General features: G+C 36.8%; 3 protein-coding genes and 1 non-coding gene across 5 annotated transcripts; 2 read left to right on the top strand and 2 right to left on the bottom strand.

The window, feature by feature from the left end:
* The first annotated feature begins 1755 nt into the window (after positions 1 to 1755).
* On the top strand, positions 1756 to 102584 carry Itga2 (integrin subunit alpha 2). The gene is made up of 30 exons (XM_005319646.4): positions 1756 to 2012; positions 33203 to 33323; positions 47131 to 47240; positions 50026 to 50117; positions 53465 to 53579; positions 53732 to 53859; positions 56586 to 56734; positions 60001 to 60151; positions 60436 to 60601; positions 62825 to 62901; positions 65430 to 65568; positions 66652 to 66797; positions 68733 to 68876; positions 72339 to 72542; positions 73114 to 73250; positions 75481 to 75620; positions 78685 to 78836; positions 80932 to 81042; positions 81278 to 81360; positions 81769 to 81910; positions 83004 to 83096; positions 83659 to 83735; positions 83814 to 83897; positions 87724 to 87826; positions 89125 to 89235; positions 90220 to 90324; positions 92037 to 92150; positions 95315 to 95404; positions 97809 to 97925; positions 98500 to 102584. The coding sequence occupies exons 1-30, from the start codon at positions 1943 to 1945 to the stop codon at positions 98578 to 98580; spliced, it is 3552 nt and encodes a 1183-aa protein (XP_005319703.2). The 5' UTR covers positions 1756 to 1942; the 3' UTR covers positions 98581 to 102584.
* Positions 102585 to 106393: 3809 nt separating this feature from the next.
* Positions 106394 to 110595, bottom strand: LOC101965400 (molybdopterin synthase catalytic subunit). Its single transcript, XM_021722518.3, has 4 exons — positions 110474 to 110595; positions 109702 to 109852; positions 108709 to 108832; positions 106394 to 106522 (listed from the first exon to the last, which is right to left on the bottom strand). Exons 1-4 carry the CDS (start codon positions 110592 to 110594, stop codon positions 106454 to 106456), a joined length of 465 nt encoding a protein of 154 aa, XP_021578193.3. The 5' UTR covers position 110595; the 3' UTR covers positions 106394 to 106453.
* On the bottom strand, positions 109740 to 116529 carry LOC144365360 (molybdopterin synthase sulfur carrier subunit). 2 transcript variants are annotated; one of them, XM_078016488.1, is made up of 6 exons: positions 116397 to 116529; positions 115070 to 115191; positions 113684 to 113828; positions 112296 to 112361; positions 110470 to 110601; positions 109740 to 109852 (listed from the first exon to the last, which is right to left on the bottom strand). In XM_078016488.1, the coding sequence occupies exons 1-3, from the start codon at positions 116412 to 116414 to the stop codon at positions 113702 to 113704; spliced, it is 267 nt and encodes an 88-aa protein (XP_077872614.1). In that variant the 5' UTR covers positions 116415 to 116529; the 3' UTR covers positions 109740 to 109852; positions 110470 to 110601; positions 112296 to 112361; positions 113684 to 113701. The 2 variants fall into 2 exon arrangements, with proteins under 2 accessions (XP_077872614.1, XP_077872611.1); XM_078016485.1 differs by lacking the exon at positions 112296 to 112361.
* Positions 116530 to 213409: 96880 nt separating this feature from the next.
* On the top strand, positions 213410 to 213482 carry Trnaa-agc (transfer RNA alanine (anticodon AGC)). The gene has a single exon. It is a non-coding gene; the product is annotated as a tRNA-Ala (tRNA).
* Positions 213483 to 243793: the final 30311 nt, after the last annotated feature.

Genomic DNA, 243793 nt, shown 5'->3' with positions numbered 1-243793 from the left:
TAAGATTTATGCTTGCTCTGGAAAAATATAGCTCTAGATCTATTTTGTATCTCATGGCAGTATAATGTGAATATGTCCCATTCTGAGATCAAAAACAAAGAAGGGTTCATTTGGGTTTCCAGCACCCAGAGACAAAGAACATTAAAGGAACCATCCTGCCTCCCAAACAAGGGTCTGTTCCAAACACTTACTCACATTTCAGTGAGTCAGAAGGAAACAGACAGATATTCATCTCCCTGAAACCTGGCTGACTTCCCACAAGACGTCTGTGAGGAGCTGAGATTGTGTGTCAGGGGCCACCTAAGAGCTCTCAGGTGGTAGCTGGCATCTTAGTAAGCAAGTAAGTACCACAGACAGGGAAAAAAAAAACCCACCTTTACTGCCAGTCAGGATTAGTAAGTAACATTAGTAAGTGACAGATTAGAAAACAGGAAAGGAAAGGACCTGAGGCTATGTATTTTGGGGTTCAAAGGTGTGGAATTAATACTCATGATCGTAAGCAGTAGCATCTGATAAATATCAGTTTAATACTTTAATAATTCAAGACTTCACCCCCTATTGTGATTATTTTTTTATTTAAAAAGCATTTTATTTTTATCAAATAATGAATTCCTTCCTACCTGGAACCACTTTGCTTCTGGTGGTAGTATCCCATTCTTCTTATAGTATTGCCCCATAAAGATTTGAAATGGTGTTAATAAAAATGATTAGGCAAATAACTCTAAATTTATGAGAACATTTGGTTACTTCAAAAAAACGTAGTTACTGGAAGAATTCTGTTTTCATCAGTGTGCTGGGAATTTGTGGGTGAACTTTTAGGAAGAAAAGGAGATTTCGAGATAAAAAGTGAATATTCTATTTCTTAGGTTTGTAAGTAAAATATCTCAGATACAGTTATAGAACGTTCTCATTCCAGGCCTGAGACTGAAAGAATGGAAGAAAACAGTCATGGTGTAACCTAGAGGAAGAGGAAGAGCCATCAGTTCATATATGGGTTCTCACCCTTCCTTTTTGTCTTGAAATAAATCATTTAACTCAGTAATCGATTCAGCTCGTTATCTCTGGAGAAATGAATGGTGATATTCTCATTTTCTCTCCCCCCCCCCTGTCTCTCTCTCTCTCTCTCTCTCTCACACACACACACACACACACACACACACACACACACGCACGCACACACACACACACACACACACACACACACACACACACACATACCTCTGTGGTATTCCAGCTGCAGGTCTAACTTAAATAGCACCTGGGATAATCATAACTTGAGAGCAGATCTTTCCTGATGAGTTAGTTTCTAACCTGGTCATTCTGCACTTATTTTCGTCCCGTTCTCCACCCACTTGGAGAAGACAGAAAGCCACGCACCACTCAGCCCACGGTAACTGTAGGTGAACTGTAGGTGTAGGGTTAGAGGTTTCCCCCTGGTAAGACTGAGAGCCACAGAGGGCTGCAGAGGGTGTGGGGTGGTCCTGGGGATCTGGAGGGTCCTCTGGTGGGCTGACAAGTCGTCAGGGGGCGGGTCAGCGCGAGGACTGGCGCTCTTCAGTGGGATGTGCAAAGCGGGTCTTGTCCAGGGCAGAAAAAGGCGCTGGGTCCCCATTCCCACTTCCAGGATGGCTAGGCTGGGGGATGTAGGGGAATCAAGGTGTGGTGCTGGGGGTGTGGAGAAGCGGAGGTGTAGCCTGCGGGGCCACTGGGCTGGGACTTGGCGGGGCGTGGCAGGGGCAGATCCGGCGTTGGCCAAAGCGGGAGGAGCGGGCCGGGGCGGGTCCTTTCGCTGCAGGAGCTGCCAGGCAACTTTCCCCTGCTCTCACCCAGGCAAGTCGAGAAGCCCTCGGACAGCTTCTGCAGTCTCCCGGTTCTCCTGTCCCTCGATCGAGAGTATTCTCTGCAAACTCAGAGCATCTACAGTCCCCAGAGCAGACCCAGGATGCGGCCAGGACAGGCAGGGGGCGCGCCGCTGCCGCTGCCGCTGAGGCTGGTGTTAGCGCTCAGTCAAGGTAAGTCTGCAGTTTGCGGCTGTTTGGCTGCAGGACACCCACAGGGGCCTGGCGGTGTGAGTGAGGGGTTATGTGGGGCCAGGGAGTTAGCAGCGTGAGTCTCGGCTGTGATTCCACGTGGACCTGGGCTCCCAGCCATCAGGAGCTGCTTGGAGAGATACACCCTTATCCCACTCCACCTCATCATTGGGGTCGTGAGACATATTTCACCCTGTCACGAACCTTCTGAAGAAGCACCAAAGTCATCTTCCTGACCACTTTGGTTTGGGGAACACACACACACACACACACACACACACACACACACACAAATTAGGATTTTGTGGGTGGTCCGAAGACCGCGCATCCTGCAGCCCAACTTCCCCTGTTAGTCAGGTACCACACCTGCCCAGGACCAGGGGAATAAGGAATCCAGTACAGAACAGCAGCCAGGAGCTCCCCCAGCGCGATGCCAGTTAGGTCAGCAGAAGACTCCAAAATGCTTATTTTTCAACCCAAGAGTGTGAATAATTCCCCCATTTCTTACTTCAGAAAGCAGTGCTGGTGTTTCTTTCCATTGGAGACACAGAAAAACACCAAGTGCTTCTTAAATACTTGGCAGAGGGAATTTCTTCCTTCCCTTCTGCCTTCCTCTCATTGTTGTAACATCATCAGTGCAAAGAATGTAAACTTAGACCAGGTTTTTCCACTTTCTTATCTTGGACCCCGCAAGGCTAGAAAAACGTGGGAGAAGAAGCACCAACTTCAGTGCGGTGGGAATAGGGGCCACTCATCGCCCTGACTTCTTTTACACTAAGTAGGGAAATGAAGGCGGGGATGCTGAGCCTCTGTGAGAACATGGGGGATAATTTGTCCTGACTTTTTTCCAGAGCCTAGTATGTACCTAAATGTAAGAACTTTAGTTTACTTGAAGGGAGAAGGAATCATAATTGTATCTTATAGTTTGGAAAATTACAAAACAAACAAATGTGGTCTCTGATTTTCAAGTGTTTTCACAAAGAAGGTAAATATTTCCTTAACTATCCTTTGATGCTGACCTTCTGCCAGTCATGAACTTTATGGTGGAAGAAACTTAGTCCAACAAAGTTGTATTCCACATTGAAAATTGGTCCCTGGAACACTACACCTTCTGAACAGTAATATAAATATAAACCAGAGCTTTTCATCTCTCTTCAATTACCAGTATTAAAAGAAGCTAAGGAAACATAACATCATTTTCTAATCTTTGAAATGTCGAGGCTTGTTCTGTAAAGAGTAGTGAAAAACTTTAGAGGAATGTATTGCTGCAAGGCATAGAGTCAGGAACAGAGATTATAACCTGTGGTTAGCTAATAAGTCAAGCAGAGGTGATTTAAAATGACATCTGTTAAAATATTCTGTGTATTTATTTGTTCCCTCCCACTGCTCCAGTTATTTGAATACTCAAGGAACAAGCTTTTTCATGATTTGAGATGATTGTAATAAAGCTTTGTCATTTGTGATATAAATTAAGATTCTTAGGAAAGTAGCATTGTTTTTTGGTACTTTGGGTATCTGAGGTTAACATAAATAATTAAAATCTCTTGGCCAGACAAAATTATTATGGCATTGACCTCTAAATCAACTAGGTGATGAGCATTCTTCATCACTAAACACACCACATATGTGCAATTGTGTAATATAACCACATACCAATTTAAAATTCCACATAGGTATGTGTCTGTTCACCTTACATTGTCTCCAGTATACACACAAACTACTTTAGAAATATGTAACCTGAGAATCTCATTTTGCACTTAGATTCCAATCTGCTTCCATAAACCTGCTCACAAGTGCTTAAGAGAAAGTTGTATTATTTATTAATCATACAGATTCCCATATTTATCACTTTGGATTGTTCACAGGCAGGTTGAGGGTAGAAAAGAGACTCCAGGAGGCCAAGATAATCTGAAAACTAAATAAAGTCCTAGAGAAAAGCAACTGTAACTGAATGAGTGAAGTCACATTTTCTCCAGTGTGTTAACAGCCCATTCCTTCCACCTGGATGCTGGATCACATTTTATTATCTCTAGTAGGGTCTGAGCAGTTAGCCCTCTCTAATGTAGATCTTTAAATTCTCTCAAGAATGTAAATTCCCTTCAATCTGTAAATATTCTAATTTCTTTCATAGTAAAAAAAAAATAAGTCTTTCTCCTCCTCCTCCTCCTCCTCCTCCTCCTCCTCCTCCTCCTCCTCTTACTCCTTCTCCTACTCCTCCTCCTCCTCTTCTTCCTCTTCTTCTTCTTTTGCCTTACTGGAGATGGAACTCAGGGCCTCAAGCATATGCACACTAGGCAAGTGTACTACTACTGAATTACATCTCTAATCCTGTATTTCATTTCACTTTAAGACAGGGTCTCACTATATTACCTAGGTTGGCCTGGAATTTACAAACCTTTTCCCTCAGCCTTCTGAATAGCTGGGATTACAAGCATGCACCCCTGCACTCAGCTTCCTTTTAAGATTGAATTTCCTCCTGAAACACCCTCTACCTCTCTGACTTTGGTTCTCTTTGTTTTTTCTTCTATTTTCTTGTACATTTTCTTTGTTTCCTGCAGAGACTCATCCATGTGCCCCTTATCTGGGTAGTGTTTGCAGAGCTCCACCTAGGAACCTCTTCTTTTTTTTTTATTAGTTGCTCAAGACAATACAATGATCTTGACATATCATATATTTGATTCAAATAGGGTATGAATTTTCATTTTTCCACGTGTACAGATTGCAGGATCACATTGGTTATACATCCATGTGTATACATATAGCAATCCTAGTGTCAGTTGTATCCTGCTGCCCTCCCTATCCCCCCTCCCCTCCCCTCTCCTCTCATCACTATTCTCTACCCATTCTACTGTGACACTTATCTCTTCTTCATTGTATTGCTGCTCGCTGGGTCAGCACCATGCCCAAGACAGGATCTCCAGCCACACTCCTCTCCCAAATTCCAGATTAGTATTTCCATCAACCCCCCAAGTTTTCTGTCCACCTGTCCTGTAAACATGTCAGACTCAACATTGCCTAAATTGAATTCAGCACTTGTCCTTCAATGTTCTCCTGTGTTGTCTACTAAGGTTTAATGGTAGTACTGTCTTGCAGAGACTCCAGAAATTTGTCCCCATATTTTCAATCTCACAATCAACCTTGAGATTCTGTTGGTTCTTCCACCAATCATCTAACTTCAGCCACCAACACAGTTCTGGCCCTCTTCTTGTGATATCTGGATAACTGGAGCTTTTAAACTGACTTTCTTATTTTACTTTCTTGTACTTCCAGTTCCTTCTCATTATCACCAATGTTGTCTTTTAAAACACTTATCTGTGTCCAATTACTCCACACTTGATGACTTTCCCTCTGACATAGGGTAAAGTTCAAATTTTTTTGGCATGTCATTAAAAGTCCTTCACTGTCTGAATGCAACCTACCTACTGTCTACTCCTTCCTGCACAAAAACACACACTGGTACACACTACAAACATGTACACACACATATACTCCAAAGCCTTATACATACATCTGTATGCACCATTGTGTATTCTAACTACACCTGATTCATCCATGTTTGGTGTTAGAGAAGTATTCATGGATTGGGGCTCAAGATTCTATATTTAAAAGCCATTACTCATGTATTGCTGATACACAGTCATATTTGGAAATGACTGTCTACATATATTATCAGTGCCCTCCCCCTGCTTCCTAACAAATTAAAATTCCAGTGTTTCCTGTACCACCCTGTGAGCTGGCCACTAAAACAGGTAGATTTCAACACCAGGAGTCAATGACTACATCACTTTAAATTAATTCATTCTAAAACAGATGATGACTGTTCTCTGTTTTCATGTGCTAAAAGCCTTGAGCATATTAAAAGGAAGAAGCCTTTTAATGTAAAGAGTTGATCTTTTAATGATGGAATTTTAGATATCCAGCAAAATAAAGACAAATGTTCAGTCAGTATGTAAAAACTAAAAAAAAAAAAAAAAAAAAAAAAAAATTCAGGAGAAATATTTAAGGCCCAAAGTCACCTAATATCATGCAAATGTTATCACCAGAGCCACAAGCTTTAGTCTTAATTAACAGCCCTCTGCAAGTTAGAATATTCCTAAAAGATTCAGCACAGCACAAAAGAAGAAGAACTTTGTAAGTTTGTACCTTTGATCAAGGTGCCAGAGTCTTTGTCCTGATTCTTCCAGTTGTCATGGTGATGAGTGCTTTTCCAGGAAGAATGCACAGAAGAATCCCTCTGAAGAGAAGAGTCCTGATATCACAAGTCCTGGGACAACGAATTCTGTGTATGACAGTGATTTCTACGCCCCTTCTGATGATTCGCAGAGGCTGAACTCCATAAAACTAATATTTGATCTTATCTTTATGAAGCACCTGCTTTACCAGAAGTGGTGTGGTAGGCTCAGTGTCAAAGGAGAGAAAATCTGAAACATGGTACAGAGAGGTTCCAATCTATTTGGAAACTGATCCAAACATGGGGAAAGGAAATTGTCTCAGCCCTGAAAAAGGCCTAACCAATTTCTGTCCCCATCATCCTCCTTTGCAGCAGAATTCCATTTATCTAGCTATTACCTTCTTCTGCCCAACTAGAAGACTCAGAAGAGATAGAGGGTGATTGCCTTGAGCCAATCTGGTGGCACAACACCACTCACCATCTGATGCAGACAATCAGCTTACCATGCAATGTTGGTTAATGAGATATGGGGGCTGGAATCTGCTGTAAGACTTCTGAAGAAAATTTTTCATGTATAAGAGAGATATTGGTTAAGAAATATTGTCAGGTACAGATGTAAAAGTTCAGAGCAGCTATTTTGCAATGTTGATGTCTGCTAACTTTAAAGATAAAGACAATGTATTGTGGGTAGCCTCATGAAAAGAAGGAGAGGAAGAATCCCTGATTTGTCTTTGAACTTATAAATTATTTAAATTTAAGACCATCTTTCTCTTCAGTGTCTTTAATTTTTATATAACTTAAAAGTTATTTTAATATAACTTAAGTTACAGCATAATAAACATCATATGTTTGCATATAATTAATAGGTGATACAGAACTCAGCGTTCAGTTTAGAGGATGGAGATAGAGCATTGTGATACACTGGTATGTCAAGCCTCTGGAGTCTTGAGGGGGGTGCTCATTAGAATATAGGTCTGCTTTGAAGGATCTTGGCAATTGTGAAATCCAATGCTCCATCATTTAAAATGCCTGCAAGTGATCTTAGAGTAATCTAACTAGCAGCAGGATGCAAGTCTCCTGGTTCCTGGGTCAGACACTTAGGTTCTTAAATGGGAAACTGACACCATAAAAACAGAAGGTCCTTATACCCAGAACAGAGTACTCAGGGTGTTCACTGAGAATGAAAGATGAAAGGTAAGGAGCCACCAGGCTAGGAGACCTTTAAACATGACAAGGAGTGAGTTTTACCCTCTGGACAATGGGGAGATTTTGAAGGGCCTTGAGCAGGGGAGTGGCATGATCAGATTTGCTGCTGGGGTAAATCACTCTGGTAGCAGGGAAGAGGGCAGATGGATACAAGCCATACAGAAGGCACCAAGACTATTTAGGAAAGAACTGGTTTTATAGTGTTTAGTGAGATAAAAGATAAATGTAGAAAATTCTCAGCAGCAGTAGGGAACCAAAGTAGGGGACCAATTGGAAAGGTGTTAAGGAAGCAATATAGACAGGACTTGATGACAGGAAGCAGATGCATAAGCCTCTGGTGTAGAAATCTCAATTAACATAGTGCCATTTATGGGGCAAGAAGTGTTGGAGGAGACCAAGTAGGAGGAAAAAGATGATCAGGTTTGTCAGCACAGGTTGCGTTGAGACATCCAGGTGTATACATTTAATTGGAAGATAGTTATGTATAGAGGTGTTAGGAGTAGACAGAAGAGTGAAATGGGGACAGAGATTTAGGGATCATCCACCTCTAGAGAATAATAGAAGACATGGCATTGATGGGTCAAGTGAAGAGACTGGACCAGGTCTCTGGCCACAATCCAGGAACTATTAGAGGGTCAGGTGAGAAAAAAAGAGATGCAAAAGGAGCGGGGAAAATGAGTTAGAGAAGTAGAAAGACACAGCGGTAAGTGGGTACCACAGAAATATTTGGAGAAAGAAAATTTGGTCAACGGGGTCTTCACAGAAGTCAAACCTGGACAAGGGAAATCTCCATGAAGTGCAAAAAATAGCAACCAGAATGGAGTGAGTGGGCAAATGGAAGCAGTAAATGTAGACAGTGTGGAAAACTTTGGTGGTAAAAGGGAGAAAGGATTAACATGAGGGAAGAGATAGGAATAGCTACCTTTAGACAATTAAACAAACACACTTGGAGAGACTTGTGTCAAAATTAGTATAATGAGATTTTTTAATGTCTATTTTTATGGTGCTACGTCATATACTTGTAGTTGTTTAAAATTACATTGAGGCATCTATAAGAGGCAGAGGACCATAACATAAGAGAAACTGAGGGCAAGTGAGGCACCTTTAATGTCTATGGAAAGAATATTAACAGAGAAAGGGAGAGGGAGAAATATTGATGACCAGAAACAACAGCCCTGGCCAAAAGGAGGCCCTGACTAGAGGCAAAGGAGGTTCTAGCATATAAACTGGAGAGGTCATGTTAGATGATGAAAGAAAGCGGTGCTGATTCCAGTGTGCTAAGAGGAAATGGAAGCATAATTATGAAAAAGTAAAGAAAACTTTGGGCCACTGGTTGGACTAGGGACATGACTCAGTAGTAGAGCGCTTGCCTAGTATGCAAAAGACTCTGGGTTCCACCCCTACCCCAAAAAGAAGAGCTCTGAGAAAAGGAACCTCCCACACTCCAATGAGGTTGCTTGGAGGAGCATTCTGTATATTTTGAGGAGCGTTTTTGTTTCTTTTAGGACAGAGTTCCCACACTACTATAGGCGCAATTAATATGCTGCTTTTAGGGTGTGTGATATAGAGTGACATTCCAATTCTGATGTCAGGATTGATATCATTGCTTCAGTCAGATTTCCTTAAAAAAAAAGTTCTTTAGAGGTATAGATTTATATTCCTTTAGTTAATCTTTTAATTTCTTATTTTTATCTGCTATAATAAAACCTCCCTAAATAATCCTTTTAGTAATCAGTCTCGTATATCAGAGAGAGTTAGTGCTGTCTTTGGAGGGTTTTATGAGTAAAATAGTAAAGCCCTTTAGTCTGTGTAACTCATGGCTTTTTTAAAGCATTTTAAAGCAATGTCACTTAATCATATAAATTAGAAAAGAAATGGATGTCTACTCTTAATTTTGTTAGAGTTCAAAATGATTGTATATCAAGTTTTCTGTCCATTCTATGCCTGATGATTCTTGTATATGTAAATTACATTTACTAACTATTACAAATTTAAACAGCATATATTGTTAATGTTTCACCTCCACAGTATATTGAAACTGTTAATAATTTTCCAATATATTTCATTTCCTTTGGGTCATTTGTCTTTTCTGTTGTCCAAATAGTCAATAGAAACGGTATAATTTTGTCAGCAAAGACTTGGGGATTAATCTACATTTTGAAAGGGTGACTGCAATTCTTCCTTTTGTTGGTTTAAAGTGACTAGAGACAGTTTTTCCTACAGAAGCCATACATACTTGAGATCACTGAAAGGCTTTCTGTATAAAAATGAGGTTAATGTTTAAACAGAGCAATGGAAATAAAAGAGTGTTAGACACTGTATTGTCAGTGTTAGAGATTATTTCATCATGTTTTGAAAAGCAGGAGCAAAGCTATTGCATTGATTGGGTGCCTTGAACATTGTCAGTTGTCATTCTCCCTGATTCAATTGAAGGTGGCCTTTGTTTGTCTTTGTGCAAGCCTGATCACATTTCCATGGATACCATGTAGAAATGCAGACTGAACACAAACCAGCTCCTGGTCAGCTCACTTGGACAACTCTATTCCAAATTGTTTGTCAGTTATGTTCAGTGTCTTTAACCACATTGCTTCCTGGATGCTTCATAGAAAATGAAACTTCTTGAATTTTATCTCCCCTTCTAAGTCATATTTTGAATACTAATGCATAAACTAGATATTTTATAAAAATCCACTTAGTTTTCTATGTACTTGTTAACATTGTTCCCTGGGTGGGAAAAAAGAAAAACTTAACCCAGGAAACTGAAATATTCTTATGTGATCTTTATTTTTCTTTCAACATAAGGTAATAAATAGTCCTGATTTAAAATATATATATATAAAATGCTCAGTTGGTAGAATCCTTGCCTCTCATGCATAAGGCCCTGGGTTCAATCCCCAGCACCTCAAAATAAATAAATAAATAAATAAATAAATAGACATGGTTAAGTAATTTATGCAAATGTCATGGTAATTAAGAAATTTCTTTATTATTAAAGTGTTTACTTTTTGCCCCGCAGATACATACTGGTGTTATTATTTGTTATTTTTTCTTGTGGTTCAATGAGATTCCAGTGTGTTATGACTCAAGTGAACTCTTTTTAAGAATCCCACCCCACAATAGCATGCATCCACTTCTCTTATTCTGAAATGCTCTAGCTCCCAACTCCCATTCTGCACATCACTTAAATCTCAATTTTGTTGAGGTTCATGCACACTGGGAAGGATCCCTATCCCCTCATCCAAATTTAGGTGGATCCTTTCCTAGCAGTGGTCACATTCTATTTTGATAGCCTGGTTTTATTCCTATAGATTGCAGACACTATGAGAACAAATTCATATCTTCTTCATCCAGGCAAAGTTCCCTTGGTACTGTTGTTTTGAATGAATGATGAATGCATGAGCCATAAATGACTGCTACAGGATTAAAGGCACAACTTATGAATAAGTGCCAAACTGAAAAATTTCTAGTCTTTTCCAATCAGCATATGCAAAATCACAGTTTGCAAGTTTATCTGAATTTGCTAAAATATTCCCTTAATTGATAAATCAGTTTTCCTTTTTTTGATAGTTTGTTTGCTTTTAACACATTTCTCCTTGTCTCAAAATGTCTAACTAGCTCTACTGACTAACAATATTAATAAAAGTATTAGAATAGTAAAGACATACATTTTTTTCAATCACCCTTTCCTAATCTATTTTTTTCTTCTCATAAAACAGCACCATTACTCATCTTTGGACTGCTTCTTTCTGTCACTGAATATATTCTGTAAGATCATGTCCTCCTATTTATCACTGTATTCCCAGAGCCCAGCATACAGTAAATACTCAGAAAATCATGGGTTTTAAAAAAGAAACATAGAGAAAAATAGAATTTAGGTAAAATTTAGAAACTTTTCATTGCAAAATATAACATGTACAGAAAAATGCATCAAGAATAACTGTACAGTTTATCAGGGCTTGGATTTGATTTTTGCCTCCACTTAAAATTAATGTTTGCTTGCTGTGTTTCATATGTGTTGACAGAAGACACAAGATTCCTGGATGAGGGACCAAGATCTCTGTCTGTTTTTTTAAAATGTATTTATTTTTATTTATTTATTTTTCTGTAGTTGTAGATGGACAGCATGCCTTTATTTGTTTTGTTTATTTTTATGTGGTGACAAGGATGGAACTCAGTTCCTCACACATTCTAGGCAAGTGCTCTGCCACTGAGCTACAGCCTAGCCCCAGGACCAAGGTCTTTTTTACTCATGAGACAGCAAACAATATAAGCAGCAGCATATTTATGTTTGTCACAGAGGGACAATACAGAGGGCCCAGATGGATGTCAACATACACAGGAGATTTCATTAGTTAAATTTCAGGAAAGAAACACTGAGCTTGGTGAACTGGCTGTTTTATAGCAAGCAGTCAACAATCCTTCTCTTTTTCTCACAGGGAGACATTACCTCATCCCTCAAAGAGGCTTAAACAGAACCCTGAGAAGTTGCATGGCAGAGTGCCAGGAGGCTGGGGATGTAGCTCAGTGGCGAAGCCCTTATCTGACATGCAGGAGACCCTGGGTTCAAATCCAAGTATGCCCCCCCCCCAAAAAAAAAGAAGAAGAAGAAGGAAAAAAAGAAAGAAAGAAAGAAAGAGAAAAAAGAAAACAAATAAAAAGAAAGGGGGTGGGAACAGTGGTCTGTCTTGCATCTTCTACATACTCACATACTCAGCAGAAGTGTGAGTATGTGACATAGCCACAAGTATCTTCCACCACAGCTTACAAGTTGTTATTTTTAAAAATTTGTATAACCACAACTCAGGAAAAAAAAATGACAGGACCCCAGATGTCCTCTACCTAATTTTTCCCATGAACAAATCATTCTCTCCTTACTTTTTTGACAATCATTTATTTGCTATTTTTTTCACTTGTACTAGGTATGTATACATTTTTTTTAACTCTGGTTGCTCCATTTTGTTAGGTTTTAAAGACACACACATACAGAGTACATATTCTTCTGTGTCTGACTTTTGTTAACATTGTGTTGGTGGGATTAATCTGTTGTGTGTACATGTAGCACTTTTGTTTTTGCTACTTCGCAGTATTCTATTGTATGACTTTATTGCAATTTATTTATCCATTCATTCTAATTGGTGGATATTTGAGTAGTTTTCATTATAATCTATTATAAGTAGTCTTGCTCTGAGTGTTTTTGTAACCATCTTTGGTAAACGTGAGGACACATTTCAACTGGGATATATCTAGGAGTTCAATTGCTAGGCCATAGGGAATACAAATATTCTTCCTTCGTAAATTCTGACAATTTTCCAAATTCTTGTATTAAATTAGTGCTATCAGTAGTGTATGGGCAGTCCTGTTGCTCCAGTTTACCTCTATCTTAGGTGATGTAGGAGTTTTAAAATTTAGCCATTTGGTTCTTTTTTTTTTTTTTTTTGTGTGTGTGTGTATGTGTGTGTGTGTGTGTGTGTGTGTGTGTGTGTGTGAGAGAGAGAGAGAGAGAGAGAGAGAGAGAGAGAGAGAATCTCATGATAATTATAATCAGCATTTTTTGAATGCTATTGTAGTTTAGAATATTTTCATGTTTATTAGGCATCCAGATTTCCTTTTCTGTGGAATATTTAATATAGCCAGACACAAATGAATACAAGAGTTCAATGGGGTTCCTGCCTCTGTTGATTTGCAGTGGTAGTTCTTTCCATATTCTGAATATGAGCCAGTTGTGCATGTTACAAGCACTTCTTCTTATTAGGAACAATACAATCTTTCAATAATGCATGTTGATAAAGTTTTTAACATTAATGTATTCAAATGTATCAAGTTTTTGTTTTAAGTATTATGTTCAAGGAATAGTTATCTAACTTGAGGCCATAAAGATTTCCTCCTGTATCACCAAAAACATACTTACATTGTATTTTAGTTAGACTTGTGTTTTCTTGCAACTGATTTTTAAGAATGAAATGAGGTAAGAGTCAAAGATCTTCTTATGTTCTATATAGAAAGATAATTAATGCAATTTATAAAGAAAAAAATAGTTCATTCTGCCATGCTATCTTGATCATAAATCAAGTGTCATATATGCTTTCATCTGTTTCTAGTCTCTCTGGTGTGTTCCACTATCAGTCTTTCTTAATTACAGTAGATTCCTTAGGTTTGTAATAAACTCTAAGAACTTCTCCACTTTTCCCCTTTAAAAGTGTCTTATCCTTTGCATTTTAATATAAATTTTGGGATAAGCTTGTTAACATTCATGACTTTTAAAATATCAAAATGTTTAAAAATATTAATTTCATCAACTCTATAAATTAATGTTGGGGGAATTTACATACTTAGAATATTAAGTATTTCTATCCATGAATCTGATAATCTTTCCATTTCTTTAATTTCGTTCAGTGATAATTTGTAGTTTTCTGTGCAGACAACTAAACTAGCATCTTTATAGATTTATTTCTAGGAATGTAATACCTTTTGAAGTTACTATAAACAATGGATCTAAACTTTTCTAAATAAAATTTAATTGCTGGTACTTTGAAATGCAAGTTTCATTATTTTATATATAGCAGACTTGCTAATCTTATTTCTTCTAATATTTTTTAATCTTCTTGGATTTTCCATATACTTTATCATATCATCTATAAATTAGCAGAGCATTATTTCTTCTTTCCCCAACTTTTTACCTTTTATTTTCATTTTCTTGCTGCACTGAACCACCAAAGATACCAGTACTGTGTAGAATACTGAATTAAAAAGGTGAAAGGTGCAGAGGTGCATGTCTGTTATCCCAGCGGCTCAAGAGGCTCGGGCAGGAGGATTGTGAGTTCAAAGCCAGCCTCAGCAACTCATCAAGGTCCTTAGCAACTCAGGGATACCCTTTCTCTAAATGAAATACAAAAAAAGGTTGAGGGCATGAGAACCAAAAAGCAAAAGACAATAGTAGGCATCCTTATCATGCTTAGAATCTTTAGTACAAAATATGGTGTTTGTGGTGGGCTATCGCCATCTATCCTAGCTGGCTACCTGTGCTGTGTTCACAAATCTGACTATACCAATAACTTAAGAAAACAGCAAAGAAAGCATGCGAACACACAGAAGTACCTTTTCAAAATATCTTTTCAAAATCTGGGATAGCTCTCCCACCTTGGAGGTCTGTGGAAAGACAGAGAGAGCTACTGAAATTCTTTATTCTTATATAGGGGACACACAAGGGGAGGTTCCATGGAACATTCTATCCCAAAAAGGGCAAAGGGGTAGGATTATAAAGAAACAGGTAAGTGTAACTCAACCCCATGGGGTAACACCTATTTCTGGAGCCATGCCTCATTATCTGAAGGGAAGTAAAGCCCAAGTTACTGTTGGGTGCAATGATTATTCAGTATCTCTTGCTCAGGACTTAAGGGCATGTATTTGCAGAGTGGCTCCTGACGTGTGCTGTTCATGGATACATTTTTATCACATAGTTTTACTTTTTTGTTTGTTTCCCAGGAGAATTTCTTAAAGTGATAATGGAACATTGACTTTTATAAATATTTCCTGCATTTATTGATGATCATATAAATTTTCTCCTGTAATCTATTAATATGGTTCGTTACATTGATTTTCAGATGTGACTGCAACATTGTATTCATGTGACACACGCAGCTTCATCAACAGCTTTTGATAGGTTGCTGGATTTTGACTAGAATTCTTATATTCACCTTTATGGTGAATTAGCCTGTAATTATCTTTTCTGTAGTCTGCTATTTGTGTTACTTTTCACATATGTTGCCTCTCTACCCTGGTGCCTGCTCATCTTTGCTGAACATTAGATTAGAAAAAAAATTATTTGAGAAAATAATTTGAAGCATTGGATGATCTCTCTCTAAGGAAAATGCTTTCTTTTCCTTCTATTGAAGCAACCTTCTAGAAATGCTAGTAATTCTTCTTTTCCTTCTATTGAAGCAACCTTCTAGAAATGCTAGTAATTCTCCTATCAGTTTCCCACAGTTTCAGGGCTGGACATTTCATAGGCTGTCTGATCATCGCCCTCAAGGACTGGTTTACTTCTAGTTCACTTGTCATCTGAGGGACTGTGGTTTGTGTATGGACTTTAATCATGAAGAAGTTTATCAGGTATCCCCTTTCAGTTAGGTCTTGGGTTTCAGTTTTTCATTTCTGTTTTGAGGATTGGAAAATTCCTTTCTCCCCACCCCTCACCAAGGCAAAAAGTGATACAACAGCCTGAGTCTCTTCTTTGAATTTCTTTCTTCTCCTGTTGTAGGAAGAGTGCTTAAATGTGAGAGAATTGATTCAAATAGCTAACCCCTTTATTACCAAAAGAGAAAATCCAGAGTAGCATTTTAAGGGTCTCCTGTTAAAAAGCAAATATTGATTTTTAATTTTCCAAATTCCTTATATACTATCTATTGATGTGACATGTTAACTGAACTGATGCAAGAGTAGACTTTTTTTTTTTTTTTTTTTTTTAAGCCATGAGAATTTAACCCAAGGGCACTTAACCCTGAATGAAATCCCCAGCCCTTGTTGTTTTTGTCATTTTGAGGCAGGGTCTCATTAAGTTGCTGAGGGCCTCGCTAATTTGCTAAGGCCAACCTTGAATTTGCTGCCCTCCTATCTCAGCCTCCCTCCTGAGCCACGGGAATTACAGGTGGGCACCACTGTACCCAGCTAAAATAATGCTCGTATTGATCAGTATTGTAAAATTTCAATTTTACAGTAGAAAATGTTTTTACTTAACAAAATTTAACTCACATTTAATTTTGTAAATCTATATATTTGCTTATATTAATTATTCTCTTTTCTTTAACTGTAAAGTGTCTATTGAAGTGATAAATTTGATTAATAATTTCAATTTATAGAAGTTATTCTTTATAAAGCTATTTTTTCCATGTTGATAGAGAAATGATACATACTAACATTTATCTGAACAAAATATATTTCCTTATTTTGATATTTAGACGTATGAATGTGAATTTTTCTTAGAGATATTCACGATTTGCATGCAAAGGTATACTTTGCTTTTCTCACTTAATATGCCATATATAATTTTTTCCATTTGGGTTTCACATTCATAACTTTACATTGATACATCCTGCTGTGTTGCTGTTAACTATTGTCCCATTGTTAGATATTTGGGCTGTTTCCTGTGGGATATCCCCCCACCAACTGTAAATATTGTGGCTATAAAAAATCATTGTACAAGAAGATTTTTTTCTTTTTCCTTTTGGATGTTTTCCAGAAGGGTACTATTATTGTGTCAAGGATTATGTGTATTTTTTTTAGTTCTTATAGCATATAGAACAGTGTAAACAGCATAGCCCTCTGTAATGTGAGAATTTACTCATTTCACCAGTATTACATTTTCATTTACTTGCTGCAGTTAGATGGATGTATATTTATTTATTTATTTTTTATTCATGCATCATTTATTTTTTGAATAATAATATTAAAATGCTTATCTTTTGAAAAGTATTTATAGATGAGCATCAAGAATGTAGGCTTAAGATCCTAGAATTTAAGTCTAGAGGAAACCTCAAGAGATCATCTCGTTCTGTGTTCCTCCTCATTATTTATAATAACTGGCTTGTGAGATGACTGAAGCCCAGGCTGTCAACCTGCTGTCTGTCATTTTGGGAAGCCCTTTGGATCACCCTCTAAAAATCTTGCAGACTTCCCTCTTTCTCCTTTCTGTTATATGCTAAATACGTTCCATTTCCATTTGAGGAATGACAGTCTTTGCACTTCCTTGTGTTAGAACCCCATAGGGGGAAAGGGAAAACATTCTATTCCTCAGAGCCCTTGATTTTGAATAACTGAATCTGTACCTGGCTCTGGTTAGATGGCCAGATGAGTGCAGCAAATCATCCCAAAGCTTGGTGGCTTCATGATGACTTGTCGTTTATTATCTCTCATAGTTGTTTGGGCTGGGACCTTAAGAATGGTTTGGCCAGGTCCTTCTAGCTCTAGGGCTCCTGAGAGGTGTCCTCAGAGGGTAGACAGATTTCCTCTATTCATGTGGGATCCTCCAGTCTCTCAGCCATGGTGCCGTCAGAGAAGGCTGACGTCTTGTGTGGTGACTCGGGTCAAGTGTTACAAAGAGAAAAGGAAAAAAAACTGCTTGGCCTTACCTAAACTTGACTCAGAGATCACACAATTGCAGATGTCCCACCTAGATTCCAGGGAAGATTCTGCCTGTTGACTAAAGGATATAAAAATATTCCCAGACATTTTTTTAAACCACTACAGGAAATTGAACAATTTAATAGTCCTTACAGGACTACCCACGGGTTAGCCTAGGATTTAAACATTGACATTATTGACATCGGAGGCTTGACCATTTCTTCTGGGGCCAGTTAGAGGGGTCTAGTCTGTACATTGTAGGATATTGTACAGCATCCCTGGCCTTTACCCTCTAGATGTCAGCACCCCAATGTGACAACCAAAACATACATCCGGACATGAGCAAAATGAACAAAATTCCTCTCAGTTGAAACAATGACACAAAGCAAACACATATTAAGCACATTTAATGTTCATGGCAACATAGAATTCAGCTCTGAAGAGTAAGTTAAATGCCATCATTTTTCTAGTTCACTTTAAATAAATCACAAGCAAATTATTCCCTACCTTGTGGGGTCACTAGAAGTATCAATGGAACTATGAAAAGTATTTTTCAGATTGTAAAAGCATTCATAATGTTATTTTTTAAAAAATCCACATACTGGATGTTCATCAATTTTTATCATCATTCATTTATTTAAGGAACTTTTTAAGATGGAGTGCCTGTAAGATGACACTGAGTGTCAGCACTGGAGAATGATAGGATCTAAGGCACCCCTGCAGGAGTTCACCTTTCCATTTCTAACAACACCTGTAAAGGGGAACAGTAGCACCTACATCTTTGTCTTATTTTTTTTCTTCTCAGTACAGAAGATTGAGCCCAGGGGTGCACGACTTCTGAGCTACATCCCCAACCCTTTTTATTTTTCATTTTGAGACAGGGTCTCACCATGTCCAGACTGGCCTTGAACTTGTGATCCATTGACCTCAACCTTTTGAGTCACTGGGATTACAAATGGATTCCACAGTGACTGGCTCCTGTATCTTAATTGAATGTGAAGATGGATACTTAAAGCAAAGACTTTTTAAAGAAAATTGCGTTTTTTCACTACTACATTCAAAAATAGTTCTAGGAATCATTTTGTGCTTTTGCTTTTTTTCACTTTCTAAAAGTGCTTACAGCTGTAAATCAAACATTTGAGAGCTTAACCCTGTATGTGGTTTGTGACCCTTTTCAAAGAGTCTATAGTTTCTAAGTTTAGATGCTTTTTTTTTTTTTTTTTTTTTGTGAAGGGAAGTGCTTTCTACCTGCATTATTGTCCCCTCGGCCAGAGACAATGCTATTGAAAATGAGACTTCCTGTGGTTATCTATGTGTTCAAATGATCTTATGTGACCTATGACCATTTCCGTTACCATACATATCCTGGGTAATGATTAGCTGCACTGTAGAGTTGGGAGTTTGTTTGCTCAGTTCCAGAATCAGAGTCTGAATAATCCCATTTCCTGTTAGGCTTCCTGGAGGGTCCATGGACTGATAATATTTTCTTGGCTTTTATGGTGTGCCTTTTGTGTGCCTCAGCAAAAGCAGCAATGCTGTCCTCCTATTCAATACACAGCAGTCATCAGAAATGTAAACAGAATCTATTCAGGATATGCTTTCTATACTAGCAGTGGAAGTAGGATCTCTAATTGGCAAGCCTTATTAAACTTCTCAAGAAGTGTTTTATCCTCTGTAGCACATAATTATATTAAGGGCAAAAACAGTCTGTTGTTATTTACTGAGTGCCTGTCATTTTTTATGCACCTGGTTGAGAATGTCATATGCATTACCTGATATAATGAGGAGGGAACCACACACATATCTGTTTTGAAGATAAGAAAGCAATGACTTATATAGAATGAGAAACTTGCCCAAGGTCAAATCTCAGAGACCAAGCTCTTAGACATTACATTGTACTGTTGCCCTTGCTTGATAAGTAGATTTTTTGGTTAAAAAAAAAAAATGCTGTATTTCCATCTCCTGTATACTTCCACCCCCATCATCCCCCTATATAGTCAGTTTTCTTTTTAGGGTTCTCCTAGAGCTAGATAAAAGAAGTTTAATGTCTTCTAAAATTCTAAATAGAAAATAAGCTGTAAGTATATTTACATGTATATGTGTGCATCATGTACATATAAATGTGCAGAATATATTTATTTATATTATATATGTATTTATATTTTATACTTTTACATATATAGTGTACATTTATTAGCACATGTATTGAGCCATCTGTCTTTCTTTGTATCTGCACAGTATTCTACATTCAAACATCTTTCCTTTGTACCAGCCCAGAACTATATATATATATATATATGTAAATCATACATATATATCTTACTGTATAGTGGAACTGTGAAATAATTAATTTCCCTACTTGTTCAGTAATTACTACTGAATTGTGAAGCATTGTGCCTGATGCTATTCTGAGTACTGAGCATTGTGGCTGTGTTAGTCAGATTTCCTTCACTGTGACAAAATACTGGAGAAAATTAAGTTAAAGAAGGAAAAATTTATTTTGGCTCATACTTTTCAAAGTCACTTGGCTGTTGTTTCTGGGTTTCTGGTGAGGTAGAACATCACTGAAGGGAGCATATGCATGATGGAGCACAGCTGCTCACCTCATAGCAGCCAGGAAGCAGAAAATGTGGAGGGGGAGGGGCCAGGAACAAAACATGGCCTTCAAGGGCATGCCCCCACGACCTACTTCCTCTAACTAGGTCCCAGCTCCTGAAGTTCTTGCTGCCTTTCAATATCCCATTGTATGGATCCATTAATGGATTAATCCATTCATGAGGTCAGAGCTCTCATAAACTGATCACTTCCCAAGGACCTTCCTCTCAACACTGCTGCAATGGGGACCAAGACTCCAAGAAATGACCTTTTGGGGGACATTTGAGATCCAAACTACAAAAGTGGCCGTTAACAGAACAGACACAGTTCCTACTCTTAGAGACAAATACATACTTACCATGAAAGAAGTGAAGCTTAAGTTTCAGGGACCTCACTGCGCAGGTCCTCGATACACAGTCCAATACTTTTATCAAATTTGCAAAAGCTATGATCGTTGTTTATTTTTCACCCTAATATATTTCAACAAAAAAGACATCCATAGTAAACTAATTGTTCAATTTAGTCAATGCCAGATTTCTGGATTAATCTCTGTAGAAGAAAACTTGAGGTGCCTTGAATACTATAGCTCCTATATAAAACTGGGAAATGATCCTTAATATTGTCTTGACATTGAAAATATGGAGGTGTGAAAATGAAAGGAATAATTTCTTAACTGAAATTAACCATTTTAAAATTTAATTTATCATGCTAGAAAAAAAATGCATTGTCTTATTCTTTTAAGAGAATATAATGTTATAAAATTGTGGTCATGTGAAGGGGATCAAAAGCTGTAAGAAAGAAGGATACAGAAGAAGCGTTCTAGGCAATTAGTGAAATATGGGATTTTTAAATTTGTCAGCTTTTGAAAATGAGTAATTTGCAAAACATTGCTTTTCTCACTTTAAGTAGTTAATTTTATACCTGAATTTACTAAGCTATTTAATTTTTAAAAAATTTTACATAAGAAGTCTTTCTTCTTCAAACTTCAGAAGCTTCCATCCCTACAATACTTGGGGCCCCCCTATAGATTTTAATGGGAAGGCTGTCAATAAAAAACAAATGTATGACTTAAGGTAGTGATGGGTGCTCTATTAAGAAAATAAACATAGTAAAGGGGACAGAGAATGATAGGGTTGAGGGGGAGAGATATTTTTATGCAGGGTTCTATTGCAGAATGAAGAATTATAATGTACGAGGTGATGCAAAATGATATTTATTATCTTAGTTTCTGAAGGTCAAGAGTCTTGACCTGGCTTCACTGGGGTCCACTAGTTCAGAGTTTCTTGCAAGGCTGCCATGATCATGTTGGTGAGTGCAGGGTCTCATCGATTGCTAGACTGGGAGGGGGCTCCCTTTTCTGCTTACTCAGATGGTTGGTAGAATTACTTTCTTCCAGGCTGTTTGAGGCCCTCCCTTCCTTGCTTTCTCTCAACTGGAAGCTGCTCTGTTTCCTTGCCCTGTGGGCCTCTCCTCTTCATCCAGCCCAGTAAGGAGTAAGGAAGAGCATACAGTGGCAAGATGGATGCTGCAATCTTATGTGACATCCCTGATATTTGTTTCTATTTTTTGAATCTTAAAAATCTATCAGATAATATTGGGTCCTGCCTTCTCCCAAGAGGAAGATGTTACACAAAAACGTAATTATCTGGAAATGTGAATCACTAGGGGGTGCCCTGCAGTATGCCTACCCCAGGTCAGGGGAGGAGGCATCTCTAACAGGTTAACTTATGAGAGGAGTTGGAACGCAGTGAAAATGAATATTCATATCTCTGGGAAAAATTCAAGGGAATCAGGTACAAAGGGCCTGAAGTCAGTGTGTGTTGGAGGAGGAGCCATAACTGTAGCTGAGTGAACCAAAAGGTAGAGTCAGACTGGTGAAGGAAAGGTGATCATGCAACTATGGAGGCAAATCTTATACCTGAGAGCAGCAGAGTAACAATTCCAGGTAGGACACTACTGTAAGAGATGAAGTGGAAAGTATCAAGGGAGTTGGAAGAAAGGTGTGAGCAGGCCCAGATGGGCCACAGGTTTGTGCAGAAATGGCTTGCAAACAGAGATACAGCAGAAGAAATACTAATGCTAATCACACCTATTTCTTCCATGCGTTGCCTGAAGACAAATAAAACATAGCTTGTTAATTATCAAGTTGGACAACAGGAACTGACTTGCTAACTGTGCAAAAGTGGCATTTTGAGAAAGAGAGAGAGGAAGAGTTTTCTTCTTTTACATAGAAGGAATTTAGGATGAAGTGGAAAAATAGAAAGTGAATCCAAGAGATGGCATTGCTCGTCATTTTTCTGGTAACTCTTGGGCCAACATTCTTTCTCCTGTATTTCACTGTCTCTTTCTCAGCCACAGAGAGCCAATGGGTCTGCCAAAAAGCAGCTCACCCTCCACCCTCTTTATGTAGGAAAAAAAAGAATCTATTGAGTTGTTAGGAGGTTCTAAGTCATGGTAAATGGATGTAAGAAACAAATACAGAGGGCTTTTTGAGACATTTATTGCCTTCAAGATCGAATTATTGAAATGTGAAATGGCCTTGAAATGACCTAACTATGTGCCACAGTAATCTCTGACTGAATGCATTCTGGCTCCCTTCTTTTTCCACACAAAATATGAACCTTAAGTTAAACAACTAGAACTTGTACATACCTCTCCTTGTATTTATATAAGTGCATGTATGTATTGACAGAATTATCTTTTGAAAGCTGGATTATTATTTTTTTAAAGAGAGAGAGAGAGAGAGAGAGAGAGAGAGAGAGAGAGAGAATTTTTTTAATATTTATTTTTTAGTTATTGGCGGACACAAAATCTTTGTTTGTATGTGGTGCTGAGGATCGAACCCCGGGCCGCACGCATGCCAGGCGAGCACGCTACCACTTGAGCCACATCCCCAGCCCTGAAAGCTGGATTATTAAATTGAAATTCTGGTAAATCTGATTTCCCTCCATATTGGCTGTCTAGGGTTGCCATAAAAAAACGTGACAGACTAGGTGCCTTAGCCAACAGAAATTTGTTTTTACTTTGGTGGAAGTCTGCAGTCCAAGAGCAAGGTGCTTTGGAGATTAGTTCCTAGTGGAGGCTCTCTTGCTGGCACGTAGATGGCCACATTTCCTCTGTGTCCTCCCAAGGCCTTTCCTCGGAGCCTGTGCTGAGATTGAGGTATCTCTGGAGTCCTCTTATAAGGAAACTGGCTGTTTTGGATTAGTTAGGGCTTCACTTTTATGACCTCATTCAACCTTAATTACTTTCTTGTAGCCTCTGTCTCCAAATAGAGCCATTTTGGAGGGTAGAGCTTCAGTATATGAATTTTGAGAGGAATAACTCAATTAATAACATTGCCTTAGACAAAAAAAATATTTATTTAAGAGTTTATGTCCAACTGTGAAAGTGATGCTTACATTTCTTTGATATAAACATAGAGTAATTGTCAATTAATTACACATTCATGCTGAGGTTGTGCTCAGTGGTAGAATGCTTGACTCACATGTGTGAAGCATGGGTTCAATCTCAGCACCACATATAAATAAATTAATAAAATAAATGTCCATCAACAACTAAAAATATTTTTTTAAATTATACATTTATTCACTAAAAATATTGTTTGCAAATAATGAAGCAGTATATTATTACAGTCTGTCTCTTTGCCTCTTAAAACCAAGGTAAGATTTCATTCAAATTCTTGTATCCCTGTAAGAAAATATAATGCATTCCCAAGATTTTTCTGAACACCCAGGAAGTATATATTTTCATTGTTATTTGACTCCAGCTTCCTGACTGTGGGTATTTGTTTTATACTCTGTTAAGTCTGATATTTGCTCTTACCCTGTGTGCAAGCTCACCCTTTAGCCTGTTACTGTTTTATAGATGTTGAGAGATGCCACAAGATTTATAAGTCAGAGAAGAACTTTTTCACTCACAGCCCAGCAAGCATCATGAGCCTACTTATGCTGGGTCCCTTTGCCCCACTGTAATCTCATAGTCATTGCATAAGGAGGCACAGATGGACCTGTGCACATACAAGGTTGCACTGTAGGAAAGATACGGTGAGCTTGGTGAATCTGCTATGTTATTGCAAGGGTCAGCCAGCCTGCTCTCTGTCTTGGGGGAGATACTGACTAATCAATCCCTCAGTGTTGCTCACTATAAACCCAACCCTAAGAAAGGGCACAGATAGAGAGAAATCAGGGTTTTACGTTCTCAACATAGCTATAGTATTGGGTTGAATGGTGACCTTGTCAAAAAATGTCACCACCATAGTTCCTAAAATTTATGATCATATTTGGAGAGAGGTCTTTGTAGAATGCCTTGAGGAGACTATTAACAGAAACTTGAGTGAGTGTTCCAGCTGTTTCTATTGAGGATTTGGAAGAAAAAACAAAAAAGTGCTACTCGAAACTGGAGGAAATGTAATTCTCATTGTATAGTGGCAGAAATTTGGGTGTCATTATTTCCTATAGTTGTATGGAAAGCACACAACTCTCAAGCAATAGACTTGGATATTTAGTTGAGCAGATTTCCAAACAAAATGTTGAAGGTATAAACTTCTTTTTCTTTACAAAATGTAGCAAAATGTGATAGAAAAGTGGCAACCTGAAGAAGGATCAGTTAAACCAAAGGAACCAGTCTATCATCAGCCTTGATGATCTGGAAAATTTTCAACCTATTCAGATGGAACAAAGAATGGTTGCATCCTTCCAAACTTTGCATGTTGAAATCTCTGGTGTGATAATATTTGGAGGTGAAGACTTTAGGAATTGGTCTCTTTATAAGAAGGTAGAGGGCTAGCTAGCTCTCTTTTGCCTTGGGAGGATACAACTAGAAACTGGTCATCTTTAAACTCAAAGAGGACTCTCACCAGAATCCGACCACATTAGAACCCGAACTCAGAGTTCCAGCCTTCAGAATTTTGAGAAATAACTTTATGTTGCTTGTATGCCACGTAGTCTGTGGTACTTTGTTATAGTAGCCCAAACTAAAACAATATCAGGAGATTCACTGTTAGGAAAGCATGCCTAAAAAGGCCCATGGTGTGGGTGAACAAGCTTTTGCTGAACAGATTGGGTATGTGATTCATGAATTCTCTCAACCATCTCAGCACAGGCCAGGAATAGAGATGAGGTTATTCAGGAAAGATTTATGGAAAACTCCTTTGTACAGTGGCACAGGTCTCCATGACATATATTGGAGACCTACAAGATTCTAAGAATGTTGCCTCAGGAGAAACACTACACATTAAACTAAGGGAGTTACAGCTGCTTTGGACCCAGAGGACAGAGCCATGAACAACAGAGATTTCTCCTCAGAAAGTTAAAGAGAAAATTCTAATGGAATTTTATGTCCTAGGTGTCAAACTTCTTTGAGACTGGAGACTTCTTTTTTCCTTCCAATTCCTGCCTTTTACATTAAAATTCTCTAAGATGTGCCTGCCACACTATTCCATTTTGGAAGTAGGTAACTTGTTCTTCAGGTTTTCAAAACCACAAATAGAGAGGAATTTTGCCCCAGGACAGATCACCTGAAATCTCATTCATATCTAAGTTCAGAACTTTTAAATTAATAATATTTAGATGAGTTCTGAGGCTCAGTCAGACTTGGTTCTGGAATGGGTGTGTGTGTGTGTGTGTGTATGTATATATATATATATTTGTTGTAGATAGACACAATACCTTTATTTTATTTTATTTATTTTTACACAGTGCTGAGGATCAAACCCAGTGCCTCATACATGTGAGGCAAGTGCTCTGCCTCCCAGCCCTGGGTTGATATTCTTAAAGAAGTGAGGATGATATATTTTGCATGTAACATGGATGTGAATTTGGTTTAGGGGAGGGTGGTCAGCAGAGTGTAGTGGGCTTATTGGTGGTTTCTTAAAAGATATATCCACATCATAATCACTAGAACTAGTGAGTGTTACCTTATTTGGAGAGAGAGTCTTTGCCTATGTGATTAAGTGAAGGTTCTTGAGATGAGAACATGCTGGGTGGCCTGGGTAGCCAACAGAATGTGTCCTGACAAGAGTGAGTCAGAGAGACATTTGACACACAAATAGAGAAGGGGATGATGTGACCACAAGGCACAGAGTATTACAGACATGAGGTTAAGGAACACTCATTGTCCCCAGAAGCAAGAAGAGGCAAGAAATAGATTGTCCCCTGGAGTCTCCAGAGAGAGCATGGCCTTGAGAAAACTTTGCAGATTTTTTGATATCCAGAAATGTGAGAGAATAAATTTTTGTTTGAGCCATTTACTTTGTGGTAATTTGCTGGAGTAGCCACAGGAAACAACCATGTTCATTAAAATGTGTACAGGGCAAAAGACCCATGGAGGTCTCTCCTGACGCTAAGCCTCCTGTAGTTCATTCTTACTGACTGAGAGCTGGCATGTTCAACTTCCCCACAAAATCCTGCATACCAGGCCTTTGTGGATGTGGATAGGAGAGAAAGGGGGCAAGTCAATTTTACCAATGCAAACTCCAGTGTGAGGCAGCCTGTTTCTATGAATTTTCAACCACACTCTGTGCTGCTGACCCTCATTTATTTCCTTCCTTTCTTCATTGTTCCCTTTGCTTCCCCCAAAGTCCTGTTCAGTTTTCTCTTTAGCAGCCTTGCCTCTTTATCTGATGAGAACATGCTGGGTAGCCTTTACCTCTGTTTAGCAAGGAATTTTCCAATCAAAGAGAATATAAATATAAAAATATACATGTTAAATATTCCCCACATAAAAGAGTGATCAATTTTATCCATGTAATATTGTTTAAAAGAATGTTAAGAGATCCAGAGTAGTAGCATACATATGTGAGACAGGGTGAGGGAGAGGGAATGATAGTAAAGGAGGAAGGCAAGAAAGAACCAGGAAATCCAGGAGTTAGAGAATCTCAGAATTAAGAACAAGAAACAGAGTTGTAGAAGCATGATCTCCCAAGCTAAGACTATGGTTCCATCCATCCAGACACAAAAGATATAGAATGGAAGAATTTGCTCACTACAAGTGCAAGTAATAACTATGGGTGCAATTGAAATTTATAAAAAGCTGTCAATCCTAATGCTATGCTCAGTTTTATGACTCATCTGCATGGATTCCGTGAGAAACTTAGAGAAGAGATGGTATCTTATAATTATCATCCCTACTGTAAGAACAGAGTCTACTAGGTAGTAAATAGTAAATGCTTGTTAACTCAATAAAAAGTGAATAAATGAGAAAATAAAGTCTGCTTAACAAATATGTATGCGTGTGCATATGCATTGTGTATGTTTAAATTCATCTACTTTGTATTATAGACAGTTATGAGCAGAGTGAAGAAAATCATAGAATCATGGATAAATACCACAATATCAGACAAACATGGACAAGTTCACACAAATAACATATTAGAAACATAGACTTTCATAGAATTGAAGTGTTCTCATGTGACCATTTTAGACATTTATAACCATTGCCCTTTCAAATGCATAAATAGAGATATTTTGATTCTTTGTACTTGTCTAGCAAAAGAAATTTAGTCAAATCTAACCCAGTGAACTAGAGATTCATTTCACATATTTTAAATGGTATTTGAGGAGTGTGATCAAAAGATTAGCCAATGTAAATGAATTTGAAGTGAAGTTGCTTATATTGATAGTTCTACTAATCTAGAATAGAAGTAATTTCTTTCTTACTTATATTTTTTATCCTGGAAAAATATAATACACTAATAGAAAATTTGAAAGCAGCAAATTATACTCACAATTGTACTGCTTGTTATGTTAGTATTTTATAGATTTTTCAGTTTTTATTCTATTCTGAATATCATTTTTATATTTTGTTTTCATTATTTTCTTCCTACTGTACCATCTTCACATTTACTGTTTTACAATGACAGTGTAGAATCCCATCTAGTTTGTATGCTATGATTTGCCTATTCAATCTCTTCCTATTGAACATTCAATACATTTTAATTATGGTTATTAAGAACTAGCTTTAGACTGCTAAAAATCATCAAAGTCATTTAGCATGCATAAAATGTGTTTTCTTTGGGCACCAAAGACTGAGAGATAATATAAAATCCTGATTAACAAAATAGTACTTCTGTGGCTTACTCTCCTACTTCAAAGACAGTGAAGCCTATTCCTAAACACTGCTTTTTCATTCTTTGGGAGTAGTGAATATTCTCCTGGATTCTGAACATGCTGTGGTCCCCTGAGTCCTGGTCACTGCTGCACTTGCTCTGGGCATGAAGTCTTGATGCATAGGTGGTTCTCCTCTGGCCCTGTTCCTGCCAATACTTCTGCAGCTTCTTGGGTCCAGTCTCCTCAGGCAGAGGAGCACCGTGCTCCAACTCTTGACACTCAGTGCTCACAGAGATCAGGCCTTAGCATTCTTAGGTTTCTGTTGACTATTTAAAGGAGATAATTTTTCCCCTGAAATACCAGTGTATACCTTCAAGAAAGGGCCAAAGTGCAATCTGACGAACCCTTGTTCAAAGCACCTCTCTCTTCCTAAGTCCATCTCTCACTTTTAGTCTTTACCTTCTTCTCTTCACCAGAATTTATTCCCATACATGTCCCTGAATCCTTCTGCATGAACCCATTCTGTGAAAAGCTCTCCCCGTTTGTCCTTCAGTGAACACAGATATCTCTATATTGGCATTGACCACTTAGATTAGACCCTCCTTCTGCTAGTCTTTACTACCAACGTGTTTTCTTAAGCTTTGGGAATGATATGGGAGTCAATAAACTTCCCTGCCAAATTTTTGTTCTTGAATACAGGTTAACGCATTTTTGTTTTATACATTTATTTGTTTATGTTTTCATTTTCGAAGCACATTTTTTTTTCATTCTGAGTTTTACTATGTCTTGAGAACAAAACTAGATTAACTATATCCAATCCACAGGCATATATTTCTATTTTGATTATAACTTAAAAATGGATTCCAGAATGAAGCAAGACAGTAGATTCTACATTTGCAGAAACTAATTCTTAAATGACTAGAGTTTCTAAAAAAAAGCCTATTTCAGAGATGGTCAGGAACCTTCAAAGAAGGAGGTCCTCTAAAATGTTTAAATGAGTAAAAGACAAAAAAAAAAAAAACAAACTCCGCATAAACTACTTTGTACTTAACTCTATGGCTTCCCTATGAATACTAAAACAGCAATATTAATCAAGGAAGAAACAGTATCCAATTTTCATTGTGAAAGTAGGAGAAATTAATTATCTCTCCAGGAGACACATGTTTATATTTGCAGTAAGTTTTGGTGGGATTTACCAGAATACTTTAGCTTGGTTACTAGAAACAAATGTATAGCAAGGAAACCTTTGATAAAAACTTGGAATCTGTGACTCCATTACTGCCTTCACATGAGGACAAATAGGGAAGACTTACAATCTGGTAATAATATGCTCCTGGCAGGGCAGAGTTCAAGCCTGTCTGAAATGCACTGAATCTAATGGAGAACAGAAGTGTTTACACTAATGAAGCCCTTGAAACCTTGCTTTGCCAAACTTTTCACCATCCCCACAACTATGCCTGCTCCCCAGGATGCTCCTTGTGCCTGAAATCACAGAATTGTAGTGATTTCCAATTCATCCTTCAAGAGCCAGACTAATTGCCACCTCTACCATGAAGCCTTCAAACTTAAACTGCCCTTTGTCCCAGCCTTTGACTCAGTATACCTCTGCATTTTATACTCATCACACTATGATATAGCTATTTTTTCTAATCAAATTATAAGAATGAAAGCTCAAAGAGTGTAGAAATATTGTCCTTTTTGTTCATTTCTTTCTAGATACAGTACCCTTGGGACCTAAAAAAATTCCTAGCACAAAGGAGCTACATAAGTACTTGTTGAAGCATTCATTTCTTAGTATGTATAGACATATAGGTATGGCTGGAAGGAAGGAAACAAGATCAAACATGACTTGTATGATACATATGGTCCAATTAGCATTGGGATTGTGAAGAATAGATGTTCAGTTTGATGAATACTTCATATAAAAGTAATAAATTTGTGTAACTGACTAAGTATCATATGCTAAGTGTGAAATGATGACATAGACATTGAATTGTAAATATTTTTGGAGAGAAATAAGTTGATGAGTTGAGATCGTCCAAATTTACCAAAAGAAGCAGGGATTTATAGCAAGAAAGAAGAGGTTGAGGATCAGCAGACTGAAGGAATGGGAATAAGAATGACATGTTTTGTGAAGAAAATAAGCAGACCATTTATGAATGGAAACTCTAAACAACAGGTTGGAAAAGATGAGCCCAACCAAGACTCAATGCTCAGCCATCAGTTGTGTGGTATTGAGCAAGAAAGACATTTAACCTTCATGAGTTCCACTTTCCTTATTTGTAACTTGGTGATATAACTAGGCTTTGCTGTTATGCAAAGTTATTGTGGAGGTCAAATGAGTCAGGATGATTCTGACACTGGCAAGACATTAGCACTAAGAAATAGTGGGATAGAAATTGGAATATACATTATGGTTTAGACTATAGATTATAGAGGAAAAAACATTGGGAGGAAATGTATTCAAATTAATTGCACTTAAGTAAGAAGGTTAGGACTCTGAACTTTCTCTTCTCCAATTTTCTCTGTATTCCAAAGCATCATTAAGAAATATATATTAATTAAAAATTGTTTTATTTGATAAATAATATCTTAGGGGATGAGAAAATCACAGAGAATTTTTGAAAACAACGTCTCATCATTCAAGGAGCTAGCATTTTAGCAAGTAGAGCTAGACACAAAACAATGTAGATATGTTAGACAATTTCATATAATAATTTTTAGAATAATTGTATATTTATGAAGCAGAGTGTTGTGCTAGATAGAGGGGTCAGGGCAGACTTATCTGAGCAAAGACCTACATGGTGAATAGGTGCCAAAATTTAAATGCTGAGTTGGGAGTATGTTATAGACTATGGGACAAGCAGTTGCAAATGTTGTGAGCAAAATGAGTTAGATGTATTCAAAGAATATATATATATATATATATATATATATGTATATATATATATTACACATACATTAATTATATATAATAAAATTAGACTATCAGATGATAAAATGACCTCCAGTTTCCTTATTTGTGTCAATTGATAATAATAAAAATATACATATAATAATATACATGTACTACTTATATGTACTGCATAACAACATTTTGGTCAACAATGGACCAGTAGCATTTCTCAAAAGATAGGCCTGTTGTTAAGTGAGGCATGACTGTGTATACAGTATGTAAATGATAACATTTAGCTGATAGATGATAAAATGAACTCCATGATGGTTTCATGGCATTACATGATTTGCCAACATCCACTTAATGGGGGAAAACTGGAGTCACTGAATATACAGTTATATATGTTCTTTCTACCACTAAATATTTCAAAAGTATAAGTTTGGCATCATCTCAGCAAATTTTTACTAGTATGTTTGACAGTGGTTAAGTACTCAAATAGTATTTATAGAATTCCGTACAGTGGGGTGAAAATAAAGTGTTGATTGGAAACATCAGTATTCTAAATGTCAATTCTGATTTTCTGCTTTATGTGCTGTTATTTTCTTTTGTATTTTATTTCCTCAAAATGAAAAGAAGCAGTGGTACCTTTGGGAAAATATATGTTGGGGATAAAATTTGTAAATGTTGAGCTGTGTAGATTTCACTGTGAGGTATTTGAAAATTAGTATTTGTACTTTTTTCCTGGCAACACATACTTCTAAGAAATAATGAGTCAAGCTTTCTTGAGGGAGCAAATCCCTGATAGAGTGATTTGGGCACTTAGAGAGGCACATTGACTGCTTTAAGTCCCCAGAGCTTCATCATTGACATCATTTTTCCTTTGAAGCACTCTACAGAATCTGCTTCCAGAAGTTTTGAGGTACAATGGACAGCAGGTCATTTTCTTCCAGCCTTTCAGTGCCTAGAACAATAGACTTCTGAAATGCTGTGCCCTTTCAGTGTTGTTCAGAATATGGGCTATTCCTTTGTGAAAATACTATTATTAATGGAAGTTTGATGTTAATTTTAAAGAGTCCACTCTGTCTTCTGTGTCTGCAAAGATAAATGCTGACCCTAAGCCACATGAAACATATTCCATCTCCATTTAAAGCATTCATATCCACAAAACCTTTTTTCTATAGAAGGGAACACTGTCAGCATTAATGCTGTTCGTGTCAGAGAGGAAACATAATCCACTTCACTCTTTCCCTTGTTCCCCTTTCCATCAGAAACACAACTTTAAAAAAAAAAAAAAAACATCAAGGTGTTATTCTTCCAAAGTGTTATTCTCCTTGGCCTGTGTGTGTGTGTATATGTGTGTGTGTGTGTGTGTGTGTGTGTGTGTGTGTGTATGTTTAATGGCTGTCATTTCTTGATCATTCAGACAGAAGCATCAAAAAGCAAAACTACTTTTGACAGTTCCCATTGGGATAAAAAGGATATGACACCTACTCCTACATTTATTATCCTCCAAAATGATCTATTCTGAAAGAAAATGACACAAATGACACAATTTTCAAGGAGGTATGATTTTTCTACCTCCTTTGATACAGCCAGCATTGCCTTTTCAACAGATATTTCATCTGGAGACCATGTCAGGATCTGTAGGGAAATCCAGAAGAGATAAAATATGTCCTTCAGGTTCTGCACTTTGAGTCTTATTGTGTTGGAGGACAAATGGAACTCAAATTACTTAAGAGTCCTTAGAGGTATTACAGTAGATTAAGCATTCAGGATCATGAATTAGCTCATTTTATGCCCAGTACTTGCATTTAGGATTATCATTCTCCAGCTATGAGGCACACTTACCTCTTAGAACCTCAGAAATCTCCATAAAAAGAAAGGTAATATTGGTAACCATTTCCTAAATTTCTCTGATGAAAGTAAGATTATGCATATGAGGTATTTAGTGTGGTTTTTAGGACCTTGAGTAAATATTTCAGGCATAGGTATTACTTCTTGATAAATACTGAGAATTTATTTAAATTTAAATAAGGAGAATAACTATAAGCTCAATTTTTTTCAAGTGGGCTTCAACAATTATATTGCACACATTTTAACAAATTGCTAATATGGACTATGTTTTTATTTTTCTTAATAGGCATTTTAAGTTGTTGCTTGGCATACAATGTTGGTCTCCCAGAAGCAAAAATATTTTCTGGTCCTTCAAGTGAGCAGTTTGGCTATGCAGTGCAGCAGTTTATAAATCCAAAAGGCAACTGGTAAGAATATTCTTTTCTTTATGATTTGAATTAAAATACTATGTAAATTTAATATTTGATTCCAATTCTTATTAAAATGAGTATATGATTAGAAAAGTAATGGATAGCTCACAAATACTTTTAAATGAAGGATCTATCTTTAAGAGTGACAACTGCAGATTGATAAATAATGGGATGGCATAATGATATTTTTTAAAAATACCTGGATAGAAAATTTTCTCTAAATATTTCATAGTAAATTTATAATACCAGTGTTGAGCATTAGATAGATCATAGATATTATCTTCATTTCCTATTCTATAAGTTGATGATCATTCATCTTTTAAAATAATGAGCTATCTAATACTATGTTGGGGTCATTTCTAGATGGTAGAATTTCTCCCTAAATTTTCTCCTTTACGTGACTTTGTCCACTTGTTTCATTCTAAGTTAGTCTTCCTCATGCCATGTTGTAAAGAATACTCACAAATAATTTTAGAAAGTTTACAAAGGTGTCTTTCTATAGTGTATTTAGTGCTTTTGTTTTTGCTCCTAAGCATCCCCTTCCAGTCTTTTAATGCCAGGTAAGGATTACATTTATAAAACATAGTTTCTCTCCTTGATGCAAAACAACCACCTTCATAGAAATATATATCCCCATTTGCCAGTTGAAGCTTCCCATAATAGCAAAGTAGATCAACTCAGGGGAAATCAGATTTTGAATAAAGTTTTTCCTCTGCCTGAATTGATGCCCACTTATGAACAGAGTAATCTCAGCAGGCAGAGTGGCGTCCAATAGAAATCTTATCTCCCTGGTTCAGTTTCTGATCACCCTCTAAAACATTTTATATATAGGGAATGCTATTGGCTTATCAGATAAGAGCTACAATGTATAGCCTTTTGCATGTGAACTTATATTTCATGCTGTAAACAACTGAATTCAAATAAATAGTTTAAATTCAAGTTGTTTGCATGTCGGGGTCTGCCTGACTGTGTCATGAGGAAGCAAAATGAAATTAACATGAGAGAGGAGAAGTGTATTCCAGAAGGCAAGTTGGAGGAGGTGAATGGTGAGGTAGATTTAAGTGATCGTGATGAAGAGGCTGCAGGTGAATGTTAACTAATGGGAAGAGACTTGGAAAGCAAAGTATGCTGGAGATAGTGTGTCAATCAAATTGAAGGATAAGAATAGTTAAGTTGGAAAGATTAGTAATTGATTATTTAATCATTTGGAATATGATAGAGAGTTGCATCTCAACCAACTCCTAGATTTTGCTTTGACAATCATAAAGCAGTAAGAAGGCTAGAAAGATGATATGGTCAGTGTATTGATCTTGGAATATAGCAAATGAAGTTGCTAATAACCTGCAATTTTACATGCCCAACGCTGTTCCCTTCTGCAGAATCCCATAATCCAATCCAGTCAACATCTCCACTTTAATACATAATAGACACATCACACTTAAGTAAGAAAACAAAACTATTTAATTTTTTGTGCCAGCTAAAGAGACCACAACACTTTGATTCCTTTCTCTTTCTCCTCCTACCTCATCCATAACTGAATCCTGTTCATCCATTACTAAAATGCATGAATGTCTGGCCATTGCCAACCATCTCTCCTGCTGCTAACATGATGGAAGCCAGCACTAACTTCTGCAGATTCTGCTGTAACAACTTCTCGACCTGTCTCCTGCTTCCTTCTCACCCCTCTTTATTCCATGCTTCTTTCTACAGCCATTGTGAACTTATGTGTGTGTGTGGTTTTTTTTTTTTAACTTCATTAGAAAGAATTAAAATTCCTTAAAGTTCCCTTCATGATCTGGTTCTCTAACCAGAATCTCACTCCCTGTCCCCAATGCCAATTAATGCCAATTTAATAATAAGGATATGGTTTTGATAAAAAGGAAAAAGAAGGTTTATTGCTTTGCTAGCAAAGGAGAAACACAGGAGACTCCTGCCCCAAAGGCTGTGTCTCTCCCAGGGTGCTTTGATGGTGTGTTAGGATTCACTTGTTAATTTGTCACTTCTTCTGGCGGACATCTCTTCCTGTGGAGCATAGATAATTCAGGGTGATCTTGTTCTCCACCCCCAAGTTAGGGACAGCAAGAGGGAGAAAAGGAAAAGGGAAAAAAATGTCCCTTTTAAAAATAAGCCTCAGAACTGTATTCAAAGGTGAAGTGGAGGACTGCTACAGTGCCAGCCTGCCTTTCCTACGTTTTCTTCAGCCCTTGCTCCCTGTTTCCTATGCTTTGTGGGCTGTCTTTTGTTCCTTCAATACACAAAGATCATTCCTGCTCCCAAACTTCTGCACCTCCTTCTCTTGCCTGGAGAAGTTTCCCTCCAAGATCTTCATGAGCTGGTTGGTTCTCATCTCTCAGTCTCAGTTGAGGCATCTGCTCCTCAGGAAACTGTCAGAGTACACCTATGTATTTAGCACTTTCCCACACTTCAAAAGTGTGGCTGGTCTGAGGACAGCGTGGCATTGAATTTGAGGTAATTCTTCGTCTCTGGGACAGGGACACTAAGAATAAAAGCCAGCATCATTAACAGATATTATCAGAGATAATAAGCCCATCATGGATTATAAGGGAACCAAACCACAGGCCAAGTAGCAGGATGGAAATTGAGTAAGACCAGAAGGGACAAAGAGTTAAGAAGAACTTTTCCAGTTCTGGGAAAGTAAGAGGCAGCCATCTCTCCTTTCCCTCTGAAGGCTTCTTGCTAACCATTCAAGACCTGGTTAAAAGACAAGCCTGTTAGGAGTTTATAGTGAGATTCTGGTGCAACAGGATGATGGCAAAAGCCAGGAAAACAGATATTTCTAAACCCTGCCTTGGCTATCCTAGAGCACTCCGAGGGATAGAAAAACACAGGACAATGGCTACTGGGAGACAAGGATCCCCTCTGCCATCGGCAGGGCTAGTGCTTTTACTTCTAGAGTGGAGCTTTCCAGTAAGGTTCGACATTAGCCTCTATCTAATTACCAGCTGGTGTGAGCAGATCCCACCACACAAGAGGGGGAGAAGGGCAAGCAGCTCTCTGTCCTGAAGGGGCTGAACCACATGGAGGTGAGAAGATGGAAGGAAAGAACCAGAGCTGTCAGGCCTGGTCTGGAGACAAAGAAAGAGGCCAAACCACAGGGCACAAGCTTCTAATTCACTGTGGACTGACACTATGGGAGGTACAGAAATATAGACCCTGACTTTGAGGAAGACAGGAATAATACAGAAGACAGAACTTAGTCCCAACCCCTTGTATCAATAGTGCTGGTGTTATTTTGGTATCCCTAGCTACATTAATTTAATAAGGCCACATACACCAAAGGGACAAGGTTTCCTCAGGATCTGTGTTATTAGCCCTGCCCTGCCAGCATTCCTTGTCCCGAGGGCAGAGCTGGGGCTAGGATCCAGGTCAGGGGGTGATGCCGTTCCAGCACTGGAGCTGGCCACTGCTAGGACAGGCAGCACTCGGAATGCTCAAGGAAAATAATGTGAAATTTGGAGTCCAGAATTGCCTGTTTGTTTTGACAATTGGCACTGTTCCCTTCCCCACTGTTAATTTATGACAATTGCTCAGACATTATGGAAGTAGCAGATGTGAAAAGGACTGTGTAAATATTAACTTTTCTTCTGATACTAATCAAGTTAACTTTGGGCACAGAAAGGGGGATTACCATGAATTCCTTTAATAAACTATGCGTCTTTCTTTCCAGAATGTTTGCATATTATACGTGAACAGTGCAAGGGTGCGTGCGCACGCGCGCGCACACACACACACACACACACACACACACATCTTTATTTTCTTTGCTCTCCTGTTGCCTGATTTGAGCATGATCTTGCTTCCCTTTTTCCTTTGCCTTTATAAACTGTCTGAGCCCGGACTCTGTCTCTCAGCCCCTTTCTTCCCTCTAATGACTAGCTTAAGGCTCTAGTTTTGAGTTTTTTTTTAAATCACACTCCGTTGTGTCTAAAAACTAAAATTTTAATTGTTTTGTGTCCTGTGTTTCTAAGAATTTATAGGCATATTTTACATCAAGATCTACCAGATTTATTTTAACAAAATAATCTTGACTCTTTTACTAGTTTGATTTATTAGGTTTTATTACATAGTGAACTTCTACTCTAGAAATGAAAATAGTTGTGACATGGGTTTGGTCATTCTTGAGTCCTTTCAACAGTTTCAAGTGAGCTGGATAATATTAAAAGCAAGATGACCTCCAAAACTGAGCCCTAGGAGCAGCCCCCTGGCTGTAGGTAAAACTGTGGTCTGGTCCTCTTTCAGGTTAGGCAGAGGCTACCATGCCTCCCCACCCCCAACCCCTGCCCCCAGCCCTTACTTTACATACAGGATGTTCCAAGGAGGATGATGCAATTGTATCACAAACAATCTACAAAGGATTGAGATATGTGTAAAATCATTTCCTGGAGCTTTTGGTGATACACACTGTTTCAGTCTGTGTAATCTGAAGGCTGGTCCCAGGAAGAAGCTGAGTTCATTATGACTCAAAAGCTACTGCAAACTACAATCACTGGTGTAATGAGGACTGACTGAGAACTAGGGGTATTTCCAGATGAAGAAGTGCATTTTTCTTGTTCTGGCAGGGACTGGTGCATTCTAGTTCCTTAAAAAGAAAGGAGAAATATAATGGATGTGTGTCATGGAAAAACAAGACAAAAATCCAGCTATGTATGGACTCACATTATAGTTTTAACTTTTGAATTGAGACAAGTTTAATAAAGTTCTGTATGTAATACATGTAATACATAGTCTTCCACAAATATGTCTATTTTATTTTTTTTAAATAAAACATGTTCAATTTTATAGCAAACATCAAATATTATGCCATTGGTTATCTTGAAAATAATAGTACCTAATATTTATTGAGCACTCTTTCTTGGCAAACATAACACTCATAATGATACTAGGAGCTTATAAAATTATTATTCCTTTTGCAAAAGAAGGGCTTATGAAGTTTAGGTTGTTTGCTTAAGATTACAGAGCTAAGAAGTAATAAAGGTAAAGTAAATTAATGCACAACATAAAAAAGATGTGCCCAATGAACACATTTTTGTTTTTGTAGGTATCCAAGGAAATGACAGAATGTCACTGGCATATATAAATAATATCTAAATTTAATTTTAACATACTGTAAGATAAAGTTTCAGAGTTTTGTATTAACAATTCTGTTACTCAACTTATCCCATTAGTCTTCCACCAGCTTTACTGCTAGGTGTTGCTTGGGCAAGGATGCTGGTTACCAGGTACATTTGTACTCTAAGAAACATTCAAGTCCAAGTCCAGAGCAGGAGAGTTTTTCCTCATCTTCCTCACCACTCACTGGGTGACTTTGGAAAAGTCACACAACCTCTCTGGAGTACAAGAACGCCTTCTTTACCAAATGGGAATATTATAAGCACATTTTGCAAGAATAAAAGTGAAGCACTTCAACAACAAAATCCTCCGCACATATATGAGCTACTCTTTTCAGCACTATGTAAAACAGAAAGAAAATCAGTTTTTTTTTGTAACCAGCTCCTCCTGTCTCTTCTCACCCTTTGCCCCTCAGCCATTTCTCATCTGTCATGGATTGGCTTCCATGAATATTGGATCTGTAATAGTCCATTTATTCTTGGCCAAGAATGCTATTTGATCCCCTTTCCAAAATAACCATGTCTTTGTCTTTCAATGTGACCTTTAAATATTAGCCAATTACATCCTTACCTTTCTTCCCAAAGAGATACAATCCTCTTGGCATCAGATTGTCTTAGCAGTACCATTTAACATGTTTACTTCACTTAATCACAGGGTTTGCTTTTATTTTAAATCCATAACCTATATATTCCCATTAAACTTTAGTTATTTTTTACTAACATAACTTATTCCAATTTTTTTATTCTACAAAGGTATTGGTATTCTGAGTAGAATATATTCTCATAATTTTAAGTTTGAAAAAATATTATCATTTTTAATAAATTATTATTATGCTATTACTATGTAATTAAACCACCACTCAAAACCATCCATATTGGTATACAAAATAGCAAGTCTCCTGTCAACAGTAATTTTCACTTACCTGGCAACAGGTGTAGGGTAGATGAAGAAGCAAGTACCTTTCATAACATAGGCCCCATGAACCACCCTACATTGGTTCACCTATACTTAATGCTTATTTAGCACACCACGCATTTATTTACAATATACTTGCTGATTATTTTTTCACAAACTTTAAATAATATTAATGAATAACTTTTAAAATGCGTTGAGCTAGTCACCATAAATTTAAAAATCTATAGCAGAGAAAAACACATTAAATATTCCTTGCTTTGACTTCCTTCTCCCTCCCTTCATTCTGAACACAAGTTTGTGTGTGCACCTACAAACACAACACTCGTACACACCCATGTTGTGAATTGTACTTGGAAGAGAGTGGCTGCAGAATTCTGGAGCATGTCAAGGATCTGTGAAAATCCTCCATGCCCATTAGTTGTATAAGTTTAAACTTTCCTCTGTAGTGATGTATGAATGCCTGTTTCTAGAACAAGGTTCATGACAAGGGAGAAGGGGACTTACACACACACCCTCTGGTGTATGCTGACCTAAAACATTCCATCTATCTAAGTCCATCTAAAGAGGAATCTAGGAAATGCTAAGTGGCACAGGTGGAAACTACTTGTTAATTTTTTTGATAACCCAAATGATGAGGAAAACAATGAGTATGTCTTCTCTGGAAGACTTTTAAGCAGACATTTTATGGTAGCAATAATCAGGGATTTGAAATGAAACAGCACTGTTACCCACCTGGGTTTTGTAGCCACGAAGTCACTTGGAGTCAGTTTCATTTTATGACAGCAGAAATAGATATAACACTTCACCTCACAGAGTATTTATAAGCATCAAAGGAGAGAATGCTCATAAAAAGTGCTTTATAAACTGTAATGCTTTATAAACAATGTTGTTGCTATTCCAATTTTTATCATGGATTAAAAACAACCATCTGTCAAAGCACCTTGTTGAAAGGTACTGACTCATGGGTTTTGATTTCTGAAATGTGGTGGTCTTAAAATCAAACCTCTCTCCCCAGGATAGGCCCAAGAATGATAATTTGTATCATCACAGTGCTTTATAGTGATCAGTCCAGCTTTTGATTTTAACTTCAAGAAAACTGCATGTTAGATGTGTTGACGTAATAATCAGTTTTTATGGATTCAATTGGCTTCCAAGGCAAAAGCCAATTTTCAGATTTTTTATGAGGCAAAACAATAGCTGAAGATGCTTTATCAGTAATAAGTGTGGTGGATTCTGCATGGAGACCCTGAAAGACCTCCAGGGTTTAGCCATCCATTCTATAAGAAGGAGATTGACAGCCTAGGTCTGAGGCTTTTTTATTTTGGTACTGGAGATTGAACTCAGGGGCACTTAACCACTGAGCCACATCCCCATCCCTTTTTTTTTGTATTTTATTTAGAGACAGGGGCTCACTAAGTTGCTTAGGGCCTCGCTAAGTTGCTGTGGCTGGCTTTGAACTCACAATCCTCCTGCCTGACTCAAAATGATGCTTTAAATACTAAAACTGCTTTTCAACAAATGCCAAAGAGTTAAACTATTAAAATTGTAGTAGCAATATTTTCTAACAGAGACGTAAAAGGTGAACTCTCTTTACCCCATTCTCAATCTTTATAGATGAATTCTTTACAAAGTCCTTTCATATTTACTATTAAGAAACAGTAGCCACCTAGGTCTTAATGGACACTGTGTTGGCAAATTTATAGTTATGCTGTAGGCCTGAGACCTCTGACATTAATTCAAATTAGTTATCTGCTGTAGACTTCTAAGCTGATGTAAAATATCCCCTTGAATGTCTGACAGACATCTCAAAATTAAAATATCTCCCAGTGAACTCCTGGGAGTTCTCCTTCCAAAATCTTGCTCTGCTGATAATGTTTCCTTCATCTGATGGTCATGGCTCATTCTTTTTAGTTTCTCAGACAAAACTCTTAGGATCATCCTTGACTCACTCTTTCTTTCTTTCTTTCTTTCTTTCTTTCTCTTTTCTTTCCTTCCTTTTTTTCTTTTTTTCCTTATTTACTTAATTTTCAATTCAAAGAACAACCCTACTTGTCTTCCTTTCACAATTTATCTTAAATAGTGCCACTTCCACCAGCCTGCAGAAGCCCTCCAGCATCTCTGGCCTGCAGTAGTACAGTCCCCTTCTAGATGCTTCACTTGCTTCTCCTTTGCTCCAAAATGATCATGTTCAACAGAGCAGTCTTCAAAATCCCCCAGCTTGGTCTGTGTCTGATCACATGACTGCTCTACTCATAACCCTGCAAAGGCTTTCTCATTTCACTCAGAGCAAAAGCTGAGGCTTCTAATTACTTATGATCTCTATATGGTCTGGCCCCATGACAACCCGATTCCATCTCATTTTATGCCTCTGTTACAACCACGGGACTTTTGCACTTGCCATTCTCACAGCCTGAACTACTATTTCATTTCTCTTATGGCTATTCCTTTACCTCCTTCAAATCTTTACTTTAATGTCCCCTTCTCAGAGAGCCCGTCCCTGGCCATTTTCATGAAGATTACATCATTCTCCACCCTATACTCATAGTTTTTCCATTCTCATCCCCCTCCCAAAAGCACCAAAGTCAAGACCACATAATTTATTTACTTATTAGATTTACGGGCTAACTTCTCTAACTAGCATATAAGTTCATGAGGCCAACAATAATTTATTCACTAATATATCCCTACTGCCTAGAATCGAATGTGGCCCATAGTAAGTCTGGCTCCCATGTATAGCCTCACAGGCTGTATACTGCACAAGGTGAAGTTACTCAGTTTACATAAGAATAGTGCCCCTGGAGTTACATGACATATCAACCCCATAGGAAATCAATAAAAATTGTTTGACTTGAATAAAACAAAATGTTTTGCCATACTATTTTAAGTACACCTCTGTAAGTAATCTCTAAAAAAATGTCTAGGGTTGAAGGAACACTTGGCGAGTTTAGGGACCCATAGACCAAAGAAAGATATTTATAACAGCTCTTGGATTGTAGGTTTAAAACTACCCTACCTACACCACCATAAATACCACTTACCAACCAAACAAAGTATTTTGAATTCCACTGGAGGTGGGCAAATTGGCTATGTTTGGGGAGTCTATATAATCACTATTTTCCTACAAGATAATTGAACAGTTAGTGTTATTTAAAGTAGTCTTGGAAGAATTCCCAGTTTCACTGTAGGAAAAGAGTTCATATCTTGGGATTGGGTTTTGTTTTAAGAATCAGCACACAGGAACCATTCATTCAGCTCTTTTGTGTGGTTGGGATTAAACTCATTGCTTCAAAGAAGTTTTGCCTTATTTCAACAGAGTTTACCCACCAAACACATCCTACTCCTTGCTGCCGTTCTAACATTCTGTCCTGATGCATCTATTCCTGCTACAGCTGATTGCGTAAACATTTACAGATACTTATACCAGACTCCCCCACTTCCTGCCTGTTCCTTCAAGAACGCTGCAATTCCCTGGCAGTGGCCTCAGGCAGTGTCATAGTCTCCTCCTTAGAATGAGTTGTGAGACACCAGACTTCACCAAGGCCTCACGGTGGGAAGAGGAGACTCTGCGGGGACCTTTCAGTGAAGGGTGTGTCCGGTGGCTTTAGAAACCTCCAGAGTCACTACCATGACATGGAGGCTGCTTTTATTTATTTATCTTTTTAATTAATTAATTAATTTTAATTAGGTATATATGAAAGCTGAATGCATTTTGATTCATTGTGCGCAATTGCAGCACAACTTTTCATTTCTCTGGTTGTACACCATGTAGCATCACACCACATGTGCAATCATACACGTATCTAGGGTAATGATGTGCATTTCATTCCACCGTCTTTCCTGCCCCCATGCACCATCCCCAACCCTCCCTCCCCTTTGCCCAAAGTTCCTCCATATTTTCCATGCACCCTCCACCCCATTGTGTATCAGTATCCACTTATCAGAAAGAATATTCGGCCTTTGTTTTTTGGGGATTGGCTTACTTCACTTAGCATGATATTCTCCACTCCATCCATTTACCTGCTAATGCCATAATTTAGATGCCCTTCAATAGATGAATGGATAAAGAAATTGTGGTATATATACACAATGGAATGTTACTCAGCATTAAAAGAGAATAAATTTATGGAGGCTACTTTTAATGGGCTACATAATATTTAAGGGACACCCTTGATCTTTAATAGTCACTGGAATAGCCTGGTTTTCCACTGTTTCCTGTGGTCCTGTGTTAAGAGTTTATGGTACCATGATACTATCAGAAATTTATTCCTACTTATTTGAATTCTTTCAGAGAATTTCAAGAGCTTTCCCATCCTCCTTGCTAAATGGTACACATTGTACAAATTCTTGCCTTTCTCATAGTCCTGTCTGATTAACTTAAAAGGGCCATGATTCTCATAGTGGAGTGGCGATGTCATAGCCTCTGGAAGTTCAAGGTTACCAGATCCTGAGTTTCTGGGTGAGGTGGGGAGAGGTGAGAAGGGCAGTACCCAGGAAATGCTTGGTGCACAGGAAACAGCCAATGCAGTATAAGTCACCAGTGGAGCAGTCTTACTGCTGAGGTCCTTAGGAACAAAATGCTTAAGTCTCCCATCAGAAACACTTGACTTTTGTTTCTCAGTGTGTGTCTCTTTGGCTGTGGTGAGGACGGTGGAAAGGTAGTCACCTGAATTATCACATTTGTTATTTTCAGAATGTATCCTGTCTTTATCTGCCATTGAAAACTGTAGCCTGGGCCCCACTATGCTGATGAGCCCTCACAGGGTGGCCCTAGCAGGCATCTGGTCTACAACCCCCTTCTATTTCACACAGCCACACATTCAGGCTCAATAAGTGTGGCCTGACTGTCCTTCCTGGTTTTTACTCCATGATAAGTTCTAGAATCCAGCTCCTCTGTTTAGATTGGTTTCCCTCTCTGGGCCCTCTGTCAGGCCTCCATGCAGCCAAGAGAAAGAAGAGCCTAAAACATTACAAATTTGGGCTTCAGAACTGGGCATACTTGGCTCCCACTAGCCATTTGATCATGAATAAGTTGCTTGTCTCTTCCTGTTTCAGTGGTTGCACCCATAAAATGGAGATATAATTTCAGACTTACTTTGCAGACTAAATCAAATAATGTTTGGAAAGCCTTGCACCCACTACAAAATGTTGTAAAATTTGCTGTAATTAATAGGAAGTCCCAGCATCCCAAGGGGCAGAGTCACACTTCTTTCCATAAGTTGCTATTTTCTTCCCTACACATACATCATAGTCAGCTTTTGTCAAAAACAAAAACAAAAAACTCAACTTTGCTGCATAGTAGATATGTGGAGGCCGAATCAGGAACAGCTATCAGAACAGTAATGCTGTGTACCTTCCACTTGACTGGGTTGATTTTTTTCACCTCTTTTTAAAAATGTTTTGACTTCACTTGGGGGGAAAAATGTCATCACCTGAATTATCACACTTGCTATTTCTGGAATATATCCTGTCCTTAACTGTCATGACAAATTGTAGGATGGGCCCCACCATGTGATGAGCTTTCACAGGGTGGACCTGGCACATAGAAGAGACAGAGAGAGAGAGAGAGAGAGAGAGAGAGAGAGAGAGAGAGAGAGAGAGAGAGAGAAGATGTAAATTACAACAGAATTAAGAATTTTCTATTTTACCTCAACCAACACAAAGTTCCTAATAGTGGAAAATTATTTATTTATTGGTATATTTTTTCATTCATTGGATCCAACGGTAGTTATTCAGTCCTATAGTCACAGAATGCCCAACCCTCTGTACCTTTCATTTCTGACGAGGGATTTAATCCTCAGAATCGGAGGGGCCAGAGGGACTTCCTGGAGGAAGTAGTGTCTAATAAGAGACTTAACTAATGGGTAGAACTTACCAGGCAGGAGACAGCATGTGTGACAGCATGTTGAAAACAAGAGAGAACCTGATGTGGAGGACCTGAATTCACTATGCCTAAAACATCAGAGCTTCAGGAGGTGCAGGGAAGATACAGGGTTGGAGAAGAAAGCAGGAGGCCATTCTCTCTCCTCCTTACACTTCAGCATATGCCCAGCACACAGTCGGAGGAACGCTGTGCAACTCCACCATCAACAGACCCTGAGGAAGTACACTGCTCTGCTGGAAAAGAGTTTTCACAGCGCAGAGACTTTATGAGATTCCTGGTTTCCTCCAAATGGTCATGACTTTGAAGAACACCAGATAAGCTCACACATGCATTCCAAGCCCTGCCACCGAGTCCCTTCCTTCACCAAAGTAAATGTGGAAATTTGATAACATCCAGCATGAAGATTTCTATCTTTCTCAAAAATCTTAAAACTATATGCCTGGGACTGTTGTAATCTTGACCATGGGTGATATTTTAATAGATAAATTATGCAAAATTGTTTCCTCAGAAGACAAAAATGTTTCAGTTCTAACCTAATCAAATTTAACTGAATTGAAGTATCCAAGAATGTTCTGTAATTTTATGAGATGAGCAAGGCAAGAAGCTTATGACCAAACTGAAGCTCTCACCCTTGAATGTTCTTTTTCTTTTTTTTTTTTTTTGCATCCTTTGACCATTTAAAAATGTATTCCACAAGGGATCTAAGTCTTATCTTTCAGTTCATCCATATGATATTTTACTTGTCATGTATTTTGAGCAGGTTTACCAGCTTTTTGAAAAAAAAAAAACAACTTCTATAGCACTTAGGATGGGACCATGTTTAAATGTTACTGACAAATTATTCAGAAGGCTCATGAAAGAATTTAAATTAAATAGATAACCTAATTCTTCCCAGCTTTGACAAAAACAAAAACATAGAAGCAAATTATGCTTTCTTAGTAACTAAATGAACAATTAACCTGTTATAGTTTTCTAAATATCAAAATATTACATGGGCTCTTTCTGTTCAATTATCTGTTGTCAGAAACATCAGGTGAGGGTTTCTGGAGGGAAACACATACTCTCTAGTTGGAGAAGCTCTGCAGGAAGTGAAACTAACCAAAGGAAGGATGTGAGCACCAGCTTCATCCTGCATTCTAGATATACACACTTTGTTAGAGTAGACCCCCATGATACATTTGTTCTGTGTTTTTGCTAAATATCCCATTATAAATAAACATTAAGTCACCTAGATAATTCATTAGCTCCCCAAATCAGCTAACATACAACAGAGCTTAGGGTGTATAAAAACTCAACCAATGTTAGTTGCTCTTAGATTTTAACATGATTTCATTCTTGAGAGCTCTGCTATCTGATATGGCTGCTTCTATCACATGTGGCTCTTTGGTATTTAAATAATACTTGTCCATATTGAGATGTGCTCCAAATAGAGAATGCACACTGAACATCAAAGACTTAGCAAGGGGGAAAAAAAAGAACAAAAAATAACGCATTCATAATTTTTTATAGTGACATGTACATATTGGGTTAAGTAAAATAGAGCATTAATTTCACTTGATTTTTAAAAATCCTATTATCATACTACTATCAAAAAATTTGAAATGACCTATGTGCTCACATTTTGTGGCTTGCATTGTATGTCTCCCCTGTGGAGAGACCTCCCAGATGAGTCTTAAAGCAACCATATTACACACATTCATTAAGGATCTTGAGTGGCTAAGAAGGAAGAAAGCATCTCAAATTATAGTGAACGTGAATTTTATAAAAATTAAAATTAAGTGGTTTTATTTTTGTTTTGTTTTTACTGATTTGTGGTCAGTTTTATCTGTAAGAGAATAAATGTGTTATGATTACTGAAAAACAAAACCCTGTTTCTAGGTTACTGGTTGGTTCACCCTGGAGTGGTTTTCCTAAGAACCGAATGGGAGATGTGTACAAATGCCCTGTTGACCTGTCCACCGCTACCTGCGAAAAACTGAATTTGCAAAGTAAGTTGTAATTCGCAAAGTTATTCTTCATAAACAGAAAAATATTCATCATAGACTCAACTGAAAAATGACAGCAAAAACAATCATTGTTCTGCCTTAAAGAGAAGTGGGCAGCGTTAGACCATTATCTCTTAAGTCATGTTAAGGCCCAACTGAATCCAAATTTCCAAAACAGTTTGAAGACCTGATTTAACAGTATGCATCCAAAATGTACAAGCACCTCCTGGATCATTTATCCCAGACCATAGGCAAGTTTCCTTCAATATTTAGGATTATATTGCTGATTACTTTCGGAAATCTGAGACTCTTCATATCTCTTTCCCTCCTCTTTTCCAAAACAAGCCATTCAGTATGGAAACATCAGTTCTAGGGTTGATGGGAACTTCTAAGAAAAACCTTGTTGTTATTTATGTTTAAGTGATTGCATTCTAATAGAAAACTCATAATATGGAATTATTTGTTGTTTTAACTCTCCATATCGCATAATATAAAAAAAAAACACTAAAAATGCAAGGCTACAAAAGTAAGTGAGTGGGCTGGGGATATAGCTCAGTTCGTGCTTAAGGCCCTGGGTTCAATCCCCAGTACCACGAAAATAAATAAAAAATAAATGTAAATGACTGATATTTCCAGACAATAGTTTCTGAAGCAAGTAAAAGCCATTCAATTTGATCATGATCCTGTTAGCAGCAGCATCAAAACAAACAAAAACAGCACAGAGGAACCTAGAGTTGTCCTGGAGGATTAAGGGATGAAATGAGAAAATAAAGTGTTATGAAAACCAAGGGAAAGAAGTTTCAAAAATAGCAAGTAAGATTGAAAAGCAAGGGTCGGTGGGTTTCTTACACATCTGTGTTCATCTCATTTCTAGTGTAATTTATAGAACATAGTAGGGACTTCAATGAACATATCTCCAGTGGAGTGGGAGGGGTATCAGTGGTGTCAACACTCCAGAAGTAAAAAAGGACTGAGGACTCAGAAAACACCTTCTGCTTACTTAAGGAGGTTGTGACTGGTGAAGATCAGGGATCTCCAAGCATTTTGAACACTTGCCATACTTGTATTTTTTAATAATCAAAATATATACATTATTAGTGAGTTTTAAAATATTTTATTACATAGTTAAATAGTTTAAGTATATCACCTTTAATATGTCATATCACCCTTTACCCTTAATTTTGGAACACTTAGCCCTGATGTGTATGTTTAATATGCTTTCAAGCTACACACATGTACTACATATTATCTTAATAATGCATTTACCTAAAAAAATACATTTAAAGCATAAAAATATATATTCAAAAAATTCCACTATTTTCTTTCTGTACTACAGCAAATTAATTATATTTTGTGTTCCTCCTTCACCAGGACTATAAATCCAGTAGCATTGAGGGGAGAAAACAGATAAAGAATTAAGGAGTGGATGAGTAGTAGACCAGGACCAGGTGTAAGTTAACCTGCTTTTCAAGAGGTGAACACAGAAGGATCACTGGGAAAAGCAGTTCTACAGGATAGTAAGATTGAAAGATCCTTGTAGTAAAAAAAGAGATGCTCTTATTTATAGGAGAGTGTCAGGAGGTAGCAAAAGGGAAATGAATATTATTTAGAAATATAGTTAATTGAGTGGGATAAATGGTACTTGGGGAAATGAGTCTTAGAATGTTTTCTTCTCTGAGCAGGAGGGAAAAAGTAGGAGTTCTAGGATGATTCTATGTAAGGATGAAGAAAAATGGAGCTCTGGATAGGAGCTATGTGCACACCTTTAAGTCCTGAGTAAAGGGGTACTGAACAGTTATTGCACCCCACAATACATTGGACTTCACCTCTGCTCCCATAATGAGGTGTGGCTCCAGGAGTTGGGGTCACCAGGTGGGGTTGAGTTACACCCACCTATTCCTTTGTAATCCTACTCCTTGACCTTTTTCGGATAGAATGTTCCATGGAATAGCGCCCCCAATAAAAGGTGAGCTTCAGCACGTGCCCCCTCTCTCTCTCATCAGCCTCTCTTATCTTTCTCTTGCCCCACTTTGTGGGAGCCTGAGAAACTGTCCTGAATCTCAGAAAAGTTATTCCATGTCTGTGTGGTCTTTTCGTGTCACCCCAAATTCACTCGAGTGACTTTGGTTCAGTAGCTTGCGCTGGACAGGGGCTACAGAATCCAACTAAGATTAAATGAAAGTGGTAAAAATGGCTTAGCCAAGATTGGAGAACATAAGCAATGGACATTATTATAGACCATTGCAAAGTTCAGTATTTCAAAACTGGATCCAACAGGTGACACCTTAGTTCAGACAGAGAGAAGAGGTTAGAGAGATTCATTTATTATTTTACCTGTCTCACGGTTTTCTTTAAAAATTCACCCACTCCTTTGAGCCAAATTCTATCAAATGGCATTCTCTGATAACACTTTAAGGATATTTTAACAATCCAGAAATAACAAATAAATAAATAAAAGCATCAGATAGAGCCCACTTGACTTTGGAAAGGTAGAGTTGGCACATGAACAAATGATGTCCTTGCATGTATTTTGTTTAGTCAGAAGATTGTTTGTAAAACACTTGGATTTAAAAGGCCCTCCCTGATAGCCTTCAGTCTCACACACTAAAATGAGCTGACAGAGCTCCAAAGGATTCTCATTTCCTACACTTCATTACATAACACAAACTCTGGACATATGATACTAAATCCAATACTACATGTGAACATGGGTGTGCCTTTTTAAAAATAATCTTAAGTAAATGTAAAGATTTAATCACTTTTTTAAAAATCTCTTTCCCTCTAAAAGCTTCAACAAGAATTCCAAATGTTACTGAGATAAAAACCAACATGAACCTCGGCTTGACCCTCAAACGGAACATGGGAACTGGAGGGTTTCTTGTAAGTATTTACTTCTCAGATCCTCTTTCCTCTTTAAAAAGTTTGTAGTCAGTGTCTTCTCACCATCCCCCACCATCAAGTCAAGTCTTCAGATTTAAACAGCAGAGCTTGCTTTTGGATCAGTTATGCTATTTGAATATCCAGTGCAAAAAACTGTCTGTTGATGTGTGAACCTCTTAGATAGTCAACAAAACCATTATCACAGGATGTTTTTTTTTTTAAAAAAGGGTTTTCCCCCCCTTGATTCCTTACCCTTGGTATATATGCTTAGTACTCAAAGATAACATCAAAATCCCACGTCTCATTTCTGCTTTCTAAAAGAACCTTCAAGTTGAGTGCTATTAATTCAGAGAGTAGGTTTCAAAGCTAATGAATATTTTTGTTTTCAATCGTTTACTATTGGTTGGCTCATCTGATAATATTTAAAGAATGGTACACTTTTTATCATATTTTATGTCTTATTTGGTTTCTAAAATGCTATGAAAAATATCACTTATCAGTAAAATAAAATGTCATTTTAGGGCTGGGGCTGAAGCTCAGTGACAGAGTGCTTGCCTAGCATGCATGAGGCACTGGATTTGATCCTCAGCACATCATAAAAATAAATAAATAAGGGATCTGGGGTTGTGGCTCAGTGGTAGAGTGCTTGGCTAGCATGTGTGACTGAGTTCAATGCTCAACACTTCATATAAATAAATAAAGGTCCATCACCTCCTAATAAAATATTTTACAATAAACAAACAAACAAACAAAAAGAAGGCATCTTGTTCATCTACAACTACCAATTTTTTAAAAAAATGTCTTTTTAAACAAGTGGTCTGATGACAACTAACTAGTTAATAACTTTAATATACCAAAGGAAAAAAACCTATCAAGTGACTTTAAAGAGTTAATATTAAAGAAAAACTCGAAGAAAATGGAAATTTTCTTTAATGGAAATTTTTTGAAGGAGAGAATTTCTAAGCTTAGAACTAACAAAGAAATAACAGAAAATTGTTGAGAATTTTAACTATATAAAAATTTAAAATAACACATACAAAAAAAAGTAGAAAGGAAAATAAAAAGTCAATCTTATTTGAAATTTCTGCTTTCTCATATAAGGATAACCTACTTGCTTAGCCCAGTTAAAGTTGTTTTTGAAAGCCTAATTTAAATTTACATTAATATTTTTAATGCCATAACTTGCTAACTTAAAAGCCTGCTTTATACTTGTATTATTCTAAAAATGTAACCAATTTTGAACAATGTCATTCTATTTGTAATGATAGATATTAGTTCTCTACCATCTTTGCTACCACTAAATAAATTAAATGTTGCTTATAATAATGTATTACAATTGTACATAAATAATATTGCAGTGCATCTCCATGGTTTATGATATTCTAAAATCTTTATCATATGGCTATTTTCATATTTTTGTTTCTTTGTTTTTCAGGTTGAGTTAGTCAGAAAGAGGAACATATTGAGAATCAGGAATTATAGAATGTGCTTCAAATTTTTTTAAAAAAAATCTCATCTCTGATTCCAGATAAAGTAAAAGTGAAAGATAATCTAAGAGAGTAATCGAACAGTCAATGTAAAAACCAGCAATGCAGAGATGCAGAGAGAGAGGAGGAGAGAGAAGGGAGAGACAAAGAAAGAAAGAGACAAGATTGATCAAAGTTTTTCTTAAATACCTGATAGGTCAAAATTATAAGAAACTCTTCAGAATTACATGGAAAAAAACTGACGATAGTCACTTTTTTTTAAAAAACTTCTTAAATTCTGGGCTTAAAGCAAGAATGTTCTGGCATTAACAATTGGCATATTTTAATTTCAGCTTCTTATACTGTTTTCCAGTGCTCATGAAAGAAAAAAAAAATCCGTTCCTGAGTACATCATAAGCTATTTTGCAAAGTGATTTTAAAAAAATGCTTTAGAATGCAGATAAGAATCAATAATTGGTATCTGTTATTTCATAAATTAGTCAGAAACATTGATAATGACTTTTTTTCTAACACGTTGGCAAAATGAATCAGTTTTATAGAAGGAAAACTATGCCTTATTCATTGAGTATGAAATATGACCACAGCTGCTTCTATTATGCTACGAACAGTTAAACTGGGTCAAATAAATTTCCTTTTGTTTTTCCAATTGCTTCTTCAAGTCCACACTTTTCTGTTCAGTTTTAATAAATGATCCTCCCATAATATCAACACTTTGCATAAACTTTACATATCACCCACAGCTTTACATAATGCTAAATTTTGTAAAAATTTTTAGGATCTTGGCTACACTTCTCATTTCTTCTTTTCTCCTTTTTCATCTGCTGATTTTAATATTATTTAATATAATGTTTCCCATATGCTCTAATCATGATTGAATCAGAAGTTCCTGGCATTTATTAAAGGTCTGATGCAAAGGAGAGAATGGGGATTCTGTTGATGGAGATTTTAGGAACTGAAATGTGGATAATAAGGGCAAGGAGACAGTGTCAGTCAGCTTTGGTGACAAAATAAATTAGACAATGGAAATAAGGAATTTGAGAAGATCTAAAAGTAAATAAATACTTAAGAGCAAAGGAAAAAAAAATCACCTTTCAGTCCTTAAACCTCATTTGTGTTTGGTTAACAGAGTTTTTTTTTTTAATTGTGAATTTTCATGCAAAAATTTCCCTCTATGACTCTCAGGAAAACAGAAAACTCTCTTTCACAGCAATGATGGGAGGACACAGTAGCAAGCCTGTCTCTGGGTATAAGAAATAGGTTCTTCATGGTTTCAGTTGTCTCTACCTGGCCCAGCCACTCCTCCAGGGTTTCCACCTGGCTCTCAGAGGCACTTGGGCTTATGGTTTCTGTACTTTGATTGGAAGGGATAGGAGTAAATTGATGATCCATCATTTACACTAAAGATGCTAGCCAACAGGTACAGAGTGCTTGCTATTTTCCTGCACTGTAAAAAGTTTTAAATCTGCAGACCATACTCTTCAAACAACCTAGACAGAAGATAAGGTTATGCTAATTTTATAGATGAGGCCCAAGTAACTGAGACATAAAAAATCAACTTTGCACTACTGATTCTAGGTGTTCTCTAGCAGAGTTGGGTGACCTCTTGGGCTCCCCTTCACTGACACCTGCCCCTGACAGTACCAATAATTCTTCTTCTTACTGAGCTGCCACTGGACACAGAAGGTCTGCCACTTTCTTCTCCATCACTTCTGCTCTCTCCAGTTTTTCTTTCTGTTAAAGAACTGAAAATCCCCAGAATCTGGGAAAAGAATAGAAACGATTCCTTAGTTCCAAAATGGGGCAGTAGAAGGTTAGCATTTTCCATGTGTTTCCATTTATCATTTTCTCATTTCTTTGAAGACATGTGGTCCCCTGTGGGCACAGCAGTGTGGAAATCAATATTATACAACTGGTGTGTGTTCTGACGTCAGTCCTGATTTTCAGCTCTCAGCCAGCTTCTCACCTGCAGTTCAGAGTAAGTTATAAATGTGTGAAGGATCTGAACAAGGCTTTTCATTTAGAGGAGGGGAGAGGTTATCAAGTCCTACCCAATCCCTCCATAAGTCTAATTTCTACATGGGTGTGAAACTTGACTTATCTATGGAAATCTTCTTCTATCTTTTCTAGCCTGCCCTTCCTTAATAGATGTTGTGGTTGTGTGTGATGAATCAAACAGTATTTATCCATGGGATGCAGTAAAGAATTTTTTGGAAAAATTTGTGCAAGGCCTAGATATAGGCCCCAAGAAGACACAGGTATGCATATCAGTAAACTAACCCATAGCTTTCTTTGTGAGAGAAGAATGATAAATATGAAGTCTTAATTTTTGCATTTGCCAAATCCCCATATTAAATGCATTAAATGTTAATCTTGAAAGTTAATTGAAATTTGAACTACTCTAAGTTATTCTTCTCCCTATCACTCTGTCCAATACCTGTTGACACAGGTATCAAGACTTTGGGAAGTAACATTTTATTCTCTTTCAGTGGCCTATTTTAACCTCTGAATACATGCATATGTCTTATTTCTTCATGTCTGTATTAATAATGGATTTCTTATATTTATTCCTTGCTGTATATTCTTTGAATTATGGAAATTTTAGAAATGAGTCACTAAGGGCAATTCTACCATCTCTTATTTTATATTCTTTTATTGTTTTCTAGTCTAGCCAGGATTTTTTTTGAAACATAAAACCAAGTCTTTTCAATATTTTGATATAGCTCTCTATGTCTTCAGAAGTTTTTAATTTGCTTTTACATCTTCTCAGGACAGGCAACCCAAATTCAGGAGCAGAAGTTTCATGATCTTGTAAGGAGACTGCAAAGCATTTATGTTAAAAATGCTACTTATAATTTCAGCTACTCAGGAAGCTGAGGCAAGCTTATCCCTTAACCCTAGGAGTTTTAAAAAAGTTTCATTTCTGTTTTTTCTTTTTCTTCTTTTTTTCCCCCCTCATTTTTGTTTGGATCTTCCGTTCATTCTAGTTTTAACTGCACAGTGAACCAACCTCAGCAGAGAGCTGTTCACATAGTTACCAGTTATGTTCTTGGGTTGCATCTGATACCCCAATATCCAACATCTAGTAAAAATTTTGAAATATTTTCCTCTATAGGCATTGCATCTGTTTTTATTGAAATCTGCTTTTCCACTTCCCTATGTAGCATTATAAAATATTGATGTTACTTTATACCGCCAAGAGGACATTAATGCCTGCTGAGACCTTGGAAGTTTCATTGTGGGCTTTTACCAGAAATTTGTGTTAACCCTAGACTAAGTACAGCACAGATTCCTGGAGAGAAACACTGTCAAAGTCTCATATGAATGCATCTTGCCTCAGATGCATTCAAAGTCTCAGTGAATCTTATTCCTCTCTAGGAGAGGTATAACCCAGTCTCGTTTCTCACAAACGAAATTGGGCCTTTCTATAAGATCTAATATACAACATATCTTTTAATCCCCTTCCCTATTCTCACTTAGAATGTTGGGGCTGTCGAGAGGGTTACTGCGCCACCATCAACCTCTCATATCAGACTTTGAAATCCTCCATTATTTTTTATCCTTCCCTTCCTTTCAAACCATACATCCTTTTCCTAAAGAATGAGGTCCAAGAATATATTTATCATCATGCTCATGGGACCCAGCACCCCCTCTCCCAGGCAAAAATCCCTGATTGAACTCAGAAATCCAGGCCTCCCTCCTTCTATCTTCCTTACATACTGACCTCAGAGAGTCTTTCAGGGAGCCTCTTTCCACTGATCCCTATTTCTCTGATTTCTATTTCTTGTTCATAAAACCCCATCTTTCAGTTTAGATAGTGATTCCAATGCCTGAAAATGAGGACATTAATAGAAGTGTGTGATCTCCTTGAACCCAAAGATTGAAAACAATGTCCCCAAACATCTCATTCAGAAGTCTCCTTTCTTTCATCTCTCTCCAATAAGATTCTCCCTAATGGTATTTTCCCTTGAAATCAGCCCAAAATTCTCCATTCCATATGCATAGCCAACAACTTTCCCCCAGATGTGTCAAAACTGAAATCCAGTGCAGTAAATAAATCTAAATTGACTCCATACCTTAGGGGTACACTAACTTATCTTGTATTCAACTCTGATTTTTTTTTATAGCATTATTATCCTAAATGATGTAGTGTTGCCTTGTCTATGATTGCTTATAGTTGTTTGCAAGTCTATGTCTGCTGATAATTACAAAGTTTGTTTCTATCTATTTTAATCTTCCTGTTTTAACATTATTCTGATATTCATCCATATTAATAGCATAGGTTCATGCATTAAAAATCTTTATGGTTTGTCACCAACTGTCCTAGTTGGCGACCTAATGCTGGGTCCACAAAATCTGACTATTCCAATAACTCAAGAAACGACAAAGAAAGCATGCAACCACACAGAAATACCCCTTTCAATATTCCAGAGATGGCTCTCTGTGACCTTATGGTCCTTGGAAAGAGAGAGAGCCACCAGAACTCTTTATTCTTATATAGGGAACACACAAGGGGAGGTTCCATGGAACATTCTATCCCCAAAAGGGCAAAGGGATATGACTACAAAGGAATAGGTGAGAGCAGATCAACCCTCGCAGGTGATGCATACACTGGAGCCAGGCCTTGCTATCCAAGCTGGCACAAAGCTCAAGTCACTATGAAATATGGTGATTGGCTCTAGAGCCTCCTGATTCAAGACTGGAGGGCATGGTCATTCAGAGTGGCTCCCCATAATGGTTAAATCTAGATAACCAAGTCATAATCCACAGCACATTCTGTTGCTTGGCAATCAGTACAACTGTTATACACAGATATCATTCCATCCAAAGAAAAATAACTGCCAAGAAAAAAATTTGAAGTGGTTCCCTTAAGCCATGGATATACATGTCTAAATGCATTTTTTTTAACTTTTATTATACTGGTCATATAGAAACTGTTTATTATGTGATGACAGTCCATTAATAAAATTCTGCTCTTTTGAAGGTGGGGTTAATTCAATATGCCAACAATCCAAGAGTTGTGTTTAACCTGAATACTTTTGCAACCAAAGATGAAATGATTGCAGCAACATCCCAGACATTCCAGTATGGTGGGGACCTCACAAACACCTTCAAAGCAATTCAGTTTGCAAGGTAAGTTTTATTGCCAAAACACCACTATTCTGACAATATAAAAGTGCTGAGAAGTAAGAAAAAGGAAATAAAAGACAAAAGAAGAGTAATATGTCTGGAACCCACACTTAAATCGGGCTAATAAACAAAAGTCTCTGCATTCTATAATTTGAATATTTAAGAAGACACTTAGAGAATAAGGTTAAAATCTTTGATTCTGAGATTTTTTTTTTTTCTGGTACCAAGGATTGAACTCAAGGGTATTTGATCACTGAGCCACATCCCCAGCCCTATTTTAGAAATAGGTTCTCACTGAGTTGCTTGGCACCTTGCTTTTGCTGAGGCTGACTTTGAATCCCCCTGCTTCAGCTTCCCAAGCCACTGGGATTACAAGCATGTACCTTCGGGCCCAGCTCATTTCTGGGATTTTTATAAGATGATTTTTCATGAATTAAATTTTTATTTAAAATTTTATTCTGTTATTAAATTTTATTTTATTACTAAAATTTAAATTTTGCAACGATTAAATTTTTATTTTATAATTTTTCATGAATTAAATGAAACAAGATCTTAGCTTCAAATGCCAGCATCATTATTTGTTAATATTTATCATAAATTTTTACTAATTAAGTTTATGAAGCACTTCATACAAATTAACAAGAGCTGTAGAATCTTAAACATATGAACCAAATCACATGGTTCATTATATATAAAATAATCTGTGGGAAGTGTGGGTTTTACACTATGCAGTATTTTTCTCATTCTTATGTCAGTTTCTATATTTTTCCAGGTCCATGACCTTCACCTTTACTGATTTAATCAGATCCCTTTACAAAAATCCTAAGTACTGCCCTGTTGTTAAAAAAAAAAAAAATGAGAACAATACCCTTGCCTTTCCTTAAGCCTCCTTCCTGCCTTTTCATCTTGTGCATAGCCTCTTCCTGATACCAGAATTCCATTTAAACAGGGTCTGTACCCTCTCCGTCCACTTTCTTGAAACCTAGCTCTTCCCCTAGCTATGCAGGCCTCTAAGCCACCTCTCAAGCCTCATCCTCTTGGATTCCCTTGAGTATGTGATAAGGATGAACCTACTCTACTATTCTGAAACACTTGTCATGACGTGGCCAATATCTGGATCCCTGACAACTTTTTGTGAACAACTTTTGCCTAGTCACTGGCTTATTTTTCTTCTTTAAACAGAGCCCTTCCTTCCGGTATAGCCCTTCCTCTTAGGAATTGTGTCCCCTCCTGTGATGTCAGCATCAGCTCTCTTGATGTCACCCCACTACTGAGCAGTCATTCCTGAATTTTCCTCCCAAAGCCACATGGGCATCAGGCTGATGCTGAATGTCTTTATTTGGAGTGTCAACTCACTTATCAAATTCAGCATGTGCCAAACTGGTCATTCCTTCCCCAGAACTCCTCGTGACTCTGTCTTTTTGATTCATGTCACAGTCTATTTGCTCAGTCACTCAAAAACTTGTCGTTTTTCTGTATTCTTTCTATTCCTTCTTAGATCAAACGTCTGGTCAGTCACCACATCCTGTCATTTCTATTTCTGCACTTCCCATTACATCTGTCCTTTCTTTTCTTTTCTTTTTTTTTCCCCCCTCTCTGTGTGTATATTTTAGTTGCTGCTTCTAGTAGTGGTGACTCTCTTTATCTATCTCAAAGTCAGATTCCCTATAAGGGAAGATATGATTGATGGGTTTAATTTTTCTTGTCTCTATGAAGATGTCCTGTAGGGCCAGGTCATCTCGTCAACTGCTGGCCAGTCAATAGGGTCAGCTGCCATGAGGTCAAGTGCCTTTTCTGATCCAGACTGAGGGGAAGAACTTGGTTGATACAAAATGGCCTCGTTAGAGTTAGAAACTGCTGAGGGTCCCTGTTTTCATCAAGAAATATAGGTGTGGCACTTTTCCATGGGAGGCAACCAGGGCCTTGAAAAACTGTCCTCTCCAAGATAATGGTCACTGTCTACTCAGATGAAACTTGTACAGTTTAATCATCTTTTCAAAACTTGGGTTTTCTTCCCTGTGCCACCATTATTTCTGTAGCTAAGAGAATTTAATCCTCCTATTGCCAGAAGAATCACCCAGTTTCCTGTACCACCCAAACTATAATTACCTCTGTTTCTCTCCCCTTTCTCTCTCTGTTTCTGTCTCTCTCTCTTTCCCTCTCTCTCTTTCTTTAAAACACTGACACTTTTTTGCATTAATTTTGTTGTCCTGTTTCCTTCAACTTATTTCACAGTCTGTCATTGCAATTTGTTGTCACAGGCATTGCAGGTCATCAAAACTAAACAAGGCCCAGTTTCTCTTCTTAAAATCTTCAGTCATACTTGTGATCTAGACCATGTCCTAGGCGTTATACTTCACTCAAAAAGGTTGGATGTGAAAAACTATAATTCAAATTTATCTAGCTGAAAACTATGGAACCGTTTTGTACTTTTTTATATTCTATGAAATAGAGTACACAAAATATTTTAGGAAATAAAATGATATGCTTCATTTTACATACCAATAACTTGAAGAACTTCTTACACATTCAGGTAAAAATATGCAGCACACATTGAATATGTAAATTTGAAGATGGAAGAGATGAATTGAGGACAGATACAGGTGTTAAATATCATTAGATAAATGATAGTTTATCCAAAGGAGTAGGTAAAATTATGTAGAAAAAAAAATGTGTAACAATATGGTCCATTTGACAGAGAGAAATAGATTATTGAACAGCTAGTTAATCACTTAAAAACAAAATAAAGCTGAAAACCTGCTTTGCTCCTTGTATCAAAATGGATTTCATGTTGACCAAAAATTTAAATCTAAGAAAATGGAACCATTTTAAACAATTATAGAAGTTGAGTGATTTAGTTGGGTGCCATGATGCACACCTGTAATCCCAGCAGCTCAGGAGGCTGAGACAGGAGGATCTCAAGATTAAAGCCAGCCTTAGCAAAAGAGAGGCGGTAAGCAACTCAGTAAGACCCTGTCTCTAAATAAAATACAAAATAGGGCTGGGGATGTGGCTCAGTGGTTGAGTGCCTCTGAGTTGAATCAATTTCTAGTACCAGAAAAAAAAAAGTTTTATACATGAGTAGTCTGTAAAATACCATGTCAAATATGAAAAATACAAAGAAAAGGGTTAATGGATTAAAACTGAAAAAGATCAATGAGCTGAGGAAATTATTTGAAATACATATAGGCTGGATTTTAATTTTAAACCAGAGGTCTACATATTAACTTCATCTTTTGATAACGAGTCTTTAATTTTATTGGCCACAGAGATTTTGCTTATTCAGCAGCTTCCGGCGGACGATCAAGAGCTACCAAAGTAATGGTGGTTGTGACCGATGGGGAGTCCCATGATGGTTCAATGCTGAAGGACGTGATTGAGCAATGCAACAATGACAATATACAGAGATTTGGCATAGCAGTAGGTGGCTTTTCTTTTCATGTGTTTTGTAGTTGATGGATAAATGTTCCTTTATACCAGCACTTTCTTATTGACTGTTCAAAGTTTATTATTTAAAAAAGTTTTTACTATCTCTCTGCTCCTTGCTGATTTTCTGTCTTGTGGACTAAATAAATGGGTGTGGAAATGTTGCTTGATTTACTTCTCCAGAAGGTCTTTGGTGTTGGGAAGTAGACTAGAAGGTGTTATTAGGAAACGTGGAGAACAACGGGAATGACTTTTGTCCTTCTTCCTCTATTTTCAAGGTTCTTGGGTATTTAAACAGAAATGCCCTTGATACTAAAAATTTAATAAAAGAAATCAAAGCCATTGCCAGTGTTCCAACAGAAAGATACTTTTTCAATGTGTCTAATGAAGCAGCTCTTCTAGAAAAGGCCGCGACATTAGGAGAACAAATTTTCAGCAATGAAGGTAAAAGAGCTCCTTTTAAGAACTTTCTTCTAAAACTTTTTGAAATTTTTATTGTATTCACACATTTGCATTATTAATGTCAATTAGTATAGTTTTGTAGGAAAAAAGCTACTATAGATCAGTAAGAAAAATTTACAAATATGAACAAATACTTTATAAAGGATAGAATATAAATGATTCACAAACATAAAAAATATTCCCAACTTCAGTAGTTATTTAAAAATAGAATTTCCATCACTTTTATATTTTATCTAAATGTGCACAATAATGTTTACTATTACAGAGATTATTGAGAAGTAAAGAAGCTCATACATTGTTGACAAGATGATAAATTGATGAAAAATTAGCAATATCTATTACATTCCTAAATAGTTTTATCTTTTTATATGATATTGTATAATTTTTGAAGAAACATTTTATTTATGAGATCTAAAGTAATTTACTTATGTGGATTTAAAAAGTCTAGTCAGTGTAGAAATATCACATATCTAGGCACTCACTGTGTGGAGGATTAGAACATACTTTAAATTTCGTAAAGAGTTCCACTCTACCCAAATCCTGGTTCTAGATAGTTAATGCAACTCTCTGAAATAAAAAGGGTATATTAAGGGAAAGAGAGGTGAGAATAGCAAGGATAGTAGAAAAAAACAGACATTATTACTTTATGTATATATGTAACTGTGAACAATATGATTCTACAACATGTACACTCAGGAAAATGAGAAATTATATCCCATCTATATATATCAAAGTTCATAAATGCATTCTATTGTCATGTAAAACTAATTAGATCAAATTTTAAAAATTTTTAAAAAGGGTATTTTAGTGATCATCTACATATTAGGAACTACCTCCAAATCTGCATCCAAGGGGATTGCATAAATTAAAAGTTCATTGCTATATTTACATCTTGATCTCCTGATTATTTACTGGAAATTTCTAATAAAAAAATTCTATTGCTTCTTAAATATCTTATGGTGCTTCTAAGTGACTAGTCATCATCAAAATCTCATGTTCCCTGAGATAAAAAATTACTAAGCTGTCCATGCCGATAATTTTGTGCATTTGTAGTGGCATGAATAAGAATGACCACAATGTAATCTAAAGCTAACTGGAAATGATTTTGTACATTATCTACTACTACAGACTTTTTGAAGAACACTCTTCTATTTTATTAAAATTACCTCTGCTCATTCTGTGTAAATCATTACCTCTTCTAAACAATACTAGGTTATATAGTATAGTTTCTTCTCTTTATTAAAATGTTAGTCCAGGAATTTAGCTTCCTTTTTGTGAAGATTAGTGAAATGGAGCCATCTTGATCTTAACACATGGAAAATGAGCACTAGTGCTAGTGACAGGGGCAAGCACTACATGTGAACAACTTCCTCCTTGGTAAAATTCCTCCTCAATATTTAATCTTGGTTTCTGGTATCTAAACCAAATATCTCTCAGCAGAATCTTCACCACTGGTCAATTACCTAACTCATCCAACTGCATCTGAGATATGTGTGCATTTATTGAGACATACTTAAAAGTTAAAAATTCAGTTAGTTTTTCAGCTAGTAATGAAAACTTTTTTTAAAAAACTGACATCAGGACTGGGGTTGTGGCTTAGTGGTAGAGCGCTTGCCTAGCATGTGTGAGGCACTGGGTTCAATTCTCAGCATCACATATAAATAAATAAAATAAAGGACCATTGACAATTTAAAAATGTTTTTTAAAAAACTGACTTTAATTTTCACCTTGCCTCATACCCTTCCTTTGTGAAAGGGTCTTTAATATCAGGAACTTTGTAGGCATGTCATTAAATGCATTAATCTTAAGTTAAAACCAACTATGAACACTACTTTGGAGGTATTATAGATTTTCATAATCTGTTAAAACACTTTCTTAGTCATTTCCTTTTTCCAGGATCTTCCAGCTCTTTATTTTTGGGTGAATGTGTGTGTGTGTATGTGTGTATGAGAGAGAGAGAGAGAGAGAGAGAGAGAGAGAGAGAGAGAGAGAGAGAGAGAGAGAGAGAGAGAGGAGAGAGAAAGAGAGATGCATGCACACCTATGTTTGAAAACTTGGTTTAAAGGGAATTGAACCCAGTTCCTCACACATGCTAGGCAAATGTTCTACCTCTGAGCCACAACCCCAGTCCCTGAAGTCAGTTTTTTAAAACTTTTTTCATTACTAGCTGACAATAATACAATTTTGAAACTGATTATTTCCCAGGTACTCTTCAAGGAGGAGACAACATCCAGCTGGAAATGTCACAAGTAGGATTCAGCGCGGATTACTCTCCTCAAAACGTGCGTATATAGATGACGTCAAGCCATACTGCCATTCACCCCTATGCTTTCAGACTCAATACCTTATACATGAAGTAGAAAAAAACAACCATCTAGAGACCGATAGTTCTGGTTCCTAGCCATGCTCCTTAGCTTCTTTGTGTTGCTACTTTATCACCTCAAAAATGAAGATTAACAATGTCTCCCCTTCCCTATTTCAAAGGGATTTTCTATGGGGAGGAAGAGAGATAATATGCAAAGAAGACTTTCACTGCTCCAGAGCTCAAGCCCCATATTAATGTGAGATATTATCCCTACAGGAATGTCCTTTCAACCAATTAACAAATTCCAAGTTGCAATAGTATTTTTCTCTAAAAGCAGAGACAGAAAATAGTTGAAAGAGTTTAGGAAAGATGTGAGAGAAGATTGGAATACACCAGTGTTTTCTTAGCTCAGAGAAGCCTACTCTTCTTTCTCAGAAGCATCTGCCTTCAAGCCTCTACTCTAATTCTATCTAGAATATGAGTAGGTAGTGAAAGGGGAAAAAATATGTGAGGCCCTGAGAAATAGTCAGGATACAGTGTGAACTCAGGGGCAGACCAAGGACCAAGAACAGCTCCTTGTATGTCTAGAATAGAAAGTGTGGACTGTTTCTGGGGCACCAAATCTTAGAGATGCTGAAAGTTATTAATCTTTCCCATAGAAATAAATACAAATGAATCTATACACAGAGAATTTTATAACAATTCTGTAAACCCGTCCATACTGATCAGAGTCTTGATCAGAGTCCCTAATACTACATTCATCCACATCATTTCATGTCGGAGACCAGCTCCAACAGGGGGTCTCAGGAGACGAACGGATGGTGAGGAGTCGGCGAAAGAGGGGGTGGAGAAACAACACAGACACCAAAGTGAAGGTGTTGATCCCAATCTTTACTTGTGAAGTTGATCATATATACTTTTCATTTTGGCAGGCTTACAGTACTTTGTGGTTACAAAACAGGAATCATTATTCAAACAAAACAAAATATTACGTAGCTACAATTAGAATAGAAGAATGTATCTTGGCTTATGCATAAACAAGCATTTGTACTTTCAGTTTGCATTTTGTTTTGAGCTGTTTCTGCTTAGTTACCTTTTAATAATAGTTACAAATGTCCCAAACTATTGGCCTATACCTTGACTATTCTTTCTTGACTTACTGACTGGAACTGGTGCCATGGTTACGGCAAGGGGTTGACTTGTTATTACTTTTAATCAAACAAAAGTAAGAGCACAAACCATTGTGCACAGGAACAAGAACAAGTTGCCCAGTACTAAGCACTAATCTATCTTCTTAACATTAATTTTTCTTCTCTAGATTTTAATTTAATTTCTCAAAAACTTCCTTGACAGGAATACAGGGAGTTTTTCTTTAGACATTAACAATTTACATTCCACAGCTGAATCATTGCATTTAGAGCAAACAGATCTATGCTTTAGAAGTAGTTGCATTAATTGGGAAAGTCATGATTTTTCCTTTATACTTAATGGTAATATGAGAAATCAAAACTATACTTATTAAAGGAATACAAAAACAAATCAGCCCATTCCCAGAAACATACTGCGCTCCTCCAGAGGATGGACACCTTGCACCATCCACCTCAGTAGGGCCTTGCCATTGCCTGAGTCAGGGGAGGGGCGCAGCAATTTCACACTCTCTAATACTCAAAATGGCACACATTGTTTCCCTGGCTACTATTTTATGATCCGGAATCATACCTTTGATGTTTTCTAAGATCTAAGGCCAAATACTTAAATATAAAGTTTCCCGTGTTGACGAAACCTGCTTTCAGTGATGATTTATAGCTTTTGATATTCAAATTGAGCTTGATCCAATCCACAGTAGCCTGTCCCCCTCTACCCTTCCCCAGGGCTGGCCCATGTTAATTTTCCTTCCAATAGATCAACTGTCACAGCTACAGATGCCTTTTGTAGCTGTACTGTCATCCCACCGATGGGATATGGGGATTTGAAAATGAATCAAAAAGAGAGAGGAAAAAGTTAAAAGTAATAGGTCAGAAAAGGGACCCCAGGACATGCCTGAGAGAGAGGAGCATGCTCTTCCTCCTCTCAGGTCAGCACTCTGTGACTCAAGCATGTCTCATTTCCAGTTGTGAGCTTTTCCTATGAATATGTGGGACTGACATTCTACTATAATGCCTTTTTATAGGCTCATAAGGACTCAGCATTTGCAAATGTGTGTGTTTTGAGTGGATATTTTAAGATGACTAGGTACCTGTTTCATACCAGAGCTTATTACAAAAAATTTATCTATGTAACATGTCAAAAGTAGGGCCCAAAATAAGATAAACCATGATACGATTTGTTCTCCAGTGCAAATTTATGAAAACAATTTTGAGATATATCAAGATACATTAATATATTTCCTTTCATTGCATTTATTTTTCTTAAATATAAATAGCTTATTTCAATATTTGCCCTACCCTGCCTTCTCATGCATTATATGTGATTTGTTTAATGATCTTCAATTTTCAATTACTTTAGGATATTCTGATGCTAGGAGCAGTTGGAGCTTTTGACTGGAGTGGGACTATTGTCCGGGGGACATCTCATGGATATTCAATCTTTCCTAAACAAGCCTTTGACCAGATTCTGCAGGATAGAAACCACAGTTCCTATTTAGGTAAGGTATAGAAGCATTTGGCTCAGCAGACTGAAGTTGCTTTCCTTTAAAACTAGCTTCTTGTTGAATGTTAAGGTCAGTCAGTTCAGCAAAGCCTCTGAAATGCCATCATATTTGTTGTTCATCCATATGTTGCCTCTTTGCCAATCCGGCTTTAATTCACAACTGCTTAATAAAACATGTGCTTTGCACTCCAATCCCTATGACTGTTTAATCATTGTAATTCCTGGAATATGATCATGTCTCTCTAAAATAGAAATAGTGGTCGGGTGCAGTGGTGCACACAGGGGCTTGGGAGGCTGAAGCAGAAGGATCACCAGTTCAAAGCCAGCCTCAGCAACTTATAGAGGCCCTAAGCAACTTAGCAAGACCCTGTCTCTAATAAAATACAAAAAAGGGCTGGGGATGTGGCTCCATGGTTAAATGCCTCCAAGTTCAATCCTCAATATCAAAACTAAATAAATAAAATAAAATAGAAATAGTTTCTAAAAGCCAATACACTAAGTGGTAGTTTTACGCTGTTTTAGAGTTTTCCGTTTTTTGTTCCTATGATAAACAACCACTGACTTAGAGGACCTACTATGGGGCAGTTCCTGGGATGGCTATTCTATCTATATAAACATTTAAATCCTTCTAAAACCACATGAGAGCCATTTTACCTCTAGGATCCTTAGAGATCCTAAACAACCTAGTGTCAAATCCACAGTTTGTATCTAGAACTATCTAACTCCTGTGGCCTGTGGCCTTTCCTCTGTGTGACATTACTTTTTAACTCCATTCGCTCATTCATTCAATGCATATTTGTTGAGTGCCACGTTCATAGGTTGCTGATGAGGACAACCTGGAATCTAGAGCCAGATTTGTAGATGGAGAGAGACCCATCTATGCTGGATAGTGTGAAAAGTGGAAGGGCAAGAGCAGTTCATCTTAGAAATAGAAAGATGTGTCCTTGGTGACATACCCAGGAGCATGGGGAACTGTGCTCTATATCTAATGTAAAGGATCTCTGATCATCTCTCCTAACTGGGCAAGCATTATCTGGCTGAGATATTCATTGACACCCTGTGTTTCCTTCTCTCCTAGGTTATTCTGTGGCTGCAATTTCTACTGAAAAAAATGTCCACTTTGTTGCTGGTGCTCCTAGAGCAAATTACACGGGCCAGATAGTGCTGTACACTGTTAATGAGAATGGCAATGTCACAATTATCCAGGCTCACAGAGGGGACCAGGTAAATATCATTGTTTATCAGGTGAAAATAATTTTATGAACAACTGGGTACTTAGGGAATTGGGCAGTAGAAATGAGAGCTAACATTTATTGAGTACCTCCTCTGCATTTGGCTCTGTGATCTTAATTTTGTACATTCCTTACATTTTCACAGTAATACTAGAACATCTGCTCTCCACTTTGACATGTGACTGAGAGTTTAGCCGGATTTTTAAGAAAACATAATTTTAATGGTATTAAGTTACTCTCACGACTCAATCTTATCTGGCCTCAAAGCTTGTGATGTTTAGTAATATCCCAGTCCATATTTCTGACTGCCCACATGAACACTAGGTGGCTGTTGTTTAGTCATGGTGGCAGGCACTATGTCTTGTGAACAAAGCCACATGAGGAGCCAAGAGTCTGGAGGAGAAATGGTAACACAGGAACAGTAGGTTATAATAGGAACTGAACGGCACCTGAGCCTGTCGAGGTGACCTGTTGGCCTTCATGTTCCTAAAAGGTCAAACAACTCCCTTCCATTTTCTGTTGGTGGGTGGTCATTTGGTTATTGAACCCTATGGGGAATCCTGGTGTCATGCAGGAGCAAAGGCCAGTTTATGGGCTCCTGTTTCAGTTCTGCCCTCTAGTCTTGGCCATATGTGAAATGTACATCCCTGATCCCCAGCAAACAACAGAAAGTAGTTTCCTTCCTTGAGTCAGAGAAACTAACCACAGACTTCTGTTCTCTGGAAGTAATTCTGATTTTGCTGTTGCTGTGGATTTTCTAAGAATCAGAAGACCTGCTAGGCACGATGGCTCACGCATGTAATCCTGGCAGCTCAGGAGGCTGAGGCCTGAGAATTGTGAGTCCAAAGCCAGCCTCAACAAATTTAGTGAAGTCCTAAGCAACTCAGCAAGACCCTGTCTCTAAATAAAAATATAAAAAATGCTGGGGGAAGTGGTTCAGTGGTTAAACACCCCTGAGTTCAATCCCTAGTAACACACACAGACACACACACACACACACATACACACACACACACACACACACACACACACACACACAAAAGAGTAAGAATACCTGAGTTCTTGACTTCCTTGGCCACAAACTAGCTATAATCATACACTTTTTCATCCTCTTTAGTATTTTTAAAAGAACGGTGTTGGATATTTTAAAGAAAATGTTATGGAAGCAATCTGTTTTTATTTATTTCTAATCCTTAAAGAGGTGTTCGCTTAGGCATACAATGAATATGGCTGGGTGGGATAAATATCCAAATTCCCAGCCTCTATTTTTTCACTGTATCTCCACCTAGCCCTCCTATACTAGTCAATCTGGCAGCTACTCAGCTGTTCCAGACCAACCATGGATATTTATGTCATTCATGCTTCTCCATTTCTCTCCACCTGGAAAGTCCTTAAGATGGAATTCAAATAATGCTTTATCCTTTTAAGCCTTCCTGACATCCATACACTCCAATCACTCAACGTTTGGGGCTTGCCCGTATTACGGTATATTTTTTATGGAAGTACAATTGTTTATTCCCCTTGTTTCTACTCCTACCTTTCTCTACAGCACCCTTTACATAGTTACTAAGGATTTCTCTTATAAATGTGGCCTTTGGTTCAACATCATTAGAAATACCAGAGACGCTTATTTAAAAAAAATTTTTTTTTTGGATCACATTCCAGACTTTTCATCAGAAGGCTTAGTAATAAGTCTTAAAGACACTTCCTTAGCGATTCTTGTGCACCCTGAGGTTTAAGAATCAAGTAGCTAGATGGTGATTTAACCTGACGGAAAGGAATCTGCTCTCCATCTTTATATTCTAGCATCTTTCAGGTTGTAAAACTCCATTTCTGTGCATTTTAAATAAGTTAATTAAAGTTCAATGTGATATTCAATGTATAAGAACCCTAGAAATCCTAAGATTAATATGCTTTATTACTCCAGATTGGCTCCTATTTTGGTAGTGTGCTGTGTTCAGTTGACGTGGATAAAGACACCATTACAGATGTGCTCTTGGTCGGGGCACCAATGTACATGAATGACCTTAAGAAAGAGGAAGGAAGAGTCTACCTGTTTACTATTGTAAAGGTAAAAAATAAAACAAGCAGTTTAATTTGCTTTAATATTGACAAGTAAAAGGTAATCTGCATTTTGAAAAAAAAAGTTATTATTGGATGATAATTGATTTGCATGTCGTGTTTGGTTTGTATTTTATTAATTTTGAGGATGTCACCATTAAGTAATGACCTTAAAATCATGTTAAAAGGCGTAATTAGAGTTTAATGCCAATTTACATGAGAAGTCTTTGGAAACATTTCTCTCATAAAAATAAAGTCATTATAAATTAAAATCATTTTTTAAATATACACACAAACGATAGTGCATTTCCCAGGTATCTCATACATTTTTATTAGTGCATTATGGATATACATAATATTGGCATTCATTTTGACATAATAATACAAACATGGGATATAGTTTTCTCCAATTCACTTCCCAGTACTTCCCCTTTCCCTCCCTTCCTCCACCCTCTCTTCCCCTTCCTCTATTCTACTGGTCTTTTTTCTATTTATTTATAGTTTTTTTTTAAATTAGTGCATTAGAGATATACATAAAGGTGAAATTCACTTTGGTCAGTTTCATTCCACAATTCCTCCCTTTTCCTAAACATCCTCCCTCAGATTCAGTCCCCTTCCTCTATTCCACTGGTTCCCACCCACGCGCTCTTTTTGCCCTTATTTTTGTGTAGCTTCCACATATGGAAGAAAACATTTGACACTTTATTTTCTGGGTCCGGCTTATTTCACATAGCATGATGTTCTCCAGCTCCATCCACTTACAAGAAAATGCCATTTCATTCTTCTTTATGGTTGAGTACAACTACATCATGTATAAATACCACATTTCCTTTATCCATTTGTCTGTTGATGGACATCTGGGTTGGTTGAATAACTTGGCTATTGTGAGTTGTGCTGTTATAAACATTGATGTGGCTGTATCCCTGTAGTATGCTGATTTTAGATCTTTTGTATATATAGAAGGAGGTCATATGGTGGTTCCATTCCTACAGTTGTAAGGCATCTTCATAATGCTTTCCAGAATGGTTGTACTAATTTGCAGTCCCACCAAAAATCTATGAGTGTACATCTTCCCCACATCCTTGCCAGCATTTATTTTTTATTTGCATTCTTGATAGTTGCCATTCTGACTACAGTGAGATGACATCTCAATATACTTTTTCTTTGCCTTTCCCTGATTGCCAGAGGTGTTGAACTTTTTATTTATATATTTGTTGGCTATTTGTGCTTATTCTTTTGATAACTGCCTCTTAGTTCTCTTGCCCATTTATTAATTGTGTTATTTGGGTTTTTTTTAGTTCTTTATATATTCTGGATATTAATCCCTTGTCTGAGAAATAGTTGGCAAAGATCTTTTCCATTCTGTAGGTCCTCTCTATATGTTCTTTATTATTTCCTTTGCTTCACAGAAGCTTTTTTATTTGATACCATCCTATTTATCAATTCTTGGTTCTACTTTTTGCACTTTAGGAGTCTTGTTAAGGAAGTTGCTACCTCTGCCACCATGATGTAGTGTTGGCTCTACATTGTCTTCTAGCAGTTTCAGAGTTCTGTTCTAATTCCTAGGTCTCTGATCCACCTTGAGTCAGCTTTTGTGCAGGGAGAGGGATAGGGATCGAGATTCATTCTTCTACATATAAATATCCAGTTTTCTCAGCACCATTTGTATTTTTAAAATAAAGGCTATATTTTCTCCAACATGTGTTTTTGGCACCTTGTCAAATATCAGAAGACTCTATCTATGTGGATTTTTCTCTGTGTCTTCTATTCTATTCCATTGGTCTTCCGCTCTGTTTTGGTGCCATTCAATACCATACTGTTTTTGTTACTATAGCTCTATAGTACAATTTGAGGTCCTGTATTGTGATGCTATAAGCTTCATTCTTACTCAGGATTGTTTGGGCTATTTGGGGTCTCTTATTTTCTGAATGAATTTTAGAATTATTTTTCCTAGTTCTGTGAAGAATATTATTGGTATTTTGATAGGGATTACACTGACTCTGTGTAATGCTTTTGGTGATATGGCCATTTTGATAATACTAATTCTGCCTATCCACAAACATAAGAATTCTTTCCATCTTTTTCACTCCTGGGGATTGAACCCAGGGCCTCATACTTGCTAGACATGCACACTACCACTGAGCTATATCCCCAGCCCATTCATTTTTTATGAAAAGATAATAATAACACAACAGTGCTATTTTGCTATCAACTTGCAGTAAAGAGATAAATTGTACCAGCCACTTTAGAAAACTCCATAAAATCTTAGATGCTTTCTACATTAGTTTGTCAGGAAATTCCATTGCTTAATGAAACATTTAGGTATATGTCCAACTCTTGGAATTTCAAATACTTGCACATAAAATTTAGTTCAATATGACATAAAAAAGCACAATTTTTCCAAATTGCAGACTGAACTCTCTAAATGCATGTATAGAGGTATAGTGGACTCAGTGAAATCAGGAAGAAAATTAAAGGCACAGTTTGGCATGGAAAATTAGACAAGTATAGAGAGAAAAAGAGAAACTGAAGTTAACATAGTCAAGATTATGCGTAGCCGTTGTGATAGTTTATCCTATCTCATTTATTTAAATTAATGTAAAAATTAACCCTTTCATAGAAGCAATTTAAATAATTCTGATTTTACCTATATAATCAGAGTGTATCATTATACATACAATAAGGGAAGCACACATCTACTTATTTGAAAATTTAATTAATCCACAGTTTTTAAAATGTTCCTTGCTTTTCAAATATTCTGTACTATTTCATTAATTGTTGAAGATGTAAAAATCTCTTGATATGTTATCAAACTCAGTAGCAAATTCATTTCCATGAGATTACAATAGAAGAAAAAACAACACTGACCCAGTTTCATGGTTGAGGAGCATGACTTTCTTGCAAAGTCATGAAATATTTCCTTAGTTGATTACAAAATCTGAAGGAAAAACTGTGTCTTTTACAAGGAAATGTCTTTTCCACTGGGCAGAATTACTTAGTGTTTCTTACAATGGAATATTAACTATTTCACTTTCCACTTCCTATCCCATTATAATTGTGCCACTGTTTTGTGACTTTTAAGTAAAACCTAAATCATCATATTTTATTTTGTTTTGCATTTACCTTAATTTCATCCCAGACATTAGATTTTTCATCAGAATGTTTTAAATTAAAAATTTGGAAACAGGTGAAGATCTTAATATGAGAGGAAAAGGAGAAAAAGGAATGAATACTTTTTTTAGGTTGTTCAGCAAAAGAGAAGTACCTCTTTTAATCTCGGTTTGTGAGCAAATATGCAGTGATCTTACTTATTAAAGTTTTTATTTATCATTGTCATCATAAATAGAAAATTTTGAATTCTAATTCAAGATATTACTTATAAGTAACATTTTGTTTTGGATATCAGTTGCTGTGAATTTTAATTACACATGTTGTGAGATTTGCTTTAATCATTCTTTATTCCCTTTGCAAGGGCATTTTGAATCAGCATCAATTTCTAGAAGGCCCCAAGGGCTTTGAAAACGCTAGGTTTGGTTCCGCAATTGCAGCTTTGTCAGACATCAACATGGATGGCTTTAATGATGTGATCGTCGGTTCACCTTTAGAAAATCAGAATTCTGGAGCTGTGTACATTTACAATGGTCACAAGGACACCATTCGCACAAAGTATTCCCAGGTAAGACATGAGCTACCTTATGATGTATTTATATGCGATTGTCATCATGTCAAATTCTGCTCTCCGTGGATTATGTATTCTAATAGAGGAGACAATTGGAAAACAGAAAAATAAGATGAAGGATTTCCTATAGTAATAAATGCCACAGAATTCAAAAAAGAAAAGAACACTGAATTAGGGAATAAAACTTCAAGTGAGAAATACCAGTTGGATAAAGGTTAACTAAGCAACACCCTTACGCAGGCAATTTTTGTGTAAGACCTGAACAAGACAAGCTGGGATAGAAATCTAGACCTGAACTTGAATCAATTTATTCTCCATCCACTGAACTTTTCACTATTTTGTGTTGGTTTGTGGTTTTATATTGTAGATGCATGCTGTTTTATTAATGGAAATGTGGGTGCAAAAGTGGTACACAGGCAAATAAGAAGTGATTGAAAAAACAGCGGAATTTTGTGGAGAATAAAGATAACCTGGAAAATGACAACATGGGGCATTAGAGGACAGAGGCTGCCATTTTTCCGGCTCCACTGTTGTGCGGTGTCATTTCATATCAAACTTGCTTTTACAGAAAATCTTGGGATCTGATGGAGCCTTTAGGAGCCATCTCCAGTTCTTTGGGAGATCCTTGGATGGCTATGGAGACTTAAATGGGGATTCCATCACTGATGTGTCCATCGGTGCTTTTGGACAAGTGGTTCAACTCTGGTGAGTCAGTAAGTGCCAGATGCAAACGAGCTCACTGAACATGAGCTGCTTTGCTGGAATGGAGAAACGCCATGTGCATTATGTAAGATTCTGGGGAATTTGCATAGAAGAGGATGATATTTTTCCTGGGAGCAAATATATATTTGCTCCACATTAGCATCAAGTTTTTTTTTCTCTACATTGTAAAACCAAACAGTGCATAGAAAAAAAAACAAAGCTGTTGGACACCCTGATATTTTACCTTTCTGTTAACAGCCTTATCTCAGCTTATAGCAAGAAAGTCTCATGAACACATTGAAAATACTGAATGTTCAGAACACACAAATAAAGTGAAACTTCTCATGTGTGATTAATAGGTGTATTTTAAAATTGTTAGGCATACAAAGGAAGCCACAGTTTAGGCTTAGCTGACCTCTCATTGACGTCCTTAGGAGTTGAAGGTGAGGGGGAACAAGAATCACATTCAAAGGCCTTGTGATTCAAGGTCAAAAATAAGTGCATGGACTTGTGCAGGATTGGAATTATAAAGAAATTGATTATTCAAGAGTCCCCATTCATTCATCTCTTTTAAAAAAATGTGCTTTGAATGAATATCAAGAACACAAAAATATTAATCATTGATATTTTTAAATTTAATGATACTTTTTGCAAAACTCAGTTGTTCTTTAAAGAATAAGTGCATTTCTTTTATTGTAGAATGAAATTGTTATGTGGTAGAAATAAAATCAAGGATAATATTTGAGACAGAAAGATAAGAAAATATATTTCCAAAATAAAATTTGTTAAGGTTGTTTATAAGTAGCATGCCAAGAGTAAATGCAAGGTGTGATATAATTATATGGCTGAGTTTTAAGTGGTTTAATAAGAAATCTCTCAGTGAACATCACCCTCTACACATCCTGGTAGGCTTTATAATTTATACTTGGTAGGCTATATATTCACTATACTATGTCACTTTTTAAAATATATTTAGTGATAGTCAAACTTTTCCTTACTGAATACAATTTTGATTCTTAAAAAATATCAAGATATACTAGTCAATGAATATATGGAGATAAGAGTCAAGCTAGGTTAAGATCATTTTGTGGTCACATTCTGTAAGTTTTCAGGACTGTTCTTTCTGCTTAACTCCTAAGAATATTTTTTTTAAATAAACTTACAAAATATGTAAATCAGTGACATTTGTATTGAAATAAATACTTGTTTTCTCTTAAAGATTGCCTTAAAGAAAACAGCCACTTAAGCATTTCAGATCTTATAAACTTGAGGATAAGTTGCCTTTTTTTAATTAGATGTTTTATGACTATTCATTAGGAGGCCTAATAGACATTAACTATTGAAATTATTTTTCCATTAACTGGAGTCCTTCAGGTGGTACCTAATATTAAAAGGAAATGTTTTATATGTCTTCTTGTGATACTTTAAAAAAAAAAACAGTGAACTTACTTTGTAAATAATTGAGGGTAAACACCACAGGTCACTGTGATCAAGTGTAAATTCCACTGTAGGGAAATTAGGAGACTGTGGGTTCCAACTTCTCACTAGCTAACTTGTATCAAGTAAACTGGTAAGTCCTCAAATGTCTTGTGTCTCAGACATTTCCTTTGCTAAAATGAAAATAATATTTGTCCTACCTATTTCATAGGAGTGTTGTAAGGAGCAAATCAGATCAGTGCAAGATATCAGAAAGTCTTTATCCAGGTCATAAGGTTACAGCGATCTGCTTGAGGTGACTCTACAGCCTTTTTTTTTTTTTTTTTTTTTTTTTTACACTTAGCTAGTTGCTACCCTCATGGCCATATGCCACATTTCAAAGAATTGCTGCTAAACTCTGAGGCAGTAAGGAAGTAGCCATGACCACATTCCTCAGCCCTGCCATCTCTACCTGCTCACCTTCTTTCTCCCCTACCATTGTGAGAAGGGTGAATGTCACTACTTCTAGCTGATGAAAACCAAAACCATGACTTGGCTTGCAAAGAGGTTGCAGACTTCTATCCTGTGCTCATGCAGCTATTCATTGAATTTAAAAACAAATGTATGTGTGTTGTGCTGATGATGAAGTCACAATCAAAAAGTCATTGTCCCACCTTAGAGCTTTCAAATGGAAAATACTGCAGAAGTGTTCAGATGCAAGGTAGAAAAAATAAATGATGCTCGTACTGGGTTCTCTGTGTAAAGCTCATGATATGTATGCTTGGTAATAATGTCTGTTTCCATTTGTATCTTTCAGGTCACAGAGTATTGCTGATGTGGCTGTGAAAGCTACATTCACACCAGAAAAAATCACTTTATTCAACAAGAATACTCAGATAATCCTCAAACTCTGCTTCAGTGCAAAGTTTAGACCTACTAGGCAAAACAATCAAGTGGGTGAGTAGACCTGAAATTACCTGTACAGAGATAGGTTTATTTATGGTTTTAGTCTGTAAGCTATGCTTTGATTTGTAGGCAAAAAGAAAGAAGCATCTTTACTTGCAGACACTTAAATTGCCACCCATTTGAGGTACTTAAGAATGGTTCATTAGGCATAGAATGTTTGTTTAGCTCTTCCTTCCTCATCTTTGGAAGGTGACATTCTGCTACAGAATGTTGTAATCTCATAGCAAAATTATGGGTTCTCTCAACTCTGTCCTTTGAGTTTCTCTTACCCACAATTCTCTTAATTAAATCTGCAGGCACACACAGATTTCACTGGACTGGTAGTTTTAAATGAGGGTGCCACTTGTTGGCTATGCCCTGTTCTAGATGCAATATATGCAGTGAAACATGGAATGCTATTCCTATTCTTGAATAATTAAATCACTGAATAATGAAAGGAAGCATGGAATCTGTGCCTACTGTTTTAAGTTTTCTAAACAATCCAGAGAAGCAAGTCAAGGTCTGCGTGTGTTTCACCAAATAGCAGAAAATAAGAAAAGCACCATAGGCAAGTGTCAGCAGGAATTGTCATCCTCTGTCCCCTCAGTTGGCCATGTCATCTTTCTAGTCCTGGCTAAGGTCCAGGATCCTCTTTGACACCTTTTCTAACCACTCCACCTCACCTCCAACTTTTATCTCAGCACCTTCTGTAGACAGCATGCAACTTAACACTTAAAACCACCCTGCTATTTCATGGGTTCTAAACCCCCTTCCATCAGATTCTGGCTCTACACTTCAGAACCTGTAATTCCTACAGATATTTAATTAAGTGGACAACAAATAAACTAGCTTAAAGTCTGAAAATAATCAGTCAGGTTGTTTGCCATAATATAAACCAAGAAATAAATAAGGCCAGAACACAAAGCCAACATTAGATTCATATCTGGCACAACTTTCACTACCCTTAGTTCATAATCTACCAGTGTAAAGACTATTTCTTTATTTTCTGGAACTTAGACTTTTGTGTAATATGACAAACTATGCAAGACTTCATATCCATCTGGAAGTTTTCTTTTCAGGTGTTCAAACATTGACCCGACTTTGAGCTGCATAAGCTCACAGACCTGCCTTGGAGCACACGTCCATCTGAGTAGCCATGATAATCATATCACAAATCACTACTCTATGAACATTGTTACTATTCTGCCTAAAACATTAAATTGGAAGATATGTTAGTTAGCAGGAATACCTGACTGCTCATCTTTCATGCCTAAAGCAAAAATGTGTCTCAAGCATCTTCCACATTTTGACCATATTTTGACCATATTTCATCTTTTCTATTGCTTCACATAAAAAATTCCACTGTCCGAAAATTTCCTGGGCCATTGATTGGCTGCTGAGGGTCCCTGGCTTTCATGCTGTCATTCACCATTTCCTTTGAATCTTTCACCTGGATTCCCCAGGTTCACACTGATAAGCCAGTCATCATCGTCTCTCACTTAATTGCTTGTCAATAATAGTGTATAAGGCAAGAATCCCATCCTCTTAATTGTGGAAAGTGAATTATAAAGCATATGGTTTATATTATTTATTACATTGGGCACATGTTCCAGTATGAGACTGTATATCAGTTTCACCCATTTGCTTTAAAAAATTAAAAGTATTAAAACATGTACAAACTTTGTCCTAACTACAGTGACCTCCCTACCATTCTTTTTTTTAATATAAATCTTTTGTTGTAGATGGACACAATACCTTTATTTTATTTATTTATTTATTGTGGAGCTGAAGATTGAATCCAGTGCCTCACATGTGCTAGGCAAGTGCTCTACCACTGAGCCACATCCCCAGCCACCCACAATTATTTTTTTTAATTTTCACTGCTTATTTTTAGTTAATTTTGTGTGTGTGTGTTTTAGCCATATTTTTATCTCATTAAGTAATTAGAGCAAGAAAAAATTATACAGTATTGTCAATAGATACTTTAAAAGACACATAAAGATTTAATGCTTTACGAAGTATATTCAAAGCATTAAATCTTTATGTGTCTTTTAAAGTATCTATTGACAATAATGCATAAAATACTGAAAGAAATAAAATCTGATAGAGTAAACCCAAATAAAATAGTTGATAATCTATGAATAGCGTGAGATATTCACTCTAAATTTTCAACAGTGGACTTTAGTTGAAAGTAATAGTTCTGATAGTTTAGACACTTGGTACTATCATCAATTTTCTTACACAGTGTTTTTTTTTCATTTTTAATTCACTGAGATGATATGATTATCTTTATTTGATAGCTGAAGAAGCAGAGGTTCAAAGAGATTAAGTTGCCCAAAGTGACAGAGCACAGACTATGGAATTAGAATTTAAACCAAGTCTGACTTGAACCTGATTGTGGCAGTGTGGCATGTCTTTCCCCATGGAAGATTGTAGAACATGCTGGCAATGTACGCATTCTTCCAGAGGACCTTAGTTAGTCCTTAAGGGGACATTTGTCCCTTAAAATGGCAGAGAAACAGAAAGACCACAGAATTTATTTCAAAAATATCCAAGTGTTATTTCTTACCAAGTCTTAGCTGTGTAAACGTAAGTGAATTATTTTATCTCACTGATTTTATATCATTATCTCAAAACTAAAATAACAATATCCACTTCCCAGATTTATTGTAAAGCTTGTATAAGGTAACATGAGAATGTGTTTAACTGTAGGCATTCAATAACTGTCCCTTTGTTTTCCCTGTCTCCACGTCAAGGAGAAGGAAGCTGAGGCAGGAGGCAGTGAGTAATCGGACCAGGTTTATCTGTAGATTTCCCAGTAGCAAGTCCAATGTTCTTTCCGCAGCTCGCAGCCACATTTGTCTGAATAACATTTCTTTGTATCCAAAGTCAGTTATCAGAGCTAGAATTAAAAAATCATATTGTGCTACCCTTAGTTCATAATCTACCAGTGTAAAGACTATTTCTTTATTTTCTGGAACTTAGAGAGACTTTGTGTTATATGAAAAAACAATGTAAGACTTTTTTTCCTTAGAAGTTTATTTGTAATAACATTTCTTTATGATTTTTATCACAGCTATTATGTATAACATCACACTTGATGCAGATAGATATTCATCCAGAGTAACCTCCAGAGGTTTATTTAAAGAAAATAATGAAAGGTGCTTGCAGAAGAATATGGTAGTAAATCAAGCACAGAGTTGCTCTGAGTACATCATTCTTATACAGGTGAGGCCTCATGGTCACAAAAGTTCTAAAATGGAAATTTGTGTTAGAAAATGCTTGCCTTCCTAATTATTTCCTTTCTTGTCTAATTCTATGAACATGAAGCATATTTCCTTTATCTTTATACTTATGGTCACCTTTTATTATTATATAAATTAGTGGCATTAAATTTTATTTGGGATTATTACTAAAAGGGTTAAAAATAAGATTCTTAAAGAAATCAAAGACAGTACTTTCTTTAATGTTCAATATTGCAAATTTACAGTGGACAAAAAATTTTATTTTCATATTTTCCCATTGGGGAAAATTTTATTCATTTTAAACTACTGAAATTCCAATTCTAATCGTGTTTCCACTATTGATAGGAGAACGATGGTAAGTTAAAGATTACATGTTCTAATCTTGTGCCATAATTAATATAGTTCTCAGGGTTCTTGAAAAACTCCCAGGTAGGAAAAATGCTTCTCAGGAGAAAATTTCCAAGAGGAAATTTATTTTATATGTTTTATGAAATATCTCCCCTTAGCAACTACATAATGATATTTGAAAGCGTGATTGACTCAGGAAACCACTTTAAAAAGAACTGCTTAAGTATTCTATCCTAAACACAGTTCTCAGAGGTTAAGGCACCTAAGAATTGTCAAGGAAACTCATATTAAATCCACATTCTGGGTTCCCAACACCATAAATTGGGTTTGAAGGGGCAAAGATTATGCCGATTTAAGGGACATGCCAGCTATTCCCAATGTGGATGGATGGTATAGAGATCACACTTCAAGAAAAGCCAAGCATGAGATTTGGAAAGACATCAACTTCATGGTTAGATGAATGAAGTGCAGTCAACTTGTTTAAGTTATTATTTCATTTTAAAGTTTCTTGTCTGTGAAGGCCTGGATTTTGTTGTTGCTGTTGAAATCCTAATTATACAGATTCTTTAAAGGAAACAAAAGCTGACTTCCATTCTCTCCTGTCTGGTGTCGACTAGTGACTCAGATTATACATGTAATCCATTGTGGGGAGATAAAGACAGCCAAGCTGTTTTTCTTGAAGAAAAAAAAAAATCCTATTTCCTATTTGACATCAATACCACATGAGACCACCCGATATACCAAGCCTGCTGCCGACTGAGGAAGCTCAGAGTCAAGCTGTCCTCGTATCAGGATCCCAGAAGGACTCAAAGACTTGAGAATAAGTCCTGCTGGTGAAATGCACTTAAGATAATGAACATACTGTGCCTGAGGAGAAGGGAAATTAGATTTTTAGGAGTGTTTTCATTTGTATATACATAATTCTTTCTTGACAAGAACTGGAAAAGATTTGTAAAAGGATTGCTAGATGAGTTTTGCAACTGTTTTGGCATTTTACATGTTTCATCAGACAAGAAGCCTCAAAACTGGAAGGGACCCAACCCTCCTGTAATGCTGCAAATCCTCTATTCTGCATACAGAGGCAGAGCAGAGTGTGTGTACGAGGCTGACTTTAATAAGTATTGAGTGACATGTGCATCACCTTCATGTACAAGGAGCAACAGAGTTTCTAAAAGTCAGCTCAGGCCAGAGGCTAAAGAGCTTGACTTTGGGCATAGGAATCTTTATCTGGTTTTGTAGAGAAGGCTTAGATTCTGACCAAGGAAGGAAGTTTTCTTGCCCCCTCCTTAATAGCCATCCATGAGCTGGGTCATGATAAGCCCTTCCAGAGGTTTGATCTGGACACCTGGGGACTCTTTAGTCTTGAAAATAAGAATGAGAAGGACATAGACATCAGCTCAAAAGCAAGGTACTGATTTAGAAGTCATTGGAAGATTGTCATGTTATAATGGCTTATGCATATATAATGAGATTATTGATGAATTCAACTAAGAATTGCTTCTTTATATTTTTACTGTAATCAAGAATCTTTAGGTTTCTTAGTACTATGGAGGCTGACAGCAGAAGTAGGATGGAAAAGAGGAAGCAGAACCTGATCATTCAAAACAAGCATATGCTTAATAATCGAGTGCTGATTCTTAATCGTAAACACATTTGAAGTCATTTTCTTGTTTTAAAGCCTGCTGTGCCTTAACATGCTGACTCTGTGGTGTGTGTGTGTTCTGTGTTAGAAACCCTCTGATGTTGTAAATTCTTTGGATCTGCGTGTGGACATCAGTCTAGAAAATGCTGGCACTAGCCCTGCCCTGGAAGCCTATTCTGACACAGTCAAGGTCTTCAGTGTAAGTGCCACATGCCCTTTCTCCATTGACATTGGCTAACAAAGGTTCACAGTCACTGCAGTAGTGTTTAAAAATACCCAGGACAAAGTCTTAATGTCTTAATTTTCTAAAAAAAAAAATGCTTCAAGTTATATATATATATATATATATATATATATATATATATATACACACACACACACACACACAAACATAGATATACATATATATATATATATATATATCTTTTTTTCAGATCCCTTTCTATAAAGATTGTGGTGACGATGGACTTTGCATCTCTGACCTGGTTCTAGATGTCCAACAACTACCAGCTGTTCAGTATGTTCTATTTTAAAGCTCAGTATAAAATGTGTAAATGAAAGATGCAGTTGATTGTTTCATTCAAATCAATGTTTATAGAGGTTGCTATTTTTTACCAAAAAAAAATTCACACTAGTAAAGACTAAATTATAATTTCTATCATTCACAAAAGAATAGAGCATAAGAAATACAAAATTGTTGGTATTGAGATAGTTGTCCCTGCCATGTAATTAAAAGCAACAAAGAAAAAAGTCTCGTAGCATTTACTTATGCATAGTAGCATTTTTATGTGAAGATAATTTATTCTTATTAAGCAATTTTCTCACTTTCCAAATAGTTTATTTCTTAAATATATGAAGTTTATGAATATTTGTCTTTTTTATTTTTAATGCCTTTTTTCTTTTTCTTTTTCTTGACTTTTAATAGAGAACAACCCTTTATTGTCAACAATCAAAATAAAAGATTAACATTTTCAGTAACACTGAAAAACAAAAAGGAAAGTGCCTACAACACTGGAATTGTTGCTAATTTTTCAGAAAACTTGTTTTTTGCTTCATTCTCCATGCCGGTATGTGAGAACACCCTGAGCACTGTGTTTCGCACTTGCTTTAACTGTCTTCCTTATACTCAAACCTCCCGCATCCTCTAAATAGTCTAAAGAAGCCCTGTTCCCCTGGGCGTGATCAGTCCTGAACTGTGGCTTCTAACTGGTTAAGCCACAGGAGAGCTGTCTGGCTCTATATCTAGAGCCAATTCTGCTTTGCAGCTCCGGTCACTTTTTCCTTTACCCTGATACTTGGCAACAGTAGCCAGACACTCCTGTAACTCTTCCCGAGCCATCTGTGTGATGAGATTGCTGTGGTCCTGCACAGATGTCCTGCACTTGCTGTGAGGCATCTGAGACGCTTGGCTTAGCCAGGGCTTTGCAACCCCAGGTCTTGTTGCTGCCAAGATGATGCATTCCAGCAAAGCCAGGCAATCAAGTGGACCTGATCACTAAACCAGGACTGCCTTGACCATGAGGGCCCCTTGGTCCCTCCTCTGCCCTTAAGCCATGTAAAGCAAAGAAGGAAAAGCTGTTTTCTGAGGGAGCTACTTGATTAAAGGTTCAAAAAATGGTTCATCCAATTTAAAGTTAATGTGAACTCACAATAGATTTAGAGTTCTTAGCTTATTCTGACCTTAGCATTTAATGTTCTGTGCCAAATAGCAACATTTTACTTTAAAAACAAAATGAAATGAGGAAAATTAAAAAAGAATATTTGATTGATTAAAAACATGGATAAATAATAACATAAATATTTTTCTCTTGAAAATATAAATTTCAAAAATATTAAGAGAATGGTATGACTAAAGATTTCTGAATATTGGATTAAATCCTTTTGTGCTTCCAAAATATAATAACTGATTTCCTTCTTAGAGGGAAAATCCAACTTTTAATCTATTCTTTGCTTTGTCCATATATATCTTTAGAGTTAGTAGTAAAAATAGTATATTAGTTAATTTCACAGTACAAGATTTTCAAGTCTTTAGAGACAATAATCTGTATGAATGTAAACCAATCTTACTGCTAAAATATACCTGTACATTTTTCAATATGTATGTACACATACACACATTATCAAGTAATTGATTGTTGTTATTCACCTGGTCTTGTTCAGGCTGATGGTACAGAAGTAACATGTGAAGTTGATTCATCTCAGAAGTTTCTTTCCTGTGATGTGGGCTACCCTGCTTTGAAAAGGGAACAACAGGTACAACTTGCGTGTCATCCTCAAATTCATTCCAGGCACACCTCAGCATTCATGTCAATTCACCAACATAACATCTTCTTTATTAGATATTATCATTTGATAAGCATCACAAAATAACCAGGCTTCATGCTTAGAAAAGTTTCTTAATAGCTGAATTTTTTTCTTTAAATTATTAATAAATTAGGGATTTTTCTACATGTAAAAGTACACACACTATATCAAAAGTGCTTTTTGTCTGAATATGTTGATCAATATAGGTCAAAGTATTGAAGTCAGAGTCACAGAGATTACCTGGTGTTTATAAACAAGTTTCATGTTTGCCCAAAGATTTGCAATTCAGACAAATATATGAGGCTGGATAACTTCTATGTCAGTTGAAATTTAAGCTCTCCCAATTCTAAAGTAAGCAGATTAAAGCAAGGTCAACTAAAAATATTCTACAAATGTAAAAGCTTAAGGTGTATAAAATTCAGAATCAAACTAGAATGAGTTTACTTTATGAGGAACATTTTTTCCTGTGTATAAAGCATCATAGATTGATCAATTTTAATTTTGTGTATAGGTAACTTTTACTATTAACTTCGACTTTGACCTTCAAAACCTTCGGAATCAGGCATCTATAAGTTTCCAAGCCTTAAGGTAAAACATCATGAATTGAAGATGAATGGTTTTTAGGATAGTTCTCTTTGAGTGATTTCTTCATGTTTGTTCCGATAGTGAAAGCCAGGAAGCAAACAATGCAGATAACTCAGTCAACCTCAAAATTCCTCTCCTGTATGATGCTGAAATTCACTTAACCAGGTATGTAAGAGTATATGGGTGGATAGCCTGTTGCCATTGGCACCCCCTGGTTTTTAACACACTTGGCTCATGACTGGAGAAGCTATCTGTATGCTCAGTCTTAACTAAAGAATTAGTTATGAGACTTAGTTCCCCCCTCATCAACTAAAAGAGAGGTCCATAGACAAATTGGTGCCTAGGAAAACTTCAAGTGATTCTTTGAGTTTACTGACTTAGAGCAGCACAGGAAGGCAGAGGACAAAGCTTTTGCCACATGCCATAGAGAAACTCCCCTGCAGGCCCTCAGAGGGAGTACAAACCTTACCAAGGTATTGAAACAGGCTCTTAAGGGCTCTGAGAGCTGCCAGAAGTTTCTTCTCACTGCCTACTTCCTAATTTGCTCACGAGAAGTCAAGTCACATCTCCGCTTCTGAACACTGAAGCCCCCAAACCTATGCTTTGCACTTGGGAAGTCACAACAAATTCAGAAATGGAAACTCGGCCAAGTCCAGCTTCTGAGTGGAAAATTCCTTTTTTTTTTTTTTTTTTTTTTTTTTTGTGGTGGTGTAGGGGATTGAACCCAGGGGCCTTGCGCATGCGAGGCAAACACTCTACCAACTGAGCTATATCCCCAGCCCATGAGTGGAAAATTCCTGACAAAAGAGATTAGGGTTTTCTTCCAACCAGGAGGAAATGAGGGATTTTCCAAAGGAAGTCATTCATGAAGAAATGCTTTTGTTCCTTTTCTTGCCTTCCCAAAGCAAGTAAACTTGAGAGCAGTGGTTAAAAGTTATAACTATCTTGAATTGTTCAGAGGAACAGCTGTCTTTGAAAGTGAGTAACATACAAATCTCACAGGTAAAAATAGGTTGACAACACTTTAACTCACTCAGAAGTGAGTCTGGTTCATGGAACAGACCATCTGAGGTCAGTGTTTTAGGGGCATGAGCCAGAGGGATGCCCACCTCTAAGCCTGCAATCAGACTTCCCTGCCCAGTGAAGCACAGATCAGTGACCCAGGGAAAACACGAGGCAGTGTTTCCCCAAGAAGTCCAGTGACAACAGTTTCTCTAGCTCATCACCCTAGCCCCTAAAAGCATGGAATATGCAGATTCTCTAATAAATCACCAAGCAAAAACAAAAAGGAAAATATGTCATCCTGTCTGGAGCTTGAGACGCATGAGCAAAGATGAAAAGAATGCTTCTGTATCAAGTGAATCGAGAATACACGTGAGTGGAGACTAAATTCAGTCCAAGTCATCCATCCCTGAAGAATTAATCAATAACAACAAATTTCAAAGACTCACAGTTCTTAAAATAAGATATTGAAGACAAATGTAGCCACAGAGATCAGTATTAGCACGTTGTCTGAATATTGTTCTTCTTACCTACATTGATTCTTTCTTCTACATACTTATTGTTAATAAAGACTTTTGGTTATTCCATTCTACCCATAGCCAATTTTTTTTCAGATATTTTAACATGAAATAAATATAACATTGAAATGGGACTTCACTTTTACTAATTGACAGCTATGTATTTTTATGTTGGTGATTTGGACTCCAATACATCCCAATAAATGTATAGCTAAAATCTTAATGTGGAGAATTATAAAGAACAAAAGTTAAAGTGGATCCTAATCCTACAACACACAAATAATTTTCCACATGTTTTCTAGAAATAAAAACATTAAATGTCTTTAGAACAATCTAAATATTACAGGAGGATATACAATGAAATATGAAGTACACCTTCCCTCTCTCCTCAATGGCACTCTGTAGGAGACTCACAGGTGTAATTTGGAAGAGCTCCTAGGTAGAGTTTGTTTATCTACATTCCAGTAGATAGCAACTACTCTAATACTGTTTAAATATATAGTTATATTTTATAAATATGATGGATGAAAATAGGTAGTGATATTAGAATTATTTTTGGAACAAGATCCCTCTGAGCATAGCTAAATGCCACTATAAATATATTAATCAATTAAGTAACTTAGGAAAAACAAGTAACGAATGGGCACGGGTAAGATCTCTTTAAAATTCAAAAAGCTGAGCATATTAATCAATTTATAAATTGGCCCTATTTAGGAGCTCACACAAACATCTTCAAAAAGGCAAAGAGAATAATCCATACACACATAGCCAGCCTTTCTGTTTCAAATCCTTGTCACTTTTCCCATTTTCCATGTAAGGCTCACCAATCATTGTTTCCCCTCATATATATAACCTTGACAAATACCACATCTATTTAAATCTTCCTATGACATATTTTCCTTCTGAGATTTTTGGAAAAGCGTTTTCTAAGGCATAAAAAAGAGAAAGACAAAGTTTCAGTAGAGAAACTTAAAAAAAAAAATCTGCCTCAGAAAATATGCAGTCCATTTTTTTTTTTTAGAAAATGGAATCAACATCTTATAATTAAGATAAACTATCCATTGGAAACAAAGGGAGAGGATCTGCATAGTGCTTTCCAGACTGTTTCTCCTGCCACCTGCTCCTTCATATTCTGCAACCTGAAGAAGTTGCCCTGGCTGGAAGCCAGCCTTAGAGACCCAGAAATAAGCACGAAGATGGGAGATGTCAAGTTTCATTCCAGTCTGAGTGCTCCCCTGTGTTTGCTCTGACCTAGACTCCACTGTGCTTGCAGCTGTTAGTTGGCAATCCTAAGCAAAAAAAAAAAAAAAAATCAAGATCAGTCCAATACCTCTAGTCTAGTCTAATAAAATCTCTGGGTCATCCATCTTGAAAGTGATTCCACTACTGGTGAAAACTGATTTGATCCACCCCAATTTAGACCTGAACCATTAGAGTTGGCTTCAAACTAGAGATGAATAGGAAGAAGAATTAATAAAGAAAATTTATGTCCTGTTTCATAGGCTCCCAGTAACGAATAATGCAGGAACTAATACCCAATCCCCCATTACTGTATTCCTGCCATCCAAATGAAAAAACCCTGGCTTATAAATACATTCATGCAATCAACAAGGATGATACTAACATATATTACCATAACTGTCAACAGCTATCTTAAGAATAGTTCAAGGATCCATTCTAAAGTAAAACTGTACTTACTTTAGAAACTTGACAAGTGATAAGCATGTAACAGAATCTCAGCAGAAAGACAATGAAGAGACTTTAAAAAAAAAAGAATTTGTTTTAGTCTTAGAAATACACATTGGACCATAATATCATAAGCATTTATTATCATTAATACCTTTAGAAATTTTATTATAATTGTAATTGTATGTTATGTATGGAGTACAGAGTGATAATTCAACACATGTATACAATATGCAATGATAAAATCATGAGTGATTGACATTTCTACTTCCTTCAATTTTTCATTGACATGAAATAATTATACCTGTATTTATGGGGTATAGGACATTTCAATACACATATGCTTTGTGTACTTATCAAGTCAGGCTAATTATCATTTCTTCATCCTTATCATTAGTTTTGGAGGTTTTAATCTCCTTTCTTCTAGTTATTCATAAAATATATAATAGTCATTGTAGACAATAGGCACCCCACTGTGCTGCAGAACACTAGAACTTGTTCCTTCTTTCTGCTATGTTTTAGTGCCCTTTATCCAGCCTCCTTCTATTCTCTCCCACCTCAGATCTTCCAGCCTCCAGTCAGACATAGAAAGACAAGGTCCCCATGTTCTAGCTCATATGTGGAAGCAAAAGCAATCAATCTGAAGGTGGAATAATCATTTTACTGCTTTTGTAACTAAAAGTAAACTGTTTTACTTGTAATATAAGCTACAAAAAAATTTAAATATGATGCTTCAAGACAGTATCAAAACTAAAAATACTGACTTTATAAATGTTATTCAATAGATCCACCAACATAAATTTTTATGAAGTTTACTCAGATGTGAATGTTCCTTCTATCGTGCACAATTTTGAAGATATTGGTCCAAAATTCACCTTCTCTCTTAAGGTTGGTAAGCCTATCATAAGGTTGGTAAATCAGGAAAAGGCATGGGGTGACTGGGATGAGTCTTGGAAGAGAAGAAAAGGAAATGAAGTTGAAATACCCCCCTGGTTCTCAAACTTGAGCATGCATTAGGTTTACCTGGAGGGCTTGTTAAAACAGGCTTCATTCCCAGAATTTCTGAGTCAGTAAGTCTGGGGTGGCCTAAAAATGTGTATTTTTGACAAGTTCCCAGGTGATGCTGATGCTGTTGGTCCAGGTCCTATATACTTTGAGAGCTACTGGGATAAACAACAGATATATCAACAAGTCTTTGTGTTTAGTTATATGTCCTGGGTAAGAGATAATGATATATCTTCCAGGCAAATATTCAATGGAAATCAATAGGATATTACTCATAATATCCTATTGATATTGATATTGATATGCAAACATCCTCATAATAGAATGATGTTGCCAGCTTATTCTTGGAGACCACTTCTGGTTTAGAAGCTTACAAGTATGGGTTTTGTACAGTCATTCCTGGTAGTATCTAAAAACATTTTTGAGTTAAATTCTAATGTCTATGAACAGGCAATTATATTCTAAAGACTATGATCAGTCTTATGAAAAGAAATTAAGTTGTGAAAAAAATGGCTTTCATAATAATGTTATTACATGGGAGAAATTTTGGAAAGTAGAAAAGCATCCATCTTCCATCCTGAGTCAGTATCGTTTTATTTTTTGTACATTTCCTTCTAGTCTATGACATGGCTGCAACTATCAAGTTTTTTGACTTCAAAAACAATCTATAAAAGAATCTTGATTTGTTATACAGATACTGGAATTTATAAAATATGGATGGTATTCAGTAGCCATGTTTTTTAGGAAATTTAATCAGTTCATAGTAAAAATAAAATAGCATTCATAGTGTACTGAGTATCAGCCACAGTATTAAGTGCTTTAAATATACACGTTACCATGTTTAATTTCCAGATAATTATGAGATTGGTACTGTTATTATTCCTAGAGATTTTTTTTAAAAAAATTATATAACCAATAAGACATAAGCACTGTCCACCTAGAACAGAAACCCCACCGATGAGAACAGATGGTATACCACCGAATGCCCACGGTGTTTCTGATTATCTTTATTTCACATATAAGAAAACTGTAGCATAAGGAGCTTCCTTACCCGAAATTCTGCTACTCTGTTGCAGTTGCTTACTATATTATAGTTGTCCTACATCAACACAGAGATTATTGATAATTTCCCTTGTGTCCATGAATCATGTCGTGACAGGAGTGTTTTCTTCCCTATGTAGGTAACAACAGGAAGTACTCCAGTGAGCATGGCATCTGTAATCATTCATATCCCTCAGTACACCAAAAAAAAGAATCCACTGATGTACCTGACTGGGGTGCACGTAGACCGGGTAAGGACCACAACGTAGCCTATAAAAATGTGCACTTTTAAGATGGAAATAACCCAGGAGTTCTGGGCAGCTGTCTGACATTTTGTAGATGAGAAACAAAGAATAACCTCTGTGTATCCCAGGGGCCAATTACTTAGCAGTTAATTTCATAAAGATAACTCTCTAACATTGGTGTTTTTTTGTCTGAAAGTTTCTCAGTGGTTGTCCCGTGTAGCCTGGGCCAAGACGCATTGCTATAGCAAAACACCTTGACGTTGGCTCTCTTTGGTCCAGGCACTTAGCTGGTTTTACAGTTTTGTTCTTCCTGCACTGTGCATGGGAGACTATAGGACATAAAAATCCAAAATGTTCCACAGACAAGAACCCTGAATTAAATCATTTGCAATCTATTTATATTCCAAATTTATCTCATCACTTATGACCTACGTATCACCCCATTTGGCAGTACTACAACCAAATACCTGAGGCTAGGTAGCTTTTATAAAGAGAAGAGATTTATTGAACCTACGGTTCTGGAGACTCAAGGGTATGACACCAGCATCGTTCGAGAACCTCGTGGTGAATGCTAGGAGGCAGAGAGAGGGGTGGGGAGAACACTGTCAAACAGGGAACTAGACAGGGATTGGAGTTCCACAATTGCTTCTGAGGACACAACCCCATTTAGGGCCTCCTGCTGGGTCCCAACTCCTAAAGGTCCTGTCCTCTCTGAACCCTGCTACCCTGGGGATCAAGTTAATGATATGAACTTTGGGGGGCAAACCACCTCTAAACCAGAGCAGGCTAAAAGAACCTAGACCACCTCATCAATTCCCCCCAGAGGATTTGGATACTGTGGTTTTACTTTAGTGGCCACCAGAAGTCTGGCCAGGTAAGCACAGCTTCAAGGAGCCTAACCACCCTCCCCAGCAGGATGTCCCAACATGTTGAAAGGAACATCATCAACCATTTTGCTTCCTAAATCTGATTTGGTGTTCTTCCTTGTAGGCTGGTGACATCAGCTGTAAAGCAGAAATAAATCCTCTGAAGCTAGGACAGACTTCTTCATCTGTATCCTTCAAGAGTGAAAGTTTCTGGCACACGAAGGAGTTGGTGAGGACAGGGGCCCCAGTGGAGTTTCCTGCAGTGATTCAGTGTTTGCTTTGCCTGGCATCTCGGCACCTGCCTTCTCCACCAGTTCATATCTTAGACCGTCCTCATTTTGCCTTCAGTGGCATGTGAGAGTTGGGGTTTAGACAGTACATTCTCAAAGAGAGGTTACTGGAATTATTAATTAGGCCATTGCTTACAGAATGCATGTCCAGGGCTCCTGACATCAAAAGGACACTTGTGACCATTGTGTCTCTGTGCTGCTCACTTTGGGAAAGTTGCAAAGAGCTGCAAGAGTTGGGTGTGTCCTCTATAGGTGGTGTCCTTGATCCCTTGCCACATAGGCACTGATATTTTTCATTGAGCTTCTTCTAAGTTTGCTACCCTCTTTGTTTTTCAGAACTTCATCTTCTGCTCCCAACCTATGCCTTTATCTTTTGGAAAGAGATTAGTCTAGCATGGTGCTTGACTTTATATTAAGCATTCAAATAAGCAAACAATTAGTGAACAATAAGCCCTGAACAAACCACATCTCTCCAGTCTGAATAATATTGAAATTCTCCTGGTTTTCTTTATTGCAGTTGTTTTATTTTGTGAAGGATGGGAAATAAGGGAGAATGAAATTTTGTCTCTTAATGAGCACTGGACCACATACAGATTTGTGTGTGTTGTTACTTAAATGGCATTGCTACCTTTTGACCTTTGACATATACCAATATGTCATAACTGTTTATGTGTGTGTGTGTGTGTGTGTGTGTGTGTGGTACTGAGGATAGAGCCCAGGGCCTCCTGCATGCTCGTCAAGTGGTCTACCACACAGCCACATTCCCAGACCCCTTATAATTGTTTTTTAAAATGTTTTAAGGTAGTTTAAGATTCACAGCAAAACTGATTGAAATCTACTGAACTTTCCTGTATTTCCCATCCCCACATTCTCATGGCCTCCTCCACCATTGAAATCCAGAACCCAAGTGGTATATTTGTTACAATTAATGAACCTACACTGACTCATCATTATCATCCCAAATCCATATTCCACATCAGGGTTCACTGTTGGCATTGTCAAAATCCATAGTGTGGATTTTGACAGATGTATAATGACATGTATTCATGATTATAGTGTCATACAGAGAAGTTTCACTACCAAAAAGAAAAAAAAAATCCTCTGGGCTCTGAATTCTTCCCTCTCTCTCAAACCTTGACAATCATTGATTCTTTCAAATTAAAAAACTTCAATTCTTTCCAAATTTCACAATCGAAGAAATTCATTTTCATTATTAGGATTAATGCCTAGATTATACTAAAATTTGTTTATGTTCAGTAATTTACTTAGCTAGTACATTATTGATAAACAAGTTGGGTTTGTTGTTGTTGTTGTTGTTGTCATTGTCATTGTTTTTACTCTCAGATCTAGTGGTACAATAGACAGGGTTTGTGTACTTTAAATCCACACACTTTTTCTTATCTCCTGAGGCTATCTGTAAACATAGGAAATGGCTGGACACAAAGGGTATGCAATTTTTACATTTTGAGACCTAGTTAAAAAAAATCCCTTGAAGAAGAGTTCCAAGTACTAATAACTCATGAGATTGTTTATTTCCCTAGATCCTTCCCAGCACTGGGTTTTATCTATCTTTGTATAATTTTGGCATTTATTCTTTTTTACACCTGCATTAACACTCTCTTTTCTTTTGCTATTGACTCCAACCTGAAAGAACTGCAGAACTGCCTCCTGTAGTAATGTCACCTGCTGGCTGAAAGACCTTCACATGAAAGGAGAATATTTCATTAACGTATCTACCAGAATTTGGAACAGGACTTTTGCAGCAGTAAGTATCAATATTACCCATTGGGTTCATAAATAACAAGGAAACATAGGCTTCATTATCAAGGAGCTATTAGGTTGATTCAGGTTTATGATAGCCACTTTACTCTGAAAGGAAGTAAGGTTTCATACCTTTCCAGTGCTCCCCCAATCTGGGTGTGCCTCAGAATGATCTGGGAGATCATGCAATGTTCTGCTTCATGGACTCCATGCCTACTTATGATACCTACAGGAATGAAGTCTAGTTGCCCTGGTTAAAGATAACATGTGCATTGTCTCCTTCCTCATGTGTCCCTACATTTCCATCTTCCCAGTCTCCTTCACCACACCCATATAGAGATGCATTCCACCCTGTCTGTCTCCTTGAACTCTTAACTATTTGGTCTTAAATCATCCATAGATGAATCCAGCATAAAGGTCTGTCTCCCCATATTAGAGCAGGTAATATCTGCTATCCTATTTGACTCTTCCTCTGGTAAGAGAGCCCAGTGACCACACAACTTTTTAAGTCATTTCAATCTCCAAGAAAAATTCAAAGAATGTGCCCAATGTCAGTGTCATTTTCCCCTAAGGCAGGTATGAGTCTACCTAGCAGTGTTCCAGCATGGTTTGGGGTAGCCAGAATTTCAATGTAGCATTAAAATATAAGTAGGAACAGGATTCCTTAACTCTGACTGCTGGAGTATCTAGCCATTCCTTTTGCCAACCGTGGCCCTGATTGAGTTGACAAAATATAAATTAGTATGAAACCTCCTGGGGCCTGTGTGGATCTCACTGTACTTTTTTTTTTTTTTTTTAACAAATAAATCAGTTCCCAGAGTGCTTCCAACCAGACTCCACTCTCTGTTTTTTTCATCCTGTCATGGACTCTTCAATAATCCCCACTTCCTGATGTGGAGTTTTGTGTAAAAGATTAGACAACTGAGCTCTTCTAACTTGTGTCTGGAATCAAATATAAGCAAATATTTTCGTACAGAGACATAATATAAAAAGGAATACTGAAATGTTCGGGAAAATACAGAATTGGGGAGTGGGGAAATGAGGAGTTTGATTTTCTTTTTGCTTGCTCTTATGTGTTTTCTTGTTATCTGCATTTGCTTCAAAGCCCTTGGGACAATTCTAAGTCCCCTGAGATGCAACATAAGCTGTTAGCTGCACCACCTTCTAGCTGGGGCAGTATGATGCTCAGTTTACCAGTAGGTCCTTGGCTCCTTGGATTTGAGGAACAGATGTTTCAAAGCAAACCTTGCCAACTGGGAAGGAAAAGTGACTTTTGGACATCCAAATGCAGTCACGCCAGTACTGTAAAAAGTGTTTGGTTTTTCTTGAGTTTGTTTAAAGCTACACCATTTTAACTATGAGGTTTTGTTTTGTTTTGTTTTGTTTAAGCACCTTCCCAACAGTTTTCAGAAACAGTAGTTTCACTTCTGTGAGCAAATTTCTTAGAAAGTATATTATTTATTCTCCTGCAACATGGTTATGATGGCTGAACTGAGAAAATCCCCTGGAGAGGTATTCTATGTCAATTCCCACTCGTATCCCTCTTTCATGAAAGGTCAAATATTTATTCTGTACCCTGTTTTCAGCTATTTCAACAGCAAAGTGCATGTCTCTCAGGCCACCTGAGAGATCCAGTCTGAAATGTAGATCTCATTTCCTCTATTAGAGCACATTAACGCACTGCCTTGTCTTGCCACCTTGTTTTCCTGATATAGTGCAAGTCAACTTTACATGTCAAGTAATTTGTCATGAAGTGGTTGCTCAGGCTTCCAAGCTGATGGGAGCACAGGCCGCCATTGTAAGAAAAGGCCTTAATGCTTGCTGGCAGGTATGCTGCTTCCCTTTCACAGATGTGCAAGTGTGCCTGCTTGTAGTTGTTACTCTTCCAGGAAATTGTGTTCCTGTAAGAGGGGCCTGCTTTGAAAATGCAGATATCTCAGAGTTGCAAGAAAAATTATTTCTGCTTCACAGCGACTATTCAACTAGCATTCACTTAACTGCTACTTTTTTTTTTTACGTAAACCATTATTAATACTCAATGTTTCCCCTATAACATATGTTTAAGAGACCAGTGATCAGGATTAACTTCTGATGCAATCTTCCATCTTGAGAAAATTAAGAAGAACTAAAGACCGAGCCAGTGGAAAGGAAATAAATTGCTCACTTTTTGGAATTATGTTCCCTCTTTCTGGCTCCTAGAGATAGTTTAACAAATTACCTCATGGAGTATGTTGAATCTTGTGCCCTAGTAACCAGAAAAACTGAGTCCTAGTAGCCAGAGCATGTGAAAACAGCTCTAAAATCTGAGCATTGTACTCTATTTCATATGAAGTGTCAGGCCCAAATTTTGCAGTATAGTGAGAACACATCAATAACATTTCTAATGAAGAATAAATTTTTGTTCGACTAGATTGGAGATTGAATATAAAGTTATTTATTTCATAAAAGGAAGTTTCTAGTAACTTGAGCATAAAATATATGTCCTTCCTATATGCCTACTTAATATCCAGTATTGTTTGATAGAAACACTTAGATTATAAAACCTGAAACTGTTCCTTACGTTATGTAATATGCCAAAGGATCAAGTTATCTGCTACTGACATGCATGGTTAAGTTCAAGTGTACTTTGAGACAGCATTATTTTACAGGTGCACCCAAAAGGAAAATTGTCTTCTCTTATAAATGTTGGCTTTTCATTCCATTATGTGACTTGCTCAGGTACATACATAAAAAGACTATTTGTAATTTTCTCTCATGTCCCAAATTTCATTAATTTTTTATTAATTTTCATTAACTTTATTTCTTGACATATTAAAAACATGTATTGTAAATCCTGGTTTTTCAACCATTTTCATGTTCAAATCACACAGGGAGATGTTTTAACTGGCTCCTGTCTGGTCCCACTCACCATGATTGGGTTTAATTTGTGGTGGCAGGGCCCAATCAACCAACATTTGCAAAGTTGCCCACCAACTCCTAATGAGCAATCCCATAAGGCCCATTATGGGATTACATAAGGCCCATTCAAGCACACAAACATTCTTGAGTCTTCATAATTGACATTCGCTCTTGTCACTTTCTACTGGCAAATAAACAAATAATAAACATGCCAAGTTTTCTGCATTTACTGCTTTTAGGATAAAATATTTTTCTTTTTCTATTTTCCAGTCAACTTTCCAGACAGTACAGCTAACAGCAGCTGCAGAAATTGACACCCATAACCCTCAGATATATGTGATCGAAGAAAACACTGTCACGGTAAGCACCACATCCCTTCCCATGATTGGCAACCTATTTCTAAAAATGCAGAATATTCATTCTTCTTATCCATGTGCATATGGAGGTATCTTACTGAAACTCTGAGAGTCTGATGATTATTATGTTGAGCTTTAGCAAAGGTGTTTGCTAAATTTCAGAGATATACATTTCCTCCTCCAGATGCCCATGTTGGCAAGGCTGGGTTTCCTAGAAGTGATGATCCACAGAAAGGCACAACATGGGAGCTCATCTTGTTTGGGATATCAAGCTATCCTTCTCCATGCCCACGTCAGCAACACTAGTTTTCCTTTCTCCTATGTTTACACAAAACCATCTAGACCTTAGGTCATATAATCCAAGTCATGCTTATTAAATCATAAATTGTATTTGGGAATACTTCTTATAGAGAACTGTTGAAACATAGCTACTAAATAAGGTATTTATTAGAAGACTTTTTAAAATAGTATGTAATACAACCAGACACTGTCACTGTGTGGCATGTCCATTCATAGTCTTACATTCTAGAAAACTATAAATGCTCCCCTTGACAAAAATGATTCTTCAGAGAAATGCATTTCCACAGAAAACAAGGATTCTCTGTTCCAAGAGCTGGCATGGATAACTCTCCTCTGCACTGAAACTCTGGTTAGCATATGCCATTTTTAGATATAGTAGGACTTTTATGCCCAGCTAATCTTCTGGCAGAACCCTGAGCATTTTCTTCCCAAAGCTTTTGTTAGGAGTTAGAAGCCAGATCACAACTTTGCCCCCAAGGCAGCTGGACAGTTGGCCTGGGTCCATTTGCTTCAGCCCACAGACTGGTGAAAAAAACAATGGCCCATGAACTCTGGGCCTCTCAATGCCTGAGATAGAGCTCACAACACTGCTGTGGCACTCTTGTCCCAGGGGAAATGATTCCACACAATAGAGGATGCTTTTTTGCCACTGACTTAGGAACTTCAGTGAAAGTCCACACCTTCTTTTCAGAGGCCAGGCATGGAAAATTAGAAACAGAGCCAAAGGAAATGCAGACTTCAGATTCAGACTGCTATGAACTTAGCCTAGGGGAAAAGAGCTATAGATTTTTCTTAAAAGTTCACTTTAGAAAAATGCAGTGTTCAAACAATATGTAAAACTCTGCTGAAGTCTTTGTTTTTTAGAAAGCAGACTTAAGCATATTAATTGAAAATTTAAATTAACAATTTTCATGAATGTATTAGTTTCTCCTTTCTTGGTTTCCTCCCAGCAGCACTAATAAGTAACAGAGATCAACTTTTACTTGTGTCTACGAAAGTTTTCTTGAATCCAAACAATAATGGGATAATTTTGAAATAATGTTTTAAGCCCAAATAATAAATCAACACATCCCTCTAGGTAACTAAGTGACTATTATATTTATTTAAATCCCAGGCCACATAAAAATCTAATATGCACAGCTTTGCACTCATGGGTCAATAGAGATCCATGGGCCCCAGGTTAGGGAACTATCGAATAGAGAACTAGGCATATGACTGTGATTATGCTGTGTACTATATGAATTTTTAGGTACTTTATTCATAAATTTGTGAAAATAAGAACCCTGATTTTAGCTTTTGAAGACACAAATGAGGAGAAATACAGTCACCAAGGCCAGTTTCCAGTTTAGCCCAACCCCTAAGTTGCATGACAAGGAGCAGCTAGCTCATCTGCCACCTTAACTTAATATTGTGATGTAAATAGATAATACCCCTTTATTTTGCTCTAAAACATAGCTAAGGATATTTTGTGAAGGAATTTGCTGATTCTTTCACCCATTAAAAAATTAAAAGGAAGTAGAATATGAAGTGTCACAATAAAACTCTTAGGACAGCTGTTCCCATGCAGTATGACAAAGATTGCCAGGAAAATGGTCATAAAGAGTCATAAATGCCCTCAAGGACAATTTCATCACTACAAGGTCACCTTGAGCCCTGAGGTATTATATCTAGTCTTCCAACAACTGACACCAACCTTGACTGAGATTTAAGAGAAATCAATTAGTTTAAAAACCTGATGCCAACTTCTTGTTGTTGAATCAGGAAAGCTCAATGGATCGTTCTCTGACTCCCTAGCTCAAGGCTGCTTTCAGTTGGTGGGAATGAAAACTAAATGAAACTGAAATTCTGATTTCATAAATCATTAAGAGATCTGAGATTGTCATGCATTATGCAACCATAAAATACTGAAGCAATCAAAAAAGAGAAACTAGAATAATTTGGATTTTGCAGATTTTTCTCTAAAAACTGTCTACACACTGCTTGAGGAATGTCATCATGTCACTTCTAAAGCTGAAGACCTTCATTTACAGGATTACAGAATTGAACTAGACCATCTCCCTGTTTTCAATGTTAAAATTGGATACTCAATTGTGAACATGTATTTACAGATCCCCCTTATGATAACAAAACCTGACGAGAAAGCTGAAGTACCCACAGGAGTTATAGTAGGAAGTATAATTGCCGGAATCCTTTTGCTGTTGGCCCTGGTTGCTGTTTTGTGGAAGGTAAAAAAAAAAAAAAAAAAAAAAATCATATGTTAAAATACAGGACTCTTAAAGCTTTGTCTTGAATTTCCTTACAAAATAGCAACTTTAAGCATTATATGGCACTGCCTCTGTCATGGGGAAAAGATGCAAGGCTGTTTACAGTTTCTCACTCTGTCTTTGAAAACTCTGATCTTATTTTTTTTTAACTTCCATTCATTCAGAGTGCTGAAATTTTGTTCAGCTTCAATAAGTCTACTCTGATAAATTTAACTTTATACAATTCAATTGAACTGTCTAGAACTAAATTTCCTCACTAAAGGGGTGGGAGATACCAAATCAGCAATACGCTTTCCACACTTTCACTCTCCAGAGCCTTGGGGACTCCCAGAGGTGCCTCAGAGGAAGTGGGCAGCTTAGGGGCCAAAAGTACCATTCCAAATAAGCCATGGGTGGGAAAATTATTTTTTTACTTGTGCATGTTCATTGGGTACAGTGTAATGTTACTATATGGGATATTCATGGTATAATATTCAAGTCAGGATAATGATCATACCCAAGGAATGGTAACATTTTTATTTTGTCGCCTTTACAGCTTGGCTTCTTCAAAAGAAAATATGAAAAAATGGCCAAAAATCCAGATGAGATTGATGAGACCACAGAATTCAACAGCTGAACCACTCAGCAGATGCTTCTGTAGTGGGAACTGGCAGCATCCCAGCTGGGGTTTTCTGTGATGGTGAATGGGGTTCTTCTTAAGTCCGAGTTTCTTAATATTTAATAGGTGAACTAGCTTGATATTTGAAGAGAAGCTGCTGGTCAGTTTGGAAGGAAAAAATTGTGGGTGGGGGCTTGGGATATAAAGGGTAAAAAACTTATTTTCTACATGGAAGAAAAAAGCAATCTTTAAACTGGCTGGTCCAGGGTTTACATTCTAATGTGTATATGTCACAAAGATGATGAAATGCTTCCAGACATGACAAGTCTTAAATAAATTCTAATATTTTCTCAGAATTTGGGGGATGGGGAATGCTATCTTTAAAATGATTGATTTAAGTAGCAACTCTAAAAATGGAAGTACCCAGTATATATATTATATATAATTATATATTATACAAAGATTATATCATATATAATAATTATATATTATCTATATATCACATGTAATTTTGTATATTATTATATAATGTATAGTACTGTATATTATACATATTATATATAATATATATTATATTAGGTACTTCCGTGTGTGTGTGTGTGTGTGTGTGTGTGTGTGTGTGTGAAATTATCATGTTAACAAGAGGGCAAAAAAGCTAACACATTGTTTTTCAATTTATGCTGCTCATCCAAAGTTGCCAGAGAAGATACTTTTAAGTGATAATTTTACTTATAAACTCAGTAAAATATGCCATTGGTTCTTTCCAGTCTCAGACTCCAGCTGCCTCTTCAGAATCCTGTCTCACTTTAATTGTCAAAACATGGCTGAATAACTAAAAGCTTAGAATATACCTCCTACAAAGAATATCTCCACTTAAATTGGAGAAGGGAACAGTGTAAAGGCCAAGGCACAAAACTTTGTTTATATAAATGATTATATTACAAATTTCTTTTCTGCAATCATTAAAAGAATTATTTATTAAATTGTAAAAACAAACATTAAAATGACCAAGTTTGAACCTGGGCTGGATGGTGTGAGCATATGAGGGACATGGGGAACTGTCCATCAAGCTCCAGCTGTAGTCCTGGGGTCTTGATCCTCTTAGAGAGCAGTGGTCCTGACAGTGCCTCTGGAGATGACGCTTACCTCACCAGTTCCACGTTTCAGACTTGGAATTTGTCTTTCACTTTTTATATTGAAGTGTTGCATTGTGGGTACTGGGCTTCCATCCTCTTTTCTTTTTTTTTTTTTTAATAACAAATGTTTGGTAACACTGTTGTCTGATGGAGGCCCAGCCTGTGCCAAAGGAAGGAGGAAATGTCCTTTCTTTTAAGATGCACAACAGTTAGTACCTAGTGAATTTTTGAAAAAGGAGCAATTTCTTTAGCATCCTTCCTCCCCCCTTTCTAAAACATTCCCCCACCCTCTGATTGCCAGTCTGGTACGGGTCCCCTGCAGCTGCTTTCCTCTTCCATTGCTGTTATCCATCTTACTTCACCCTTCATCCAAATGTCCCATGCCCTGGATAGCTGCTCCATACCACATGTTAAGAAGAAAAAGTCATTTGTTTAGTTTACACATCTGTGTGAATTTCTGAACAACCTCAACGTCAGGGAACTATTTTTGCTTATTGCTAAGTAAGAAAGAAAAATAGTCTTGAGTAAATTTCTAAATGTTGGAATTTCAGGCAGTATAAACAAGGTAGAGTAAAACAACATTTTGGGAATTTGCAAGAAATCATAGAGGCATTGGAAATGACCATACTAGAAGGTGCATCCTCTGTGCTTGTCTTGTTTCTACAAGAGTCATCTTCACATAGGCAACCTTGTTCAAAATATTGATTATTAAGCCCCAATTTCTGAGGTTCTTATTTGATCAGATTGGAATGAGGTCCGATAATCTGCATATTGATAATTACTCTGTCATTACACTGTAAATGGACCACTCTTTGAGGAAGCCCACCCTTTTCTACCTTTTGTTCCCTTTTTTCTCCATTTCTGAGCCTGCATATTCTCTAGACTTCGAAGACTTGGATGAAAAAGCATAGGCAAGAGCAGTGGGGACCATTACATGCCCAATGCTTTGGACAAGTCTTCAACCTCTATGACTTCAGTGTCCTCATTATAAAATTGGAAGACTGGGCTGGAGCTCAGCAGTGATGCTTCAGATTTTAAAACTATATGATCCAGACTTCCTACAATACAAATAGACAATCTTCCATGAATTTGACTTGGAGGAGATGTCAAAGGAAAACAGGAATTTGCCCTTGTGCATATGGTGGCCTTGGTTGCCTTACTGACCTGGCCAGAGATAGCTCTGGACTACTTAATGACTTACTTTGTATTTGACAAAGTAAAACAAACAAGAAAAAATATTTAGCCATAAAATGTCAGGGGTTTATAGCAAAAACAGCATGGTTTTCTCTAGTGAAGCATGCCATAGCATCTGATTCTTTTAACAGCTGTGAGGACTGTTTCATTCCAACCAATTTTTTATTAAAAAAAAAAAATGGAGGAACTAGTCCTTAGGCTGACAAGGAGTATTTAACAAACCATGTAACTACTGCATATATGCATACTATTTTTTTCAATGTGATTTACAAAGAACAATGGCACATCATTCCTTTGATTTCACTCACCTCACCTTCCTTAGATAAGGGTAAGCTAAGGTGGTATCACATATTGAGCTTGAGAGCTCTAACTAGCCTTGGCTTAGGTAACCAGCCTGGATTACAGTCTCCATGGAATTGGTAGATTACCAACTAAAAATTAGCCACTTGTCTCCGCATATATCACTCTAGGGCATGGTTTTCAACCTTAATACTATTGTTTGGGGCCAGATGGTTTTCATGGGAGTGAGGTGGTGGGCTGTTCTATGTCTTGTAGGATGTTTAGCAGTATCCTTGGCCTCTATATACTAGGTGCCAGGTAGCATCCTCCAGGCACAGCCATGACAATCATAAAATGTTTCCAGACATTGCCCAATGTCTCCCAGGAGGAGTGAATTTCTCAAGCACTTCTAAACAAACTGAGTATTCATCCAAGAAATTAAGGGAGAAAAATAGAAGTTGTGTGTTCCATTCAACCACACTTTTGCTTTAAAAGTAAGTAAAGTATAGGCTTAAAAGATGTCCGGTTAAAATTTCCATTTCATAAATGGTACATAGACAGGTGTATAGAGTGTCATGAAAACAGAGTTTCATGCTTGGCTGCCACATAAGCTTTATAAAACAGTAACATAGTAAAATAGCTTAAAGAAGAAACTTCATTGAGATTTAAAATGTACTTTACTCATTTTAGCTGTAAACTGAGAACTCCTAACTGGACAGAAATCTTTCCAGCTAGAAGTGTTATTTTTATAAAAATAGTGAAAGATATCTATTAACTGTGAAAAGAAAATAAAACAAAGAAATTTATTATAATTACACAAGTGATTATAGATTACTTAAACTGAGCTTTCTGATTCCTCCTTAATATTTAAATTTGTATACATTAAACAATTATAGTATTATACCCAATATAATACATTCAGGACTATTCATTTGAATCAATTTGAAAAATTAAAACATCTAGAGGTGAAAGATAAGAAAGGGGCTAAAGTTTGAAATAAATAAAAATGTTAATTACTTTTTTGAATTTTAAATAAAAATGTAGCCATTATGTAAATATAAAAAGTATAATATGTACTTGATTCATTTTGGCAGATGAAGTCAAAATATAAATGTATATATTGCACGACTATGTTGAAACTGTATATTTTTTAAAGAAGTTGTCTTAGTTCCTTTATATGTTTGCTTTTTATTATTAAAATGTTTTGCCTTTTTCCTTTCCACCAAAACTATAAAAATGAATGTATACATTTTGTACATCAAGTTGTACGATTCATTTGATTTAATCAGAATGGTAATCAACAAAAACTAACTAATGGCTTTTCTTATATCAAAGCATGAGGTCAGAACAGAAAACCACTTTTTTTATACCACATTATAAAATATCATTTATTAAAGTTGTTTTGAATACAAAGCTATTTTGTTTTGGTGTTTTACACATTATACATTTCATAGTATTTGTCTTATGGACTCACTTTGCCTCAGAACACATTAAAGGTTCAATTTAAAAAGACTAAGAATATTAGTAGCCACAGATGTCTGGTCTTATAAGAAAAAAACCCAGCCAAACTGCTGCAACATCCAAAAGCAGAGTCATAAGTATAGTTAAAAGGAAAAAAAAAAAAAAACTTTGGAGTAACCAGGACGGGTTAAGTATTTTTATTATAAAAGTTAAATATGCTGAAGCATTAAAACAAGATATGCATTAGTCTAACAGACTGCCATCATTGCATAAAATGGTGCACTAGTACAGAGTTTGGGTAGAACATCCATTTGTACTGCCATTTATATCAGTGCACAGAAGTCTCCTGTTCCTGTCAGGCATGCTGTCACATGCCTCCATGACCACCTCATGGTAATGAAACAGCTATGGACAATTTACTGCAGAACAACTACCAACACATGTGGCATCTCTCTCACATTAAATTCAATGTTAGAAAAAAGAGAGCATTAATAGTTTTTAACACAGCAAGTTAGCAAAGATCTGTATTAAAGCTATCATTTTGTCCTATGAAGTTCACTGGAAAATAATCTCATATTTACTCATTTTTAAGGGTAATTCCTTTTACTTATTCTATATTACCTGTTAAAAACTACCAACAGCATTTTAAAAAAATTCTTCTCTCATCCTACCATAACTCTTTAATTTTAAAGTAAAATACTAATGAAAGATTGGACATCATCTTACACAAAATAGGGCCTATTTTCACTGAAGGACAACTCCCACCTTACATTAAAGAAAATGGCCACTAAACTGAACTTTTTCATGCAAAATAAAACTGAAGATTCAAAGTTGTTCTTACTATACCCTGACTCTATCACCCTCTGCTGGATGATACACCTAACTACAGCCAAAGTTCATCATTGCTGTAAAAGAGATCCTAATATTCTAGATGTCATGGTATAAAAGTAGGAAAAGGAGTGGAAAAGACAAGTTCATCTACCCATTCAGTAATTTATCCAGATGTTTTTTCACATTTTTAAAATACGACAATTATACATGCTTCAGGTATGTTTAATTTGGGACAGAATATATAACACTGGTAATTCATTCACCAAATATTTGAGTGGCAGACATAGTACATCAAGTATCACTAAGTACCACAACAAAATAAAAATCAGAGTGGGGACAGTTTTCCAGTTTTTAAAGAGGTAGCCAGAAAAACTCTCTGTGGGAGGTAACATTTGATCAGAGACTGAAATAAAGAGAGGAAGCTGACCATGGGGATGTCTGTAGGAAGAGTAATCTAGAAAGAACAATTGAAACTTCTCAAAGGTAGAAATATTCTACCAGCACCAGTCACCACAAAGCAGCAAGATTTGAGCAAGATGGGAGGTGAGGGGCAGGCTAGGGCCCCACTGCTCGGGACTTCAGGCCACGGTGAGAACTGTGAGGTCTGAGGATGTGGTTAACTATGAGAAAGCCCTTAGAGATCTACTTTAGGGAGGGAAGCATGGCAGCAGGACTCTCAGCAGGCCAAGCAAATCCACAATCACAAGAAGTAGATTGGAGGTCTGGACCATGGAAGGGGTAGTAAAGGAAAGGAAGAAACAACTAGGTTCAAAATATATCCAGAAATCCACCTTCTAACTCTCAAATAGGTTTATTTTCAGGGATCCAAAATCAAGACCCAAGCTACTGCCTTTTTAATCGCCAATTCTCAAAAAATACTGGAAATATACTGGGATTCTAAACATCATATTCAAAAGACAAAAATATCCACAGAATACTTCACTCATTGAATATCAGCTGTTACTTTCAAATATGGTGAAATCTTTCCCATTAAAAATACTTGGAGCATAAATATGAATTTCCCAATTCTTGAATGAATTCACCTAATCAGTCAAAGCTTCAAGGTGACCTTGAAAACCTTGCAGGCAATCCACTTAAAGGCTGATTTTTTGTTTGTTTGTTTTAGGTTACTCTTCTATTAGTTGTGTAGTCAAGTTGCAAAGGCTACATGTCAGAATGATACCAGCCCCTTAATATCTCAACTACATTATAAAACTTTAAAAAAATTTTAAAATTCAGATTCAGCATGCTCCAGGTGAAATATTTCACTTCTACATATATCTCATATTAACATTATACATTAAACATAATAAACATTATGTTAACAACATAGGTAAATCCTAGAAATATCTACAATGGCCCACTAACTTTAGTATGCTTTCAGATACAGTGCAACTGACTTCATCCAATACCTGAACCCTGATCTCCAGTGGGGTCAGGTGACAACTCTAGGAAAGGAGAGGAAGGCATTGAGCTGAAAGGGTAAGGCTGAGACCAGAAAGACTAACCTAACCAGTGAGGAATTGGTGGACATTTGTCTTTCTTACCAGTGTCCTTCTAGCATACTCTCTCCATACAAGCCAAGGAATAGGAGCTAAGTAACAGGAGATTCCTAAAGTGGATGTGGCTATCTTATAGTTCCCAGCCAGAGAGTACATGCAGAATCTTCCTTGTGATATTTCTTGGAAGACAAGGATGGATGTCTGGCACAGAACAGATATTCAATATGAATTTATTGAATAAATGAGTTCCTTAGGTAAGAATTGTTTTCAACAGATAGGTTTTTCTTTTTGTCACAGAAAGTAGGAAAACTTTTAACCTAATTGTCTGAAACTACAGTTTTTGTTCTTAACAGGCAAATGCTAATTTTATGATGATACCCATTGCCCAAAGTAGGCCAATATTTTATTACTTTAAGAACTGCAATACCTCAATAAAGCTGGAAAATCTTTCATAAAAAATTGTATGAGGGGCTGAGAATGTGGCTCAAGTGGCAGCACATTCGCCTGGCATGTGCGGGGCACTGGGTTCGATCCTCAGCACCACATAAAAATAAAATAAAAGATGTTGTGTCCACTGAAAACTAAAAAATAAATATTAAAAAACTCTCTCTCTCTTAAAAAAATTGTATGGGATTTATACTCAAATCTATCAAAACACCATATGTAGGTTGACTAATCAAAAATTTGATCATTGTTTAGTATAAGAAGGAAAACTATTCTGAAAATGCTTTAACAAATAATCATATAATTTCTCTTACATTAATTTTCTTAATATAATTTGTTTAAATAGCTATGGGTCAAATTTTAAAAATCAACTAACATATTGACACAAACCAATGAGGTGTTGCTAGTTAGGCTGGTAGTTAGGTTCAATAATTTTATATTGATTTGTATATTAACAAATATTAATAACTAATAAGACAGAATATTATGGTATAATTACAGATTCCAAAATACTAAAAGTCTTTGCAATATAAAATATTTTAGGTATTATTTAATTTTTAAAAACAAAAAAGTACTATTTTTTTACTTTTGAAAATCATGGGTTTATTTAGGTTTATTTTTTTAAAATATGTATGTTCTGAAAATATATAACATACAATATCAAAACTGACAATGACTTTCCAGTTCGACCAATATTTCCAAAATACACCCTGATATTAACACCATCAATGCAATGGCATGGAAGTAGTGAGGAGGGGGCCATACTTCAATGAGATTTGAGTTTCAATTGAAAATTAGTCATAAAGGGATATGATATATCTCCACAGACATCTCTCAATTATCACGGTTCTTCCCTATTGCTAGCCCCAAGTAATCCCTCATACTACATACCCACGTATTTTGCTTTCTTTTTTGTCATTTGTCCCACAGGTATAACCTGTGCTTCAGTAAACTTCAGTAAACTGTGGAGAAGAAAGATCAAAATGTGATCAACAATAGAACTTTACTAAATTTAAGATGTAGTGCTCGAAAAAACATAAGTGATTAACTGTTGGTTGCCCAAAAGCATTCTTTGTTTCTTTTCCAAGATGATGATGATTCTTCATATAGTTCCTAAAAAACAGAACCAAAATAGGTACTCAAAATAGATCATTTTAATAAATAAAAATATATTTGAATAAATTAGACAAATGAATAAAATATCTATTTCAACCTGCTCCACTTTAAATAATCCAATCAACATTTTTACATAAGGCACTGAGAACAGAAAAGTGAATATACGTGTTCCCTACACTTAAGGACTCCCAACCCTAATTGGGGGAATGAGAGCCCAGAAGCTCTATCAAGACAAAGTACAACTACAGGAGGAAATAAGTAATTAATTCCACTCAGGCCATGACAAGAGACATCAGTTTATGCAAGGGAAGATGGAAAGTTGTTAGTTTTAAACATTTTTTATTTCCAACACACCTACTACCTTACATTGCTAAGCAGTACACTTTTCCAAAGGGAAATGGGATATTCCATTAGTTGTGAAACCAGCTAATGCACTCTTGGTGTGAAAGGCTCAGTACAGTATGAGCCTACCTGCCAGCTACTTTCTTATATCTCAGATGATCTCCAAGCCTAGAGGCTAGACTGAGACTAGATTTAGATCCCTGTAGAAGGAGGGGAGAGAACACACTGCTTTCTTTTCCCATCCTTGTCAGAACCCTTATGGAGGAGATTCCAAAGTCAATTGACTTTAAGTTCATTCACTGTAGTTTTCAGCTCCAGGATCTCTCTCTTTTTTCAAAATTGTTTTCATTATTTCAATTTCTTTGTTAAATTTTCTGATAAATTTCTGAATTGCTTTTCTGAATTCTTTTGGAACTGAGTTTCCTCAAAACAGCCATTTTGAATTCTTGGTCTGAATGGCCTCTCAGCTCCATCTAATGAGGATTGGGCACTGGTATCCTGTTGGTTCCATTTGGTGAGCTTATCATTCCCTGTAAGCTCTTAACTCTCATGGACATAATCACTGAATACACGCAATTCCCCCAACCCTCTACAGAGAGAGAAAAGCAAATAGAAAACCCAGCTGGTTCTTAAAGCCTAAAAATGACAGTATGTCTCAACTCCTGCCCTTTGCCCTTACTTCATGGGGCTACCCTCTCTTCTACTTTCTGTTGGCTCACTGTGAACTCCTTTATCCTTGGTAAAGAAAGCCATCCCTGCTGCCTAGGCTGGAAGCTCATTTTGAAATGCCTTTCCTACCTCTCCTTCTTCCAGGGCCTGCCTTAGGCTCTGTAAAAAGCCTATGACTACCTTGTTCATAGCAAAGCAACAATACGTCTGGGCTTTACTAAGCTTCCTTTCATATATTCTATCCTCTAATCCCCAATTATTTCCTAAAATCTGAAACCTAATAATATATTTCAGATTTTATTCAGAAAATTAGGATATGAAACTCCTTAGGCCCTGGTTCAGAGTCCTACTTGCTCATCTTTCCTACTGACTGAGGCCAGAGGCTCCTGAAAGGACAGAAGATTCACCCTTTAAAGCCTTGGCCCTCTCCTCTCCTCTGCTCTTCTGATCCCCTGAGCTGCTCATTAATTCCTCAGCTTTGCCAATAGCCATACTACTATGGGCAACTCTGTGGTTAGAAGTATAATTACACGTGTTTATAAGTACAGAACAATGCCACTGTTAATGCTCCAAAACGAGGGGAGAAATTAGAGGAGTTTAGAATGCTCTATTTAAAAAGAGAAATGCTTGTGCTTGACTTATTGACAAAAAAATAAGCTATGATTTTCTATTTATGCTTTTAAATTCACTCACTATGCATTTCTCAAAGACAGCAATATCTAACCCTTTTATTTATTTCTTTCATATAAAGAAGCTTTAGAAAAAAGCTCTTTTGCCCTGAGGAATTTCTATTTTAGCCATTGCCTAAGTAGTCAGAGACCATGTACAACTCTGCAAAAGAAAGATCCTCTAATTGAAGGAGATTCTCCCAAGGGAATACTTCACCCATGAATCCCAGAGAACACTGCCGTCTACAAATTCTAACTACTTCTGCTTGCTGGGCCTGCTTTGTGCCATGCATTCTTTGGGGCCTGTGTTTGTCAAGCTTAACAAACTTGGAAGGGAGATATTATATAAATGTGCTGTTTTACATATAAAGAAAACAAGATTCAATTATTAAGAAAAGTGCATAAGTACAAATTGTGTATGTTCTCCTATTCCCCATGCTTTATCAAAGAATTCCTAAGAAAAATAATATCCACATGGCAAAATGAGGCAACTTCTTAACCTACCTTTTTCCATATGGGCACCCTGGCTTTTAAAGTGTCAATGGCATAGGTGACAGCTTCAAGGGATGCAGCCCTGTGGGCTGAGGACACAGCAATAATTATGCTTGCTTCAGACACTGGAACCAAACTTGAAAAAGATGATGAAAAAAAATTACCATCACCTCCTAATATACATGTAGGAAAAAATCCAGTTATACATTAGAACATATGGTAGTTCTATTTCAAACATCCAATTTAATTAGAAAACAGTAATTCATTCCAGTTGCATTCAGCAGAGGGGATGCTGAGGCTGATCTTGTGGCCAATTTGTTAGCAACTATCCACAAATCCCCTTGGTTAGGGACTAAGGAAAAAAAGAGTCCTTTTGTTGACCCAATAAATATCTGACTCTTACAAAGCACACTGCCAGGTAACTCCTAAAGCTACAAAGTTGCCACATGATAAGAATAACATAGAATTTAAATAATAAATACCAAATGATATTAAGGAATAGGACTGATCATACTTGTTATTAATAAAAATACTGGTTATTAACAAAAGTATAATTAACAACAAAATAACAACTAACATGACAGATATAAGCTTAACTGCTGATTCTTTTTAAAGTTTTGCACTCTAATCTTTTTAGTTTTACAAAAAGGCAAATTACTTCAATGATTCAGATCTATAACAGATTCTTATATAAACAGAGTACAGACCATAAGACAATTCTCAAAGACCTCAAGGACTTTAACATAGGCCCTTAGCCCCAGGGTCTGAAAATCTTGGCACATTTGCACTTTGTTACAGCAAAAGAGACAGTAAGGGCTCTCCAAAATTACAACCCAACAAGTAGCCTTTAAGGTACTGGGAACTATCTTCATTGTCCTCCAGAAAAATATTCAAACCTTCCTCTTACGGTAACATAGGATTCCTAAGATTACAGAAACAGCATTCATTCATACAAATATGGAAAACAATCATGCTCAACTTCAAGACTGGTAAAGAAAATCATACCCAAGTCTATGGAACACTGCTATGTGCTTGACTGGCCATTTTTGCCTAATGTCACTACAAATTTTTCTGATTTCATTTTCTGCCATTGGTAGATATGCTTCATATTCTAAGCTAATGACTTTTTTTCCTTCAAAGTTATTTCTTGTAGTCCCTGAAAAAAAAAAAAAAAAAAGAAGAAACAATTAGGCTATCCCCCGACAACAGAAATAACACATTAACAGAATTTAAAAGGATTATGGTTGAGTTAAAAGGATTATATTTAAATTGTAAATAAAGAGCATAAATTTTTGTCTGAAAATTGCTTTGAAATTTCCTAAGAACAAAACTTGATTAGGAAAATCACAGATAATTATCCCAAAAATGTTAAGAAAATAAGAGAACACTGATTAAGCAAGCTTACTGAAAACATTTGCATGACAAAACAGGCTATATTACTTTTCTGAGTAATAGCATTTGACATTTAAAAAGAAAAATATTTTTGTTTTTAGAATTATAATCAAGTACATGTTTTACTCAACATTTGGAAAATATACAACTTTCTCTCCTAGCAATGACTTCTATCATACCCTTTTAATGCCTGGTAATTTGATATAGGTTAATCTGAAGGTTACTAAAATAAACAAAATGAACACTAAAACAATTTCTACCCACTTTCATGGGTAATCATGGTTTATCGCTCAAAGTCCTCTGACTATTAATGCTGAAGAGGGACAGCCCTAACTGATTTCTACTGCCACGTGCAGACAATAGACACTGTTAAAATACAACTCACCTACAAACAGGGATATTGCCCCACAGAGAGGAGATGTCACTAATTGGGAGACATCATCCACAGAAAGTTTCTCAGCAGTAAATTTTATTATATCTTTAGATGTCTCTTCAACTTTGTCCATATCTTTTCTGGAAATAAGATATTAATAAACTTTAGTACAAATACTAGAAGCAAACCCCTCAACTTATGAACTGTTTATATTTTCTCTACATCAGATGTGTTAGGAGACATGATTGATCTGGGTGATAAAAACAAGCAAATGTAAAATTTTAGTATAACTGCTATATTCATAAATAGCCCTAATGAATCAGGCATGTGTAAAAAGTAATTCAATATTAGCATGGTCACTGTAATGTAACACAGCTCTTCTCTGTCAATTTATTGCAACTCTGCAATTGCTACCTGTATCTCCCATCATGGTATAGTTGAAATATTACCACCTTTGCCTTCATTCAATTCACCTCTAATCACTATGTAACCAAGCACCACACCCAGAGTGCCTTTTCCTTTATCCAAAAAGAAGACTGGGAAAGCAAGAATGACAGTGACTTCCACAGGAACTAAGTTGCTTTCACACCGAGGTATGACCTCAATCAAGTAATAGAAGAAATAAAGAATAAACTGTACACCTTTTACCCAGGTGTTGTACAAAGGCTTTTGCATGTATTTTGCATTTAATTCATCAAACAGTATTACATACTCACTAAGTGTCAGAGACTGTGACATTAATTACAGACCCAGGGGTTGGGGGATCACAGGCCCAGCTGGGTGTGCTAGCGCATGCCTGTAATCCCAGTAACTCAGGAGGCTCAGGCAGGAGGATCACAAGTTCAAAGCCAGCCTCAGCAACTGGCAAGATGTTAAGCAACTCAATGAGACCCCGTCTCTAACCAGTCTCTAAATAAAATACAAAATAGGGCTGGAGATGTGGCTCAGTACTTGAATGCCCCTGAGTTTAATACCCAGTACCGCCCCCCCCACAAAAAAAAATCATAGGCTTCTGTCATCAGGGTGTTGTATTCCAAGGAAAGAAACAAAGCAATAAAGAAGAATCATAAATGGGGATAACTTACGGAAATAAACAGGTTCTGAGACAAAGTGTGGGGGCTATTAGAGAAAAGGGATCCCAAAGGTCTCCCTCAAGAGGGAAGATTTCAAAAAGAGACCTAAAAGACAAGAAGGCAGCCATGTGATGAAATGGGATAGATCCCCAAATAAAGAGACGGGACTAGCAAATGTGAAGGTTCTGGAACAAGAAAGAGTTTGACACATTCAGAACCTCCAGGAGACCTAAGCACAGTGAGCAAAGAAGAGAGGAAGACCTGAGGCCGGACAGGGAGGTAAGACCTTGCAGACCCTAAGAAGTATGATTACAAATCCTGGAGATTTCACCTTAATTGAAAATTAAAAGGAGGCTTAGAGAAATTATGGACTCTTCAAGGTGCTGAAATTCTAACAAAGAACTCTTAGTAAATCTAATTTATATTACCTTATCTCCTTCTAACTTCTGAAAAGTGCAATTACTTATATATGCCACTAGTTTCCAGGGCATTTCAAATGCTGTACGTGCCACAGAAGCTTCTTAAACCTGTTCTTCTTGCTTTTAAACAGGTAGCCAAAATGGGGTATCTGTGCTCCAAATCATAGTACACTCTCAAAACTTTTTACTGTACAAGACTACTAAAACCTAACTAGCAGATTCTACAATTTCATAACATAAATCCTGACAAAAGTATCCACATAATATGCAATGCTGTTGAGTAATCTTTCTAATCTGTCCAAAGAACAGCTACAGTCATTACACACATACACACACACACACCTTTCATGGCAGTCTATTGTCTTCTGAATAAATTCCAAGATCTGAAAACCAGCATTTTAGAATCTTCTGAAATCACAATGGTGATAAGGTAATTACAGTGTGCATATAAAACTGAGATGCATATCTAACAAAGAATTTCCAGATCATAGGTATGAGAAAGGTCCCTAAATATAGCCATGCTGGGCAATCCACTGTACAGACTAATTCTGCATTTTTTTTGTGGCACTGCCTTCTGAGAAAGTTGGGAAAAGTGGACAAAAAATTAAATAGGAGTTCTTGGCTTGCTCCTTTCTCTAATGGAACCAAGGTTTGCCATTGAGTATGATGTTTACTATTGATTTTGGATAAAATCCCTATCAAAATTACATCTTTTTTTCTTTCCAAAGAGTTTTTAATCAGGAATGATTGATTTCTACCTCATTTATTATTCAGTTGGCAATAAAGTAAGCTTCATTCTGTCTCTTTATACGTAAGAAAAGCATGATATCTCACACTATATTGAAGAATGTTCTTACACTTCGACCTACTCCAATATAGATTAAGTTATTTAGAAAGACTAAGATTTAGCAGATGTCATGGATACACCTATAACACAGCTATAACAACAGAACTATTCCTTTATACTTCCACAATGGTAAGTTTTCTTTTCAGGCACAGTGATCTTTTGATCTTCTAGCTGTGTAATTTTTCTACATTTCTTTGCACCCCACAAAAGCTATTCCCCACAAAAGCTATTATCTAGTATTATTAAGTACATTTGTTAAAAAAAAAAGTATAGAATTCAATAATATGAATTCCAATTTGGCTCTGCCACTTATTAGATATGTGACCAAAGGCAATTTTTTTGTAACTAAAAACTAAATTTCAGTTTTTCCACCAGTAATATATGTATATCAATACTTCAGTCTAGCACTGTGCCCAACACACAAAATATCTCAATTAAATATGTTAAATGAATATAATGATCACATGTAAACTGCTTAAAATAGAGCTGATGCAAGGATGGTAGGGAGGTATTTAAAATTATATCAAGAAAGAGCAACAGTATCAATAAAGAATTGGTACAAGCCAGGCATGATGGCGCATGCCAGTAATCCCAGCAGCTTGGAAGTCTAAGGCAGGAGGATCACAAGTTCAAAGCCAGCCTCAGCAACTTAGCAAGTCCCGAAGCAATTTAGGGTAACCCTGTCTCAAATTAAAAAAAAATAAAAAGGGCTGAAGACATGGCTCAGTGGTTGAGTGTCCTTGGGTTCAATCCCCAATACAGGGGAAAAAAAAACGAACTGGTGCAATTACGAAGAATATACTGTAACAACAAACCACATACAAGTTATCATCTGTTTGACCCTTCCCCAGAAGACTGATTAAGAAAAACAAATCTCACGTACCTAGATAGTTCAAAAGCACTACCCTCCACTAATGGGGGGGATAATGGCAATTTCGTCTCCTGGGTGAAGGAGGAGGAGCTGGTCTCCCAGCTCTACATATTCTTGACGAACTGCAAATATCACTTGATTTCTAACATCAGCCAATCTGGAGGAGAAAAAGTCTGGTGAGAAGAATCAAGGTGTGATAGGCATCAAATCTCTTCAGCTGTATTATTAAAGACATTGCATAAATATTACTATATGAAACATCACCTGCAAAGTTACTAATTAAGTCATACTCTTTGGAGAAAGGATCTAACCACTGAAGAACACACTTATTTGTTGCAAAGAACACATTAAAATGCTAACAACTCTTTAACAAATGCTGTAAACAAACAAAAACTACACTAGTGGCAACATTCAAACCAAAAATTTTCTAATCAGAACATGGGCTTTCCATTGGTCTTTGGTCTAAGTATACTAAGTAGAACTAGAAAGTTTCCTATAAGATCAAGTTTCTGCCCACAAGCAGGTTAAAGGTAAAATAGTACAGAGGCTACTTACTGATTTCACTGAATGAAGGGCAATTTAGGAAATCAAGAAAGGGAGGTTTCCTTTTGAACACACAATGTCCAGTCTTTGTGTATACTGTTTATGTTACTGGCGATCAGACCCAGAGCCTCATCAAGCTTGATGAGCTACACCCACAGACCTCTGAAGTCTTTTTTTAACATAGCCCTAGGACTTCCAAGTCTATATAGACTTCAGTGGCACTACCACTATTTCCAGAACATCCTCAAATAAGTCACTTTCATTTTTTTTTGTTCCAAAAGTGATTTGAGGTGAGAATGACAGCAATAAAATTACTGGTTTTCAAGAATCTGGGAAAACAAATCAAATATTGCAAAACTCAATTCCAGTAGCATTTAGAGTTTGTGGTAACTCATTTTTCTTTTAATCTTAGAAATTTCTATTTGGAGTATTCTAAAAAGAGAAAAGGACAAAAAAGATTACAGCATGTTTTTAAATAATAAAATTTTCATTTAGTTAATCTATAATTGCAATAAAATTGTAGATTACTAAATTTTTTATTATTACAATTGTAGATTATGAAAATAATGATAGATTATATAACTGTATCTGTCTGGAAGTATCCCAGTTTACTGTAACTTTTTAGTAAATTATCTTTAACTTTCCTTAACAAATGGTGAATTTCTAAATACTAGAGTTTAAGTTTTCAGGAGTAGATCCAGAAAAGAATCCCTTTTGATATTGCACATGGAAATCAAAATAAACCATTTTTACTTTTATCATTTATATTTTATTTACATAATACTTCTATGAAATATTTACATTTTACAATATTAAAAAGTATTAATCACATGCATTCTACAAATTTTTAATTACCCAGGATGCCGAGTTTCTATTTCATTCCACAGTTGCAATGCTTTTATTTCTTGTGGCACAGAAATGGTCTCTGAACGAACTCCTGTTATTTCAGCACTTTTTGCAAAATATAATATTTCAACCTGAAAAGAAAGAAAATGATTTTAATAATAACTCATAGTCCTGGGCTGGGGATGTGGCTCAAGCGGTAGCATGCTCGCCTGGCATGCATGTGACCCGGGTTCAATTCTCAGCACCACATACCAACAAAGATGTTGTGTCCGCCGAGAACTAAAAATTAAATATTAAAAATTCTCTCTCTCTCTCTCTCTCTCCTCTCTCACTCTCTCTTTAAAAAAAAATAACTCATAGTCCTTTTCTGACTGTTCATACTGATGTTTTCTCCTTTTCCAAATGTATTATTTTAAAAAAATAATTTTTATGTTAGATAAAATTTGAAAACCCATAAAAAGCAGCATCTCTAAAAGCTCAAATTTTGGAAAATTTTTATGTTTTAAACACAACTCAGTAATGGATGGTTTTTGGTTTTGATTTCCATTAAGCCCATATTCAGTTGACATAAAAGAATATCATTTTTTTTTCAAACTGAACAAATGTCTGAGTCAAGAGATGAATTATACAAATGACTGAATCAACAACTGAATGGCTTGTTTTCAAGGTTGCCAAATGACCTTTGATTCCATTCTACATTACATTGATCCAGCCGACACGGAAGATCAAGTTATGCAACATACAAATCCTGACATTTATATAAAGCAAACAGGTTTGAAATACCAGATAAACTGGTATTTCCTAAGAGAAACCTGTGCAATAGGCCCGGTACTAGGGGATCTGGCCAAGTATAGCCACCTGTCACTCAGCACTGATTATTCTCTATGAAATATTGACAGGTTTTGCCAACTATCTAGGGATCGTAAATCCATCGGTGAGTCGCAATTCTTCCCAAGAATTCTTAATTAAGTGCATTTTTAAAACTTAAAGATGTATCTTGGTCAAACTAATACTCTGAGAAAGAGAGCTGTAAAAAAAAGTTCACGCGCCTTCAGAAGCGAACGGGTTCTGAACGCCCTGATTTGTTTACCAACAGTTCGTGAAGTGGACTTGACTTTTGTTGGGGTGGCAGGAGCAAAGCCCTCAAAGAAAGAGACCACCTTGGCGGTAGCGGCCCTGGACCCAAGGCGTAGGCCAGGATGGGCGACCGTGAGGAGCGAGGAATGGAAAAAGGTCATCCTGATCCAGGCTGGGTCTGTGGCGGGAGAGGAGGGGCAGACAGGTCCAGGAGAGCCAGGCACCCTGGCAAGTTCCTTCGCCCACTCTCCCCGCTTACCTGGCATCGCGGCACCATCCCGGCAAGGACACCCTGAGCGAACTAGACCCGCTTAAGGCGGAGACGGACCGACTCACCGCGCAGGCGCAAGCGGATGGCGTCCCGCAAAGAGCATGCGCACGACTAGCTCCGCCCCGTTGTTCCGCAGCCCGGGACCCCTGTTCCTACCGCGGACTGCTCCGCAAAAGCTTTAGTTTCCTCCCGCGAAGACTAAGTGTGGATGTGGTGAGAGAGGTGGCCCTACGTGACCTTTTCTCCGGAGAGAGGTCGTGGAGCAGCAGAGCGGACGCTGTACTCGCCCGGACACTTGCCATAGCCCAGCAGAGTTCAGGTTTCGCTTTGACATCTTCATCCGCTATTCAGTTTATGATCAGTGTTTCTTACAAACTCAGAGCATTACCTTATCAGAGCCTTCGAACCATATCAGATTGGTAGTTACTGCTCATTAGCTGCTCAGGTGACCCAGAGCAGTCCCAGGAAATGTAACATCTGTGCTTAGTATTATACTTGGTATACAGAGTTATCATTAATATTTAAGACTTTCCTTCCAGGACTGTAAGCTGCAAGGGGAGGGACACTTACGTCACCTAACTGTCAACAATTTAAAGCAGAGTCCTTGTGGGAATGAAGTTGGGAATGGATAACATGAGGATAAATTACTGAGAGACTAATGAGCAGTAACTACCAATCTGATACGGTTCGAACGCTCTGATAAGGTAATACTCTAAATTTGTAAGAAACACTGATCATAAACTGAATAGTAGTATTAAGATGTCAAAGCGAAACCTAAAGGTGAACCTGAACTCTGCTGGGTTATGCAAGTGTCTGAGGGAGTACAGCGCCTGCTCTGCTGCACCACGACTGTGCTGTCTCACCAAGATGTTTGTGCCAAATCTACTAGAATTGTACAAGCAAATGACCTTGTCAGGATGAGAAATGAGGTCATTTCACTTACCTGTGCCATGTATATAAAGCAACATTATGAGTTCGCAGAAGGAAAAACAGTTTGCGACTCAGGTGTACCCTAGGCAAGAAAGGAGGTGGTGGGAAGTGAGACTGGTGATACCATCACAGGAAAAATTGGCAAGCACTGACATACATACATATGTGTGTGTGTGTACACACACACACACACACACACACACACACACACACACACACACACTCTTTTATTTTTCCGGGTAAAATTGATAAACATCAAGGATAATGTTTATCCATACAGAAAAACAAGGGAAAGATTGTTATGGGCCAGATTATATGGGCAATGACCAAACAGACTTCATTTTACCATGAGACTCCATATTATGTAAGAAATGCTTCTCCCATGGGAAAGCCCCACCTCTATACCCATTAATAGTTACTTGGCAACACAAAACAGCAATTCTTATAAAATGTAAAATTGTTCTATTTGGTTTCCATTTTTCATGGGTGATATACCTTGTCAGAGATTGATTGTCTAGATGTTAGTAACCATTCTCTAACTTGTACTCAACTATGGTCATTTTGACCCATTTCCCTTCTGCTTGTTTTCTTTTTTTTTTTTTTAATATTTATTTATTTATTAATTATTGGCGGTCACAACATCTTTGTTTGTATGTGGTGCTGGAGGATCGAACCCGGGCCGCACACATGCCAGGCAAGCGCGCTACCGCTTGAGCCACATCCCCAGCCCCTTGTTTTGTATTGTGCCAACCTGGAAAATCCTGTGGGAAATACCAGTGTACCCATTTGCATTGTCTCGCTAACTGCCCAATTCAGCTTCTGTACCTGCTTGCTTACAGCTACATCAACCCTGATGTAGTTTTTGTCATTGAATATCCTAAAATGCTCAGGCTTGGGGCTGTTCCTTGCAGAGACAGTTATGGGTCCTGCAGGGAGCAATCCCCGGCTTTTTGAGTTCTTTATATATTCTAGAGATTAGGGCTGTATCTGATGTGTGAGGGATAAAACTTTTCTCCCAAGATGTAAGCTCTCTATTTACTTCACAGTATCTTTGGCTGAGAAGAAACTTTTTAGTTTGAATCCTTCCCATTTATTAATTCTTGCTTTTAATACTTGTGCTATAGGAGTCTTATTAAGGAAATTGGGGCCTACTCTGACATGATGAAGATCAGGGCCTACTTTTTCTTCTATTAGACACAGAGTCTCAGGTTTGATTCCTAGGTCCTTGATCTACTTTGAATTGAATTTTGTGCATGGTGAGAGATAGGGGTTTAATTTCATTTTGTTACATATGGATTTCCAGTTTTCCCAGCATCATTTGTTGAAGAGGCTATCTTTTCTCCAATGCATGTTTTTGCCACCTTTGTCTAATATAAGAGAATTGTAATTTTGTGGGTTAGTCTCTGCATCCTCTATTCTGTACCATTAGTCTACCAGTCTGTTTTGGTGCCAATACCATGCTTTTTTTTGTTACTATTGCTCTGTAGTATATATAGTTTAAGGTCTGGTATAGTGATGCCACCTGCTTCACTCTTCTTGCTAAGGATTGCTTTAGCTATTCTGAGTCTCTTATTTTTCCAGATGAATTTCATGATTGCTTTTTATATTTCTATGAAGAATGTCATTGGTATTTTGGTTGGATTGCATTAAATCAGTATAGTGCTTTTGAAATTATGATCATTTTGATAATATTAATTCTACCTATCCAAGAGCAAGGTAGAACTTTCTATCTTCTAAGATCTTCTTTGATTTTTTTCTTTACAGTTCTGTAGTTTTCATTGTATTGATTTTTTACCTCTTTTGTTAAGTTGATTCCCAAGAATTTTTTCACATCTTTTGTTAAGTTGATTCCCAAGAATTTTTTTTTTTTTGAGGCTATTGTAAATTGGGTAGTTTTCCTCATTTCCCTTTTGGAGGATTTGTCACTGATATACAGAAATGCCTTTAATTTATGGGTGTTGATTTTGTATCCTGCTACTTTGTTGAATTTATTTACTAGTTCTAAAAAATTTTCTGGTAGAGCTCTTTGGGTCTTCTACATATAGAATCATGTTATCAGCAAATAGTGCTAATTTAAGTTCTTCTTTTCCTATACATATCTCTTTAATTTCTTTCATCTCTCTAATTGCTCTGGCCAGTGTTTCAAGAACTATGTTAAATAGAAGTGGTGAAAAAAGGCATCCTTGTCTTGTTCCAGTTTTTAGAGGAAATGCCTTCAATTTTTCTCCATTTAGAATGATATTGGCCTGGGGCTTAGCATAGATAGTCTTTACTATGTTGAGATATGTTCCTATTATCTCTAGCTTTTCTAGTGTTTTGAACATGAAGGGCTGCTGTATTTTGTCAAATGTTTTTTTCTGCCTATATTGAGATGTGGATCAGTTCTTTTAAATAAATAAATCACTAAATCAATATCCCTTATTATAATTTGTAAGCATGTAAAAAAGACTGATATCAGAAAATTCCCATCTTATTCCAAAGGTTTTGGTTTCATTTTAATTATAAATTCTTTAATTAAACCCGTGAATGATCAGAAGAGAATACAATAAACTATTTTATGAATAATAAAACAACTTTAGAAGCAGTAGTTGTATTACACTTCAGCAATAATTTATGATAAACACATAGTTGAGGCCACCATTCACTCTATTATTTTTTACCAGAAGGAATATCATTTGCTTTTAGAAATATTAAATTTGTCAAAAACCCTTCCATTTTATTTTCATATTAAAAAAAAAGACTAAATTCTGTGAGACTGGAAATATAAGAGCATTTCAGACTTTTACAAAAGTTCATTAAAAGATCAGGAAGATCTTTCATGAAAAATAATTTTCCCCAGAAATGCCTGGCAAAATCAGAATTCATTGATGTATTTTTCTATCAATTTTTTAACAAATAGGTAACAGTTTGGGGGATGGATATTTTTTCCTACTCAACTAAAATAGCACAATTACTTTCTTGCCATGATTAATTCTAATTTTTCATGCTACAGCTCAACCTCCAATTGAACTGAGCTTAAAATGAGAATATTTTTTATAACCTGATTTCTAAAATCCAACTTATCTGCTGAGTTCACACATTTTCAAAATCTAAATATTTTATATTATCTTAGCATACATACTAACCAGATCCTGTTTTTATTTCCATCCAAATATTTTCTGCCATTATTTTCACCTCCTAAATAGTATCTAATCCTACACCTATTGTTATAAACTCTTCATGAAATGCTACTTAGCACCAGTAATTTTAAGCAGGCTGAGGACTATAATCATATATGTTTAAAAATATAGGATGTAGGTTTTTAAGTCTCAGTTTATAAATATCCTTTACTTTTTAGTGTAGCAGAATTTATAATCAGTGAAAACATCTCAAAGGAATTTTGGGATATGTGGTGTGAATTCTAGGTACTGTACTAATGTCTTTAAATTATTTGGGGTTGAATTTAAATTTTTCTTTGAAAAATAGAAGATCCACTAGTTATTTTTTGAAATACAAGTGCAACATATATACATCTAGATTTATGTATCTTATTTGTGCATCTTATTTTTATTACTCAGAATTTCAAGCATCTTTCTATACAAATGACTTTTAAAAACAAAATATAACATGGTACCAATAAACAGCCCTTCATAGTGTCTTGTACTTTATGGGTGTACAAAATATTGTTGATTCAGTTTTGTGATTGAATTAGGCTATTTAAAAACACCATGTATTTTTTGTATAATTTTATTGCTTGGTCTCTTACAAAAGCAAACCTCAGCATAAAAGCTCTATTCTTAGTTTATTCAAGAAAATTTAGATAAAAAGAAGCACTCCCCCTTGTAGTTAGTTTTTCCAATTGCAAATCCTTCACCTCAAAAAGAAAGTAGGTAGCTATAAAATAGCTTTTTCGTCATTGATCATTTTCTAAAATTAATATGCAGTATTATTGTTTCAGATGGAAGAGGAAAGCTGGCTCCAAATTTTTTTTTTTTTTGCCAAATCTAAGATATGCACATCGAAATATGCAAGACATTCAGAGTAGGAGAGAAATACACCACTCAGAAGTTGTTAGCCAATGAAAACTAAAGCTCTTTTAAAGATCATGCTGTAGGATCTAGAAAGCTTCTGACACTGACTTTCTAGAGCTTTAAGAAGGAGATTTACGGAAAGCAAAACCTGATAGTCTCACCAAATGGGTTGGTCAAGCATAATTCTTCATAGAAAGAGAAGATGTACCCAACTCAGAAATAAATAACGGACGATCTGCAGCAGTTGCAAGTGAGGGAAGAGGCTGAGCCCAGACCCTTGAGAGATAGCTCAGAAGAAGTCCTAGACTTAAAGATGATCTATAAGGAAGCTAAATGCACCTTTCACACAACTTTCAGTTATTTGTCAATAGAAACAGCTGATACCTGAATATAAGACAAGAACACAATCTGGATACCTCTCCTTAAAACTATCAAAACCTGCAGAGATTCAAATACCACAGGAGACTGAAGGAGATCTGAATCCCAGGTTTCTCTCCTGGCAATTTAACATTTTATGGCCTGTTTTAATGTATAGACACTGTATGTCCCCCCACCAACCTCCATCTATTGTAGAAATGCAAACTACCAAACTGATAACATTTGAAGGTAGGCATTTGGGAGTTAATTAAGTCATGAGGGTGGATTATTAGTGCCCTAATAAATGAGAACCTGAGAGCTAGCTCAGGCTGCGATGATACATCAAGAAGTTGTTAGTATGTAACATGGAAGAAGCCCCTCAACAGAACCCAGCCATGCTGCCAGTCTGATCTCACAATTCTAACCTCTAGAACTAAATAAATTTTTGTTATTTATAAGCCAACCATTCTATAATTTAGTCAACTTTCCCTATAATTGTATCCCCATCTGTGGATTCAACCAACTGCTGATTGAAAATATTTGAACAAAAATGGCATCTATACTGAATGTGTACAGACTTTTTTCTCATCATTATTCTCTAAACAATGCAGTACAATGACTATTTACATGACATTTATACTGTATTAGTTTTAATAAATAGTCTAGAGATGATTTAAAGTACACAAGAGGATGTAATTATATGTAAATTCTATGCATTTCATATAAAGGACTTGAGCATCTGTTAATCTGCCTGTCCATGGGGGATTCTGAAACTCATCCCCTAGGGATGCCAAGGAATGACTCTACCTTGCTGTGGCAGCCCAAACCGACAAACACACAAAGTGAACCCAGGGTTTAATAAGACCTTTAAAAAAACTGCAAAGAGAAAAATGAACACAGTTTGACTAATGCAGGCTTTACAACTTCAGGCATCAGCAAACTTTTCTGCAAAAGAACCAGATTATAAAGAGTGGACTTCCAAAGTCCTGTGGCTTCTGTCATAGCTGCCCAAATCTTTATTGCAACATGAGAACAGTCAGTGGCAATAAGTAAAGCAGATGAGCATGGCTCTGTTTCAGTCAAATTATTCACAAAAATAAAGTGAGTCAACTTGTCATCTTTGCTAACCTTTGTAGTATAGCTCAAAAAGTAAGGAGAAAGGACAGGAGGGCGAACTTGGCCACATTATAATTAGCATAAATAGACTCAGATAAATATTTACATGTTAAGTTTCAGAGAAATGAGAAATAAACAAAAAAACAAATATAAATAAGCATTCGAAGGGCAATATATTTAAGCCCCAAGTGAAAAAAAAACTAATATGAAAATTTGTGGCATGCAAATGATGGATAAAAAAAATGTTATAAGAGAAAGCAAACCTTTTCCCCAAAGGAAAAATCTCTCAACATGCTTTACTCTATGAGAAAGTTTGTCATAGTTCCCTCTTATCCATGATCTCATTTTCTATAGTTTCAGTTACCCATGGCCAACTGAAGCCCAAAAATATTAAATGGAAAATGCCAGAAATAAACAATTCTTAATTTTGAAATCAGACCTCATTCTAAGTAGTTTGATCAAATTTATGCCATCCTGTGTCAACTTGCCAGGAATGTGAAGGGATCTGCACTAGCATATACACCTTGTATATGCTACCTACCCATCAGTCACTTAGTAGCCTTCCTGGTTATTAGATTGACATGGTATCACAATGCTATGTTCAAGTCAACCTTACATAATAGCCTAATGCTACATCACAAAGCCTACATCATTCACCTAACTTTATCTCATCACATAGACATTGTTTCATCTCACAACAGTGAATGGTGAACACAGTGCAATAAGATAGTTTGAGAAAAATATACATTTACAAAATTTTAATTACAACAGTGCTACAATTATTCTATTTTATTATTAGTTATTCTTAATCTCTTATTTTGCCTAATATATAAATTAAACTTTATCATAAGTATATGTAGAAAAATTTTGTGCACATGTGTGTGTGTGTTTGTGTGTGTGTGCCAAATTACACAAGATTTGGTACTATTTTCAGTTTTCAGGCATCCATTGACAGTCTTGGAATATATCCCCCATGAATAAGAGGAGACTACTGTATAAGGACACAAATTTGTATAAGAAGACTTCAAGGATAAGACAAAACCACAAAATAGAAATGAAATGTTACAAGAAAACATTGAGAACTAAGAGGAACCATCAAAGGATAAGTTAATATGAAAAAACATCCAACAGTAGAGGCTTAACTATGGCTCTAGAGAATCACTGTCCACTAGAACACTCTAAAATGAAGAAAATGCTCTGTCGCTGTGCTATCCAACACCATAAGTGCTTACTTAACACTTGAAATGTGGCTAGTGCAGCCCAGAAGTTGAAATTTAATGATTTTTAAATTTTTAATTAGTTCAAATTTATATAGCTACATGTTGCTAGTGGCTATTTACTGAAATGCAGCTCTGGAGGAAACACTAGAGACAACAATATTGGACACAGAAAAACAATGCAGAGGTTAAACATTTACAAAAAAAACCCATAATGAATATAGAGTAAATATATAGAGACCAAAAAATAAATACTCTGTGTCCTTAAAAAAGAATAAGCAAATGGAACATGACTTCAGTTTTAAGTTGTAATAGAATACAACACTTCCAAAAAAATCAAGGATGAATTCACACTATATGTTCTAAGGAAATAGTATATTCTAATAAAATCTAGCAGCACCAATGGAAAAAAAATATTTTCTCATCTTTGTTGTATTTTAAGAAAAAAAAATTCTTCAGCTATCCAGAAAAACTAAACAAAAATACTTATACACACACACAAAAAAAAAATTGAACTACCCTGTGATTTCTTCACCATAACATTTAGCATTGGAAGATATGGAATGTTATATACAAAATACTGAGGGGAAAGTTGATCCTAAACTGTCTTACATTCAGACCTGTTGACATTCAACTATAAAAGCATAGAAAAATATGAAATAATTTGGGAACTATAGTACACATAAGACTATCTTACCAAACGTTTCTTATTTAAAAAAAATCTAATCAAACAGGAAATGAAAGTAAAGCCATCATTAAAAAAAAGACTAGTGGCAATCAATGAATCCATTTAAATATACAACCAAGTTTAAATGTGATGGAAACTATGGTTAGAGAACATAAATACATTTAACTTAAAAGGTAAATACAAGGATTACAAAATTATCATAGGTTTGATCTCTCAGAAATATACCCAGATATTAGGATCCATGTGCAAGTGATTTAAAAAGTAAATTCCCATTGGGAGGAAAGTGGGAGGTAAATGGGAAGAGGGCAGAAGGTAAGCAATTATGGTAAGGTGCAACCTCTGGCAAAATTTCAGCATAGCACTGATGATAAGTTCTAATTAAACATGGCAGGATGAGCTCATATTAAATTTACCCTTCTCCTTCTGGAAAAAAAAATATGATTGAAAGAGAAAAATGCAAAATTCACAAGGATAAGAAGGGTAGGAGAAAGAACAAAAGAAAACTGTTGGAAAGTTGGTGGAACAATTCCAGTTCTGCTAATGATCCAGAAGCTAAATTTCACCTTTCTTCCTCAAAAAGAAAAGAAAGCTAGAAAGATATAAGAAATGTCTTCAGGCTTCAGATAGCAAAGCCTTGAAAGAAGAACGCACATGTGTTGAACCTAACACTCATTTCAACTTTCTCTTTGAAGGCATTTTTCAAATCCTGACACAGGGAAATCTTGCTTAAGAAGACAGCAGGCAGATTGAAAATAAGCAGATGAACGAGAAAGATGTTGCAAACCCTAACCAAAAGAAAGCTGGTGTCACAATGCTCACTAAGATCAAACTAGATTTTAAATCAAGAAGTATTACAAGTGATAAGGAGTGACATTACATCATAATAAAAAGGCTAATTCAAGACGAAGGTATAACAACCCTAAATTAATATGTACTGTATAACATGGCTTCAAAATACATGAGCAAATATTGACAGAACTAAAAGCAAAGACAAATACACAATCATAGTTGGGAATTCTAATACATGTCTATCTGTAACTGATAAACAAGCATACAGAAGTTAGAAGGCGTGTAGAAGATATGTATAAACAACCTATTTGATCTAATTGACATATAGAACACTGAACCCAATCATTTTAAGTTGTCAGGTTTTTTTTCTTTAGGTACTTAAACAATGTTGTTCCACTACAGTCTGTTTTTTATTTCCTCTTCTACTATCCTATCTTTGTTGCTCTACTTATCTCTCCACAGAATGTATCTTTTTCCTTCTCTTGTACTTTTTAGTGTTTTATCCTTATCACTTGCTCAAGTCACTTGAATATGATACAAATATCATATAGTTTTATACAAAATCATATAGTTTTCCCCATGATCTTGCTGCTTAGATTCTTGGGGTTTGAAAAACAATGGACAGTTTTCACCAGATTTAGAGTTTCAGGCATTGCAGTATTTCTTCAATTAATTTATCTCTCAACTACCCCTTTATTTCCCGTGGGGATTACAATCACATACATGGAAGGCCACTGAGGTTGTCCCTCTACTCACTAATACTCTTGTTCACATTTTTCTTCAATTTTTTTCCTGTGTTCCATTTTGCATAGTTTCTATTGATATGTCTTCATGTTAACTTATCTTTTCTGTGATGTCTAATTTACCATTAATAACATCTAGTTTATTTTTAATTTTGAACATTTAAAGTTTTCATCCTTAAAAATTAATTTGACTCTTTAAAAAAATCTCATGTCTTATCTAAGAATTCTGTCAACTAATACATGTCTGCATGATTTGTTGACTGATTTTACCATCTTTATGGACCATATTTTTTTCTGTTTCTTTGAGTTATGGTTTAGCTATGAGTTGTTCCTGAAAAGTTCAAGTATTAGACAATGCAAGAAAGTTTACAAGTTAAATGATTGCCCTTCATACCAGTAGACTATCACAGGAAGTAAGCCCAGCGGCCCAGATCCACCCACTCCAACTTACAGAGGACCCAGATCCAGGATGCAGTAACATTCATTGAGGGACACCAGCAAGGTCTGGAAGCCCAACATCAAGGTGAGGTACAGAAAATCTACATGGGTACTACAAGAATATAGGGAAGAAACTATAATGTCTCAGATCCACACTGCAAGAAAAAAAGACACATAGACAACAGAAAAAAAAACAAGGGAGGAAAGTGTTCCAAACAAACCAGGACAGGATAATTACAGAATCCATTGATAGCAAAGTTGATGAAATGTCAAAGAAGAAGTTCAGAAGGTTCATAACTAAATGATCTGTGAATTAAAGTATGACCTAAATGAGCAAATACAGGAAAAAATTATCCCTCCAACAATGAGATAAGAGAGCAAATACAGATAGCAAAAGATTACTTCAAGAGACAGAGACTCCGGGGGAAAAAAGAGTCAGAAATCTTTGAAATGAAGAATACAATAAATCAAATAAAAAACTCAATAGAAAGCGTATCCAACAAACTAGATAACTTGGAAGAAAGAATGTCAGATAATGAAGACAAAGTACACAATCTGGAAAATAAAGTTGATCACACAGTAAAGAAAGTTAGAAACAATGAACAGAACATCCAAGAATTATGGGACAGCATCAAAAGACCAAATCTAAGAGTTATTGATATAGAAGAAAGCACAGAGTTTCAAACCAAAGGAATGCACAATTTCTTCAATGAGATAATATCAGAAAATTTCCCAAGCATGAAGAATGAATTGGAAAACCAAATACAAGAGGCTTATAGGACACCAAATGTACAAAATTAGAACAAATCTACACTAAGATACATTACAATGAAAATGCCTAGCATACAGAATAAGGATAGAATCTTAAAAGCCACAGGAGAGAGGATTTAAATCACATATCAGGGGAGACCAATTAGTATCTCAGCAGATTTTTCAACCCAGACCCTCAAAACCAGAAGATCCTGGAACAACATATATACCAAGCTCTGAAAGAAAATGGATGCCAACCAAGATTATATCCAGCAAAACTAGGCTTTAGATTTGATGATGAAATAAAAACCTTTCATGATAAACAAAAGTTAAAAGAATTTACAACTAGAAATCCTGCACTATAGAACATCCTCAGCAAAATATTGCAAGAGGAAATGAAAAACAATGACAAAAATCAGCAGTGGGAGGTATTACACTAAAGGAAACTAATCAGAGGAGAAACCAAGTCACATTAAATACCAAAAATAAACAAAAATAGCTGGAAATACAAATCATGTCTCAATAATAACCCTGAATGTTAATGACCTAAACTCACCAATCAAAAGAATAGCAGATTGAATAAAAAAAAAAAAAAAGACCAAACAATATGCTGCCTCCAAGAGATTAATCTCATAGAAAAGACACATAGACTGAGGGTGAAGGGTTGGGAAAAATTATTCCACTCATATGGACTGTGTAAGCAAGCAAGGGTTTCCATCCTTTATCAAATAAAGTAGACTTCAAACTAAAGTCAATCAAAAAGGATAAAAAAGGATACTACAGGGGCTGGGGCTGGGGCTCAGTGGTAGAGCACTTGCCTAAAATGCGTGAGCCACTGGATTTGATTCTCAGCACCACATATAAATAAATAAATAAAGTAAAGCTATTGTGTCCATCCACAACTAAAAATGTTTTTTGTTTTTTTTGTTTTTTTTAAAAGAAGGATACTACATACGGCTCCAGGAAACCATACACCAACAAGACTTAACAATAATAAATATATATGCCTCAAACAATGGAGCAGCTATGTTCATCAAACAAGCTTCTCAAGTTCAAGAGTCATATAGACCACAACACAATAATTTTGGGTGACTTTAACACACTTCTTTCATCACTAGATAAATCTTTCAAACAAAAGCTGAACAAAAAAACTATAGAACTCAATAATACAATCAATAACTTAGACTTAACTGACATATATAGAGTATTCCATCCTTCAATGAGAGAATATACTTTCATCTCAGCACCACATGGATCCCTCTCTAAAATAAACCATATACTATGCCACAAAGCAACTCCTAGCAAATATAAAAAACTAGAGATACTACCCTGCATTCTACCAGATAATAATGGAATGAAGTTAGAACTCAATGATAAAATAAGAAATAAAATCTACTCCAACACCTGGAGACTAAATAATATGCTACTGAATGAACAATAGGTTACAGAAGACATCAAGGAGGAGATTTAAAAGTTTTTAGAGGTAAATGAGAACACAGATACAACATATCAAAATCTTTGGGACACTATGAAAGCAGTTCTAAAGGAAAGTTCATTGCATGGAGTTCATTCCTTAAAAGAAGAAAAAGTAAACAAATAAATGTCTTCACACTACATCTCAAAGCCCTAGGGGAAAAAAAAAGAACAAATCAACACCAAAAGAAGCAGAAGACAAGAAATAATTAAAATCAGAGGTGAAATCAATGAAATTGAAACAAAAGAAACACTTGAAAAAATTAACAGAACAAAAAGTTGATTCTATGAAAAAATAAATAAAATTGACAGATCCTTAGCCATGCTACCGAAGAGAAGGAGAAAACTCAAATCACTAACATAACATGATGAAAAAGGAAATATCATAATAGACACTACAGAAATACATTAAAATAATTAGAAATCATTTTGAAAACTTGTACACTAATAAAACAGAAAATATCAAAGGCATTGACAAATTTCTAGAGTCATAATTTGCCCAAATTGAATCATGATGATATACACAATTTAAACAGATCAATTTCAAGTGACAAAATAGCAGACGTCATCAAAAGTCTACCAACCAAAAAAAGCCCAGGACCCGACGGATACATAGCTGAGTTCAACAAGACCTTTAAAGAAGAACTCTCCAATTTATTTCAGGAAATAGAAAAAGAGGCAGCACTTCCAAACTCATTCTATGAGGCCAATATCACTCTGATTCCAAAACCAGGCAAAGACACATTTAAAAAAAAAAAAACAAAAAACTTCAGACCGATATCTCTAATGAAAATAGATGCAAAAATTCTCAATTAAATTTTGGCAAATCAAATACAAAAACATATTCAAAAGATCGTGCACCACCATCAAGTGGTATTCATCCCAGGGATGCAAGGTTGGTTCAACATATGGAAATCATAAATGTAATTCATCACATCAATAGACTTAAATAATCATATGATCAATAGATGCAGAAAAAGCATTTGACAAAATACAGCACCCCTTTATGTTCAAAACACTAGAAAAACTTGAAATAACAGGAACATATCTCAACCTTATAAAAGCTGGGAATTTAAGGTCACCTTTTTTTGGTATAGATATGAAGTTAAATTCTTCCCTTTAGTTGTACATTCTCACTCCCACACACCATTGTGTTTTAGCTCTAGCTCCAGATTTCTGAGATATAATTAAAACCTCTTAAATTGCATTATTTTCCTTAAACTCTAGACTATATCACAATTCACTCCATGCTGTTCCTCAAGCTGCTCTTCTTCCAAGTGTTCATTGATCTCTCATCCATTTATTTCTCTCTCCCTCTCTCCCATACATCCAGAATGTGTGTTGTTAAAGTTTCTTCCTTTTAGTTTAAATTACCATGTGTTCCATCTTCCACATAGACTACAAAAACACCACCTTTATGTTTTGGACTTGCTTGCTTATTTATCTATCTATCTATCTATCTATCTATCTATCTATCTATCTATCTATCTATCTATCCATCCATCCATCCTAGATATTGAACCAGGGGTGCTTAACCACTGAGCTGCATCTCTATCCCTTTTTGTATCTTATTTTAAGACAGGGTCTCACTAAGTTGCTTAGGGCTTCACTAAGATGTTGAGACTGTCCTTAAAATTGGAACTCTCCTGCCTCAGCCTCCCAAGCCACTGGGATACAGGTATGTTTCACTGTGCTCAGTATCTTTATATTTTTAATGCTGGTCAATTCTCTTAGCATCTTATATGTTTATTTTTACTCAGAGAATCAATCAAATTATTAAGCAGAGTTCTAAAGAAAGCAAGGCAATCTAATGTTTATTTTAAAAATATTTTTAGTTGTAGAAGGACACAATAACTTTATTGCATTCATTTATTTTTATATGGTGTTGAGGACTGAATCCAGTACCTTGCAAGTGCTAGGGAAGTGCTCTACAACTGAGCTACAGTCCCAGCCCCTCCAATGGTTATTAAACATTACACGGGTGCAGAATTTCTCATATTTCACTTAGCTTTAGAAGTTCATTTTGTCATTTGGTTTCCACATTAATTTCTGATCACAAAAATTTAATTATAGGGCTATTGCCTTTCATGCACATTTGAATTACATGCATTTAAAGTCATTGAACTATAAGTCAGCATTAAAATATATTCTGTGCAATATTTAAAACAGTTACAGATGAATGAAAATCAACATAATCAAAAATTAATTAAAGTTAATAAGAAATTGTTAATTGTCCTGATTCTGAGTGCATGCTATTTTTTGTTCTTGCCACATGGTGGCACCACCTTAATAAATAATTGTATATATCACCCTCCAATACAATTTGACACATTGTTCATCATTTGAAGGCTGCTAGGTCTTCAGAAATGAATCTGTAACTTAAGCTGTAATCACCAAGTTTGTAGAACTGATCTAACCTATCTCACCCATAAGTGACTTTGGACTATTGAACAGTCAGGACTCACCTATCAAGGTCACTGGGGACTAGACACTGTTGCTTTCTATATGTTTTTGCTGTCAGCTTTCAGAGATGTCCTTAACACAAAGGCAAAGAAGGTACAAATGGAAGTGTTCTTTTCTTACAGATATATAATTTCAAGTCAGCTAAGAGTACTCACACTGTGTGACTCCAAATGCTGAGATATTAAAAAGGGTTCCAATCAATAATCAATTAGAAGAAAAAAATATTGTAAAAATATTAGGGAAGGTAGAGATATGGGTAAAATTCATGCCTAATTTATGAGGTAAAAACTACCATGGATAATCAATGGACACAATTTAATAATATACAAGAAATAATAGTTTAGTGTGCCATCTGCCACCCTTCACCTATTTAATCCTTAAATATCAAGGACCCTTTCTGACCCTACCTTTTATTTCTCCTCAATAAGAAAAGATAGCATTTTGGAGAGCCTTTTGTGTGCCAAGCACCACGAACTGTGCTTCTCATTTTTATGCCATTTATTTCTTACAAGATCTAAGTACAATAATCACTCTTATTTTCTAGATGAAAGGAACTCAGACACTGGTCTAGGGTCATTCATGTAGGAAGGCAGAAAGCCAGAATTTAAAATTAGGTCCTCTGTGCCCCCAAAGCCCTATGTTGTCTTTCACCCCACAAGGCTCCCAGGCTTCCCTTAAGTGTGTGCACCTTCACTGCCCATTTATCAGTATTCACCCTTCACCCTGAGATGTACTTGACAGTTTTCTGCTGAGATGATCTAGTTATTCCTTGATTATTTGTAACTATTTTAAAATAACAGTGAAAGGGCCTCATATCTCTGTTATCATCCATTCCCTTGATTAATGTGCACTCCGAATGTCCCTTTGAAAATTCTGAGGGTTTTCTTGAAAGCTTACCTCCAGAGGAAGGTACAGATCAATGCTGCAAGAACCAGATTCAATACTTCATGACTGTCTTAGGACTGAAGAGGAATAACTGAAGTAAGTAGTTCATTCAGAGAGGCTGGGCATCAGATTAAATAGGAGAACTTTAGACTTCTCTAAAGGAAGGACTATGAAGATTATAGAGTTCAAATAACCAAATGAACTTGAGTATATTCTGCCATGTGCCTACTGAGCAGTCAACCACCCTTTCCTTGAATATCTTAAATACCAGAGCACTCTGTGTAGCCCAAGAATGACTTCAGTCTTGGACAAGTATGACTATTCTTCTTTTCATGTTGACATATGGCGAGGGTGACCTATTATTAAGAAGGTGGAGGTGACAGCTAATGTTCCTGGAGTGTGTCCCACTTAGGCAAAGTTTATTCAGACCTGGATCAGAAACTATCCCTGGGGAAGAGCCATCACAAGAACTTTGGCAGGACAGAAGGTAGAGGAAAAATACTACAGATACAGATGCCATAAGTTTAAAGTAGATAAAAAAAGTATTTTGTTTGCATTTTAATGTTCTTATCTGGTCAGTTTTTTAGGTGGAATATACCTAAAGGTAGAATGGACCTAAAGAGCTCTAATAAAAATTCTTAGAACCATTGAATCAGAGAACAGCTAAAAAAAAAAAAAAACAAAAAAAAAACCTTAAGGAAAACAAAAACAAGTCTTACAGCGCAAATCTGTGCAGATATCATTCATGTGAAACCTTTTTCTAGATTTTATGTATAGACAAAATCATCTGATTAATTTGAAGCCATTAAAATTGTCAGGAAATGGGGCTGGGGATGTGGCTCAAGCGGTAGTGTGCTCGCCTGGCTTGCGTGCGGCCCGGGTTCAATCCTCAGCACCACATACAAACAAAGATGTTGTGTCCTCCGAAAACTAAAAAATAAATATTAAAAATTCTCTCGCTCTCTCGCGCTCTCTCTCTCTTTCTTAAAAAAATAAAAAAATAAAATTGTCAGGAAAAAGTACATCTCTGATAGGTATACCACGATATTTGCAATATCTAAAATAATCACTTCCACAAGAGGGTGCCAGTGGATATCTTATTCTCAGAATACTGATTTGGAAGCTCAATTTTGAAATATGGGGTTGTTATATTTTGTATTTGTGTAGATACAACCAAACATTTCAACATAATTCACATAGTATACTTAAGAAAATTATCTTCATTATTACCGTCCTTGCCCTAAAATAACATTTTGGATTACAGAAAAGTGCAGTTTCTAGCTGATATTCAAAAAAGAAGAGCTTTCAAATTAAAATTCCATATGTGACATTTAAAAATAAATATTTTTGTATTTTAGAAATATGAATTCATGCTATTAATATTTTTACAATCTAATTAGGTATGAAATTTGAGCAATTCTGCTTTTCTTTAAACAACACAACAAAAATGTGCTTATTTCCCCATTTGGGGGAGAATAAATACAAGCATAAAAGGCCTCGGCAATGTCTTAGGGGGAGTTGCTAAATGCACAGGTGTCTCAAATTTAGCAGAAACTCCAAAGTATCCTATGTTGCTCTTCGGAAATGATTGATGAATCTCTGCTAGCTCAATTCTAGCATGAACATTTTAGTCACAAGCATAAACCCATACATGCAAACACATACAGACATATATGCACGGGCACGTAGATACATGTGTGCAAAGAGACTTTTCATATAGTACTTAAGACAACTTATACACTGAGATCTCCTCCCCCTGCCATCTTTCCACTGTGCCCTGCACTTGCTATGTACAAAGAGTCATAGAAGAAATGGCAGTAAAATCAGCCCACTTCTTGAGATATTGGTGTCAAATTGTCTCCTTCTAGGAAGTACAAGGAGCACCCTTTGTAATTCATAGATTGCACAAGTTTTTCCAAAGTATTGACCTCTGAACATCAAGGAGGAAGTGTTTAGCAATAAAATTAATATTTATTGAACATATAATTGTGCTAGGTGTCATATAGTAATAATTTTACCCTGCATATTTTGTTATATTTTCTTAGCAACCTAATGACTTAGGTATTTCAATATTTCCATCTTAGAGCTGGGAAGACTATATATTAGGAAAGTTCAATACTTACATGAGGCTCTTTGCTCCAACAGAGCAAGAATTTGGAAGCAACTCTGTCTTACTCCAAGTCCTTGAATGTTTAATATCTATTCTTGGTGCCCCTCTACCCAGGAATAGTTCCATTACATCATCAAGTTCACATATTAGACTCAGGCCTAGTGCCCACAGGTTACGTGTGGATATGGTTGGATTAAGTTATATTTGGACATGGTGTGGCCTTCTTTGACAGATATCATAGAAGGTTGGGAGGGATGGAGAGAAGTTACTTTCAAACTTCAACTGGTTTTCCTATTGACATCATTTGTCTTAGAGCCAGGAACAGGCACATGACCCAGGTGATATTCCAGGATGTCTTTTTGAGCTATTGGGAAAGCTGGCTACTAATGTTGTGGGTCTAGGAGACTCTGCACAAGGCCCTTGAAACCCTTCCATCTGCCATTTCTTCAACCAGCAAAAACAGAGTGGAGCAGGAGACCTGGAGAACCAGGATTTAATATGACCTGAAGCCAGATCTTCCCACGCTGGACTTTTGAGATAAGTGAGACAGTGTACTTCCTCACTTGCAGAGCCATTTTTTGGTGAAGTTCTCTGTTGCTTATAACCAGAGGTACACTAGCTGATTGATCCAGCTGCAATGGAACAATGTAGCAGGATATTGAGCAGGGCTTTCCCAGATTTGGCACCAAGGCTTAGGACAGAGAACACACGTGTAATAAAGAAGTTTGCATTCTGAAGAGAGCAATTGACTACTGATCAGGCACCTTCCTTGGGGCCTACAAAAAGTCTGTAGAACTGAATCTACCACAAGTGACTGTGCCCACTTCCAGTTTTCAAAAACCAAGGACTTGGGAAAGAAAAGAGTAAGGCAGTGGATTCCTTGTTGTTAGGGAAACTGTAGAGCTTGGAGAAGAGATGATTTCCCTCTTTTCCCTGGAAAGAAGAGGTGGTTCATTCCCTTCACCAAGGCAAATGACAGGAAGGCTACAAGAGAAGAACTCAGACTCCCTCCGAGGGCTGTAGATTGACTCTCTGGGTGGAAGACAGATGGTCTTCCACTGGTGACATGCCTGCTGAGGTATGCTGGCCACTTTATCCCTGTGTCTAAGTGCGAAGAAAGCAACTAGAGAAAGAAAGCAGTAAGGATGGGGGTGGTCTTCCCACCACTGTTGGTGTCAAAGATGAGCAACCTGTTTGTAAGCCAATGTCTCCCTCTCCTTGGATAGTGTCACAGAAATGCACCATGTTATAGGTGTCTCGACTTCCTGAGCCAATGGCGCCCCCTAACAAGAAACTGTGGAGGAGTGGTAGGAACTAATTGTAGGTGAAAGAAGTGGAATCAGAGCTGGATCTTTCAGTCAAACAACCATGGAGTGGCTGGATCCTTCAGGACTCTCTGAAATACTCACATGGACCACACAAGAAACATCAGAAGGGAGGAATGAGATTTAAATCAACTTTGAGATTGATGCTTTAAAGTAAGTGTAATGTATTAATGGCTCAAAGTGGCTTGAGGTTTACAGGATCTATCCCAGGTAGTGTTAAGTGACAAGAAATGGAGAATGGATTAGGTATGGTTGAAGGCAGCAACTGGAAGAAATAAAACCTTTGTATATTTATATAACACTGGATTGAGACTGCTCATTAACTCCCCAAAAATATAGGAGAATTTCTCCTTTATCATATGGATATTCGTAAATGGCGCAAGAGGCCACAGAAACCCGTGTTCCGGGTCAGAAGTAGCCATGGCAAATGCAGCACCTGGCTATCTGTCTATAGTGAAGTGGCACTGTTTGTCTTTCTAGAAATCATGTTTCAGGAGGCTTCTATAGAAGAGATTCAGGTTGGGGAAGGCTAAGACAATGGGAGGTCAACTGTGTGTTCAGTGACTACTCAGATTGCATTCTACTGGACAACTAGAAAACCAATTAGTTTCTTATTTTGAGATGATATGAGAAATTGGCCACTCTTTCCTAAATAAAAATTTTTATTCTGTTTTGACATATTAGGAGATATGTCATTTTTATTTTAAGGTCTACTTCTAAAAGATTGCCCACCCATTATCCTATAAGTCTACTGAGGAATAATTCTGGAAATGATGATGTGATATGGGCAAATGAGAGGAGAAACCCTAGGTGTTTCACTCAAATATCTGGAGGGATCGATCCAGCAGGCAGGAACTAGATGGAGTAGGAACAGGGCTGGGGCTGTGCAGAACTGTCAAGCAATACAGCTGCTACTCTACTCCGACTGACTGTGGCCATGTGACCATGCATATCTGGATTAGCCAGGTATTTTTATTTTTCAAGAGAAATGAAAAATTGAAGTTTTTATATAAATCTAATCATTTTTAAGTGTTGGCAACTACTCAAAAATGTTTTAAAGCACTGTATGTGCCAAAGAAAATACATCTGTGAACTGATATAGCTGGTGGGTTTCCAGCAACCTCTGGCATAGGTAATGGGAGAAGGTGGTCTGAACTAAAATATGGAGAAAAGACTCCAAGCCTCTCAAACATTATTGCTGCTAAAATGAGCTCTGTACCAGAGGCATCTCTCAGACTAGAAATAGGAACATTGTAGGAGATCTGAGGAGTAAGGAATAAAGACATTATGTGCTAGTGTCCCTAGGATAATGTCACCCACCATGGGAATATGTAAGCTATAAAGAGGCTCAGTTCAGGGACCACTGGGAATAGACAAAGAAATGAGTTCCAACTAAAGCTAGCACCTGCCTTGGTAACATAATGGAATGGACTGCAGGTAAGAACAAGAGAATAAGAATTAAGAAAATGAACCAAGGAGTGGAAGAGAATTTTTCAAACCTAGAAGGGTCAGAGACATCTTGGGAGAGGAAAAAGTTCTAAATACAAATTTTCTGAAGCCCATAGGAAAAAAAATCTTTTAGAATCCAAAGACTGATGTCTCCCTCTCCTTGGATAGTATCATGGGACTGTCTTGGGTGTAGGTGGATTAGAAAAATACTGGTCCATATACGATCAGAGCAGGTCATGTGTGGTTCTGAGGAAATGCTACACCCATAAACTGGCCATGAGCTGCACATCATGGTTCAACATCTAACCCAGACTGGGCTGGATATATACATTTCTAAGAGAAGAGCTCATCTAGTATTTGCACACTTGATTGCCTCCCCACTATTCTCCCTGTTTATGAATTTGTTCTCTATAGTTTGTTCTCAGCACAGAAACCAAAGCAATCCTTTTAAAACTTAAATCTGATCGTATCGCTCCTCTGTTAAATATTCTTCCATGGTTCCCTGTCTCACTTGGCATAAAAGCCAAAGCCCTTCAGATGAATGACAAGGCCCTTCATCTGTCCCCAGTTCTGCCTTATCTAATGTCATCTCCTTCGACCCCGAACACCTTGCCATTCTGCTCCAGCCGATTACACTGTCCCCAGAGGGGTTCTTTCTGTTTCCTCTGCCTGAACTGCTCTTCTCCCTCTCTTCCCTCAGCTCTGACGCCATACAAACTCTCCTCAACCACCCAGTGCAAAACAGCAGCCTTCCTGCCCAGCTCTCTTTTCCCGTTACTGCCTATATTCTCACATCACTTATCACTCCCTGGTAGACTGTTTTTTGTTGTTGTTGTTGTTGTTGTTTGTTTATCTATAATCATTTATTCCCACTAAAATGCAAACTTCATTAAGGTTTTGTCAACTGATCTATTCCCAGAGCCCAGAACAGTGCCTGGCATATAGTAGGCGCTGGATAAATAGCTTTTGAATGAAGGAGTGAGTGAATGAATGAACAAACTAAGGAAATTTTTAATAACATCTGAGAAAATTAGCAGTCATAGACCAGGGAACTACTTCGACAGTTTTGAAAGAGATTTGGAACCTTGGGCTATTTCCAAACTTTAAAAAAAAAAAACATGATTCCCGTTGTCTGTTCCACCACTGTGATGAGTAATGTTAGTGACACGAAGCTGAAAGGATGGGTGTTTGCTTTCTGGAAAGAAGGAAGGCTGACTCCTTGAAACTGTTGAAAGATCAGAAAGGAGTAGATAGGATTCCAGGCCTGCATGAAAAACTTGGCATTGAACTTGGCTAGTAAAAGACCCATATGTGGGTTTACAACTGAGAGGACACTATGTCTAAAAACTGTTACTGAGATTGTGCCAGAATCTGTAATCAGGACCTATGACTTTTCTGGATTTCTTAACTTTTTAAAAAAGCCCATGATTTAGATATATTTCTTCAGAATGCTGGCTGTCATCAAGATCTAGTAGTGACAGCAGTCTATGGGGATTACTAGTGGACTTTCTTAATTTACTGAACATTTTTTTTCTTCTGTAATACAGTTTTATAAAGCAGAATGAGGAAAGAGAAAAAAATATTTGAAGTGTTTTCTTCTAAAGCTATTTTGGTCTACTTTCTCCCTCTTTAAGTCATAGATATGTCTGCCTAGACGCATACATTGTGTATTTCTTCCTCCTCCTAGAGTAATTTATCCTCAGCCACCCTTTGCTGCTAGAAGTGGGTGGAAGAGACTAGACCTAGGATGAGTAACTTAATTCATTACCTAATATTAGGCATTTAATGTCATATTAATCAAACGGCCCCAACTAGAAAAGACCAGGGGACAAAACAATTCCCATGTCACTACAATAAGAGTCTATGTTGTAATGGGCAAGATTTTACCATTTTTAAGACATAAATTTGCTTAATGTTTTGAATTTTAACTTTATTTAGTTTCAAAGGTTTTTCAAGTTCCAGTGTAAAAACAGCTTTGTTTTTAGAATAATTTATTTTAATTCAAGTTTAATAAACTCAAGATGGGGAAATGACTCAAAAACAATGAAATGTGTTTTTCTAAGCAAAAATATTAAGTTATAATTCAAAGAAAGCATGTGAATAAAACCACAAATAATACAATTTTTAATTAGAATATCTTATTGGGCCTAGTTTTCCTTGGAAGATATATAGAATTATGTGCCCAATTTCCATTAAATGTAACAAAGCAATGCACAAAAATCTCACCACATATACAGCTAAAATGTGACTGGAGACCAAAGACATTTCATTCTTTATAATTGTCCCAAGCCACAATTAAGTTGTCCTGTGCTTCGGTGGAACTTTTCATCACCTCTTTGCAAGTATACAATACTCAGTGACTCTATCTGAGGAGTTTACTCTCCCTCTTTGCAGTAGTATTGCTTCTCATTTACTTTTTATTTTAGACACTTGCTACCTATCTCCTTTATTCATTTACCTACTCATCCAGGGAAAAAAGATGATTGGAAGCTGTGAGCAGTGAAGGACGCTTATAATCCCAGCAACAGGAGGCTGAGGTATAAGGATAGCAAGTTTGAAGCCAGCCTCAGCAACTTATCAAGGTCCTAAGCAACTTAGTGAGACCTTGTCTCAAAATAATAATAATAATAAATTTTTAAAAAGGGGGCTGAGGATGTGGCTCAGTGGTTAAGTGCCCCTGGGTTCAATCCCCATTACCAAAAAAAAAAAAAAAAAAACATGATTGGATACTTGTATACCTAATTTCAATCCCTATCCAAAGGGAGATAATGACCCTTCAGTTGAATTTTAGCGACAAATTCCACAGGAATTCAACGAAGGCTATCACCTCTGGAAGGATCAGGAAAGTTTTTAAGGAGGAGGCAGAATGTCAGATGAACATTGAAGGCTATGTAGAGACAAAGGAGGGAAGTGTTGGCTGGTGGAGGAACACACAAAAAAGGAATTCTTTGGGGAGGAAATAACACAAGCTATGTCACAGCAGAAAAAAAAAAAAAAAAAAAAGAGGCCAGAAAGAATTCTAGAAAGAGAAAGTAGTGAAGATTTTTTTTTTGAAACGTGGTCAAGTTGCCAAGTAAATGTAGATGTATGTGGAGTGGCAGCTTCAGATGAGTTGTAGGTATTTGAATACCAGCCTGGATTGGTTAGGAACAATGGAATCTTCAAGAGAAAACATGACTTAAACATGAAGATATTTGCTATTTGATTAACAAGAAATTCAGAATTAGTCAGTGCCAGGGTTTTGTGAGCAGATCAATGGAGTTCTCATACTCCAGGATCTTTCTACTTCTGCTCTGCTATCCTTAAGGATTTTTAAAATTTATTTGTCTCCTCAAGTTTGAAAGATAGATGCAGAAGTCCCAGCAATCATATCTACATTCAAGACAAGAAGTAGAATGAGAGAATAACAACAACCATTTATGGATTATTTTTTTTTTAATCAGAAAAACAAAGTCTTTCCCGGAATCCTCCAAAGGTCTTACATAGTCTTATATCTCATTGACCAAAAATGAGTCAGTGATATCTGGCAACTGAGACAGAAGCAGGGGAGAAAGTATTTGCTTTCCAGTTTTGTAATGGCTATTGCCTATCTTATCCAACCTACCTGACCTACAGGGTATTATGTGGATCTTGTAGACAACAGGCAATCATTACAGATTTTCAAACAAGAAACGGAGTGATGTAAGGTTTTGGAACCTTGGTTCCAACCTTTGATATGATCATTCTGGTGGTGTTTTAAGAATGAATTAGAAGGCTGAGAGCCTGGAGGCAAGGAAAAAAAAAGTGAAGAAGGTGCTTCTTTTAGACGTGTAGAACTTGAGGTCCTATTGGAAACACATCCATTGTGGCTGAGAAGTAGAGCTGCCCGCCTGAGCCTGGCCTAACTTGCCAGTCCATGTAGTTGTGAGCTGAGTAATGGTTCTTGTTTTGGCAACTAAAATCTGGGTTAGTTTGTTACTCTACAAAGCTAACGGATACAGCTTCCTAACACATCTTGTGCTACCATCCCAGCCCACTAAGTTCTCAGCCCAGCAGGCAGGAATAACACAAGTAAGAGTCACATCATTGTTTTGGCCCCCCCACCACAATGGCTCGTGTATGGTAGTCTGTAAGGCTCTGATTATCTGGCTTCCTGTTATTGCTGTGCCCATGTCTCCTGATACTCAGTCCTCTGCACTCCTCAATCTAGCCACACTGGCTTCCTTGCTACTTTTTGAACATGCCAGGCAAGTCCCTGCCATAGGACCTTCGCTTCAGTTAGTCGCTGACATGCTTTCTCCCCTTAGATACCTAGCCAACTCTATCAGTATCATCTGACCTTTTCTCACATCACACTCTCAACAAGGCCTTTCCCAACTAATAGGCCAGCATTAGTTGGCCTATTATTATTCCTGTCCCCAGCATTCCCAGTGGCCTTTATTCTCTCTCTTTGTCATTTATTCTTTTGCACTTGTCATCTTCTAACATGTCATACAGTTTACTTAATTGTATTGTTTATCATTATTATTTTTATTGTATGTTTTTCTGCATTACTCAGGGTTCTCCAGAGAAACAAAACCAATAGCAACCAGACTTAACTGTGTGTGACTTGTGTGTGTGTGTGTGTGTGCGTGTGTGTGTGTATCAAGGGGGAGGTACACAGACTTAAAGTTATTTCTTTATCTTTCAGAATTTGTTCATGTGATTATGGGGATTGGAAAGTTCAAATCCTGCAGAGAAGCTGGCAAGCTGGAGATCCATGAAGAGTTGATACTGCTGTTCAAGTCTGAAGGTTATCTGGAGACAAATCTCCTTATCCTCAGGGACCTGTCTTCTTCTCTTAGACCTTCTTCAATTGATTAAATGGTCCCATCCACATTAATGTGGGCAATCTGATTTAAAGTCTACTAATTTAAATGTTAATTCCATCTTTAAAAAATTTTAAAAAACCCTTCATATCACCATCTACACTGGCATTTGAGCAATTATTTGAGAATCATGGGCAAGCCAAGGTAATACAAAAAGTTGACCATTACACTCACTTTACTAAAATATAAGCTCGTTGAGGAAAAAAGATCTTTACTTTGTTCAGTAACATATCTCAGGTACCTAGAATTATGCCTAGCATATGGTTGTCACATACTCGATGAGTCAGTAAATGAAAGATTGAGCCTTAAAAAATAAAATTGAAGCCCAGCAGGAATTATGTGAGAGTGACTGGAGGTTAGTGGGGTCAGTTCAGAAAGCTCCCTGAAAGATGTGTGTTTTACACATACTTTTGTAAGGAGGTTGGGATACGATTTGGCAGAAGAAGAAGTGAAGAAACTCCAGGAAATCAGAGTGATGTGTATGTTGGCTATAAGTGGGGAGAAAGCAAACAAAGTGTGCCCTCTAAGATAACCACATCTTGTGTAAATAAGAGGGACATTTTTCAACTATCCCTGAAAAACTAAACACTTCCTTATTATCTGTTGAAGTTCCAAAGCATCATTTGTCTGCCTATAATAGTCAAAATTTGTGGTCTCTTGAACATTTGAACTTCTTCCAAGTGAAATAAAGCATTTATACAAAGCAGATGCATGCAACATAACCTTCAGTAGTGATTTTCCTGTCCCCACAATATGATCACTACAAACAGAAGAAGCCATTTCTTAGGTTAACACAGCACTTTAAAGTCAAATATAATTTCATGATTGCAGGTACCAACCAAACCCAGGCAGTTTTCTGCAGAGACAAGCAGAATCTCTGGCAGACCTGCTGCCAAGTTCACTCAGCTATAAAATTCTCCATGTCTGACCCTGATGAGGGTCAGAGAGAGCCCTCACACACCTATTATTTCTGTTGAAAACTAAAAACTACAGATAAACTGTAAATGATGTTTTTTAAAACAATTATTTCTCATTGTGATTCATTTAATCAGTCACAAAAATAATCTCCAGTAAACTGACCATCTCTAAGTTTCTCTACCTACCTATCTACCCTGCTTTTTTTATTTTTCATATTCCATGGTTTTATGTACTGTAATTATCCACCAGCATCCAAATTCTAATATACATGCATGCCATCCTTCTGCTTTTTGAGTTAAGGTCGAATGGACTGCTTGCTAGATACAGAGTGCAGAGCCTGCTGACCTTCAGACCAAGTGGTTGCAAATCCCTCAGTGACCACAGTTTAGAAAAGTGGGCTTTACTTTGTCTTTGAGAGGCAGCAAAGGGCTTAACCTTCTCATAGGATAAACTGCCTGAGTTGTACACAAACTTTGAGACCAAAAATCTCCCCAAATCTGGCTGTCCAGGATAGACAATGACAACTCTGGATACTAGCAGTCCTCTCTCTTTAGCAGCAAACAATATTGGAGCAGATTACAAGCCTAGAATAGAACTGTTTTTTACAAGCTACAAACAGCCATTTATTCAGACATTCGCAAGACATTTTTAAGTCATCTCTAGATTTTTCTTTCAAAATATGTACATTAACAATAAGCATATACCTAAACATTACTCCCACTTTTGAATGCTTGTACTTTGAGAGAAAGGGATTGCAAACTCAAGACATGTTAAATTCCATCATGCCCTATAAAATACTCAGGTAGGTTTAAAATATTTTTTAAAAATATTTTTAGTTGCAGATGGACATAATATCTTTATTTTGCTTAGTTTTTTTCTGTGGTGCTGGGGATCGAACCCAGTGTTTCACACGTGCTAGGCAAGAGTTCCACCACTAAGCCCCTTGAATATATTTTACAGAGTTGTTAAGCACCATTTACCAACAACTAACAGTTTTAATAGCTAATTGAGGGAAGATACAAGGGGCATTCTACTGCAATTGGGTATCAGAATGGTTACCTAGAAATTTTTCTGTAACTCAGTAAAGACATCAGTGTATATTTGTAGTACATGCAAAGTGTTACCTATTCTTTAGAAGGGAAAGTCCAAGTTTGCTCCAGAATCACTAGAAACCCAAAATATATTTTCTGATCCTCTGGGCAGTCTAAACTATTAAGATAAATTACTGTCTGGCTTTTGCAATCCATCTTCATTTTTGGAGCATATTACACGGTTGATCACATAGCACTATCATCAGAAAAATGAAGCTTAAGAAAGAAAAAAGTAAAATCATATTTAGATTGCTCATCTGAAAAAGAAGAGGGAAATAGTATTGTATTTGTACTTACATAGTAAGTTTTCTACACACCCTCCCATTCTAATTTGCTTGATTCCAGATATCAAATCTGGTCATTGTCCTGCTAGAAATTCATTTTGTGTAATGGAAGAATACCATCAATAAATAATCTTTATAAATACTTTACAGATCCACAAACTCTTATAGTATAATTTGTAGCCAGGTAACCTCCCACTCAAAACCCTTCTAAAAAATAGCAACCAGTTTTTGCAGGTCTTACCTAAAAGTTTGCTGTGAAGGGAATTCAATAAAGATTTTAATTACTCCGAAGTTAACTTGAAGTTGGGGTACCACATGCTGTCATCAAAAGTGTTATTACTGTTGAGTGCAGTGGTGCATGCCTGTAATTCCATAGGCTTGGGAGGCCAAGGCAGGAGGATCACAAGTTCAAAGGCAGCCTAAGCAACTGAGACCCTGTCTCAAATATTTTTTTAAAAAATTGGGGGATGAGGGGGCACTGGGGATGTGGCTCAGTGGCTAAGCCCCCCTGGTTTCAATCCCTGGTACAAAAAAAAGTAAAAAACTGTGATTACAAGTGTTTCTTCTTCTTGGGAAGTTTTGGGAAGCTGAAATAATTTATACTGTGCAGGTGGTATACTGGTTTTTCTGACCTTTACCTCAAAAATGATATGCCTCTCCCAGTAGGCATACCTTACATGGTTGAAGAGAAAGTAATATCTACAATGCTACACAAAACCTCTTAATATAATTTATCCTAAATGTGACCTTTTTTAAGAAAAGCAGAAGAGAGAAAATTGTATTCCAAACTCATTTGTCCCATAAAGCAATACAGATGACATGACTTTGCTAGTGGAAGAACAGAGGTGGTAACCTGATCTATACCATGAAGTTTATAATAGGATACTGAAGTTTCCATGGTCCTTATATATGATTTACTTTAATTTTATTTTTATTTTTCATGTTCTAAAACTGAAACCTGGAGGATTGATATAACTTGTCAATAAATCTATATAACTTCATATTTTTAACTTTGTAAGCTACATATAAGGCAAAATAAAAAGCTGTGATACGAGTCAAATTCTTAACTGGAATTCTATCTAGACCTAGATGGATTATAAATTATTTTTCATTCCATAAGTCAATATAACTTTATATTTTAATTCAATAAGCTAAATAGAAAGTAAAATAAAACGACAGCAGAACTAAAACTTCAAAAAGTAGTTTGAAAGATAATCTTTTAATCCAGTATTACTCATTGATTAGCCATAATGTACCTTGCACTATCACAGATAATATAGCTTCAAGTATATATCATGTAATATTGAACTTTAATTGCCATTTTAATTGCAGTACTCCCATTGTACAAGTAATAAGTAATTCAAGAATTTTTTTAGACAGTGAAGTTCCCTTTTTATTTTCTCAATAAACAAGGGGTAAAAAGAACATAGGCCAAAAGCACCCAATAACACTCACAAAAGTTTTACTGGATGAAAGAACCCTGAGATAAAAAACATCCTCCTGCGCTTGCTCCTTGGTATATCTGCCTTTTCCATTTCTTTATAACAAGCCATAAATAATATAGAAATGTTTCACATTAAACATGATATATTGATATTTGAAAATACTAATCCATAGAGAGTATCAAACGTGAATAATTCATTCTAGACTTGATTCTAAAATACTTGTATTTCATTCGTGGATAGTCCATAAATAATCTTTTCTATAGAAGTTCTTCCTATTTGCATACTCTGTCAAGTCATCACAGCAAGAATGAATTCAACAAATGTTGGTAGCCTACCACATTAGGGACTTGTGAGAACTGATGGAAATAAAGATGGCTAGGACAGTCAGGACCCCAAAGATTGGACAACACAGTTAGGAGAAATGAAGGAGTATAGAAATACTTAGCTAACTAGGATTTAAGTCACCCAAAATCCTTTCTAGATCTAGATAGTTTATAAATTGTTTTGAACTCCATAAGTAAATATAGCTTCATGTTTGTAACCATACAAACTAAATACAAGGTAAAATAAATTGGAAGTATAAATAAAGTTTGATAAAATTGTCTAAATAATGCCAAACAGACATCACAATCTTTGATTCTGGCCCTCTGTTCGCCACATCACTTGAGTTTCATCCAACTCCTAAATAAATTTAGAAAATGACGTTCTGTCGGGGGGGGGGGGGAAGCCACTGATCTTAAAGCACATGAATGTGGCATTTTCATATAAGTAAATACAAATCTATTCAAAGAAGGATAATCTCTTTGAACAATGAAATACTTTATGCAGAGATTTTAGTTTTGTGATTGTGAGAAGTTGTTACACTGGACGGACGGAGTAAAGTAGGCCAGCTTTGAGGCCAAACCCAAAGTCCAGCCCAGTTCTCCTTCTATTCCATGTAGGACTTGAGAAAATTTCTTAACCTAACAACTTCTTAAGAGGTTTAGTTTCTAGATAAGACTCCTTGTTGGTTTGTTTTAAGAACAAGTGTATACTAGTACTCAATAAAGGAAGCTGTTACATTTAGTTTTTTTACACAAAACTATCGAGACAATAGGGGGAAAAATGGTTCTTATATAGAAAGGAAAAAAATGCCTCTTAAATATCTTTTCATCTTCACATTTCTACTCCAACCAGAGTAAGTAAATGACAGTGATGCTTGACCAGGAGAACCCCAGATCAGGCCTACAGCCGCTAGGCTTCTGATGCTCTGGAGGCCATATCTCTCTGTCGATACCATTATTGTTATTAAATGGCTCGCTTCTCCCCCTCTTCCATTTGTTTATCATTTGGATATCCTCTTCCTTTCTTTTGCCCTCCCTAAAGGCCTTCCAGGAGCACCTAATTGAAAACCATAAATATTTCCCCAGTTAGTCACTTGGGATTAAAGACTTTACTGACCTTGAGAGAAATAAGAAGATTCTTGTTTTCAATACCACAATCTTATCTACCCCTGAATATTAATTTGGTTAATTATTGGAGCAAGAATGTCATCTATCCTTATTTACTTTGGATCATCGCCTTTGGTTAACTCTTCATGGGCCTGAAGAAGCTGACACACCCAGACACCAGCCCTGCCTTCTTGCTGCCACTGCTTCTAATGAGCAGAGGACACTAGGACAATTTCACTGGCTACAACTCTCCCATTTCCTTAGTCATGGGTTTATCTTTTTGTTAAAGGGAAATAAAATTAAAAAGGAAATCTAAAATAATGTCTTGTCCAGTTTAACTCCCCGAGATCCTCTGCTCTAAGATGAACTTAATGCCTGGTCTCCCACATGGCATGTGCTGTAATACTTTGGCCCTGAAACTTCAAGTGGGAAGCATTAGTTTTTAAGTTGTCCCTAAGCTGGCCTTTTATGATACTTTAATGTCACTAAGCTGGCCTTTCATGATATTTTAATGTTATCCTTGTGTTTTAATATGTATTTGAATTTATAAATATAAAGGTTCATTTGTGAGGCCCTTTGTTTTCTTATCAGCTGGAAAAGAGAATCTGAGTAATTTAGGAAGGAGAAGTTTGTTTAGCTGACTAAAGAAGGGAAATGGTCAAAGATGAAATTGTTTAATTCTTTCTTGCCGAGTAACTGCAGAATTACAGATGTCTCTTGAATGCAATAAATTAATTTCAGTCATGCTTGTTTATTTGTACACATGTTGCCAAAGTAAAGGCCTAATCCAAAAATTAATGATTTGGGAATCCATTGGGTATTCCTCTGGACCCAGGCCAACTATTTTTCACATGAACACGCAGATGAATTCTACTGTACGATGTATAGCCAGCTGAGTGGCTGAGTGGGCAGCTAATGCACAACAAGGCACAGTTAAACTCACTGTTTCAGGCTACGGCAAAGTTCAGCTACTTAACTCCAGTCATCTTTAAACATAATTAATTCTGCTGGGCTTCAGTTACATGGAATCAAAAACTGGAAAAGTTGGGTTATTCAATGGAAATAACTGGTTATAATCCACAGACAAAAAGTAATGAAAGTATTCAAGGGAAGAAATCTTTTGTTAAAAAGAATCAGATGTTGTGTTATTGGCTTTTTAAAAAGTATAACAAACTATTTCATAATTTGCCAAATAGTATCCATCTACGTAAACTAATAAAAGCACCACTGATTAGTAGAAGGAAACTGATTCTTGGGGCAAGAGTTCAATGTCATATGCACTTAACTAGTAGATAGATTTTTTTTCCCCATCACAACGTCCTTTACGTGTTTATCCATCTGGATGTATAGAAGCAGGCACCCATCGCTCTCAAGGCTCAGGGTGCCTCTAGGCAAGAGGTACAACTGCAATATGAAGTACCTAACATCATTCCTGTCAAAGAACTGGAAGAATCAGGTTGTGACATCTCCCCACTTGCCTCTTGCCAGATCCTCTTAGGATCACACTATAATCACTTATATAGGGACTTTAATTTTTTCTAATAAAAAATTTTGTACAATTTTTTGTTATGCCATCACTCAGTGCTATCAGTCTACACTTCTCCCATTTGCTCAAGCTAGACAAGAGAATCTGAAAGCCACTCACTGGCCTGAAAATTGTCCACTTAGTAACAGATTCTTTCTATAAGTATGTGTGAGAAGGACTGTTGTACCTATGGGATCATCAACCAAATTCCTACAATTAAACAAAATTTCTACCTACATATAGAAAAGGAAGTTCCTGTTTGCATTACCACATCATTAAAATATTGATAAATGTGGATATCGTTATGACCATGATGAAGTTTTAGAATTTAGAAGCATGAAGTTTTAGAGTTGACAAAGTGAAGCTTTATTAAGGCCATGTCTTAGTCTTGAAAGGATTGTCTGTGTACCATTTCTAAGTCTTCCATCTATTGTATGAAATAAGTTATAATTTTTGACTCTGAAGAAAGAAAGATTGATTATATTTTTGTGGTCATCTTAATAGTGAAAATTGCAGGGAGGGTTGAGTCTCATTCTCTGTCAAATGGCTTAGGATAAGGTGATAGGTAGGAAATGTGAGAATTAGGGGAAGCTGGAGAACAAACCGCCTGGGAATTAGCAGTCGCTCTTGGAAGGGCTTTAACTTCCCACAGACCATGGGATTTGAAAGGCCAAAGCAGCATGAAGGCCCCCAATGACATCTGCGACATACTGATTGACATGGCATCAGCACACCTCTGCTACTCTCTTTGGGGAATTTAGGGAGAAATGACAATTTTGCATTTAGACTTGTTAGAAAAGATGAGTGCATTCCTGGTGGCTGGGAGTGTAATGTAGTCGAGGAACTGGCCTGCTCTCCTACTCAGAACTCAGTTCTTAGGCAAAACTTGGGTGCTGCTTCTAGAACACTGTTATCCCCTCATCCGAGTCATTCACTGAATGCATTCCTTCTAGACTCCAACATCTCTTTAGCCAATATTTTCTTATTATAGGGCTAAATAACCAAATAGGTCTCCTGTTGTATCCTAGCTGCCAGGATGCTCAAGCTCATTATTCTAGGCATCACCAGCAACTATGTAGGTGACACCCAGAACATATATTGATTTCTTTAGCGTGAACAGTTTTAAATTTGCTGCACATCAGCCCCTCAGTACCCAGGGTGGTGATCTATAACAGGTTCTAATTCATCCTACACTGCTGCCTTAGACAAGCTTTACCATCATCTGCAACAGAGAAACCTAAGAACACAAACTCTAGCATATCAGCATCTGCTGGACTGTGACCTCCTCATGGTTTCCTTCCCTTCCTTTCCACTCTGATGAATCACACTATAATCTCCCTTGCCAGCACCCTGAACATTCTGGTCCCATTTTTTCCCACTTCACTCATGATGAAAACCTTTATTTTTATTATCACTTCTTAGGCCAATCCCATCATGTGCATTGTGAATACCTACTCCCTGGAAGCCAAGCACGGTCAAAGAAAAAAACACATAAATCAAATTGATTGGTGCCAATGCAAATTTGTGGACCTTAGCCTTGGCTTGGCTTCAGTATTGCTCTATGATCTCTGTGGCTGGCTGGCTTTCTCATTTTTCCATAGCAGTTATTTCAAACCTTTGCTTCTTTCTTCTTTATGTAATACCTTATCTGTTATTTTCCCCACAATGTTATAATGCTTTAAAACTTGACTAATGTTCATTGTATTTCTTTGTTTGATTCCCAATCATACTCACCTCCCTTGTGTTTTAGTTCCCTTTGAAATCGCTCTAGATAAAATTTTTATTGTTGCCGGGCGTGATGGAGCACACGTGTAATCCCAGAGGCTCTGTGGGCTGAGGCAGGAGGATCATGAAATCAAAGCAAGTCTCAACAATGGCAAGGTGCTAAGCAATTCAGTGAGACCTTGTCTCTAAATAAAATACAAAACAGGGTTGGGGCTGTGGCTCAGTGGTCAAGTGTCCCTGAGTTCAATCCCTGGTACTGCCCCCTAAAAAATTTGTTATTGTCTTTGTTGCTAAGACCAATTAATATTTTCAGTGACCCATTTTACCATCTTTTGTACCTTTTCTTTATGAAATAATTCTCCTTGATTTTATTTATTTCTCCTCTATCAGCTGTGTCTTCTCAGTACCCCTTTACCATTCCTCTTCCTTTGCCTGCCTCTCTTTTTTATTCTCTGAATTACCATCTTTTCTTCCCTTACTCACAGATCATAACATACTGACCTTGTATTATTAAGTATCAAATCTTTACCATAAACCCACCCTTCTTTCCTAGGTTCCAGACCCATACAACTCGCTACCCACAGGGGCATTTAGTACTGATATTTTTGCTAAGTAAGCCCAGGAGCTCATGCTGCAGGGCCCATGCATAGCTTCCATCTTTGCCAACAGGACCACTTTGTCTTATGTCCATTTGTGACAGCAATGAGGAAGTCAGTGATGAAATTTGGCTGATACCTACTGCCAAGTCATTTTAATTACCTGATAGTTCAGCACCTCTTCTGTGAGAGAGGCTCTGTGGTTGGTAGTAAACTGATACACAAATACTTTCACACTTTGTATCCATTCCTGTAAGTCCACTTATTTCCAGCTTAAAATTTCCTTATTGCCAGGTTTTTGGAGATTGAAACAAACGACTTGGCACTGGGAGTAAGTCGAAGTGTACTGGCTATATTTTAACCTCAGGCTACTTCTCTTTCAATTCAAGGTGGAGGAACCAGTATACTCCTTGAACTTCTGTTCCTTGTGAAGATCTCCTTTGACCACATATGCAATAGTGGTAGATGACATAGGAGGGGAGAGGTCTTGTCTGCCATTTCCTGACACTTGGGTCTTCTCTATTGGTCCTACTTATGCTTGATCTTGGAGGTACTACTTATAATAATATTGTGGGGGCATCACAATAGTAAGATTGATTGGTGTTAAGGACACTTGACATTAGAATTTGCTAGATTTGACAATATCATGAGAGTAGGTCTAGTGATAATATAACTGGATATTTCATGGCCAGTTGTCTTTATCAGAACCTAAATAAAAACTATTTATTGAGAGGTGTATAATTTTACATTGCAGATGGCATAGCTTTGCTCCAGACCCCAAGAGAGCTTAATTATAATACCCTCATTGAAGCTTGCTATAAACTCTGAAAGTGCCTTTTCCCACCATTATCCTTCTAATGACATAGATCTTACAGATGATAGCATCAGAGCAGTACATATGCTGACACTGCAGCATGGAACTGATGTAAAGCCTTTTCCTCTTCTGGAACCCTCCCAAATCTACCACACTCTTTTTTTCAGTTCTGAGAATTGAACGTAGGGCCTTGTGCATAGTTGGAAAGTGCTTTACTACTGAGCTACACCTGCAGCCCCTCTAACAATCTTTGGTGTCACTCACTGTATTAATTGGAGCAGTATTAATAGAAGTGGAATTGCTGCTTCCAAAATGCAAAGTCACTAGACATTCTACTTTATTTTAGGGGTTGGTAGGTGCCATATGCAGCAATATGTTTGCAACTTTGAAAGGAAGAACCCAGCATGCATGCCCCAGACCACTAGACATCTGAACCTAAAGTTTCTTAGGTTTTATCTCTCCCTTTGAAGTGCATGTATCTTGCAACACTTTAAATGTACTCCCAGTTTGTTTTCATCTGATCCTATTGGTATGACATCCCACTGACATGATGTTCTGCATAATATCCAGTAAGCCCAAGTCTTCTTGGACAAAGGCCTGAAGAATTGAACCAGCTTTGAGGTAAAGGCTAGAGATGTATATTGTGGCTTATTCAAAATAAATGCTAAATGATTCAGAACCTCTTTTCTGAACAAGAATGCATTCACCAAATCAATGGTATATTACCCCATTCCTGGGTTTTTATTAATTTGCTTCAGCGAAGATGCTACTTCTGGCAGAACAACTTCAGTAGGGGCTTCTATTTTGTAGGTTTCACAATAGTCTACTGTAATCCTGTAGGATCTGTCTTTTTAAGTTAGGGACTCCCAAATTAAACAGAAATATTAAATATTAATATTAAATATTAAACCACTACCACCTTTGTATCATGTTTACCTGGAATTGATTTCTGTGATAACCCTCAAATTTGACATTGCTTTTAATTTCCTCTCTTAGTCTAAGGAAAGGTAGTTTCAGAGGCTTCTTCTTGACTTTTCCCATGTGACTACTCCCACCCCACATGCCCAGAAACTAACATGGGATATACCAACCACCAATTTGTTCATTTCATTATGCATTTGAGACTAGGAAAATAGCCACAGAATAGTTTGTGAATCCAGTAAACCCACTGGGAACCATATTTTCCTTTATTTCCTGCAACCTCATCCAAATCAGAATACACAAGAGCACTGTAGCTTACCAGACGTGAATGTCAGTGCAGACCCTGTAATGAAAAGTCCTCAAAGTATATATTTTTACTCTTTCCTCAGAGGATATTTACCTAAGCGAATAACTGAGTCCTTTGGGAAGAATTGGGGGACTATTATTATAAACATTTATTGTGCTATTGCAAATTATTTCTCCTGGGGACCTGTCTTTTCTTCAGTCAGTTGATTCTAGGTCTAAAAACTGCCTCACATCTGAAAACCAAGCAACTGTCCAATCTCTTGATCATTCATCCTTAATTTCCTTTGCCATTAGAAATACCATGTTCTTTTAGCCATACTGTAACTCTCTGTAGGTTGGTGCACCTCCTCTTCTTCTTGCCACTTATTTTGACCAGTGTATTCACTGTTGGCAAAGTGGCACCACCTTCTCTATGCTGTTTCAGGGTTCTGTCACCCACTTAAGTTATTTTGAGCCTGGTCCTATAGTGCCATCTCCTCGTAGTCTCCTGACCTACAGACAATCACCACTAACTGAGCTTCTAAGCAAAGCTGGTTCTGCTTCACAAACACCTGCCTTATTGCTGGAATACGTGGTGTATCCCCAGAGCCTTCCTGTAATATAGTGTTCTAGTGGGTTTTCTGCCTGACAGCATATCCACTCTGGCATGCCAGATTCACTAAGCCTTGCAGTATCTGTTCTCACCATCAGCCATGGCCTTTTTGACACCTCTACCTCACTTAGTGTGAATCATTACTCTCCCTATACTTTTAGGAGTCACTCTTAAAAGCAGTATTCACTGGTTAAATGCTGTCACCTAGGAACATGATCAAAAATCGTAATGTCTTCTTTTTCCTAACCATATGATCCTCTCCCCTTGATCAATTTCTTCAGAATTCAATCCAAAACATACTCTCCAGGCCCATGCAAATATGAAATTGCTTAATCCCAAAGTTTTGGGATGATAGAGCCCCATTGTCAGCAGAACAATGAAGGGTCAATTTTAAAATCATATCCCAGTATCTGCTTTCTCAGAGCACTCCTGGTACCAACTATTGAAGTTTGTGTTTTCTGGGAGCAAACTCTTTAGGACCAAGATTAGCATGTAGGATGTTACTAGGTATTGCTCTTCATTTGAAGACCTTTGGAAGGGAAGAGAGGAAACACAATCACACAGTAGAAAAAGTTTATCTGCAATACATTCTCAGCAGGAGTTTTAACTGATCCTCTGGGTAATTCTTCAAATGGATTAATCCTTTTTATATATCCTAAGTTGGGTCCAAGGAACTAGGTTTTGTGGTTCCCTGCATTGAATGTTGACCATCCCAGGAAGGAGATTAAGGCACTGGATGAGGCTCCTTTCTTCAGCTGAGGCACACTGTGTAGGAGACTGACCACTGAAAGCTGCTTTCAACAGCACACCCCTGTAATAAACCCTTCATTCTTGAAAGGGAATCTGGACGGCACACATACAATGTTACAGTGTATTCTCACTAAACAAAGCATGTCTTCACAACCTTCCATTTATCATTTTTCCAAGATTAAGTGAATCAAAAAATCTCTAGAAGGAATCCCACAAACTGATCCTAGAGCTTAGGGTAATTGATACCTATTAAGAGTATGCCCATGTTTATGTCTACTCCTTAAGCAGAGCTCTATAAACATGGTCTTCACATAAAATGCGGCATCCTTCTCATAGTTGGGAGCCCAGTGAACTTATGTCTTAAGTTTGTGCACTTGTAAAGGCTAGAACATGTTGGCTAGACAAGGTTGTAGCATCTTCCTGCCTTGAAGATAAACCACAGTCTCACAGTGTTGTTCATTATAAGAAAAAGTAGCAAGGAGACGAGTCTGAGGGAATAGGTTTCCTCATAAATGACATTGTTCAGAACTATGACACAAGGATCACATGGTACTTCATGGGACAATCTTGTCAGTACTAGCAGAAGAAATATGAAGAAAAGCGGAATGAGTAGCTTATTTACAAGAAAGTCAATTCACAGACCCCTGGCTAAGGAGGTGAAGTCTGCCGCTTGATGTAAAAAGCACATGATCCAGTGATTCAAAATCTCAGAGTGTTTCCCACATCTCTCTCAATGGATATGGTCTCCTGGGTCACTAACTCAACAAGTGAAGCAATTCTTATGCATATCAAAGTTAGATCCTTGAAGTAGATAGTGAGCCTGATCTACTGAAGTTCAGTCCATTAATGAACCTATCATTGTCATGAGTTGGAAGCAAACATCCACCTACTGAAAATATGTTCGAATTATAACTCTCTGTTATGGTTTAGATGTGGTTTCCCCTAAAAGCTCACATATAAGACAATGCAAAAGGTTTGGAGGAAAAATGGTTGGGTTATAACCTCAGCCTGATTAGTGAATTAATCCCTGATGGGATTAACTGAGTGGTAACTAGAGGCAGGTGGGGTGTGGCTGGAGGAAGTGGTTCACTGGGGTACATATTTTGTATCCAGAGAGTGGAGTCTGACTTTCAGCTTTCTGATCATCATGTGAGCCTCTTCCCTCTACATTACTCTTCCTCTGTGATGTTGTGTTTCACCTCGAGCCCCAAGGAATGGAGATGACCTTCTATGATCTAAGATCTCTGAAACCTTGGTCCCCTACATAAATCTTTCCTTCTTTACATTTGTTCTGGTCAGGTCCTTTTGTCACAGCAGCAAAAAAATCTGACTAGAACAGAAATTGGTACCATGAAACGGGGTTGTTGCTGTGACTAACCTGGCCATGTGGTTCAGAAACTTTTTGAGTTTTTTGGAACTGGTGGGTGGAATTTTGAGATGTTTAGCAGTTCAAGCTGGAAATGCTTTGGGTTGTTGTAAACCAAGCTTAATGGCCAGTTTTGGTGGGAAATCAGAAGATCAGAATACCAATAGGACCAAGGACAGTGAAGACAGACTAGAGGGTTCAGAGGAGGACTCTGTTGGAATGTGGAGTAGAGGCCATTTGTGTTATCTTCTGGCTTAGAAGTTGTCTACATTTTGCTCATATCCTGAGACTTTCTGTGAGGCTGAGTTTAAAAGCAATGGTCTTCCCAATCTGGTGATAGAAATATCTAAGCAGCATAGCATTCAGGCAGTGGTGTGGGTATTGCTAAAGGCTTTTAGCTAAGTTTATTGTGATAATCAGGAGCAGAAAGTAGAGCAGAAAGATTTGAAAATCTTGGACTAAAAGGAAAGAGCAAAACCTAACCAAGGAAGTTGCAGTTGTTAAACACATTACTCCCACTAAATAAATGCTAAAGACTTTGCTCAGAAACAATGGGAAAGATGGCCTGAGGGCATCTCAGGAAGACAAGACCACACTCATCTCAGACTCAAGGAAGTAAATGTAAAAATTATCATGTACTAGGAGTCCTAGGAAGTTTCTTCAACATGCTTAGCCACCCAGATACTCAGAGGCTGCTGCAGCCAAGGTCCCTGGAGGTTTTGCTTCTGCTGGAGATGACAGACCCTGGCATAAATCATGTGGTGCTGGTTCTGCAGAAATGCAGGATATTGGAGTTAGGGGTTCATAGAGGCTTCCACAAAGATTTCAAAGGAAGGCCTTGGAGGCCAGGCAAAATCCAGCAGAGTGGAAGTCCCTGTAAGCACCACATGAGAAAGTTAAATGTGGAGATTTGAGGAAGAAGCTGAAGCTGCAGTGGAGACTGCCAAGATTAAGAAATGTCAGTAATGTGGGACATTGTATTAGGAAAGCTATAGAATCAAGCAGAGATAAACCAACCGAAAGGCCACTTGGGCTGCAACCAACATGGCCACAGAGACGAGCTACACGAGCCCTTTGGATGTGCCCCAGATGCCAGACAATGGAGCTACAGGACTTGTTTGCCCAGCTGGATTTCGGTCTTTCTTTGATCTTATCCCTTCTTTCTATGCCCCTAACTGTTTGAATGGAAACACTTACTCTGTACCATTATATACTGAATACTTGTGAATTGCCTTTTATTTTACAGGAGCTCACAATGTGAAATTGCCTTGAGCCTCAGAGAAGACTTGCACTTGAACTTGAGCAATCTCAAAACTGTTGAGATGATGGGAACTCTTGGGAAGGGACTAAATGCATTTTCCATTGTAAGATGAGTTTGAGATTTTGAGGGCCAGGAGCAGAATGTTATAGTTTATATATTTGGTGTCCTCCAAAATCTCAAGTATGAGACAATGCAAGAAGATTTGAAGAAAAAATGATTGGGTGATAGCCTTAACCTAAATCAGTGAATTAATCCCTGATGGCATTAACTGGGTGGGGTCTGGCTGGAGTATATGGCTCATTGAGTTTGTGGCTATGGGGTACATATTTTGTATCCAGAGAGTGGGGTCTCTCTCTCTCTGATCATCATGTGGGTCTCTTCCCTCTACCACACTCTTCTGCCATATTGTTCTGCCTCACCAGGAGCCGTGACAAATGGAGCTGGCCTTCTATGGACTAAGATCTCTGAAACCATGAGCCCCTAATTAAACCTTTCCTCCTTTACGGTTGTTCTGGTCAGTCCTTTAGTCACAGCAGTGAAATAGCTGCCTAAAACTCTCTCCTTCAGGGAACTAAGACCTACCATGCAGCAGAATTAGTTCCAGCTGGGAGATTTGGGAAAGAGTAGAAGAGAGGTAGGCTAGAAGAGCCAAATCAAGGCATGCCCTTCCTCTTGGTAGGCATGGGAACAGTAGTAAATTAAATGTGATTCTTCTACTAGTTTCACATCTGACATCAAAGCTAAGATCACCATCCTGTAGAAGTGGGGACTTTAGTGACTTTTTATACATTAATTGCTTGAAGCTGTTTTAAGACTGCCCAGGGGCATCAACCACAGAGATAGGCTTGGGGAAAGAAACTGAACTCTGCAGTGTAATTAGTAATTGACCTCTACAAGAACCTAAGACAGAAAACATTTATTATGGCTTGGATCTGGAATGACCTCCAAAGGCTTAGATGTTGAAGGCTGATCCCCAATTCAACAATGTTCAAAAGTAGGGAATTTTATTAAATAGTTGCATCATGAGGGCTCTAACTTCATCCATGTATTAATCCATTTGATGATTTAATAATTTTAATGGACTACCGGGATATGGTAGAAACTATAGACAAATGGGACATAGTTGGAAGAAGCAGACCACTGAGGGTGTCCACTTGAAAGCTAAATCTTGCCCCCAACTCTCCCTACTACTGCTCCCTAACTGCAAAGACTTCCTTCTGCTGTGCTCTTCCACCATGATGTACTTCTAACTTCAGGTCTAAAATGATGGAATCAACCAATCATAGACTGAAACCTTTTAAACCATGAGCCAAATAAATATGTCTCCCTTTGTTTTTCCTCAGGTGTTTTGGCACTGTGACAAAAAGCTTACTAACACAGTGTTTGTCTTATCCTACTTTATGCAGCTATAACAGACTAGATAAATTATTTTTAAATAAGAGGTTTATTTGGCTGACAAGTAAACTGTGAAGAATAAGATTGAGTGGTCACATCTGATGAGGACCTACTTGTTGCATCATAATGTGGCAGAAGAGCAAGTGAACCCTGTCCTTGTGTGAGACACAGAGAGGGAACAGGAGGGACCAAACTCATAAACATCCACTCTTGCAATAATTAACCCACTTCCATTATAACTACATTAATCTGTTTATGAGGTCTTAGTTGATGTCCTAATTACCATTTAAATCTCCCCTCTTAATACTGTTATGATGATAATTAAAATCAACATGAGTTTTGAAGAGGGCATTCAAAACATGGCAATATTGATGGTCAGTTCACATAGCGTGACTGAAAGACACCTGATGACAATTTTGTTATCTTTACCAAGCACAAAACCAAGATGGCTACCCATGCTCCTGGCTCATATGAGATAAGAACTTGATTTATCTCCTAATAAAAATATTCTATGAGAGGGAACACAAGGTCCCCAGATAATCATGATTTCTCTGAGATTGGCAGTAGCAGGATACAGAGTTTTGATGGGATTGGCTAAAGTTGCATTGAAATGGGTGGTGGTCTTAACCTAGGTTTGGAATATACCATTAACAATCAAGTATAATGCCTTAATCCATTGACTTTCAAAACAGGAGATTGAAAAGCTTCCCAAGATATACAGGTTCTTCACCTACACAAATGCCCGGTGGATATGAAACATCTCTTTAATGTGATATCTAGCGCTCTTGGCCCTACACAGTAAATGTCTATATTACTGAGAATATGAGGTTAGAAAGGGGCACTATTATACCATGCCCACACCTGAACTCTTGAGGTGAAAGGAAAATGTTAAGGGCTCTAAACAAATATGGATAAATCACTAGCTTAACATTTTTCACTGGGTCCCATCTTTTATAGTCATAGTGCTCAATCCTCCATTTTTATAAAAAATATTTTGCAGTACCTTTTTATCATCCTGAAATAAAATTCATAAATAAGTCTTATCTTCCTATATATATTTAAAGTAAAACAATAGAAAAACAATAAACAGAATTTTTTCTAAATTTATTATGGAAGAAATGGAAGTAAAGTTACAACAATACAACTGTCATTAATAAATGCATGGACAAAAACAATAGAAGATATAATCAAGTAGAATCACCGTGTTGATGACATGTTTATCATGTGGTTTATGTTAAATCACCAGGTATGTCACTGTCAGATATGCTGAGCAATGAAGGCATACTTTTGGAAAAATAAATACAAAAATGATAACCTGGTTTTCTGAAATTATGAATAATGTTTGGACATTGAAAAAAATTTTTTTGCAAATTATGTGATTTTATGTGTAAAACAATCCTAAAAATGACCCACCAAAAAGAGATAGACTTAATAAATGAATTCAGCAAAGTAGGAGAAGTCAAAGTCTATACACAAAAATCAGTTGCATTTCTGTACACTAACTTTGACCAACTTTGATGTTACAGTAACATCAAAAAGGATAAAATACTTCAAAATTAACTTAACCAAGAAAACTAAAAATTGTACAATTAAAATTAAAAAACATTGCTGCAAGAAATTAAAGAAAACATAAATAAATGTCAGCAGATCCCATGTGCATGGATTGGAAGACATAATATTGTTAAGATATCAGTGCTACCCAAAGCAATCTATAGATTCAGGGAAATTCTTATCAAAATCACAATTTATTTTGTAGAAATAGAAAAACCTATTTTAAAATTCTCATGGAATTTCAAGAGACCACAAACAGTCAAAACAAAATAAAAAAAAAAAAAAACAAAAGTAGAGAACTCACGCTTTTTGATTTCAACACCCAACCTCAAAGGAGTCAAAGACAGTGTGTTGCTGGCATACTGACAAGCATATAGAACAAAGGAATAGAACACAGAGTTCAAAAATAAAGGCTTACAATCAAGGTCAAAGGTTTTTGACAAGGATGTAAAACCATTTGATGGGGAAAGCATAGACTTTTCAACTAATGTAATGTAAATAACACCATTACAAAAATTAAGTAAAATTGAGTTAAAAACCCAACACTTAAAACTATAAAAGTCTTTGAAGTAAAACAGGTAAACTCTTCATGATATTAGATCTAACAATGGTTTTTTGTTTTTTTTGGATATGCACCAAAGGCACAGACAGCAGAAGAAAAAACATATCCCTTTTATTTTATTGAACACTGAAGCATTTTGTGCATCCAAAAACAATATCGATAGAGTAAAAAGGCAACATAACAGAATGAGAAAAAAATATTTGAAAATCGTGTATCTAACTAAGGATTAACATGCAGAATACATAGTGAATCCTGAAACTCAACAAAATAACAAACAAAACAAAACAAAAAAATACCTTTGCTTTAAAAAAATAGCAAAGAACTTGAATAGACACTTTTCTAAAGAAAATACATACATGAAACAATGTTCATCTATATCTAAATTGTGTTCATCACCAATCATTAAGGAAATGCAAATCAAAACTATAATAATATACTATGTCACCAGTAGGATGACTACTATTAAAAGAAGAAAAAAATAAAAAACAAAAACTGTTGTTCAGGATGTAGAGAAACAGGAATGCTTATGCACTGCTGGTGGGAAGCTAAAATAATACAGCTACTATGGGAAAACAGTAGAATTCCCACATCATCTAGCAATTCTACATCAATGTGTATACCCTAAAAAGTTGACAGCAGAGTCTGATAGAGGCATTCATACACCCATGATCATAGCAGCATTATTAACAACAGCTAAACCATGGAACCAACCCAAATGTTCACCATAAAGGAATAAACAAATATGGTACTTGCATACAATGAAAAAGTATTTATTCTTTAAAAAATGGAAATTTTGACATATGCTACATCCTGGATGAAACATAACAATGTTATTCTAAACAAAATAAACCTATAATATTCTAAACAAAATAAGTAGTTTTATGACAACTACTGTATGACTTTATGTAATCATAAAGATAACAAATATAAGGGTGGTTGCCTGTGGCCAAGGGGAGGGGAGAAAGGGGAACTATTGTGTAATGAGTATAGAATTTCAGTATTATAAAATTAAAATAGTTATGGCAATGGATGGTGCGATGTGTGCAGAACATTATGAATATTTAATACCACTAAACTGTACACTTTAAAATGGTTAAGATGGTAAATTTTATGCTATGTGTATTTTACTATAATGAAAAAAAATTGAAAAATAGATACATTAAGAATTGTCTGCTAATCTTTCAGAAGATATTCTGCATATTTCCTTTAAATAATAAGCTTTCCAACTAAATTAGGATTCTACTTACAAAAATACTATTTCTTGGGTTGGGGTTGTGGCTTAGTGATAGAGCACTTGCCTGGCATGTTTGAGGCACAAGGTTCAGTTCTCAGTACCACATACAAATAAATAAGTAAAATAAAGGTCCATTGACAACTAAAATATATGTATACATAAAAAATTTTAAAAATATATATATTTTTCTCAACATACAGGGTAATGATACACCTGAAAACTTCAATGTAAGTTACATTAAAATACTTGGCATATTTATGTAAAATAAGGTTTAGTTCTAAACCAGATAATGATAAATGGGCTTTTCACTTACATAAAATCTCTGACAGATGTGGGACATTTCCTCCCTGCAGAAAACACTCCACGAAGGGGACACATCTAGCATCCTTCATCCCTACCCAGTAAATGCCAATAGCATGTGACAATTTTTGTGATGGCCAAAAATCCTCTCTCAAATTTCCAAAATGCCCTGAACGTAGGTTTTCCCCATGGAGAATCTTCCTGGTCTGCAGGATCAAATTGAGACTCCCTCACTGAACTAGTCAGCATAGGCAGCCGAAATACATACATACATACATACATAGAAATTTTACAGCCTGAGTAGCCTTAGCAACAGAGGTGTATTTTCTTACAGTTCTGGCGACAATGAGATCAAGGTCCAGCATGGTTGGGCTCTGATGAAAATTCTCAGAAGACTGGCAGAGAAACACCTTCTGACTCAGCCTCATGTGGCAGAGAAAGAGAGAGAGAGAGCACAAATTCTCTGGTGTCTCTTCTCATGAGGACATCAGTCCCACCACACCAAAAACCCAACTCTTATGACTTCATTTGACTTTATTTCATAAAGGCTCTGTCTCCAAATACAGTCACAGTGGAGGTGAGGACTTTAACATACGGATTTGGAGGGCGCACAAGCACCCTCTGCCATCCAAATCCTTGTCTCACAGGCTTATCAACAGCTAGCTGACTGCTCACAGGGCCTCATGCCCCTTTTGCTCACCCTCTGCCCTGTGCCTCAAGTGACTGTCCACTCCTTTAAGGAAGTCCCTCCCCATCTTCCCAGCTAAGTGAGGTACTCCTTACTTACATTTCTCTGTTTTGACTCTACCTTTAAATTTAGTAAATAGAATTCCCTGAGGTCAGAAACAAGAACATTGGACTCAGAGCTGGGGTTGTCCCTCACTGAATCTGATCCTTAACACCACATAAAAGTAAATGAATAAAATAAAGGCATTGTGTCCATCCACAACTAAAAAATATATTTTTTTAAAAAACAATGAACTCAAAAAAAGTGAGGGAAGAGAAAAAAGGGGTGGTTATCATGCAGTAATAGCATAGGAAAGTAATGTTCACAAAGATGCAGAAGGAGAAATTTCAGAGTCATTGAAAATTACAGGAAGAGAGATGTTCAAGGAATATACAGTTCATTTCTGGACTATAGAAAATTCATGAATGAAGACATAAATTAACAGCAGGATTTTTTTAAACAATCATAGGTAATATTCAAAAGAGAGTTCCATCCATGTGTGGCTGAAGGTGAGCCAGATAATAGAAATTTAAGAAGAAAATGGATAGGAAGCAGGAGTATCTGCCATGATCAGCAACTTCAAAGATTCCATAGGTACCTGAAAGGCAGCTCTATATTAATATTTCTCAAATTGAAACTAGTTCTGTCTTTTTAGATTACCCCCCAAAATTGTTTTTGCATGTAGACACTATCTGAGCCATACATGGAAAGTTTAAAGAGAAAGTAAACATTACCCCCAAATTTACAACCCTAAGGTAAAAACTGTATTTTGGTGAATATGCTCCCAGTCAATTCCCCATGCAGTTCCACGTTTTTATGAAAACAGGAGATTATTTCTCTCTCTCTCTTTTTTTAGTTAGTGCATTTGATAGTTTAGAGGACCGTTTTTAGAATCTAGTGATTGCACGGTATTTGTATAATTCTTGAAACATTCAGTGTTTCATTACTTTGTGTGTTGCAGATGACTTAATTAAAGGATAGAGATATTTCACTGGTAATAGAAATGGACATAATTTACCCTGGGAAACTTGGTTTTAAAATGACATGCCTTTGATTAAATAAAGTACATACTTTTCTTTGGTTTTAGTGCCTCTGTGAATAAACAACTTTGCAACTCTCTTGTGCTTTGGGGAAAACATGCCCCCTCGGTTTCTCGTATTGCCCCTCCACCCTTTGTTTTCTCTGAACTTTAAGCTCTTAAGAAAGTACCAGGATGAGAGGTCATGGCCATCTCTACACTTTTAAATTGTGAATTAAGACCTGTGGAAGACCCCAGGACAGAGGAAAAGGACAAAGGACAAAGTCTCCTACCATGGTTTTGGAGGGGACACAGAGAAATTTTGGTTAGCTCTGTCATTTACTCTGGCTCCCCAGAGCTATGAAGGGTCTTGGAGACATCTCTCTATGCCTCTTTCTTACTCAGCTGAGCAAGGCGGGTCCCCTGCTCCTGCTCTGAGTGAAATTGGAAAGTAGGACCACCGCTGCTGTAACCTTTGGATCCTCCCTCTCTTGCATGCAGAGGAAAGAGTCTTGCATTGGGAGTGAAGGGAACTTAGGTCTCCTAAAAATGAAGAACTTGGCTAATCAACTGTAAAATATTTTTCCAGGTTAAGAGTCTATGGCTCCTTAAGGCAGGAGCTCTGTAAAGGCAAGGAAGTTCCCATTTTATTCTCAGAAACACTTTGGAACAAACTTAAGGGGGGATTTTCCAGCCTGGGTTATGTGATGTGGCTCCTCTGTTCTGCAAATAATAGTATTGTCAATTTCCTCCTTCTTCCTACCCTCTAGTTTGGTTCTAGAATCAAATATTTTGTGAATATGGACAAAGGGTGCTGAATCCTGTGCCTCAAAAAAGATACAGAGCCAAATATTATTTATTCTGATATACGATTAAAGATTTAAAGAGAAAGGATATACAACCATATATATTTGCGGGGGGAGGGGGGAAGGTGGCTGCTGGGGATTGAACTCAGGGGCACTCAACCACTGAGCCACGTCTCCAGCCCTACTTTTTGTATTTTATTTAGAGACAGGGTCTCACTGAGTTGTCTAGCGCCTCACTTTTTGCTGAGCTGGCTTTAAACTCACAATCCTCCTGTATCAGCCTCCTGAACCTTTGGGATTAGAGGGGTACACCACCACACCCAGGTACAACCATATATTTTGGTGCTGCATTAGACTTTAGAAATGATTTTGATTCATCTAGAAATTTCACATATGATGCTTCACAAGTTCAGTGGTCTTAAATTCTGTCAAATAGCTACATAAGTCCAAACCTGGAGTATAAGTTCATCTTTAACATCCTATTTAGAGATTTCTCACATATTCCCTTGGGCTTGCTCTGACAGAGCACATGTATTAACTTACACACCAATTCAAACACACACCCAGAATCAATGATATTTCTTTCAATGACATGTCACATATACCTTGGTGGTCCCATAAGAAAATATCACCTAGTGACATTGTAGCCACCTTAATTTCTTTAAGTACATTCTATAATGGTCCCACAATGGCTAAATTGCCAAATGACACATTTCTCAGAATATATCTCTGTCAATAAGCTATTGATGACTGTATGTTTGTGTGTGTATATATATTCATAATCATCAACCCTTCCAGCATTTATGGACGTAATGGAGTATCTGGGAACATTTTACTTTTCTCCTCAAAAGTGCCCACAGCTGCTTATTCTGAACATCTGGGATAATGGAACTCTAAACAAAATACAGTGTGCACATAATGCCAGGCACACTTAATCCCTCTGTTGAATGAATTACCAAAATTAGTGTGAAGGAAAGAATTCAGTAGACCTAACAGAGCCGATCTTTAATATCACAGCTAATATATTGCAACACAAAAATCTCCCTTGAAGTAGATTTATTCTTATGGAAGTCCTGTCACATGGGCTGAAAATGAGCCAGAGAACAACATCCAAGAGCGATGATAAATGGCCATCCCTGGACAGGGGAAGGTGTCCAGTAAGGTCTCTAAGGTATCACAGTGGGACCAGGTTAATTTAATATCTTTATTCGTGTTCTGGTGGAGGATGGGGGTAAACAGTATTCCCTGCTAGCGTGATAAATGTGTTAAGTTGGCAGCTGCTTAAAAATTGTAACGATAGAGGATATAATGCACCATGGAAAGAGAGGCTAGAAATATGGCAGAAAATCATGAAATGAGGTTCAAGTTGGAAATACAAATGCTGGGACAATTGGGAATTATAATATGAAACAGGGAAATTGTCCAAAATCTGGCCTGAAGGGAGAGAAAAAGAGCAAGTAACAAAAATCACAGAACTGTTCATTCCCAAACAGGATCAGCTATTTCCAAGAGGAGGTTAAAGCTTCATATCTGCAAATGTTCTGTGAGCCAGAGTGTGAAGCTGAGAAGGTTGTTCAGAGATGACAGAGGGGCACATCAGGTCAATTACTACGTGAAGTCACCCTAGTAATGCCACAAGATGAGCTGGTGACACTTACAGAAAAGCCAGCAGAGTCTACTAGATCGCCTCAAGTGACTGGTAGCCAGTCACATTAGAAAGGTTTTTGGGCTTACAGAAGATTGAATAGGTGGCAGGTGACAGGCATTTTAATGGTCTGACTATGACAGTCAACCTACGTCCAAGTCAGAGGCAAAGTATTAAAATGGACCATTTAATTCTTCAAATCGAAGGTAAATGTGAAATACTAATGCCATAACAGTTTAACTATGACCAACAGTCAGAAGCCAGTCCAATAAATATTATTTTTCTTTTAATGGTTCAAACACTACATCCTCCAAATAGTGCTGCTCTTGAGCAGAAGTGATGTGGAGGCCTCAAGCTAAATCCAAGATGGATGAGCTTGTCAGATGAGGAAGTTTTTCGGCTTTGGGAGTTTTTTGCTTTTGTTTTTTTATCTCCTCTACAGTGTCTTAAGAGTTATATTGGGGGCATTATTTATTTTTCAGATTATTTCCCATAAGCATCAACTTTGCAATAAATGTGATCTGGGTTCAAATTTAGGTCCACTATTACCAATCAGCATACTACAGAAAGTTACTTATCCTTAATTTCTTCAGCTGTAAAAAGTGAATGATATACTACCTCTCCAGCGTGATATAAGCACTTAGTGCATAATGCACAAACAACCCTTTGCACAATGCCTACATGTAGAGACCATTCGTAATGGAAGCAGTAAAATTCCATCACAGCTAGTATAGTATAGTGTAAGAGATCTCATTCAAGTCTTAGTGCTGCCCAGCTCTCTGAATTGGAGTAACTTATTTAGCCAGATTGTTTTCAAATTGTTCAATCAAAGAATAATAGTAGCTACCTGTCTGTATGAAGCTTTTGAGAATTTAAATGAGAAAAAAATAAGTATATATAGAACTTAGAACAGTGCCTGGCAAATAATTACTCAAACATTAGTTACTGTATGTTAACAAGGCTCTTAATTCCAAATATATTAGATATTTTTAAAATATAATTGAATAATCATTTGAATTGCATGTCATTTATCTTAGCTGGTGACCCTCAGTGTAATAACTATTGTTTAAACATTAGAATGTCTAAGATGCAGTGCCCTGTAGTAATTAAGAACATAATTCCTGGAGTTAGCCACACCTGTGTTCAAATCTGGACTCTGATTCTCACTAGCCGTGCCATGGTAGGCCTGTGAATCAATCTCTGGAAATCTCAGTTTTCTTCTCTGTAAAAGGATTATCTACTTCATGGGGTCATTGTGCAGCTTAAAGGAGCCAGTGCCCAGAACAAGAGTGGAAGAGTATGGTTGGGTGTTGATTTCTCCTACTGCTCCCCACAGATTCAAAGAGTTGGGAAAAACTGGAGAAATCTCTCTTCTATTCCTCCAGTATTGTGGGTTAGCTTCTCCTGGCTAGTTCCTACAACTGGGAATAGTTCCAGGGACAAGCTGCAGCTGAGGACACAGAGAACAGAAAAGAACAGAAATCAAGGACAGTTGGGAGACATAGCTGTGGGCAAACTCAGATCCTTGTGGATAGAAGTTGGCTGGACCTGGTGTCATTGGGCAATGATCATGGGAAAGAACAAACAAGGAACTTTGCACGGTCTTAAAGATACAGCAAAAGCCTCAAAATCAAAAGAAAAGACAAGGTGATTTCTTGAGTGAGTTTGTAGGGAGTGGAGGACCATAGTAGCTATGGTGAGATCTCAGACGTTCATAATGACTGTTTTCAGTATATTACTAACAGTGTATGTGAAATGCCACATCATTTTGGAAACATTGCTATTCCTTCCTTCATGAGTTGTATTTTTCCCATTCATAAAATGCTGATTTATTACAAATGAATTATTCTAAGTACCACTCATTTTTATCCTCCCCAATAAGCATGTTTTATTGTATACTGTCCAAATTAAGAAGTCCAGATGAAGTCACAGAATAGACTCTTTACACATTAAATATTTTTCCCCATCAGAACACTTTGTTTTCTCAGTCCACTGGAGGGGAGAAAAACAGAAATAAATTTTGTTGAAAGAAAACAAAATATTTCCCTTAAAAGGGGTTAGAAGACTAGATAGAAGATGGAGGGTTCTGCAAACAATGGATGTGTAATTGGTGTTATTAATGATGGATGATAAAGTTAGAGATAATGCAATAAAATTAGGCAAATTGAAATTAACTTCAGCCTCATAAATAAATATCTAAATATGAGTAGTGTATGAAGATATTTATTAATCCACCCATCTTCTGATCTATATAGTGGGCCCCATACAGATTACAGTCAATGATTTATTATTATCAATCTCTCACTGGGAGTTGGTGGAAATTTTTGGAAGGTTTTCAACTCCAAGGTCATTTGAGAGCTATTAATGTAGGAGTCTTCTGAAGAGCTTGTAAGAATTAAAAAGAAATGGAAATGACTTCTACACTTGGAGAATTTGACCAAGAATAAGACAAATAAGGGGATAGGATGGATCCTTTTGTGACTTGGACAAGTCAAAAGCAAGGTTGAGATTTACATGCACTTCTACATTTATTTTCAGTGCCAGTGAATTCCCAGTGAGACACAAGAGGCTGTGTCCTGACCAGCATCTAAATTCCCCTGAAGCTCCCTAGCAACTTCCTTACAAACAAATTTATTAGTGGGGATCCCTCAGAAAAAAAGTGACATTGCCATGTGTTAATTTGTCATTAGAGTATCACTATGTATTTTACATACATATAACTTTTATATTATTTTATTGCTATTAAAGTAATCTGATTTGATCAAGTAAACTTTCTGGCAAAAGATATTGTCTTTGGCACAATTTTTGGTGAAAGAAATTTTTAATAGTTGTTTGTCAATGAAACAGACTGGTTTCTCACTATAGCAATAATGTATTAGTTCACTTGATCAGCTGACAGAATGTCCCACTACTCTTGCATGGAGTAAGAAGGGAGTTTATAATTTGAACTAACTTCCGTATTAGGCCTTAAGAGAGCACTTGCTGGCCAAGCCATAGTAGTATTTCAGTCTTTTTTCTTGACTAGATTCTTTTTGCTTATCTTTACATGCATAGGTACACAGCCAACTATCTACATAGAGCACAGAGTAATAGGCAGTCACTGACTGACTAAATGGTGTTTAACACTTCTGACAAGTGAAAAACTGCAAAGACTATATGAATCACTTGTTTGGAAAATCTATACAAGAAATTTACCAAAACCTTTTTTTATTAAACCAATTTTTAATCTCTCTTGTCACATTTCTTAATAAAACTTGGTCACATGATTCATAATTAGGTAATGATTCTCTTTGGAGACCTGGGCATTAAGGTAATCAAACAATTTGGGAAGACAATTGGTGTTCTGGATACTATTTCAGTAGTCCTGTGAAGACATTACAAATTTTAAATTTTTTTACAATTAAATAATAATAATAATAACAAAGCTATGGTTCCTAAGTGCTAGGGTCCCATCCAAGGAAAAGACCCCTCTGTTACTTTTGCCTATGTGAAAAATGTTAAGTGGCACTTTGGACATAACCTCCATAGTAATATTTTCATTGAATTGTAAATTTACTTTCCTGAATGATGAATATACTAAACCAAGCAAGCTTATAATATGAGCCCTTTCTTATCTAAACACTTGTCAAGGGACTAACCACTGCTTATCTCATGCTCTGAATCAGGAAAATTCTAAAATGTCTGGCCATTTCAGCATCCTTTTTAAAAGCTTCTAACATACAAGTGATTTTAAGAATTTTTGAGGCAAGTTACATTTTTCCTTGTTACAATACCTTTTGTCAGAGGCTTGAACAATGACATTGATAGTATAATTTTAGGGGCAAAAGGAACCCTGAGGAACTCCTCTAGAGTAGACCCAACCTTCACAGACCTATCCTTGATCTATAAAGGTCAGGGTGAAATCTAGATACCTGCAATCCAGGAAATCTGTGTGTTTTTAAATTTTTTTTTCAGAGCTTTTTCCCAATCTCATTTCCTCATGATGCAACTTCTTTATTATGTGGAAAGGTTAGCTTAAGCATGTTGGAAGGTGTTTTTGTGAAATAGTTATTGTTACTTGATATCGTTTCATCTGTATTCAGAGGCAATTTCACTATAATTACCACAGATCAGATTTTGAATGAGGCTTTTTTGCAGGGAGGGGGTGATTGATTTATCTAAGAAACATGGTTAACTGAAGATTCCTTCTTCTGCCTCACCTATAGCAATTCAGATCAACCTGGACCACAATCTACCACGTTCAATGATTTGATTCAGTGTTACAACTTACCTGTAGAGGATGTGTAGTTTCAGAACCTAAAAGCTGGTGTCATTGAGGCACATCACCATTGGGTGGCAGTACATGTTCAGAACAACCTACCATGGCGAGTTAATACATTATTTCAGAAAAGAAATTTGTGTTTTCTTTTCATACATTCTAATAATAACCTTTTTGTACAGGAAATTCATTGGCCATATAATTTATGAAAGGTGAACAGGAACTAAAGTATCTTCCAGATGTTTATACGTTTTAATTCATGATTGTAAAGTGCTTATATATTTTGTTCACTATGGTATCACTAATATCCAGTTCAGTCCCTGCAAATAGTAGGTATTCAAAAAATTTTTAAATAATTTTATGTCAATGTAATATCGAAAGTTAAATCCTCATTTCAGGAAAATAAATGTATCTGACTATTTAGCCAGTTTTCTAGGGTTTCAGGCTAAACCCTTCCATAGTTGATAATTTAAACTGTATTAAACTCAATGATCATTTTTATCTGGCATAGTTTGGAGAGAAGTACAAGGTGCTGTTTTTGACACAGTATAGGTGATAGTTGCTCAGGCTACCATTTCCTATTAAATCATGTAAATAGTCATGTAATCAATGTCCTATTTCTTAGACATTTGTATTCTAGATTAGACTTTTAGAATATGTACCTATTTAGACTAGTACAATGAAAAAGCTTGTTGTGGTACTTTTTAGGCTTTTGACTCTTTTTAATCTCTGTTTTGACTGTTTATTTTCATTGAAGACGCTTTTAAAACTAGTTTATTGAGCTAGGGTGCATTTTGGAAAGTATTTTTGGCCATAGACAAATACCATCTGTATTAAAGTAAACTTGGAATTATTTGTAAGAAAAAAAGATTATTAGTACAAACCAAAAACAGAAAAAAGATCCCAAAACAAGTCCTTGGAGAGAACCAAGAAAGAATATACAGGTTTTGTTGAAAACATTCATAGCAAGAGGTTATTTCAACTAAATAATTGTCATTTTAAAATGGTTACACCACAGTAGTTTTAATGTAACCTGTCTCTCTAAACATTGCTTAAACAATTTTTAATGATTTTAACAGTCAAAAAATTATAGGTCATTAAAAAGAAACTGAGGACTGGCACAGTGGCACATGCCTGTAATCCCAGTGGCTTGAGAGGCTGAGGCAGGAGGATGGCAAGTTCAAAGCCAGCCTCAGGAACTTAGCGGGGCCTTAAGCAACTTAGTGAAACCCTGTATCAAAATTGAAAAAAAATGGGAATAACTATGTATTATTTTAACATACATACTCATATTTTAAAATTCATGTGTGTAGATGTTTTTACATATCACATAATGGAAAATATGAGATTCTTTTTTATTAATCTGTTTATTTGTTCTACTTTGTTATACATGACAGCAAAATGCATTTTGTTTCATTGTGCACAATTTGAGCACAATTTTTCATTTCTCTGATTATACACAAAGTAGAGTCACAGCATTCGCGTCTTCATATGTGTACCTAGAGTAATGATGTCCATGGCATTCCATCATCTTTCCTACCCCCATGCTCTCTCACCTCCTTTCCCTCACCATTGTCCTATCCAAAGTTCCTCCATTCCTCCCATACTCCCTCCCGACCCCTATTATGGATCAGCATCCACTTATCAGAGAAAACATTCAGCTTTTGGCTTTTGGGGATTGGTTTACTTCACGTAGCAATATTCTTTCTTTGCTATACATAAAATAGATTTTCAAAGATGTTTTTAAAAAGTCTCCTCCATTTTTATGTAGTTAAAGGCAAAATCCAAATACAAATCAAACCATAGAAAACTGGATATGTAACGTATTTAGTCCTATTCTATATTTCACAGAGATGTGCAATCTGTACTGGATACAATGTAATAAAAGTTAAATTTCCTTAGACATTACCCAAATGATACTGAACACTAATGTCCAATATGTAGAATTCATCTAATAAGAATACAACTTATTCATCTATAATAGAACATACAGTGTGTACTATTTTCTGTATATTTCTTTTCAACAAACAACTATGGTAATGTAAAAAGATTTAAGATTTTTAAAATTGCGGTTCTTGGTCAGGTGATGGCCAAAAAAGATATTTACGTGGACATCACATGAAGGTATTAAACAAATTAGGCAGAGACTTCAATCCTGGAAGACCTGTCATGAATGGGAACAGTACGTGCGACCCGAACTGTCGGAGCCAGTGATAATTAGTGCATCTAAGATGGGAAAGAGTGAATCAAGCACAAATCATGCTTATCATGTTTAGCAGTTCTCCCTGTTCACCTCCTCACTTGGAGACAATGAAAGTGGGGTGTGGTTGAATGAATGTGGAAAGGTTTCAACCTTTCTCATTCCAGGTTCCTGCCTTAGAGCTCGTCTGGACCATAACCTTGCTTGGGTAAACAGCAGAAAGCTACAGCAGAAAACTTCAACTGGGCCCAAAAAGGACTTTGCTGACCTGTGACGTCAAATAGTTTTCAGTGGACTTAGAAAGACTGAGAAGAATCTTCCTGTGCATCATCCTTTGAGACTTTGGAACACTGAGGAATGTTTTTCTCCATCATAAACTTGATCTTCATTAGTAGATTTAAATCACCACCAATAGGGCTGGCATGTATCCACCCGGACTTGCTTAATGAGACAGCCAAAGAATTTGTCCTTCACAGAGGGAGCTTTTGAGGGAACCGGTTTCAGTGAGAAGTATTAGCTTTGGATTGGAAATAAAACTGCAATTCCAACCTGCTAGTAATTTAGCCTTTGTATTCTTTCCGACTTCTTCTAAATGCCAGTTTCAAATGCTAGTGCAGTCATTTTTAACTAGAAACCTGAAGAAGATATGTCTGATTGTAAAGCTTCACCATCACAGGCTAGAAATAGCTAGATTTCTTTTTTCTCCTGATAACCCTAAAATCCAATACTTTAAAGTGCTTTCTGTCTTTTCCTCATTTTTCACATAGCTGGATCCACCCCAAACCTCAGATCTGCAAATGCTGTCCATACAGACAGGTCTTCCCAACCTCCCTATTGTGAACTAATTCATGTCCTCTCAAAACTGATCCTAATCCCCCCTCCCCATGTGGCTGTATTTGGAAATAAGGCATTTAGGGAGACAATTAAAATTAAATGAGGTCAAAATGGTAAGGCCCTAATCCAATAGGACTGATGTTCTTATAAGAAGTACTATCATACTACACCAGGTATCTATCTATATATCTATGTAGCTATTCATCCATCTATCTATCTATCTCTATCAATCATTTTCTGTGTATCCCTCTTCTCCCTCTTTTTCCATGCAAGCAGAGAAAAGTTCATGTGCAAATGCAGCCAAACAGTGGCCCTCTACAAGCCAAAAAGACAACCCTCATTAGAAACCAACCCTGATCATGTCTTAATCTTGGATTTCTAGCCTCCAGACCTATGAAAAAATAACTTTTGTTGTTTAAGCCATGAGTCTTGTTATTTTGCTAGAATCACCTTAGCAGACCCAAATGCTGCCCTCTACAGGAGACTCATGGCCTCCTCTCTGTTTATCATATCTTGGTGCTTATTTTCTCTATCACACTTATCACAATTAATAATGAATGTTTAAATTTATTTTCTTATGTACTTGTTTTTTTGTTTTTCCCAATTAGAATGTAAGCCCCATTAAGATCCCTTTAGACATTTTATAAGTTGTCTACAGGGAGAAGACAGTAAACAAACAAATTAGGAAGTCTTGGTATTAGTAGTTCAAGGTAAAGAAAATGACAACTTGGAAGATGGTGAGCATGAGATAGGAATATGAATGGATTGAGATCTGTGTAGGAGGTGTGACCCAACAGGCTAAATGATGGAGGTGATTTTGTAGGAGGAGATGAAGGAAACAGAAGAATCTGGAATGATGCCTAAGTTTGGGGCCTGAGGAACTAGAGAGTGTGGGGTCATTTTAAAAGATATAAACTAAAATGGGATCTTTTGTAGATTAGCACCATTGATGTTTCTTATTCTAGTCTAATGCTTCTCAAAATTGAAATGTACATATGAATTACCAGGGAATCTTGTTAAATTCTGATTTAGCATATTGACCTTTATCATGTTCAGTTGGTTTATATATCTCTTCTTCTGTACTATCATACTACATTTACTTACTGTGGATGTTTGTACATCATCTCAAAATCAGAGAGTGTGGCCCCTTTGGTATCATTCTTTTTTTTTTTTTTTCCAAAATTGTGTCCTGACCATACTAACCTTACTAGTTCTAGGCAAGACTATCTTCAAATTGTGGAAAGACAACAAGTTGCAGATACAAGAAGCTCAGAGAAAATCATGAGGATACATACAAAGGAAAACACAACAGGGCGCATCTTGGTCAAACTGCTGTACATCAAAAATATAGCATTTTAAAAGCATCTAGAATAGAATGGTTCTCGATGCACAGAGAAAGAAGACCAGAATGACAATAGATTTCAATTCAGAGAGAACATAAATTACAAATCACCAGTATCAGGAATCAAAAAGAAGTCATCATTATAAATCCTATGGACATTATAAGAATAATAAAGAACTATTTGCCATCTTCTGTGTTTCTACTACTTCATATACATAAATTTGACACTTGATAAATGGATAAACTCTCTGAAGGACAAATTGCTCAGATGACCAGAATTATTCTATACCTATTAAATTAGTCGAACTCGTATTTCAAAAACTTTCTCATTGATGAATTTTCCTAAGCATTTGAGAAATAAATAATGCCAATCTTACACAAAATGTTTTAGAATATAGAAGAGGGAACCCTTCCCAACACATTTTATGAGGCTAATATGACTTTTATACTAAAACCACAGACCAATATTTCTCCCATATATAGAAATGAAAATTCAACAAATATTAGCAAACTAAATTCTGCTAACATATTGTATTATGATTAAAGCGAAATTTATCTCAGGAATGTAAGTTTGTTTCAAAATTTAAAAACCAATTACTGTTATAGCCAGGCATGGTGGCTAATGCCTTTATCCCAGCTACTAGGGAGGCTGATGCAGGATGATTATAAGTTCAAGACTAGCCTGAACAATTTGGTGACATATAAAAAAATTAGCAGGATTCCATCTGATATTAAAAAATAAAAAGTGCTAGAGATGTAGCTCAGTGGTAGAGCACCCTTGAGTCCACCTCCTAGTACCACCAAAAATACAATAAAAATTAAGTAATGTGATCATCGTGTCCATGTACTAATAAGAAAAAAAGTATGTTCATCTCCAAAAATGCAGAAAAGTGTTGAAGTACATCAAATATCCTTCAACAACAGAGTCTCTGCAAACCAGGAATACAAGAGAACTTCTTCAACTTGGTAAACCACATCTATAAATTACATTCAGGAAAAAAATCATACTAATTCATGAAAGAACCAATAATTTACATTACAATAGGAAATAAAGGTCTACAAAAGAATATATATTGGAAAGAAGTTGTCTTTATATAAAAATGACTTGATAATCTATGTAGGAAATCATAAAGAATTTCTGAATTGTGTGCAAAATAAAATGTCAAATTTCCTGTTTGTAGGGCACAGGATATAATAATGCAACAAGATATTTCCCAAAATTTGAAGGGAGTCAAGTATATCCAACCTGGGATAGGGACTGTGGCTTCCTCCTTCTCCTCATTCACTAATTTACACCCAGCCTTTAATACAGTACCTGAAATATAATAGACACTCAGTAAATGTGCACTGAATGAATGTATGAGTGATAATTCCTTAACCTGCAGTCTACAATGAATCAACATGGTACCTAGCTTTAGGAAAATCAACATGGTACCTAGCTTTAGGAAATCCACAGTTATTTAAGAAACCAATGTACGGCTTGAAAAAGTAAAATTGTTCAATTGCTTAACAAAATTCAAGCCCTGAGTTTGCTCTTCTATTTATTTGCTCATCATGATACATACCATTTCTAGCTGAGAAACACTATTTTGAAAAAACATGCTGCTTCTACATTATTGCCAGTACAAATAATGTTTTTGCAAGTTTGGTGTGTGACTGGTGTCCTTGGCTGTAATCATGAATCAAATGTTTGACTCTAATGTACATGTGCTGTGTGTGGGTCTGTGATAATTTGCAGCCCCTTCTTCCTCATAAGCAGAAAGAAAGAATTTGGCTCAAACTGGGTCACCACAATGTTAATTATTATGTGTTCACTGCTGCGTTGGATCAATGTGCTTTGAGTAAAAAATAAAGTCATGTGGTCATGCATTGACACTCTTTTTAAGAAGCTAATTTTTAAATCAAGTAAGTGACCAAGACAGAGAAAATCTACACTTGTCCTTAGAAGAAAAGGCATAATCTTATTTTTAGCTATCACAAAGAAAAACACACTAAACACAACTATTTATTTGAAAATAAGGTTAGGATTCTATACTTATCATCATTCAAACACTTCTACATCCTTTTTTATGAAATATGCTGAGATTATCTGAAGCAATATCTCACACTTTTTACCCTCAGAAACTTCTTGCCTACACCCCAAGCTCTGTCTCTTAAAATTAACTCCTGATGGGTAGATCTAAAGGGCTGGTGGGGGGATAAAAAAAGAGAGAGATGCCTTCATACATTTAAGGGAAAGAATTACTTAAAATTTTACCCAGCAGATTTTAACTTCTCCACAAAATTAGAAATTCATTATTTCAATCAGTTTAAAAAAATCTTACTTGAAATCTGGAAGTAACTATAGTACAGTATTTGGATGTTTTTTAACCCATGGAAGATAAAACTTCAGGATAGAATCTTAGATGAAAGTTCAATGATATTGTCCAAAGTTGAGAGGGTAAAATCCAGGTCCTTTTCCTAACAAGCGGACTTCAGACTGACAGTAGTACAACATGTGTCTGAGACCAACATGTACTGTGAGAACACACACGTGAGCCTCACTGAGGTTTCATGTGAGTGGATGAAGACATTGGTTGGACCTTTGTCAATAAACAGATGTGATTCAGAGACACATGGGGAGCTGCAGCTATGGTTCAGTAGGAAGGTGACATCTTTTCCAGAGTCACTTTTCTAACTCTAATTATACTCTCAGGTTGATGTGGCCAAACATGGGACTCAGGAGTTTAACAAAATCAAGCTTGCCTCAGATGTAGTGAAATGTCCCATCAGAAGGGATTAAAGTCATTCAGTGAGCAATTTTAAATACCCAAATAATTTTCAAAATGATTCCCTGTGTTAGCGTGGTATTTCTGAGAACCTAAACTAATCCAAAATAAACCCAAATATTTTTGTTTAACAAAGCTACCTCCTCATTAGTTCAGAGCAATGATTCTTTGCTCCATTCGAGGGAGGCATGTTATTTGATTTCCTGTTTTCTATGGCTATCCCAAATGTTGCATGACATTCTTTTTAAAAAAATGAGATTTTTTACTGTTTTAAAAATCATTCTCAGGATTTTTTTGGATCATTTTGGAATAATTGCAGATATACTGGGTGCCTCCACACCAGGTACAAGAGATAAAAATACCAAAATATTGTCTCTAGAGTAGCATCTTTTTCATCTAATTTTAAAATATAATTAGTGTTAAGTGTGTTGCCAAAGGTTTGGACACAATGTGGATTTCTGTTACTGAAAGAAGCTTCATATTTGATATCATTAATTTATTTGAAAAATATATATGGAGCGCTAAGTATGTGCAAAGACTTCAGATTGGTAAGGAAAAGATGGATAGAGATTGATTTAGACAGCTTAAATTTCCAAACTAGATTGTTCCAAGGTTGTGGATCCAAGATAATAGCTCCAATCTTCTCATTTAACTTTCACTCTGTAGATAAATGTAATATTCCTGGTTCTGATATGATTTCAGGCAAAAATAATAACCACCCAATATATGTTTTCCATAAGATACAGTTTACAAATGTGGTCAGTCTGAATGGCTGCTCATGTGTTTTCAATCACTCATAATACATTAGGAGCAAAGTCTGTTACAGAGACTAAAGGCCAGGATTGTATAGGCCAGGTCATAGCTTACACAGTGTTCAGATAGCTCTAATAAAAAAAAAAATGGTGGCTGAATACCAAGTAGCTGCATCTCCAGTTCTTATTTAGAATCTGAAATTATAGTGAAGTTGAGGTCGATGGGGCGGCCTTCCACTCAGTATCCCAAATCAGGATTGCCATTCCTAATTCCCTTCCTGAGGCATTTGGCTCTCCACTTGGCTTTATTTGAAATGCTGTTTGCTCTCCAATTTTCCCTTTTCTGTTACCATAGACCATGAGCGATAGTGTCAGTCACAGCCAGATTTTTCATACATTGTCTACAAGGTAAAAGTGATGGACAGATCCAATAAATATGATAAGTAAGCATCTGATTATCTAGAAGATTTTCCTGGCACACTGACTAAATCTTCTTTTCTGCAAATTCATATTAACTTTTCTGTTGTTCTCCAGGGAATGATAGATTGTTCAGGGACAGTCTGGCTTAGGTTCCAGATCAATATTGAGACCTTCACAGTTTTCATATAAAGCAATAACCACCTTATAAGGTCAGTGTGGACATATGAGGAAGGCGTTACATAATCTTTCTGAGCTTATAATAAAGCTACATGAAGATAGCTTACAAATGACACCCACACAAATATGCCACAACTAAACAACGTTCTGCGTTATACTTTACTACTCCTATCCTATTTTGAGTCTTTTTATTAACTAATAGTGATTCTCCTCTCTCTATTCATTCTCAAGTGAAAAAACGAAGGAAGAAAATACTGAGATCATTAAAACTAAAATAAGAAAAACTGAATGAAATACAGGAAAGACAAAAAATTGCTTAAAAGTTACCTAAGTTACAAGATTTGTTACTGTTTCTGCTGTTGGAGGCAACCAGAAACCCACCCAAAGTTGGCTTAAACATAAAAAGGAAAGTATTGGCTTGTATCTTTGAAAAGTCCAAGTGAACTTCTGGCTTCAAATACTGTTTGATGCAGAGACTCAAACATCTTCTCTGGGTCTGAGTTTTTTTCTTTCCATTTCTCAACTCCAACTCCTTGGGCAGCTTCACACTTCAAATGAGCAGGATGACCTCCACAAGTCCATATCTTACAAACTGTTTGCTTTGAATCCAGAAATAAGAGAAGGTCTCCTGCAAATTTCAGCAAAAGCTTCATTCCATTATAGCAACTTTCCCTAAGTCACAAGCTAATCCTAGTGGCCAGAGAGTCCAGCACTTCAATATGCATAGGCTCATGCCTCATGAGAAAGCCAAAGCAAATAGGCTGAGAGGAGAGCAGCCATTGCTTAGATGGAATTTGGATTTGGTATCCAGAAGCAGGGCAAACAGATGTTCAGCGGGGAAAAACTGATATCCACTACATTATCTCTCCATCAAGTCCAGGATTGAAACCTACCTTTTCCAGTTAAGCTTTTCTGAACACCCAGTCCTGAAGCACTCTACAGTGAATTCCCAAATATAATCACTGTCACTGTTTTGGCAAAAGACAAAAAGTTTAGCACAGCTTGTGATGCTAAGTCCCAAGCTATCATACAAAACTATTGTCTGGGCTTGTGCTCTTAGCTTTCTGTGTGGGTATTAGGTATAATATTCAGCCTCATGTCCTATGGTCTATCTTTCCAGTTGAGATACTGGTGCAACAATTAGCTTTGGGTAGGGGAAGTCTGACATCACGTTATCTCCTCTGTGTGGACATTCTGCCCAGAGCCTTGCTGCCTATGATCTCTTTTTTTTTATTTTGTTTGTTTGTTGTTTGAGGGGGTAAGGGCAGTGGAGGGGATACCAGGGATTTAACCCAGGGAGAATTTACCACTGAGCTCCATTCCCAGCCCTTTTTATTTTGAAACAGGGTCTTACTAAGTTGTGCAGGGCCTGCTAAATTTCCTGAGGTTGACTCTGAACTTTCGATCTTGGCCTTAGCCTCTCTTGGATTGCAGGCGTGTGCCACTGCACCTGGCATCACTTGAGATCTTACCCAGCCACTCTGATGCATGAGTAGACCTGGAAGTGCATGGAATCCTTAAATAGTAGGTGACAGAAGCCAATGGACAAAGTCTCTCCAAAGCTAAAAGTTCCAAGGCACTTTATGCGTGAATTCTCACTGGGTCTCCATCCTCCTGATCAAGATCCCAGCTCTTAGATTGACTGTTGTTCAGTTCCTTCTTTTTTTTTCAGTCCCTAACCTTTGTAATCAATTACCCAATTAAACCACCAGTTCTCAAACCTTTGCCTCAACTTCCATTTTCTGAGGAATACCATGCCAAACCTACTTAAAAGTTTTTTGAAGGAAAGCCTTATGTCTCTAGTACCCAGAAGATATTTATTGACATAATTTAATTAAAAGGAAAAGAAACCTACAAGAACACTTACCGAAATGGAACATGTATACTGGTGAACAAATGCACTAGGTGGCATGGTTTTGAGGAGACAGATGACTGTCAAAGGGCAAATGGGAAGTTAGGCTCAGGGGCCAGGAGGAATCCAAGTCATCCCAAAACTAGAGCCTGGAGTGGGTCACATCCTCAGCATTTAATATTCCTTTGGTCATTATTCATTTTGGAAACACAATTGTTCATTATTCCATTAATAGTAATTTTCTAAGTGACTTCAAATTTTTACTCTTTTAGAGCAATAAATATTTCATCTCAAATCCTTATATTTTGCCCTCTTCACTTGGGGTCAATGAGTTATAAAAATATTTGTCTCTCTATCAAAATAAATGTAAGGGTTGATGAGTCTATATAGAGTTGAGCAATATCCCAAAGCTTGCAGCATAGTGCTTTGACTCTTAAATTGCTCCTAAGTGCTACTTGACCTCTGCAAATTATTATCCTCCCCATACCCTGATGGGCAAAGGAGAATGAGTAACACTTAGAGAAAAAAAAGAATAATCAATATATAATTACTCTAAATTGTGCACAAAGCCCATCGCCATGCCTGGCAAATGAATCATGGAAAAGAAGTCCTCTCTGAAATGTACCACTGGGTTCTCAACACAATAATCTTAATGGTTTAGACTGCATTAGCAAAATAAACAAAATTATTTCCTGCATTAACACAAAGCTATTCATCTTTGTGGGTTTTTAAAATTTTTATAGTGACAAGCTTGTCTGGAAGACCAAAGCCATCTATTCCTTGCCTAGAAATGGAGAAAAAGGACAGCAGGTAAATAGTCTGATTGTTGAGATTAAGGCCCATTGATGCCCCAGGAAAAGCATAATACAGGAAGGATGAGAATTAGCATTTACTAAAGACCAATGGTGTGCCAAGATCCCTTTTTAAATTTTTTCTTTCTTTCTTTCTTTCTTTCTTTCTTTCTTTCTTTCTTTCTTTCTTTCTTTCTTTCTTTCTTTCTTTCCTTCTTTTTGTACTGGGGATTGAACTAAGGGCATAATATAATAAAAATATATTTTATTAGAGACAGGGTATCATTGAGTTGCTTGCTATCTCACTAAGTTGCTGAGGCTGGCTTTGAACTCACAATCCTGCCTCAGTCTCCCAAGCCTTCAGGATTACAGGAGCATGCTGCCACACCCAATCCAAGATTCTTTATATATTGCAGTAGGCTGAATATTGCCCTCACCAAAGTTATTATGTCATAATTCCTGGAAGGTAAAAGTACCACCTTATATTAGAAAGGGATCTTTGCAGACTGGTCTTGAGAATGGAAGATTATCCCTGATTATTCATTTGGGCCCCTATCTGTAATCACAAGAGAGGCAAAAAGGGACTATGTAGAAGAAGATAGGAATGTGTGGTTATGGAAACAGGTTGAAGTGACGTGACCACTAGTCAAGGGGTGCCAGAAACTCCTAAAAGAAGAGACAAGGATCCAAACTGATTCTTTTCCAGAACCTTCACAGGGAGCACAGCCCATTGTTAACTGACTTCAGATTTCTGGCCTCTAAAACTGTGAGAAAATACATTTCCGCGTGTTAGGCCACCAAGTTTGTGATAATTCTTTACAGCAGCCCCAGGAATCTAATACAGTATGTTATCTCATTTAATCTTCATTGCAATTTTTGAGGTGGTTGTCACCCCTATTTTATATATTAGGAAACCCAGAGTGACAGGAAGTGAGCTAAGTCACCTGGTAAATAATTGGTAGAAAAGTCGTGTGTGGGGGTTGGGAATATAGCTCAGTTGGTAGAGTGCTTGCCTAGCATGCACAAGGCCTTGGGTTCAATACCTAGCACCACTAAAGAAAAAAAAAAAAGAAAGAAAGGTCATGTGTGTAGTTGAATTCCAAAGCTCAAGTTCTTTTTTTTAATTTGTTTTACTTAGTTACACATGACAGTACATTGATCTTGACATATCATACTTTTGAATCAGACGGGATATAATTTCTCATTTTTCCGAGTATACAGGTTGCAGATTCACATTGGTCATGCAGTCACATATATAAACACAGTAATAATAATGTCTGTTTCATCTACTATCCTTCCTATCTCCCCAAGCCCTCCTCTCCCCTCCCATCACTTCTCTCTACCTAATCTAGGGTAACACTATTCTTTTTTATTTTTCTCACATCTTCATACATATATTTTGTGTAACAATGAGGGTCTCCTTCCACCATCCATGCAATTCCCTTTCTCCCTCTCTTTCCCTCCCACTCCTCTTCCCTATGTAGTGGTAATCTTCTTCCCATGCTCTTCCTCTCTTCCCCACTTTGAGTCACCCCCCTTATATCAGAAGAGACATTTGGGATTTGTTTTTTTTGGGATTGGCTAACTTCACTTCGCATAATCTGCTCTAATGCCATCCATTTCCCTGTAAATGCCATGATCTTACTATTTTTTAGTGCCGACTAATATTCTATTGTGTACATAGGCCACATTTTTTTTATCCATTCATCCATTGAAGGGCATTTAGATTGGCTCCACAGTCTAGCTATTGTGAATTGTGCTGCTATAAACATTGATGTGGCTGTGTCTCTGTAGTATGCTGTTTTTTAGGTCCTTTGGGTATAGTCCTAGAAGAGGAATAGCTGGGTCAAATGGTGGTTCCATTCCCAGCTTTCCAAGGAATCTCCCTACTGCTTTCCAAGTTCTTTACCACAACCCACTCCCCAGTCATGCAGACCTGCTTGTACATCTTTTCTACCTTCCTACTCCCCTTGATCTGCTTCCTGAACCACATGCCCTCGGGCCTGACCTCAAGGACATGTACCCCTTGGTCTTCTTTCCTAGCCTCCCTCACTAGCTCCTCTGCTCTGGTAACATTGCACATTTGTCCTTTGGCTTGTCTTTCTCCTCACTGAACTATGGGATCTTCTGTAGCGGGGACTGTGCCTTTGTCTTTGCTCTCCAGACAACCTGCCATCTGCTACAGGCTGTGCTCAGTAGGTGAATTAGGCCACATTCACTCCTAGACAGACAGAGAAAGAAATGGTTCAATGTTAACAAGCATGAGGGTCTTTGGATTTCCATGTGAGGAGTGTGACTATTAAATGATCTAATTAAAGGTCCAAGGACAATGTCTAGAAAAGAGTATGATCTATAAAATGGTCCCCATTTTCAATGTTTGTCACCTCTTCTTTGTAAGAAGGAAAGTCTTCTTTTGAAAATAAGCTAATTGATGACCTAAATTTTAAGCCAATAATCAAGTTTTATAATATAGTTTTATAGAAAATAAGACCACTCTTAAGAAGACAAATTTAATTTTGATATGGTTATTTATTTCCCCATCAGGAGAAACACAAAACTGGAAAAGTCATTCATTGCCTGTAACCCAAAGCTGGGAAACAAACATGTCAAAAATATTAAGATACACCACACCCTGGAATTTCACTTAAGACTTTCCACAATGGAATATCTTGGTATTTGTGAAGTGAAAGGAACTTTATTTCCTCTATGTGTTAATATTGCACTTGTCTCTCAATACTTTGATATTTCTAGATTAGGTCCTGCCTGGAACTCAGCTGACCGCTTTGTTTCTTACTGATGAACAGATTGGACTAATTTCAAACATGCAGAGAAGAAAACACAACTCTTCTGTTTGTATATGTGAGACGTGATATAGTTTTTAATTGGCTCACAAGCTTTAAATTTTAAGTGAAAACCAAGGCTTTCCAGGAGATGCACAGATAAAAGAAAAACAAGTTAGAAAGTTTGAGGCTATTTTTTTTAATCTTCATTTGTTCCTGGTCTCACAAAGTAAACATAAGATTGTTTTGCAATGAACACATACTTCAGGGGACAAAGACATACAGCTTGAGACCTAGGAAACTCCAATGTAACTCAAGGGTGTTTGTTACTTGGAGGCAAGTAGCACCTACATAGTTTTGTTTTCTATGCCATACGTGTTGCCCTTGGTTACAGGTGAGATGTTACCTGCACTGAAGGGACTACATCAACCCATTTCTGCCTCCAATAGATTTCCTATTCAAAAAACTCCCATATCAGAAACTCAAGGATGTCTCTGAATTTCATTGATTTTTGTTGATTGCAATATACAGTGGCTGTAAACTCTGAAGCACATGGCCACATCAGAAAAGACTGAACTACCTGGTCAATCTTGTATTTCACAGATTGTCCCGTGGTCACTAACAAAGAGAAGGGCCCAGGAACACCCACTGCTCCTACCCCTTAATGAGCTATAACTGGTATAGAGGCAGGACAATCAAGATTAACTAGAAGAAAAATGCTCAGGATCTGAATGGGACAGAAGAGTAGTAGCATATAAATGGAAAAGTGGGCAGACTCGAGAGGCAATTTGGAGAAAGAATCAATAAGATGGGTGTAAACTGACTGCATTAGGCTAGTAATGAGCCAGATGATTATGAGGCTCCCAGTTAAGAAAAATGGGTAGATGGCAGCAAGAGGAAGTGCAGGAGAAAGAGGACAAGAGGAAGATAAATACTATGGGGAAGGGAGGGAGAACTTGCTTGTGAAAATGTTGAAGTTGAGGTGCTTGAAAGACAGCTACATGGAGATAGATGTCAGGCGAAGAGATGGAAATTCAGAATTGGTGCTTAAGGAGAGAGAGTAAGTTACAGTTTTAAATTTGCTTTTCTCATTACGATTTAGAGTAAGGTTTATTGTACTGTACATTAAATTCTTTTCTTACCATTTTCACACTTTACTTCAAACAGAGCTAGGTAAGTGAGCAGGGAAATTTTTATCATTTTCACTTTATATAAAAGGAAATGGAAGTTCAGGGAAGTTAAACAGTTCTCTCTAGGGCTCATTTGGAAGATAATGCCAAAACCAGGACAAGACAGACCTTTTGAAATTGATGCTAGTATTTCCTGTGCCCTGGGAAACTGTAATCCAACATTTATTGTTTGCAAGTATATAGAGCAGATCTGTTAAAAAAAAAAAAGAAAAGGCAACCCATGAAGTCATGCAAATTCATACATTTCTATTGGGGACTATGTATATTGAATGGCAGCTGGTGGAGGAGGAACCAGGGAAAGAATGAGGGTTAATGTGGTTAGAGAGGTAAAAGAAAAATCAGGAGGGTGTTAAGGTCACAGAAGAAATCAGAGAAACTCAAATTTCAAGGAGCTAGGGCTGTCAACAGTATCAATGGTTGTTTGTTCTTTAATTCTTTTCCACTTCCCATGGAAGTTCCATCCAGAGGCAGACAGAGAGGAAGTCCCCTCACTTTTGGATGCACAGGGGCTCCTGAACACCCCCACAAAATACCTCTGCCTATGGTTGTGCAACAAATCTATGTTTCCAACTGCACTTCCTTGCTTCCATTTCAAAGACTCAGCAGAGACTCAGCTCGAGGGTTGCTTGAATACATTTTAAGCTCTACCTCCCAGCGAGAAAACCATCAGTAAATTTCACAGGAGCCCACGTGCAACCTTTATTCATAGATCAATGTGTAACACATAGTTTTAAATGTAGATCACGTCAGAGGTGCCATGTCTACACAACAGCAAACAGATGCTTTGGCAAAGAGAAGAGCTGCCATGTGTTTATGAGTGGCAGTATCTTATGGTGAGAAACACTTCCCACCTTTTCCTCATTTATCTTTTCAATTTTATTTTTAAACACTTTTTTTTCCTGATATGTCGAGGTAAGTTTTCCAGACAGAAATCTGGCTTTCAAAAAGCCAAGTATTCCAAACTTAGGCAAATAATATGATAGGAAAGAAATGCATTGAATAAAACAATTTCACAAATCCAATAGGCTGAATGTTCATGGAGTATTTTCCAGGTATAGAGCATTATGCTAGACCCTCTAGAGATATACATATTGGAAAATACACCCCTCAAAAATTTTTACTTGGACAGAGACAGTGGTGCCCAACAAACATTCTCTATGCTCTTCTGCATTTCTCAGCCCCTCTGGAGTTAAGCAAAGACATATGTCTAGTTCTGCCAATAATCTCTAGATAGGTGATCAAAGCCAAGAAAATTTGACCCACTATATTCCTCATTTCACTTCCCCTTCTTTGATAATAAAAGAAGCCTGTTCTAGCTGGGTACTATGTAATCCCACCTGCTTGGGGGCTGAAGCAGGAGAATCACAAGTTTAAAGTCAGCCCTGATAACTTAATGAGACCCTGTCTCACAATAAATAAATAAATAGATATGGGTATGTAGCTCAGTGATAGAGTATCTTTGGGTTCACTCCCCACTACCCCCCCCCACACACACACAAGGCTATTCTACATGGTTCAAAAAGAGACTCCACCAGTTGGAATTCCCAGTAGTTATATGGATCAGATTTCCCAATGACCCATTTCGGATGTTTGGTGTGATAATGCACTGAAAATTTTCCTCTTCAATTAAGCCACAAATTTTGGAGTTGTTTGTTACTGAAGCATTATCCTGACATATCCTGACCAATAAATTTAAGTTTCAGAAGCACACATCTAAAAACTAACTGGTTGTTGATACATTCTGCTTTATTCATAATAATCTTGTTTTGTACCCGTAAAAGATTAATTAATACCTGTGAATTATTTTTGGTACAGTATTGCACTTACAAAAGTATTCTGGATTGGATAATGCTATAGTTTGGATCTTGAATATTCCCCCAAAGAACCATGTGTTGAATGCTTCGTCCCCAGCCTGTGGCATTATTGACACTAAAGAACCTTTAGGACATGGGGTCTAGTGAAGGAATGTTAGGAAATTATGGGGGAGCCCTTGATGGAGCTATTGATTCCTTGGTTCCTTCTCTCTCTCTCTGTGCTTCTGGATACCACAAGGTAAACAGATCTCATCTACCATGTGCTTCCACCATGATGCTCTGTGCCACCAAAAACCTAAAGGAACTGGGTCAAACAACCATTGGCTGCAAACTCTAAAACAGGGGGCCAAAATAAACCTTTTCTCCTTTTAAGGGGATTGATCTCAGGTGTTTGTCACAGTATTGGAAAGCTGACTAATACAAATGATAAATTTGTATCATGATCACCCTACAGAAAAAAAAATAACTTGTGATAAATAACATAAGAGATACATAATATGGCTCTGGGAGGGGAGAAGATAATCCTCCCAAATGAATTTGATCATTTGAGCTGGAACTAAAAGAAAGTATTTTGTTCTGCTAGGCAGATATTGGGGAAGATGATGTTTGAGGGTGAAGGACATTCCAACAGCTCTGTTTGGTCAACAGTTCAAAGGTAGTATATAGAATATTTTGGAGAAGACAGGTTAAGATGTGGTGAGGGTTAGGACACAGGATTAGAGAATACAGAGAAGCAGAAAGACAATTAGACACTTCATCAAGGGCTTTGAAGACTAAGTTGAGGGGTATTCAAATTGGTATGCCATGGAGAATTCATTTGGGAGAGTTACACATTACACTTGACTTCCTTGATTAGCTCTTCTTCTTATCTTTGACTTTCTGACCCAAATGTTACATAACAATTCATGAAATAGAACAAAGAACCTATTGTTGATGCAGAGCAACTTTTCATAAATTTCACATAGAAATTTTCATAAAAGATGGTCCAGCAAGAAAGAAATAGCTGTTCAATTATTCTCTGTGGTGGTTGATGCTCATGGAATTATTTTATAAATTATAAATATAGTGAAATAGCTACTAGGTTCTGTAACTGGGGATGGATGTACTACTGAGCTCTTAAGTATAGTTCAAAGAAAACAACCACAAATATGGTAGTTAACAGCCACTCATCTCAGTTTGCCTGAAACGGAGTTCAAGTGTTTGATGACCCTCAGAAGGATCTCGGCTTAGATGATAAACTATCTGACTGCTCTTCCTGTGACACTCAGAGGCGAGGTAATTTCACCTTCCTTCTTTCTCCTTACTCTCTGAAATTTAATTGGAATTGATTTGAATCCACATCTGCAAAACCTTCATGTGACTCCAACATCAGTCATCTGGGAGGTCTTTTGCCTTGGGTGATACAATAATTTCATAGGCTATGCCCTGGAACTTCCACCTCAAGTCTTCTACCCAGGCCAGCAAGTTCCTTTCACCCAGGCTGAGTACCACCTCCTTCTGGCTCTTGGGAAAGTTTCCCAGACTTCAGAGTTAATAGCCAATTCCCACCTATTCTCTATACACATTCCTTAGTTACTATTGGGGCATGAACAGAAAATACATGTGTAAAAGACATCAACTAAATGTTAATATCAACCAACATCAGTTCACAAATAGGATTGGGGAAATGTTTAGCAGCTATCAAAAAACATGTAAGTTGCATTATTGGCATGTGTTGAAAAATATTATCTCCCAAAAGTGCTGTATACATTTGTCATATGTACAGAGGCCAATCTTACATTATATGCCACAACTATATGTAACTTAGTCTCTCACTATAGCAAGAAACAATAAGAATGTGATTGACTTATATTGCTATTTTCACTCAGTTCATAAAAGCACTATTTTGACCTACGTCCTGATTTTGTTGAAACTGCTGGGCCAGTCAGCTTGCTATGAAGCGTCCAACCTGTGGAGTCAGATATGGTAAGGCCAGGCAAGTAGTCAGGTAGTGAACTAAAACTGAAAAACTGCTTCAGTTTTAGTTCAGACTCTGCTGTTTACCAGCTGGTGATCTTGGGATAGTTCCTAATCTCTTTTAAGCTTCAGTTTCCTTGTCTATAATGTAAAGATGGCATGACAAGTAGTTTCTTTAGAAGGAAGTTTGGGGATTCATTTGAAGAGTTATTTTTAAATATTTAGCACAAGGCCTGACACATTTCTTTACTTTCTAAGATTTAATTAGAATTGGTTTAAATTTCTACATATTAAAGTATGGTGAAATGTTCATTACCAGTCATTTGGAAAGCCCCCTTCTCCTCCCTTGGGCATTACATTAACAACAGGAGCTAATATACTTTTGAATGAGGCCTCTGTGACTCTGCTTCTTACCAAAAGTGGCCAAGTATCTTCGTCTGTTTTTTGTTGCTATAACAAAATACCTGACACTTTGTAACTTGTGAAGAAAGGAGATTTATCTACTTCATGATTCTAGTGACTGAAAGGTCCAAACAGCATGGCACTGCCAATGTGGCTATTGACTCTTGCTGCATCACAACATAACAGAGAAGTGGAAATGGTCACATGGAAAATGGGGTAGTCTCACTTTATCTCAAGCAACTCTCTCATGAGAACTAACCCACTTCATAAAACCAACGTTAATCCTCTCCAAAGGTGGTGGCTGCATGACCTCATCACCTCCCACTAGGACCCACTTCTTATTGATTCCACCACCTCAACACCATCACACTGGGGACCAAACCTGCTGCACATAAACCTTGGGGGAAAATCCAACTGCAAACCATAGCATCAGTGTAAGATCAATCCACACTTGGCAAGTCTCCAGTAAATTTACATGTTTTTAAATTAAATAGAGTTCTCATTTAGGGTAGAAACCCATTCTTCCTCTCCTCTGTGTTACATGTCTTAGGGTTTCTACTTCAAGTACGTATCACATCTTTCCCCATATAGTAACATAACAAATAGTTAATATTATGTGTCTTGTCTATCATTCTCCCCAACTTTAATGAAGGTTCCTTAAAGGAAGAAAGAAACCAAGACACATGTATTGCTGATCAGGTCATATCTGCAGATGATATCCACTTGAAGGCTAATCAGGGATTGCACGCTGTTCTTTAGGCCTTGTGACCTGCAGACCTACAGTCGGAGGACGGGGTTGGCCTTTTTAAATTGTCACAGGAAATTTGACCCCAGTAAGAAACTTACATTTTAATCATATCAAATTTACAATTACAAAACTTACAATTTAATCAAATCATATTTCATATCTAACAGAGCTCTAAATACAAACTGGAGGTGAGGTGGATCTTCAGAAAGTACCTCAAATAATAACAATCTTAATTTGTTGTTGGAAGCATTTTCTGAAAAAGAGAAAAACAATGAAAACGCGGGCTTACAGTAAGAGACTGAGAAAAACCAAAGTTCTATAAAAGTAGTAAGTTTATTTTACTCGTTTCTAATATTCAGAAGACAGAGAAAAGCATTCAGATATTCTGAAAAAAAGCACACTTAAATTGTTATGTGGTAATATGAAATGTGTCTCATGCATCTCACATCTGCAAAGTATAAACTGACCCCTGGAATTCCAAATTACTAAGTCAATTAAATGTTTTGCCACCTAACATGACATTACCACATGATTCATTTTCAGAAAAATCCTTTGTAGGCTTCCATGCCAAGATTGAGTCATTAGCAATATATGAGTTTGCTTTCTTTTTATGTCAGTGTTCTTGAAATGAAATATTTTCTTTGTGATTTGGTAGAGAAAACTATGATCATCGATAAATCTTTTCTCTCTCTCCTTCATCTTCCCTCTGCAAATGTTGATTATGAAGGGTAGGATCCTCTTTCCCTCAAATTGCCTGTCATTTCCCTTGCATGCAGAAAAGGGGAAAGACTAAGATACAGCACTGCAACACTGAGTGAAGAAATATTATTCTAACTTAGCAGATATAATAGAAGCAGCATGTGTGGGTTTTTTTTTTCTTCTTTTTTTGGTACTAGAGATCAAGCCCGGGGGAACTTAACCACTAAGCCATATCCCAGTTTGTTTTTACTTTTTATTTTGAGACAAGGTCCCACTAAGTTACTTATGGGCCTCACTAAATTGCTGAGGCTGGCTTTGAAGGCAATCCTCCTGCCTCAGCCTTCTGAGCCTCTGGGATTACAGGCCTGTGCCTCCATGCCCAGCAAAAATAGCATATCTTTAATGTTGCCTTTTGAACATGATGAAGCTGAATAAGTAAGTGATTTATATTTGTCATTCATTTTCTCTATTTCTAAACTGTTCAGGAATAAACAGATTCTAACAATCTTTCCATTTCCCTTGTACAAGATATTACAAGCTTACAACCAAATCCACTCACAAATCCAAATCAAATATTTAAACAAAATTTATCCCAAATGTCCTTATGACATGTAAGCTTGCATTAGCATTTTCATCTGTGTTTATTCCATATTGTCTTTTCTTTCTCCTTGAGTTGATTTGAGTTTATGACTAATACAACTATCCTTATTGTAACTAGATGAATGGACATAAGTTTATCGTGAATGAAATTGTTTTTAAAATATGTTTTTAAAATATGTTAGCTATTTTAAAAGATATTTTAAAATAAAAAAATAATAAATCAATTTGGATTATGTATTCATCTTTCTTGAAATAGACAAAGTATATTTAGAAAAAAATATTTATTAATCTAGATTGCAAAAGTAATAAACATACAAAGGAATTAGTTGATACAGAATGTACATTGAAGAAAAATAGAGCTTGTCCTGTTTAAGATCATTTCTTAAATATCAGAGGCACTTAAACTAAAAAGAAAGACACGGAAAATTCACACATAAGGAAGTAAAATGAAGAAAAGGATTCAGAGCAAAATTTTCATTGAAGATAAAAGCAGATTATTTGGCTTAAGTTTATATTCTAAATTCTTCTTGTGCTGTTGGTAGTTTCTAATTTATTATAAATCTGTGTTGGGGGCTATTTTATGCCACTATATACATTGTGAGCTTAATAATGTCCAGGGTATATTTGAAATAAAATTTTAGAAAGCTTAATAATACTTTAAATTATAAAATAAAGTAATATTTTATTCATATATACATATAGTATTTATGAAATAGGGGGAAAGCCTGTTGTAAAAGACATGTTATTTTCAAAGACACTACATATAGTTATGTTGATGAAGATTGTGAAACTATTTTGAAAGTAAATCAATTAATGTCAAGTTTTGAAACACAAAGATTAGTATTGAAGATTTTATGTAGATCATTTCAAATGAAGTATAGAAAAACAATGATTTACTTGGAATTCTCTATCGAAATTTAGAAAATATATATTGGAGATTACATAAATCAAAATTTCTGAATTATTGTTTTAGTTTTTAGTTTTTCAAATGCAACAAAAATAGTAGAATATATTATTGGGGGAATCCCAGAGGAAAAGGAAAGGAAGAAAGGCATAAAAAGGGCAAAGAAATAAGTAGCCCTCACTCACTCAGCACATGGAAGCTCTGTGCATCAGTGAGTCTCCTCTAGATTTGGAGAACCTGTAGCCTTTCCCTGCATCACTTGGATTGCAAGGGTTTGGTTCCTGAAGACCCAAAGCAAATGGCTCAGGATTGAGACATGTCCTGAAGAGCCTGTGTTCCTGAGATCAGGGATGTTCCCAGAGCAATTTTCATTGGCTTCATTTTGCTTTTCTTCCCGGTCTTAATAAGGGTGTTGGTATTTAGGTGAAAGGATTCCTGGAAGAGTTAATTATGATTTCAAAAGAATTGACGTATATGTTGTTGGCATTCCCGTCTACCCTGGCTTGTGTGTTCCACTCCCAGCTTTAAAATGGGGGAGGAGACAGAGAGAGAGAGAGAGAGAGAGAGAGAGAGAGAGAGAGAGAGTTAAAATTCAATCATCAAGTGAGTGATTGAAAACAACATGAAGTCCATTCCATCCAAATGCCTGTTATGTGTGTAAGCCACCTATAATTACTGCTTGAAACCGACACCTATTTTCCATGTGATTTGTGGTGGTGACTCTCATGTACCACCCACATGTTCTCTTCAGTGAAGGAACTATTGCCCCAGCTGCTGGGGGATGAGTCAGAAGACACCAAAACCTGTCATTTCCTTTAGGAATTACATCAACATGCTGCAGAAAGTCTTCTCACCCAAGGTCACACCTTTTCCTAGGGAAGCTGACAGCTAATGACTTATTGATACAGAAGTATAAAGGCCTTCCATCCTGGCCTAATGAGAAACAACTCTAAAGGACCATTCTTATTCCAGAGCTCCCATGGGGGTCAGCCACAGCTGTCATGGGCCTATATTACAGCTTCACCTCTCCTTTCCATGGGTGTTGATCCAACATACTCCTCAATAAATATACTAAACATTAAGCTCAGTCCCAGAGTCTCCTGGAAGGACAACTGAATTTGTGATCATATTATATTCAAGTTTAGGTTTCCTCTGTCTTACTAAAGAAGAAAATGTGAAAAATGTATGTCTTAAATATGAGGCAGCCCATTCTTCCCTTTGAAAATTACCCAATGTTCTTAAACTCACTGGCCACTCTTATCTCTCAGAGTCTCTATTATGTGCTTCTGCTTGGAAACTGTGACAGAGAAAGTCATTACTGTGATTGATTTAACTAAAAAGGGAGAGGAAATGAAGATGCGTTTATAGCTACCATTATAATAAAAGCCATAAGTATTTTGATATAAGAGAGAAAGGGAGGAATCTCCCTGCTCTGCGTGGAAAACCGTGCTAGAGTGTTTGTATGACCATATTACCCAAGTCAGGCTATACTGACTGAAAAATCGGCATTCCTGGGCCTACATCCAACTGTTCTCTGAATTTCAGCTAATTAGGTGACAAACCTAAATTTGCATGAATAAAGAGAGGGAGAGGGAGAGAGAAAGGAAGAAAGGAAGGAAAGGAAGCAGGAAGGGAGGGAAAAGAGAAAAGATAAATGACAGGGGAAGAAAAGAAAATACAAACAATTTGGATACACTAAAATTTTCAAAAGGAGTCATAAATTTAAATGCCTTAAAAACCATGGGGTCAATGTAAATGACATGCAGCTGAGTGTTTGATGCAATAGAGAATAATGGTCCCCAGCACTACAGAGAGAGAATATGACAGTGACAGGGACATTCTCATTTTATGGCAAAGTAGAGACTAACTGGCCTGTCCAAAGAAACAACCATGTCTTCCTTCTAGTCTCTTATTTTCTTGGAGTGAAATAGAATTAGTATTGCTAGGTCTTGCAGTTCGTTCAGAGAAGCCATAAATTCAGAATTTTTGTAGTTTTTTTGGTTTACAAAGTATTGTGATATGCAGACCAAGTGCCTTTACAGGCCAGATGTTGCCCTGGAGCTGCCAATTTGTAAATGCTTTCAGGACACTGATTTAACATAATGTGGACCTTTTTATCACCTATTTCTTAATTTATGTACAAATCAATTTTTGTGAATATCAACATAGTTTAAGTCATGGAAACTTCACTATTTAGTGGAAACCCTTCAATATTGACCTATTTTGTGAGTTTTTTTTTTTTTTAAGAAACAGAGAGACCAATCTGAAAAGAAGTAATTACTTTAAAAGTATGATGAAATATAACACAGAATATGTATGGTATTTGTGTATGTGTGTATGAGAGAGAGAAAGAGATATGTTGGCAAGGTAAAGGAACATTGAGCAAACTTAAGAGTTTCCCTTATGTGAAACTTTTTTCTTATTCTCTTATTCTAGATGTATAACATCACTTCCAAAAAAAATCACTGACAATAACAAATCCATATAACAATACCTCGGTTCAGCCTTGAGCTAAACCAAATTATCCAATGACTTAAAACAGCATAACATATTTTAAGATTGAGATATAATTCACATAATCATAAAATTAAACTTTTAATAAAGAGTATGATTCAATGGTTTTCAGAATATTTGGAGTTGTATAGCTGTCATCAATTCCAGAACATTGTTACCACTCTTTCCCCCTCAAAAAGCCGTGCCTTAAGTAGTCATTCTCATTTTCCCCTTCCCCAGTCCTTGGAAACAACTAATCTACTCTCGGCCTACAGAATTGCCTATTCTCAAAATTTACATAAATGAAATTATACAACATTTGTCCTTTTGTGGTCTATCTTCTGTCACTTAGCACAGTGTTTTCAAGATTCATCCATGTTGTGGCATTATTAGTATTTTATTCTTTCATATTTATGGCTGAATGACATTCTGCTATATGAACATTTTATTTATCCACTTATAGACATTTGGATAATTTTGGCTTTGGGCTATTATGAATAACCTATGAACATTTGTGTGCATGTTTTTATGTGGTCTATGCATTCATTTCCCTTAAGTATCTACCTAGATGTGGAATTGCTGACCACAGAGGAACTCCAGGCTCAACTTTTTGAGAAACTGCCAAACTGTTTTCTATACAAGCTGCAACATTTAAGCATTTTATGATACAAGCAATATATGAGAGTTCAAGTTCTCCACATCCTACACAACACTTTTTATTGTATGAGTTTTGTTATTATTATTATTACAGATATCTTGATGGGTATGAGGAATATCTCATTGCACTTTTGATTTGAATTTCCCTAATGACTGGAGATGTAGAGCATCTTTTCATGTGTTTATTAGCCATTTGTACATTGTCTTTGGAGAAATGTTTATTCAAATCTCTTGCCAATTTTTAAATTGAGTTATTTGTCTTTTATTGTCAAGTGATATATTGTTTTAAATGAGAAAAACCAATACTTCGATACTTTGTTATCCTGTGAAAGGTCATATGAGCATTTGCTATTACAAAATCTTTTGGGGACTCCATCAAAGTGGCTACATCTTATGAAAGAGTTGGTGTGAGGAGCTAATCGTGGTAGATCCATTTCTACAATGAATCCAGAGGCCTCCATGATGAAGTCTCCAAATCAGGTTCCTGAAGCTAAAGAGATCCACTTGGATAGATCCCAATCACAATATTAGTTGAAATAAGAGTAGCAATGATCTCTAAAATAATAATATGCTGAAGAAGGAAGAGGCAAAGCTTTATGATATAAACAAAACCACATGTCTAAGGACTGATTTCAGCCCAGGCAAAGCTACAAAAACTACTCTAGTTAAGTTAGGATAATTTGGGGAGAGAGGAGATAGCTTCGGTGTGAATTAATAATGCAGTGGCCGTGAACCTAAGGTGACTGTATAATTTCTTTCCCCCAACGATGACACCTTTAAATATGAAAAGGGTGGAATTAACAATTAGCAGGACAGTAGGAAAAACTTGCCCTCTTTCAGTAATGTCCATGCTAGTCTGAAGCAATTCAGGAAACCCTGGTTCCCACGGTGCCTTATGCTTGCAATATCACCACAAAAGGATAACCCTTTGGCAATCAATGAAGAAATACTCTTTACCAATGACAGCACAGGACAGAGAGGACCAGAGTGGGAAAGCTTTTGTTATTCAAGTGGCATTTGGAAGCAAGAGAAACTGGGCATCCTCCTGCTCAAGGGGAAAAAAGACTATTTACCACGGAGTTGGATCAGATTTGTAAATCTGATCATGTTAGCTACAAACACATGGGTGTCAAATGTATATATATATATATATTTTATTTATTTATTCTTTGTCACATTTGGGGGAGTTCCTACACAATATAATATATATAAAATATTTGCATCTTAAGTGTCACCTTCTGTTTTGCAAAGTTTTGAGCATTTCAAAGTTATTTGAGCCAATAATCAAAAAGTAAGTGTATACTAATTTTCTATTTTTAAAACATATTTTCCAATATAAAACAGTTTATGTATTATTCATCAAGTGTTTCCTCATTTGAATAAATATATTTTCACTTTATAATTATATTCTTATTAAAAACTTTATCTAAAATATAAAAATTAATATTGATGTCTTCTCTAAAGGGTAATTTCCTATATCAAACCACAACAACTTTTATCAAAAATATTTCGTATGCACCCCTGAAATTCAAAAGACACTGAATGATACAGAATAGCTGAATTAAGTTTATATTAGCTGAAGTTTTTTTAGAATTTTAAATTTATGCTTCAATTTCCCTGATCTTGGGATCATTACTATTAATTTTACCTCATTTGCCTTGCAAAACACAATTTATTAACTAGTTAGATAATTTTATTAAATGTCTTGCTTTCCTCTGCTTTAAAAATAGCATTTGCATGAACAATAGGGAAGAACTCATGATCCCTACATCCTCTGAAGGAAGTTTTATCACTCATAACTGCTCATATTTCCCTACCATTTGATTATAATCTGTATTAGAGGAAAAGTACCATCATAGCCAATGCACCAATCCTTAGAGTTTCATCAAGCATTACACATGGTAATATACTGTATAATTTCTTATACAGTGTATTACCATGTGTAAGAAATATAGCATTCTTATCCCCTTATGATAAGAATGCTGTATTTTGTCTATAGCCTTTTAAACCTCATTGGTAAGCATGTTGAGTATATGGATAAATGGAAACAGAAAGCAAAATGAAGTACTGCCAGCGTGATCACCAATGTTGATGTACATTAGAGCACCCATATTCACTGAAGAATTAAGGTATGCATCCCAGCACTGGGATGATCTTATTTAAAACTCACCTAATTCTACCTATTTTTCAATAACTATTGGCAATGTAGAGAATACCATGTCCACATTTTGAAGGGTCCAGCACATCTCCATGTGATAGGGCTTGGTCTCATCGATGGTTAGGTTCAGGATGTAGTACTTAGCTCAAACCAGCTGTGCTCTAATTTCTTCAATTTATACCCAATAATTTATACCCACTTGCTTTCTAGTAGTCCCAGAAGTTCATCTTGCTCGCTTATTTTGGACACCCATTTATTTCTGACACTGAAGTTTTATTGGACACAATCCCAATCATATTTTCCAACAAAATGGGCCTGAATATATCTATGGCTCAGATTTCAGGAAGGAGCTCATGAGCCTCCAAGTTGGTGAATCTAGGGATCTCACCACTTGTTAAATGGTAATGATTTTCTGAAGATTTTGTTGAGAATTTTGATCCTTCAGAAAAAAAAAAAACAAGTAGAGCCTGTGTGAGAGAATGTTTCAGAGTGCTATGGTTTGGATAAGTGTCCCCTACAGGTCCATGTGTTCCAAGCACACATGACTTCGTCTCCATCGCATGGTACTTCTGGGAAATGGTGGAAACTTCAAGAGGTGAGATCTATTGTGATGCCTTAGGTAATTTGGGATGTACCCTCAAAGGGAGCTATAGGACCACGGTGTTTTCTTCTCTCTCTTTCTCACCTGGCTGTGAGATGTTTGGGCTTTCTCCACCAGGTACTCTCTCTCTATGATATACTGTGCTGCCACAGGTCCAAAACAAAGGGGCTAGTGGGTCATGGACTGAAATCTCCAAAACTGTGAGCCAAAATAAACATTTTCCCTCTCCAAGTTGATTTATCTCAGTTATTTATTACAGTAGTAGAAAGCTGATTAACACACACAGCTTTGCCAAATTTCCATATTTGGTATTCCAATGAGCAAATGAAACTTTGCAACATATCTCTACCTCTTCACAAAAGAATCCTGCTTGTGGACGGGGTTCCAATGCAAGCAAAGCCAAGACTGTCTGTAAGAATCAGGGAGTGGTTCTCCCGTGACCACAAATTTCGTTGGAAATCATCAACCTCTGCATTGACGCAGTGACCATTGCCATGATCTTCCAAGCTGTAGTTTGCTCATAGAACAAACACAGAAATTTTCAGAAGGGCAACAGTTGACTAGTTTTGCTTTCAAGATTGAGAATTTGACCTCTCTATTGGCAATGTAGAGAATACCATGTCCACATTTTGAAGGGTCCAGCACATCTCCATGTGATAGGGCTTGGTCTCATCGATGGTTAGGTTCAGGATGTAGTACTTAGCTCAAACCAGCTGTGCTCTAATTTCTTCAATTTATACCCAATTTTCCTTTTCTTCCTTATTGTCTTTTGGGGGCGGCAGGTTAGGTAGAGAGGATAAGTAGTAAAAATTAGTCTTTGCCTACCTTTGTGCATCTTACTCATATATTAAATAAATACCCTTTGTTTTGGAAGCTCCTCTGTACTTTATTTTTTACAACACCTAAATTGTACAATAAAATGGACCATAAACACAATACAATGTGTGTACAACATTGGCCTCAACATCATGAGCTTTTCATGCCATCCCCGTCATTTACATTTGTGCTTCATTCATAAACAACTTATTTCAGACTTCCACATTTCTCTTGTGAGAGAAGCATATTATGCTTTACTCATTCTAGATAATCTCATTTTGAAGGCAAAAATGAACTTCAGGGGCTTGGAAGTTCTACCTGCTGAGATTCATGTGAAGTGCCAATGGTACTGTGCAGTGGTAATATGGATGAACACACTGTATTCAGAGGGTTCTACTTTTAAAGGGATGAAGTATATCTATGGCTAAGAGCTTTCACCCATGTCTCCTTGAGGTTATCCTTTATTCCCATATGTCCATAGGGCATGGATACCATGAAGGAGATGAATATTTTTTTAACCACTTCTGGAGATGAATAATGCCATAACTATAGAAGCAAACAAAGCTTCAAGGTAGTGTCTTCAGCATGTTGTGGCTGGGACCTCAGAACAGCTTGTAGGGTTGCTACTTTAAATGTCTGTTATTAAAAAATGAGAAGTTCTGTGAATTACCTCAGTTTCAATTCCACCTCCTTCCTCTGTAGGGGAGTATTAAACATCTTCATTCATCCTCTCAGTTTTACTCAGAATACTCATTGCTATTTCTCACATTATAACAAGATGTGTGGCTGAGTATTTGGGGTGTTTTTAACTAGGCTTGAGGTAAGAGGAAGCTTCTCTTACTGTTGGCTTGTGGATACGGGGGGGGGGGGGACGGGACCCTGCCACAATGCGGTCCAGAGAAGCAGCTCAGATTGAGTTGTTGTTGTTGTTGTTATCCAAAAACTGTAATCCAAAAACTTCCCTTAGCTCTTGTCCTTTTTTAAATAGCTTTTTATTTATAATTGCAAAAATACTATAGACAAGTCAAACAATTATTTAAAATTTAAATGAGAGATAAAGACTCCTCACCATGTCACATGCCAAGATAACTATTATGAACGCTCTAAAGTATGGCCTTCTGGATTCTTTCCTGACATCTTATTTAATGCCTGATTAGAATTCCATATCATGAACATACCAGAATTAAGTATATTGGTTAATAAGTGATCTTTTGGAGACAGGCTGTCTGCGTGAGATCTTGGATCTATTCTTTCATATCTCTGGGCAAATCCCTCCTCTGTGTTGCAGTTTCCTCATTAATAAAATAAAGGTAATGAAATTCCTACTGTTAAGCACTGCTGCAAGAATTAAATGCATTAAAATGTGTAACAAACTTAGAACAGTGTCAACACACAGTAGGTATAATGTGGTCCCTCTCATTTTCATTACTCTTGTTTCTATTTTTGCTGGAAAGTCAACTTTACAATATCAGCAATGCTATGATATACTTCCTAGAAATTCAATCTTGAGCATATCTCATCCTTAGGATAGATTCCTACAAGTTGAACTGCTGGCTCTATGCTCTACACATTTTGAATGTTTTGATACATATTACCAAAATGTTTTCCAAGAAGTTTGTTTTATGTTCTCAGAGGGGGATAAAATGTCTTGATTTTTTTTTAAGTTACAATTTGAAACATTTTTGTCAGAAATAAAAAAGTTGTATCTTTTTGTGAAATTTTTCATGGTTCTTTTAATATTATTTATTCTATTGCTGCTCAGAACTTTACCCCTGGGACCTAATGTAATACCTGGCACAAAGTGGGTGATTGATAAGGCAATTAAAATGTTTGGGCTTATTGAATAAATGCATGGATATGTATGTATATGAACACCTGCCTACCCACACAGCCCTTGAATTGTCTGCTTCTATTTTCATGATTCTTTAGCAACAGACATGCCACAACTTCGGCACCCAAGCTGAGTAGCTCCAGCTTCAGAAGAGGGAGCAGCTCACTTAGGAGGACTCACAAATAGTAGCCATTAGCTGCCACCCACCCCCACCCCACCCCTTTTATGTGGGAATCTTTGCCTAAGTGGTCATGTCCTCCCCTGTGACTCATTATGTCTGTCTATTACTATAAGAGTCCCAAACTGAAAATTTTGTTAAGTCCCAGCACTCCATGTACTTCTGGTATACCTTAAGCAAGTCAAGTATACCCTTGGAATTTTATTTTTCGTTAACTATAAAGTGAAGAAAATAACATTTGACCCATCTGTGTCACAAGGTTGCCATTAAGTGAGTCTCGAGAAAGTGTTAACTGCTTTGGAAAGGTCGAAGAACATCCAACTTGCCTGGTATTATGATTTGGATAGGAGGTGTTCCCTAAAGCTCCTGTTTTAATGCAGATGAAATGATTAGATTGTGAGAACTGTCACCTAATCCATCCATCCGAGTTTGGATGGACTGGGTGGTAACTGTAGAGAGGGGGGCACGACTGGAGGAGGCCGGTCACTGGGGGTGTGCTCTGGAAAGATTCGTCTTCCCTGTGGCTCCTTCCTCCTCACCATCTTTCTATTTCCTGGTTGCCATAAATGGAACAGTGCTGCTCATCCACCTGCTTCCACCATGAGGTTCAGCCTCACTTGGGCCCAGAGCCATGGAGTTGGCCCACTGTGGGCTGAACTTCTGATACCATGAACAAAAATACATTTTCCCTCCTCTAAGTTGTTCTTGTCAGGTATTTGGGGCCCAGTGATGAAAGGCTTTGACTAACACACTTTGGAAGGGCCACTAGTTATTTCCTAGGTATTGCTTGACTTAAAAGCAATGGCAGAGTCAGATGCCTTCTGTTCTGTTTCAGATTTCCCATCACTGGTCAGGCATCAAGTGTGGAAAAAAATGTGAAATGATTGAGTGAAATGGTTCTAAGGGGTTAGCAGTGTGTATAAAAAAAACTCTAGGACTTTGACCCATGCTATTTCTAGTACTTATTTTTTGTCAGGGCTGATTAATAAATGGCAGTAGATATTCATATTTTAGTCTTTTTCTCTATCCTGTGTACATTCTGACCATTTCCATGTCCTCTTTGTAAAAATGAGTAAAAACAGAGAAGCTAAAACAGCCCCCAAATAAATAGTATAATATTTAGAAGGCTACAAGGGGAATAATATACTCTACAAGTTTTTACTAAGAACTTTAAAAAAAAATCACTCTGTGCCTTGTGGTATTATCACAGAATATTGGGCACTAAGTTTATTTTTCTCTTTACAGATTTTCAAAAGATATTCTCCTCTAGACTTTAAGAAATACACAAATCTGGGACCATAAATGAAAAAGATGAAAATTTGAGTCAATTGCAAACTGATCAAGCTTGCTCACTCCTATGTAATTCTATTTTGACCTTTAGTTATTAAATTTTAGCTCTTTTAGCCATTAAATTTTATCCATAGTGAATTGCAATTAAAAATCAACAGATAGACTTAAAACTAGAAAACTTGGTAAATTTTTAAAAGGCATATGCCAAGTAAATAAGGATTTCAAGTGCCCTGATCTTCCCCATATGAGAAGCTTTCTCACGATGGCCTTTCTGGGGCAGGTCTTGGGTGAGAATGAAAGGAATGAGCTAGAATTTTCTCAAAGTGTGCAGCTCTGCTATATTTTTCCTCTCCTTACTCAAGCAAACAAAATGCATCATATTGTCATTTGCTTTCCACCTACAGAGACTGTCCTAATTTGGGGGGTTGAGCAGCAGTTATGGAGGCTGCTCACTAGATGAGAACTTCAGAACCTAGGATTATGGAAAATGCCTTCTATTCACCTTGTCTCCTCCCTTACTCAACCTTGTCATCCCTGGGCTCTTCTTGAAAATCCATCTAAAGAGAGGGAGAAAATTAACAATACACTGTGTTCTAGGATTGCATTTCTTTCAAGTTGGCTAACATCCTAACACCTCGAGCCATGGGCTGTTCAGAATCATCAACTGTGAAGGTCAGTTCTGGCGGATCCAGCAGTAGGACTCATCCAACAACAATAGAAATGTGCTCAAGTGCCGTCTGGAGAATTGAGTACCTCCGATCTTTTCCATCCAGCAGTGTTTGGTGCACTGTGTCATGAAAGGTGCTGTCTTTCCAACAAGAGAAAAAGGCAGAAATCACAGTCACTGTTTAAAAATAGCAAGTTTCCTTTTTCAAATGGACATGATTCCTGGACATTTATGAATGATGCTACTCTACTTTCTGTACCACATAAGGGTCTTATTCCATCTTTGTGAGTTGCTTCCATTTCTTAATCACTAATTTCAGCTGCTTTCTTAACTGGTTTGTATTTATAAATGAAGACTTAAGACCTTTAGTAATTTTCTTGGGTTATTCAGATTTTGGATTTTTATAAATAACTTTCAAAAATATTTAGATGACATGAAATATTTGGCTTAAAAATGTTAAATTAGTAGCTCAGGAGGCTGAGGCAGGAGGATCATGAGTTCAAAGCCAGCCTCTATAAAAATGAGGCGCTAAGCAACTCAGTGAGACCCTGTCTCTAAATAAAATTCAAAATAGGGCTGGGGATGTGGCTCAGTGGCTGAGTGCTCCTGAGTTTAATTCCTGGTATGCCCCAAAAAGTTAAAAAATAAAAAATGTTAAATTAAGCCATTCTCATATTTTTCAGGGCTACTTTCCTCCCATCTAGGACAAATTTATTTTCACTTCTCTCTTCAACACTGGACTAGAAATTGACCTGAGGGAGTAGAGTAACACCTGTCTACATGGAGCATGCATTGAAGAGATTCTAACAAAGGATCCTATCTGCCCAAATTCTACTACACTGTAGTACCTAATATTCACTTTCTTAGACTAGGACATTTTCTAATAGTAATCATATAGATATAGAAGTATTATGTAGCATACATTATATGATATTTATATATTATATGATATTTATATATTTCTACATAATTCCCAAAGTCTCCCAAGTATTATATGATTTGATACTCATAGCACATCTATGGCATTTAGTCACACATATAATGGCAAATAACAGAAATCTATGTCAAACTTTAAAAGAAGAAGACATTTTGGGCTGGGGCTATGGTTCAGTAGTAGAGCGCTTACCTTGCACATGTGAAGCACTGGGTTCTATCCTCAGCACCACATTAAAAAAAATAAAGACATTGTGCTAATTTACAACTAAAAATATTTTTTTTAAATAGAAGAAGACATTTTATCATATATTTATTATGTTTATCTTTCATTGTCTTATGAAATCCAAAGGGCAACCAGTCTCAAGAAAGACTCAAACCTGGATCTGGAAGGCCAGGAGGGGCTGAGAGTAGTGCTTTTCATTTCTTGCTGTTTTTCTCTGTGCAGCTACTTCATTGGACCCAATGAGGCCATCAGCCTTCCCAATTTATTTCTCTTCTGATCAAGAGACCAACCCAGCTGAATGACAATTAGTCTCATTTGCAAATTCCCAGGGTAGTGTAGAGGTATGCCTTCCTGGTTCAATTTGGCCACCAAGATGGTGACATGGCCTCCTGTGGATGAGGAGCAATTCGAGAGAGATGGGGTTGTAATGAGTTAAGCAGAGAAACCCAAAACAGGTCACTGTGATTGAATGAAGTGTAAATGGTTCTCTTTTGTAGATAAGAATACTGCATATTTGGAAGGCTGAATCTTAGGATGAAGTAGAAACATCAGAATATAGTTTTGACTACCAATTCAGTTCTACTACAAGGCTTCTCTAGAAGCTAAGGTGGAGAGTATCATCACTAAAATTTTGTAACTGCTTTAACATGGAAGAGGTGATGCAATGATTTGGATATAGTCAGCTTCAGTTCTTTTGAAGAGCCTAGAGTTGGAACTTGAAGAAACAGACCATAATTAGTTCTCTGAGTTTGTTCATAGAACAGAGCAGAAATACCCAGTGACACTTGATAAGGGAGAGACACAAAAGGATGAAGGCAGCTGTGAAAAGGTAGACAGTTTTTTAAATTTTTTTTTAGAAAAGACAAGTCATTATTTTTTTACCATTTAATGGAATCTAATTCAAGAAAATATTACTATCTATGATTAATAATAGTAGTTTGTGCTTTCTCCAAACATAAAATCCCTTGTTTTAGAGATGAAGAGAATGTACTTCATGTCTGGGGCCTGACACCTGATTTCCATTAAGCCCCTTTGCCTGATTCCTTTGAGAACACACTGATCACTTGTCGACTGGGCAAAACCTGCTCCATGCTCATTTTCATGGTTGACATAGACCATTGCTACCTGACTTCAAACAATGCGGTAAAGGTTTCACTACAAAAATACCCAGGCATTTTAGCTATATAATGCCAAACATCTGGGTATTTGGAAATATCCAACTGATTGTTTAAAATTCTTGGTTTTCAAATTTTAGAATGTCTTACTAATACAGTCTCTAAGGGAGTACCCTAATTTGTTTTAAAATACAGAATATTGTTTCAAACACGTGAGCAACAGCCTAAGACTTGGTAAACAGGATTTTCGCTGTCAGTACTTAGTAATTCAGTCCAAGTAGTATTGGTCTAAATTGTACCTCAGAGGTTTGTATACTCATGGATAATATATTAATACTTAAAAAGTAACAGATCCTTTAAAATCAATATGCTGTATAAGTCTTCATTGTTCTTCTAAAAATACAAATGCACACATACAACATAGATGCACATATACAGACATAGGCACACAAGTTGATCAAACTCTCTGGTTAGTCAATGCAAGAACAAGACATTAGCCCTACATTTTTTAAAATTATTTCTTATCATGAGGTTTGAGTGCCTCAAAAAATGAGGAAAAGTCATTGTTACTCTAAATTGGGGAAAGAATGTTAAGTGAAACTTCTGCTCTTGTTTAAGAAAGTCTAAGGGTGTTTTTTATACATAGAGTGAATGAAAGATGCCAACCTGTAGAATTGTTGTATTGTTGTGTTGTAGGAAAGGGATCATTGAGAGAAAACTGTATTTTGGAGGATTGGAGAATTTTTCTTAAGAAAAAAGATCCCTTTAAAAGATCCCAACCCTCTGAGTAAAAATAAATATTTTAATAGGATGATGCTCCCTTGTGCTATTGAACATGTATGAATCTAACACATAAGAATTAATGCTAAAATTTAGAAAAGGCCAGTAATATTTTGAGAATCAGAATTTTCTTTTTCTAAATTAAGAGAAGTCTTTTTTTTTTAATTTAGAGACAAAGTCTCAAAAAGTTGTTTATGGGACTCACTAAGTTGCTAAGGCTGGCCTTGAACTCTCCATCCTCCTGTCTCAGCCTCCTAAACTGCTGGGATTATAGGTGTGCACGACTGTGCCCAGCTGTAAAGCCTTTGTTTTAAAAAATGGAGCCAGCAATGTATAGTGAAAATGGCATATTTATTGTTGTGTAATGTACAAATTGAACTGGTAATAAATTACTTTATGCTTCTCTACCAGTGTAGAGATGCTTTTGTAATTAATAATTTCCTTCCAGTGACATATAGAAAAGTAGGTGGAGCCCAATGTTGTACTAGTGATTCTAGTTTTTATAAACTATCTTAGCTTTTAGAATTTTTCCTAATTCCACAAGAGAGACAGCACTCCACACAAAAGCAACACAATGAGAATTGTGAGGGGAAAACCCCACAATAGGAAAAGAATGTTTTTCATTTACATTGTTTTGCTTTTCAGACAGCTTGACTTACTCAAAAGCAACAGAAGACCCTTGACTTCATTTCTAAATCAAAGCACAATCACTACTTAACATCTGTTTTTCTGAGCAGTTGAAACCATCTTGCCGACTGCATGGCTCTGGATGAATGTTTAAAAGACCATCCAGCAATGTGCAAGTTTCATCTGAGGCAGGTACTATCATGTCAATTTGAAGCAATTGTGAATAGTCCTTCCTAAATATTTCTAATGCCATTTGATAAGTGTCATTGACTTTTATGAAAATGACTGAGCCACTTCCTTTTCTGACCGTGTTTGGAATTACTGTACACATCTCCTTCCTGGCCTCTGGCAGAGACTTGTGATGTAAATAAGTTCATATGGCACGCTGGAAAGGAAGAAGGTGTGTATTACTAGACCAAGTACATCAAAGAGTGTGCATGGTTTCAACCAAAATTAAGAACAGGAGTGCCTCAGAGAGACACTCCTGAGATATTTCTGCAGATCATGGCCTGCCTTGAGGAATGCTTTCTCTCCGTTAATACTCCTTCTTCCTGTCTCCATCTCCACCCCATTCCAAGAATGTGGTAAAACCAGTGTTAACTATGAAGATAGTTTGAATAATGAGAAAGGATTTGATTAAAGGGGTAATATACCCACATCACAAACACAATCCTAGCACATTTTTATTTATTTTTATAGAAGTCTCCATATGTCACTACTCTTTAAATTCTCTCGCTTGGACACCTTTATGCCTTACAACCTTGTCTTCTAGTTTTCTTGCTATAGGATGAAAGAGCTTTTCAGAACCCTTTAATCAATTCCTTGCATAATTGACATTTGTGGTCTGATTCAGGTCTCTGTGCCTAAATTAAATTTTGTTTGTTTATACAAGCAAAGATTAATTTTAAAAATTCTATTATTACGGAAATATTTAACATAAAAGATGAAAACCTCCAAATGCTTTCTCCCAAAAAGTACGGCTCTCAATATTCACTGCATGTCACTGTTTTTCACACAAAATATTTTTTCTTCAGATGTACTAACATTCATTACTATATTCTTTCTATATAATTATTCTTTGATCAAAATTTCTGCCAAAATTCATAAATATAAGACTATTGTTACCTTTTCCATTTCATTTTCAAAAACAGAAATAAAACTTTCATATTATTTGACTTGTGATTTTTTTTTCTTTCTTGATCTAATTCTTTTGTTTAAAGGAGCAGGGTTTTTGGTAATGGAGCTCATAGAATTATCTTGACATCTTTCAAATATATAACCTAATTTTAAACAATAGCATTCATCACCTGCTTTTGTTTGCATTTGAACTTAATAAATATATTCTTTAAAATTTGCTCTAAAGTTACTAATAAGTGAATCAAGTTCTCTGATTTTCATTTAAAGTTAAACATGCAAAACAAAACGTTAGATTTTCATGAAACCTTTAAAAATACATTTAAAGGAAAAATATTAATTTGTGATTAACATAAAACATTCAATATAACATTATTAAAAAGTACATATTGACTTAGCTCATTTTTTGAATTTTTAATTTGCACTGCTGTTACAATTATCTGTCTAATAAAATTTCTGAAGTCATGGCGGAAATAAGTATTTACAGGGAAAAAAATGCCCTTTAGAATTTATCCCCAGCCAAAAAATAAAAGAAGAAGAAGAAGAAAATCAACTAAACAAGAAGACCCAAGTGCAGACATTTGTCTCTTCTTCTCCTACCAGTTATTTACATGTATGTGAGAGATTTCTGAGACCTAGATTTCCTCAGCTATAAAATTAGAAATATGGATAAATTTTTAAAAAATATTTGATGAATTTGAATCAGTTTATTAACTGATCTTGGTGAAAACTCTTAGAGTCAGCTAGTTGTTGTAAAATCAAACCTCCCAAATTCAGAGGTGAACTCAAAAGTTTCTTTCATGGTCATCACACAACCAACTCCAGTGAGCATGTTCCAGGAAGCTGACTTCCCAATGAGGCACTGAAGTTTCCCCCGTCTTGTGGCTCTCTCATTTCCAAGCATTGGGTTCCTCTGCACCAAAACCACAAATGAATAAAAGAAAAACAAGAAGAGGACCAAAAGACTGGCACTTTGGTTTTTATTTTTGTAGTTTGTTCATTGGTTTGTTTGTTTAGTGATGAAACGCATGAAAGAAAATTTAATCAGTGGTAGCTACACCCCGAAGACAAGGAGACCCATGTTCTTAGCTATGTCTTCCAGGGACAGCCACCCTATAAACACCTATTTTCACTTTTTAATTTTCTATTGGCCAGAAATAATCACATGATCCCACTTAACTGCAGGAAACACTGGAAAATGCAATCTCTGACTGTTCTGCCAGTAGGCGGTAAGAAATCTACATTATGGAAGGTATTAGCAGACAACCCCACCAACATCACACTACTAAGAGTCTGTGATTCAATATAAAGAAGTAAAAGTCTTGGGAAAATGCCATAAGTACCAACATAAGTTCAAATGGGCCGTATAGTCAAGAAACATCATGCTAAAATTGATAGAGTGGTTCATTTCCCAGGAAATGTGAAGTTCTATAAAATACATTGTAGAAAGTTAGTTCGAGTTATAACCTATACTATTCAGATTCCAAGAGAAAACCTGTGTTCTGAAGCATTTTATCTAGCAAAATAAAATCATATTCACTCCATTTCTGTCTTAAGCCAACACTCTCTCACTTTGTGGCTCTTATGTCTAATAAACTTCCCTTCTCAAAACCAGTTACATAAATTGTTAGTTCTGGTACAAAATGAAAACTCATGGCCCCTTTGCTATCATTTGTATCACATATATGTACCAAGGTTATATATGTTGAAATGAAGCAATGTTCAGAGGCGGGGCTTTTGAAGAGTTATTGGGTCATGAGAACTCTAACCTCATGTGGATTAATCCATTAATAGGTGAACTACTAGATGGTGGAACCTCGTTGGAGGAAGTAGATCACAGAAGCATGCTTTAGAAAGGTTTGTCTTCTCCCTGGCCCCTTCTTCCATCTCTTACTTCCCAGCTTCCATGAACTGAGCAGATTTCTTTTACCACAACTTTCCATCATGATGTTCTGTCTCACTCCAGTTCCAGAGTAATGAAGTCAGCTGACTACAGAGTGAAACCTCTGAAACTGTAAGCTAAAATAAACCTTACTTCCTCTAAGTTATATGTCAGATATTTTAGTCACGGTGATAAAAAGCTGACTAATACACCTTTGTTCAAAAAGCAGGGGAGGAAATGTATTAGTCAAGGTTTTCTAGAGGAACAGAATCAATGGGAATTATAATTATAAAAAGGGGATTCACCAGGTTGGCTCACAGGACCAGAAGCTAGATAGTCCACGATGGCCATCTGCAGGCTGGAGAGCTGGAAGAACCAGCAGCTGTCCAATTCAAGAGGCTGAAGCCCCAGAACAAGAGGGATCAACAGTGCTTCCCTAGTCCAAGAACAAAGGTGTCTAGAGAAACACTGGCAGAGATGGTTTTGGAAAAGTGAGGAAGGGATATTCTCAGAGGATCTCAGCAGTAAGCAAGAACCCATTCAAGAAGAATGGAGCTTGCATCTGCTGCTGCTTCCTTGTTCTTCCAACTTTTATTCCATCCAAGTCATCATCTTATTGGACAGTGCTGCCTACACCTAGGGAGGGTCCCCATTTCAGTTGGATATCCCACATTGCCAATCATTCCTAGACACACCCTCATAGGCATACCCATAAGCCTTTTAATCATTGGCATCTCTTAGTCCAATCAAGTTGACAATTGAAATTAACCATTACAGGGGGCATTACAAGTACAAAAGTATAAGACTTTTTCCTTAATTCTCATGATCTTTCAACTTGACATGTTTTCGTTTATTCATTATGTAATATTATCCTAACTAAAGAAAAGCTAAAATTTTAAGTTATTAACACGAATTTTAGCATAATTTGCAGTGCCAATGCTAAATGCAAATAGAAAATTGAACTCATATTAATATTGAGTGGCTAATCCCTGCAGGTCCTCTGAGCTGACCAGAGGACACAAATACAAGTTAGACTCAGGAAGGTTGGAAGCAGAAAGTGTGAATTCCCTCAAACACAAACCAATCTAGGTAGCAATCCATGTCACAAGAACATACTCTACCTACTCCCCCTCCCTCTTCTGGGTTCTGAGACTCCAGCACTATGGCATGAGATATGTGGTGCTCTCCCTCACATGCTCCTCTGTCAGGTTCCCCTCCCACCACTGCTGTGGGGATTGTCTAGTCAGGCATCTGTCCTTTTCCCTAGTGCAGCTCAGTGCCAAAGACAATCCTGGGGATCTATAATGCTTTGCAGCTGGAGTTGCTCAGTGCCTGGATCAGGGCTGAACAAGAGCTTCTACTTTGCTGTGTCACTCTGCTGGGACAGCTTCTGCCCTGCCTTATTCCCAGTGACTGTCTACCTCCAGCCCACCCTTCTCTATGCCCAGGCCTAGACTCTGCCCACACTCCCCTGTCCCATGGGATTTCACTTATAAAACACACAGTGAGAGATAAAATTATTTGAAATTTCTGCATTGTAATGAGCAACACGTGGGTCCTGCTAAGCAGATTATAAGCACAACATTAAGTTTTGTGCCCTAGTTACATGTCAATATTCTCATCCTTATTATAAATCAAGGTCTATTCACTAAAATACTTCTTTATGCTGTAGCTAATAAACAGTGGTTCTTCCTTCTATGTTGTGGAAGTTAAAACTACTAAGGAAAGAAAATATGCAAGTGAAACTCAGCTCTAGCACTGCTATCTGTGGAACACTGATATTTAATTTAATATTAAATCTGAGCCTGCCATTCCTTCTGCAGTATATACAAACTGATTTGGAAGTAATTCTAGAAGTCTAAGGGGTGGGATCTTTTTCAATTCCATGAATTAATGCCCTAATGAAATATTAACCAGTAACATGAATTGAAAAATGAATGGCTCCTTGGAAGAGACACTAGAGTACTAATAATTCATTAAGATTTTCTGAATGTAGGTAAAACATCTCCAAACAATACACATTGTCATTTTCTATTTCCTAATTGCATATTTCTGAATACTGGTTTGACTTTCAAACTTTTTTGATTAATAATCTGACCCCAAATACTTTGACTCCTGGAAGCAGGGCATACTCAGAAAGCATGAAGTATATGGCAACTGGGAATGAATATGTCCTATTATAAATTAAAATGTTGGCATTTTGCATTATATGTATTATATATATATATATATATATATATATATATATACACACACATACAATTGAAATATTTTTATAGTTTTCTCTTTTTATTTATTCAATTTACATGAGTTGGTTTTTTTTTCCATTAAGCCTGCAGGATTATTAGTGTTTAATTAATGATTCCAGAAGAAGTAACACAAAACACTCTGTACATTGCATTTCAACCAGGGAGAGGGATTCTTGTCTAAGTTACTGATCATGTTAAAAGAAAAAAAAATGAAATTTCAGAACTTCTGCCTCTCTCTCTCTCTCTCTCTCTCTCTCTCTCTCTCTCTCTCTCTGTGTGTGTGTGTGGTTTTTCACATGGTTAAATTTTAGACACCTATGGTAGAAAGCCTTTGAGACTTGCAGAGCTCCATAAAACTTTTGTACTGTGAAGTGGTGTTCACCTAGAGTAGAAAGTCTTTTACATTAAAAGATTCTCTAACATATGCCTAATTAGGAGCAGGGGCAAGAAGCTTATTATATCACACAAAAATATTAGTGAGAATGTGGGGGCTGAAGGCTCTCAGAGAGAGTGGAACCCCGGTTAAGACAAAGGCCAGGAAAAACCTAAGGAAAGCATGTATACAGAAAAAAATGTGCGAAAATAAGAAATTATTAATGAATGTTAGAGTAGGAATTAATATTCTATCTCTTCACTGTAATCACTTCCTCAGCATCTCAGTTTGGGCTCCTATTAGCAAACTACCATAAACTGGGTAGCTTAAAAAGCACCATTCATTTCCCAAGGTTCTGGAGACTGGAAGCCAAAGATTAGAAGGTCAGAATGGGGAGAGGGGTTCTTAATGAAGGTCCTCTTCCTGACTCTATCTTCATGTGGTCTTTCCTTCGTCCCTGCATGCAGACAGGAAACACATTCTCTTGTGTCTCTTCTTGTAAAGACAGTAGGCCCCGTGAAGTCTCAATCCTCATGACTTAATTACCTCTCCAAAGCCCCATCTCCCAAAACCATCATATTGAGGATTAGGTGTCAACATATAAACTGGGGAAGGCACAAACATTCAATCCATAGAAATTTCCTTCAGGGGCTGGGGTTGTGGCTCAGTGGTAGAGTACTCGCCTAGCATGTGGGAGGCCCTGGGTTCGATCCCCAGCACCACATAAAAATAAATAAAATAAAAGTATTCTGTCCAACTACAACTAAAATTTAATATTTAAAAAAAAGAAAGAAATTTCCTTCAAAGTAAAGACAGCTACAAAACTTGGATAATGGCACTTTGGGGAGTTGAAATAATCAGGGCAAGTAGGTATCCAGAATGGACAAAATGGTATGGAGAAGGGAGCGAATAACACTCCATAAGACAAAATGTAGAGCAGAGACTAGGAGCAATGAAATAAAAAAACAAACAACAACTCCATAAATCCTTCGAGATTTCAGAGATGAGGAATGTGGTAGAGGATATTAGTTTCCTAGTTGGCACTGGAGCTGGACAGAATGCTCTCAATTTGGAATATCAAGGAAATGTCAGGCATCTGATAATGATATCATATTTATGGGGCTCAGCATCTCAAAATACAGAGTCCTGGCTGCCTATTGAGGTGATGGTACTAAAGATCAAAACAGCAGAGCTCCACCCCAGCTGTGTGTTCCACCCTCTGGGCACCTTGGTTCTAAAACCACAAACATGCACGCACTTATCTATGACACTGAGGCTGATATTTTGGCCTATTCAAATAAACACATCCCTTATCAATCATCTTTCTGATATGCAAAATTGTAAAAAATGATTCATGCTACTTTATTTTCCAAAAATTTACTTGTACAGACACACTTCAGTGTTACTTAACAACATTCTGTAAGATTGATCTATGTTGAATTTTTAGGAACTTTTCTTTCACTATGCTCTTTTCCCCAAAACTTATCTCTAAATAACATCTTACTTCATAATTTGGATATGCAAATGTTTTAGAATGGGGTGAAGCTTTATCTCTTTCTCCCACCTAAACCTTTAGATTTGAAATCTCTTCCTTCCCAGCTCCATTTATATTTTCATTGTATTTATTTATCATCCAGGCCTCTGCCTTTCCTTCTTGGTAAGACATTCTTTTAAAATTCAATATTTTACCAAGCGTTCTAGGTATGTGGGTTCTAAATATGTAGACTACAGCTCAAGTAAAAATTCCATCTTTTTATAATTGATGAACATGAAAAAGATTATTTTACTCTTTCTTCAAATTGCATAGAAATTCTTCCATTTGTGTTGGCTGTCTTTCTTTCTTTTTTTTCTTGAGGGGATCAAGAACAAGGGAATCACGTTTATAAAAAGGGATGATGCTGGATAGGATGAAGTGGAAATTCCCATGATAAAAACAATTTAAGAATATTCACAAAATACACTAGAACAAATGTTTAACCACAATCTATATGCCTACAACTTCAAAAATGATCTTAAAAGAAAATGAAAAATTTTGGTATTCCAGCACTCAACTCTGACATTTAAATTGTTTCCTTTAAAAAATGAATTCCACCCACTTGATGGAAAAACAAAGAGTTATTGTTGTTAACCTACCAGAGAAAATTCATTAGAACATAAAATATGGAACCATCATATATATGGTAATATCACTTCTTAGTTTCTTATTATCTTTATCATTACCTTTGCTAGATTTCTGTTTCCATGTATAGAACTTTATAAGCACCAAATCTCCATCTATTTACCTTAGCATTTCTCCCCTAATAATCTTGTCATTTGAGATTGCTAAAATATGCTTTTTTTATCACCAACTCAAGCCACTGACAGCAAGAAGCAAAACAATGAATGACAAAAATCTCTGTCTCTCCTCAGCTGAAATGCTTGTGTGCTCATTTACACACACACACACACACACACACACACACACACACACCTTTGCATCACATTCTCCCCACTATATATACACACACCCCAAACGTTTATTCTTTGGGTTAAGCAGTGGAAAGTAAGATGAGTGATAAGTTAGAAATAAAGTTAGTTAACAAATCATAATCTTTGGCTCTTTGCGCTATGGGCTTTGCTAGACTGATCAGTGCAAATTAACACAATTTTGCAATGTCTTGGCAAAATGAAACAGTGATAAGTTGCAAGTTTCTATTAAAATTCTCACTAAAATAACACATCCTAAATTAAAGCATTTGACCTCTAACAAGTATGTGTAGATTTGTCTCCCTCTGGGATTCACAGCATAGCACTAGCTATATGCTTGCTGTTTTCTTTTTCCTTTTTTTTTTTTACTTGTTTTTACATTATCAACATTATATGAAATATTTATGTATTATAGTTATGTAATCTTTTTTCTCAAACAATCCTCTGAGGCAGGACCAGCTGCATGATCAGCAAGACCCAGTACAAGTGAAAATGCAGGTCTCTTGTCCAAAAATTATTAAGAATTTCAAGAAAGTGATACCTAAGAGTTAGGCCATACTGGGCATTCTAAGTGTGGGTCTTCATGTGACTGCATTTATGCCCATGAAGCTTGCCTCACTCTAAAGGATATGATAGTAATTCTTATTCATATGTGTAACCCTAGAGAGTATCACTATATCTGAGTAACTCCTCAGTAAATGAATGTTGAAAGACTGAACCAATAATTAGGACTTAATTTTTTACACTATCCTATAGAAAAAATATTTTTCATTTGTAATGAAAAATAAGAATGTGCTGGGTGTGGTGGCACACACCTGTATTCCTAGCAGCTGAGGAGGCTGAGGCAGGAGGATTGGAAGTTCAAAGACAGCCTCAGCAACAGTGAGGCACTAAGCATCTCAGTGAGACCCTATCTCTAAATAAAATGCAAAATAGGGCTGGGGATGTCCCTTTATGGTCAAGTGCCCCTGAGTTCAATCCCTGGTAACTACCACCACCCCAAGAAAAATAAGAATGTGCCTCATTGTACAGTTATTTTACTTGGAATTCTGGCTGATGAAACAAAGGATTAATTTTATCAATTTGAGGGGATTTGCTGCCATTTTATATCAACTTATTTATTTTAGAGACTCTTAAAAATTAGGCAAAACTTATAAAAGAAGATCCCCAACAACACATGCCAATCTCTAGAGACTAGATTTTTATTTTTATTTATTTTTTATTTTTTTAGGAACCAGGGGGACTCATAGCAAAGATGTACTTCTTTCCACATTCAGACATCTTTCTCTTCATTCTCAGGCCCATCACCTTGACAGCACAAAGTCTAGCTTCACAATCTTGCTTTTTGTTTGTTTCATTTTGTTGTTGTTGTTTAATCTCTGTACGTTCTCACCGAAAACCTAGTGGTCCTTCCCATTCCAAAATGGGGGGAGAAAAGAAAAAGCACACTTTAGCCAGAGTGTGCTTTTTGGGTTGTGTTTCCACTTCACTGAGGATTGGCAAATTCCACCTCTATGTGCCGATTGAGATTCTTCTAGTTCTGAAACTGTGGACTTGAACCAGTTGCTTCTCAGCAGATGGGTGACTCCAGCAGAAGTTGTCAGCCTGAGCCATCACCTATACACATCTCATTTGCTAGAGGAATTAGAGATCCAGTTTACAAGAATAAGAACATGCTCAGCATCTCCTAGATCAGAATCCACATAGAATTGTCTGGCCTCCTCCAATGTGGTCAATTACTTTCTTTTCTCTCAGTGTTTCCCAGTTCTGAGTTTTTGTCTTTGGTCCAAGATTCAAACTAGCACTGGACAAACTTAAACATAACAACAAAAGCTGTTCTCGTGGCATTTATGACCTGATGGGAAACATATAGAATAGTACCAGGCATTTCATGGGAAATCGGGAAATCGTCTCTTTGTTAGGATTTCCACTCCAGATTCACTGGCGTTAAAGAGCATCTGGGGTCTGGAGAAGTTTCCTTTCTCTTAGGTGCGTCCATAAACCTGAGCACCAAGTCTTTTGATGTCAGCTTATCACTTGCCTAAATTAGACCCATCCAGGTTCCAAACCTCCAACTCATACTGAATGATTCAGAGGACAGGACCTGTGTTATCTGAGTGGCCCTGCAATAAAAAAGGAAAGCATGCTGCAGTGATCCTCCTGAATCACTTGTCTTGGTCAAATGGGTGAGAAATAGTCAAGCAGGAAGGAATATCAAAGCAACTACATATGTCTGGACTTGAAGGGAATGCTATTAGAGACAGGATTTCAAAGACTAGAAAAAAAATTCATAGGATGCTTAGGAAGTAGAATCTGTAAATCTTGCAACCTACAATTCCTTATTTGTAGCTACAAATTTTCACCTGTCTAAAACAGTCAGATGTGATTCTCTTGGCCCCTTCTCTCCTGTGGAGTCTTCTTTTTTATGCTCCATATCAGCACCTTCTTTGACATTCTTATTATGTGTTCTCCTCACCTTAAGTAAGTCGATGGGTAAATATCTTCAAGGGATTTAAAATATGTCTGCCTTCTGAACAACTTTTACTTATTATTAGATAAAATCCATTTTCTAAGTTTTCTCTTGGAATTCTTGGCATAGAGGAGTTTGCTGAGAAGGCCAATTTCAGACTTAAGTCGTTAATGAAACTAAACCAAATGTATTAAATGTTGGGCCAGATTCACGTTGACATTTATCAGTATTTCAATAACCACACACATGGCTTCAGTAAAGCTTTTAGCAGACAAATAAAGTGAGGTTGTTTTGGGTTTTTTTTTTTTTGACAGTTTTAAGACTCAGATCTTCTGATCTATCTTGTTTATTCCTGCTGAGGTTGCTTTTTGAAAGTCACTGAGTATCTTCTTTCACCATCGTGACTTAAAAATGTATACATGCATCTCCATCTAGCATAGATGACCTTATCTCTCCTTTCTCTTCAGCTATTTATAAATTATTTTCCCGATATAATATTTACAATTGCAAAAGTCTACTAATATGAAGTCCAAAGACCTAGATAAAACTCCAGTTGGAAGTGCCTGTTTATTGCCTAAGAGAAAATCTCCCCAAAGCACATTTATAATTGAAAACTTCTTCACCTGTGCTCCATTCAGCAGGCTCTGTGCTGGTTCTTCTCCAAGACATGTGACTGAGTCATGCACTCATTCCAGGCACTCCCATGCAGGCACGCGGCTACATTCCCTTCCAAGGACAAGATACATGTGCCCACAAGTCACTGAAGTAGACGTGGCCTCCACTTAAGAGTTGAACCTTCACATTTTTTGGTTGCTGAAAGGAAAAGATTACCGGGCCATTTCAGGGAGTACAAGTTGGCTTATTCACCCATGGAAATATACAAAACATGTGTCTATATATGCACTTGCATGCATACGTCTTCCCTTACTGAGAAATCCTCTATTGTAACTGATTGTGTTGGAATCAGTAGTCATAAAGATTCTTGAACTTTGCTTTATACCTCATCCGGGGTCAGGTTCCTTGGAAACAAAGGCTGTGATAAGTATTCTTGGGCAAGAATTTATATTAGGAAAATGATATCAGAAGAGAGAAAATAAGAAAAGCAGAGCAGGATAGATGATTTTACCTCTCCTTTTCATTTCAGCTATTGACAAGTTATTAAATCATATAATAGCTCCAATTATTAAAGTCCAGGGTAGAGTGGGAAGCTAAGCAAAAATCTGACTGCAGCTGGTGACTAGCTTCAGCCTGATCCCACAAGGGAGCTCCAGAGCATTACACCATAGAACTGGTCCTATCTTGAGGCAAGGGATATGACTATATTTTTGTATCCTGGGTTAGCCTTCTGAGGAAGCAAATCACCGCCCAGGAAAGAAGGCTCCTCTTTGGCTGAAGACAAATCTCTAGAGAGGGAGGCAGCTCTCCAAACTTCATAGCCCCTGGGAGTCTTGTATATCTTTATTTAAAGTGGATCGGAGCAGCATACCAAGACCACAACTATTGCCCACTTGGTTCTCACATTAAGTTCCCTCCAATATCTACATCACTTAGAAATTTTGTGAAAACTGCAAAATGAAAGTTAATAGATCAAACCAAAGTCCCAACTTATACATTTTACTCGAAGGTTGTAACTGATATTATCAGGCTGCAAATCTCCTGCCCCTCAGTGGCAGTTCTGTTGGTCTAGGTTGTTTGTTTTGTGAAATTTCATATCTGTGGAGTCCCTTGTAACCATGTTCTTATCAGGCTGGGATTGTGGTGGTGCATTTACACCTAAAACCAGGCATGGTAAAACCAAAAGATTCCAAAATGGATCAACTTAGTGACAAAAATATTCTTGGTGCCCCTAGGAAATAGAGGCTACCCAATTTCCTATGACTGGGGTCAATTACCCTATGGTATATCACTATTTTCTTAGCCTACTTGTCCACTGGCATCAAGTGCCCCCCAAGTAGCCATGCAAGCATGAATTCACTGGAATTCTTACTGTATCTTTAGGGGAATGGTTACTCCTTCTGAGAATCTGGGCCTCCGGAAGCACAAAGTTTATAGTTTCAGGTATGAGAAACTCAAAGTCCCCATCATTCCCCATGAGAATGATGGTGATGAGAACCACTTCTACTACACACCTTGATTCTCATACTCATATATTCTACCTTTCAGGTATAGAACAGCCAATGATCACTGCTTTGATATATACACCACATGCTATAAGATGGCTCCCCATCCTCACAGGGTGTCATTTCAAGTCAGTGAGAAGCAACTCCACTCTTATCAGGCCATCCAGTTTAAACGGATGGTGTGCTGGGTAGTAGGTCTGGTGGATCCATGGCCATATGATCACCATCACACCTTATCTGCCTTATAGCTGGTTCCTTTGTTCAAGGATCTCATGCGTGAAATCGTACTTCAAGAGATCAGATACTATGTGAACCCCTGGATAGAGATGCTGGCTATGGTACAAAAAGTTTAACCCTCTCTGGCACACAGTATAATCCTGTCACAGAGAATCACTATTCATTCTGGAAGTGGAAAGGGGTCCAGAGGAAAAATTTGCCCCCAAGTATCTGATTAGTTTCTTTAAAAATGATATCTTATTGGGAAGCAGTATGGGTTTGGGAGGCAATAGGCTGGATGTTAGCAACTATAGTAGTTTGATCAGCTTTTGTGAGAGAATGCTGACTGTTGGCCCCGTGCAATCCCTTCCTCTATCACTATGTCCACATCATTCAAAAGCTCCAAGAGAGAGGAGGATAGAGGTAGACTGAGATCTATCTTGTACACTTATTTATTTAGCATCTCTCCTACACTGTATGGCATGAAGGTACTTATATTTTGTGCCCATTTATGCAGATCCAACCACTTGCCTTTTACCTAGACATCTAGACTACTGATCTTTCAGACTTGCTTTTTTTCAAGCTTTTGACTAACCAACTCAGCTATTCACTACTGTCCAAGAGTTTATGTATTTCCAACCAGCTAAGTCATTCACCATTGCCTGTGGGTCTGGGGATGTCTAACCTCACTCCATTTCCCACTTCAACAAAGTGATTAAAACAGATGACTACTGGGTTGGGGTTGTAGCTCAGTGGTAGAATGCTTGCCTCACACATATGAGACCCTGTGTTTGATCCTCAGTACCACATAAAAATAAATAAATAAAATAAAGATATTGTGTCCATCTACAACAACAACAACAACAACAACAAAACAGATGACTACTGAAGATCGGCCCATTTGAAGGGTCTTCTTTCTCTACTATCATTCAGTCCTATCTTTGCACATGACTATAGTAGAACAGCAGTCCACTTTTAGCTTATACATGAGTACTAAACTGACTGATCCATGAACCAAGCTCAGGCATTTGCTGTTTTCATCCATCAACTATTGGCAAGAAACTATCAGAAGCCATATTTAAGAGCTGAGGGTGTGACCTGGAGAAACATAGTCATGTGACATAATAATGTCATGCAGCTCCCTCGAACTGTTCAAGCCCCATACTGGATCTACAACTTCCACTTTATAATGTATGCCTGCTGAGCCCAAATGTATTTCTTGGTGGGCAGATGGTACCAAATTCATAATGAAAAGGTTTGGCTGATTGATCACTTAATATCACATAAAAACATAAAAACAAAATCTAGTTTTCAAATTGGTATATGATTCTCTGTAACAAATTGCATGACCTTGCTCCATAACTCTGTGCTGGAATTTTCTATTGAGTCTTTTCAGAAAGGCTCTAGTTGGTGCTTTTCTCTGCTAGGAAAACCCCTAGTTCCATGGAGTCTTTAAGGCTATATAGCTCAAGAGGCTGTGCTGCTGGCTACACAGCCTGGACTTGTTAAAGAGTCCTTTCTTGTTTTGAGATCCACTCAAAACTAACAGTCTGTGCTGGGATTGTAGCTCAGTGGCAGGGTACTTGCCTAGCATGTGAAAAGCCCTGGATTTGAACTTCAGTTGCACAAAAAGACAAGGAAAAAGCAAAATTGAAGTCTTCTATCTTCTCAACAAATGGATCAGCAGTATTCCCAACTACTTAATATGCTGCCTCCAAAACTCAAAGAGACTTGCTAAGGAATGGTCTTCTTTCTTAGTGTTAGCAAGCATGAAGTGTGATCGAATGTAGATGTTCCCCCATAACTTATAACACTGAAACCCATACAAAGTAAGTCACTAATGTGACAGGTCCCTGAATCTTTTTAGAATTTATCTCCAAATGGAGCACAAATGTCTTACCAAGGCGTACATTCGACACTTCTTGTTCATCTAACAAATTATCAATGAAGTGGATCAGTGCTATCCTCTACAAAATGTGTGCATGATCCATCTCTTTTCAGTTTATATTCTGACAAAAGAGAAGAATCCTGGCCCAGGGGTAAGACCATAAATGTATACTGTTGTCCATCCCATATGAGTGCAAACTGCTTCTGATTCTCATTTCTGATGGATATGGAAGAGTGTATTTATCGGCTCAATAGCTCCACTCCACCTCAAGAGGTTATGATATCCTGCACTCATAGATATCACATTTGACACAGAAGCTGCAATTGTCAACTGTCATCTTGTCATGAGCCATCAATTTTTGCAAGAACAAGATCAATATATTAATCGGGAGTAGATCCCTTAAATTTGTAACCTACCAACCTCTTCAAAAGTGATGTGTGTGTGTGTATGTGTGTGTGTGTGTTTAATTTATTCTTTTTGTCAAGGTGAAGACAGTTTCAGGGGCTCCTACCTGATTTCTCTGACTACAGTAGCTTTTACTTAAAGATCAAGGAACTAATGGGGATTTTCTGCTAACTTCTAAGCATGTTCATTTTGATTATGCCTTCAAAAATAGAGGAAATGATCACTAGCTAATTCTTATTCTCAATGAAAACATAGAATAGACATAGGCCAAGACTTCATTTTTCTACCTGAACCCATATGCCCCCACTATATTAGGGAAAGATGAGGGACTTTGGGGCCTTAAATGTCAGGATCAATCCACACTCAGATCCATAAGTCCTTGAAATGTTAGAGGATATATATATATATATCTTTCCAAAGGGTCCAGTTACATAAGGAAATAGCAGTAGGTCTCTGAGGGAAGGACTTAGTATATTGCTACTCCATGTATTCTGGTGGTATTGAGTCCTTTCCTGTGGATTTCTGGTTATTTCTTCAGTTGATGGGTTCTGTCTGAGCAGGGCCTCAAAATATAAATGATGCAAGGGAATACGATTCTCTCTTCGTGCGGTTGCCCATAACTTTCTGCTCACACATTTATGATCTATTTTGATTTTATGCATATATTCAGCAATTTCATTGTCTAAATGTCCTCATCCAAGTTTAAAAACATAAAGTCATCAACATTTTCAAGTTTCTATTCCATATTAGGTAACTTTGTAAATTTTATGGTTACTACGATTTTACAGGAGGTAATGAAGTAAATAAGCCCTCAGTTCCAAGGACAATTTGTGAAGAAACCCAAATAAACACACTTCTAATTCAATCTATAAAAAGAGAACTTACAGGGTCTATCAATGGATTTTTTTCCGAGGCCTGTTTGAGGCTGGCTTTACTTGCGGTGCTTACCCACATTGTGTCTGGCCCCAGGTTTCTCCACAGATTAACTGGTCTAGGCTGTCAGCTTTCATTCAACCTGAGTCACTCACCAGCCTTGTGAGGATGATGAGACAAGTCCTGTGACCTCTTGTGTTTCTTGAGGTGTAAAATAAGATAAACAATGCAGAATAAAACTCGTGATTGTGCAAAGATTTCTTATTGATTGCCTAGAATTTTGGCAGTTGAGACTCGGATAACTTGTTTTTGGAAATCATAAGACTACATTATCATGTGGGCTTCATTTCTCCTCATAAAGAAGCAAATAATATGCTAATTCTATATACAGTGCTCTAGGACAGTATTATCTAAGAGACCTTCCTATGATAATGTAAATGTTCTGTGGTACTATACAACACGGTAGCCACTAGACACACCAGGCTGTCAAGCACCTACAAAGTAGCCAGTGTCACAAATGAACTAAAGTTTTTGTTTTATTTAATTGTAATCAATTTAGATTTAACAAGCTACAAATAACTAACAAAACTAGAAGGTACTGCATGCACTAAACTGTTAAGCTCTGTAAGACCATAAAAGTAATTTTTATACTTAGGTGCCTAATATTTATATTTTCAAATGGAAGTAGTAGATCTATTTGATTAGTGAAAAATGTATGAAAAGAAAGTGTTCTTTAATCAGGATCTATACGTAAATATTTCTTACAATGACAGTCAACCTCTAAACAACTCTAAAACTAATGAGTAGCCAAATCATGCTGTTTTATCTTTTTTGGCATGCAAAACATTGTAAATAAGTCATTTTTGGTAATTTTCAGAAAGATATAAAGACTGACCTACTGGCCTGAATGTCTAAACTAGAAGTTCTGAAAGCACAAACTAGAAAAATAAAAGCAGGGTAACTGTCCAAAGAAGTTGCATTAACTGCTATCAGGAGAAGAAAACTAATTTCAACTGAACCAGTTGCTAAGTAAGGAATACCATGTATTTGAAAGAATTTTCATAAGATATTTGTTAACATAAAAAGTAGACAAATCCTTAATACAAAAGTACTATTTCCCTTCTGTCTTTTGAGTGTTGTCAAAGGTTAGTCTAGAAAACCCCTGGAACTAAAATGAAGGACTGTAGGTAGAGGATTAACATTCTTAACTTTCAGGTTCACGATAAGCATATTAGCTAGCCTTTGATAAGTAAGTAGAATTGCAGTTCTCCAGGGTCCTTATGATGTTAGAAGTAACACAGTAAACCAGGGTCATTTGTTAGATCAGAAAACCAGGATAATGCCTTAGTGGGCAGCAAGAATAACAAATCATGTTATGATCAACTGAACCCACAGAGAGTGTATGAAATACACTGGAACAAACAGGTGCCAGGAAATGTCCCTTTCCTAGTTCTTCAATCCATTTGTCTCCCAAGAACACTAAAGAATTAAATTACAGAATTATTCACATTCAGAAAAACCTAATGTCATAGCTTCAACATTATACAACAGAAACTTCATACATAAAAGAAACATCTGGAAAGGCTTCTGTTTGTTTGTTTTTTCCTCCATAAGAACTACTTAACACTACAAAATATCTTTAAATTTTCTGTACCTTTTACTAAGAAAACATTAAGACACATTTGTCAAGCAAATAATAGATGTTTTACTGAGGATAATATAATGGATTGATAATTCTAAATTAAGATTGCTGTTTTCCTTATTCCAAGATGATGCCAGTTTTTAAATTTAAAATTTTTTTTTATTCAAAATAGATTCCCATAGTAAGTATTGAGAAGTGCATCCCCTGTCCTGCAGCAACTATGTTCTTGCTTTGGCTGTTCTTTTTAATCAAGTCTTTCAGATACTACTCACCTATTTTCTTATTTGTATCTATCTATATTCCAGTTGTACACCTCCCAAATTAGGTCACCAAGTTAGGTGACAACCTTTATATGTAAAATGTCTTAATTCAGAGGGAAGTTTTTGTTTCCAGGAGTTTAATAATAACTAAATATTACTTATTATATTGGGAACTTGTTCAATTGAACTTTCATATCATTTAACTCCCAGAAATGCTGAAATGGTCATTAAGATAGGACTCTGATTTAGCCCTGGAAACATTACCCATCGAACTCAATCCTCTCAAAGCCTTAAGACCAAAGTGATTGCTGAGATGCATTCCTTAGATATCAGCAGATTATGCTCCCAATCCTGACATGCATTGGAAGGCAACACTTTATCGTCTGGAATAATTAGATCTCAGAAAAGCTCTTAAAGAACTCCTGGCTTGCCTTAAATATTTTTCACCCTTTTTTGACAACTTTAATAGAAGTAAAATCTATGTCTAGGTCAAGACTCTAGCAGGAATGTGTAGAAGGAATTCAAGGGAATGTGAAAAGAGCTTACGAAGAATGTAGTTCTAGGATCTATGCACGGGAAAGTACACACTAGATGTGAATCTTTTGGCCAGAGGTATACGGCAACACAAGCCAAACTTATTAGTGAATTCCAAAGACAGTGGAAATGTCTCTGTTTTGTATTGAATATTGCTTGAGATAAATGGGCTATGAGCCAGGGGTGTGGACATCCTTTTTGCTATGAACCTTTCCATTCTAATGGCATATTTTGTAATGGGAGTTGACATGTAATACAAACATAGTTCCCAGAGCATGTAATAGCCATCTCAATTACTAACAATACTAAAATTGGAATTGCATTTTTCCCGTTTTAAATCTATGTACTGCCTTACCAATAGCCACCCACTGATTTTCTAATGGTAATGATCTGTGTTGGATGACTGGATAATACCAAGTTTCATTTTTAGTACCTGGGGACATTGTCATTGGAATGTAGGTTGCTCAAAAAATAATTGGAGGGCAAATAAAACTAGATGACTCTTTATAATATTTGGCAAACTTTTCCTAAATGTACAACATAATACATATGGAAATTTCAATACTTTATCTAATCCACTTGAAAAAGTAAGTTAACACATAAATTTAAGACTTTCATATTTTGACCTTATTTTAAATGTATTGATAGGTTATGTGCTTATTTGTAAATTGTTGAATTCATGTTCTAACAATTTTGTTCAAGAATAGAGATTGAACTGAAATGTACATATGTCTTATTCAAAAATTATAATTTTATAAGCAAAGTAGAAAGAAAACCTTTTTTTAAGTGAGCAAGCACATAACTTTATTTCCTCTACACTTTATCTCTACCTACTACAAAATATGGAGAGAGCTGACTATGCTGATGCTATGAGAATCTGCTCTCAGGTATATGGAAAAGAGTTAAAATTCCAAAATAAATGCCTATGACCTTGCTCTTGCCTCTTATACATATAAACTTTCACATCAGAACCACACAGGAAGGCTGATGGTTTCCTATTCCCATCATCTCCATTTGATGACTCCTAAAAACGAAGGTGCATTCTGGTGACATATCTACCTTCAGAACATATTCAGCCAAGAGTATCCACAAGGCTGAGGAGTGTGTGGATCTACTCATCTTATAGTGGAAATCAATCTGAGTAATCTTCAAAGATTTGAGGAGGTAAATGCATAACATCCCTTCAGTTCCAACTAGGCTTTCAAACCAACTGAGAGATAAATCAGAGGTTAGACAGAGGAAAAACAAATGTGAAAACTGTTTATAACTGTTAAAGCTGAGTTTGTAGAACATGGCTTACATAGGCTGCAGAATCAATTTCTAAATCTGAACTCCAGAATTAGGCAAACTGGAAAACCACAGGTCTGAACATCAGATTAAGGGCCTTTGTATCAAATAGGCAAAGGGCAGGAGAATATGTGCTCTCCATATAAAGGCAGATCTCATAGAGATCCAAATTTGATCCAAATTTATCAATAAGGTCAGAGAATAACTTTCCCTTCACTGGGGAAGAAGAAGGATCTTTGGCCAATGTTATCTTATGATAATAGATATGAGAGGAAATAGCAGGAATGAGAAATAAATTGTTTACCTCAGATAAAAACTATGCAAACTCTGTTTCTTTTTTCCCCCCCTTTTTTTTTTGAAAGATTATGCATAACATCAGTTGACTAGCTAACTTTAAAAGGAGCTTGAGGGATAAGTGAAACACCATAAAAGCAAACACAATACAAGCAAATAGGATTGCTGAAATCCAGTTAATTTAATTCATTCACATAAAATTTTCACCTTGACATTTTACATGGATGTCTTTGGCCTTGTTAATGCCACACCTAAAACCAAATAAGTTTAGTTTAGAAAGAAAAAAAAAGTTCCATATACAGATGGTGGTAATTGTTGCATAATAATGTGAATGTACTTGATTCTACTGAACTGTACACTTTAACATTGTTAGAATGATAAATTTTATGCTATGTATATTTTACTGCAATAAGATAATTTTTAAAATAAATGCAATTAAAATTGTTAAAAAAACAAGTAGGATCATCTTGCTTTTGTTGATTACACATTTACCAAACACTATAGTTAAAAAGACAATCACTGTGAAAGCATTAAAAGAAAAAGTGATATTCCTAAAGGCATTTGCATGCTATGATAATTTTATGTATCAACTGGGAAGCTGAAGTCTTGGAATGCCCAGGTATTTGAGCATTTTTCTATGAGGTTGTTTTGTATGAGATTTACATTTAAATTGGTGGACTTTGAATATGGCCTATTGCCCTCCACTATGTGGGTGGGCATTGTTCAATCGAAGAGCTAAATTGAACAAAAGACTGCCTTACCCTTGTATGAGGGAATCCTCCAGCAGACTGACTTCAGACTTCATCTGCAACATATGCTCCTTCTGATTCTATAGCAGACTGTCTCTGAACTAGAACTGCAACTCTTTCTTGGGTCTCCAACCTGCAGGCTTACCCATCAAACTTTGGTCTCAAAGCACCCACAGATGAGTTAATTTCTTAAAATAAATGAATAAAATAAATAAAGCAATACATATCCTATTTGTTCTGTGCCTTTGAAGAACCCTAATACATTAACATGTATGTGCATAAGGCACAGATAAGTGTACCCTTATAATTTATATACAAATACATTCTGTATTCTATATTATTCCCTTTTTATTTATTATAAGTAACATCTTTTGTCTATAATACAGCTTTACCCTATACTTTTCAATGTTTGCAATTACTCCATTCTATTGATTTATCCAGTCAACCTAACTTCCTATTAATAAATATGCATTGAATTTGATTAGTAAGAATTAGGTATGGACTATTGTAATAAATATATTTGTTCATATATTTTTTTCACAATTGCCCAATCTCTTATGATAAATTCCAAGAGATAGAATTTATTTCAAGGGAACTCACATATAATTCTTTTTAATTAAATTTATAAGGATTTACATACAAAAGTACACCATTTTTAAGTATGGGGTTCAATGAATTTTGACAAATGTGTTTTGATAAATATACTCAAATAACTACAACTATAATCAAGACAAAGAATATATCAATATAAAAAGTTCCTTTATGTTCATTTATAGTTAATCCCCACCTCATTATTAGTCTTGGAAAATCATTTATTTTTTCTGTCAACATTGATCTGATTTCCTTTTTCTGGAATTTAATAGAAAGGGAATTGTGCAACATTTACTCATTTGTGTTTAGCTTATTTCACTTGGCATGTTTTTGATATTCGCCTACATTACATATTATACATAATCCATAGCTCATTCTTCTCATGAGTAATAGTCCATAGCATGGACATAAACAAAATTTGTATGTCCATTTAGCTGGTCACAAAAATTCGGATTGATTTCAGTTTGGGCTATTGTGAATAAAAATATCTTTATTTACATACAAGTATACATAGATAGAGATAGATACCTTCATTTCTCATAGGAAGATATGCTTGTGTTAGTCACCTTTTCATCACTACAACCAAAATACCTGACAAGCACAATTTAGAGAAGAAAATTTTTATTTTGTACTCCCAGTTTCAGAGGTTTCAGCCAGCTCCATTGCTCTGGCCTGGAGGTGAGGCCGAGCATCATGGCAAAGGACATACTGGAGAAAAGCTTCTCCACTCATGGCAGTCATAAAGCAGAGAGAGAACAAAGATCAAGGGACAAGATATAATCCATAAGGGCACACATCCCATGACCTGCTTCCTCCAGCCATGCCCTATCTGCCTAGCTACCATCCAAATTATTAATACATCAAATGGATCACCGCACTAATGAGGCAGAAGCTCTCATAATATGATCATTTCACATACAAGCATTCTTGCATTGCCTAACACATGAGTTTTTCTGGAGGCACCTCATATCCAAACTGTAATAAAATCAGAATGTTATTACTGGACTGTATTATAAATATACCCTTACTTGTATTTGTATCTTTCAAATTGTCTTCCAAAGCAGATTTTCCATTTTCCATTTCTACCAGCAACATACGAGTTTCAGTTCTTTCATGTCCTCACCAACACTTGTGATGTAATATGAATGGTGTTGTGATTTTAATTTGTACTCTTCTGATAAGTAATACTGTTCAATATCTTCTTATGTACTCATTGATTATTTCTGTATCTTATATTTTTACATGTGCATTAAGGTTAACCCCCTTTCAAACTCAGTTGTTGGTGTTCTTGTGTTGTATTCTTTATATATTCTGAATATGAATCTTTTGAAAAATGTATTCACTGCAAATGTTATACCATAGTCTGTAAGCTTGATTTTAGTTTTGAAATTTATGTATTTAACAAACAGGCAATTTGAATTTTGTTGATATCCAATTTATAAATTTTCTAACTGATCATGTATGAAGTGTACTATTTAAGAAATCTGCGTACTACAAAGTCCTGAAGATTTTCTCCATTGCTTCCTTTCAGCAGTTTCATAATTTTAGCTTTTGTGTTTATGCTTATGATGTATTTTGAATTAATTTTTTGTGTCTTGGGTGTAAATTTTGTATGTTGTGTAAATATTAAGATTCATTTTTTCCCCTTACAGATATTTGGTTTTTCCAGTACTATTCTGGAAACAATTATTCTCCTTTATTGAGTTACTTTGGCATATTTGTTGAAAATCACTTGTCCAGTGGATCATTCTTTTCTGTTTTATTGATCTACATACACATTCTTATGCCAGTCATATATTCTCTTTATTGCCATAGCTGTAAAGTAAGTCTTGAAATTAAATACTATGAGTTCTCAACTTTTGTTTTTTGTTTTGTTTTGTATAATTCAAACTTGTTTCAATAGTTCTAGGACTTTCTCACAAATATAGATTTTGGAATCTGTTTGTGTTTTCCTTCCAAAACACATGCCAATTTTGTTTGGCATAAAGATGAATATAGGGTCAATTTTATAAGAACTGACATCTTAACAAAACAGAGTCTTCCAATCCATCAGAACATTCTTTCAATTTTTTAGGTCTTATTTGGATTTTTCTAGCAATTTTTGGAACAGTGTATAGGTCTTACACATATTTTGTTAAATTTAATTCTAAATTAAATAATTTGAGGCTACTAAGAATCAAATTTTTAATAAATTATTTTCAATTTGTTCAGTATATACAAATGCAATTGACTTTTCAATAGTAGTAACTTTATATCCAAAGAGTTGCTAAATCTCCATTTTGGTTCTAGTAGGTTTGTGTAGATTCCTTGGTACTTTCTACAGACATAATCATATCATTTAAAAATAAAAACAGCTTTATTTTTGCTTTTCCATTCTATATGCCTCTTGTTTAATTGTTATTTTCCATTGATTACAACATTGAATAAAATAATGCATAGAAGTAGTCCAATTGAACAACATTGCCTTGTTTCTAACTTTAGGAATTAGTCTCATAAAAATTTTAATAGATGCTCCTTTCAGTTTGAGGTAGTTTCCAGCTGTTCGTAGTGTGATGGATAATGTTACACTTTGGCAAATATTTTTCTACACTTATTGCAATAATTATACTGTTTTTATTTATTCTATTTAATACTTATTAGTTTTCAAGTATTAAACTCTCTTTTTCTTTCTGAGATAAATACTAAATGGTCATAGCATATTGTCCTTCTCAAATATAACTGGATTTAATTTGCTAATATTTTTGGAGGATTTTACACCTATGTTCATGGGGGGTATTTATCTTTAGTTCCCTTTTTTATAATGTCATTGTTTTATTTTTTTCCTTACACTTTTAGGACATTGCTTCTAGTTTATCTAATTTCTGATAAGGATTTTGTGCTTTTATGTCATTTCTCAATAAAGTATCTTTAATCTCTAGCAGTATTTAAAGTTATTGTTTTTATCATAGATTTTTAACAACTTGGTTATAATATGCATCAGAGTGATTTTTCTTTATTGTTTATTCTTCTTATATTCATGGAGGTTTTCAGATTTGAGACTCATAGTTTTCATCAAATTTGGGAATTTGGGGCCATTTTTTCAGTTGCTTATTCTAACCCCATTCTTTTCTTCAGGGGCTTCAATTTTACATTTGTTGGAATGCTTAATGATGTTCTAGAGGTAAATTTCCATTCATTCTTTTCACTTATTTTATTTTCAGTGATTTATGTCAAATATTTTCTATTGGTACATCTTCAAATTCACTACTATTTCTTTATGTGCTGTTGGTCTAATGCTAATATCATCATGCATAAATTACTTCAGACTTTGCAAGTTTTATTTCTTGAATTTCTATCTGGGTCTTCATTATGTCTTCCATATATCTCATGATGTTCATGTGTTCTTTTAAATTCATCATCTTTAATAATGCTATCATCTCTGAGATTTCTGAATCTGTTTTTCTTGAATGATTTTTTTCTTAGTTATGTCTTTCATTCACCAGCTTCTTTACCTGTCTAGTAATTTATTTGAATGCTGGACATTTTTATTTTGCATGTTGAGTACTTGTATTTTGTTTTTTTTCCTTTAAAGAATGTTGAAGTTTGTTCTAGCTGGTAGATAATTACTTGCAGATTAACTGGATTATTTTGAGGTTTGAGTTTCTAATGTAGTAGACTATGTCTAAACTAGTTTTTACTAAATGGTTAAATCAGCTCTTCTATTAAGGCATAACCCTCCTAGGATATTGTTTTAGTCAGCTTTCACTGCTATGACTAAAGACCTGACAATAACAATTTTAGAGGAGGAAAAAGGTTATTTGGAGGTTCACAGTTTCAGAGACATGTGTCAATAGACAGCCAATTCCATTCCTCCAGGTTAAAGGTGAGGCAGAATATCATGACAGAAGGTTGTGGTGGAGGAAAGCAGATCAGGACATGGCCACCGAGAAGGAAAGACAGAGAGAAGAGAGAGGGAGGGAGAGATAGAGTGTTCTGTTCAATAAGGACAAAATGCATACCTCAAAGGCATGCTCCTAAAGACCCACCTCCTCCAGCCACACACTGCCTGCTTTCAGTTACCACTCAGTGAACCCCTTCAGGGGATTAATTCACTGATTGGGCTAAGGCTTTCATAACCTGATCATTTCATCTCTAAACAGTCTTACATTGTCTCATACATGAGCTTTGTGGGGACACCACATATCTTAACCATAACCGTTATCTACTCAATACTTACATGATTAATGATGATTTTCCACACAATTCGCCTAACCTGAAATTTTTTCTAGCTTGTGTGTGAGTTTTTACATTGTTCATTTTATAATTCCAAGCTTTATGAAGTTTCTTTGCATGCATGAATGCCTCAATAATCAGCAATAAACTCTAGGAAACAGCAGTGCAAGTTTAGAGCTCGTCCTATGCATGATTGTCTCTTCTCTAGCATTATATCCTTCAAATTTCTATTGCTTACTCTGCCATGAACTCATATCTCTGTTTTCTCAATGTGGAGAACTGGCATACTTTTTTTTGGAATCATCCCCCTTCCTATATGATGATCCACAAAATTCCACCAGGCAGAAACGAGATTCACTTCATTTGTTCTCCCCACCTCTTATATAGAGAGGGCTTTTACCTTTGCTTCACCCTAGCTCCACTCTTGATAAATAAAATTAAGAAACAAAAAAAATTGTATAAATACTTGTAACATACATGACAAACCAAAGGCTGGTATCCATCATATGTAAAATTCTTATAAATCTAAAAGAAAATTTAAAAACAGTGCAAAAAATCTATGGTCACTTATTCATTCTTGTTCACATGAAAAACTCTGTATATTTAAAGTTTTGAAAGTTTATGCCAATATACTCCTCCAGAAAATTGTATCAATTTGAAATTTTATTAATAGTTTATGAAAATTCTTAATTCCCAAAATCATTGCAAATAATTTTCTTAGTCTTTTAAATTTTTGTCCATTGATAGATGAAAAAAAAATATTTTGTTTTACATTATGTTTTAGTCAGTTTTTTTCACTGCTGTAACTAAAAGACCTGACCAGAACAATTTTAGAAAAGGAAAATTTTATTTGGGGGCTTACAGTTTCAGAGGGCTCAATCTATAGACAGCCAGCTACATTCCTAGGGCTCCAGATGAGGCAGAATATTATGATAAAACAGTGTGGCAGAGAAACAGTCACATGATGACCAGAGGGAGGGACTACACTCCCTAGATACAAAATACATAGCAGGAAGGCATGTCCCCAATGACCCACCTCCTCCAGCTACACTCTACCCACCTTCAGTTACCACTCAGTTATGCTGGGGGATTAATTTACTGGTAAGGTTAAAGCATTTTTAACACAATCATTTCTCCTCTGATCCTTCTTGAATTGTCTCTCACAAGAGCTTTTGGGGGACACCTCACATCCAAACCATAACAAGTTACATATCTTGAGTTACTATATCAACTGGTTTTTCTTTAATGGTTATAAGCCACATGTTTTTCTACTTTTGAGAGCTGCTTTTTATGCTTTGTTGCCAATTTTCATAGTTCACGACCCTATAGAAAACAAGACTAGTGTTTTGGGGACAAGATAGTTTGGAGAAAAGGTAAACTAACCCATAGGAGTGATCACAAAGCACTGTCTACCAGAAATCTTGCCAGAGTGTAATCCAGAGACAGTGCTCCCCTCTCCAGCTGTATGATTTTCCTTCCTTGATCCAACATCCTCAGGGTTCATTCCAACATGTACTTTTCCAAACACGTGGACATATATTCTTCAGCTTTTTCAGCATAACCCTCTTCTTCAGGAGACCACCAGCTTCCAGCTGGCTGGCTATGCCGCGATGTGACTTCTGCTGCAAGACTCTAAGAACTGAGTCTGGTTGCCTAGAGGGGAATTTGACCTAAATCCCCATAAAAACTAGCTCTTGGAAGTAACTAGCTCATTTGAGGTCTTAGTATGATCTCAAAACAAGGATAAACCTCTATTTTCTAATGGGAGAAACTAATCACTCCTTACAGATCTAAGGGTTTGGGGGAGTCTGAAAACTCATGGTTCTGAAGTGACGCTACTCAAATTCCCTTACTCCAAGTCCCAGGGTCCCACTCCCTTTCTTTTAGTTCCTGTCACTTGATATAGAACATCTGCTAGAAGTAAGAATTCAACATTTTCTCTCAAGTCTTCCTACTGTAATGATTTACTCCTTCATTCTGTATTCTGGCTGTAGGAGATTAAGTGTTCTCTGGAATGCTCACAAGGAGACAATCTGGCCTTTAAGCTTTTCCCTTGAATAGGTGGATAATATCTCTTTGCCTCTCACTATCTCTTTAATAATTCAATGATGCTAAGGAAAGCCAACCAATCTGTAGCTTATTTACCATTTCCCTTATACTCCTAAAATGCCAGAAATAATACATTATTTGGTGAGTCCGCTTCTACCTGTATGTCATCTGAGTTCTTTCTTGTTGAAAGATGAATTGCACCTCATTTGCATGCCAAGGATTATCAGTTTTTCAGTTGCTACCAGTAATGGTGTCCTCACTGCCAGACTACCAGTGAGTGGTGCATCCATGAAATTCCATTTTCGGAAAAAAAAAAAAAAAAGAAATTCCATTTTCAGGACTGCTTCCCAGGATAGGTACTGTTCCACTGTTTTGCATTCATTTCCTGGCAACAGAGATGGAGGGTTTCATACAGGTTGGTAGGACTGTGGCCTTATGAGATATATCTGTAAGAAAATAAAGACCAGAGTGCTGGGAAGGCAGAAGGATGAGCTAACTGGCAATACAGTTTTAACTGAAACCTCAGACAATCTTATGAGAATTTCTAGTGCCAAGATGGCTCTTCAGAGTCATCTTGAGACAAAAGTTTTGGGCTTTTAAACTGCCCAGACATTGGCTCTGGGCCACCTCTTGGGAGAGAGCATAAGCTTGGCTGAGGCAATTTCTTTCTACAATACAACTGAAGGCTTTCAAAAGATGAAAATCTGAGCAGCTGAGGAATAACCCCAAATAGGGGATATAAATGGAGAAACACAGAATGCTCCTCTTTTTCTCTCTTGCCTATCTGCCACTCAATTATGTAATAGTATGTGAGTCTTTATTTCAAGGTCTATTGCTTTTAAGAAAATAGGCAAATATATGGAGCAAAAGGGTGCATTATGCCAATTGACAATTTTCTCTCCAAATGGTATCTTCTACACAGTATTCAATGATCCTGGCACTGAGACTGCAAATATATTTTTCCAGATTTCTTTGCTAGCTTTATTTGGCGCTTAGCCTCATGGCATCCCTTCTGAAATATTGGCTACATCCTGGACACAATCCCTCTCCAGAGGTCTGAACTCCACAGAGCCCACCCTTAAACTTCTTGGTTCAATGTCCCCAGCCTTAAGAGATGAGAGATATTTCTTACAATTTTTCTCTAGGTTATCTCTATGTTTCCATTCTCTTTTTTCAGATTTTCAGTTCTTCTTCTTCCCATATTACATTTCCTCCATCAAAACACCTACTGTGGTTTCTGATTTCTTGACAGGTTCTCCTGAAACAGGTACTTGCTAAAAGAAAAGAAGATAACAGTGTGCCTTGTGCTGCAGAGTGACTACAACTGGGAAGAACTCCTTTGGTGAGTTAGTGTACAAACTGACAAAGGATGAGAAACTAGTTTGTTGCACTGAACTCTATCTACAAATTTTCAGTAGCACCATTTGTGCAACTGTATCACTTCTCTGGCAGTGGAGATGTCCAGAGGAGCAAAGGCAAACATTTGAGTTGATTAAAGGTTTTCTGAGTACATGGGTGTTAGAAGGCCAAGGTTATCAAGAATGTTTTCAATAAAGAATTTAAGTAAGAAATCACCCTGAAGAAGGTCCAGTACACAATAAAAAATTTTTCCCAGAGAAATTTAAGTACATAGCATATAAATAGAACTTGATAACAAAGATGTTTTATACTAATGCTTGGAAGTGATAAGTCTACACTGTTCTTTCATATTTGTCTCAAGTTTCAATGATGTAAGGGTAAGTATTATCATATGATCAAATATTTCATCGAATCTTTGCTAAGGAAAACTAGTTCGTGGCTTTTGAGTCATCATTTGGATACTGTGTAGGTTACATTTAGTTAATAAAGAAATAAATAGCTGAACTCTGTTTTGCCTTTTATATCTCATTCTCTTTGCCAAATACTCAAGGCTCAGGGAGGGTCACTTCAGCACAAACTGTTGCAAATTTCCCGAATAAGTGCTGATTCTGTAATCTCTGGTTGTGTAATAAGACTCTAGAGAACTACCTTGTCAGAGCTGAGACTGCCTCCCTGAGCAAAATGTGCCATTTGCTGTTGCAAAATATGATTTGAAGACAACTCATCATTTCAGGATACATAATTAAGGAATTTTTTAAAATGATCTTTATGGAAAAGTTGATAGACCCATATATTTACTCTTACCTACATCTCAGTTCCTTTAGGAAATCTGAGTTATTTTCACATGTAGAAAATTATCTCTTTAGGACACAGCCCATTTGTTCCTTCTCTAATACAAAATGTAATCACTTGGAGAGCTACATCCCAGCTAGGCTTAGTTCCTCTGCAATCCTTCACCATTTATAACTCAGATGGAATTTGAGATTTTTCTAAGAGTTGTTCATACTACTGGTCTAATTAACTTCAGTATAGGGGGAAAATAGTCTTGTCTTTTATTATCCTGAGAAAGCTAGCCTCTTTGTTGGCAACAGAAACAATACTTTTAATCATTTAGAGACATTCTTGTTTGCCTGTGGCATTTCTGCTTGAAATAAAACAAATTACATTCAAATAAAACTAAAAGAGGAAAACTGCATCTTGGATTGAGTTCTTTCATATCCCCTAAATATCACCCCCAATCCAAGAATGTTTGTGGCCATGAATGTTAAAAAAAGCAATGAGGGTTGGGGGGTAGGGGGCTGTAGGGGGGGTGGTGCCAGAAAATGTCAAAATATTTTTGTCATCAAACCATGAGCAACTCGAGGGATAGTATATCACATCCCGTAAAAAGATTTTCCAGGTGAATGGTGCGGGGAACTGGGTTTGTAAAGGAACTTGCACTTGGATAAATGATTAACCGGGGTATTTGTTTTATCCATTACTGTGTAACAATTCACCCTAAAACACGGGGACCCAAAACAATAGTCACCTAGATGTTTGCGTTTCTGCAACCTGAAGCTGAACACACCTGTGTGATTCTAGTTGGTTCCATGTATGGTCTTTTTTATTCTCACGTCTCGGTAGTTTTCTGAGGGATTTTCTGAGACTAGAACGCCCATCATGGATTTAGTCACATCTCTGGGGCTTCTTTTATCATCAAATCTCTATAGGTTGTAACTATTAAAGCTTCTCGTAATTGCATATTTTCCCCCTTCCCTTCTTTTCTAATTTCGTTTTGGTGAACTCTTTCAGATGGGTTTTATTCTCTTCCATGTTCTCTTGAAACCCCACAGGCATTGTCCTCCAACACCCTACATCAGAGCTGAATTATAACCGCCTCTGAAACCTGTATCCTTGCCTCCCAATCTGACTACTGTTTCAGGCCTAACCCCACTACACACAGAGTCAGGGTCAGTGACTTGAAAGCAGCTTACTTATTCATGACTCTATTCTCAGAATTTGGCACAGTGCCTACAGCAGTTATTATATTTACCATGTCCCTTATTCCTCAACAGGTACATGTTTACCATGTGGTCAACATGTACCTGTTGAGGAAGTATGACTCAATAGCACAATTAAGAAATGAAAGTAAAAATAAAAATTACATTCCACCCCAACGGAATTTCCACAAATAAATAACAGAAGTCTTTCAAAGGGATGTGAAGTCTGTGGGTTCAAACGATGAGTCATTGCAATGAGATAATGGCAGTATTTGATAATAGCCATTGCTTCATGAGCATGTTTGATTGAAGTAAGTTTTCTCAGGAAAAACAGAAAAAATGCAAAATAAGTCACTTAATAAAGAGATATAAAACAATATTAGTATTAGGGTAAAATTTTTCACCATTTCCGAGTACGTGAAAATGAAATCATTTTACATCAAAGAGATTTTTTTTCTCCTCTAAGTTTATTTTAACCATTCATGTGAAAACCAGTCTCTAATTCTTATTTCCTGGATATTGTGATACATAAAGCAAAGAATGAAAAGTATGCTTATTAAATTAAGCATAAGCATTTGAGCTTTAATTCTCCAAAGGCACAAAATTCTCATAAATTCGTATTTAGCACTTGAAGTTCTTTCTGCCAGCTATATCTCTACCTATTTGTTCCACTTCTACCCTCAAAATCCAACTGACTTGTTCCTGGTTCCAAGAAGCCTTCCATAAAACATTCAGTGTTAGGTGGCATCCCATGCTTCCCTGGTACTCACTCGCCCTTCTGCCATAGTGATACATCCTTAAAAGTGTATGTTTGCTCACTCATTGGACTATTACCTCTTTGAAAGCAAGGAAGCGCCCTAGTAACAAGCACTCAACAAATGCTTTGTGAAAGAAAGGACTGATGGGAATAGAAACTAGTACTTACATACCATACAGCAACGCTGTTACTCATTAAATACAACTAGGAATATGCCTGGGAGACGTTCTTTTCCATCATATTACCTACATGTGTTGTTCTGAATATATTTCCACTTCTCTCATGCAATCATGGCCCAGGAGTCTGTGTTCTTAATGCATAACCTCATCAGGGAAACAGAAAGAGAAAAGCAGAGGGGATGAGAGGGAATGGGAGGGCAGAAAGGAGTGGAGAGTAGCCCAAGATGTGTTTCTATATAAAAATTACTTCCAAACCTTAACAGCAAGATAAATTAAAATTTCTTTATTGAGTTCTTCTATAACATACACAATGCTAAACATTTCCCATGCACAGCCTTTTTCATCTTTGCAACTTCCAATGAGCTAGATGTGCAGGGAAAAAAATAGTATTCAGTCATATATTGAATAAAAGGCAGAAGCTTGGGTTGAGTTCAGTTCTGACTAATGATAAGTTCATATTCTGCTCTATCAACTATACTATTCCAACTTCCTTGGACTATGTCAGCAATGTATTTCCGCTTCCCTTCCTGCTCAAATCTACATTCTGAGTCTAATAATGGCAAGTAAAAAAATCCTTTGAAAAAACTAGGGTTGTTGTTCTATTTTATAAGAATCGATTTTATATATATATATATATATATATATATATCCTCAGACTTTCAGGTCCATCTAATGGATGAAAAAAGTTTTCTGCTGAAATTTTATAGTATTTCTATTTTAGAAGGCAACACCAGAGTCAGATGTTCATCAAAATGTAACTTTATTATTGGGGCTGCTATATTGAAGAATGTGGCCTGCAGTCAAGAATCTTCTCTCCCACCCTGATACTGAATTTACTAAGTTGGACAACCAGCAACTCTGATCACTATCCTAGTCTACTCCACCTTCCCATCTCACTCCACTTCTCAGAAAGGGCAATAATATTCTTGGTTACTGTCCTTTTTCCAAAATAAAGGAAGGAACTACATACTTTGCAAGGCCCAATATAAAATGAAAATGTGAAATCTGAAGTCAGTCCAGGAAAAGAAACTGGTAAAAATATATAGCAAGAATGTATTCCATGAGGGCCAACTGAAGGTGCCCAGTGCTCACCACCTCTGCAAAGAACCATAAAACATCAATAGCTGCATTTTTTTTTAGGTGTGTGGTTGAGAGATAGATAGATAGAGGACTGAAACTCACTAAGTGGAAACCTTGAACCCTATAAGGCATGAAGATCTAGGATAGCAGCATAGAGAAAGAAACAAAGTGCCTGGCAAATCTAACTCTGTCTCCCGAACCCACTGGGGAGGATAAGGTAAATGGGAGAGCCCTAGCAGACCCTATTGCTGCAGATCCCAGCAATTCTAGCTATAGAAGGGTTCCACAATTGTCACAGGCTCGGAACAAAGTTAGAGGAGCTACCTGGAGTTCTCACATTAGCATGGCTTCCGAACCCCCAGACCTGAGGCTGCTACAACACAATGCCACCTCAAGAACAGCCATTGTTAGAATCCATACTAGCCCAGAGGACAGAAGCCTCTATCATATCCCTGACTCCACAGGTTCCACTTATACTCCACCACATGCATACAAAAAGGCTGCAACCTCATGAACATAAGTAGACCTAACTGTACCGTTGTGACTAAAGCAATCTGCTAGAAATGGACATATTGATAGATTCCTCTGCTCTGAACTGCTTGCAGATCTTGCCTGGACTATGTATCACTTGTATGCATCGTGATCTGTTAATGCAGCAAATTGTGGTCATGCTGCTGTATCTTTGCTGATGTGTCACCAGTGATGCAATTTTTCCTAAGGAGCCGTCAATTGGCTTGGTGTCATGGCATTTCTGTATCCTCCTCCCTTCTACTAGTGATGGTCTAATTTGGGGGGTCAACAGAGGTGAGGCAAAGAACCTCACCCCCCTCACACTGGTGCATAGGCCTATCCACAATTATGGCTATATGCTGGACCGGTAGTCAGTGACGGGTATGATCCAATTGCAGTGGTATCAACCTAAGACAGGAGGCTGACGCCTAGAGATCAGTTCATCCAATGACGGGTAAGAACCATATGTTGAATTGGACAAACCTAACAGGCACGGTCCCTAGCCACATTGCTTGTTGCTTAATTAAACAGAAAGGGGGACATGCTAAGAACCACAGCCAAGTAATATGATGCACGGCATTTTTGGTTGAAAGGTGACACCAGCAAGCCATTGAGATGATATGATTATGTTAAGATCTGCATTCATATGGATATTGGACTCCTGCTGTCCACCTCGGCCTGCTATGACTCCCGGAGAGTTCCCATTGGTTGGGGAAGTGCAGTAGGAGGGAATTCCGGAGGAGGGACTTCCTGTGGGGTAGGTCGGCAATCTTCCCAGGAGCCTACGGGGCATTGGCGGCAGTTTCAAAAATAAAGTTTGTTCCTGCTTGAGTGGCTCGTGATTTTGTGCCCAGCCAGACTGTGGCAGCAATCAAGCTCCTGCAGTATCCTATACTGCAGGGAACAGATGGTCCATCACAACAAGGGGTGCTATTCTGAAGACTTAAGGAACTAAAACACTTGCCACTTGAGATCTTTACATCCTCATACTGTGTCTGCCAAGCCCCTATTGCTACTGGTACTCACAACTGCAAAGCTTGAAGACACACTTCCTACAGTCCACGCCTGAGTACACCACTATTGCCATTACCATTTGTGAAGACAGGTAACTTGAATCATGGTCTTTGAATGCCTCATAGTTGTAGCTGCACTTGTGTTTGGAACTTTCTGGGCAAAGGTGTAGTATAAGATTGCCCAGTTGCTATGGTAGTGCCCTGCCTAAGGATGTTCTATGTAAGGCATAGGACCATCAGTCTTGGCCCTGAGTTCAGACATAATCTGCTGGGGATAGAGAATTATGAGCATAATAAGATAATTATAATTGTTTGCCTGTGCTTTGAACTTCAAGATTACCTGCTTTGAAAAAACTTTTTTCACAGAAACTTTTTTGGATGATAGAACCTATACAATAAATCTGCTGAGCTGGATCTGGGTCATTGTTCTGCTATCAGAAGACAGTGTCCCACCTGGTCCTAGCTTTTTCTCTATAAGTGTTTGTCTTTCTTAACCCCCCATTTCCCCTCACCAGTTTCTCAGGTTCGGCTGTGCAGGTTGCAGCAATGATTAGCACACACATTAGGACTTGAGGGGATGCATTCCACCTGGGCCCCACTACCAGTGGTGCTCACCATTCCAGGGAAAGAGGTCATGTCCACTGCCACTGACATTAATAGAAAGCCCTGCCACCAGAAGTACTTACCCTTTCATGTCTTGAGGATGCATTCCCCATGCTCCACACCTCTGATGCTGTTACCATTGATGTTGGAGGTCTCTGTTGACAGTGAAGTTTAATCCTGAGGGTCCTGAGAACAGGTCCATGGTGCTCCACTCCTGTATGTACTTTGCAAGGTCTAGTATAAAATGAAAATGTGAAATTTGCAGTCAGCCTAGGAAAAGTAGCTGTTAAAGATAATACAGCAAGAAGGAATTCCATGATGGCCAATTAAAGGTGCCCAGTGCTCACCTCCTCTACAAAGAATGTAACACTGCTGCCATTACCAGAGGCTCTTACTTCCAAAGAGCTCACTTCATAGAGCCTGAGATGTCCATTGTGATCCTTGCCCTTTGAACCACTTCTCTCACTTCCAAAAGTTCCTTCTGCAAGCAGCATCTGCTCTGTGGGACCTGAGGATACATATCCTGCAGCCAGGGGCCCACAGCAATAAACTTGGAACACCCAGAGGTCTGATTATGATAGGTTCTTGTCCCTTAGGTCTTAAGTTGACACATCCATCATAAAGTCACATCACTACCTCTATAAACACCTTCAGTCTGAGCCATTATGACATTCATAGACACCAGAAACATTTATTATACCTGAAGAATTCACACAAAGATTACACCTATAGTCACTTAGAACCAAAGCCAAACTGCCATAATCAATTGACATGCTATAACTCATCCACAGGAAAAAGCCTTTCCCTATGAAGACTATGCAAAAGTTAGAAGAGAAGCTGTTATAAATGTGGAGACATAAACACAAGAATACAAGAAGCATGAAAAAACAAGGTAACATGACACTTTCAAAAAGATATAGTAATTCCTCAGAAACAGAGCCAAAACAAGAAAATCTATGAAATGCCCAAAAAGGAATTCAAAATAATGATTGTAAGAAAACTAAACAAGACATAAGAGAATGCAGATAGACATTTCACTGAATTGAGAAAAACAATTAATTATTTAAATTAAAAATATAGATAACATAATAAAGAAACAAGGAGAAATATTGAAGTTGAACAATTCAATCAATAAAGTAAAAAATACAATTAAGAACTTCAACAACAGCATGGGATCCAGGCCCAGGGTAGACCCAGGTTCATTCTACCAACTGCAGATCCCGATGGAGCTCAGGCCCAACCCAGATCTGCCTCTGCCAACCTGTGTAGGACCCAGGCACAGGATAGGGCCTAGAAGCAGCTGCATTTCAGAGCAGGCATCCCAAAGATGGAGTAAGGCCCACCTTTTCAGCCCCATCTCTGAAAGACATTGTATCCCTCTTGGGGCCCTCCAACTGCTATCTTGAGTTACCTCCGCTATTGACGCCATTAATTGCAGTAGCATGCACCAGGGGAAACCTGCAGGGTCTGGAAGCTGAACATCAAGGTGAGGTACAGAAA

The sequence above is a fragment of the Ictidomys tridecemlineatus genome, chromosome 1, assembly GCF_052094955.1.
Source record: "Ictidomys tridecemlineatus isolate mIctTri1 chromosome 1, mIctTri1.hap1, whole genome shotgun sequence".
Classification (NCBI taxonomy): Eukaryota; Metazoa; Chordata; class Mammalia; order Rodentia; family Sciuridae; genus Ictidomys; species Ictidomys tridecemlineatus.
The sequence above is the reverse complement of the archived record's forward strand: the minus strand, read 5'-3'. Positions and strand labels throughout refer to the sequence as shown.

What these genes read in the sequence shown, in the direction of transcription:
- LOC144365360 (XM_078016488.1), bottom strand. An exon ending in ATAGAAACTCGGCATCCTGG is followed by an intron (nt 113,829 to 115,069) that starts GTAATTAAAAAT and finishes TTTCTCCTCCAG; the next exon opens with ATTGGCTGATGTTAGAAATC.
- LOC101965400 (XM_021722518.3), bottom strand. Translation starts at nt 110,594, where the DNA reads ATGGACAAAGTTGAAGAGACATCTAAAGATATAATAAAATTTACTGCT. An exon ending in GGCAATATCCCTGTTTGTAG is followed by an intron (nt 109,853 to 110,473) that starts GTGAGTTGTATT and finishes TTTTTTTTTCAG; the next exon opens with GGACTACAAGAAATAACTTT. An exon ending in GCAGTGTTCCATAGACTTGG is followed by an intron (nt 108,833 to 109,701) that starts GTATGATTTTCT and finishes ATCTTTTTCAAG; the next exon opens with TTTGGTTCCAGTGTCTGAAG.
- Itga2 (XM_005319646.4), top strand. Translation starts at nt 1,943, where the DNA reads ATGCGGCCAGGACAGGCAGGGGGCGCGCCGCTGCCGCTGCCGCTGAGG. An exon ending in AGGCTCACAGAGGGGACCAG is followed by an intron (nt 66,798 to 68,732) that starts GTAAATATCATT and finishes TTATTACTCCAG; the next exon opens with ATTGGCTCCTATTTTGGTAG. An exon ending in CAACAACTACCAGCTGTTCA is followed by an intron (nt 81,361 to 81,768) that starts GTATGTTCTATT and finishes GACTTTTAATAG; the next exon opens with AGAACAACCCTTTATTGTCA.